The following is a 288,358-nucleotide window of genomic DNA, read 5'->3' as shown; positions in this document are numbered from 1 at the left end:
ACCCCATGTGTCCACCAGGGCTGGATTTACAGCTTCTTTCTTGACAGCCATTTATAGATCATATGTAATTTTCACATCTGAAAATTATTACTAAACTGCCAAGTCTAAACATTCCGGACAATAAGAACTTTTTTTGTTAAAGCTTCTCGCGTCTCCTGTAGGCAATTTTAGTGCATTTATGAGATATCAGGTTGTAGGGGAAAAACTGTGGCATCTTTAATTATGTATCAATATTATCTAATTCTTAGAGAATGCAAACATAAACGGAAGAGTCTTAAAATGCAGCAAATTTATCCCATTGGTTAATACTATTTGTTAAAGCAAAAAAATGGACAGGTTAGGATTGGGCAGTTTTTGCTCCTATTTTATCCGCTTTTCCCCCCCGTTTATTCTGTTTTTTTATTTTATTCAACTGTTTTACGGTTCTAGAGAAATTAGTCTTTATATTTAGTGCTGAGTTTTATAGTCTTTACCAAGTGGGCGGTGCTGACAGGTTAATTATGCAAAGCAGCTGAAGACACGCCCCCGAGGATCCTGTAAAAGTAAAATTAAATGCAAAAGCAAAATAAAAATATTTCCAGAACCGTGTAACTACTTTACAAGAAATAAAAAATGAAAAACTCAAAAGAAGGTTCTTCCAAACATTGCCTGTCATGGCAGAATCTGGATCTATGTAGACTACAGATTCTGGCACTCTGTCTGCTAACTTCTCTGATTTGTGTTGATCAGCACAGGTCAGACTCGGGCAATGACACACAGACATAGGCAGGCTAGCAAGAGTTAATCTCTGCTGGGCTGCTTGATGGTGTCCTTTGATCACATGCTGTGTGGGAGCAGTCACATTCACTCCCCTTCTATATATGCTGGCTGGACATTTCCATTAACTCCAGCTATAGCTTCTCTATACTGGTATGGTGAGGTGTTGTAATCCAGACTGCTGGCTGGACTATTCCATTAATGCCAGCTATAGCTTCTCTATACTGGTCTGGTGAGGTGTTGTGATCCAGACTGCTGGCTGCACATTTCCATTAATGCCAGCTATAGCTTCTCTATACTGGTCTGGTGAGGTGTTGTGGTCCTGACTGCTGGCTGGACATTTCCTTTAATGACAGCTATAGCTTCTCTATACTGGTCTGGTGAGGTGTTGTGGTCCTGACTGCTGGCTGGACATTTCCTTTAATGCCAGCTATAGCTTCTCTATACTGGTCTGGTGAGGTGTTGTGATCCAGACTGCTGGCAGGATATTTCCATTAATGCCAGCTATAGCTTCTCTATACTGGTCTGGTGAGGTGTGATCCAGACTGCTGGCAGGATATTTCCATTAATGCCAGCTATAGCTTCTCTATACTGGTCTAGTGAGGTGTTGTGATACAGACAGCTGGCAGGATATTTCCATTAATGCCAGCTATAGCTTCTCTATACTGGTCTGGGGAGGTGTTGTGATCCAGACTGCTGGCTGGACATTTCCATTAATGCCAGCTATAGCTTCTCTATACTGGTCTGGTGAGGTGTTGTGATCCACACTGCTGGCTGCACATTTCTATTAATGCCAGCTATAGCTTCTCTATACTGGTCTGGTGAGGTGTTGTGATCCACACTGCTGGCTGCACATTTCTATTAATGCCAGCTATAGCTTCTCTATACTGGTCTGGTGAGGTGTTGTGATCCACACTGCTGGCTGCACATTTCTATTAGTGCCAGCTATAGCTTCTCTATACTGGTCTGGTGAGGTGTTGTGATCCACACTGCCAACTGGACATTTCCATTAATGCCAGCTATAGCTTCTCTATACTGGTCTGGGGAGGTGTTGTGATCCAGACTGCTGGCTGGACATTTGCATTAATGCCAGCTATAGCTTCTCTATACTGGTCTGGTGAGGTGGTGTGATCCAGACAGCTGGCTGGACATTTCCTTTAATGCCAGCTATAGCTTCTCTATACTGGTCTGGTGAGGTGTTGCAATACTGACTGCTGGCTGGACATTTCCATTAATGCCAGCTATAGCTTCTCTATACTGGTCTGGTGAGGTGTTGCAATACTGACTGCTGGCTGGACATTTCCATTAATGCCAGCTATAGCTTCTCTATACTGGTCTGGTGAGGTGTTGCAATACTGACTGCTGGCTGGACATTTCCTTTAATGCCAGCTATAGCTTCTCTATACTGGTATGGTGAGGTGTTGCAATACTGACTGCTGGCTGGACATTTCCATTAATGCCAGCTATAGCTTCTCTATACTGGTCTGGTGAGGTGTTGTGATCCAGACTGCTGGCTGCACATTTCCTTTAATGCCAGCTATAGCTTCTCTATACTGGTGTGGTGAGGTGTTGTGATCCAGACTGCTGGCTGGACTATTATTATTATTATTATTATTTATTATTATAGCGCCATTTATTCCATGGCGCTTTACAAGTGAAAGAGGGTATACGTACAACAATCATTAACAGTACAAGACAGACTGGTATAGGAGGAGAGAGGACCCTGCCCGCGAGGGCTCACAGTCTACAGGGAATGGGTGATGGTACAATAGGTGAGGACAGAGCTGGTTGCGCAGTGGTCTACTGGGCTGAAGGCTATTGTAGGTTGTAGGCTTGTTGGAAGAGGTGGGTCTTGAGGTTCCTCTTGAAGCTTTCCACGGTCGTGGAGAGTCTGATGTGCTGAGGTAGAGCGTTCCAGAGTATGGGGGATGCACGGGAGAAATCTTGTACACGATTGTGGGAAGAGGAGATAAGAGAGGAGCAGAGAAGGAGATCTTGTGAGGATCTAAGGTTGCGTGCAGGTAGGTACCGGGAGACTAGGTCACAGATGTAGGGAGGAGACAGGTTGTGCATGGCTTTGTATGTCATGGTTAATGTTTTGAACTGGAGTCGTTGGGCGATGGGAAGCCAGTGAAGGGATTGGCAGAGTGGCGAGGCTGGGGAGTAGCGAGGGGAGAGGTGGATTAAGCGGGCTGCAGAGTTTAGGATAGATTGGAGGGGTGCAAGAGTGTTGGAAGGGAGGCCAGAGAGCAGGAGGTTGCAGTAGTCGAGGCGGGAGATGATGAGGGCATGCACTAATGTTTTTGCAGATTCTTGGTTAAGAAAAGCACGGATCCGGGAGATATTTTTGAGTTGTAATCGGCATGAGGTGAAGAGGGCTTGGATGTGTGGCTTGAAGGATAGAGCAGAGTCGAGGGTCACTCCAAGGCAACGAGCTTGTGAGACTGGGGAGAGTGAGCAACCATCAAGTGTGATGGAAAGGCTTGTTGGAGGAGATGAGTGAGGAGGAGGAAAGACAATAAACTCTGTTTTGTCCATGTTAAGTTTTAGGAATCGCGCCGAGAAGAAGGATGAAATAGCAGACAGACATTGTGGAATTTTGGTTAGTAGGGAGGTAATGTCAGGTCCAGAGAGGTAGATCTGTGTGTCATCGGCATAGAGATGATACTGGAAGCCGTGGGACTCTATGAGCTGTCCCAAGCCGAAGGTATAGATGGAGAACGACTATTATGCCAGCTATAGCTTCTCTATACTGGTCTGGGGAGGTGTTGTGATCCAGACTGCTGGCTGGACATTTCCATTAATGCCAGCTATAGCTTCTCTATACTGGTGTGGTGAGGTGTTGTGATCCAGACTGCTGGCTGGACATTTCCTTTAATGCCAGCTATAGCTTCTCTATACTGGTCTGGCAAGGTGTTGTGATCCAGACTGCTGGATCTGTAATTCATAGGCAGGTAAGCAAGAGTTAATCCCTGCTGGGCTGCTTGTTAGTAAATTTGGTCACATGCCGTGGGAGAGCCAGTCACATTAGATGCTGGCTGGATTTTTTGTTTAATGCCAGCTATAGCTTCCTTTTATACTGGTCTGGTGAGGTCTTATGATCCAGACTTACTGGTGGTTGTAGTATTTTGTTGCTGTGAATTGTTGTGGTGTTAACCCTTGCCCTTTTGTTGCTGCCTTCCTGCTCTTGCTTTTATCCCTAGTTTCTTACTGTTTGTTCCTGAGTGTTTGCAGTGTGTCTGAGTTTTAGTTTCTCCCTGTTTGTTTAATCTATGTTGCCATCACACTCCTGCACCTTCCGTTCCTAGGGGGAACAGAGTAGTTCTGGTCAGGAGACTCCGGCATCTCCACCATTAGGGGTAACCCTGAGGACAGGGACAGCCTAGGGTCCCTTAGCATGAGGGACAGAATAGGAGCCCCCGTCCCTTGCTATCCTGAGGTCACATCATGACAGGGGAGCACCAGGAATAAAATTAAAATAACAACCACTGGACACTTATGTCTTGATGTTATGTCTTCTTTTAATCTCTCACCTCCTTACACCGTCCGGTCACAGAATTCTGCTGCATTTAAGCTTTATAAATTCTTCCCATTGTGTTTATTATGTTTTATAATGATGCAGGGTTTTATGCTGTGTTTTATTTTTTTTAACTTCCCTGCTGGTGACCATATTAGATACATACACACCGCCATCTTCCATTATCAGCTCAGGCTGCACGGCAGGGTGTGTGCGCTGTATAATAGCTGAATGGGCGGCAATGGACATGAAAGTATCCACAGGATAATACAGGAAGGATTCAGTACAACTCTGCTGCGCATGACATGACTCTGCACTGTCCCAGTCTATACAGCAAAGCTGCAGAAAGCAGCACGTGCCAGCTTCTCTGTGTCCCCTAGTGGCCAACGTAGGAACTACACAATGTTTTACACAAATATCTGCGTATTAAATAAAAAATAATCCAAAAATGGAATGAAGAATATAAGTGTAACATAAAAAGCACGAGTGAAAACTGTATTATTTTGATGACACATTCTCATTCTCTGAGAGTTTAATGGCAATCGCAGGTGAGGCTCCGTCTGCAGCTTTCCCCGTCACATCTCTGGGGGAACGGCCATCACCCATCCATTCCCGGAGCAGGTATTCATCTACAGGCACTTTTCCGACTAATATCTTCTATTCTTTTCAGCAGCCATAAAGCAGATCTCCAGCCGTACTATGTACCCCCACATTGCAAGATGGAAATGTGAATAATACAGATATCCTCTCCTACCGGCAAAAATGGCAAAAAAGTACTCTTGTCTAATAAGAACAATGAATAAAGATGATTTTTTAAAAATATTATTATATTATTATTATTATTATTATTATTATTTGTTTTATTAAATATTCTAACTGGAATACTACTACTACTACTACTACTACTACTACTAATTAATAATAATACATTTATTAAATATTACAAGAGCCAGTATTTTATTACATTATATGTATTACATTAACATATTAATTGCATTAATATTAGATTATTATTATTTAGTATACATTTATTGCATTTTTATTAGTGATATATTAGTCATTAGTCATATTTTTTTATTGCATTTATCAGAATTCTATTAGTCAAATGTTGCTTTTTTTATTACATTACCATATAATTAATTATGATTTATTTTTGTTAATTCATTTTTTTATTTACTAAACATTTATTCATATTACTATTTTATTACATTAGCATTAGTGTCATAATGATGATTATTGTAAATATTAAGTATTTTTGATACATTATTATTAATGTATTTATTACATTATTATTATTATTATTATTGTTATTTTAGGATAATTCTTCTTCTTCTTCTTCTTCTTCTTCTTCTTCTTCTTCTTCTTCTTCTTCTTCTTCTTCATAATAATAATAATAATAATAATCCTAAAATAACAATAATTATAATGTAATAATACATGATAATCTGACACAATATACAAAATAATCTAATAAATACATTATATAATAATAATAACAATAATAATAATAATAATAATAATATTACTACTATATTGTCCTGTATTTATTAGTGTTATTTTATTATTATTTTATTATCATTTTTTATGTTGGTAGATTCTATTGCGTTACTGTTGTTATTTTATTGTTACAATAATAATAATAATAATAATAATAATAATAATATTATTAAAGTAACAAAATAACAGTAACACAATAGAATCTACCAACATAAAAAATGATAGTAAAATAATAAAATAACACTAATAAATAAATACAGAACAATATATTATTATTATTATTATTATTATTATTAAATATTAGATTATTTTGTATATTGTGTCAGATTATCATGTATTATTACATTATAATTATTGTTGTTTTAGGAATAGTATTGTTAATATTATTATTTATTCTTATTACTATTTTATTACATTAGCATTAATGTAATAATGATGATTATTGTAAATATTAAATATTTTTGTTACATTATTATATAATGTATTTATTACCTTATTATTATTGTTATTTTAGGATAATTCTTCTTCTTCTCAATAATAATAATAATAATAATAATAATATAATGTTATTATTATTATTCTATTATTATATAATATATTTATTAGATTATTTTGTATATTGTGTCAGATTATCATGTATTATTACATTATAATTATTGTTATTTTAGGATTATTATTGTTAATATTATTTATTCATATTACTATATTATTACATTAGCATTAGTGTAATAATGATGATTATTGTAAATATTAAGTATTTTTGTTACATTATTATTATATAATGTATTTATTACATTATTATTATTTTTATTATTGTTATTGTTAGGATAATTCTTCTTAATAATAATAATAATAATGTAATTATTATTATTCTATTATTATATAATATATTTATTAGATTATTTTTTATATTGTGCCAGATTATCATGTATTATTACATTAGAATTGTTTTATTATTATTATAATTATTATTATTTTATCAATAATTATTACATTAAAATTAAATTGTGATTACATTTCTATTTTTGTCATACTTTTATTACATAGTTATTGCTATTTTATGTTATAGTAATAATTATAATGATAATATCAGTAATCTATATTGTATTTATTGCATTATTTTTATTATCTATACACTACAGTTTGGGGTCACTTAGATATTTCCTTATTTTTTAAAGAAAACCACATTTTTTTTCAATGAAGCTAACATTAAATTAAACAGAAATCCCCTCTATACATTGTTATGTGGTAAATGACTATTCTAGCTGGAAACGTCTGGTGTTAATACAATATCTACATAGGTGTATAGAGGCCCATTTCCAACAACCACTACTCCAGTGTTCTAATGGTACATTGTGTTTGCTGTGTTAGAAGGGTAATGGATGTTTAGAAATCTCTTGAAAACCTTTGTGCAAGTATGTTAACACAGCTGAAAACAGTTTTGCTGATTAGAGAAGCTATAAAACGGACCTTCCTTTGAGCTAGTTGAGAATCTGGAGCATTACATTTGTTGTTTCCATTAAACTCTCAAAATGGCCAGAAAAAGAGAACTTTTATGTGAAACTCGACAGTCTGTTCTTGTTCTTAGCAATGAAGGATATTCCATGCGAGAAATTGCCAAGAAACTGAAGACTTCCTACAGCGGTGTGTACTACTGTCACGCTCCCGGTGTCCCAGGCACCGCTCCGTCACCACTGAGCCAGTCACACCTGCGTCACGCCACCGCCCTGTACCCACTGATCCAGCCTCGCCAGCGTTCCACCGCTCCTTCCTCACTGGTCCAGTCCATGCATCCACCGGTCACGCCTGCCATTCCCGCTCATGCTCCCCAGAGTCCTGTTCCTGGTCTCAGGAGTCTGATTCTGACTAATATTCTGTATAGGACCGGGCCGCGCCCACTCACCTGGTCTTATAGCCCCAGCACTGCTGCAGCAGGAAATGACCTGAGGCTGTGCTGAGTATATAAGACTGGCCTCTCCATGTGGGCGGGGCCTGATCATCGCTTGTGTTTCTATGCCTTGTCTAGTGAGCTAAGTGCTCAGGTCTTTGTTCCTGTTTCCTAATACTGCCTTAAAGTACTGTGACCCTAGTGACCTGGTCCTGTCTTTGCTTCCTGATACCTGCACCCGTTCCTGCCACGTTAGTGCTCCAGCTACCGTGTACCCTGCCCTCCAGGTGGGGTGCTCGGTCCAGTGGATCCACCTCCTGGGCCTACCAGTCCTCCCTGGCCCTCACAGTATGATCAGGCCATGGATTCCGCTGGAGCACAGGCCATGGATCCCGCTGGAGCGCAAACATCAGAGCTGGCTGAGCTGCGCCAGGAGCTGGCACAACAGCGTGAAACCCTGAACCGGATGCTGAAATTCCTGGCGTCCGTGGACCACCGGATATATACGCTGCAGACCGCCGCCTCGTCTGAGTCCACACAGCAACCAGTCTCCAGGTCTGAACCAGGTTCCTCCATAGCCTCGCAACTTCGCCTCGCTGCTCCGCCTCGCTACGCAGGGGATCCCAAGTCCTGCCGTGGCTTCCTGAACCAGTGCTCCTTGCACTTCCAGTTGCTCCCGCACTTGTTCACCTCAGACCAGGCTAAAGTGGCGTTCCTTATGTCACACCTGGAAGGCGAAGCCCTGGCCTGGATTAACCCCCTGTGGGAAAATGAGGACCCGATGATCACCGACATCCAGGAGTTCCTGCAAGCTTTCCGAAGTACCTTCGATGAGCCCGGACGAACTACCGCAGTGACCTCTTCGCTTCTCCGGCTACGCCAAGGGACCCTGACCGTCGGCCAATACGCCATCCAGTTCTGCACGCTCGCCTCTGAGCTGGGCTGGAACAATGAGGCCTTGACGGTGGCCTTTTGGGAAGGTCTCTCTGGCCGCATCAAAGACGAACTAGCCGGCCGTGACGTTCCCCGCACCTTGGACGCTTTGATTTCCCTGGCCACTCGGATTGACCTCCGTTTTCAGGAGCGTGCCCAGGAGGTAGTCCGGGAGAAGCGACCACCTCGCCACGTCTTGCCCCCACAGAAACCTACCGCACCCTCGTCCCTGCCTTTCCGCGAATCCTCACCAGAACCCATGCAAGTGGACCGTCTGACCCAAGCCAAGCAACGCCGTGCAGAACGGCTCGCCCGGGGCCTGTGCTTCTATTGCGGAGACGGTTCACATATGCTCCGTTCTTGCCCGGAGAAACCAGGTAGACCCCAGGTCCAAGGGATGGTGGGAACCGCCACCCTTGCCACTGAAATCCCTTTGGTTCCAGTTAAACAGACTGTCCAGGTGACGACAGAGGGGACCCGGTTTTCAGCTGAGGCCCACATCAATTCCGGGGCAGCAGGCAACTTTATTCACCAGGCCACGGTAGACAAATACCAGGTCCCTGTCACCCCGCTGAAGAAGCCTCTCTGGTTCGCCTCCGTAGACGGCAAACCGCTCTACGAACCTGTCCGGTATACCACCGAGCCCGTGAACCTCCAGGTTGGCACTTCGCATACAGAGACCATCGCCTTCTATGTGATCCCGAGGATGGCTCCTGAGCTCCTGCTGGGTCTGCCCTGGCTTCAAATCCATGACCCTGTTATTAGTTGGCGCTCTGGCGCGATTACCCGCTGGAGTCCCTTGTGCCACGAAACCTGCTTGCAGCCTGTTCCTCAGCCCCTGGCACTTGACTCAGTCAAGCTGCAGGATCCTGAAGAAGAGACTACGCTATCCAGTGACGTTCCACCGCCCCAGGTATCCGAGACCTTGATTCCACCATCTTCTGGAGATGTGACTTTGATTTCACCGCCTTCTAGAGTTGAGACTTTGAGTCCAGCGGCTACTAGGGATGAGACTATGACCGATAACCGGTCCGAGACGCCCGATCCGGTCGTCCAGGATTCCAGTCCTGCTTCTGACTGTCCTTCCCTTTCCGTTGCTTCCGTTGCCACTGCTCGAAAATCTTCGGTTAAGCGTGTTGCGGTCCGGAAGGGTGCATGGGGTCAGCCGTCCCTCCTTTCCTTTGCGCTGGGTTACGGTCCGGGGGATCGGTCCAGGGTGCCCCGGGGGTCCTTTGCTCGGAGAGGGGGGCTTCAAGGGGGGGTACTGTCACGCTCCCGGTGTCCCAGGCACCGCTTCGTCACCACTGAGCCAGTCACACCTGCGTCACGCCACCGCCCTGTACCCACTGATCCAGCCTCGCCAGCGTTCCACCGCTCCTTCCTCACTGGTCCAGTCCATGCATCCACCGGTCACGCCTGCCATTCCCGCTCATGCTCCCCAGAGTCCTGTTCCTGGTCTCAGCAGTCTGATTCTGACTAATGTTCTGTATAGGACCGGGCCGCGCCCACTCACCTGGTCTTATAGCCCCAGCACTGCTGCAACAGGAAATGACCTGAGGCTGTGCTGAGTATATAAGACTGGCCTCTCCATGTGGGCGGGGCCTGATCATCGCTTGTGTTTCTATGCCTTGTCTAGTGAGCTAAGTGCTCAGGTCTTTTGTTCCTGTTTCCTATTACTGCCTTAAAGTACGCTGTGACCTTAGTGACCTGGTCCTGTCTTTGCTTCCTGATACCTGCACCCGTTCCTGCCACGTTAGTGCTCCAGCTACCGTGTACCCTGCCCTCCAGGTGGGGTGCTCGGTCCAGTGGATCCACCTCCTGGGCCTACCAGTCTTCCCGGCCCTCACAACTACTCCCTTCAGAGGAGAGCACAAACAGGCTGTAACCAGAGTAGAAAGAGGAGTGGGAGGCCGCGCTGCACAACTGAGCAACAAGACAAGTACATTAGAGGCTCTAGTGTGAGAAATCCACGCCTCACAGGTCCTCAACTGGCAGCTTCATTAAATAGTACCCGCAAAAACGCCAGTGTCACTGTCTACAGTGAAGACTCCGGGATGCCGGCCTTTAGGGCAGAGTGGCAAAGAAAAAGCCATATCTGAGACTGGCTAATAAAAGGAAAAGATTAATATGGGCAAAAGAACACAGACATTGGACAGGGGAAGATTGGAAAAAAGTATTATGGACAGACGAATCGAAGTTTGAGGCGTTTGTATCACACAGAAGAACATTTGTGAGACGCAGAACTACTGAAAAGATGCTGGAAGACTGCCTGACGCCTTCTGTCAAGCATGGTGGAGGTAATGTGATGGTCTGGGGTTGCTTTGGTGCTGGTAAAGTGGGAGATTTGTACAAGGTAAAAGGGATTTTGGATAAGGAAGGCTATCACTCCATTTTTCAACGCCATGCCATACCCTGTGGAGAGCGCTTGATTGGAGCCAATTTCATCCTACAACAGGACAATGACCCAAAGCAACCTCCAAATTATGCATGAACTATTTAGGGAAGAAGCAGCAGCTGGTATCTATCTGTAATGAAGGGGCCCAGTCACCAGATCTCAACCCTATAGAGCTGTTGTGGGTGCAGCTTGACCGTATGGCGCCAAAAAGTGCCCATCAAGCCAATCTAACTTGTGGGGGGGAGCATGGGGGAAATATCTCCAGATTACCTCCGCAAATTAACCCCTAGAATGCCAAAGTTCTGTAAAGCTGGAATTGCTGCAAAGGAGCATTCTGTGCCGAAAGCAGTGTGAGAAGAAGATTATTATTACATGTAACAATCATTATTTCTGACCTCGTCACTGTCTGCACGATATTCTCTATTCATTATGCAACTCATCTGAGAAATAAAAGAATGATTTTTCATGGAAAAGACAAAATTGTCTGGTGACCCCAAACTTTTGAACTGTAGTGTATATATATTATATCATTCAATTATTATTATTATTATTATTATTATTATTATTATGTATTTATTAGATTATTTTTTATATTGTGGCAGATTATTATATATTATTACATTATAATTATTGTTATTTTAGGATAATAATAATTATTATTATTATACTGTTATCAGTCGCTCTGCGTGTTCGGACCCTGAAAAAATGAAATTACCAAAAGGAAACCATACAGAGAGCCATAAAATATAATTTTTATTAGTTTAAGAATAAAAACAAGGTATAGACAAGAGTGATTGAAAGAAACACCAACATGAACAGCAGGGGAGAGATGAGTAAAATAAATGTGCCGGTACAAAGCTATGCATACACAGCACTGCTTATACTGTCAGAAAGGTGAGACAATTGTATGCATAAGCAGGCAGGGTCATAAATAATAGAAGGTACAAGTGACAGTCAGAAATATACCATCACATTAAATCCACAGTGATCAGAGTGATATCTTCAAAATGATCCATAGCAATTACCTAATGGCATCTCCTCCTGCTGGTGCTGGCGTCCGTCCCTACACGTGTTTCAGCATAAAGCCTTCATCAGGGGGCGTGGCGTCAGACCAGCGGAGGTTACGTTATATGCGGCAAACAGCCAATCGGCTGTTAGATGACATCACCAACCGGGATTGATTGGCAGCGCATGCGTCCAGCCAGGGAACCCCCGCGAACACACGGAGCCGCGTCATCCAAGGAGGAAGGACGTGACGCGAGCAGGCTCCGACCATGTGACCAAGCACATGATCGGAGCCCGGTCACGCGACGCCGCCCCTCCAGGATACTGACGCGGCGACCAGTGACCGCCGGAGATCCTGTCAGACGCATGCGCATAATCCCAAGTGGAGAGATCCCGGCTGTGCGCATACACATATTAGAAAAATACATATTAGAAAAATACAATAAGAAAGTAAGAATGAGAAAATCCAAAAGACATCAGTGTAAATAGTCCATAATAAAAAAATATATATATATATATATGGACATAAAATCATGTGCAAATATAAGAGCATATACAGCTATATATAATATGTGAATAAAGTGCGATATGCAATAAAAGAATACAATTATTGAAAAAATAAATAAACAATTGAAATCTAGTGAATAGAAAGTGAAAAAATCCATAAATATATTAGTGTGTATAAAGTACATATACATACACATTTACACATATATGTATACACTAAATAAAAACAAGAAAAACATTCCATATATATGAAATATATAATTATATATATATTCCAAAAGTGATATTGAAGGTTTATGATTTATGAAAAAAATCATGCCACAAAAAGTGCAAATGTGCATATGAAAAATCAGTGTGAGAAGAAGATTATTATTACATGTAACAATCATTATTTCTGACCTCGTCACTGTCTGCACGATATTCTCTATTCATTATGCAACTCATCTGAGAAATAAAAGAATGATTTTTCATGGAAAAGACAAAATTGTCTGGTGACCCCAAACTTTTGAACTGTAGTGTATATATATTATATCATTCAATTATTATTATTATTATTATTATTATTATGTATTTATTAGATTATTTTTTATATTGTGGCAGATTATTATATATTATTACATTATAATTATTGTTATTTTAGGATAATAATAATTATTATTATTATACTGTTATCAGTCGCTCTGCGTGTTCGGACCCTGCTATATACATTGTGTATCTCGTGTTGGCACCATTGTCCCCGCGCGCTGGAGGGGAGGCGTTTGCACGTCCCGCCATTATTTGAGCCTCTGATTTTCATTTTTTCTGACTGAAGAATTTGCCCTTTATTCATTCGAAAGTCATAAATTCTGATTCAATCACTAAGTAAAACATATTTTGGCCCCAGGATTTCGGGGTAATTGCTCCCATTTGAAGCTCAGTTTCGGTGTTTGAAGAAACTACAGATGGCAAAAGTTTCCATCCAGAGACATCAACTCCCAGAGCGAAGGGAAAGCGGAAAAGCATCTCATCCCCTGTACCATCAGGATCCACACACCAGAACATTATGTATCTAATCCTATCCTGTGTGATACTGTCTGCTGAGCTGTGTATCTAATCCTCTCCTGTGTGATACTGTCTGCTGAGCGGTGTATCTAATCCTCTCCTGTGTGATACTGTTTTCTGAGCTGTGTATCTAATCCTCTCCTGTGTGATACTGTCTGCTGAGCTGTGTATCTAATCCTCTCCTGTTTATACTGTCTGCTGAGCTGTGTATCTAATCCTATCCTGTGTAATACTGTCTTCTGAGCTGTGTATCTAATCCTTTCCTGTGTGATACTGTCTGCTGAGCCGTGTATCTAATCCTATCTTGTGATACTGTCTGCTGAGCTGTGTATCTAATCCTATCCTGTGTGATACTGTCTGCTGAGCTGTGTATCTAATCCTCTCCTGTGTGATACTGTCTGCTGAGCTGTGTATCTAATCCTATCTTGTGATACTGTCTGCTGAGCTGTGTATCTAATCCTCTCCTGTGTGATACTGTCTGCTGAGCTGCGTATCTAATCCTATCCTGTCTTATTCTGACTGCTGAGCAGTGTATCTAATCCTATCCTGTGTGATACTGTCTGCTGAGCTGTATATCTAATCCTATCCTGTGTGATACTGTCTGCTGAGCTGTGTATCTAATCCTCTCCTGTGTGATATGTCTGCTGAGCTGTGTATCTAATCCTCTCCTGTGTGATATGTCTGCTGAGCTGGGTATCTAATCCTCTCCTGTGTGATACTGTCTGCTGAGCTGTGTATCTAATCCTATCCTGTGTGATATGTCTGCTGAGCTGTGTATCTAATCCTCTCCTGTGTGATACTGTCTGCTGAGCTGTATATCTAATCCTATCCTGTGTGATACTGTCTGCTGAGCTGTGTATCTAATCCTCTCCTGTGTGATATGTCTGCTGAGCTGTGTATATAATCATCTCCTGTGTGATACTGTCTGCTGAGCTGTGTATCTAATCCTATCCTGTGTGATGCTGTCTGCTGAGCTGTGTATCTAATCCTCTCCTGTGTGATACTGTCTGCTGAGCTGTGTATATAATCATCTCCTGTGTGATACTGTCTGTTGAGCTGTGTATCCAATCCTATACTGTGTGATACTGTCTGCTGAGCTGTGTATCTAATCCTCTCCTGTGTGATACTGTCTGCTGAGCTGTGTATCTAATCCTCTCCTGTGTGATACTGTCTGCTGATCTGTGTATCTAATCCTATCCTGTGTGATACTGTCTGCTGAGCTGTGTATCTAATCCTCTCCTGTGTGATACTATCTGCAGAGCTGTGTATCTAATCTTCTCCTGTGTGATACTGTCTGCTGACCTGTGTATCTAATCCTCTCCTGTGTGATACTGTCTGCAGAGCTGTGTATCTAATCCTCTCCTGTGTGATACTGTCTGCTGAGCTGTGTATCTAATCCTATCCTGTGTGATACTGTCTGCTGAGCTGTGTATCTAATCCCCTCCTGTGTGATACTGTCTGCTGAGCTGTGTATCTAATCCTATCCTGTGTGATACTATCTGCTGAGCTGTGTATCTAATCCTCTTCTGTGTGATACTGTCTGCTGACCTGTGTATCTAATCCTCTCCTGTGTGATACTGTCTCCTGAGCTGTGTATCTAATCTTATCCTGTGTGATACTGTCTGCTGATCTGTGTATCTAATCCTCTCCTGTGTGATACTGTCTGCAGAGCTGTGTATCTAATCCTCTCCTGTGTGATACTGTCTGCTGACCTGTGTATCTAATCCTCTCCTGTGTGATACTGTCTGCTGAGCTGTATATCTAATCCTATCCTGTGTGATACTGTCTGCTGAGCTGTGTATCTAATTCTCTCCTGTGTGATACTGTCTGCTGAGCTGAGTATCTAATCATATCCTGTGTGATGCTGTCTGCTGAGCTGTGTATCTAATCCTATCCTGTGTGATACTGTCTGCAGAGCTGTGTATCTAATCCTATCCTGTGTGATACTGTCTGCTGAGCTGTGTATCTAATCCTCTCCTGTGTGATACTGTCTGCTGAGCTGTGTATCTAATCCTCTCCTGTGTGATACTGTCTGCTGACCTGTGTAATTAAACCTATCCTGTGTGATACTGTCTGCTGAGCTGTGTATCTAATCCTATCCTGTGTGATACTGTCTGCTGAGCTGTGTATCTAATCCTGTCCTGTGTGATACTGTCTGCTGAGCTGTGTATCTAATCCTCTCCTGTGTGATACTGTCTGCTGATCTGTGTATCTAATCCTATCCTGTGTGATACTGTCTGCTGAGCTGTGTATCTAATCCTCTTCTGTCTGATACTGTCTGCAGAGCCGTGTATCTAATCCTCTCCTGTCAGATACTGTCTGCTGAGCTTTGTATCTAATCCTCTCTTGTGTGATACTGTCTGCTGACCTGTGTATCTAATCCTCTCCTGTGTGATACTGTCTGCTGAGCTGTGTATCTAATCCTATCCTGTGTGATACTGTCTGCTGAGCTGTGTATCTAATCCTCTCTTGTGTGATACTGTCTGCTGATCTGTGTATCTAATCCTCTCCTGTGTGATACTGTCTGCTGAGCTGTGTATCTAATCCTCTCCTGTGTGATAGGATTATATACACAGCTCAGCAGACACTATCACACAGGAGAGGATTAGATACACAGCTCAGCAGACAGTATCACACAGGATAGGATTAGATACACAGCTCAGCAGACACTATCACACAGGAGAGAATTAGATGCACAGCTCAGCAGACAGTATCACACAGGATAGGATTAGATACACAGCTCAGCAGACAGTATCACACAGGATAGGATTAGATACACAGCTCAGCAGACAGTATCACACAGGATAGGATTAGATACACAGCTCAGCAGACACTATATTGTGTGATACTGTCTGCTAAGCTGTGCATCTAATCCTCTCCTGTGTGTTACTGTCTGCTGAGCTGTGTATCTAATCCTCTCCTGTGTGATACTGTCTGCTGAGCTGTGCATCTAATCCTTTCCTGTGTGATACTGTCTGCTGAGCTGTGCATCTAATCCTCTCTTGTGTGATACTGTCTGCTGAGCTGTGTATCTAATCATCTCCTGTGTGATACTGTCTGCTGAGCTGTGTGTCTAATCCTCTCCTGTGTGGTACTGTCTGCTGAGCTGTGTATCTAATCCTCTCCTGTGTGATACTGTCTGCTGAGCTGTGTATCTAATCCTATCCTGTGTGATGCTGTTTGCTGAGCTGTGTATCTAATCCTCTCTTGTGTGATACTGTCTGCTGAGCTGTGTATCTAATCCTCTCCTGTGTGATACTGTCTGCTGAGCTGTGTATCTAATCCTCTCATGTGTGATACTGTCTGCTGACCTGTGTATCTAATCCTCTCCTGTGTGATACTGTCTGCTGAGCTGTGTATCTAATCCTCTCCTGTGTGATACTGTCTGCTGAGCTGTGTATCTAATCCTCTCATGTATGATACTGTCTGCTGACCTGTGTATCTAATCCTCTCCTGTGTGATACTGTCTGCTGAGCTGTGTATCTAATCCTCTCCTGTGTGATACTGTCTGCTGAGCTGTGTATCTAATCCTCTCCTGTGTGATACTGTCTGCTGACCTGTGAATCTAATCCTCTCCTGTGTGATACTGTCTGCTGAGCTGTGTATCTAATCCTCTCCTGTGTGATACTGTCTGCTGACCTGTGTATCTAATCCTCTCCTGTGTGATACTGTCTGCTGAGCTGTGTATCTAATCCTCTCCTGTGTGATACTGTCTGCTGAGCTGTGTATCTAATCCTCTCCTGTGTGATACTGTCTGCTGAGCTGTGTATCTAATCCTCTCCTGTGTGATACTGTCTGCTGAGCCGTGTATCTAATCCTATGTACGTATTAATAAAAAACTTTAGAAAACTTTTTGAAAACTTTTCCATTTTGCCCTTTGTGGTGATGTCTCTTGCTGCGGCGGTGGCGGTGTTGAAGGGGGGGCTGGTGTCAGCTGTTGGGGGTCTCCGCTGCTGAACTGTGTCTGCTCCTCAGCATTGACTCGTCAGCGGTGCAGATGTTTCCTGGGATAATGGCGGCACAAGATCCGCCAGTGACAGGCCCACGCTGCTCCGGAGAGGCGGGGTCACTGTGGCGCCCCTGACCTGGTCAGGCACCACTGAGTACTGCACCCATGCTGGGGACAGTACAATACAGGTAATCCAGAAGGCTGACCGAGGTGTGACTACACAGGCGCATAGTAATCAGCTCTCACACATGTACCTATGAGAGGACCCCTGGGGATCCCAGGAGGGGGAAAAGCCTTCACCTTCACTGGAATAGTGGAGGGGGCCAAAAGCCTCCATCTCCTCTCAAGGGGTGTGGTAAGAGAATCTGGTTGCTAGGTGGCGTAGGCAGGCACAAAAGGGAAAAGAGAAGGAGGAGTAAACAGTCTGCAGCAGAGTGTGGAGGAGTGAGGAGCATGGAAGTGGAGCTCAGACAGGAGCAGCAGTGAAGGTCCCAGATGTGAGCCGGTTCAGAGCAGAGTCCAGGGAGCTCCGAGCAGAGCTGACCCCTTCCCCTGGGCTGCTGTAGTCTGACAGCGTCCGCGCAGTGGCTACCGACGGGGGAGAACGGTCACCTAGGAGTGCTACCCGAAACCCATCTCCAGCTAGAGAGAGAGCACAGAGTGGGAAGTAAGGAGACTGCTGGGGAGTACCAGGCCCAAACGGGCGGCAGATCCCGGAGCGGGGATAGATCCACCTTTCCTTGCTAAACCTGCCGGTGTGGGGCCCTCAAAGCCCACACCACAACACCACAAAAGCCGCAGCCACGTAGCCACAGTTAGGGCCCATAGCTCACAGGAGGCAAGCAGCTGGAGTGATCTGGCCCAGGCAACAAGCACACGGCAAACGAAGGGGAGAGAGGCTGCAGCATCTTCCCTGGGTGACCCCCATAGGGACTCAAAGTCGGGGTCACCCCAAACCACCAAGGGCTAAGGAAGGCGAGTTGGTAGTCACCATCAGAAGTCAGCCTGAAGGATACCTGGTTCCCGCCTGGTTCATCCCAGCTACGCCCGGGTTACTCACCCTGCCACCTGAAGTGAGTAAAAACCCTGAAAGACATTCTGCCTGTGTGGAGTTATTCTGCGCCTTGTGGTACTATGCACCTACACAGGGCCCTGGGGCTTGCCTCACTCTCAGGAGGCTATTACAACTAACTGCACCCACCATCAGTCCCAGGCGCCCCTTAACCTGCAGTGGCGGTCCGCACTGACCGCAATTCTGAGAGTGGCGTCACGACAATCCTACAAGAAGGTTTCCTACCTGTGACAAGATCCAGCTACGTGGAGTCCCTGAAGGTAATGCACCGATACAGCACTTGTGGGGCTTCACATCTGGCGTCACGAACAGGATAAGGACTAGACCTGTTCAGACAGGTGACCATGTGCCTGGGCGGTCCGCTTGAAAAATTGGAAGCGCCGCCATATTGCCACCATGAAAAGCGCGCTGAAAAACAACAGCAGCTGGGAGAAGTTACCGCCCACGAAGAGGTGTGGCTACCCAGAGATCCCCTGCAGAGTTCTGACCTCGCTTGTGAAGAGAGCGGAAGCGTTCAGAGACGTCGGGACAGAAAGGAAGCCAGAAGCCTGCTGCTGGGAGAGGAGCTGCTGAAAGAGGCAGAGCGGAAACTGAACAGCTTGCTACTAGAGGCAACGACGAGTCCACTGCTGGGAAATCGTGCAGAAGACGGCGCAGAAGAAATGGCGTCTGACCGCAGAAACCCAGAACCGGGCTCCGCTGCCTGGTGGTATCGGGAGCTGGCCCAGTTCAGCGACCGACTGGAGACCCGGGTCGTGGAGCAGATCAGAGAAGAACGCATGGAACTTCTGGAGATGGCTGCCGCGGTTCAGGCCTATGAAGGGAGAGCCGCGCGCCGAGCGCCAGACCGAGTGGCAACGACTCAGACCCCGATGCTGCCACCGATGGGTGAGTCCAGTATTACCCCTGCCGGCCCGGATGCCCCGACCCCTGCTGCCACGCCCGCGGTCCCTGAAGAGGCGTCCGGCGCGGCGACGCTGAAGCAGGCCGCAGCCACGCCAGGTGCAGCCCGCCAAGCTCAGGCCGCCGCAGCGATGCCCTGCTCGGCCCACCAAGACCCGGTCCCTGCAGCGACGCCCAGTCCGGCCCGCAGAGAACCGGCTGCCACCGCGACCCTCATCCGCGCCGCAGGTGTGACGCTGACCCAGGCCGCCGCCATGCTAGGCCCGGCCCGCCGAGACCCTACCGCAGCAGCAACGCTCGTCCGCGCCGCAAGTGAGGTGCTGAACCAGGCCGCAGCCACGTCCGGTGCGGCCCGCCAAGCTCCGATCGCTGCAGCGACGCCCAGCCCAGCCTGCACAGAGCCCATCGCAGCTGCGACGCCGATCCAAGCTGCGCCAGAAACGCCCATCCAGGCCGCCGCCATGCCAGGCGCGGCCCGCCAAGACCAGGCCGCCGCCATGTCAGGCGCGGCCCGCCAAGATAAGATGGCATCACCATTTACCCCGGCCTGCAAGGCCAGAGCAGACACCGCTCCCCAGTCCAAAGAGGTCCCTGCTGGAAAGCCCACGCTGGGGGAGGACCCCGCATACTGGCAGCTGAAGGCTGACATGGAGGCCAAGTTTCCACAATGGTTGGTGGACCAGTACATACTCCCTCCGCATACCCCCAAGACGACTCCTGCAGCAATCATGCCAAAAAGATCCCTGCCTGGGCCTGCTGAAGAAAGTCCATCCCCAGCACTGCCACCAAAGGAGTGCTCCGAAGAACTAAGGGGGAGGGGAGGCCAGGAAGCTGAGGAGCTGACTCAGGAGCCATCAGCAGTGGATCCATGCCCAGAGCCGGAGATGTTGCCATATTCTCGCTGGGATGAAGAGGAAGATTTATCCAGCAACCTCACCTGGGAGCCTGCCAGCAGTGAAGCAGCCACCCAGCAGAATCCAGTCCGCAAGACACGGCGCCGTAGCAGAACCCAGTCTTTCCCTGCACCGCCATCCCCAGAGCAGAGAGAAATCACGGCCAGAGACTTAGAAGAAAAACGATTCCTGAGAAGAGCCAAAGCACAGGTCAGAGGACCCCTTTGTAGAGGAATTGTGGAAGACTTTAGCCTGAAGTCAGGATACGGGTTCATCGTTGCACCTGGTATCAAAGAAGGCATTTTTGTCAATAGGAGAGACGTCAGAGCTAATTTGCCCAGAGGACATCCTGGAAGGAACCTGAGAATGGGAGACACAGTGCAGTTTACCATGCATCAAGGCGAAAGAGGCTGGTATGCGCTAGATGTAGCACCATGTCCTAAGGAAGAAGAGAGGAAAGACAGCGATAAAGAAAGAAAAGACAAAGAACCTACTGACGAGACTACCACAGATGAAGAAAAAGGTCAAGGAAGCAACAGGTGCCGCAGCCCTACAGGCCCAAGCCCTGGTGAGGAGGAGTCTGCATAAGTTCATGTAAAGTAAAGCAAGTTACCAGTTTGAAAAGTTTGTTTTGCAACGTTTTACAAGTTTAAGAATGTGCCCACATAAACTGATGTGAGAAATGAACCTTAAGGCTATGAACTGGCTATAGCCACAAACTCTCGCAGTGTAAATAGTTACACCAGAGGGCACCACCACCACCAGAGTCAGCCTGTTTAGGGGCTTGGCTCGTCTGCAACCAGGGGGCCCGTCCGTATATAGGGCCTTGGCTTACCTGCAACCAGAGAGCATGCCTGTTTATGGGGCCTGGCTCTCCACCACAAAGAGGGTACCTGGCCAGCACCAACTGTGGAGGCCGCCTCTACATCCTGCCAGAAGAGGCTGAAGGCGCGGATCCACCAGGCCAGCTATACCCTGAAACCACCAGCCCATGAAAGCCGCCTCTACATCCTGCCAGAAGTGGCTGAAGGCGCGGCCAACGTGAGAGGGTTTTGGGTGGGTTAACGGACTTGTGGGTGGAGGGTGGTGATGTATGGTACCTGGTGCTTTTAAAAATGTTTTACCATGTTTTAATGTTTTATGCATTTTAAAATGTTGTCTTGCAGCCCGAGGACGTGCTGGTGATAACTAAGGGGGAATGTGGCGCCCCTGACCTGGTCAGGCACCACTGAGTACTGCACCCATGCTGGGGACAGTACAATACAGGTAATCCAGAAGGCTGACCGAGGTGTGACTACACAGGCGCATAGTGATCAGGTCTCACACATGTACCTATGAGAGGACCCCTGGGGATCCCAGGAGGGGGAAAAGCCTTCACCTTCACTGGAATAGTGGAGGGGGCCAAAAGCCTCCATCTCCTCTCAAGGGGTGTGGTAAGAGAATCTGGTTGCTAGGTGGCGTAGGCAGGCACAAAAGGGAAAAGAGAAGGAGGAGTAAACAGTCTGCAGCAGAGTGTGGAGGAGTGAGGAGCATGGAAGTGGAGCTCAGACAGGAGCAGCAGTGAAGGTCCCAGATGTGAGCAGGTTCAGAGCAGAGTCCAGGGAGCTCCGAGGAGAGCTGACCCCTTCCCCTGGGCTGCTGGAGTCTGACAGCGTCCGCGCAGTGGCTACCAACGGGGGAGAACAGTCACCTAGGAGTGCTACCCGAAACCCATCTCCAGCTAGAGAGAGAGCACAGAGTGGGAAGTAAGGAGACTGCTAGGGAGAACCAGGCCCAAACGGGCGGCAGATCCCGGAGCGGGGATAGATCCACCTTTCCTTGCTAAACCTGCCGGTGTGGGGCCCTCAAAGCCCACACCACAACACCACAAAAGCCGCAGCCACGTAGCCACAGTTAGGGCCCATAGCTCACAGGAGGCAAGCAGCTGGAGTGAGCTGGTCCAGGCCACAAGCAAACGGCAAACGAAGGGGAGTGAGGCTTCAGCAACTTCCCTGGGTGGCCCCCATAGGGACTAAAAGTCGGGGTCACCCCAAACCACCAAGGGCTAAGGAAGGCGAGTTGGTAGTCACCATCAGAAGTCAGCCTGAAGGATACCTGGTTCCCGCCTGGTTCATCCCAGCTACGCCCGGGTTACTCACCCTGCCACCTGAAGTGAGTAAAAACCCTGAAAGACATTCTGCCTGTGTGGAGTTATTCTGCGCCTTGTGGTTCTACACACCTACACAGGGCCCTGGGGCTTGCCTCACTCTCAGGAGGCTATTACAACTAACTGCACCCACCATCAGTCCCAGGCGCCCCTTAACCTGCAGTGGCGGTCCGCACTGACCGCAATTCTGAGAGTGGCGTCACGACAATCCTACAAGAAGGTTTCCTACCTGTGACAAGATCCAGCTACGTGGAGTCCCTGAAGGTAATGCACCGATACAGCACTTGTGGGGCTTCACATCACCAATCTCACGCCACGGGAGGCTGCGGCTGATTATAATCCTTAGGTCGCGCAGAACCAAACAGAAAACATAATAGTAATAGAATTTTTGTAATATTTGGAAAACGTGAAATATTGGAGACCCCGGCCCCCGGGAGCAAGTTCCAACAGGGAATAATAAGCATCTCCATGAGCTGGTGACGAAGCGCAAGCTCTGCAGCCGAGCGGTGCAAACCTGCTATGTGGTGGCAACAAGCAAATGTTATTTTAGCAAAACATCGTAGTGAAACCCGTGACTTTTTGTGCTAAAAAATTGCAAAAAAATTAAAGATAAAAATAAGGAACTTTCCTGATTTAGGAAAAAAATTCCTGAGCCATGTTCCCCATAATGAAGGGTTTGGTGCAAAAAAAGGCAATGAGACCACAAGAAAAAAAACACCAAAAATGCTGATGTGCACTATAGTTGTAGCACCCAGGGGGTCCAGGTCGGGTCTCGTACCTGTTTTACTCGTCACCGGGCTGGTGCGGAGGTCTGGGATGTCGCGGTGGCTTGCCCAGTTTTGTGCCCCAAGGTGTACACCAATAGAAGGGGGATGATGAAGTGGAGGTTGGGAATGTCGTGACGCCACCTGCGGTAACGCGGCCATGGAATAGCCACCGCTGCTGTCCCGTCCTCCGGGGGCTGATGTTAGTAGCAGCCAAGATGGTATCGCTCCCCACAGGTGGAGTGGGCCCCGGTGAGAATGATGAGGAAAGTAGCAATGGTAGGCGCAAGGGTGCGGGGCAGCGGTGCCGGCAAGAACAGACGGACACAGTCTTTGCGGGTTCCACGTGTCTTTACTCACAGTCTTTAAGAAGCCCGGTTGCTGCCGCAGAAGCACTGGTCACCGCTGTGATGGGCCTCGTCAAACCCAGATGCTTTCAGAGGTCAGTCCAGTGCGGTAGTCGGTGGGCCCCTTCCTCCTAGCGCCATGTGTGTTGGATCCCTGTGACTTAAAGCTACTTGGGGACCCTAGTCCGTCTTGAGTGAAAACGTTTGGCCTGTTTTCAGGTGCCGCGGTTCCGCAATGGGACCTGATTCGGATCAGAGCCCTGGATCCTATATGGCACTGTGCTTCAGGCTCTGTGTTGGCCAGGGAGACCTGAAATCTCCCCGTCCCGGCAGATTCTGGAAATCCAACTTGGATAATGATCTTCGCTAGGGTCCTGCACCCTGTGTGGTGCCGGTCCCGAGGAAGCAATGAAGCTCTCCCCTCGGCAACCGTGTGAACTCCTGTGTCCCACCAGAGCCACCGGTGAGACCATCCGCTCCTTTCCTCTGCTCTGGAGACCCTCATTGATGTGTTGGTTCCTCACTCCCCCTGGTGGCTGCTCCACCCCCGGGTCCCTGTCACTAATGGGTGGCTGCTCCCCATGTTTGGCGACTGCCTTATGACCCTACCCTAGCCCGGTTCCCAATGGGTAGGGCAACCTGGTTGTGTATTTGAGTTGTGTAAGTGGTGAAACCGGTACCGACCTCCTCTGGATCCGGGTTGATCACTTCACCTTAAATGAGGTGCAGTACCCCGTGGCGACCGAAGCCTCAGAGGCGCCACATAGTTATGATAGCTCAAGCCACTGAGCTCAAGGATTGACTGCAGCGGTGACATGCACTGTTTTCATGATGGCTCGAGTTGCTGGGCTCAGGGATTGACTGCAGCGGTGACATGCACTGTTTTCATGATAGGTCAAGCTGCTGAGCTCAGGGATTGACTGCAGCGGTGACATGCACTGTAGTCATGACTGCTCGAGCTGCTGAGCTCGAGGATTGACTGCAGCAGTGATGTGCACTGTAGTAATGACGGCACCAGCCGCTGAGCTCAAGGATTGACTGCAGCAGTGATGTGCACTGTAGTAATGACAGCACCAGCCGCTGAGCTCAAGGATTGACTGCAGCGGTGATGTGCACTGTTTTCATGACAGGATGAGCCGCTGAGCTCAGGGATTGACTGCAGTGGTGATGTGCACTGTTTTCATGACAGCACGAGCCGCTGAGCTCAGCAATTGACTGCAGCGGTGATGTGCACTGTTTTCATAATGGCACGAGCCATTGAGCTCAAGGATGACTGCAGCGCTCATGTGCACTGTAGTCATATGACAGCATGAGCCGCTAAGCTCAAGGATTGACTGCAGCGGTGATGTACACTGTTTTCATGACAGCATGAGCCGCTGAGCTCAGGGATTGACTGCAGCGGTGGTGTGCACTGTAGTCATGATAGCATGAACCTCTGAGTTCAGTGATTGACCGCAGCGTTGATGAAATCCTACAGCCGCTATCTTGGTGATATTTTTACTAACTCTTTCAAAAAGTTGAGTTCCAGTCGCAGCAGAGATTATTCCTCCATCTACAAAACAGGTTCCTCCGGGAAACCGACCAACAAGACCCTCAGCCAAGAGCCGGCAATAATTCACCGTCAGCCAGAGCAGAACTCCGACAGCTGCAAAGTCCTCGGTGAACAGCGCCTCTAAATCATTACCGGAGTTTATATCCACCCAGGGAGCGTCATTTACACTGGAACCCCCACCCCTGACATCAGTAATGATGATGTATGGATCTTCTTATTTCCGTGCAGAGTAATGGTGGAAGATCAAAACCTCGGAGATATGAGTGTGCGCCATTAGCCGGCCATTCCCCACAATCAGACAGTCACCTCCAATAATCAGACATGTGTCAGGCTGCGGCCGGCCGCTCGGCACTACAATGGTGTCATGGTGCTGGCCAGAGGAAAGACTCCTTCAATTGCCTGGATTCGTAAATTACTCCAAAATTGTTTCCAGCCCTCCATCAGACACTTGTTGCCTCGGGCTCACCTTATCTCCACTTTGTGGTCAGCCTAATACTGAACAGGTTGTCTAAGAATGCAGATGACTTGTCCCATACATCGGGGCGGATTAATATAGACCGACACCGAAAGCAAACCAAGAACCAACAGATGTCCTCAACAAAAAGAGCAAAAGTGTAACAAAAGCCCTGAATTAAAAAATCAAGCAAAAAGTATTTATTGGGGAAATTAATAGGGATAAAAAAAACCCCCAAAAGATCAAAATGTAAAAAATAAAAATGCATTGTTCCCCTCTCCCAAGCCCTCACCCGTCCCTCCGCAAAGCTTCCTGCCCTGTCAAGTTCTAGGTGTTTCTAGTTCTCCACTAAAATCCTCCTGTTCTCATCTATGTGCCTCTGGTCCTCTTATAGGTGCCTCCAGTTCTTTTGTAGATGCCAATGGTGCTGTTCTTGGTGCCTCTCGGGTGCCTCTGGTCATCTTCCAGGTTCCTACTGTCTTCTTCTAGATGCCTCTGATCGTCTTCTAGATGCCTAGAATCTTCTTTAAGGTTTCTATGGTCCTCTTCTAGGTGACTCCGATCCTCTTTTAGGTGACTCCGGTCATTTTTTTATGTTTATGGTCCTCTTTTGGTGCCTATGATCCTTTTCTAGGTGCCTTGGGTCATCTTCAAAGTTCCTATGGTCCTCTTATAGGTGCTTTCGGCTGTCTTTTAGGTGTTTCTGGTAATCTTCAAGGTTTCAACTGTTCTCTTCTAAGTGTCTTTGATCCTCTGCTAGGTGCTTCCGTTCTTCTATGTGCCACTGATCTTCTTTTAGATGCCTCCGATCATCTTCAAGGTTCCTACGGTCCTCTACTGGGTGCCTCTGTTCCTCTTTTAGGTGCCAACAGTCCTCTTCTATGTGCATCTGATCCTCTTATAGGTGCATCTGATCCTCTTCCAGTTCCTTTGGTCCTCTTCTAGGTACCTCCTGTCATCTTCTATGTTCCTATGGTCCTATTCTAGGTGCCTCTGGTCCTCTTCCAGGTTCTTATGGTCCTCTTCTAGGTGCCTCTGGTCCTCTTCCAGGTGCTTATGGTACTCTCCTTGGTGCCTCTGCTCCTCTTCCAGGTTCTTATGGTCCTCTTGTAGGTGCCTTTAGTCCTCTTCCAGATTCTTATGGTCCTCTTGTAGGTGCCTCTAGTCCTCTTCCAGATTCTTATGGTCCTCTTCTTAGTGCCTCTGTTCCTCTTCCAAGTTCTTATGGTCCTCTTCTAGGTGCCTCTGGTCCTCTTCCAGGTTCTTATGGCCCTCTTCTAGGTGCCTCTGGTCCTCTTCCAGGTTCTTATGGTCCTTTTCTAGGTGCCTCTGGTCCTCTTCCAGGTTCTTATGGTCCTCTTCTAGGTGCCTCTGGTCCACTTCCAGGTTCTTATGGTCCTCTTCTAGGTGCCTCTGGTCCTCTTCCAGGTTCTTATGGTCCTCTTCTAGGGTCCTCTGGTCCTCTTCCAGGTTCATATGGTCCTCTTTTAGGTGCCTCTGTTTCTCATTTGTCTTCACAGTCAACTCTGGCACTGACTACGTCTCACATCATGGTAATGCAAGGCCTAGTCAGTGCTGGAGGTGACCAATGCCTGAGGTAGAAGGGGACACAAGAAACTGGATTAATGCAAGGTCCAGTGTGATGCAAGCTCTGGACACACTGTTGCAGCAACTGTTTCTTGCAAGCTTGAAAGCAATATTATAAGTAGGAAGACGATCAACACTAACCAGTGCATGAGTGGTAACTGTAATGAACTGACCACACTTGAACAGGTCACAATTGTTGGTAACTGGCAGCAATATACTGGGACAGTCTGTGACCTTACTGTTAATGGTGTGGTTGATGCACCAGGTGCTTCCTCAATCCTGCCCGGTCCTTAGTGTTGGTTAGTTCTGCTCACTTGGTTATTTACCTCTGATTCTGTCTGTATTTTACCCTTGGCTGCAACACAAAAATCTGGAAGTCTTTAGGGTTCTGCAGTGAATTAGTTCTTGGGGAGCTCTTCTGATATAATTTGGGCCAGGAGGCCATCAATGTCCTCAGTCTCACGGGTTCTTCTCATGAACTTTAGTCTCTTTCACAAGGGTCCTTGTCCCTGTTACTACTTTTCCAGACTCTCATGCGACATAGCTACGACACAACAGTAAAGGGTGCCAACTGCTCCATCTTGGGCTATTCGGGTACAACCCAACGGTGTGACCTGGAACACACCCTCCACCATGAGTTTCATGGTATTGTGGATGGGCAACGGCTATAATGCCATCATTGTTGTTCTCCGAGATTGTAGTCCCTGGAACAGTCATCAACTGGAGGTGGGAAAGGTAAAGGAACTGTACAATAATTGAGAATATCGTGAGAGATCATTACAGTCAAGATACATCAAGATGAAGAATGAGACCAAGACATTGTCAGAGGAAGGACTGGGAGATCGAAGACCGATTCCAGGTGAAAAATCCAAGGCAAATGTGGAATGGAAGTTGAAATCGGAGACAAGGTCAAGAAGTGGACACTACTTGAGGTAGAGCCGGTGGAGGAAATCTAAGACCACTCTACTCCATTGGAAGTCAAGTATTATCAAAGACAAAAGTTGTGGAACCCTTTAGACTTTGCACTGGGCCCATGATCTTCTTGCCACACCATTGAATGACCACATGGGTCAATGTCAACGATAGTTGAATGATCAATGGTTTTCATGCAATAGAAACTCTGCAGAAGTGACACGTTTCACAATGCGATGCTTATTCAGTCCTACTCGATCACGATCATCGCTGGATCAAGATGACAATTTCCGTAAAAACCGCAGACAAAAACTAAGCGCCTAAGCGAATCATCAGACCTCAACGTGTCCAAATGATCACACAGCGAACGTCACGTTCTGCATTGTCAGACGCGACACCTCGCCCTTTGTGGGCGACATCAATCTGTCATTGGCTCCGACAATAGGGCTCCTCTTGACACAGGCGTCAAATGCAACGAGATAAATTGCATAAAATCTTCTCCTGAATTGGAAATGATTGCACTGAAAGATTTGTGTACATATTTTGCAGATGACTTCCACTGAATGTCCCGAAAAAAAAAGAAAAAAAGGCTGGATAAATAAACTCGTGATTAGCCGCTGGAAATGACTGGTAGCTACGAGCACTCAAACGTGACCGGGGAGCAGCTGAAAAGCAATTATCCGCCTGAAAGTGAGAAAAATAAAAAAAAGAAGGCAGCTGGGAAATCCGGAGGATAATGTAAGGAATGTGTCTTTTTAGGAATTTTAGGAACATGTGTAAAGTTATTTTCTTATGTAATAAAAGCAAGAGCTAAACATTTTCTTTTTTAATAGCTCAAAAAAGTTAAATAATCTCAAACGTAGTATTGCCTGAATACACTGCCTTTATTATTAATAAATAATAAGAAAAAAGTGTAAAATGCATACTGTATATTTAATAGGTACAAATGTATTATGTTGCAAATTAATTTATTAAATCTATTCAATGCACTTGGCAAATCATCAAGATCCGCTGCTGACAGCTCCTTGGGCAATTACCAACCAATGACATCTCAGATGTTCTCGATGGGAGACAAGTACGCAGATGCTGAAGCCATTGGAGACAAGTCTGGAGAAGCTGCAGCCATGAGAGACAAGTCTGGAGATGCTGCAGCCATGAGAGACAAGTCTGGAGAAGCTGCAGCCATGAGAGACAAGTCTGGAGAAGCTGCAGCCATGAGAGACAAGTCTGGAGAAGCTGCAGTTATGGGAGACAAGTCCAGAGATGCTGCAGCCATGAGAGACAAGTCCAGAGATGCTGAAGTCATGGAAGACAAGTTCGGAGTCGCTGCAGCCATGGGGGACAAGTCTGCAGATGCAGCCATGAGGTTCAAGTCCGGAGATGCTGCAAGCCATGAGGGACAAGTCCGGAGATGCTGCAAGCCATGAGGGACAAGTCCGGAGATGCTGCAAGCCATGAGGGACAAGTCCGGAGATGCGGCAAGCCATGAGGGACAAGTCCGGAGATGCAGCAAGCCATGAGGGACAAGTCCGGAGATGCTGCAAGCCATGAGGGACAAGTCCGGAGATGCTGCAAGCCATGAGGGAAAAGTCCGGAGATGCTGCAAGCCATGAGGGACAAGTCCGGAGATGCTGCAAGCCATGAGGGACAAGTCCGGAGATGCTGCAAGCCATGAGGGACAAGTCCAGAGATGCTGCAAGCCATGAGGGACAAGTCCGGAGATGCTGCAAGCCATGAGGGACAAGTCCGGAGATGCTGCAAGCCATGAGGGACAAGTCCGGAGATGCTGCAAGCCATGAGGGACAAGTCCGGAGATGCTGCAAGCCATGAGGGACAAGTCCGGAGATGCTGCAGCAATGTGAGACAAGTTTAGAGTTGTTGCATCCATAGGGAACAAGTCTGCAGATGCAGCCATGGGGGACAAGTCTGGAGATGCTGCAGCCATAGAAGACAAGTCCAGAGTTTCAACAGCCATGGGAGACAAGTCCGGAGATGCTGCAGCTATGGTAGACAAGTACAAAGATGCTGCAGCCATGGGGGTAAAGTCTGGAGACTCTGTAGCCACAAGTAAATAGTCACTTCATCCATGAGAAACTAATCCAGAGATGCTGCAGCCATGGGATACAAGTCTGAAGATGCTGAGACATGCTGCAGTCATAGGAGACAAGTCCAGAGTCTTTGCAGCCATGGGGGAGAAATCTGGAGATGCTGCAGCCATTGAAGACTAGACCAAAGATGCTGAATTCATGAGAAACATTACAGCGGTTACGTTTTGATTTTTAAATTACCATGTCAATATTTTTTACCCCCAATTCAGCGGGAAAATTCAAATTGACCCAGGAGGAGTTCTCACCTTTTCTTAGCCCTTTCCCGTGCCCGCTGATCCTCTTCTCTATCGTCTTTCTTCTGTTTTCCTTCTAGCTGTTATTTTGCTGGATTCACCTGAAGCAAATTGCAAAAAAAAAAAAAAAAATCTAAAATTCTCGTGAATCCGATTTTTTTTTTTGTAAAACTTCTGATTCACCAATAACTACTATATGTAATAATGAAAGACATTCAAACATAACAAAAATGTAAAAACAAAAAGTTAATAATTTACTTTGTTCTTTTGTCATCTTTTTTATACTTTGATTATGTATACAGTATATAGTACACTACTCTGCAGATATCTGTACAGGGAGCCACATGCTTTAAGTCCGCACAGATTACCCCCTGGATGTATCCTTGTACTTCACTTCCTAATTTATGGGGAATAGGTGGATACAATTTTGGAGATATATATATATAAATATCTCTGGACATTTTCAGATGAGTTATATTAAGATTGTGACAAATCTGTGGACCCCGGTGTGCGAGGAGAAAATGTCAATTAAATTATGTGCCTTCCCCAGGGAAGGAGTCGGGGGCCATAAGATGCAATGTCCCGGTGCTGTCCGGAGGGTAATGGAGGCGCGGTGTAAATCTTTCGACATATGGTTGCCATTACATCGAGAATTTAGAGCGTACATTTATCAGCCGTGATGTAAATAGTGTTTATGGGTCACTTTAGGTTCACAAACTTTTCTGAACTTATCTAATTTGTTGAGGCAACGAGTCGGAGAAATGTGAAGAGGACATCACGTCACAATGCTCGGTAGTGTCGCAACCGGAGAAATCGAACAGCAAAAGTTACAGTAAGTAAATAGGTCTTCGCTTGATAGGGTCTAATCTTGTGTCTGTATTTGTTTAGAGGGCCTAGTCTTGGGTCTATATTTGTCTAGATGTTCCATCCTTTGCTCTGTATTCGTTTATGGATTTGGTCTTGGGTCTCTGTTTATTTAGAGGGCCTAGTCTTGGGTCTATATTTGTCTAGATGTTCCATCCTTTGCTCTGTATTTGTTTATGGATTTGGTCTTGGGTCTCTGTTTATTTAGAGGGCCTAGTCTTGGGTCTATATTTGTCTAGATGTTCCATCCTTTGCTCTGTATTTGTTTATGGATTTGGTCTTGGGTCTCTGTTTATTTAGAGGGCCTAGTCTTGGGTCTATATTTGTCTAGATGTTCCATCCTTTGCTCTGTATTTGTTTATGGATTTGGTCTTGGGTCTCTGTTTATTTAGAGGGCCTAGTCTTGGGTCTATATTTGTCTAGATGTTTCATCCTTTGCTCTGTATTTGTTTATGGATTTGGTCTGGGGTCTGGTCTTGAGTCTGTAGGTGTTTTAAGGGACTGGTCTTTGGGGATCTCTACTTGTTTATTGGACTTGTCTTGGGTCTGTTTGTTTAGAGGGTCTTGTCTTGGGTCTGTATTAGGAGATCTAGTCCTGGGTCTGTATTTAGATCTGGACTTGGGTCTGGATTTGTATAGAGGTTCTGGTTTTGGGTTTATATTTGTTTAGATTTTCTTATCTTGAGTCTGTATTAGTTTATAGATCTGGTCTTGGGTCTCTATTTGTTTGCAGGGTCTGGCACTGGATCTGTATCTGTTTTAGAGGATCTGGTTTTGGGTCTGAATCTGTTTACCTTATTTGAGTTTGGGTTCGTATTTTCTCAGAGGGTCTGGTCTTCGCTCTGTATCTGTTTAGATGATTTGATATTGGGTCTAAATTCATTTACCTTAATTGATTTTGGGTTTGTATTTTCTTAGAGGGTCGGGTCTTGGGTGTGTATCTGTTTATAGGATCCTGTCTTCAGTCTGTTTTTGTTTAGAATAGCTGTTCTTGGGTCTGTATTTGTTTAGAGGATCTGGTGTTTGGTCTGTATTTATGCATCTGGTCTAGGAGCCATTACTTGTTTAGATTTTGTGGTCTTGTTTCTATATTTGGTTATGGATCTAGTCTTGTGTCTTCATTTGTTTAGAGGGTCTGTTCTCGGCCTGTATTTATTTTTGTATCTTGTGTCTGTTTTTGTTTAGAAGAGCTGCTCTTGGGTCAGTATTTGTTTAAAGGTTATGGTCTTGGGTCTGTATCTGTTTAGAGGAACTGGTCTTGGGTCTGATCTGATCGAGTCTGGATTGGTTTAGAGCATATGATCTTGGGTTTGGATTTGTGTAGAGGTTCTGGTCTTTGGTCTGTATGCATTTAGAGGCTGTGGTCTTGGGTCTGTATATGTTTACAGGGTCTGGTCTTGTGTATGTATCTGTTTAGAGGCTCTTGTCTTGGGGTTATATCTGTTTAGAGGTTCTGGTCTTGGGACTGTATTTATGCATCTGGTCTTTGGACCTTTTATTGTTTAGATGTTCTGGTCTTGCATCTATATTTGATTATAGATCTGTTCTTGGGTTCTTTTTTGCGTAGAGGGTCTGCTCTTATTTTTGTATCAAGTCTTGGATCTGTTTTTGTTTCTACTGTAGGTTCTAATCTTGGGTCTGTATTTGCTTTTGGTACTAGTACTGGTCTTGGGTCTGTTTTTATAGCTATATTTTATGATATCGCTATAGAGTCACTGCATGTAAAATGGACAATGGAAAAAGATATATTAACTGCATTTTCCAGTGTTTGATTGTTGCATGTTATGGGGGAAGTTCCCACGTGTAATTCTACACAGACATCAATTAGCAAATGTTTATATATTGAGCAGTGTAGTTTTTTTTTGCAATAGGAGCCGATGGATGATCAACTCCACATCGTACATATACAGACATACCCATTCAAAGTTCATGCACAGGGAAATCCTCCTGACATATAGCTCCGATGGCCACCACTTTTGGTCTAGATGGCTGACGAGTCCTAGAAGCCAAACATTACAACCAATTTCGATCAGAAGGCGACTCCACTGCCTTGGAAAACATAAAAGGCTTTTTTCTCCCTGAGACTAATTTGGAGGGTCTTCTTAGACGCCATGATACTACAGTATATAAGGAAGGGTCTCACATATGGCCGCTCCGAGGGGTCTGATAATGACAGCTGAATGATGGCGAGAAATCTCCACCGTCACCAACTGAATCACAGGATGAAACGCTCAGAGGCCGGTGTTGACATTGGGGTTGTCAGCCGCTGACAGGAGGTTTGTGAACCTTTGTTTTTACAAGATGTTATAGACGCCGGTGACGGGTGACAGCTCCATGTGTAACAGATGAGACGCTCCTGTGATTTTTGTATCAGGAGCAAAATCTGGTTGAGATTAGATTTAATAAAGCTAAAAAATGAATGTGTTCCCTCCCGTAGTTTCTGACAGTGCTCCTCACCCTCACATTGTCAGGGATCAGTGTCCCCAGAAGTCAATGTCACTGTACTACATTGTAACAACTTGTTTTTTTAAGTCCTTCGACAAATATTTTCCCATGTCAGCAAACAAGTGTCAGGCTCCACCCCTTTGTCTATTTACCGTTCCAAGCTTAAAGGGGTTTTCCACTTGAACAAATGTTCCTTTCTATCCTGCTGTGATCTAACGGATAGGAGTAACCTTAGCTGCAGACACACCCTTCTGCAATAATTATCCACTCTTCTCTATGCCGGCTATAGTTCATTCTATACTGTCCACTTTGAAGGAGCCTTTCTCTGGAGAAGCTGAGGTGTTTGTTTCTGTTGCAGCTGAGAAGTCTTCTGCTGGAGATGCCATGTAATGGTTTTTGTTGTGTCTATCTTACCTTCCTCGAGTTGTTTTATTGTAGTCGTGAGACTAGCATCTCGCTGGCCTTCACACTAGTCAGGGTGAGTTTAGGGTCAGCAAGGGCCTAGGCAAATTACGGTGTACGGGGGAAGGACAGTGTTGGTATACGCAACAGATAAGGACTTCTTTGTATGTGTGAAGGAGGACTTTATGCTGATCTAACAGTACATGACGATGTTGTGTAAAGTTTCCTTACTTTCTGTATTGTAAAAAGTCTTTTGTTCTTCCTGGTTTTGCTTTCTTTTCCTGATGCAATGCTGTGTGACTGTTCATATCATTACCTCATGTTCCCTAAGGAGTAAAGAGCTTGTTATCCCACGCAATCTGCTCTGTGAACTTTGTTGTGCAACTGGGAAGCTAGAAGCTGTGCAACGTCAAGAAACGTTAGGGAGTGCAGCGATCAGCTTTAGGTGCTCCTTTCTCCCTAGCGCCAGGGCTGTATCTTGTATTGTTTCCCTGGTTTTCCTTTTGTGTTGCGTCGCTGGCCGAGTCCTCTTGTTCTCGACATGACACAGGCACATAGGCAAAACACTTGGGGGGAGGAAAAAAGACGTACTTTGCATGCGCTGTACATGAGTCACACCATGGATCAAAAAAATAGAGCAATGTGCATGCCCCAAATCCAAAAATATAGCGGAGACTAACAGATGTCACTCAAGTCCATGTGGGTTACAGGGAATAATGTGGAGAATCGATGCACTTGCTAGAAATTGGAATGCCCTTGCTGCATTTGCGTTCTCACTTGTATAACTTGTACAAAACATAAAAGTTTATTTTCACAGTTATCCTAAATTAATTAGAGTCCAGCTGATGGCTAAGGTGTAAACTCGGGGATTGGCACCTGTCTGAGTCTGTAAGGGAGCTCGGCAGCCGCACCTTCCTCCGTGCAGGTTTATGATCATCGCATTGTCTACATATAGGTGTTATGCATTATTGTATCCTGTCTGTGATGATAATGACGTGAATAAAGGACCGGCGCTCCAAATTTTCTAAAGTTTATAAGGATTTATTCCATATAAGCAAAATACAGGCGTAAATTACGCATTTCGGCTAGTAGTGAGCCTTTTTTCCCAACACAAAAGGCCCCATGTACGTCTCCACAGCCAGTCCCATGTAAGTCACCACAGCCTACCCCTGTATGTGCCCACAGCCAGTCCCATGTATGTCACCACAGCCAGTCCCATGTATGTCACCACAGCCAGCCCCTCATATGTCCTCCCCAGCCTACCCCATGTATGTCCCCACAGCCAGCCCCTTGTATGTACTCAACAGCCTACCCCTGTATTTGCCCACAGCCAGCCCCTCATATGTCCTCCCCAGCCTACCCCATGTATGTCCCCACAGCCAGCCCCTTATATGTCCCCACAGCCAGCCCCTGTATGTCCCCACAGCCAGCATGTTGTATGTCCCACAGCCAGCCCCATGTATGTCCCCACAGCCAGCCCCTTGTATGTATTCAACAGCCTACCCCTGTATGTGCCCACAGCCAGCCCCTCATTTGTCCTCCCCAGCCTACCCCATGTAAGTCACCACAGCCAGTCCCATGTATGTCACCACAGCCTACCCCTGTATGTCCCCACAGCCAGCACGTTGTATGTCCCACAGCCAGTCCCATGTATGTCACCACAGTCTACCCCTGTATGTACCACAGCCAGCCCCTTGTATGTACTCAACAGCCTGCCCCATGTATGTGCCCACAGCCAGCCTCTCATATGTCCTCCCCAGCCTACCCCATGTATGTCCCCCACAGTCTGCCCCATGTATGTCCCCACAGCCAGCCCCATGTATGTCCCCACAGCCAGCCCCATTTATGTCCCCACAGCCAGTCCCATGTATGTCCCCACAGCCTACCCCTGTATGTGCCCACAGCCAGTCCCATGTATGTCACCACAGCCTACCCCTGTATGTGCCCACAGCCAGCCCCTTGTATGTACTCAACAGCCTACCCCTGTATGTGCCCACAGCCAGCCCCTCATATGTCCTCCCCAGCCTACCCCATGTATGTCCCCACAGCCAGCCCCTTATATGTCCCCACAGCCAGCCCCTGTATGTCCCCACAGCCAGCATGTTGTATGTCCCACAGCCAGCCCCATGTATGTCCCCACAGCCAGCCCCTTGTATGTACTCAACAGCCTACCCCTGTATGTGCCCACAGCCAGCCCCTCATATGTCCTCCCCAGCCTACCCCATGTAAGTCACCACAGCCAGTCCCATGTATGTCACCACAGCCTACCCCTGTATGTCCCCACAGCCAGCACGTTGTATGTCCCACAGCCAGTCCCATGTATGTCACCACAGTCTACCCCTGTATGTACCACAGCCAGCCCCTTGTATGTACTCAACAGCCTGCCCCATGTATGTGCCCACAGCCAGCCCCTCATATGTCCTCCCCAGCCTACCCCATGTATGTCCCCCACAGTCTGCCCCATGTATGTCCCCACAGCCAGCCCCATGTATGTCCCCACAGCCAGCCCCTTGTATGTCCCCACAGCCTGCCCCATGTATGTCACCACAGTCAGCCTCATGTATGTCACCACAGCCAGCCCCATGTATGTCCCCACAGCCAGCCCCTTGTAAGTCCCCACAGCCTGCCCCATGTATGTCACCACAGTCAGCCCCTTGTATGTCCCCACACCCTGCCCCATGTATGTCACCACAGTCAGCCCCATGTATGTCCCCACAGCCAGCACGTCGTATGTCCCCACAGCCAGCCCCATGTATATCCCCACAGCCAGCCCCTTGTATGTATTCAACAGCCTACCCCTGTATGTGCCCAAAGCCAGCCCCTCATATGTCCCCCCCAGCCTGCCCCATGTATGTCCCCACAGCCAGCCCCTTGTATGTCCCCACAGCCAGCCCCTCGTATATCACCACAGCCAGCCCCATATATGTCCTCACAGCCTGCCCCATGTATGTCTCCCATAGCCAGCCCCTCTTTTGTCCTCCAAAGCCAGTCCCTCTAATGTCCCCACAGCCAGTACCATGTATGTCCCCCCAGCCAGCCCCATGTATGTCACCACAGGAAACCCCTCGTATGTTCCCCACAGCCTGCCACGTGTATGTCACCATGTCCCATGTGTATACCCTCAGCCTGCCCCATGTATGTCCCCCACAGCCTGCCCCATGTATGTCACCACAGCCTGCCCCATGTATGTTCCCACAGCGTGCCCCTTGTATGTCCCCCAGAGCCTGTCCCATGTATGTCACCACAGCCAGCCCCATGTATGTCCCCGCAGCCTGCCTCATGTATGTCCCCCACAGCCTGCCCCATGTATGTCACCACAGCGTGCCCCATGTATGTTCCCACAGCGTGCCCCTTGTATGTCCCCCAGAGCCTGTCCCATGTATGTCACCACAGCCAGCCCCATGTATGTCCCCGCAGCCTGCTCCATGTATGTCCCCATAGCCTGCCTCTCTTTTGTCCCCCAAAGCCAGTCCCTCTGATGTCCCCACAGCCAGTCCCATCTATGTCCCCCAGCCGGCATCTCATAAATCCACCATAGCCAGGCCATCATATGTCCTCCACAGACAGCCAGCACCCATTCATTGCCAAACTATTAAAAAAATAGTAAACTCACATCATCCCAGCTCTTTAGCCATAGATAGACGCGTATACAATTGAGTGCATGGAGAGAGTAATTTCTGCAGGGTACAGAGAAAGAGAGGTTTGCGATGCCAATGACTGAGACCACTCACCTGTGTGTCTGCGCCATCAGTATGCTGTAGGCCTGTGACCGCAGGAGAAGGCCGGGCGGCTGCAGGCATCCAGCAATGTAATCTCCCCCCAGTTTGCCCCCCCTCGGGGAGGCAGGAGGTAGCACCCTAGGTGGGTGCCTGCCCTGCCTACCCCTTGTCCCAGCCCTATATATGGGACTGACCTGGAACTGCAATTAATCCATGTACTAAGCTTGGTGATATATTCCTGTACTGACAGTGGTTCTGGTGATGTATTCCTGTACTAAGGGTGGTTCTGGTGATGTATTCCTGTACTAATGGTGATTCTGGTGATGTATTCCTGTACTAATGGTGATTCTGGTGATGTATTCCTGTATTAATGGTGATTCTGGTGATGCATTCCTGTACTGACAGTGGTTCTGGTGATGTATTCTTGTACTAATGGTGATTCTGGTGATGTATTGCTGTACTGACAGTGGTTCTGGTGATGTATTCCTGTACTGATAGTGATTCTGATGATATATTTCTGAACTGATGGCAGTTCTGGTGATGTATTCCTATACTGCCGGTGGTTCTGGTGACGTATTCCTGTACTGACAGTGGTTCTGGTGATGTATTCCTGAACTAAGGGTGATTCTGGTGATGTATTCCTGTACTAATGGTGATTCTGGTCATGTATTCCTGTACTGACAGTGGTTCTGGTGATGTATTCTTGTGCTAATGGTGATTCTGGTGATGTATTGCTGTACTAACAGTGGTTCTGGTGATGTATTCTTGTGCTAATAGTGATTCTGGTGATGTATTGCTGTACTGACAGTGGTTCTGGGGATGTATTCCTGTACTGATGGTGATTCTGCTGATATATTCCTGTACAGATGGCGGTTCTGGTGATGTATTCCTATACTGCCGATGGTTCTGGTGACGTATTCCTGTACTGACAGTGGTTCTGGTGATGTATTCCTGTAGTAATGGTGATTCTGGTGATGTAGTCCTGTACTGATGGCTATTCTGGTGATGTATTCATATACTGACTTTGGTTCTGATCATGCAGTAATCCATAGCGTGCTTCATGTTAAAATGGAAAAATCCTCGAAGCTTAGAGGATTTAGTTGTGTTTCTGTACCAAACCTCAGTGTAAGTTATTTATTATTTTTTTTTTGCACAAACTCTCCAAAAAATTTTCTATTACTCAAAACTTGGTTCTGCTGATACATTATTGCAAATACCCCATTGCCCTTGGACCAAAAAACGTTGTGCACCCCTGCTCTCAATACATAAATGAAAGAACTGCACAGAAAAAAAATCTGTGAATCTGGGTCTGTGCTGTTGTACAGTGAATAAATGAGTGTTAATGGCTCACAGTGTCCCCGGTACATGGAATTATCCTGACGTACGTGTTATAGTAAAGAATGTTCTTTATCCGGCGGCAGCGCGTTCCCCTCGGCACCATTGTGATCACATTCAGCAAATGTATCAAATTCACACCTCGGTCTCTTAAATGTTTCTCAGTGAAGTAAGAATATAAAAAACATGAACCAAATCTCCGCAGTCCTGTATTTTGCAAACTTTATATTCCCCGCTGCCCCGGCTCATTACGTGTAACAACATATCGCAAATACTTATCACAATCACTTTGATTAAACTTGAGTTTTATTTTCCATTGGAGTTTTTTGCGATACATTTGAGCTTTGGCTAAATAACCAAAACCTGTAAATTCTGCCTAATCTTAGATGAGAGAAACGAGAAAAGGAACCGAAAACTGATACAATAAATTCTAAACAATTAGTCCAGACGACGCTGCCACGTCACAAGACACACATACTCATACCACTGTATGTATCTTTCTGTCAGTGTCCAATAATCCAGAACATTTGATAATTTGGTCCATCAGATACTGTTAGGTAAATGTTATTGATCTGATGACTGAGACTTCTGGAAGCTCCCGACACAACCTGCTCAATTTTCATAAAAAGAGAGTAATGGTCTCCAGTGAAAAATAAGATAGAGAGAATGGATACATGATAGATACATGACAGATAGATAGCTTTTTATGATTTCCAATCAAAGCAGGCAGCAGCAGGCATCCAGCAATGTAACTCTGTTGTCCACCAAAGTACGCTCCCCTTGGAGAAGTAGGAGGCAGCACCTTAGGCGGGTCCCTACCCTGCCTATCCCTCGTCTCAGCTCTTTATACAGGGGTAGACCTAAAACTGCAATTAATCCCTGTACTAAGCTTGGTGATATATTCCTGTACTGACAGTGGTTCTGGTGAGGTATTCCTGTACTGACAGTGGTTCTGGCGATGTACTCCTGCACTGACGGTTGTTCTTGTGATGTATTCCTGTACTAATGGTGGTTCTAGTGATATATTCTTGTACTGACAGTAGTTCTGGTGATATTTTCCTGTACTGATCGTGATTCTGATGATATATATATTAGACTAGCTGTACTACCCGGCTTCGCCCGGGTTAATAACTGCTGTTAACAAAATAGAATGTATTAACAAAAATGTATTCTGCACACAAACCACAAAACAAATAGATATAAATAGATAGAAAGAAATGTAATTATTAAATTGTTGCCTATATTAACCAATCAGAGCTCAGATTAATTAACTGTAGCAAAATAGAAGCTAAGCTGTGATTGGTTGCTACTGGCAGCCTGATAAATCTCCATGCAACAGAAAGCCCTCCCCCTGACAGTATATATAAGCTCACACATACACATATAGACAGGTCATGTGACTGACAGCTGCCGTATTTCCTATGTGGTGCATTTGTTGTTCTTGCAGTTTGGCTGCTTATTAATCACATTTTTATTTGTGAAGGATAATCCCAGACTTGTGTGTGTTTAGGGCGATTATGTGGTGAGGTTGGTGTATGTGTGGTGAGATGTGTGCTGAGGGTGGTATATGTGTTCAAGCACGTGGTAGTGTGTGGTGCATTGTGTGTGTGTGTTCATATCTCCGAGTGTGGTGCGTATCCCATGTCGGGGCCCAACCTTAGCAGCTGTACGGTATATACTCTTTGGCGCCATCGCTCTCATTCTTTAAGTCCCCCTTGTTCACATCTGGAGCTGTCAATTTGCCCCCAACACTTTTCGTTTCACTTTTTCCCCATTATGTAGATAGGGGCAAAATTGATTGGTAAATTGGAACGCGCGGGGTTAAAATTTCGCCTCACAACATAGCACCCAGCGCTGCCCGGGATAGTAACTGTCTCTCTTTCTCTCTCCCATTCTCTGTCTCCCCCTCTGTATATATCTCTCTGTCTCTCTCTATCTCTTTGTCTGTCTGTCTCTTTCCCTGTCTGTCTCTTTCCCTGTCTGTCTCTTTCTCCGTCTGTCTCAATCTCTTTCCCAGTCTGTCTATCTATCTCTTTCCCAGTCTGTCTATCTATCTCTGTCACTTTCCCTGTCTATCTATCTCTGTCACTTTCCCTGTCTTTCCCTGTCAGTCTGTATCTTTGTCTGTGTCTATCTCTTTGTGTCTGTCTCTTACCTTGTCTATGTCTGTTTCTTACCCTGTCTGTGTCTGCCTCTTTCCCTGTCTGTGTCAGTCTCTTTCCCTGGCTGCATTGTGACACGCCAACATTCCATATAAAGGCGTGGCTGCGCATTCTTCTGAAGTTCTGGCTGCACTGTGGCTCCGAGCGCCATTCGCTTTAATGGAGGCAGGTTTTTTGGTGAATAACTGTAAAGAGCTGGGTTAAAATTTCCCCTCAAAACATAGCCTATGACGCTCTCGGGGTCCAGAAGTGTGAGTGTGCAAAGTTTTGTGGCTGTAGCTGCGATGGTGCGGATGCCAATCCCGGACATACACACACACATACACACACACACACATACACACACACACACACACACACACACACATTCAGCTTTATATGTTATATAGTATATGCAGTCTTGCAGTGCTGGGGTCCTGGGTTCAAATCCCACCAAGAGCAACATCTGTAAGGAGTTTGTACATAGGGAGTGTGGGAGAGTTTATTCACACTTTTTTTCCTGTGTGTGTTTTTTTAACTCTATACTTGCCGGGTTAGTAATGCGTGTGTCTGATAGACCGCTCCCCATTACTAACCCCTGGGCTGTCAATTCACAACTGACATCAACCCCACAAGTATTACCCCAATAGCCATGGCACCAAAGCAATCAGGAAGATCAGGTGAAGCACCAGAATTGAAGCATTAAATGGAGGCAACAATGTCGGGGCGGCTGTGGGCTGCTATTTTTAGGTTGGGAATGGGCAAATCACCATGGACCTTCCCAGCCAAATAATACCAGCCCCCAGCTGTCTTCTCTATCCACATTTGTTTGCAGGGCAAATTTCCTACCCTTGTCTACATTTTGCTTCCTTTTGCAGCCCCTTTGCCCTTACTACAACCATTTTAAAGCACCAAAGTTTGGGTCCCTATTGACTTATATGGGGTCAATTTCGGGTCCTGAACTGAAGTTAACTAAAGTCCGGCCAAACCCGGCAATCCATATGTCCGCTCATCTCGAATTAGAATACAATGTATAATAGAAAGTTGTAGAACATCTGGACACATGAATGACCCCGAAAAAAAATGGGCAGAGCTGCAAAAGTAAAGGCGTCCAGCTCCTGGTTCACTTCAGGCAGTGACTACATACAGACGAGCAGGAGCCAGGCCGGACCCTATAAAGCGAGCCGCGTCCGGCAGAGATTGCACAAGCCTCACACATTCTTACGTATGTGTCAAAACTTTGACATTTCGGCTCAAATAGCAATAATTCTGTGGAATAAATTAATGACATTACTGCAGAAATAACCACGATCCCGGGCGAGGAGCCGCAGCGCCAGGGACAGGTATGGCAGCTCAGACCGTGTTTATGATGGATTTTCCCTGATGGTTTTGACTCAAGCTTGACAGGTATATAAAACAGATCTGATGGAGGCTGCAGCCATTTATATTATGTGCGACAAGTGGACTGGATGAGTCTACGGTTCCCATAAAGAGGGGAGACGCAAAGCAGGTTCCCTGATTAACCATAAAAGTATTTAGTAGTCCCCAAGCTACACCCGACTTAAAGGAACAGGATGATTGTATGAGAAACATTAACCAGAAGAGCAGAGACCAGAATCTGGGGGAATACTAACATTAATCTGCAGAGAAATTAAGAAAGAAGAATCTAACTACAATAATACTGCCCCCTATATATAAGAATATAACTACTATAATACTGCTCCTATGTATAAGAATATAACTACTATAATACTGCCCCTATGTACAAGAATATAACTACTATAATACAGCCCCTATGTACAAGACTATAACTAATATAATACTGCCCCTATATACAAGAATATAACTACTATAATACTGCCCCCTATGTGCAAGAATATATCTACTATAATACTGCTCCTATGTACAAGAATATAACTACTATAATACTGCCCCCTATGTACAAGAATATAACTGCTATAATACTGCCCCCTATGTACAAGAATATAACTACTATAATACTGCTCCTATGTATAAGAATATAACTACTATAATACTGCCCCTATGTACAAGACTATAACTACTATAATACTGCTCCTATGTACAAGAATATAACTACTATAATACAGCCCCCTATGTACAAGACTATAACTAATATAATACTGCCCCTATGTACAAGAATATAACTACTATAATACTGTCCCCTATGTACAAGACTATAACTACTATAATACTGCCTCCTATGTACAAAAATATAACTACTATAATACTGCCCCTATGTACAAGAATATAACTACTATAATACTGCCCACTATATATAAGAATATAACTACTATAACACTGCTCCAATGTACAAGAATATAACTACTATAATACTGCCCACTATATATAAGAATATAACTACTATAAAACTGCCCCTATGTACAAGAATATAACTACTATAATACTGCCCCCTATATATAAGAATATAACTACTATAATACTGCTCCTATGTAAAGGAATATAACTACTATAATACTGCCCCTATGTACAAGAATATAACTACTATAATACTGCCCCTTATGTACAAGACTATAACTAATATAATACTGCCCCTATGTACAAGAATATAACTACTATAATACTGCCCACTATATATAAGAATATAACTACTATAAAACTGCCCCTATGTACAAGAATATAACTACTATAATACTGCCCCTATGTACAAGAATATAACTACTATAATACTGCCCCCTATGTACAAGACTATAACTAATATAATACTGCCCCTATGTACAAGAATATAACTACTATAATACTGCCCACTATATATAAGAATATAACTACTATAATACTGCCTCTATGTACAAGAATCTAACTACTATAATACTGTCCCCTATGTACAAGAATATAACTACTATAATACTGCCCCCTATGTACAAGAATATAACAACTATAATACTGCCCCTATGTACAAGAATATAACTACTATAATACTACCCCTATATACAAGAATATAACTACTATAATACTGCCCCAATGTATAAGAATATAATTACTATAATACTGCCCCAATGTACAAGAATATAACTACTATAATACTGCCCCTATGTACAAGAATATAACTACTATAATACTACCCCTATATACAAGAATATAACTACTATAATACTGCCCCAATGTATAAGAATATAATTACTATAATACTGCCCCAATGTACAAGAATATAACTACTATAATACTGCCTCTATGTACAAGAATATAACTACTATAATACTGCCCCTATGTACAAGATTATAACTACTATAATACAGCCCCCTATGTATAAGACTATAACTAATATAATACTGCCCCTATGTACAAGAATATAACTACTATAATACTGCCCCCTATGTACAAGAATATAACAACTATAATACTGCCCCTATGTACAAGAATATAACTACTATAATACTACCCCTATATACAAGAATATAACTACTATAATACTGCCCCAATGTATAAGAATATAATTACTATAATACTGCCCCAATGTACAAGAATATAACTACTATAATACTGCCTCTATGTACAAGAATATAACTACTATAAAACTGCCCCTATGTACAAGAATATAACTACTATAATACTGCCCCTATGTACAAGAATATAACTACTATAATACTGCCCCCTATGTACAAGACTATAACTAATATAATACTGCCCCTATGTACAAGAATATAACTACTATAATACTGCCCACTATATATAAGAATATAACTACTATAATACTGCCTCTATGTACAAGAATCTAACTACTATAATACTGTCCCCTATGTACAAGAATATAACTACTATAATACTGCCCCCTATGTACAAGAATATAACAACTATAATACTGCCCCTATGTACAAGAATATAACTACTATAATACTACCCCTATATACAAGAATATAACTACTATAATACTGCCCCAATGTATAAGAATATAATTACTATAATACTGCCCCAATGTACAAGAATATAACTACTATAATACTACCCCTATATACAAGAATATAACTACTATAATACTGCCCCAATGTATAAGAATATAATTACTATAATACTGCCCCAATGTACAAGAATATAACTACTATAATACTGCCTCTATGTACAAGAATATAACTACTATAATACTGCCCCTATGTACAAGATTATAACTACTATAATACAGCCCCCTATGTATAAGACTATAACTAATATAATACTGCCCCTATGTACAAGAATATAACTACTATAATACTGCTCCTATGTATAAGAATATAACTACTATAATACTGCCCCTATGTACAAGAATATAACTACTATAATACTGCCCCTATGTACAAGAATATAACTACTATAATACTGCCCCTATGTACAAGACTATAACTAATATAATACTGCCCCTATGTACAAGAATATAACTACTATAATACTGCCCCCTATGTACAAGAATATAACTACTATAATACTGCCCCTATGTACAAGACTATAACTAATATAATACTGCCCCTATGTACAAGAATATAACTACTATAATACTGCCCCCTATGTACAAGAATATAACTACTATAATACTGCCCTTGAGTTCAGTAATATTGCTCACTTCATATAGTGCATATATAACAAAGCTGACATAATTATTTCCTCGGCTCTTATACTGTGTCTTCTACGTTGTGGAATATCTTCAGTCAATGTCCCGTTTCCCGTTCCTGTCAGATGCAGATGATGGTTTCCAGGATCCTGCAGTTTTATTAGTAGATAAAACGTTGGTTGCTGATGTTTTCTCGGTTAGATATTTTGTGGCTGAGATCTGTGGGTTGCAGCTTCTTCAGACCAGAAGGTCTTCTTTGGTGTAGACCTGGTATACGTTCTCCCCGGCAGGACCATACTCTAGTCCTAATGAAGAATCTTGGTCATTGTTGGGTCGTCAATCTGGCTAAGAAACTTTTTCTTCCGACAGAAACACAAATCCAGCCAACATCTTGGAGGACAGCTCCAGTCACCTGAAGATCACTGATTTTGGATTTGCCTTGATCATTTTTGGGTATAAAAACATCGTAAGATGGGCTGAGACTCCGAGATACATGACCTTTGAGGTGTGAAATTGTCTAGGAGGTGACACTATGTACGAGGCTGAACATCTCCATGACTTCTGCTGGTCTGCACGATGGTCTTCATGTCTCCATAGAGTCTTCTATGGAGGATCTACAACCCGGCAATGGACCGACTACCGATAAATAGCTATTCTGTGCCAGGATATTCTCTGGAAACACTGAAAAGTTACTAGAGATGAGCTGATCTGATGCGTTTCGACTTCGGCAAATCAGGTGGATTTTACTGGTAAATTTCAATAGTAGCAAATGTATTTTCAGATAACTTCTAATACTCACCTAATCGGTCAACTCAGCTGCTCGCGGCCCCCGGTACGGTCCTCAGCGGCTCTTGTAACTCCAGCCATCTTCACACTAGGCCGATATGATGTCCCAACCTTAGGACTCACATGCTCAGAGATGTCACGGGCATGGTCATGTCTGGAAGCCCCAGCTTACCGTATGGAAGCCTGAGGTATGGTGGCCATATGATGGTGGTGAAGCACTGAGGACCATGCGGAGATGGCCAGAGAGGTGAGTGGTTAATACTAGGTTTTTTTTGCTCTTTTAACCTTTATCCGTCCTTTAATATAGCAAATTACATTCTGGAGAATATAGATTTTTGATAAATTCGGGTAGAATTTGATTTTACTGAAAAAGAAAATTATCCTATCATTTGAAGTTATTGATCAATGACGTGCCCAATAATAAAACATCTGAGTGGTCCAACACAAGTAAAAGGGGACGTCTGTGGCTTTCAGACTTTAGGCCGTCATTGCCTTTAAAGGATTCTCTACAAAATATTAAAAATGAACATTTTATTTATGGTAAAGTTACAATTGAGTGTGTGAAATGAGGAGGCTTTGAAGAAAAACGGTTATTTGGTTACTGTCCAAATATTTCTGGACCTAACGGTATGTGTGGTCACATGATGACCTCTGAAACTGGCAAGCAAAACCGAATCCTGACAGTGAGTAAATTATATGGTGTTAAGATTGGGCAAATTATAAATACAGTTGTAGGAACTCTTCATTTGTCAGATGGTGCACTGCTTCATTAACACAGCCATGTATCATGTTATCTGATAAGTTATGAATTGATACATGCGTACAGGATTAGAAAATACAACAGTACAGAAATATATCACCAAAAGCACCATCAGTACATGAAATTATCACCAGAATCGTCAGCAGTAGAAGAATACATCACTAGAGCCACCATAATTACAGGAGTACAGTACAAGAGTCCTCAACAGTACATTAATACATCACCAGAACCACCATCACTATGTGAATACATTACCAGAACCATCATTAGTACATGAATACAGCATCAAAATCACCCTAAGTACATGGATAAATCACCAAGCTTAGTGGAGCTATCAATTGCAATGCAAGGTCAGACTAATGATATGGCATTGATGGGAATTGTTGTTAATGCTCATCATCAGACTGCAGATAATAAAAGGAACATCAGTATTGATGAACTGTAGTCAGTATCACAAATGAACAGTTAGATACAGGTAGCATATAGGTGACATATTCTGAATGGAGTCATTCTCTTTCTTTTATTCTCTATCTTGTCCAGACACCATGATGCCTTTTCACATCCACAGCTCATATAGGCAGACTTACATCTTCTGCAGTCTTCTGCATCACATCCCAACATGGTGCCCCTAAAGATTATTGGCACCCTGATATTCTCCCATATTGTCCCCTCTAATAGCTCTATGTATCCATGTACCTCTATCTAGTAAGGGATAGCTTTTCTCCTTATGGAGACTGACACAGCATACTAGCGAAGAGACTTTAAGTTGCAATACTTCTCTGGGAAATATTCAAATTGTCTCTTCAGGGAGGAAGAAGACGAACTCTAGTGCCACCTTTTGGAGGTAACAATCCTAAAACTCAAACGTGGCCCTTTAATAAGTCTTGTTGTATGACCTAGGATTTATGATAGATCAGAATCTCAATTTGAAGATATGGTGTTTTGGGATGGTTGTCCCTGATCAGTACAAAGTATTAGATCTGATCTGGCTATGTGAGAGGCTAAGATGGGGTCTAAAGGGGAAGCTTTTCTCCTTATGGAGACTGACACACCAATCCAGCATGCCAGTGAGGAGACTTTAATAGCAAGATAAGGCACAGCCACAGTGTAGGAGATGTTGAGGTGCACTTGTAGGTTTCCACACCATATGTCCAGAGAATTAGGAACAAGGCACTCTCAAATGGTGATACAAACGAAGAATTTATTCCATAAGTCTTAAAGCAACATGTGACGTTTCGGCCAGGTGGCCTTCATCAAACAACTTCTTATTAGGACTGTCAGGGTAGTGGTAAAGGCAGTGGTATCCACCACTATGCTGCATACTAGATCCATAACCAAAGATAGACACAAGACTACAAAATCTACAGTAAACAAGTAATGGCTCCTAGACCAGATGCATAAATACAGACCAAAGACCAGATCCTCTAAACAGATTCAGGTCCAAGACCACTGATGCAGCATAGTGGTGGATACCACTGCCTTTACCACTACCCTGACAGTCTTAATAACAAGTTGTCCAGTGAGGAGACTTTAAGCTGCAATGCTATTCTGGGAAATATTCAAATTGTCACTTCAAGGAGGAAGAAGACGTCTTCTTCCTCCCTGAAGAGACAATTTGAATAACTATCTAGTAATGTATATTATTTAGATCTACCTACTAATTTATCTCTACAAAATCATTAATAAATATATTAAAAAGAAGATGGCCCAATACTGACCCATGTGATCCCCCAAATATGATATATCTTCATTATTTGTAGATTACATTTGGATGTCATGACTGACTTATTTTGTTGTCCGAGCTTCTACATCAATCTTAGGCAGCTTCTACATGGAAATTGCCTGGAATAGTGCAGCAAAACTAGTTATAGTTTAATGCAAATAAAAAATAATAGTGGTGGAGAAAAATTGTCTGCAAAACCACAAGCAAAGCCATAGTTATTAATTTTTGCAGGATTCTACCTCCCTTTAAATTTCTAGGCTTTGCCCATTAAAATAGACAGTCCTAAAATGCACCAAATTCAACACAGGGGCTCAATTTTGCACCCTAATAGCCTGAATAATCTTGGCCCAGTCATTTTGGGGTAAATGTGGCTTTTTTTCTTTATTTTTTCTTTACTGTTCTGGATTTTTGTGGAAGCGGAGTAACCATAAATCACTTTTTGACCCCCTGAGCAAACTGGAATCTGTGAGATGAGCTACAAGCATCAATTCTTTTATTTTTGTAACTTTATTGGGTAATGTGATATTTTTATTAGTTTGGACCATTACGGAAGCAAAAATACCATTTTTTTTCTCCTCTCGATATTCTATTCATTTTTTTTCCTTTAGTCGTAATAAATCTGTCTTCTCTGTCTGGAAGCTTGCAGACAGAGCTTCTGTCACTCAACTTACAAGTTCTCCAGTGATTTTGAACTTGTGCCAAAGTTACATTAAATTTGGAGAAATTTATTGCAAAGTGGAGTGAAGTTTTTTGTTGGAGTGGGCATTGCCACGCGCCAAAAAAATAACCTCAAAAATTCACCAAATCAGAATTCCATAGCTCCACTTATAGGTATTGCAAGAAAATATTGTAGAAGTGGACAACCCCTTTAAATCTAAAACTACACTGGATGTCTGGGTCTCTGACACAGAATTTCTGACCTAAAGCTATATAATAGATAAAAGTGGAGTTTCCCTTTAAAAATAGGAATATCCCTTTAATACGATCCGCCGTCAAGATCCTCTTTCAGATGTTCCACTTTGCGTTTGAACCCACCTGGTCTTTCACCTCCGAGACCTCGCGGAACAATTTGGAGGGTTCAATTACAATTTGGAAAAACTTCTGATATCAAAATCCAAGATCAACATAAACAATTTACTCCACATAAATCCTGATGAAATATTACGGTTTACACTGGATAAAGACTTTGGTTACACAGAAAAAAAACAAAGTTCTTTTCAAACTTTTTTTTCATTATTTCTTAAATTGAAAATATAAATTAGGGTAAATGTCTTTGGAAACTCAGGCGGCTCTTTCCTATGAAGTTTATAGGAGCTGTTGCATGCTCAGTTGTTTCCATAACTCTCATGGATTACAATCAGGGCCAGAATCTAATGCCTCCTCGAGTAGGGCTTACGTTGGGGAAAAATAAGTTACATTGCTGAATGCCTGCAGCTGTCTGGCACCTTTCTGGGACCGCAGGGGCGTGGCACAGCCATTAACACCACTCACCCCTCTCTCTGCCTGCATCCTGGCCGTAACTCCCTCCCTGGACTCAATCCCATTCACATCTATAAGAGGAAAATTCAATTGATGTGAGCGCCACCAGCACACGAGCAGAGGAGCAGTAATCAGATCATCAGTACATTAATACATCACCAGAACCACCATCAGTACAGGAATATGGCACCAAAACACCATCAGAATATAAATACATTACCAGACTCACCATCAGAACATGAATAAATCAGTAGAACCACCATCAATACAAGAATATAGCACCAGAACCACCATCAATACATGAATACATCCCCAGTACATTAATACATCACTAGAATTACCATCAGTACATGAATAGATCACCAGAGCCACCATCAGTACAGGAATATATTGCCAGAATTACAATCAGTACTTGAATACATCCCAAAAACCACCATCAGCACACAGGAATATGGCACCAGAACCACCACAGTACATGAATTCTTCCCCACAACCACCATCAGTACATGGATACATCACTAGAGCCAAATCAGTCAATGAATATAACACCAGAATTACCATCAGTATAAGAACATATCACCAAAGCTACTATCAGTACATGAATAAATCACCAGAACCACCATGAGTACATGATTACATCACCAGAGCCACCATCAGTAGTACATGAATATGTCAACAGAACCACCATCAGTACAGAAATATGTCACCAGAACCACCTTCAGTACATGAATGCGCCACTAGAGCCATCATCAGTACATTAATACATCACCAGAATTACCATCAATACATGAATACATCACCAGAGCTACCATGAGTCCATGAATATATCACCAGACTTACCATCAGTACAGGAATACATCAGCAGAACCACCATCAGTGCAGTAATATGGCACCAAGCCACCATCAGTACATGAATACATCACCAGAACCACCATCAGTAAATGCATACGTCACCAGATTCACTAACATTACAGGAATATGTCACCAGAACCACCATCAGTATATGAATGTGTCACCAGTGAAAATGGTCATCAGAGTTTGTTAACTGACCCATCAAGAAACAGCGCCATACTTGTCTATGGCTTGTATCTGCAAATGCAGTTCAGCTCTTTTGAAGTGCTAAGTTGCAATACCAAACCCAACCTGTGGACGGGTTGTGGCACTGTTTTTGAAAGGAACCATCAATGAATATTCAAATTGTGGAAAAACCCTTTAATTTTCTCCTTAATCATTTATGCTAAAACCTGTGTTATCACAATTTTGATACTCTGTCGGGAGATGTTTATCCTCCAGATGGCCACCTAGTGTTTGTGCTACGAACTGCATTCTGTTAACAGTTTTGCAAGAATGCTGCAATCATATATTGGCTTCCACCATGGTTCATATACACAGATGCTAAGTGCAGCAATTTCGCTCCTCTGATCTCCTATGGCTAATTGCCGTCGCCCTCCCCCCCACAAAAAAATTTTGGGATTGCAGGAAGTATCGAGCGCTCCTCATCTGTAATTAGGGCAGATTAGTACAATGGGTTGGGGTCTTATAGGTGACCCCTGACCCCAGCACGAGCGCCTTGTGCCGAGTCTTCAACATCTGAAGAAGATTAGGAGGTCCCGTAAGCACAAGCAGGGCCCGGCTCCGGAAGTCTTCATCGCACTTTAATTGAAGTTCTAAATTTTAGCGACACCCTGTTTATTCTTTGTCTTCCTGAATGGCCAATATTACGTTTTTTGGTGGAATTGTTGCAGCTCGTCATCCCCCATCACACAATGGTCTGATCATGTGCCGACTCTGGAAAACCTGCGCAAGGCACAATCCGGATCTGGAACCAGAACTTGTATCTGCAGGTCGCGGCTTCTTTCAGAAAATAAAACTGTATGTGACGTGTGACCAGTGGCCAGTATCTGACATAATTCTGATCACGGCCTTTTATCCTCATATGGCCGCAGTCAAAATGTAGGGTACCAATGGGTTTTCCTGACAGCCAGGGCCCCCCCCAGGCCCCCTGCCCTGCCCGTATAGTACACTTATTACCTGGGGTTAGGCAGATGCATTAATCCCTAACATACTACAAAACAAGTCACAAAAAGTTAAATACATTTTTGTAAAAAGTAATAAAAATGCAAAATAAAGAGGAAAAAAGAAAACATGATTTTTATTGCCAGATTCCAATTTATTTCCAGAGAAGACAGAGACGGTTTATAACCGCTTACACCTTCCTGATAGCTGTATACACAATGCTGAAGAAGCGTGTATACAGAATAGGAAGCACTAATGGGGAGGTATAAGGGTGGAGCAAGAGTGACTCGGTCCAGGGAGATCACATGAGCTTTAATATGCAGTGCAGTGTCTGCGATTCCCCTGTAACTGGGCTAATATACCAGCCACAGTAACAGGCAAAATCAGAGAAAGAAAAAAAGTAATTCCTTTATTTTTCACATCAATATCGGCAAAAAAATAAGGAAAAAGTAATCATAATAATAATAACAACAATAACAATATTACAAAATATTATAAATAAAATAATTCTAATGTAATATTAATAATATTATAGGTAATAATAATGTAATAAATAGCAATAAAAACAAAAAATAAATAAAATAATAAAATAATAATAATATAATAAATAATAATATAAATAATCTTAAAATAAATATTAATGTAATAAGAATAATAATAAATAATGTAATGAAAAATACAAAATATTAATATAATAATGGTAATATTAATGGTAATAATAATAATAAAGTATTACAAACATTAATAATATAATAAATAATAGTAAAAATAATAATGATATAAATAGTAATAATAATTATAACAACACTACTATTACAATGCAAAATATTAATATTGTAAATATTTTAAATATTATTAATAGTATTTTAATAATAATAATAATAATAATAATAATAATAATAATAATAATAATATTAATACATTAGGTAAAACATGAATATTATAATAAATAATAGTATAAATAATAATGTAATAATAATAATAACAACAATATTGTATTGCAAAATATTATTATTAAAAAAACTATATAATAATGTTCTAAATAATAATAATAATAATAATAATAATATTTACGCCTCTTGTTTGAAAATACAAATGAGAAAACGTTTTACAGATCTTTAACCACATTACTACAGCCTTACGGAGATAAACGGCGGCAGAATCAGGTCCTTATTCTGATGCGGCCGTCTATAAACGGCGGTCAGAAAAAGGTAAATAGCGCCCCCTAGCGTCAGAAAATCTCCGGGGTTTCAGCTACCGAGGGTATGATTCGGGACGGTTTTTCCGTCCCCCGGTCACGTGATCGCCGTTACACATGGTGTAACAACGATCACACATAAGAAAATATAATCGTTGCTGAAAAATGCTTTTTCTCCCATCTGACATGATCAATCATGTTAGATGGGAGAAAAATGTTCTCCCCAGATCCTCTCCAGTCCCCCGGTGCTGGCACGGTCCCCCACGGCCCTCCCCCCCGACCCCCACCATGTTTTTAGCCTCCAAAATGGCGACCGCCAGCTCTGTGCGGCCGCCGAGAAGTGTCACAATCTGGTGATCTCTTTTACATCTGAGAGAGATCACCGGATTGTGACATAAGTAAAAGCTCACCCGGTCCTTCCCCGGTGCTGGCACGGTCCCACACGGCCCCCCCACCATGTTTTCAGCCTCCAAAATGGCGACCGCCAGCTCTGTGCGGCCGCCGAGAAGTGTCACAATCTGGTGATCTCTTTCACATCTGAGAGAGATCACCGGATTGTGACATAAGTAAAAGCTCACCCGGTCCCCTCCGGTCCTTCCCCGATGCTGGCACGGTCCCCCACGGCCCCCCCCCCCCCCCGATCCCCACCATGTTTTTAGCCTCCAAAATGGCGACCGCCAGCTCTGTGCGGCCGCCGAGAAGTGTCACAATCTGGTGATCTCTTTTACATCTGAGAGAGATCACCAGATTGTGACATAAGTAAAAGCTCACCCGGTCCCCTCCTTCCCCGGTGCCCAAGTACCATCAATGCCCCCTCCCCCGTTCTCCTCCAGCTTGTCTAATAGCGGGTGCATGCGACCGCTGCAATCAGCTTCTTCTGTCCCATCTAACGTGCTCAAACATGTCAGATGGGTCAGAAGTGTGCTCCCCCGGTTCCCTCCGGTTTCCCCTGGTACCTCAATAAAATTACAAGTCCCCCGCGGCCCCCCTTCTTCTCTCCTGCTCCAAAATGGCGGGCGCATGCGCAGTGTGTCCACAAGAATCTGCCTCCTCCACATAGCAACCAGTTTCATTGGTTGCTGGCATTTTATCACTGTGCTAGATCCTATCACAGTGATAAAATACCCAAAATATTTACAGAAATGGCAGCATTTGGGTCTGCCTCCCTCCTCTCTCCCTTGTAGTTGATCTGGGAGAGAAGAGAGAGAGAGACTACATCTGCTGCTGCTTCTTGTCAAAAAAAAAAAAGAATAGTTTATCATAAATTCAGCAAATATCCTCACCCCAAATATCCTCACCCCAAATATCTTCATCACCTCTTTCAGCATTCCCCTTAGTTAGAATTTTTCATTTTCTATTTTAGATCAGGGTTAGGGTTAGTGTTAGGGTTAAAACAAAAAACAAAAAAAAAAATTGTATTTTTTCTTTTTTAGTTAGACAGTGAAAAAAAAAATGGCTCGCAGAACATTCACTGCTGAGCAGGTATACACGCTGCTTGCCGCCAGCAGTTCAGGCTCAGATACAGAGTCTGCCTCTGAAATCGAGGGATTTTCAGATAGTGACGACTCCGCTTCCTCCACGGGATCCCGCAGCCCAATGGTAGCGGAGTCGGTCGCCACTGCTGGAGCTTCGGCGGCTGGCCCTGTCACTGCTGGAGCTTCGGCGGCTGGCCCCGTCACTGCTGGAGCTTCGGCGGCTGGCCCCGTCACTGCTGGAGCTTCGGCGGCTGGCCCCGTCACTGCTGGAGCTTCGGCGGCTGGCCCCGTCACTGCTGGAGCTTCGGCGGCTGGCCCCGTCACTGCTGGAGCTTCGGCGGCTGGCCCCGTCACTGCTGGAGCTTCGGTGGCTGGCCCCGTCACTGCTGGAGCTTCAGCGGCAGGCCCAAGTACTGTGGTCCCACATGAACTATGGTATCCCAACGAATCATTTTCCCCCCAAATTCCCCCTTTCATAGCAGCCCCTGGAACCAAAATAAACATAACCAATTTTGCCCCCTTCGATTTTTTCAAAATCTTTGTAAACCAAGATGTACTAGACCTTATTGTCCAACAAACCAATTTGTATGGCCATCAGTATCGCTCCCAAAACCCCAACTCCATCCATTCCCGCTCTTGGATCCCCACAACCGTCTCAGAAATAAAAAAATTTTTAGGCCTTACCCTCAACATGGGTTTAGTAAAAAAACCCACTCTCCGCTCGTACTGGGCTACTAAAAGTGTCCACAGCACCCCTGTGTTTGCAGCCGTAATGCCCCGGTCCCGATATGAGACCCTTTTACGATTCTTGCATTTTAGTAATAATGCCCAAGCCCCCCAAAGAAATGACCCAAACTATGACCGCCTTCAAAAATTGAGACCCCTAATTTCCCTCCTAAAAGCTTCCTTTCTAAATTCATACACCCCTGAAAAAAATGTTTCTGTAGACGAGTCCCTTATGAGTTACAAGGGCCGTCTGTCATTCCGCCAATTTATACCCTCCAAACGTGCCAGATATGGTATAAAATTATATAAAATGTGCGAAAGCACAACCGGGTACACATGCACCTTTCTAATATACGAAGGTAGGGACCGCCAAATTAATCCCCCAAACTGCCCCCAGACAATTGGCATCCCAGGCAAAATTGTCTGGGAGCTAATGACCCCATTTTTACAGCAAGGATACCATGTGTACACAGATAATTATTACACCAGTATCCCCCTTTATAAATCCCTCCATGCTGCAAACACAGGGGCCTGTGGCACAATCCGTAAAAACAGAGTTGGTCTACCGTCACAGTTGGTGTCCAGACGTCTGGAGAAGGGTGCGTCCTGCTCACTGGCAAGTGACCATCTTCTTGCCATGAAATGGAGAGATCGCAAGGACGTATTCATGCTCACCACCCTGCACGCGGGCACCACTGTGACGGTCAGAGGCAGGGGCACCACCAGGGACAAAGAGAAGCCAGTCTGTGTTGCAGACTATAACAAGTATATGGGAGGCGTAGATCTGTCGGACCAGGTGCTTCAGCCTTATCTGGTCAAGCGGAAGACAAGGGCCTGGTATAAGAAGGTAGCAATCTACCTGATCCAAATAGCTACTTATAATAGTTTTGTGCTCTATAAAAAATCGCAAGGACCACTTGCCTTCCTCCAATATCAGGAGACAATTATTGAGCATCTCATTTTTGACTCGGAGGCACAGGAGGAAGCCTTCCAGTCGGAGGATGTGCGAAGACTGTCGGAGCGCCATTTTATTCACCCCATCCCTTCCACTCCCACCAACAACCGTCCTCAAAAAAGATGTCGGGTTTGTAGCAAACACGGCAGGAGGAGAGATTCCCGCTACTACTGCCCCATGTGCCCGTCCCAACCAGGCCTTTGTCTCTCCCCCTGTTTTGAGACCTTCCACACAACTAACCATTATTGAATTGCCATCACTTCCCCAAAATTGTATAATTTTTTTTTTTTTCACATAATTGATATTTTTGGTTCATTGGACCCCAGCAGAGATTCTATTATTACATGTCAAATAAAAATTACTATTTTCATCAGAAAAACACATCTTACCCCATTTCACAAATAATTCCAGGACACAATCATCCCATTCCAAACTATTATTCAGACAAATCCTCGTCCACATGCCCACGTCGGCATACTCCAGAATGTGGACCCCACTAACGTTCTTGAAAAGTCTGATCATTTGACAACTTTCCAGGACTCGGTCACTCACAAACATTTTTATTTTACCATTTATCTTAGGTTGACGGTATTAACGACTGTCATGCTACACAAAACTTGTCTTTGCATTTATATTACTTCTTTATCTTGGTGATATGGGCACGATCATTTTATTGGAGGATCTCTAATAATGAGGCTGTCCCATATTCATACGCTATGGGCTATACTGTATGGTTCTTGCCGAACCTCCTGGACAGGCCATAACTTTTAGCATTCTGTAGGATATTGGTTATTTTGTGCACATAGCGGTTCCTACCTTGGCGGGCAGAAACCTGTTATGATGTACCATGTCGCTTGGCACATTCATCCCTCCTATAGGGATTGATGGGGCTAGGAAGACGTTGTATGACCAGTCTCTTTGGAAAATAAACCTGTCCTTCTTGCCTCGCTGGTGTTCATTCATCTTTGGAACAGACTCAGGTTTGCCACATAGTGGCTGCTTATTCCTCCATATTTTGCCCTTCACTCTTTTCTTCCACACTTTTCTTCCTGCTACAATAGCAATTACGCAATAACTGTTTTCTTAGCAAGACCAAGTTTTATAATCAACAAATATGTTTTTAGGGGCATGCCGCCCTTTGTGAGGAATAACTCCTGGAAAGATTTTCTTGTTTGATAGCTCAATGTCTCTGTAATCCTTGAATGATCCTGGAATTGCCATCAGTTTTACCCTGAAGACCAAATGGTGCACCATCTATTATACAAGTAAAATATATCTATTATAGGCACATGCATGTGTTGCATCAACTGCATACAAAATGGTGGTGGCAAACTAGTCACTACCATCACTAGATAAATACATTACAGGGTATCATTTTCAAAAAATACATTTATGTGGGTTTTATGTTGTTCTTGTACCACATAGGCTCTGAAAATATGACAATCTACTATTCCAAATAGAGATAAATTTGCTTTCAAAAATTGAAATATTGCTCCTTTCCTTCCAAGGTCTGCTGTTTGTCTAAACAAAACTTTTTGACTACATGTGAGGTATCGCCGCGCTCATAAGAAAGTGGGTAGCAAACTATGGGGTCCAAGTGTTGGTGTTACTTCTTGAAAAAGTGAGAAAATTGATTCTAAAGCAACATTTTTGTTAAAAAAATAAAAATTTTCAATATGACAACCTAATGTTATCAAATTCTGTGAAGTACCTGTTAGTCCAAAATGCTCATTATACCCCTAGATAGAAGCCTTAAGGGGTCTAGTTTCCAAAATGGAGTCACTTGAGGGGGGTTTCTGCTGTTTAGGTACCTTAGCGGACCTGTAAATGCAACATGGTGCCCGCAATCTGTTTCAGCCAAATTTGCTTTCAAAAATTCAAATATTGCTCCTTTCGTTCCAAGCCTTCCCATTTGCCCGTACAAAGCTTTCTGATCACATGTGGGGTATCGGCGCGCTCATAAGAAAGTGGGTAACAAAGTGTGAGGTCCAATTTTTGGTGTTACCTCTTGAAAAAGTAAGAAAATTAGTGCTAAAGCAACATTTTTAGGTAAAATGTTATTTTTTGTTTTTTTTCATTCCATATTACTTTAGTTCCTGTGAGGCACCTGAAGGGTTAATAAACTTCTTTGATGTGACTTTGAGTACCTTGAGGGGTGCAGATTTTAGAATGGTGTCACTTTTGGGTATTTTCTGTCACCTCGGCCTCTCAAAGTCACTTCAAATGTGATGTGGTCCCTAAAAAAATGGTTTTGTAAATTTTGTTGAAAAAATGGGAAATTGCTGATGAACTTTGAACCCTTCTAACTTCCTAACCCCAAAAAATTTTGTTTCAAAAATTCCGCTGATGTAAAGTAGACAAGTGGGAAATGTTATTTATTAACTATTTTGTGTGACATAACTCTCTGGGTTAAGGGCATAAAAATTAAAATTTTGAAAATTGCAAAATTTTAAATTTTTTTGTCAAATTTCAGATTTTTTCACAAATAAAATAAAAAAATATCATCCTAAATTTACCTCTAACATGAAGCCCAATATGTCACGAAAAAACAATCTCAGAATCACCAGGATCCATTGAAGCTTTCCAGAGTTATAACCTTATAAAGTGACACTGGTCAAAATTGCAAAAAATGGCCTGGGCATTAAGTACAAATCTGGCTTCGTCCTTAAGGGGTTAAAACACAGAACCCCCCCCCCCCAAATGTGTCTGTTCAGGATGGGGGTACATGACGAGATCCTGAACTAGTTGAAATACATCTCATTCCACAAAAATATTAGTGGACATTTTTTATAAAAAAGTTATGACTTCACAAAACAAAAAATAAGCAAAACAAATAAACAAAAATTGCCTCGTACTCTAGGGTTCACTATGGTGGCCAGGACCCCACTTATCAGAATTTTGGGGTATGTCTGAAAGTCACATGACAACCCCTTAAAGTAAAGTCTATGTGCCATTACTATGGAGCAGGAGCTGCTATGCGGTATATACTGCGGCGGTGCATATATCGCACCTCGGAGGAGCACGACTCCCATTATTTGTACTTTACAAGGTGTTAACATGACAGTCTTACGATGACCTCTTAAACCTTTATAGGTAGTAGTAACCCGGACCACAGAGCGAGCGCTGCTCTGACTGACAGCTGACACCAATTTACCCCGTACCCCTCTCGCACCGGACACCACCAGGGGACGGCGGGGGGACGTGGAGGAATGCACAGCCTGACAATAAAGAGATGGCTGTTATTTTCACCATTGACAAAATTGCTCTAAATTATGGCTAGGACGTGACCCGTGGGATGAGGGACGCCCATCCACCTCTCTTTATGGAGCTTGACCCTAAGACCCCAATTTATAGAGATGCCTGTAAAAATGGTTAAGGGTGCAGAGAAGTGATACTATTACTGCTACTATGGGGGCCGCACCCAGCAGGAAGCACCGGGGCCTCGCAGACAGACCCATGTACCTAGGTAATAATAAATCCCCTCTAACATGAATATGGCCTCCACTACAGCGCCATAAACTATCCATAATAGCAGTAGCACTCAAGTAACGGGAAGAAGAAAAAACTAGTATTTGGATGGGGAACATTGGAATATGAATGAAGAAAACATGATTTTTTTTTTTTAAAATATGTTACTTAGCAAATAAAAATGGACAAATTTACTTGTGCCCAAATACCACGCCAAGGTGTAACTCTCTGGGTCCTACTCTAATTTCATTGCCTCTTTTGTCCAAACGGAACTATTATATGGAATAAAACCTGCAAAAGAAAAGTTAGAACACCTGAGGTCACTGCGAGGAGTGCGCAGACTAACTAGAAATATTGCCGGCACGTCCTAATCTCATAGTCTGAACTGGTGCATACTGAACATGACATACAATATCCAAAATAGCAGCTGCACTCAAGTACACCTTGGCGTGGTGTCTGGGCACAAGTAAATCTGGCCACCTTAACTTGCTAAGTAACTCATATTTTTCCAAAAATATTTTCATGTTTTCTTGGCAGTAATGCAGATTCATATTCCAATGTTCACCATCTACATTCTTGTTTTTTCTCCTTCCCTTTACTTCAGTGCAACTGCTATTTTGGATATTGTATGTCATGTTCAGTATGCACCAGTTCAGACTACAAGATTAGGAAGAGCCGGCAATTTTTCTAGTTTCTGCAGCTCCATAAGGGATGACACCAGCTGAACGGCAAATCTGTACAGCAATGTGATGATGTGGGACAAAAAGGAGTCGGGCAGGGGGGACACAGATTCTGTCTTCCCCGCATAGAGTCATAAACACTTAGGCCGTTTCCTTATTCTATAAGCTGCATATTTTTGAGACGGTGCAGAAATAATAGCGGATAGTGACTGATCTAATATGCAGGAAACAGTCTCAGGATTTCGGGGATAGAAGCATGGCAAGCAAAATTTAGACCCAGCCCCCCTCTTTGTTTGTTGGTCAGATGTATGGGCCCTTGTAGCTCTACAGATCCTATGTAGACATATGTGTCGCACTCCCCCCTTCATTGTATACTAATGTTCCCCGTCATGGTATATATGTCCCCCATCCTGGTCTCCTTCTTGGTATACGAGTCCACCATCCAGTTACATTTGTCCCCCTTCTTGGTACTGTATATATGTCCCCCATCCTGGCCCCCTTCTTGATATATGTCCCCATTTTTGGTATATACAGTGCTGGCCAAAAGTATTGGCACCCCCTGCAATTCTGTCAGAGAATACTCAGTTTGTTCTTGAAAATGATTGCAATCACAAATTCTTTGGTATTATCTGCATTTATTTTGCTTGCAATGAAAAAACACAAAAGAGAATGAACCAAAAATCAAATCATTGATCATTTCACACAAAACTCCAAAAATGGGCCAGACAAAAGTATTGGCACCCTTAGCCTAATACTTGGTTGCACAACCTTTAGCCAAAATAACTGCGCACAACCGCTTCCGGTAACCATCAGTGAGGTTCTTACAATGCTCTGCTGGAATTTTAGACCATTCTTCTTTGGCAAACTGCTCCAGGTCCCTGAGATTTGAAGGGGGCCTTCTCCAAACTGCCATTTTGAGATCTCTCCACAGGTCTTCTATGGGGTTCAGGTCTGGACTCATTGCTGGCCACTTTAGTAGTCTCCAGTGCTTTCTCTCAAACCATTTTGTAGTGCTTTGTGAAGTGTGTTTTGGGTCATTGTCCTGCTAGAAGACCCATGACCTCTAAGGGAGACCCAGCTTTCTCACACTGGGCCCTACATTATGCTGAAAAATGTGTTGGTAGTCTTCAGACTTCATAATGCCATGCACACGGTCAAGCAGTCCAGTGCCAGAGGCAGCAAAGCAACCCCAAAACATCAGGGAACCTCCGCCATGTTTGACTGTAGGGACTGTGTTCTTTTCTTTGAATGCCTCTTTTTTTCCCTGTAAACTCTATGTTGATGGCTTTTCCCAAAAAGCTCTACTTTTGTCTCATCTGACCAGAGAACATTCTTCCAAAATGTTTTAGGCTTTCTCAGGTAAGTTTTGGCAAACTCCAGCCTGGCTTTTTTATGTCTCGGGGTAAGAAGTGGGGTCTTCCTGGGTATCCTACCATACAGTCCCTTTTCATTCAGACACTGACGGATAGTACGGGGTGACACTGTTGTACCCTCGGACTGCAGGGCAGCTTGAACTTGTTTGGATGTTAGTCGAGGTTCTTTATCCACCATCCGCACAATCTTGCGTTGAAATCTCTCGTCAATTTTCCTTTTCCTTCCACATCTAGGGAGGTTAGCCACAGTGCCATGGGCTTTACACTTCTTGATGACACTGCGCACCGTAGACACAGGAACTTTCAGGTCTTTGGAGATGGACTTGTAGCCTTGAGATTGCTCATGCTTCCTCACAATTTGGATTCTCAAGTCCTCAGACAGTTCTTTGGTCTTCTTTCTTTTCTCCATGCTCAATGTGGTGCACACAAGGCACAGGACAGAGGCTGAGGCAACTTTACTCTATGTCACCGGCTGCAAGTGTGATTTATTATTGCCAGCACCTGTTAGGTGCCACAGGTAAGTTACAGGCGCTGTTATTACACAAATTACAGAAGCAGCACAGGATTATTCACACAGTGCCAATACTTTTGTCCACCCCCTTTTTTATGTTTGGTGTGGAATTATATCCAATTTGGCTTTATGACAATTTTTTTAAATTTTTTTTTACATTGAAGACAAATTAAATGAAGATAATAATACCAAAGAATTTATGATTGCAATCATTTTCAGGAAGAAACTGAGTATTATTTGACAGAACTACAGGGGTGCCAATACTTTTGGCCAGCACTGTATGTCCCCCTCTCTGGACCCCTTCCAGGTACATATGACCCCCTTCTTGGTCTATATGTCCCCCATCCTGGTATATATATCCACCATCCTGGTCCCCTTCTTGGGATATAGGTCCCCTATCCTGGTATATACTGTATATCCCCCATTCTGGTCTCCTTCCTGGTATATACACTCATGAGCAAAAGGGTAACAATGTTTAGCACTTTTGACTTTCAGGATCCATATCTCACCGTCCTCTACAGCACTGAGCGTGAGACAACCATTTTATAGACAATCATCCTGGCTATCTCATACAGAAATGTGACTTGCAGCTATTTAGCATATGATTAGTTATGCAGATTCCTGCATTGTTACTGTTTTGCTCTTTTTCTTCCTGTATACTACAAATCACAACCTGTTCTCACATTCCCTAATATCAGTGTGTTATTAGGTTGATTCTCAAGTGAAAATCACTGGTTTGAATCGAGGAGCCGCCATGAAGAAGAGAAGCAGCGTCATCCAGGTCATTGATATCGATCTCTCAGCCAAGAAAATTGTCAAACTGCATCATTTGCGGCCATGAAAGGTGGAAGAATAAGAAATTAAGTCCGTCCATCCATTCAGCAGCCAAGAAGTGACGTCCAGGCAAAATATCGGAGTCACCAAGTCGTTCCATCACAAGGTCTATCAGTTCTGGGGACCCCCGGCAGTGGAGGCGGCTCGTCTGCTCCATAATAGTGACATCACAGACGTCCATGAAGCACCGAGCGACGCGCGTTACACTAGTCTGGAATGGTGGCCCGAAAAAAGGGGAAGAAGCCTCCCTCAACTGAAATATCATCACAAGAAGCGTTGGCTCGAGATGACAAAGAAGGACAAAAAGTGGACAGTTATAGTGTATGCAGGTCTGTGTGAGGGCCATCATACTGTTTAGAGGGTTAGTGGGGGCCATTATAGTGTATGGAGGGCTGTGTTGGGATCACACTCCATACTTTGCTGGGGTAGTTGAGGGGGGTACAGTAGGGTCATCATACTGTGTCGTGGAGGGTACTGCGGACAAATTCACTGTGGGGGATCATACTGTGTTTTTGAGGGGCACTTTTGTTGCTATCACACTTTATAGGTGCAATGAAAAAGGGAATCTAGGGGCTTCAATAGGAGGAAAGTTACTTTGTAAGGCTGTAAAGTTGTCAGATATATGTCTCATATGACCCAGATGAATATCAATTAATTAATTTATTTATTTAAAGGCAAGTAGAACGTCAGGGCCCTGGGATTTATATATACGCCCCTGCCCAAAGCATGCGTCAAGATTGGTGAAGAAATGGTGTTTGTAATCACACTCAGTTCTGCTGTGCTACATTGTAACATGTTCTTCTGACCTTCTGGGGGGGTGTTCTTTTACCCCCTGCATAACACTTCTTGCGTATGATTGGTCAACGTCATACAGGAGAAGAAGTACACACCCCCAGGAAAAATCTCTGGTTACGCCCCTTGTAATTATTTTCAATTTTAACCTAAAGTTTCCAAGGTAACATCTCTGCAACGCAGAGGAGAAATTAAGAAATAAAAATGGTTTTATTCAGCTTTGCTTTGTGACTAATCCACTATGCTAAAGCTGGAGAAAGATGCTGAATAATCTCTACCAGTGGTTCTGGTGATGTACTCCTGTACTGACAGTTGTTCTGGTGATTTATTCCTGTACTAATGGTGGTTCTGGTGATATATTCCTGTACTGATAGTGGTTCTGGTGATGTGTTCCTGTACTGATCATGATTCTGATGATATATATACATATAGTGCGGCACGGTGGCTCAGTGGTTAGCACTGCAGTCTTGCAGCGCTGCGGTCCTGGGTTCAAATCCCACCAAGGACACCACCTGCAAGGAGTTTGTATGTTCTCCCTGTGTTTGCGTGGGTTTCCTCCGGGTTCTCCGGTTTCCCCCCACACTCCAAAGACATACAGATAGGGACTTTAGATTGTGAGTCCCAATGGGGACAGTGTTGCCAAAGTATGTAAAAGCGCAGTGGAATTAATAGCGCTATATAAATGAATAAAATTATTATTATTATTACTGCTATGTGTAGCGTGGAATCTGTATGGTTAAAAAAAATGGATAATATATGTTTCCCGTCAGCAATTGTGGAGCGTTTTTCTGTTTTTCGGCTGGGGGTTACCGGTAGGCCAGGAAACCTGGGTCATATACATTAAAATACCTATAAAAGCCGGCCACGCATAGGTGGGATGCCGGGCAATAAAACTAAGTGAGAGCGCGGGGAGTGAGCACATTTGACAGCAATTTTCTAACATGGTAAAAGTGGATTTACTGGAAAACTCATTCATCATCCACCTGTAGATAATTATTATAGATTTCAGGGTAAACGGCTCTAAAAAATGATTGTCGGTCTGTTGTGTATAATGGGCGGTCATTAAACGTGGCAATTTATAGGTAAATTACACATAGAGGTGCGGTGATGTCATACTCTGCCGTAGCCTGCAGGTGGCGCTGGTCCTAATTAGGTTCAGAAGTGAGAAAAGTTTAGGCTTCTATGAAACGTGGAAAACATTTAGACACTCCATCTCTGCGCCTACGTGAGCACAGGGGCAATAAGCATGGGGGTATTAAAGGGGTTCTCTAAGATTGGTAAAACACGGCTGCGTTCTTGCTAAAACAGCGCCTCCCTTGCCTACTGGTTGTGACTGGTATTGCAGCTTAGCTCCTTGAAAGTGATTAGAGCTCAGCTGCAATACCAAATACATCCAGTGGACAGGAGGGGCACTGTTTTTCAAAAGAAAACAGGCTTCCAAATCTTGGGTAACTTTTTAATGAGAAAATGCTGCAGATACCTTGACCTGGTGGTGGAAAGAGCCCGAAGACCTGTCTGTGGCAGAGAGGGTCTAAATGGCTGGACAGGGCTAGGGTATAATATTTTACTCTATATTTATTTTTTATTATCTTTATACTCCTTTTGGCCCTTTTAGAATCCAGAAAAAAAGAAGCCTCTGTTTGGTCACCGGTTTGTTGGTTTACCGGGAAGCAAAGAGCCCAAAATAGAGATTTGCCTGAATCCAAAGATTTTGGGAAATTCTAAACACACTTGATTAACTCATCTCATGTCATATATTTACTTGAAACTGCAATATCGAAATCAGCCATAGACAACTGTGGTGCTATTTCTGGATAATTTTTAGACATATTATAAACTCTGGCATTTTGGGTTATAGAAATATATGGAAAATAGTCGGAAAACCTGGGACCGTGAGACATTATTTACTTGAAACTGCAATATTGAAATCCGCCATGGACAATAGTGGAATTATTTTTGGATAATTTTTAGACATATTATAAACTCTGGCCTCTTGGGTTATACGAATATATGGAAAATAGAAAGGGTGGGACCATGAGACACCATTTATTTGAATCTGCAATATCGAAATCAGCCATGAACAATAGGGGCACTATTTCTGGATAATTTTTAGACATATTAGATACTATGAGTTTCTGAGTTAAAATACAATTAAGACAAACCCTTTATAGAATGAAGATGGTCCTCAAGTAGTCATCATGTCTCAGAGTTCAGAATCCTCAGGGAAAGAGACCGGTCATACAACTATATGGAAAATAGATGTGGTGCTATTTCTGGATAATTTTTAGACATATTATAAACTCTGGCATCTTGGGTTATACAAATATAAGGAAAATACATGAAAAGCCTGGGACCATGAGACATTTACTTGAAACTGCAATATCGAAATCAGCCATGGACAATAGTGATAATTTTTAGACATATTATAAATGCAGGGTTTCTGGGTTAAAATACAATTAAGACAAAGCTTTTATAGATTGAAGATGATCCTCAAGTAGTCCTCGTGTCTCAGAGTTCAGAATCCTCAGGGAAAGAGACCGGTCATACAAATATATGAAAAATAGATGTGGTGCTATTTCTGGATAATTTTTAGACATATTATAAATTCTGGCATCTTGGGTTATACAAATATATGGAAAATAGACGGAAAGCCTGGGACCACGAGACACCATTTACTTAACTGCAATATCAAAATCAGCCATGGACAATATCGGACTATTTCTGGATAATTTTTAGACATATTATAAATGCTGGGTCTCTGGGTTAAAATACAATTAAAACAAACCCTTCATAGATTGAAGATGGTCCCAATGTAGTCATCATGTATCAGAGTTTAGAAACCCTCAGGGAAAGAGACCGGAAATACAAATATATGGAGAATAGATGGAAAACCTGGGACCGTGAGACATTATTTACTTGAAACTGCAATATCGAAATCAACCATGGACAATAGTGGAATTATTTTTTGAAAATTTTTAGGCATATTATAAACTCTGGCATCTTGGGTTACACAAATATATGGAAAATAGTCGGAAAGGCTGGGACCATGAGACACCATTTATTTAAATCTGCAATATCGAAATCAGCCATGAACTATAGTGGACTATTTCTGGATAATTTTTAGACATATTAGATACTATGAGTTTCTGGGATAAAATACAATTAAGATAACCCCTTTATAGATTGAAGATGGCCCTCAACTAGGCATCATGTCTCAAAGTTCAGAAACCCTCAGGGAAAGAGACTGGTAATACAAATATATGGAAAATAAATGTGGTGCTATTTCTGGATAATTTTTAGACTTATTATAAACTCTGACATCTTGGCTTATACAAATATATGGAAAATAGACGGAATGCCTGGGACCATGAGACACCATTTATTTGAATCTGCAATTCGATATCAGCCATTAGCAATAGTGGCACTATTTCTGGATAATTTTTAGACATATTCTAAATGCTGGGTTTCTGGGTTAAAATACAATTAAAACAAACCCTTCATAGATTGAAGATGACCCCGATGTAGTCATCATGTATCAGAGTTCAGAAATCCTCAGGGAAAGGGACCGGTCATACAAATATATGGAGAATAGACGGAAAGCCTGGGACTTTCTCTCTCCGGAGGACTCGTCCTGTCCAGCATTGCACTGACCATTAATGTGTCGCTGCAGGGAAATGAAACCCTTCTAGCCAGATTTCCTCATCAAGTGCAGCAAATCATTGGTGATCCTAGGACTTTATAGTCAAGTTATTGTTAAAGGGTTTTTCTACTTTTTGGGACTTTTTTCTTTTACTAACATATATTTTGGACAAAAAAAATTATTTTTAACTATTGGATTTTATAAGCTTTTTTTGTTGATTTGCATTCTGTAGCCTCTATATTGAATTATATAGTGTTGGCTGTAGAATGAGTTAACTGAGAGTCTGTCAGTGAGCTCATTCTGACCAGATAGATTGTAATTATTTGATGTCTTTTTTTTTTTAGGTACTCTCAGTTGATTTATGATCATATCAAAATTGAACGTGCAGGAAGCAAAGAACCTGTAAGAGCAAAACGGTGCAAAATTTTTAATGAAACCCAATTACAAAAAAAATGGGTTTTAGACCGAAAACAAATGCATTTAAGAAAAAAAAATAAAAAAATGTCCCCAAAAGGTGGAAACCCCTTTAAGAAAGTCTTCTAAGAAGGAGGAATGATCTAAAGGAAGATTGTTTTTTGAAAAAAACTTAATTATAGCATATATAGCCATACATTAGGTGCATATACCTTTAAAGGGGTATGGAGCATTTTTCCACTGTAAATTCAAGTTTACTTGGTGGGGATCCAAACCCCGAGACCCCCATCAATCACCAGCGCAGTGCCATGGCCACTTCCATTAATAGAGCTGTAAAGTGCATATGTGACGCCCCTGGACTATCGGGTCATCACAGGGTATTGTGCAATCTGCCCTCCCGTGCAGTATCCACCTCCTTCTTGGTTATGGGTCCCCAACTATATGGTATTGCCTACATCAGCCAGTAAAATCCTAGATACACCCTGCACCACACCCACCAGACACACCAGTGGGCAGCCTGAGTGGAATAGAGTCGTTCACCTGGGAGGGTTGGAGAGGGGAGATCAGGAGTGTCAAGAGACAGTAGTCTGAAAGTGAAAGGGAGAGGAGGTCGGGAGCAGGGCTCCTGGGAAACATTCTGGGCGGCAGACGGTGGTCTGTGCCTAGAAGGAGCTGGACCCCCGGTCACAGGGGATCGTGGCAAGGGGCACGGATCTGTCGAGGAGGACAGCCGGCGGCCGTGCACCATCACTGGGCTGGGACCAAGGCATGACGGGGTACGTGGGCCCTAGGTCGGGGAGGAGCTTCAGGCAACCCGATAATTTACCCACGGAGAATGGAGCCTTCAAGATTCGATCCCCACCCACTCCAAAATCAGGGCACTAGCGCAACAAGGGGGATAGGACTTTCCACTAAAACGGTCCAGAAAATCCCAAGCGTGAACCCTGAGAGCAAGCTCCCACACTTAGCCATAGTGGGGAACAGGACCTGGCAAGTTTCACACTACTGGGACCACCAAAGAAGTAAACGTAGTGCCAGGAGGCAGGTCACGAATCACCAGGCAGCACCACTGGGGACGGGGCCCAAACTAAGCTCCCCTCAGCGGCAGCGGTGTCCAGAGACTTGTTTGACCAGTTGTCGGTGTCAGCTTTATGGACTGAGTGAGTACGAAAGTGACCCCTTACATCCAACGGCACTCACCGAACACCATCACCGAGTCCCGGGGCATTCCCCCTACCCGTGGAAGGTCTCAACACCAAGCTGCCCCATTCCATCATCCCCGGATACTCCCAACTGCAGCGGTGGTACTCCACATTACCACATACTACGGGTGGCGTCACGAACTCTATAAAATCCCTTGTAAATACCCCCTTCATTTGAGCGGCCGCACGACCCCCGGGTCCGGAGACCCTCGACCCACTGAGAACCCGGATCCGAGCAGCTCAGCTGCTGTTACGGAGGCGGCACACATACTTGACCACCTCTCCATTAAAATTCCTCCGGCCATGTTTTTCGGCTTTGGGTACAGTAGAGCAGTGGCGCTCCCTCTGGCAATCTGTGAGGGTCCTAGCAGTAAGACCCCACCGATCTAGTACGAATAGGTAATAAATGCTTCCACCTGGAAACCACCTTGATATTCAGATCTGAAAACGTCAACAACCATTCTGTATTTTTAGGGTGTAGTTTCCCTTTAAATCAGATGGCAACATTGTATCTGTGTCTATCATAATATTTAATAACAGTCCATTAGTGACTCCCACACAAAGCAAAAGTAGAACTTGGCGTCTCGGATTTGTGAGTGGAAATGAGATGACAGATACCTTGAGTCCCTTTAAGGAGGGTAATCCAAGATCTATTATGTCAGGATATTAACTACTCCAGAATCTTGGGCCAAACCAAAAAGCGAGATATTGGCCCGGTTCATTATTCATGTGAGTCGGGGGGGACAGTCTTGGAATGTTTGCTTCTCCCCCTCGCTGGGGAAATCATGGCGCGGCCCCAGCAAATGCTTATTAATCTTGTAACCAAAGTCAAATTAGTTTTTAAGGATCAGAAGGTTGAGCAGAGGAGGCAGAAATGAAAGAATAACAGCGAGTCCTGACGGGGAAGATCACCCGGCAGATAGCTCATTCCTTCCGAAGTCGACTCCGCGAAACCACATAATGCTTCATACAGCAAGGAAGGTAAAAACGGATCACCGCGTCTGCACCGTACACTTCCCGGATGCATCTTAGTAGGGTGATCACAATGCCGAAATCAGGAGCGGTCACTAGGAATTCATCTGTTTTCAAAATATAAGGCTTAAAGGGAGTGTATATTTTGTCACTATGTGACTATAGAATGATGAAGGACAGGTGTTCCTATGCTGTGCCTCACGCTAGGGGACACTATTCTATTCCTAACCTCAGGGTTACTCCTGATGCTGGAGATGCCTGAGTCCCATTCCTCGACCCTGGTTATCCCTAATCTCAGGGTTACTCTTGATGGTGGAGATGCCGGAGACCTATTTCTGGACCCTGGTTATCCTTAACCTCAGTATTACTCCTGATGGTGGAGATGCCTAAGTCCCATTCCTAGACCCTGGTTATCCCTAACATCACGGTTACTCTTGATGGTGGAGATGCCTGAGTCCAATTGCTGGACCCTGTTTATTCCTAGCCTCTGGATTACTCCTGTTGAGTCCCATTCTTGGCTATGCTCTTGACTAGCCCTAATCTGATTCCCCCCTCCCACCTTTTGTACATCTTAAATAAAATAAAAAGTAATTGTTTCCATCTCATTTCTGCCCCTTTCTTCCCTGGTGGAAGGGGGGGGGATCAGCTTAGTTCTAGCCAGGAGCATTGTCAGGTACGGAACTCAGGCATCTCCACCATCAGGAGTAACCCTGAGGTTAGGGATAGCCTAGGGTTCCCTAGCGTGAGGGACAGCATAGGAACACCCTGTTTCTTGCCATCCTACAGTCACATTGTGACAATTTTACACAAGAAAAAAAACAGATTTTGTCAAAATCAGACTTTTTTGTAATTTGTTTCCTGTGAATAGGGTGTGGGGGTCTTCAGTCCAGTGATTTGTCTTTCTCTGGGATCTGTGGCAGTGACTGGGCCCCTCTCCATCACAATATCGCAGAGATCGTCTTGAAGTTGTGTGAGGCCCAGTAGGGCATCTTCGACACCGATTAGGCCCCACATAATTATGACATCATGATGCATGTCGTGATGTTACTTGAGGCCCAGTAGACCTCTTGAGATGTCATAATGTGCATGGTGGCATCATGGCATGAGTCGCAATGTTTTGATGACGCACGACTTAGTGGCTTAGGAAGCACTGAAGATGCCAAGAGCCAGTGAGAGACACCACATCTGTCACGAAGGTCTCGCCTGCTTGTGAGACATGTGACAGGTTTGGGATCTAAGTCTCACATTGCCTAGTGAGACTCTGAGTTCATTCTGTGCAGAAAACTGATTCAAACTGATAGTGTCGCTGTCAGAGGTAACATCAGAGAAGTGATGCGCCATACATTACACAACATCCTCCTATTCCAACCCACTAAAGCATTTGATGGTGTCGCTGCCAGAGGTAATATCAGGAGAGGAATGCACCATACATTCCATAACATCCTCCTATTCCAACTAACCAATGCATTTGGTGGTGTCACTGTCAGAGGTAACATTAGACAAGTGATGCACCATACATTCCATAACATCCCCCTTTTCCAACCCATTAATGCATTTGATGGTGTCGCTGTCAGAGGTAACATCAGATAAGTGATGCACCCTACATTCTTTAACATCCTATTCCAACTAATGCATTTGTTTGATGCAATTGTGACTTATATTTTATACTATTACTGCCCAGATGGTTGGGGCCAGTGTTGGTGCTTCTGCTAGCGGCTCCCACATTCTTATATTGTTTTATTTTCTATTACGCTACCCTGTCAATTGTTATTGACACTTTTTCTTTTACCATACATTTTGTACAGCACTGTAATTGAGTTTTGATTATCTTTTCAAACCCAACTATTAACCCTTACCAACATTAGGTAGGAAAATGCAGATACAGAAAGGACAATGTGACAGTGTAGGTGGGTTGTGTACATTTGTCACATTACTCAGGTGTGCAAAAACAGACACGCACAGATAAATGGCTTTTTTTCTAACAAAATTCAACCCCTTTTCCATAAAATGATGCAAGAAGAAATGTAATGTAGGTTCATGTCCAAAAGCCAGCCTCTAAAACAGTGCTCTGTATTGGAGTAACCTGTACCAATGTACAATTTGACTGGTAAAATTGATGTGAAAACTAAAATGTTTGTGACACGCACACTATGTGAGGTAGACAGTCACAGCTAAATCAAGTCAGGATTTTGGGGATTTTTTTTTATATTTACAAGAACAATATCCCCCCATCCAGAAAAAGTAAGCAAGAAATGCAAAAACCCGCTAAAGTTGCATCTCTGAATGGCACTGATTTCTGATTTTTTTGTGTATTAAGCTGTCTTGCTTCTGCCTTCTAGTGCATTAAGTATGAAGAAAAAATGTAATTCAAATTTAACAGGACAGAAGCCAACTACGCCATATGACAGATCAATCACACGGAGTCTGCTGACGCCTCTGTAATCTCTCTCCCCCCTGGATATATGATGTCATAGGACATGTGATTAACGCACAGGTGCACATCTGCAGAGACTAAACCAGAAAAACACTCACCCAAAAATGTCAGCGTCTTCATACGTTGTCATGTGGCCTTGAGGATCAATCCAGCTGACAATAATGCCTCCTACTGGTCACAAGTGGAGTTATTGTCTGCAGAAGCATCCATCTCTTCTTGGAGGATGACCCTCAGGTCATTGAGGGTCTGGGATACAGAGTTAGGGCCTCTAAACGGTGACTCAGCTGATCCCGTAGATTTCTATGGGATTCAGGTCTGGAGAAAGTGCAGCCGCTCCATTTGTGATTAACAGCGGGATTTAACTAGTTAACAGGAGCAGGTGGATCTCCAATCCACCCGCTCCTGCTAGGTAAAAAGCTGACATGTGAAGGGACAGGCACGGCCTTGAACATATAGGAACGTCCAAGGTCGTAAAGGGGTTACTATAAACAAGATAATTATGATTATCAATTCATATTAATATAAATTATATCACTTATTTATCATAATTAAGTATGCTGACACTCACCTAATTATAGTATGAGCCCCCATATAGCTCCTATATACAGCACGAGCCCCCACATAGCCTCCTATATACAGTATGAGACCACACATAGCCTCCTATATACAGCATGAGCTCCTACATGGCCTCCTATATACAGCATGAGCGCCTACATGGCCTCCTATATACAGCATGAGCCCCCACATAACCTCCTATATACAGCATGAGCCCCCACATAGCCTCCTATATACAGCATGAGCCCCCACATAGCCTCCTATATACAGCATGAGCCCCCACATAGCCTCCTATATACAGCATGAGCCCCCACATAGCCTCCTATATACAGCATGAGCCCCCACATAGCCTCCTATATACAGCACGAGCCCCCACATAGCCTCCTATATACAGTATGAGACCACACATAGCCTCCTATATACAGTATGAGACCACACATAGCCTCCTATATACAGCATGAGCTCCTACATAGCCTCCTATATACAGCATGAGCTCCTACATAGCCTTTTATATACAGCATGAGCTCCTACATAGCCTTCTATATACAGCATGAGCTCCTACATAGGCTCCTATATACAGCATGAGCTCCTACATAGCCTCCTATATACAGCATAAGCCCCCACATAGCCTCCTATATACAGCAGTAGCCCCCACATAGCCTCCTATATACAGTATGAGCCCTCACATAGCCTCCTATATACAGCATGAGCTCCTACATGGCCTCCTATATACAGCATGAGCTCCTACATGGCCTCCTATATACAGCATGAGCTCCTACATGGCCTCCTATATACAGCATGAGCTCCTACATGGCCTCCTATATACAGCATGAGCTCCTACATGGCCTCCTACATACAGCATGAGCTCCAACATAGCCTCCTATATACGGCATGAGCTCCTACATGGCCTCCTATATACAGCATGAGCTCCTACATAGCCTCCTATATACAGCATAAGCTCCTACATAGCCTCCTATATACGGCATGAGCTCCTACATGGCCTCCTATATACGGCATGAGCTCCTACATGGCCTCCTATATACAGCATGAGCTCCTACATGGCCTCCTATATACAGCATGAGCTCCTACATAGCCTCCTATATACAGCATGAGCTCCTACATAGCCTCCTATATACGGCATAAGCTCCTACATGGCCTCCTATATACAGCATGAGCTCCTACATGGCCTCCTATATACAGCATGAGCTCCTACATAGCCTCCTATATACAGCATGAGCTCCTACATAGCCTCCTATATACAGCATAAGCTCCTACATAGCCTCCTATATACAGCATGAGCTCCTACATAGCCTCCTATATACAGCATGAGCCCCCACATAGCCTCCTATATACAGCATGAGCCCCCACACAGCCTCCTATATACAGCATGAGCTCCTACATAGCCTCCTATATACAGCATAAGCTCCTACATAGCCTCCTATATACAGCATAAACCCCCACATAGCCTCCTATATACAGCATGAGCTCCTACATAGCCTCCTATATACAGCATGAGCTCCTACATAGCCTCCTATATACGGCATGAGCTCCTACATAGCCTCCTATATACAGCATGAGCGCCTACATAGCCTCCTATATACAGCATGAGCTCCTACATAGCCTCCTATATACAGCATGAGCCCCCACGTAGCCTCCTATATACAGCATGAGCCCCCACGTAGCCTCCTATATACAGTATGAGCCCCCACATAGCCTCCTATATACAGCATGAGCTCTCACATAGCTCCTATATACAGTATGAGCCCCCACATAACCTCCTATATACAGCATGAGCTCTCACATATCTCCTATATACAGTATGAGCCCCCACATAGCCTCCTATATACAGCATGAGCTCTCACACAACATCCTATATACATTATGAGCCCTCACATAGCTCCTATATACAATATGAGCCCTACATAGCCCTCTATATACAGTTTGATCCCCCATATACCTGCTATATACAGTTTGAGCCCCTACATAGCTCCTATATACAGTATGAATGCCCAATTAGCCACCTGTATACAGCATGAGCCCCCACATAACTCCTATATACAGCATGAGCCCCCACATAACTCCTATATACATTCTGAACAGCCAATTAGCCACCTGTATACAGTATGAGCCCCGACATAACTCCTATATACATTCTGAACACCCAATTAGCCACCTGTATACAGTATGAGCCGCCCACATAGCGCCCTACTGTATATACAGGATGAACCACCACATAGGCTCCTATTTACACTATGAGCCCCCACACAGCTTTGTATATACAGTATAAACCTCCATATAGCCTCTTATATACATCATGAGTCCCCACATAGCCTCCTATATACAGGATGAGCCACCATGTAGGCCTTCTATATACCGTGAGAGCCCCACATAGCCTCCTATATAAAGTATAAGCCTCCATATAGCCTCCTAGATACAGTATGAGCCCCCACATAACCTCCTTTATAAAGCAGTATGAGCTGCGGGCACTCTGGCCATAGACCTCTCGGCGCTCCGGACCCCGGGCAGTAGCCCAGATTGCCCTCATTATAATCCGCCTATGTTGTGGCCAGAGAATCAGAAGTTGGAGCATTGCAAAGAGATCCAAAGGAGAAGGCAGAATCCGTGTGCCGTGCTCTGCCCCCTATGGTCTATGGCAAAGGTTGGTGAATCTGTTCGGCCCATACTGTTCCTCTAAGCTATTGTCTGCCAGACACATGCCACCGGCAGGGAAACAATGTAACAAACAAAAGAAATATAACAAACATTCCATAATACATTTTGTGTTTACATTTTCAAGAATGTGGCAACAATCAATGAATAAAACCATTGTAACTCCCATCCAGACGATAATCTCTGATCCTGGAGTGATATTTACCATGTCTGCTATAATCAGTGTGCACTACAGATCCCATCATGTGTCGCGGGCGGGGAGGACGCCGCCGCCGCACTCGCTAACGCTCGGGTCCGGCGCTGGTGTGGCTGCTGCCGCTTGGTGGCTCGAGTGGTGGGCCGGATCCGGGGACTCGAGCGGCGCTCCTCGCCCGTGCGTGAAAGGGGTGGTTGGTTTGGGGGATTTAGTCCGTGACGCCACCCACGGGTCGTGGTGAAGATAGGCACCACCGCTGCTGGTGACGGGGATCCCGGGAGCGATGGTAGGGAGCAGCTGAGATGTTGTTTTCCCCCTCCGTGGGTAGGGGTCGGTGGTCCCGGGGCCCGGTGATGTTGTGGGGAGGCAGGGTCGGTGAGGTGCAGGGTTGCAGGTGCCAGATGTCACGGGTGTACTCACTCAGCAAGAGATGCACAAAGTCCTCGGTAAACCAAACGGCTGGATGGACGTGTCCCGCAGCCGGCTGCAGTGTCTCTCCCCGGACAGGTGATGGCGGTTGTCTTTCCCTGCACCTTGATGTACTTGTTTGACTACTATGGATCCCCAACGGTAGTCCGCTCCCCGGTGTATGGGTACCGGAGGAGCCCATTTGCCCACAGACGCTGGCCCTTGGGTCTCTAGCCTTAGGCGGTAGCTGTATACCCTCACGGTGTGGGCGGTTGCCTTCTATCGGGTCTTTGGCTGTTAGGAAACCCCTGGGGTTCCGGTCACACTCGGATCTGACTATTGTCGGCGGCTCCAAGCCTGGTTGGCATCCGATGGCCCTGCCTGTGTGTGCTGGCTTCACTTCGCTCCCCGGTCGGTACCGGCGGGCCAACGCCCGACCCCGGTCCTACGGTTCTGCGTTGCTTCACCACTCCTGCAGACGGCCACCACCGTCTGCCAACCTTGTTGTCAGTGCCTGGGCCACAAACCAGACACTCAAGTGCTTGCTCCTCTCACTTCAAACTCCACACTCTATCTCCTCCACTCCTAAACTGGAACTAACACTTTTCCCGCCTCCAGGCCTGTGAACTCCTCGGTGGGCGGGGCCAACCGCTTGGCTCCGCCCCACCTGGTGTGGATATCAGACACTGGAGGGAGGTAACAAGGGTTTTGTGTTTGGCTAATATTACTGTCTAGTGGGGGTGGGGGTGTGTGTGTTACCTGTGACGACCTGGCTAGTCCAGGGCGCCACACATGCACTGATACATTGTAACAAACCACAGGACGCAACAGTAACAGCTCCGCAGCTGTGAGAAGTAAGAGGCTGAACAATAATGTTCACTAACAGGAGTAAAGATCTCACAAATGATGAGAAATGGAGAACCCCCGACCCCTCGAGCGCAGTAATGGGGACTCCTGATCATATACAGCTCTGTTTACACTGGACACATTTGCAGAATTTTCCCTGCGCAGTGTATTTTCTCTGAATCCATCATATTCAGCTGATAATTAGCTCCGAGGACGTCCGGACCCAGAAAATGAGCAGAATGTTCTCTGTGCAGCGATTTGGCTGGGAGCGTTCACATGGCGGGGGTCTATAAACCCGTCACTCTGCGGAGACCCTCACACCTATTTATACCTCTAAATTACAGGAAGACGCTTATTAGTAACGAGCAACAGAACGCAGGATCATTAATTAGGGGTATAATTGTTTAACCCCTTCAGGCAGGTACGAGCGAGGTCTAGTTTTTTGCATTAAGGCGTACCTCCCAACTTTTGCATTAGAGAAAAAGGGACAAAACACGCAGCGCACGTAGCGAGCTGCGGCAATTTTACCCCTTCCCCTACCTCAACTTACACCCATTTACCATTTCTTTTTTTCCATGCATTTTTTTAGGCTCCACAAAAGCACCAAAACCGCACAATTCAGCAGCGTATATAGACCCTCGGGGGCGGGGGGGAGGGTTGGTGTTCATTAAAGGGACCACTTTGGCTGGACAGCAGAATTACTGTGCAAAAAGAAAGTAGCATTTACTCTACATGTAGGGGCAGAATGATTGTGTGACGCCCTGGAGAATCCAGGTAGTCACAATTAGGCCCCCGCATTACACCGTTCCCTCACTTAGGAACAGCAGCCAACCATTAAACCCTAGTCACCCCCTTAGGGACAGATAGACACACCAGTGGGTGTGGCCAGGCGGTTGGTGCACACCCACCCAGGGGTTTAGACGGCCCAGGGCGGGAAAGTAGACAAAAAAAGTGTTGAAGTTGAAGTTGAGAGGAGCTGGGGCTAGGTGTAGTCCCAGCAGGAGGAGAAAGAGTTCAATTTGAAGGTGCCAGGGTTGGAGCCCTGGTGCCACTGGCTAGGAGGCAGACGGTGGTCTCCGTCAGCAGGAGGCGAGAAGATGGCTCGGTGGAACCGAGGCGTGCCGGGCCAGGGTTGTAGCCCGCCGGCACCGACATGGGGAACCGACCCAGAAACCGTAGCAGAAAGGGGGGTACTCGGACCCTGAAGCCAGAAACCAGAATCGACTAGAGCTGGTTAATTAACCGATTGAGACCAGGACTAGAGGTTCTGTCCCATCCAAAGTCCCTCATAGAAGACAACAGCCCACCGAGTGGGGATAAGCGGTCACCACCAGGGCCCATAGATCCCACGGGCCAGCGTCTGCGGGCACGGCTCCTTAGGCCACATCCAGCCGGGAGCGGACTCCTATGTTACACACGGGGAAGTCATACTCTAAGAAAACAGTACAGGAGAAGGATAGAGACCACCAGCCGCGTGTGGGACCCTGAGTACATCCAGCCGTGGCACCGGCCTCCACCACCTTGGTTTACCAGAGACTCGTGTGTTATTTACCAACAGTGAGTACACCAACACCCCCTGCGGCCATCATTCCCCCTGCATCTGAGCCACCGGGTCCCGGGGCCACCATCCCTGCCCACAGAGGGGTTAACAGCTTGCTGCATAACATCTCCCCCGGGTGACCCGCAACAGCAGCGATGGTGTCCCACTTCACCACACACCGTGGTTGGTGTCACGAACTTATCACGTACATATACGTCCCCAATCAACAACCCCTTTTAGTTGAAGTGTCCACGAGACACCCGGGTCCAGAGACCCTCGAGCCACCCACAGAAGGTCCGGATCGGAGTAGCGCCGGCTGCTGGCACGGGGGCGGCACAATTGCGGTTCCAGGGATCGAGACTGCGACCAGGCTCAGGGGTACAGGGGGTCCGCTGACCACAGCGCCTGTTTTACTTGGATGAATGTCCGAGGGCACAGCACATCCAGCTGAAATGCAGTGTAGCACAGAGACTCATCTGGTCCCTGCACTGCAATGCGTTGGCCGCCAATTAAGGATATGAATATTTACTGCTCACCACGCCCATAATCCCACCCACCTCTTTGCATTGGAGTTAGTGCTTAGAAGTGGGCGGGATTATGGGCGTGTGGAGCAGTGAATATTCATGTTCTTTATTAGCAGCACACATGACCACCAAACAGCCGGCATCCTGTAGCGGCTCGGCGGTCATGTGTGCCGCTATTAAAGAATTCAGGTGCGAGGAGCAGCGAATATGCCTGCAGCCGATGGCAATGTAAGTGGGGGTGTAGCATCCAGGGATATGGGGTACTCGGTTCCGGGCAGTGTCTCTATTGGGAATGTCACGATGGTGGCCGTTACCCGGTTCCGTGCCGTGGGCCCTTTTTGTAATGGGGATATTTACAGGGGAGAATAAGATAATGTTCAGTCGTGCCGCCACTTGCGGTGTTGCGGCTAAGTGTAGGGAGCTGCCGCTTCAGAATGTCTCCACTGGGGATGGTGGTATTGGCAGCTAGAATGGTAGACCCTCCACAAGTAGGGTATTACCTAAGCAGGTGTATGGTGCGGTGGGCGTCGTAAGAAGGAGTCCAGACAGATATTCAGTGCTACTGGTTTACTCACTTGGGATGTTAACTGGTTGCCCGAGGCCGGCTGGTTTCGCCTCCAGGTCCCTGTTGTCCCAGTGCCAGTCTGGTTCTCTGATACCTTCCACCCCTGCACCTGTCTCTGGTAAGTGGGTCCCCGTGGTATGGAACACTGGGGGTCCCCATTCTGTGGTTTGTCCACTTCTGTCCGCCTGACGGTAGCATTAACCCTGTGGGGATGGAGTTTCTGGTCCTGTCTCCGGTTCTCCTGTTGCTACTGAGTCTTCGGATTCTTTAGGGTCAGCGAGGTCCTTGATGGTCCCTTTGCTGTGCAGGTGTTAACAGGTCGGCTTGAAGCTCTTTCCTGTCCTAGGGTCCTGTACCCCGTCAGTGCGTAGTTCCGGGAGTTCTCCACCGGCAACCACCTCTCCTGGGTACCAGGTTACCGTTAACCTGAGTCAGGGAGTCACTTTACTTCCACCTTCACACCTCTGCTGTCAATGTTAGACTCACTACTCTCCACAGTCTACCCCTCCCACCTGGTCAACTAGTGGACTGGACTGGCTCCACCTCTAGGCGGCCATACATTGGTCCCACCCTAACTGGGTACCATTGTATGGGGGATTTGTTAGGGAAAAACTGGGATTACCTGGGTTTTTGGTGTTACTGGCACTCGGGTTCTGGGTCCCTAAGGGGCTAGGCTCTGCATCCTTTGTGGGGATGCAGAACCTTGTAGCACCCTGATGGCTTCAGGGGCGCTACAGGTGCGCATGTGTAGAGGAGAGTCGGGTAATGGCCACTTTACTACACTGAACATGTGTATGTGGTAGGCCCCAGCCAGGGGGTGCGACACTTACTTGAGTCTTCTGGGGCACGTCCGCCACCCCACAGCCGGTCACCGTCAAAGACGTAGCAGGATAACACATGAGACAGAGAGATTCTTTGCAACTCAACAACAAACACTTTACTTGACTTTCAATCTTCTGGACAGACATGGCCACTTTCCTTATAGATTCCTGTTCTGTCGCCGCCTTACTTTTCGGGTACTTTTCTTGCCCTAGCCTTCACCCTGGGTATTAGCCTTCCAGTAACTGAGTCTAGTTTCTCCCAATGTTGCTGTCATGCAGTGTTCTGCACTCACTAGGTGTTATGGTGGCATTGGACTCACACTACAGAGTCTGACAGGCAACCTGATGCCTCTTTATTGTCCAGCCAGAGCTGGGCGTCGGCTGTTTTATTTTCACTGCTCATCAGTCCAACAGGAGATAATCCCTGCTGGCTTGTGACCTGCTGTTAAGAGCTCAGGTTGCTAATGACCACTCACAGCTGCGTCCACCCTTTATAAGGTGCTGGATCCAATTCCTCATCGCCGATTAATTGGAAGGGCTCAAAAACGCTGACAAAAAGAATTGACATGCTGCATCTTCAAAAACGTAGCTAAGATGCAGCCAAAAAAAGATACACTGTGTAAACAGCAAAATAAAAATGTCATAGACTTTGCTGGGAGAAGGAAATTCATGCATTTAGGTACATCTTTGTGACCTCAAAAAATGCACCAAAAACGCAGTAACAGATGCCCTGTGCGAACATAGCCTTAAGGTCACAATGGTGGTCCAGACCTCACTATCATAGGACGTACCTCTGGGATGAGGGACAGCGCAGGGTCCACAGTCTGAGGACTAGTATAGGTGCCCCTGCTTAAGTTACCCATCACTCCTGTGATAGTTGATCAGTGACAGCCCTGAAACCTGAAAGACCTGGAGAAGATCAGAATATCAGAATGGATGAGTGACCTGAAAGATCTGGACAAGATCTGTATGGAGGAGTGAGCTGAAAGATCTGGAGAAGATCTGTATGGAGGAGCGACCTAAAAGATCTGGAGAAGATCTGTATGGAGCAGTGACCTGAAAGATCTGGAGAAGATCTGTATGGAGGAGTGACCTGAAAGATCTGGACAAGATCTGTATGGAGGAGTGACCTAAAAGATCTGGAGAAGATCTGTATGGAGGAGTGACCTGAAAGATGTGGAGAAGATCTGTATGGAGGAGAGACCTGAAAGATCTGGAGAAGATCTGTATGGAGGAGTGACCTGAAAGATCTGGACAAGATCTGTATGGAGGAGTGACCTGAAAGATCTGGAGAAGATCTGTATGGAGGAGTGACCTGAAAGATGTGGAGAAGATCTGTATGGAGGAGTGACCTGAAAGATCTGGAGAAGATCTGTATGGAGGAGTGACCTGAAAGATGTGGAGAAGATCTGTATGGAGGAGTGACCTGAAAGATCAGGAGAAGATCTGTATGGAGGAGTGACCTGAAAGATCAGGAGAAGATCTGTATGGTGGAGTGACCTGAAAGATCTGGAGAAGATCTATATGGAGGAGTAACCTGAAAGATCAGGAGAAGATCTGTATGGAGGAGTGACCTGAAAGATCAGGAGAAGATCTGTATGGAGGAGTGACCTGAAAGATCTGGAGAAGATCTGTATGGAGGAGTGACCTGAAAGATCTGGAGAAGATCTGTATGGAGGAGCTGCCGAAATCCCTGCTGCAGTGTGTGCAAACCTGGTCAAGAATTACCGGAAACGTCTGACCTCTGTAACGGCAAACAAAGGTTTCTACCAAATATTCAGTTCTGTTTTTCTATTGTATCAAATACTTATTTCATGCAATAAAATGTAAATTAATTATTTATAAATCAAACAATGGGATTTTCTGGATTTGTTTTATTCTGTCACATGTGACGTTACCTACGAAAAAAATTACATTGTTTGTAGGTGGGAAAACTGCAAAATCGGCAAAGGATCCAATACTTATTTTCCGCATTGTATACCAGGATCTCAATAAGGGAATTAATTTAATTAATGTGGTGAGTGCAGAGCAGAGATGCTTCCCGAGCGGTATTATACTAGTTATATGTATAGTGGTATTACTTATAGTGTATAGTCTTAGTATTAGCTCATAGTTTGCAGAACCTGGAAGGCGTGACAGCTTTATACAAGACTGTGGATTGCAGCCAGGGTGTTTCTTATTTTCCGAGTTATGTTTAGAGCAGCAGATGTCTTCCTTTTTGACAATTATCACTCATCCAATTATAATATGTGGTGGCATTTTTGTTAAGAATTTGGTGGTAACATGCAGTCCCTATGTGCTGGTGATATCAGATTTCATCAAGGTGTGACTTTAATCTATAGATCTTGGAGTAATGATAATTTCCACAATTGGAAGTGTTTATATAAAATGTTCCTGTGCTGAGATAAACGTATATACAGTGTGTCCACCCATATCCTCCTGTCCTCCACCATTAACGTGAGGCATAGAAGTGGTGTCTAGGTATAGTAAAATAGCCATGCACTACGCAATGAATCCTATAGCGCCACCTGGTGGAAAACAACGGAGTTAGCATTTTTATCTCAAAAACGGAACGAGATAGAGAAAAAAAAGTGAATTACAAAGTTGTAGGGCATCATCAATTCAATACGAATTGACATCTTGCATATAGAAATGCTGTGATTAGAACGTGTAAAGCTCACAAGGCTGCGGACGTGAAGCGATACCTCATGGAGACCTTCCTACAAGTCATTGGGTATAGTGGCTGTGTGCCCTCCACGCTCACCTGACCTGACCCCATTGGGCTTCTTTCTGTGAGGTCACATCAAACAGCAGGTGCATGCGACCCCTCCACCAACATTACAGGACCTACGACGACGTATCACAGATGCTTGTGCAAACGTGTCACCTACCATATTGCACAACGTGCAGCAAGATACAGTATGCTGTGCAGAGGCCAGATGTGCATTGCAGCTGACGGGGGCTACTAATGAGTGCCATATGCGTGACCAGCATTCAATGGTTTGGGGGGGGGGGTCATGGGTTTCATATCATAGCATTTCTGTATGCAAGGTGTGGATACGTGTTGAATTGATGATGCCCTACAACTTTGTAATTCACTTTTTTTCTCTATCTCGTTCCGTGTTCAAGATAAAAATGCTAACTCCGTTGTTTTCCACCAGGTGGCGCTATAGGTGGTTTCATTGCGTAGCGCATGGCTACTTTACTATACCTAGACGCCACTTCTATGCCTATAGCTGCCGCCGTTCTCAAGTTAATGGCGGTGGACAGGATATGGGTGGACACACTATATATAGGTGCGGTGTATACAGGATATGGGTGGACACACTGTATATAGGTGCGGTGTATACAGGATATGGGTTGACACACTGTATATAGGTGCGGTGTATACAGGATATGGGTGGACACACTATATATAGGTGCGGTGTATACAGGATATGGGTGGACACACTGTATATAGGTGCGGTGTATACAGGATATGGGTGGACACACTGTATATAGGTGCGGTGTATACAGGATATGGGTGGACACACTGTATATAGGTGCGGTGTATACAGGATATGGGTGGACACACTATATATAGGTGCGGTGTATACAGGATATGGGTGGACACACTGTATATAGGTGCGGTGTATACAGGATATGGGTGGACACACTGTATATAGGTGCGGTGTATACAGGATATGGGTGGACACACTATATATAGGTGCGGTGTATACAGGATATGGGTGGACACATTGTATATAGGTGCGGTGTATACAGGATACGGGTGGATACATTGTATGTGTCCCTGCTGTGTACTGTGTAATAGCTGTGTCTGACCATACAGGGATATGGAATGATCATACCACAGCCCTTGTATCGGGGAGTACGCAAAAAAGAATGTAGACATTACAGCACCGGATCACAGCTGATTCTTTATGTGAGGTAAAATATTTATGTGTTTGTGTTTAAAAAAATGTTTTACCTGACAGAAAGAATCAGCTGTGATCCGATGCTGTAACGTCTGTATACTCTTTTGCGTCCTCCTCTGCCCAGGAGATGTGGTATGATCAGACCATGTTCCTGTACGGTCAGACACAGCCGATACACAGTACACAGCAGAGACACATATATAAGATTATCTCAGCACAGGTACATTTTATATATAAACATCCAATTGTGGAAATTAATATTATTTCAAGATCTATTGATTAAAATTAATTTTATTCTCAGGGAACACCCCTTTAATTGTAATTGGACAGATCTCCCGGGTTTCCGTACACCGCCTTTTCCTATGTTCATAAAGAGCGAGCTTTCCTAATAATAGATGGGCTGTCAATAAGTGAGAAGTATTCCTGGAAGGATTAGTTCTGGACACTACTTGCAGATAGATTAGTGAAGAGCCGCTCTCCTCCGGCGTCACCTCCGCTGGGTGAGAACAGCAGCTCCTGATAACATTATGGAGGGTGCGGGACCTCCAGGACACAAGATTCAATTTCCATGGGAGTATTTGGCTTTGGGAATTCTCTTGGATATTGGGTCAGAAGGGTGAACTGCTCATCAGAGCCCGGTATCAGGGGCCATTATGAGCATCAATGATGATCGGGATCAATGGGGGGGCACAGCCTGAGAGTGATGGGGGCACAGCCTGAGAGTGATGGGGGCCGCAGTCCAGGAGTGATGGGGGCCGCAGTCCAAGAGTGATGGGGAGCCGCAGCCTGAGAGTGATGGGGGCCGCAGCCGGGGAGTGATGGGGAGCCGCAGCCTGAGAGTGATGGGGGCCGCTGTCCAGGAGTGATGGGGGCCGCAGTCCGAGAGTGATGGGGGCCGCTGTCCAGGAGTGATGGGGGCCGCAGTCCAAGAGTGATGGGGGCCGCAGTCCGAGAGTGATGGGGGCTGCTGTCCAGGAGTGATGGGGGCCGCAGCCTGAGAGTGATGGGGGCCGCTGTCCAGGAGTGATGGGGGCCGCAGTCCGAGAGTGATGGGGGCCGCTGTCCAGGAGTGATGGGGGCCGCAGTCCAAGAGTGATGGGGGCCGCAGTCCGAGAGTGATGGGGGCTGCTGTCCAGGAGTGATGGGGGCCGCAGTCCGAGAGTGATGGGGGCCGCAGTCCAAGAGTGATGTGGGGCCGCAGTCCAAGAGTGATGGGGGCCGCAGTCCAAGAGTGATGGGGGCCGCAGTCCAAGAGCGATGGGGGCTGCAGTCTGAGAGTGATGGGGGCCACAGCCAGGGAGTGATGGGGAGCCGCAGCCTGAGAGTGATTGGGGTCGCAGTCCAGGAGTGATGGGGGCCGCAGTCCAGGAGTGATGGGGGCCGCAGTCCAGGAGTGATGGGGGCCGCAGTCCGAGAGTGATGGGGGCCGCAGTCTGAGAGTGATGGGGGCCGCAGTCTGAGAGTGATGGGGGCTGCTGTCCAGGAGTGATGGGGGCCGCAGCCTGGGAGTGATGGGGGCCACTGTCCAGGAGTGATGGACGCCGCAGTCTGAGAGTGATGGGGGCCGCAGTCTGGGAGTGATGGGGGCCGCAGTCTGGGAGTGATGAAGGCCGCAGTCTGAGAGTGATGGACGCCGCAGTCCGGGAGTAATGGGAGCAGCAGTGTGAGAGTGATGGGGGCTGCCGTCCGGGAGTAATGGGAGCAGCAGTGTGAGAGTGATGGGGGCCGCAGTCTGAGAGTGATGGGGGTCGCAGTCTGAGAGTAATGGGGGCCGCAGCCTGAGAGTGATGGGGGCTGCTGTCCAGGAGTGATGGACGCCGCAGTCTGAGAGTGATGGGGGTCGCAGTCTGAGAGTAATGGGGGCCGCAGCCTGAGAGTGATGGGGGCTGCTGTCCAGGAGTGATGGACGCCGCAGTCTGAGAGTGATGGGGGCCGCAGTCTGGGAGTGATGAAGGCCGCAGTCTGAGAGTGATGGACGCCGCAGTCCGGGAGTAATGGGGGCCGCAGTCCGGGAGTAATGGGAGCAGCAGTGTGAGAGTGATGGGGGCCGCAGTCCGAGAGTGATGGGGGCCGCAGTCTAAGAGTGATGGGGGCCGCAGCCTGAGAGTGATGGAGGCCGCAGCCTGAGAGTGATGGGGGCTGCTGTCCAGGAGTGATGGACGCCGCAGTCTGAGAGTGATGGGGGCCGCAGTCTGGGAGTGATGAAGGCCGCAGTCTGATAGTGATGGACGCCGCAGTCCGGAAGTAATGGGGGCAGCAGTGTGAGAGTGATGGGGGCCGCAGCCTGAGAGTGATGGGGGCCGCAGCCTGAGAGTGATGGGGGCCGCAGCCTGAGAGTGATGTGGACCGCAGCCTGAGAGTGATGGGGGCCGCAGCCTGAGAGAGCCGGGGAGTGATGGGGGCCGCAGCCTGGGAGTGATGGGGGCCGCAGTCCGGGAGTAATGGGAGCAGCAGCCTGAGAGTGATGGGAGCCGCAGCCTGAGAGTGATGGGGGCCGCAGCCTGAGAGTGATGGGGGCCGCTGTCCAGGAGTGATGGACGCCGCAGTCTGAAAGTGATGGGGGCCGCAGTCCGAGAGTAATGGGGGTGCAGCCTGGGAGTGACGGGGGCCACACATCCCTGTATCCGCATTACTGGAAGCTTGTAGTGAAAATATTGAGTCACTCTGGAAAAGTGTTTTTACTCTACAGCATAGAAATGACTGATTACTGACGGGAAACCATCAGCAAGCAGAGTGATGACGACATCTCACTGCCAGACAAAGCAATCACTGGGTGCAGATCTGCTGTCCTGTCTGTTACACAGTGTATCTAAGTCTGTGAGGTGGGATAAAATGGTGTATCTAAAATATGTGCTACTGTCTGCTGAGCTGTGCATCTAATCTTACATTTTGTGATACTATTTCCTGAGCTGTTTATGTGATATCTTGTATGGTACTGATTGTGTATACCGTCTGCTGAGCTGTGCATCTAATCCTATCATAGCAAAAATAGAGAGGGGAGCCCGCACTGCCTGAGAGTGACATGCAAACAATTGATCAATGATTTGAGCCACCCCTGCCACGTCACGGGAAATCTCAATAGGGGCGTCCTACTTTATATTTTATATGTCCATTGTGTCATGCTGCCTCCTAAATTCATTAAAAGCAGAACCATACTGAAGCAACACATGTACCTGTAGTAACATTTCAGAACCGCTCCCATGTAGCAAGGAGAGGCAGCTGCGAATGAAGCCAGCCCAGGTCTAGCGTGGGCCGCAGATGCCACACGCCAGGAATAAAGGCAGAGCAGGCCCAAATAAATGGTGCTTAATTAACAAAGCCTGTGGACAAAGGGGAGGTGGCTGAGTGTGAACAGCCACTAATATTAGTTTTGATAGAAACAGAAGGAATGTGCAATCCAAACCAGGCGTGCAAGGTGGGGGTCAGCCACCGAACCAATAAATAACTGTTTTCCCCCTATTTTCGGTTCAGGGCCGGTCTCTCCCCTATTTTCAGTGCAGGGCCGGTCTCTCCCCTATTTTCAGTGCAGGGCCGGTCTCTCCCCTATTTTCAGTGCAGGGCCGGTCTCTCCCCTATTTTCGGTGCAGGGCCGGTCTCTCCCCTATTTTCGGTGCAGGGCCGGTCTCTCCCCTATTTTCGGTGCAGGGCCGGTCTCTCCCCTATTTTCGGTGCAGGGCCGGTCTCTCCCCTATTTTCGGTGCAGGGCCGGTCTCTCCCCTATTTTCGGTGCAGGGCCGGTCTCTCCCCTATTTTCGGTGCAGGGCCGGTATCTCCCCTATTTTCGGTGCAGGGCCGGTCACTATTTTCGGTGCAGGTTCGGTCCCTCCCCTATTTTCAGTGCAGGGTCCGTGTCTCCTCTATTGTTGGTGTAGAACCGGTCTCTCCCCTATTTTCGGTGCAGGGCCGGTCTCTCCCTTATTTTCAGTGCAGGGCCGGTCTCTCCCCTATTTTCGGTGCAGGGTCGGTCCCTCCCCTATTTTCGGTGCAGGGTCAGTGTCTCCTCTATTTTTGGTGTAGAACCGGTCTCTCCCCTATTTTTGGTGCAGTATCTGTTTCTTGACGATTTTCGGTGTAGGGCCGGTCTCTTCTTTATTTTAAGTGCAGGATCGTTGTCTCTTGTCTCTTGTCGTTTTTTGGGGAGGGCCGGTCTCTCTCCTATTTTCGGTCCAGGGCCCTTCTTGCCCCTATTTTTGGTGCAGGGCCGGTCTCTCCCCTATTTTCAGTGCAGGGCCGGTCTCTCCCTGATTTTCAGTGCAGGGCCGGTCTTTCCCCTATTTTCAGTGCAGGGCCGGTCTTTCCCCTATTTTCAGTGCAGGGCCGGTCTTTCCCCTATTTTCAGTGCAGGGCCGGTCTTTCCCCTATTTTCAGTGCAGGGCCGGTCTTTCCCCTATTTTCAGTGCAGGGCCGGTCTTTCCTCTATTTTCAGTGCAGGGCCGGTCTTTCCCCTATTTTCAGTGCAGGGCCGGTCTTTCCCCTATTTTCAGTGCAGGGCCGGTCTTTCCCCTATTTTCAGTGCAGGGCCGGTCTTTCCCCTATTTTCAGTGCAGGGCCGGTCTTTCCCCTATTTTCAGTGCAGGGCCGGTCTCTCCCTGATTTTCAGTGCAGGGCCGGTTTTCCCCTGTTTTCAGTGCAGGGCCGGTCTTTCCCCTATTTTCAGTGCAGGGCCGGTCTTTCCCCTGTTTTCAGTGCAGGGCCGGTCTTTCCCCTGTTTTCAGTGCAGGGCCGGTTTTCCTCTATTTTCAGTGCAGGGCCGGTCTTTCCCCTATTTTCAGTGCAGGGCCGGTTTTCCCCTGTTTTCAGTGCAGGGCCGGTCTTTCCCCTATTTTCAGTGCAGGGCCAGTCTTTCCCCTATTTTCAGTGCAGGGCCGCTCTTGCAGCCCTTGATAATACGTCGGACATCTCCCCCGTCTCAGTGACTAGGCTTATCTGTGACTGGTGTCCGATCTGTTGCCTTCTTTGGAGAGTTTGTGCCACCTGTTCTCTGACCCGGGCACTGAGGTGAGGAACCTGTGGTGGCACCTGTCATGTATCCGAGCTGTGTGACCGTCACTTTCGCCTTCTTCACAGGACGCCTCTCTGCAGTCAGACGCTGACCCCCATGACGATATGGACACTGACCCCCATGACAATATGGACGCTGACCCCGGAGGAGAGCTCTTAGGTGACTGGTCACTTGTGACTATAAATATTCTACTCATCTGAGTCTATAGGTTCTGATTAATTAGGACCTAAGATCAGTGACATTAACGTAGATGCTTTGTCATACTGTACACTACAGCTCTGTTCATCCCCCATGCTTTACACTGCAGGCTGTGTGGATTTGATCCAGCTGGTTCCTGTATGTACAAACTCAGCAACAGAAAGACAGTAAATGAAAAGTTAAATTAATCAATGACTGATCGGACAAGAAACTTCAAGCAGCGGCACGTTCCTCCGTTTAACCACTTACATGCCACTGTCAATACTAACTGCACCGTCTGAGGGGTTAACCAAGAGTTTTATGGGAGCAAACCTGGTGGTCTAGAGTTATAACAGGGGGCTTAATACTAACATTCACAGTGTACATGAAGGGCCTGTGCAGCGCCTCTACTGCACAGAAGCATCTTCTGGACCCTGATATCCGGCATCTTACTCTAATTAACAAGGCGTCTTCAGTACATGCCGGATATAATCTACATCGACCCAATATGAAAATAGATGATGCACAACCCCTTAAAATGTTTACATGCTTACTTTCCTAGTTGTCCCTGGTGGTCTAGGGTGCGAATATGGTTAATACTATTATCCCTGCTGGTGTAGGGCCCTGATAAGGTCAATGCTAAAATCCCTGGTGATCTAGGCTGCTGATGAGTTTAATACTAAAATCCCTGGTAGTTAAAGGCCCTGATAAGGTCAGTGCTAAAATCTCTGGTGGTCTAGGGTGCTTATGAGGCTAATAATTAACTCCCTGGTGGTCTAGGTTGCTGATTAAATTTATACTAATGTCTTTGGTGTTCTAGGCTGCTGATGAGGATACTATTAAAATCCCTGACTATACAGGGTACTATTAAGATTACACTGTGTGCAGAATTATTAGGCAAGTTGTATTTTAGAGGATTTTTTCTTATTATCAAGCAACAACTATGTTCTCAATCAACCCAAAAGACGCATACATATCAGCGCTTAATATTTTTGGCAGTTGGTGTGTGGTTTTTTAGATTTGGCTATCTTAGGAGGATTTGTCTGCGCAGGTGACTATTACTGTGCAGAATTATTAGGCAACTTAATAAAAACCAAATCTATTCCCATCTCACTTGTTTATTGTCACCAGGTAAACCAATATAACTGCACAAAATTGCGCAACCAGCTCTGTCCTCACCTATTGTACCATCACCCATTCCCTGTAGACTGTGAGCCCTCGCGGGCAGTGTCCTCTCTCCTCCTGTACCAGTCTGTCTTGTACTGTTAATGATTGTTGTACGTATACCCTCTCTCACTTGAAAAGCGCCATGGAATAAATGGCGCTATAATAATAAATAATAATAATAATAATAATAATAATAATAATAATTTAGAAATAAACATTTCTGACATGCAAAAACAAAACCCAAAAAAATCAGTGCCCAATATAGCCCCCTTTCTTTCTGATGACACTCAGCAGCCGACCATCCATAGATTCTGTCATTGCTTGATCTGTTTATGATCCACATTGCGTGCAGCAGCCACCACAGCCTCCAGCCACCACAGCCTCCAGACACTGTTCCCAGAGGTGACTGTTTTCCCTCCCTGTAGCTCTTACATTTTATGAGGGACCACAGGTTCTCTATGGGGTTCAGATCAGGTGAACAAGGGGGCCATGTCATTATTTTTTCATCTTTTAGACCTTTACTGGCCAGCCATGCTGTGGAGTAGTTGGATGCATGTGATGGAGCATTGTCCTGCATGAAATTCATGATTTTCTTGAACGATATCGACTTCTTCCCATAGCACTGCTTGAAGAAGTTGTCTTCCAGAAACTGGCAGTAGGTCTGGGAGTTGATCTTCCCTCCATCCTCAACCCGAAAAGGTCCCACAAGTTGATCTTTGATGATACCAGCCCACACCAGTGCCCACCTCCACCTTGCTGGCGTCTGAGCCGGAGTGGAGCTCTCTTTACTGATCCAGCCTCTGGCCCATCCATCTGGCCCATCAAGAGTCACTCTCATTTCATCAGTCCATAAAACCTGTGAAAAATCAGTCTTCAGATATTTCTTGGCCCAGTCTTGAGGTTTTATTTTCTGTTTCTTGGTCAGAGGTGGTGGTTTTCAGCCTTCCTTACCTTGGCCTGTCCCTGAGTATGGCACAGCTTGTGCTTTTTGATACTCCAGTAACGTTGCAGCTCTGAAATATGGCCAAATTGGTGGCAAATGGCATCTTGGCAGCTTCACGCTTGATTTTCCTCAATTCATGGGCAGTTTTGCGCCTTTTTTGCCCAGCACGCTTCTTGCGACCCTGTTGGCTATTTGCCATGAAACGCTTGATTGTTCGGTGATCACGCTTCAAAAGTTTGGCAATTTCAAGACTGCTGCATCCCTCTGCAAGACATCTCACAATATGGACTTTTCAGAGCCAGTCACATCTCTCTTCTGACCCATTTTGCCAAAGGAAAGGAAGTTGCCCCTAATAATTAAGCACCCCTTATATAAGGTGCTGATGTCATTACACCGCACCCTCCTCATTACAGAGACGCACATCACCGGATTTACTTCATTGGTAGTTGGCTCTCAGCCTATACAGCTTGGAGTAGGACGACACGTATAACAAGTATCATAGGATCAGAATACTCATTTGCCTAATAATTCTGCACACAGTGTCGTATTAAAATCCCTGGTGGTCTAGGGTGCTATTGAGGTGTATTGATTTTCTAAAGAAGGTGTGACCACTTGTCTTTTATAATAACCCCAATACTTTTTTGTTACATTTACGATGCTTCCTCCAGTCTGGATTCGGGTGATTAAATTGTGTCCTCTTCCTGCACTGTCCAGCAGAGCTAGTGCTGGGGTCTGGGCTGGCGTTATCGCTGCCCGGCCAGGCTCCATGGTTAGTCTTTACATTCCTGTGACCTGGAATGGAGACAGTCTCGCTGTTGCTTTGCTACAATGTATCAGTCATGGGTGTTTCGCTCTCAGAGCAGATCCTTGTGAGGTTTCTCAGTAAATTCTTAATGTTCTGTGTCCTGCGGCGAAGACGTCTTCTCAGCGGGGACTGCAGGGCAAGCACGTGTATATATATATATATATATATATATATATATATATACAGCTCCGCAAAGTAAATTGTCAGATTCCTCTGGGTAGAGGCCATGATATGGGAGACATAAAAGGGGCCTTTAAATAGAATTTGGCGCTAAACTGATATTAAATGAATCAGTGAGAATGCGGTGGAAGCGCGTGTTTATGGGGAAATAAATCGGCCTCCCAGACCCCTGCGCAGAATCCCCCCGCTGCAGCGCGGCACACCTTTCCTGTTTAGTTTCCTCTCATATACAGTAGGTAGATGGCGGTTTGGACATTGCTGACGGGGCACACGGGGGGCCGAGGAGGTCTTCATGTTCATCCCAGACCAGACCCTTTAAATAACTCCAGATTCCAGACGAGACCCTCTAAATAACTGCAGACCCCAGACCAGACCCTCTAAATAACTGCAGACCCCAGACCAGACCCTCTAAATAACTGTAGACCCCAGACCAGACCCTCTAAATAACTGCAGACCCCAGACCAGACCCTCTAAATAACTGCAGACCCCAGACCAGACCCTGTAAATAACTGCAGACCCCAGACCAGACCCTGTAAATAACTGCAGACCCCAGACCAGACCCTCTAAATAACTGCAAACCCCAGACCAGACCCTCTAAATAACTGCAAACCCCAGACCAGACCCTCTAAATAACTGCAGACCCCAGACCAGACCCTCTAAATAACTGCAGACCCCAGACCAGACCCTCTAAATAACTGCAGACCCCAGACCAGACCCTCTAAATAACTGCAGACCCCAGACCAAACCCTCTAAATAACTGCAGACCCCAGACCAGACCCTCTAAATAACTGTAGACCCCAGACCAGACCCTCTAAATAACTGCAGACCCCAGACCAGACCCTCTAAATAACTGCAGACCCCAGACCAGACCCTCTAAATAACTGCAGACCCCAGACCAGACCCTCTAAAATTTAGAGGGTCTGGTCTGGGGTCTGCAGTTATTTAGAGGGTCTGGTCTGGGGTCTGCAGTTATTTAGAGTCTAAATAACTGCAGACCCCAGACCAGACCCTCTAAATAACTGCAGACCCCAGACCAGACCCTGTAAATAACTGCAGACCCCAGACCAGACCCTGTAAATAACTGCAGACCCCAGACCAGACCCTCTAAATAACTGCAAACCCCAGACCAGACCCTCTAAATAACTGCAAACCCCAGACCAGACCCTCTAAATAACTGCAGACCCCAGACCAGACCCTCTAAATAACTGCAGACCCCAGACCAGACCCTCTAAATAACTGCAGACCCCAGACCAGACCCTCTAAATAACTGCAGACCCCAGACCAGACCCTCTAAATAACTGCAGACCCCAGACCAGACCCTCTAAATAACTGTAGACCCCAGACCAGACCCTCTAAATAACTGCAGACCCCAGACCAGACCCTCTAAATAACTGCAGACCCCAGACCAGACCCTCTAAATAACTGCAGACCCCAGACCAGACCCTCTAAAATTTAGAGGGTCTGGTCTGGGGTCTGCAGTTATTTAGAGGGTCTGGTCTGGGGTCTGCAGTTATTTAGAGTCTAAATAACTGCAGACCCCAGACCAGACCCTCTAAATAACTGCAGACCCCAGACCAGACCCTGTAAATAACTGCAGACCCCAGACCAGACCCTGTAAATAACTGCAGACCCCAGACCAGACCCTCTAAATAACTGCAAACCCCAGACCAGACCCTCTAAATAACTGCAAACCCCAGACCAGACCCTCTAAATAACTGCAGACCCCAGACCAGACCCTCTAAATAACTGCAGACCCCAGACCAGACCCTCTAAATAACTGCAGACCCCAGACCAGACCCTCTAAATAACTGCAGACCCCAGACCAGACCCTCTAAATAACTGTAGACCCCAGACTAGACTCTCTAAATAACTGCAGACCCCAGACCCTGTAAATAACTGCAGACCCCAGACCAGACCCTCTTTTTCCCTGTTTGTCTCACCTAACCTCCTGTTGTATTAGTGCAGCGGTGGATCAAGTATACCTTGCCTCCCACTCCCTAGCCAGGGCTATATATAGATTTTTTCAGGGCTTTAGGTTCCTGCTCGGCGACAGGTGTGGAACGTGTATAGGGTCAGGCTAGGGGTGCAGGGTAAAGCAGCAGGTAAGACAGCAGGTGTCTCTATCTACCCTCTCACTAGTGCCAGGACCCACCATTGTTATTGTTTCTCCAGTGTCCCCCTTGTTTGGGGTGTTGTTGAGGTGTGTTTTTGTTGTGCTCTAGACTTCTGTTGGTCTGAATGCACCCGCCATGTGTAAAAGTGTGACGCCCCTGGACTAGTCAGGTAGTCACAGGGTACTGCACGCTCTTTATCTCTTAGTGCAGGACTCAACCCCCCATGGTCCTGGGTTCCCAATCTATAGTGCTGCCTCCATCAGCATCCAAATCCCAACCACACCTCGCACCACACCCTGTCAGGCACACCAGTGGGCTGCTGAGCTGGAATAGGGCCGCCCAACCAAGGGGTCAGGCAGGGAGGTGGGAGGGAGGAAGTGGAGAGCAGAGTTTAGAGTTAGTCTGAAGTAGCCCTCGAGTAGTGAGGAGCTGGGGGAGTGTGTGGCTCCCTGGGTGTTAGAGGTTGGGTCGCAGACGGTGGTCAGGGCCTGGAGGAGTCGGAGACCCGGTCGTAGGGCATTGGGATTGGGTGCCTGGACCTAGTCTTGGAGGTTTGTCAACAGCTCGAGTTCAATAACCGGTCCGGGACCAAAAGCACGGCGGGGTACTGGACTCTAGGTCGGAGAATAGCTTCAGGCAACCCGATAATTAACCTGTGGAGGATAGTGACTTTATGGACTGTCCCCAAGAAGCTCAGAGATCAGGGGCACTAGCGCAACGAGGGGGATAGCCCTCCAACCCAAGCAGCCCACAGAAATCCCACGCGTGAACCCTTGAGAGCACAGCTCCTTTATCCCAAAAAGGAGGGAGCGGGGCCCAGACAGCTTTATGCCTACGGGCCACACGGACACTTTACAATTTGTGCACGGAGGCAGGCTCTGGACCACCCGGCAGTACTATAGGGGACGGATACCCGAACGGGTTCCCCCAAGAGGGCAGCGGGACCCAGAGACTTGGTTCACTTTGTTGTCAGCGTCTTTTTTGCGGCTGCATCATCACCAAAGTTGCCTGAGTGAGTACATGGTCCTCCCCTGCTTCCAGCTGGCCCTACGCATCCCCGCTCCACCATCTCACAGAGTCCCGGGGTCTCCCCTACCCGTGGAGGGAACGTCATCTGGCTGCCCCACTCTAGCTCCCCGGGTACTCCCATCGGCAGCGGCGGTATTCCATTATCGCGATCCACGGGTGGCATCACAAACTCTTAAACCCTTTAAATAGTCCCCTTTACGGATTTCAGAGGCCGCAAGCCCCCGGGTCCGGAGACCCTCGAGCCACAAAAGCAGACCCTGGATCCGAGCGGTTCGACCGCTGCAGGGGCGGCACAAAAACGTGACACCTGGGAAGGGGAGCAAACAGAGCAACAGCTTAGCCGCAGTGGGCACAGCCGGGATCCAAGGAGGTATGGCTGTGGGTTTGTGAGAGCCACAGGCAAAGTGGGACAGAAGAGGCCACGTGTAGACCACACCTGGAAGTGTTAGTGAGGGAATACCGGACTTCTCAGGGCACGGGCACTGCTGAATTGAGCTTAAGGACAGAAGTAATAGAATATTCAAGTGCCGTGTGTTGGAAACCAGTGATGTGCCACCACTTTTCACTGATATGTCTGTAAAAACCAAGCTTTGTACCTGCTACCACCTGTAGACATGGCGGTGAGAAGGAACCCATCTCACTGGTGCCAAGGTCACGGTGACAGGACACCTCGGTTCGTGCCATCCTTACAAACAGCGGATTATTAGCCAGAGAATGTGCCTAATTTTGGACCCCCAGCTAGAAGACATAAATCCAAGTACGAGGACCCAGAGTAATGGCGGTCTGCCCCTCACATCAACACTGTTATAAACACGCCATTACCCATGAGTTTTCCGAAACACAAGAATCTTCTTGAACATTTCATATTTTGGCCGGAGCCTCCAAATATTACTAATGGTATATGAATGCCGCCAAGACCTGTATAAAAACCACACTGTCTTCCACTTCAAGGAGCCTTCTCCATTTCATGCGTGTCGCCCAGATATAACCGGTCCTCGCATCCTGCCTTCTCTTTGTAGCCATATTACATGTACCATACATACTGCGCTCAGTATTCCCCATCTCAGCCCACACCTCATTTCTTGCATCTTCTTTCCAGCCCCTGTCTTAAATTCTCTGATTCCGTTCCTAGAATGTTCACACCTCATTACAAGTCCACTTAAGGAACTTTCTGCTTTTTACCTGCTTTTAGGATTTCTATTTGACTTATTTAATGTAAGAGACTTTGGAAAATTCCAAGAACAACAAAGCTCCACCGGAGTCGACGTTCCTTAATGCTTTCAGAACGGTTTCCTGTGATTACTTGGATCTATAGAATGGATTAAAGCGAGGTCGATCCAGAATTAATATTATTGTAAGGTATTAAAGGCAGCGTCTATAATCCGAGGGCCAGAACAAAGCGAGGCAGGAGGCTCCGAGACGTGCTGACAAGACACCTCCAGCCAGGAGCCTGCAGTGAAGAACACGTCATATGTGGGCTCTGGACTTGTGCATCACTGAGGAGGAACCTTGATTGGGGGAAGGGGTGACTTAGTTTGGCCCTAAATCCCTTCTGCCCCTAAGTATATTGTAGACTATGCTACTGTGTCGAGGAGCAAGTGCAAACCCAAGGAGCAGCAGCACATGGTCAACCCCAGGCTTTAGTGAGATGGTGCTCCTCAAATCACCATCTCCCGAGACCATCATCCACAGGCTGGTCTTCACAGGCGCACCATTATGGCAGTCACCGGGATCTTCTGCCGATCCATGTCTGCCATGGCAGTCTATTGGCACCCCGTGATCACATCATGCCCCCAACCCGGAGATTAAAAAAGTCCAGTGTGAAAGTGTAGCACCCACGGGGCAAGGGGTTAAACTTTTTACTCGTCGCCTGGCCTGGTGATGTCGGGTCTGGGGATGTCAAGGGTCACCCTACGCGGCTTCGTGGCCCCGAGGTGTACAATAGAGAAGGGGGGAATGATCATGGTGATGAGGTTTGTCTCGTGATGCCACCTGCGGTATGCGGCCAGGAATTAGCCGCCGATGCTGTCGCTGTCCTCTGAGGCAGATGGTAGTAGCAGCTAAGGTGTTTCTGCTCCCTACAGGTGGAGCGTGCCCTGGGGAGGATGACGAAGGGAGTAGAAAAGGCGGGCGCCAAAGCGCGGGGCATTGGCGCCGGCAAGGACAGGCGGACACAGTCTCTACGGCTTCAAGGTCTCTTTACTCACAGTCCTTGTTTACCTTGAAGATGACGGTCACCGCCGTGATGGGTCCCAGTCAATCCTAGATCCGTTGGAGGTCAGAGCCGGCACAGTGGACGGTGGGCCCTTCCTCCTTGTGCTTCTAGTGATGGATCCCCGTGGCATGAAGCTTCTTGGGGACCCCGGTTCTTGAAAAGTGTTTTCTCCCGTCCCGTATGCAGGTGCCGCTGGTCCGTGGTAGGGCCTGACTTAGAACCTATAGCACTGTGCTGGAGGGACATGCAATCCCCCTGGCCTGCAGATTTTGATGATACAACTTGATGTTTGTGCCACCCTGGGATTCTGCACCCTGCTCTGCGCTGGTCCCGATGGAGCAATGAAGCTCTCCCCTCAACAACCGTATTGACTACTCCGTCCCTCCAGAGCCACTGGTAAAACCCGACTGCTCTCGTCCTCTCCTGCTGGAGAACGTCTAACTGTTGTGTTGGCTACTAGTGTGACGCCCTGGGCAAGCCAGGGGTCACAGGTCACAACACCACCACACCCCACACTCCAGGTAGGCACATCACAGCTAAACTACAAATCCTTGTTGCCTTCCTCCAGAGGCTGATGATTCACACCAGGGGGTGGGCCAGGCGGTTGGCTCCACCCACCAAGGAGATCACAGCTCTGGAGGCAGGAAGTACCAGGCAGTCCAGTGAGGGACATGAACGAGTGAATAGAGTTAAGCCCAGGCAGGGCAAGAGTGAAGTCTAGCTGAGGGCTAGAGAGGAGTAAACAACTAAGTGAAAGAAGTGAAAGTGGAAAAGGAGGAAAGCAAGTGAGGTGACAAGAAGGAAGGAAAGCCTGAAGGGTCCAGCTTTGTGTAGGGCCAGAACAGCAAGGTCAGCGACGGCGGTGACCGTCTGGAGTGGGACCGTTTGGAAGTTCCTGGAAGGACCCCGTAGGCTGTGTGCCCGGTGGTCTGGAGCAGTGTTCCGAAAGACAGTCAGCACCAGGGCAGGGGCCTCTCGGACCCCGGCAAGGCTAGGAGTCGCCAAATTTGCCGAATCCGTCAGCGAAGGGGACGTAGATCCCCCAGCAACCAAGTCCCGATTGAAGGCAACAGCTCAACCTGAAGCAGAGAGACACCGCCACCGCCAAGGCACTAGTTTCTCAGGGCCAGCGCCTGCGGGCAAAGTGTAGAGCTCCTCCGGCCCAGATTGTAGTCGGGGAGCGGGTAACCGGAGGGAATCCACCGCTACCACAAGTCAACCATAGGTGCAAGGAAGAGGGACATCACCGTCACCTACCGGGAGAGCAGGTGCAGCCGTCTGTGGGACCGTCCTACCAGCCGTTTGGTTTACCGTACAAACTGTGTCCGTGTCTCAGGCTGAGTGAGTACCACAGTGCCGCAAGGCACAGCGCTGTCCCCGCGTCCCTGCGCCCACCAGGCCCCGCACCTCACAAACCAGCACCGGGCCCCGGGATCACCAACCCCTGCCCACGGAGGGGCAACACAACACCTGGCTGCTCCGCATCACCATCCCCGGGATCCCCGCATTGAGCAGCGGTGGTGAAATCACCACAGCCGTGGGTGGCGTCACGAACTATAACAATCCCCGCACCCAACAAACCCCTTTCACTCACGGGCGAGGAGTGCCGCTCGAGAAACCCCCGGGATCCGGCCTACGGCTCGAGCCACCACTGAGCAGCGGCCGCCGGACCCGAGCAGAAGGGGGCGAGCGCGGTGTGCTGACACCCTCCTCCCCGCCCGCGACAACTTGGCGTCACGAACAGGATCTTACCGCTCTGCCGTCTGGTAGAGGTGCGCCTTGTTACCGCCGGAGGTATCCGGCAGAAAAATTGCAGAAGCCGCCATCTTTGGCGCGAAAAGTTCCCGCTCGAGCGTCTTCTCGAGCAGTAGAGGCGCGAAGGCCAAGACCCCGCCCCGAGAGAGGAGGGGCCGAAAAGAGCTAAGGGGGACGCGATGGCGGCTGGCCGCATGTAGTCGCGGCTATAAAAGCAGGGACGCCAGGACCCTGCAAACATACCGTTCCTGGAAGAAAGAGAGAAAGTCACCATGTGGATGCCGTCCCGAAACACCGTGGCCCCCGCGCCGGGAACCGCAGCGTGGGTGGAAATCCGGACCGTGCAGCTCCACCTAAGGCTGCAGGTCAAGATGCAGCTCCTCTTGGAGGAGTGGGAGACCGACATGGCGGACGTTATAGCCACCGTGCGGAGACGCGAGGAGGAAGCGGAGGAAGGGAGGGTGAGTGACCCACGCCCCTATGTCCCGGAGGGACCGGTCGCTGCGGCTGAGGGACCCGGTCCAAGCCCTCTCCCCCCGTTGCCTCCCTCGTCACCCGTCTCGGAGGCCGTGACCCCGCCACTAGGCCCGCTACCACCGCAACCGGTAGCGATACCCAGCCCGTCCGCCCCAGCGGACCGACCTGTAGCCGGAGCCCGTAGCAAACCGGAGGTGTTGCCATGGAAGGCCCCGAAGAGTGTGCCAGAGACAGTCCCCGAGCCGGAGCCGATGACCCGCTCCGAGCCGAAGGCCCAGCTGCGGAAAGCCCCTGTGCCCATCCCCCACACCTCGGCTGAGGTGGCGCCGGGTTGTTGCTGCAGGGCAGCGCCCAAGGCCATGACACCGCGGGATACGCCACCCACCTTCCTGACAGTGGGTAACGTTCTGGATGTCCCGCGGGGCCTGACCCGTGCGCCGGCGCTGGCAGCAGCGCCATATTGGGAAAGGGAGCCGACAAAGCTGGGCCTGGAGATCGCGGAGAGGGAGAGAAGGAAAGCCGAGCTGGTGGCCCGAGCCATTCGGGAAAAAGAAAATCTGCGGCAAGCGACCTTCCGTGTCCGGGGCCCGTTGTACGAGGGGCAGGTGAGGCGGTTTGATGTCCGCCGGGGCTACGGGTTTATATATGAACCGGGCCTGGAGGCCGAAGTGTTTGTAGCCCGGCGGGACGTGAATGCCCACCTGCCCGAGGAGCATCCTGGCCGAAACCTCCTACCGGGAGACATGGTGCGGTACACCCGACACTGCGGAGAGAGGGGGTGGTTTGCCCTGGATGTAAAGCTCAGGAGCAGCAAAGAGAGCAAGGTGAGCCCTGCACCCCCTCCCTCAGATGAAGCAGCAGAGGGACCGGAGTAGGGCAGCGGAGCACCGTTGTCCAGTCCCCGTTGGGACCACCACTGTTTGTTTGTTAAAAGTTTGAAAAATGAAAATGATGATTACCGAGTTTTCACCAGATTGTCTGTTGTGATTGAACCGGCCGGAGCCGCCACCGTTGTCCCCGTGGGGACCGTTTAAAAATGCATGGGAACTATCCATGGACAAGCCCGTGAACTTGCAGGGCAACCACAGACGTTAGTGGCTTGTAAATATGTTGGTTACCGTTACCTTTTTCCGCAGGCCGCCTCCGGAGAGGCAGGTTGGAGGGAGGGCCCTCAGCAGAGCAGGCTGGGGCCCAGCCACCAAAGGAACCGGTGGCTACCCTCTGGAGGGAAGGACAGATCCCGCTCAGGTACCGTGTGCTGGACTGTGGGTCAAGGGGTGCTGCCTGGGTTTTAGGGGCAGCATCAGGGCCAGGTTGCTTGGGTGGCAGAGAGCGGAAACCGTAACCGTAAACCGTTGCAACGTTTAAGAAATGTGCCTCCCGTCTTGGGAAGATTTATTAAAAATGTCATATGTTATGTTTAACCCTGTTATCCCCTTTTTACAGAAAAATAAAACCGGTGTAGGACGGCAGCCCGCGGACGGTCTGCATTTTGCTAAGGGGGAATGTGACGCCCTGGGCAAGCCAGGGGTCACAGGTCACAACACCACCACACCCCACACTCCAGGTAGGCACATCACAGCTAAACTACAAATCCTTGTTGCCTTCCTCCAGAGGCTGATGATTCACACCAGGGGGTGGGCCAGGCGGTTGGCTCCGCCCACCAAGGAGATCACAGCTCTGGAGGCAGGAAGTACCAGGCAGTCCAGTGAGGGACATGAACGAGTGAACAGAGTTAAGCCCAGGCAGGGCAAGAGTGAAGTCTAGCTGAGGGCTAGAGAGGAGTAAACAACTAAGTGAAAGAAGTGAAAGTGGAAAAGGAGGAAAGCAAGTGAGGTGACAAGAAGGAAGGAAAGCCTGAAGGGTCCAGCTTTGTGTAGGGCCAGAACAGCAAGGTCAGCGACGGCGGTGACCGTCTGGAGTGGGACCGTTTGGAAGTTCCTGGAAGGACCCCGTTGGCTGTGTGCCCGGTGGTCTGGAGCAGTGTTCCGAAAGACAGTCAGCACCAGGGCAGGGGCCTCTCAGACCCCGGCAAGGCTAGGAGTCGCCAAATTTGCCGAATCCGTCAGCGAAGGGGACGTAGATCCCCCAGCAACCAAGTCCTGATTGAAGGCAACAGCTCAACCTGAAGCAGAGAGACACCGCCACCGCCAAGGCACTAGTTTCTCAGGGCCAGCGCCTGCGGACAAAGTGTAGAGCTCCTCCGGCCCAGATTGTAGTCGGGGAGCGGGTAACCGGAGGGAATCCACCGCTACCACAAGTCAACCATAGGTGCAAGGAAGAGGGACATCACCGTCACCTACCGGGAGAGCAGGTGCAGCCGTCTGTGGGACCGTCCTACCAGCCGTTTGGTTTACCGTACAAACTGTGTCCGTGTCTCAGGCTGAGTGAGTACCACAGTGCCGCAAGGCACAGCGCTGTCCCCGCGTCCCTGCGCCCACCAGGCCCCGCACCTCACAAACCAGCACCGGGCCCCGGGATCACCAACCCCTGCCCACGGAGGGGCAACACAACACCTGGCTGCTCCGCATCACCATCCCCGGGATCCCCGCATTGAGCAGCGGTGGTGAAATCACCACAGCCATGGGTGGCGTCACGAACTATAACAATCCCCGCACCCAACAAACCCCTTTCACTCACGGGCGAGGAGTGCCGCTCGAGAAACCCCCGGGATCCGGCCTACGGCTCGAGCCACCACTGAGCAGCGGCCGCCGGACCCGAGCAGAAGGGGGCGAGCGCGGTGTGCTGACACCCTCCTCCCCGCCCGCGACACTAGCTCCCCCTGGTGGCTGTTCCTCCCCCGGTTCCCTGTCGCTAGAGGGTGGCAGCCCCCCATGTTTGGTGACTGCCTTAAGATCCAACCCTAGCCAGTCCCCAGTGGGGAGGCCAACCTGGTTGTTTGTATGAGTTGGTGTGTTGTGGAACCGGTACCGACCTCCTCTGGATCCAGGATGAGTACCGCACCCTAAGTGAGATGCAGGACGCTTTGGTGACTGAAGCCTCAGGGGTGCCACAAAAGATTAACAGCAGCATCTATGTGGTTGATAGAAGCAGGTGGAGCTCAGACCCTCCTGCTGTTGTCGACCTACATTCCCATAATCAGTATTTGTTTTTTACATGTTGCAGCTGTTGGCTAAATTAGGTTTATTGCATTTTTTTGTCGCTGTGTTTTGCGTTGTCTCTTTTTGGTGTCACGTTATAATAAAGCTGCTTTGGGGTTTTTTTGGGCTTTCTGGCATTTGGTTTTGACCAAACTTTGATATGGTCATGTGCAGATTATGTGCAGATTATGTGCATTTGTTTAAGCTGCAATTTTTCCGCCTCTTATGGAATCCTATGGGGAAAATTCGTAAACAAATTTCGAGCGAATATGACGTGGATTTCCAGAAATCACCGCAGGTCAGTTTACACAGCGTAAAAAAAAAGCACAATGGGCAGGAGAGTTCTATAATCCCATCCTCTTTGATGGAAGTGTAAGGCTTTGTTCACACAGGGCATTTTTGCTGCGTTTTTGCATATTTTTTCATTGGTTTTAGTCAAATTTATTTCAGGAAGGGTTTTTTAGTATAATACACTAAAATTATACTGTTATTTGGGGCAACCAACAATATACCATCTCATCTATACCATAGCTTTATACACCGTGCAAATAATCTTCTAAAAATGCCAAGATAAAGCCATCATACAGCGGCCACGTAACTCCTTAGTGAGGATATGTGCACGTTGCGACTTTTTGCTGAGGTTTTAGAACAGAAACATTTTTACATCTTTGTGGAAGGATTTGAAAAAAGTTTCTGATCTAAAAACTCCTTGAAAACTTTGTGTTCATATAGCCTAACTGTCACGGTGTGACTATGGGTATAGCAGGAAACCAGGGTCCAAGACTGGTCCTGAGGCTGGGGGGACCCTGGCTATCCCTGATCTCAGAGATATCCCTGAAGGTGTCATTAGGTGTTACGGTGACATCAGGCTTTGTTCACACTGCAGAGCCTCACAGGCAACCTGATGTCTCTTAGTTGTTCAGCCAGAGCTGGGCGTCGGCTGTTTCATGTGTTCTGATCCTCAGTCCCGCAGGAGTTAATTCCTGCTAACCTGTGGAACTCTGCTAAGAGCTCAGATTGCTAATTACCAATCACTGCAGTCTTCTTCCTATATAAGATTCTGGACCTTGCAATTCAATGCCAATTATAGCTTCAGCGATTCCGGTCTTAGTAGTGATCCAGTTCATAGTTCATCTGTAGCTGTGAATTTGAGTGGTGTGGACGTTCTCCTGTTATGCATTATGTTATGCATCCTTCCCTTTTCTTTATTCCCCAGTACACATATTGTCTTTCCTTCGTGTGTGAGTGCTGTTTTCATTCTCCTTGTCCGTGTCATTTCTGTGGGGTTTTGGTACTGTGTTTCCGGCCGCTCCCTAGTGTGGGGGAGAGGGGAAGTAATATTAGGGCTCGGACAGGAGTCAGGGTCACGCTGGGGGCTCAGACCTGGCTACCATCAAGCCTACTTCCGAGATAAGGGACAGTGCAGGGTCTCAAGTCTGAGGGGCAGCCTTAGGGCCCTGTCCTGTAATTTCATAACCATGGCAGAGAAACCATAATGCAGAGTGTTAGAATTTGTAGTGTGAACGGCATCTGATGCCACCATGACCTCCATGTAGCCCTACGTTTCAGCTGATTATTAGGAACTTGCAGTCAGACTGTGCACTAAATTGTCCTTTTTGTTGCATGTATCAGTTTATTCCTATACATTTTTTTGGAGATAAGAAGCTTTTTTTGCAAGTTTTAGTTTTATTGTATCAATATGAAGAGAAGGTTGGACGCATATTCTTAACCATCTGAGAATCGAGACTGGACACAGAGAGGAACCCGGTGAGAATAACCTAATGTCCGGGTGTTTTCAGTAATGCCGGCGCTTGTTTCGTGTGGACGGCCCTGAGTTTCTTTCCTCTCTCCTTGATTCTATAATCATCTATCACCTTGGATGAGGCCGGGGTTTGTTTTCAATTTATTTAGACGGCAGGAAGAGCCGGAATTAAAACCACGTTTCCTATCCTTCCCGAGCGATTGTGTTTTATGGACTTCAAGCTGTGGCGAAGGGAAAGTGAGTGACATGGAAATTGCTTTGTGGAATCCGTGTTATTATCCGCAGGATCGTCTCCATTTCTGGGAAATTCTCGGAATGATAAGTCTTAAGCGATGGATGATGGATCCTCAGAGGTCTCCTGACTCTGGGTGAGTCCTAACTGTAGGACTTTCTTCTCCCGCAAACTTCTGTTTTGGTCAAAGGTCTTCTGCTGGCCCCAGGATATGAGAAAATATAGCGAAGAGATATATATCAAGCTTCCTCCAGGTTCACACATTCCAGCGCCGCAGGGGGTACCAGACAGTGGAGGAGTCAAGAGCGGGGTGTCAGAAAGGGTCGCCCCGTCCAGGCAGGAGGTCCGCAACATATAAGCTGGTAACAGTGTCAAATCATAAAAAAAAAGAAACACGGGCAAAATTTAGCAACAGTCTCTATTTCAGGCACCATAACACTGCCAAACTAGAGGTAAAGGGCTAGATTAAAGTAGAAATTCTGCAATTTACAAACAAGTTAATACAGAGAGACGTGTGTTATGATTCAGGGACTGAGGAGGATCAAAAAATGCGGAGTCCCAAAAGGTAACAGAGTGGCTGGAACCTTAACGGACTGCAGACCTAATCCTGACACACAACTAACAGTAGCCGTGGGGCGAGCCTACGATGACCTGGACTCCTTGACAAAGCCGGAGAACTAAATAATCTGCCTCGGAGCAGTCCCCAAAGATAGATAGATAGCCCCCCACATGTAAAGGCTACGGTGATATAGAAAAACACAATACAAAGCTAGAAAAGACAGATTTCAGCAAAGGTGAGGCCCAAACTATCTTTATAGGAAAGAGCAACTGTCTGCAGCTGTAAAAACCCTAATATAAACCACCACTTCTGATATGGAAAAATCCTGAGGTCACACAACCTCTCCCCCACTGTATCAGCACTCTGATGTTACTGGAATCCAAAAACACTAATACAGATGAGGGACTGAATTAATACCAAGCATGACAAACACAATACCTTTCAGAATCATGGAGCTAAGTATACAGACACTCCCAACAGGGAAGGATCCCATTCCACCAAGAACTCCACACAGACAAAATAGGAATCAAGCATTGGTATCAAAGCAGAAAAAACAACAACAAAGTGGAAAACAAACAGCAGAGGTACAAAGACCACTTATCTGAGAGGAGTTCTGGAAGTGAGCAGAGCTGGTTACAGAATGTCCTTAACACACGGGAGCAATTGACCACCGGCAAGTAACACTAGAAAACTACTCAGTTAAATAGCCCAATCTGACTCTGATTGCCAGTCCTCTACAGGTGTGTGGCTTTCATTCCACACATCAACTGCACCGCCAGCATTGACCACAAGAGGGAGACCCAAACTGGAAAACGTATTCACAACAGACGTCCATTCAAGACTCTCATGCAGTAACAGATGTTTCTTACCCTGGAGGACCTGAATAATGTAACACTTCATTTATCCTGTGGAGGCGCTGCAGGGAAATTAAAAACTTATTTCCAGATTGCAACAGAGGGATCACAAGGAGGTTTTTATAAACATCGCCAACAGTCATGGCGGCGTCCGGATCTGTGGAGATTACAGATTCTGGAAATCTTCCTGCTGTCTTCTCTGTTGTCTGTGATCAGTGCAGGCAGACTTGGGTGTCGACCCACAGACTCTGCTGGGCTACTTGTTAGTCTCCTTTGATCACATGCTGTGGAGGGGCTAGTCACATTCGCTCTCCTATATATGCTGGCTGGACAATTCCATTAATGCCAGCTATACCTTCTCTATACTAGTCTGGTGAGGTGTTGTGATCCAGACTGTCGGCTAGACAATTCCATTAATGCCAGCTATAGCTTCTTTATTTTGTTCTGGTGAGGTGTTGTGATCCAGACTGCTGGCTGAACATTTCTATTAATGCCAGCTATAGCTTCTCTATACTGGTCTGGTGAGGTGTTGTGATCCAGACTGCTGGCTGAACATTTCTATTAATGCCAGCTATAGCTTCTCTATACTGGTCTGGTGAGGTTTTGTGATCCAGACTGCTGGCTGGACTATTCCATTAATGCCAGCTATAGCTTCTCTATACTGGTCTGGTGAGGTGTTGTGATCCAGACTGCTGGCTGGACTATTCCATTAATGCCAGCTATAGCTTCTCTATACTGGTCTGGTGAGGTGTTGTAATCGAGACTGCTGGCTGGACATTTGCATTAATGCCAGCTATAGCTTCTCTATACTGGTCTGGTGAGGTGTTGTGATCCAGACTGCTGGCTGGACATTTCCATTAATGCCAGCTATAGCTTCTCTATACTGGTCTGGTGAGGTGTTGGGATCCACACTGCCAACTGGACAATTCCATTAATGCCAGCTATAGCTTCTCTATACTGGTCTGGGGAGGTGTTGTAATCGAGACTGCTGGCTGGGCATTTCCATTTATGCCAGCTATAGCTTCTCTATACTGGTCTGGTGAGGTGTTGGGATCCAGACTGCTGGCTGCACATTTCCATTAATGCCAGCTATAGCTTCTCTATACTGGTCTGGTGAGGTGTTTTAATCGAGACTGTCAGCTGGACATTTCCATTAATGCCAGCTATAGCTTCTTTACACTGGTTTCGTGAGGTTTTGTAATCCAGACTAACTGGTGTTTTTTGTACTTTATTGCTGTGAGCGGTTGTGGTGTTAACCCTTGTTGTCCTTTTGATGCTGCCTTACTGCTCTTCCTTTTCTCCTTAGTTTTTTACTGTTTGTTTCTGTGACTTTGCATTGTATCTGAGTTTTGTTTTTCCTCTGTCTGTCTTTATCTATGTTACCATCACACTCCTGCCCCTTTCCTTCATGGTGAGGAACAGTTTAGCTGTTGTCAGGAGAATAGTAAGGTATGGGAATCCGGCATCTCCACCTTTAGGAGTAAACGAAGGTCAAGGATAATCTAGGGTCCCCTAGCATGAGGGACAGTATAGGAGCCCCCTGTCCCTCACTATCCAACAGTCACGTTGTGACAAGAGGTTAGAGCAGATCACAGCAGCTTAAAAACTTGTAATTACATTATTAAAGGGGAAACCTTGTAATAAAAAGCAATTTCCAAGCTACAGAACAAACATTTTTTACAAAAGGAAAAACATCCAAAATTGATCCTTCAAGATGCACGAAACGTGAGGCGCGCACAGATACCTTACAAATTCTCATTTTACAAACATATCATGTTATCGTTATATCAGATTCATAACAAGGGCTGGATGCAAGGTGAGGATCGGCCTATAAAGACTCAGGAGCTGACAATGCCACCCGGGTCTTTGAAGATTGGATTCTCGTAAAATATATAAAGCCTCAAATATTCATTTATTTCTATGATGGAGTCAGAAGACCACATCTGAGCGAAGGGATCCAAGAGTTTTATTAAATTCCACATGTGTCAAGCATTTAATAACATGGGAGTAACAGGACACATGTTGAAAAGCTTTTTTGGAAGAGTGTGAAATTATGTGCAGCGTGCTGAGAAGTATAGTTACATAATAGCCACAGATCCACAGGGTAGAAATCACTGTACAAATATATACCTATTATAATACTATATGTATAAATGTATACCTGCTATAATATATAATACTGCCCCCTATGTTCAAGAATATAACTACTATAATACTGCCCCCTATGTACAAGAATATAACTACTGTAATACTGCCCCCTATGTACAAGAATATAACTACTATAATACTGCCCCTATGTACAAGAATATAACTACTATAATACTGCTCCTATGTACAAGAATATAACTACTATAATACTGCTCCCTATGTACAAGAATATAACTACTATAATACTGCCCCCTATATACAAGAATATAACTACTATAATACTGCCCCTATGTGCAATAATATAACTACTATAATACTGCTCCTATGTACAAGAATATAACTACTATAATACTGCCCCCTATGTACAAGAATATAACTACTATAATACTGCTCCTATGTGCAAAAATATAACTATTATAATACTGCTCCCTATGTACAAGAATATAACTACTATAATACTGCCCCCATGTACAATAATATAACTGCTATAATACTGCCCCTATGTGCAAGAATATAACTACTATAATACTGTCCCTATGTACAAGAATATAACTACTATAATACTGCCCCTATGTGCAAGAATATAACTACTATAATACTGCCCCTATGTACAAGAATATAACTACTAAAATACTGCTCCTATGTGCAAAAATATAACTATTATAATACTGCTCCCTATGTGCAAGATTATAACTAGTATAATATCCTGTATGATGTATACACAGTTGTCACAGTATATCATATATAATATATATATATACAACAGTTTCAGTATGTCCTATATGATGTATATACAGTAGTCTCAGTATACCCTGTATGATGTATATACAGTAGTCTCAGTATACCCTGTATGTTGTATACACAGAAGTCCCTGTATAACCTGCATGATGTATAGACAGCAGTCTCAGTAAACCCTATACGATGTATATACAGCAGTATCAACATATCCTGTATTATGTATATACAGCAGTCTCAGTATATCCTGTATTATGTATATATAGCAGTCTCAATATATCCCGCATGATGTATACACAGCAGTTCAGTATATCCTATGCGCAATTTGTACAGCAGTTTCGATATATCCTGTATGGTGTATATACAGCAATCTCAATATATCCCATATGATGTATACACAGCAGTTTCAGTATATCCTATACAAAATATGTACCGCAGTTTCAATATATCCTGTATGATGTACAGTATATACAGCAATCTCAATATATCCCGTATGATGTATATATAGCAGTCTCAGTATATCCTGTATGGTGTATATACAGCAGTCTCAAAGTCTTCTATGTGATATATACAGCAGCTTCAATGTTTCCTATGTAACGTATGATGGCTTGTCTTTTTCAGGACACATTGTACTTTTGAATAACACCATTCATTTTATATATGTGTGAGGGCTTATTTTTTGCGCGATGAGATGACATTTATACTGATATGATATTTTCATCGCTTCCTGTGGTTTTGCGGCAACAAAAAAGTGTGATTTTGGCGTTTTGCTTTTTTTTTCTGGTTACGCTGTTTATGATCCACTCACGGCTGGTCCTGGCTGTGTCCCATTATCTGCCGGGTATGGGGCGAGCGCACCACAATTATGTGTTTTACCAAATATTGCCGGATCATTTTTAAGTTTAGAACTTTGTATGGCCACAAATGGAGTTCTAATATCCACAAATGGCTCATGGCAGAAAAAAAAAGGTAAAAAGGTCCCCCCTCCCCCGTAGTAAATCCTGGAAGCCTGTGATACTATATAAAGGGCTCCTGTGTTATGTCTCCGGAGCTGTATATTGTTTGTCGTATACATCGTGTACATCACGGATTATACAGATCTTATATTGAAACCAAATGGAAAAAAGCCTGCATCGTATTAAAGAAATGTGGAGAAGAAGCAGAAAACACGAGGAACAGAAACATCATAAAACCGCAGCCTCGGAGTTATTACTGTGACACGCAACAAGATTTTTCTTATCTTTCATCTTCTCTGTAAAGAGAAGAAATTTAAAGGGAAAGATCACAGAAAACCGAAGCACCTTATTGCAAATATGCAAAAAAAAAGAATAGGAAACCCCTTTTCGGATCCTCCCTACGCTTTTGTGCACATATTAGCTGATGGGCAAACTGTTACTTTCAGATTTTTTCTACATGATAAAAGTTTTGATTTTGGGAGCAGAGAAGTGTCTGATACCTTCCCCCCAAGCTTCAGTTGTCAGACTTTACTAGTAGGCTTTACCCAAGGTGTGAAATATTAGGGAAGTGCTTTGGAATATGATGGCGCAAGTGTCACATTAGGTCCGGGGTAGTATCAAGCGAACATCGAAAGGGAAGGTAAGGGGGAGATGGTGACCCCTGACCAAACCTGGTCACTGAGGTACCTCACCACCCTAGAAAGGTTCGCACCTATGCGCCGAGCCGGATACCTGACCCTAGATATCCCCAGTGCTGGGCCCAAAATAGGGAACAATGGGATGAGCTCTTCGTCAACCCCACTAAACACTATGGAAGGCACAAGGAGGACACACAGAGGGAAAAGCATAAACTACTTATCCACAGATGACTCAGGTAGAAGATAAAAAAGGCTTCAGTGCCGATACCACAGAGGAGTACAAGCCACCTGCTTGCAACCAAGGCTTGAATGAACTGAAAATATCACCAGCACCAGTCCAAGGAAGGAAGGAGTATTTAAGCACCAAGAGAATACTGATGATCAGCTGCTGGGTCCAAAAGGTGTAAAGATGAATCCAGCAGGAAAGCTACCTATACCAATGAATACTGACAACAGGAACAATAGAAAGTCAGGGAACATTTTGCCCAGCCAAACGTTGTGACCTTCTATTGCCAGAAACCACATGACTGTCTGAGACCTTTGACATCTATATACTGAAGTACAGTATATAAAATCCGTGATAGCTATGGATGAAAATGGCTTTGCACATTCTCAGCACTGGATATGTAATATAAAGGCTTATGGGGTGAGGGAGACTTTTATGCTTCCTATAACTTCTACTCTCCGCCAATATGGCTGATAACAGAGAGCAACTAGTTCTATTCTCCTGGCCTACACCAATCTAATATTGCTGATTACATGAGATAATATGCTTTAAATTCACCTGCCCAACATTCAGTTTTCTCCTTAACTTGAGATGGCTGATAACAGAGAGCAATAGATATTCACAAACTCAGCTTCTCCCTGAAATGGATGATAACAGAGAAGAATGTATTGCATTTATCTCTTCTACCATGAGCTACCTCCTGGCCTGACATGGCTGATAACAGGGAGAAATATACTTTTTTTTCTTCCTATACCTAAACTCAGCCTTTGATGTGGCTGATAGCAGAGAGCAATAGAATATTTGTCTTTCCTACTGCCAACCCCTCACAAACAATATAATGCATCCATGTGCTGTAGCTTCTTCAATAGCAGAAAACAGGGAGCAATAAACACCCATCCGGCAGTCAGTTGCATGGCTGATACCAGAGAGCAGCAGAGTGTATTAATTTGCCATTCTCTTCCTGGCTTGATAATATAGTACACCACATTGCAGTGAATTGCACCGCCAGTGAGGATGGCCTGCAGGTGCGCTGTCTCTTTAAGGCAGCACACAGAGGATAGCGGGAGGTGGAGGTCTGCACTCTGTGATCCTCTTCTTGCAGGATACACATAAATGGCACATATGTAAACACAATGTATCCAGGACTGGCTCCAATTTCCTGTCCGTGGCTTTGTCTTTGTGGCCCAGCAATAAACAATCTCTAAAAAAGAACATTTTAAAAGCTCTGACAACCGTTCAGAGCAAATAAACAATCTGAGATGCGCACGCCATTATCTGCAGGATTCCGCTGGAAACAAAAAATCAAATATAAAGTAAACCCAGGAACTCCAGGATATAAGCTATTGGGAGCATTGAAAAATAAGCACAGAACAAGTGTACTGTCCCTTTAAATTGGTGAGTGGGGTAAGGGAACTGACATCAGGACATGGGACTGAGAACATCTGCTCCTCCTCTATCAGGACATGGGACTGATGATATCTGCTCCTCCTCTATCAGGACATGGGACTGATGACATCTGCTCCTCCTCTATCAGGACATGGGACTGATGACATCTGCTCCTCCTCTATCAGGACATGGGACTGATGACATCTGCTCCTCCTCTATCAGGACATGGGACTGATGATATCTGCTCCTCCTCTATCAGGACATGGGACTGATGACATCTGCTCCTCCTCTATCAGGACATGGGACTGATGACATCTGCTCCTCTTCTATCAGGGCATGGGACTGATGACATCTGCTCCTCTTCTATCAGGACATGGGATTGATGACATCTACTTCTCCTCTATCAGGGCATGGGACTGATGACATCTGCTCCTCTTCTATCAGGACATGGGATTGATGACATCTGCTCCTCTTCTATCAGGACATGGGATTGATGACATCTGCTCCTCTTCTATCAGGACATGGGATTGATGACATCTACTTCTCCTCTATCAGGGCATGGGACTGATGACATCTGCTCCTCTTCTATCAGGACATGGGATTGATGACATCTACTCCTCCTCTATCAGGGCATGGGACTGCTGACATCTGCTCCTCTTCTATCAGGACATGGGACTGATGACATCTGCTCCTCTTCTATCAGGGCATGGGACTGATGACATCTGCTCCTCCTCTATCAGGACATGGGACTGATGACATCTGCTCCTCTTCTATCAGGGCATGGGACTGATGACATCTGCTCCTCTTCTATCAGGACATGGGACTGATGACATCTGCTCCTCTTCTATCAGGGCATGGGACTGATGACATCTGCTTCTCCTCTATCACAGCATGGGACTGATGAAATATGCTCCTCTTCTATCAGGACATGGGACTGATGAAATCTACTCCTCCTCTATCAGGCCATGGGACTGAGAACATCTGCTCCTCTTCTATCAGGGCATGGGACTGATGACATCTGCTCCTCTTCTATCAGGACATGGGACTGATGACATCTACTCCTCCTCTATCAGGGCATGGGACTGAGGACATCTGCTCCTCTTCTATCAGGGCATGGGACTGATGATATCTGCTCCTCTTCTATCAGGACATAAGACTGATGACATCTGCTCCTCTTCTATCAGGGCATGGGACTGATGACATCTGCTCCTCCTCTATCAGGACATGGGACTGGTGACATCTGCTCCTCCTCTATCAGGGCATGGGACTGGTGACATCTGCTCCTCTTCTATCAGGGCATGGGACTGGTGACATCTGCTCCTCTTCTATCAGGGCATGGGACTGATGACATCTGCTCCTCCTCTATCAGGGCATGGGACTGATGACATCTGCAACTCCTCTATCAGCGCATAGGACCGATGACATCTGCTCCTCTTCTATCAGGGCATAGGACTGATGACATCTGCTCCTCTTCTATCACGGCATAGGACTGATGACATCTGCTCCTCTTCTATCAGAGCATGGGACTGATGACATCTGCTCCTCTTCTATCAGGACATGGGACTGATGACATCTGCTCCTCTATCAGGACATGGGACTGATGACATCTGCTCCTCTTCTATCAGGGCATGGGACTGATGACATCTGCTCCTCTTCTATCAGAGCATGGGACTGATGACATCTGCTCCTCTTCTATCAGAGCATGGGACTGATGACTTCTGCTCCTCTTCTATCAGAGCATGGGACTGATGACATCTGCTCCTCCTCTATCAGGACATGGGACTGATGACATCTGCTCCTCCTCTATCAGAGCATGGGACTGATGACATCTGCTCCTCTTCTATCAGAGCATGGGACTGATGACATCTGCTCCTCCTCTATCAGAGCATGGGACTGATGACATCTGCTCCTCCTCTATCAGGGCATGGGACTGATGACATCTGCTCCTCTTCTATCAGAGCATGGGACTGATGACATCTGCTCCTCTATCAGGGACTGGTGAACCAAACTATGCTGCAACTGGTACTAACGCTTAATACCAGAGATTGGTGAACCAAACTACTGAACAACTGGGACTGACAACACTCGGGAGCGGTGAAACAAGCTACTGTAGATTAGGGACTGGATCTAAATAGCAGGGACTGGAGAATTAAACTACAGTATTACTGGGACTCTCTCTCAATACACGTTTTAGCCAAGCAACTAAATAACTGTGACTAGAATTAGATACCAGGGACTGGTGAACCAAACTACAGTACAACTGGGACTAAATCTCAATACCAGGGACTGGTGAACCAAGCTGAATTAACCTACAGTACAACAAGGACCACAACTCGATACCAGCGACTGGTAAACCAAGCTACTGAACAATTGGGAGACAAAATATCCTAAATAAAATTCAGAAAATCACATTTAATAAATTATATAAATTTATTTGCATTTTGCAGAGAGAAATAAGTATTTGATCCCCTACCAACCATTAAGAGTTCTGGCTTCTACAGACACTTAGCCGCTCCTAATCCCCTCGTTACCGGCATTACAGACGCTGTCTTACATTGTCACCTGTATAAAAGGCTCCTGTCCACAGACTCAATCAGTCAGACTCTAACCTCTACAACATGGGCGACCAAAGAGCTTTCTAAGGATGTCAGGGACAAGACCATAGACCTGCACAAGGCTGGAATGGGCTACAAAACCATAAGTAAGACGCTGGGTGAGAAGGAGAAACTGCTGGTGGAATAGTAAGGAAATGGAAGAAATACAAAATGAGTGTCAATCGACATCGATCTGGGGTTCCATGAAAAATATCACCTCGTGGGTTCTCCAGGATCATGAGGAAGGCGACAAATCAGCCTAAAACTACATGGGGAACTTGTTACTGATCTCAAGGCAGCTGGGACCACTGTCACCAAGAAAACCATTGGTAACACATTTCGCCGTAATGGCTTAAAATCCTGCAGTGACCGCAAAATTCCACTGCTCAAGAAGGCCCATGTTCAGCCGGCCCGTCTGAAGAAGGCCCATGTGCAGCCGGCCCGTATAAAGAAGGCACATGTGCAGCCGGCCCGTCTGAAGAAGGCCCATGTGCAGCCGGCCCATCTGAAGAAGGCCCATGTGCAGCCGGCCCGTCTGAAGAAGGCTAATGTGCAGCCGACCCGTCTGAAGAAGGCCCATGTGCAGCCGGCCTGTCTGAAGAAGGCCCATGTGCAGCCGGCCTGTCTGAAGAAGGCCCATGTGCAGCCGGCATGCCTAAAGAAGGCCCATGTGCAGCCGGCCCGCCTGAAGAAGGCCCATGTGCAGCCAGCCCGTCTGAAGAAGGCTCATGTGCAGCTGGCCCGTCTGTAGAAGGCCCATGTGCAGCCGGGCCATCTGAAGAAGGCCCATGTGCAGCCGGCTTGCCTGAAGAAGGCCCATGTGCAGCCAGCCCCTCTGAAGAAGGCTCATGTGCAGCTGGCCCGTCTGTAGAAGGCCCATGTGCAGCCGCGCCATCTGAAGAAGGCCCATGTGCAGCCGGCCCGCCTGAAGAAGGCCCATGTGCAGCCGGCCCCTCTGAAGAAGACCCATGTGTAGCCGGCCCGTCTGAAGAAGACACATGTCCAGCCGGCCTGTCTAAAGAAGGCCTATGTGTCCTCACTTACTGTACCCTCTCCCATTCCCTGTAGAATGTGAACCCTCGCAGGCAGGGTCCTCTCTCCTCCTATACCAGTCTGTTTTGTACTGTTAATGATTGTTGTACTAGTTTTTCTGTATACCTTTTAAAGCGCCATGGAATTAATGGTGCTATAATAATAAATAATAATAATGTGCAGCCGGCCCGTCTGAAGAAGGCACATGTGCAGCTGGCCTTTCTGAAGAAGGCCCATGTGTAGCCAACCCGTCTGAAGAAAGCCCATGTGCAGCCATCCCATCTGAAGAATGCCCATGTGCAGCCGGCCTGTCTGAAGAAGACCCATGTGCAGCCGGCCCGTCTGAAAAAGGCCCATGTGTAGCCGACCCGTCTGAAGAAGTGCCATGTTCAGCTGGCCAGTCTGAAGAAGGCCCATGTGCAGCCAGCCCGTCTGAAGAAGGCCCATGTGTAGCCAACCCGTCTGAAGAAGGCCCATGTGTAGCTGACCCGTCTGAAGAAGGCCCATGTGCAGCCATCCCATCTGAAGAATGCCCATGTGCAGCCGGCCTGTCTGAAGAAGGCCCATGTGCAGCCGGCCCGTCTGAAGAATGCCCATGTGCAGCCGGCCTGTCTGAAGAAGACCCATGTGCAGCCGGCCCGTCTGAAAAAGGCCCATGTGTAGCCTACCCGTCTGAAGAAGTGCCATGTTCAGCTGGCCAGTCTGAAGAAGGCCCATGTGCAGCCAGCCCGTCTGAAGAAGGCCCATGTGTAGCCGACATGTCTGAAGAAGTGCCATGTGCAGATGGCCAGTCTGAAGAGGCCCATGTGTAGCCAACCCGTCTGAAGAAGTGCCATGTGCAGCCAGCCCGTCTGAAGGTTGCAAATTAACACCTGGATGATTCTGAGAGTGATTGGGAGAAGGTGCTGTGGTCAGATTAGACAAAAATTGAGCTCTTTGGCCTTAACTCCACTTGCCATATTCGGAGGAAGAGAAATGCTGCCTATGACCCAAACAACACCGTCCCCACTGTCAAGCATGGAGGTGGAAACATTATGTTTTGGCGGTGTTTCTCAGCTAAGGGCACAGGACTATTTCACCGTATCAATGAAACAATGGATGGAGCCATGTACTGTAAAAACCTGAGTGACAACCTCCTTCGCTCTACCAGGACATTAAAAATGTATCGTAGCTGGGTCTTGACCCAAAAAATACAACCAAGGCAACAAAAGAGTGGCTTAAAAAGAAGCACATTAAGGTCATGGAGTGGCCTAGCTAGTCTCAAGACCTTAATCTCATAGAAAACTTATGGAGAAGCTGAAGCTCCGAGTTGCCAAGCGACAGCCTCAAAATCTTAATGATGTAGAGATGATCTGCGAAAAGGAGCAAAATTATTGCTGACGTGTGCAAACCTCATCATCAACTACGGAAAACTTCTGACTGCTGTGCTGCCAACAAGGGGACGGCCACCAAGTATTAAGTCTTGTTTGCCAGAGGGATCAAATACTTATTTCTCTCTGCAAAATGCAAATACATTTATACAATTTAATTTTTCTGGATTTTGTTTTGGATATTCTATCTCTCACTGTTAAAATGAACCTGCCCTTAATATTATAGACTCTTCATGTCTTTGTCAGTGAGCAAACTTACAAAATCAGCAAGGGATCAAATACTTATTTCCTTCAGTGTAGATACCAGGGACTGGTGAACCGAACTACAGTACAACTGACACTAAGAATACCAGGGACTGATGAGCTTAACTACTGGACTGATGAACCAAGCTACTCAACAACTGGGACTAGAACTAGATACCAAGGACTGGTGAACAAAACTACATTATAACTGGGACTGACACTCAATACCAAGGACCAGGGGACGAAATAACTAGACATCAGGGACTGTCAGTAAATAACGAGGCATGGCAGACATAAAGAAATGTGACTAGATACCAAAACATTATCATACATGGTCCTCAGTAGACATTGGGGATCCAACTCAACAGATATCGAGAACTGGCACAAGACACCAGGGACTGAAAAGCCAAAGGTCTCGAGATTAAAGACTCTTACTAAATATCTGGGACTGGTGAAACAAACTACTGGACATCAGGAACTGACGTTAAACACCCGGGACTGGCAGGCATAAACCACTGGACATCAAGAAATGTGACTAGATACCAAAACATTATCATACATGGTCCGCAGTAGACATTGGGGATCCAACTCAACAGATATCGAGAACTGACACAAGACACCAGGGACTGAAAAGCCAAAGTGCTCGAGATTAAAGACTCTTACTAAATATCTGGGACTGGTGAAATAAACTACTGGACATCAGGAACTGACGTTAGGCACCTGGGACTGGCAGACATAAACCACTCGACATCAAGAAATGTGAATAGATACCAAAAAATTATCATACATGGTCCTCAGTAGACATTGGGGATCCAACTCAACGAATATCGAGAACTGGCACAAGACACTAGGGACTGAAAAGCCAAAGGTCTCGAGATTAAAGACTCTTACTAAATATCTGGGACTGGTGAAACAAACTACTGGACATCAGGAACTGACGTTAGACACCTGGGACTGGCAGACATAAACCACTCGACATCAAGAAATGTGACTAGATACCAAAACATTATCATACATGGTCCGCAGTAGACATTGGGGATCCAACTCAACAGATATCGAGAACTGACACAAGACACCAGGGACTGAAAAGCCAAAGTGCTCGAGATTAAAGACTCTTACTAAAATCTGGGACTGGTGAAATAAACTACTGGACATCAGGAACTGACGTTAGACACCTGGGACTGGCAGACATAAACCACTCGACATCAAGAAATGTGAATAGATACCAAAAAATTATCATACATGGTCCTCAGTAGACATTGGGGATCCAACTCAACGAATATCGAGAACTGGCACAAGACACTAGGGACTGAAAAGCCAAAGGTCTCGAGATTAAAGACTCTTACTAAATATCTGGGACTTTTGAAACAAACTACTGGACATCAGGAACTGACGTTAGACACCCGGGACTGGCAGGCATAAACCACTCGACATCAAGAAATGTGACTAGATACCAATACATTATCATACATGGTCCTCAGTAGACATTGGGGATCCAACTCAATGGATATCGAGAACTGGCACAAGACACCAGGGACTGAAAAGCCAAAGTGCTCGAGATTAAAGACTCTTACTAAATATCTGGGACTGGTAAAACAAACTACTGGACATCAAGAACTGACGTTAGACACCCGGGACTGGTGAACCAAACTACTAGACATCAGGAACTGACGTTGGACACCCGGGACTGGTGACCAAACTGCCGAACATCATGAGCTGTCAGTAATGTAATTAGATACTTTTATACTCGTTCTTCTGAGACTTCTAGTCCTTTTTTACATCAGGATAACAATGCCGATATTAATTATCGCTCTCTCTGTAGAAATCACTATATTTTACCGCAGCACAGACCGTTCTTGTGCTCCGATCATTCCGGGGCAAGGAAGTTGATTACATTTCCGTTGCATCGCCATGCGGCGTCACATTAAACAAACATGATATCGTCTCGTGTGGACCTGAAATGACAAATCTTGGAATTCCTTCACAACATATTTTTTTTTTCCTTGAATTTTTGCCAATTATACCCCAAATCCACAGTAATACTTTATTTTCAATGTAAACACGATTGCGGACGGGGAATATTTAGACATAAACTAGCAATGCTGGGCGTATATACCGCATTCAGCAAGTGTCTGGAATGAGTGCCGTCTATGAGAGATGTGTGTATACAATCCGTGCCCAAAAAAAACATGGCCGAGGGCGACAGAAGGTAAACAGTCCGGTATATAGTTTTACAAGTATTGGTTTTTTAGTAGTAATCAAGGCCATGTATTCGTGCCGAGATCCTTAAATGGCTGAAAGTTTACGTCCATCACATTAACTGTCGTCAGAAATAAATCAAGGAAAAGCAGTGTTTGGAGAAAGACGTTTCAGTATAAAGAGTATCCGCCATAACTGACGGGAGCGAGAAGCCGCCATTGGCTCAATATGGAAAGATGTGATTAGACGATTCGTAGGAAGCCATGCGCCATCTCCCAATTTTTGATTACGCCTGAGATTCTGTTACTAAAACCAACATGTATTTTAGAAAAGGAAACGAAACATGACACGACTGATGGAAAAAAAAACACAGAAAAAGTTGGAAACATTGTAAAAAAGTTGAGAAGATATACATTTTCTGTTTTCCTGAGCAGAAAAGTGTACGGTATATTAAAGAGGTTTCGTAATTTGCTCCAAAAAATTGAGTTAATTTTTTCTTATTTAGCGGCTTTCAGTCATTGAGACTTGATGGATGAACACTCTGTTGAGACCCGAGGGTTAGTGGGTGCTCTCGTCCGGTGGCCTGGCTGTCTTCAGAGACCCCACGGACCAGGGCTCATCCCATTGAACGCTTGCACTCCTTCCCCGTGGGCAGACCACTATGCAGACAACACAGGGTGAAGGAACCATAAGACTTTATTGGGTCACCAACAGGCAAAAACATATTTCAGCAAGAACACAAGATGGTACAAGTGATAGAACCTCATCCTTCCGCTGGCTCGCCAAGGATTACAGTCTTCGAGACTTCAGGGCTTCCAGGGCCAACTCTCCCACTTTTGTCAGACACCCACTGAGATTAGATAGAGGCAAGTTTAGGAAACAGATTGAGCACAGCAAGGTATCTAGCCAGGCAATAGAGTTGTCAAAAACTAGGTTCTCCAAGCAAATTCGTGGGCTCATTGTTGAGCAGTGAAGCAGTTCTGTGAACCGCGAGCTGGAACCATAGCTCCTTAGCTGCGGTCATGTAGAATATCTGAAATGAAACAGTTCTGTGAACCGCCAGCTGGAACCATAGCTCCTAAGCTGAGGTCATGTAGAATATCTGAAATGAAGCAGTTCTGTGTTTCCTCAGCTTGAATCAAAATTCCTTGGCTCAGATCAAGTAGAATCCTCTCTGGTGACAGAAACAAGGCCCTTTTATACCAATCAGTTCTCTTACAAGATTGGTGGAGATGGCTACTCTTTCATTGGTCACTAGTCCAATCCAACTGCATAAATTTGCTCTGAATTATGTAGTTAAAAGGGCTGAAAGAATACACATTTACAGACAATAGGGCTCCGATCAGTCTGACAAGAGACAATGGTTAACTTCTTTTGATTTAACAAAAAAACCCCATAAAGGCCACGTCACACTAAGCAACATCGCTAGCAACATCGCTGCTAAGGAACAACTTTTGTGACGTAGCAGCGATGTTGCTAGCGATGTTGCTGTGTGTAACATCCAGCAACAACCTGGCCCCTGCTGTGAGGTCGCTGGTTGTTGCTGAATATCCTGGGCCATTTTTTATTTGTTGCTGTCCCGCTGTGAAGCACACATCGCTGTGTGTGACAGCGAGACAGCAACAACTAAATGTGCAGGCAGCAGGAGCCGGCTTCTGCGGACGCTGGTAACCACGGTAAACATCGGGTAACCAAGAAGCCCTTACCTTGGTTACCCGATATTTACCTTCGTTACCAGCGTCCGCCGCTCTCACACTGCCAGTGCCGGCTCCTGCTCTCTGCACACGTAGCCACAGTACACATCGGGTAATTAACCCAATGTGTACTGTGGCTAGGAGTGCAGGGAACAGGGAGCCGGCACTGGCAGTGTGAGAGCGGCGAACGCTGGTAACGAAGGTAAATATCGGGTAACCAAGGTAAGGGCTTCTTGGTTACCCAATGTTTATTGTAGTTACCAGCGTCCGCAGAAGCCGGCTCCTGCTGCCTGCACACGTAGCAGAGTACACATCGGGTAATTAACCCGATGTGTACTGTGGCTAGGTGTGCAGGGAGCTAGCGCTAAGCGGTGTGCGCTGGTAACCAAGGTAAATATCGGGTTGGTTACCCGATATTTATCTTAGTTACCAAGCGCAGCATCGCTTCCAGGCGGCGCTGGGGGCTGGTCACTGGTTGCTGGTGAGATCTGCCTGTGTGACAGCTCACCAGTAACCCGTGTAGCGACGCTCCAGCGATCCATGCCAGGTCAGGTTGCTGGTGGGATCGCTTGGGCGTCGCTTAGTGTGACATCTCACCAGCGACCTCCTAGCAACTTACCAGCGATCCCTGTCAGGTTGTATCGTTGTTGGGATCGCTGGTAAGTTGTTTAGTGTGACTGGACCTTAAGTCTGGCCTAATTAAAAACTGTTCACCACCCACACAAGTGGCCAAACGCTGAGTCATCACACACTGTAGGAAGATTGAGCTTGTGTAATCTCAGATAGGTCCACCAGGGTTTTCTCCACAGTTATTTTGATTTTTGTATCAAACTAATAGTTTTCTGATCTTCTTCTTCACCTTGTTTTTTCTATTCTTCCAACCATGAAGTCCTTCTCTAGTGATTGCTCTTTTCGAATGACTTGACCAAAGTAGGCAAGTCGTACCTTGATGATCCTTGCTTTGAATGACATGTCTGGCTTGATTTGTTCCAAAATTGATTTGTTTATTCTTGCCATCCATGGTTTTGATAACATCCTTGTCCCCGAGCGCCACCTAATTTTGCTGTTTTTTTCCATTTTATGCTGAGTAGCTCCATTGCAAAGATATTTTAATTTGTAGCTTTTTTGCAGTGCAGTATGAGAAATCTCTTTGTGTAGTGCAACTGGGCACTTCTTCAGAGTCTTTCCCACACCCTTCAAGATGAGCCGTGATTGGCAGCATCTGTCAGGAGATGAAAGTGCACGCCCCAAGCGAAGACACAGAAGAAATGCCCTGGTGCTCCACCAGCAGAGATTTCACATACTGCACTCCAAAAACAACAATATCTCAGCAATGGTGTGAAAAGAGCATTAGAATCAGAAGGATTATTTCACTTAATTTTTTTTAAGCAAAGGCCTCTTTAAAGAGAAATAGTCCTATAAAGCAAATTAAAATTATTATAACACTCCTATGTACAAGTATATACGTACCAGACAACTGACTATATGAAAATATAGAATATATATAGAAATATACAACTACTATAATACTGCCCCTATGTACAAGAATATAACTACTATAATACTGCCCATATTTACAAGAATATAACTACTATAATACTGCCCATATTTACAAAAATATAACTACTATAATACTGCCCTCTATGTACAAGAATATAACTACTATAATACTGCCCCCTATGTACAAAAATATAGGTACTATAATACTGCCCCCTATGTACAAGAATATAACTACTATAATACTGCTCCTATGTACAAGAATATAACTACTAGAATACTGCTCCTATGTACAAGAATATAACTACAATAATACTGCCCCCTATATACAAGAATATAACTACTATAATACTGGCCTCTATGTACAAGAATATAACTACTATAATACTGCTCCTATATACAAGAAGATAACTACTATAATACTGCCCCTATGTACAAGAATATAACTACTATAATACTGTCCCTATATACAAGAATATAACTACTATAATACTGCTCCTATATAGAAGAATATAACTACTATAATACTGCCCCTATGTACAAGAATATAACTACTATCATACTGCCCTCTATGTACAAGAATATAACTACTATAATACTGCCCCTATGTACAGGAATATAACTACTATAATACTGCCCCTATGTACAGGAATATAACTACTATAATACTGCCCTCTATGTACAAAAATATAACTACTATAATACTGCCCCCTATGTACAAGAATATAACTACTATAATACAGCCCATATGTATAAGAATATAAATACTATAATATTGCTCCTATGTCCAAGAATATAACTACTATAATACTGTTCCCTATGTACAAGAATATAACTACTATAATACCGCCCCCTATATACAAGAATATAACTACTATAATACTGCCCCTATGTACAAGAATATAACTACTATAATACTGCTCCTATGTACAAGAATATAACTACTATAATACTGCCCCTATGTACAAGAATATAACTACTATAATATTGCTCCTATGTCCAAGAATATAACTACTATAATACTGCTCCTATGTACAAGAATATAACTGCTATAATACTGCCCTTATGTATAAGAATATAACTACTATAATACTGCCCCTATGTACAAGAATATAACTACTCTAATACTGCCCCTATGTACAAGAATATAACTACTATAATACTGCTCCTATGTACAAGAATATAACTACTATAATACTGCCCCTATGTACAAGAATATAACTACTATAATATTGCTCCTATGTCCAAGAATATAACTACTATAATACTGCTCCTATGTACAAGAATATAACTGCTATAATACTGCCCTTATGTATAAGAATATAACTACTATAATACTGCCCCTATGTACAAGAATATAACTACTCTAATACTGCTCCTATGTACAAGAATATAACTACTATAATACTGCTCCAATGTACAAGAATATAACTACTATAATACTGCCCCTATGTACAAGAATATAACTACTATAATACTGTCCCTATGTACAAGAATATAACTACTATAATACTGCCTCTATGTACAAGAATATAACTACTATAATACTGCCTCTATATACAAGAATATAACTGCTATAATACTGCCCCTATATACAAGAATATAACTGCTATAATACTGCTCCTATGTACAAGAATATAACTACTATAATACTGCCCCTATGTACAAGAATATAACTACTATAATACTGCCTCTATGTACAAGAATATAACTACTATAATACTGCCTCTATATACAAGAATATAACTGCTATAATACTGCCCCTATATACAAGAATATAACTACTATAATATTGCTCCTATGTCCAAGAATATAACTACTATAATACTGCTCCTATGTACAAGAATATAACTGCTATATTACTGCTCCCTATGTACAAGAATATAACTACTATAATACTGCCCTTATGTATAAGAATATAACTACTATAATACTGCCCCTATGTACAAGAATATAGCTACTATAATACTGCTCCTATGTACAAGAATATAACTACTATAATACTGCTCCAATGTACAAGAATATAACTACTATAATACTGCCCCTATGTACAAGAATATAACTACTATAATACTGCCCCTATGTACAAGAATATAACTACTATAATACTGCTCCTATGTACAAGAATATAACTACTATAATACTGCCCCTATGTACAAGAATATAACTACTATAATACTGCCCCTATGTACAAGAATATAACTATTATAATACTGCCTCTATATACAAGAATATAACTGCTATAATACTGCCTCTATGTACAAGAATATAACTACTATAATACTGCCCCCTATGTACAAGAATATAACTACTATAATACTGGCCCCTATGTACAAGAATATAACTGCTATAATACTGCCCCTATGTACAAGAATATAACTACTATAATACTGCCCCTATGTACAAGAATATAACTATTATAATACTGCCCCCTATGTACAAGAATATAACTACTATAATACTGCCCCTATGTACAAGAATATAACTACTATCATACTGCCCCTATGTACAGGAATATAACTACTATAATACTGCTCCTATGTACAAGAATATAACTACTATAATACTGCCCCTATGTACAAGAATATAACTACTATAATACTGCTCCCTATGTACAAGAATATAACTACTATAATACTGCCCCCTATGTACAGGAATATAACTACTATAATACTGCCCCTATGTACAAGAATATAACTACTATAATACTGCTCCTATGTACAAGAATATAACTACTATAATACTGCCCCTATGTACAAGAATATAACTACTATAATACTGCCCCCTATATACAAGAATATAACTACTATAATACTGCCCCTATGTACAGGAATATAACTACTATAATACTGCCCTCTATGTACAAAAATATAACTACTATAATACTGCCCCTTATGTACAGGAATATAACTACTATAATACTGTTCCCTATGTACAAGAATATAACTACTATAATACTGCCCCCTATATACAAGAATATAACTACTATAATACTGCCCCTATGTACAAGAATATAACTACTATAATACTGCCCCTATATACAAGAATATAACTACTATAATATTGCTCCTATGTCCAAGAATATAACTACTATAATACTGCTCCTATGTACAAGAATATAACTGCTATAATACTGCCCTTATGTATAAGAATATAACTACTATAATACTGCCCCTATGTACAAGAATATAACTACTCTAATACTGCTCCTATGTACAAGAATATAACTACTATAATACTGCTCCAATGTACAAGAATATAACTACTATAATACTGCCCCTATGTACAAGAATATAACTACTATAATACTGTCCCTATGTACAAGAATATAACTACTATAATACTGCTCCTATGTACAAGAATATAACTACTATAATACTGCCCCTATGTACAAGAATATAACTACTATAATACTGCCTCTATATACAAGAATATAACTGCTATAATACTGCCCCTATATACAAGAATATAACTACTATAATATTGCTCCTATGTCCAAGAATATAACTACTATAATACTGCTCCTATGTACAAGAATATAACTGCTATATTACTGCTCCCTATGTACAAGAATATAACTACTATAATACTGCCCTTATGTATAAGAATATAACTACTATAATACTGCCCCTATGTACAAGAATATAGCTACTATAATACTGCTCCTATGTACAAGAATATAACTACTATAATACTGCCCCCTATGTACAAGAATATAACTATTATAATACTGCCTCTATATACAAGAATATAACTGCTATAATACTGCCTCTATGTACAAGAATATAACTACTATAATACTGCCCCCTATGTACAAGAATATAACTACTATAATACTGGCCCCTATGTACAAGAATATAACTGCTATAATACTGCCCCTATGTACAAGAATATAACTACTATAATACTGCCCCTATGTACAAGAATAAAACTACTATAATACTGCCCCTATGTACAAGAATATAACTACTATAATACTGCCCCTATGTACAAGAATATAACTATTATAATACTGCCCCCTATGTACAAGAATATAACTACTATAATACTGCTCCCTATGTACAAGAATATAACTACTATAATACTGCCCCTATGTACAAGAATATAACTACTATAATACTGCCCCTATGTACAGGAATATAACTACTATAATACTGCTCCTATGTACAAGAATATAACTACTATAATACTGCCCCTATGTACAAGAATATAACTACTATAATACTGCTCCCTATGTACAAGAATATAACTACTATAATACTGCCCCCTATGTACAGGAATATAACTACTATAATACTGCCCCTATGTACAAGAATATAACTACTATAATACTGCTCCTATGTACAAGAATATAACTACTATAATACTGCCCCTATGTACAAGAATATAACTACTATAATACTGCCCCCTATATACAAGAATATAACTACTATAATACTGCCCCTATGTACAGGAATATAACTACTATAATACTGCCCTCTATGTACAAAAATATAACTACTATAATACTGCCCCCTATGTACAGGAATATAACTACTATAATACTGTTCCCTATGTACAAGAATATAACTACTATAATACTGCCCCCTATATACAAGAATATAACTACTATAATACTGCCCCTATGTACAAGAATATAACTACTATAATACTGCCCCTATATACAAGAATATAACTACTATAATATTGCTCCTATGTCCAAGAATATAACTACTATAATACTGCTCCTATGTACAAGAATATAACTGCTATAATACTGCCCTTATGTATAAGAATATAACTACTATAATACTGCCCCTATGTACAAGAATATAACTACTCTAATACTGCTCCTATGTACAAGAATATAACTACTATAATACTGCTCCAATGTACAAGAATATAACTACTATAATACTGCCCCTATGTACAAGAATATAACTACTATAATACTGTCCCTATGTACAAGAATATAACTACTATAATACTGCTCCTATGTACAAGAATATAACTACTATAATACTGCCCCTATGTACAAGAATATAACTACTATAATACTGCCTCTATGTACAAGAATATAACTACTATAATACTGCCTCTATATACAAGAATATAACTGCTATAATACTGCCCCTATATACAAGAATATAACTACTATAATATTGCTCCTATGTCCAAGAATATAACTACTATAATACTGCTCCTATGTACAAGAATATAACTGCTATATTACTGCTCCCTATGTACAAGAATATAACTACTATAATACTGCCCTTATGTATAAGAATATAACTACTATAATACTGCCCCTATGTACAAGAATATAGCTACTATAATACTGCTCCTATGTACAAGAATATAACTACTATAATACTGCTCCAATGTACAAGAATATAACTACTATAATACTGCCCCTATGTACAAGAATATAACTACTATAATACTGCCCCTATGTACAAGAATATAACTACTATAATACTGCTCCTATGTACAAGAATATAACTACTATAATACTGCCCCTATGTACAAGAATATAACTACTATAATACTGCCCCTATGTACAAGAATATAACTATTATAATACTGCCTCTATATACAAGAATATAACTGCTATAATACTGCCTCTATGTACAAGAATATAACTACTATAATACTGCCCCCTATGTACAAGAATATAACTACTATAATACTGGCCCCTATGTACAAGAATATAACTACTATAATACTGCCCCCTATGTACAAGAATATAACTACTATAATACTGCCCCTATGTACAAGAATATAACTACTATAATACTGCCCCTATGTACAAGAATATAACTACTATAATACTGCCCCCTATGTACAAGAATATAACTACTATAATACTGCCCCTATGTACAAGAATATAACTACTATAATACTGCTCCTATGTACAAGAATATAACTGCTATAATACTGCTCCTATGTACAAGAATATAACTACTATAATACTGCTCCTATGTACAAGAATATAACTACTATAATACTGCCCCTATGTACAAGAATATAACTACTATAATACTGCCCCTATGTACAAGAATATAACTGCTATAATACTGCTCCAATGTACAAGAATATAACTACTATAATACTGCTCCTATGTACAAGAATATAACTACTATAATACTGCCCCCTATGTACAAGAATATAACTGCTATAATACTGCTCCAATGTACAAGAATATAACTACTATAATACTGCTCCTATGTACAAGAGTATAACTACTATAATACTGCTCCTATGTACAAGAATATAACTACTATAATACTGCCCCTATGTACAAGAATATAACTACTATAATACTGCCCCTATGTACAAGAATATAACTGCTATAATACTGCTCCAATGTACAAGAATATAACTACTATAATACTGCTCCTATGTACAAGAATATAACTACTATAATACTGCCCCCTATGTACAAGAATATAACTGCTATAATACTGCTCCAATGTACAAGAATATAACTACTATAATACTGCTCCTATGTACAAGAGTATAACTACTATAATACTGCTCCTATGTACAAGAATATAACTACTATAATACTGCCCCTATATACAAGAATATAACTACTATAATACTGCCCCTATGTACAAGAATATAACTACTATAATACTGCTCCTATGTACAAGAATATAACTGCTATAATACTGCTCCTATGTACAAGAATATAACTGTTGTAAGTTAATAATGCTGCCATCCCTTTATCTGATATCTCCTGTAGGGATTGAGTTTGCTCATTTTCTGCCTCTGATGTGATCTGACATCTCTTATAAACACTGGCTGTACATTATACTCCACATACAAATGTCACATCCTTCCTACGATCTCCGCACACATCTCACACCCTCCACCCCCGTCATCCGCTATGTGTCTGAACTACGTCCAAGCCCAAGGTCATGTGCGCGCACGACAACTGCAGGATTTAGAGGATAATGACTGATTAGAAATAACATCTTGGTGACATAAATAATTGTGTAATACAATTTGGATACAAGAACGTCCCGTGATTTGGATCGGAGGATCCTTCAGATGGAAAAACAAAGAAACTTCTCAATCTTCATGTTTTTGATGCTGCAGAACAAAAGCGCGGACACATGGCGCGAAGCACGCCGCGGTTTACAAATACCGTGACAGCTACAATTAGATTATTGGCTCCACTTGAAGAAAAAAAAGAAACAAATTATTTATTTACCCCCCTTTTTTCCTCTTCCAAAATTATTTTCCTAATCACAGCGTTCGCCTTTTCCCACTGTAATTATTATAATCAAAAAATGATTTCAAAAGTAAAATAAATACATAAAATTAAAAGATTTCAATATGTGATATGTCATATAGTTAAATTCAGCTCTTTGTGAGGACGGGGTGCCAGTATTTTTGTTGAAAATGTCCATCTGCCATGTCAATAGGAAAAGATTGTGGGCCTTGTTTTCTTTTCCCACTCATAGAGAAAGCCTGTGAGTCCTGCTTCTCCACCCACTCATAGAGAAAGCCTGTGAGTCCTGCTTCTCCACCCACTCATAGAGAAAGCCTGTGAGTCCTGCTTCCTCCTCCCACTCATAGAGAAAGCCTGTGAGTCCTGCTTCTCCTCCCATTCATAGAGAAAGCCTGTGAGTCCTGCTTCTTCCTACCACTCATAGAGAAAGCCTGTGAGTCCTGCTTCTCCACCCACTCATAGAGAAAGCCTGTGAGTCCTGCTTCTCCCTCCCCCTCATAGAGAAGCCTGTGAGTCCTGCTTCTCCACCCACTCATAGAGAAAGCCTGTGAGTCCTGCTTCTCCACCCACTCATAGAGAAAGCCTGTGAGTCCTGCTTCTCCACCCACTCATAGAGAAGCCTGTGAGTCCTGCTTCTCCACCCACTCATAGAGAAAGCCTGTGAGTCCTGCTTCTCCACCCACTCATAGAGAAGCCTGTGAGTCCTGCTTCTCCACCCACTCATAGAGAAAGCCTGTGAGTCCTGCTTCTCCACCCACTCATAGAGAAAGCCTGTGAGTCCTGCTTCCTCCTCCCACTCATACAGAAAGCCTGTGAGTCCTGCTTCTCCTCCCATTCATAGAGAAAGCCTGTGAGTCCTGCTTCTCCTCCCACTCATAGAGAAAGCCTGTGAGTCCTGCTTCTCCACCCACTCATAGAGAAAGCCTGTGAGTCCTGCTTCTCCACCCACTCATAGAGAAAGCCTGTGAGTCCTGCTTCTCCACCCACTCATAGAGAAGCCTGTGAGTCCTGCTTCTCCACCCACTCATAGAGAAAGCCTGTGAGTCCTGCTTCTCCACCCACTCATAGAGAAAGCCTGTGAGTCCTGCTTCTCCACCCACTCATAGAGAAGCCTGTGAGTCCTGCTTCTCCACCCACTCATAGAGAAAGCCTGTGAGTCCTGCTTCTCCACCCACTCATAGAGAAAGCCTGTGAGTCCTGCTTCTCCACCCACTCATAGAGAAAGCCTGTGAGTCCTGCTTCTCCACCCACTCATAGAGAAGCCTGTGAGTCCTGCTTCTCCACCCACTCATAGAGAAAGCCTGTGAGTCCTGCTTCCTCCACCCACTCATAGAGAAAGCCTGTGAGTCCTGCTCCCTCCTCCCCCTCATAGAGAAAGCCTGTGAGTCCTGCTTCCCCTGCCCACTTATCGGGAAAGCCTGTGAGTCCTGCTTCTCCACCCACTCATAGAGAAAGCCTGTGAGTCCTGCTTCTCCACCCACTCATAGAGAAAGCCTGTGAGTCCTGCTCCTCCTCCCATTCATAGAGAAAGCCTGTGAGTCCTGCTTCCTCCACCCACTCATAGAGAAAGCCTGTGAGTCCTGCTTCTCCACCCACTCATAGAGAAAGCCTGTGAGTCCTGCTTCCGCCACCCATTCATAGAGAAAGCCTGTGAGTCCTGCTTCCTCCACCCTCTCATAGAGAAAGACTGTGAGTCCTGCTTCCTCCACCCTCTCATAGAGAAAGCCTGTGAGTCCTGCTCCTCCTCCCATTCATAGAGAAAGCCTGTGAGTCCTGCTTCTCCCTCCCCCTCATAGAGAAGCATGTGAGTCCTGCTTCTCCACCCACTCATAGAGAAAGCCTGTGAGTCCTGCTTCTCCACCCACTCATAGAGAAAGCCTGTGAGTCCTGCTTCTCCACCCACTCATAGAGAAAGCCTATGAGTCCTGCTTCTCCCTCCCCCTCATTGAGAAAGCCTGTGAGTCCTGCTTCCTCCTCCCCCTCATAGAGAAAGCCTGTGAGTCCTGCTCCCTCCTCCCCCTCATAGAGAAAGCCTGTGAGTCCTGCTTCCCCTGCCCACTTATCGAGAAAGCCTGTGAGTCCTGCTTCTCCACCCACTCATAGAGAAAGCCTGTGAGTCCTGCTTCTCCACCCACTCATAGAGAAAGCCTGTGAGTCCTGCTCCTCCTCCCATTCATAGAGAAAGCCTGTGAGTCCTGCTTCCTCCACCCACTCATAGAGAAAGCCTGTGAGGCCTGCTTCTCCTCCCATTCATAGAGAAAGCCTGTGAGTCCTGCTTCCTCCACCCACTCATAGAGAAAGCCTGTGAGTCCTGCTTCTCCACCCACTCATAGAGAAAGCCTGTGAGTCCTGCTTCCTCCACCCACTCATAGAGAAAGCCTGTGAGTCCTGCTTCTCCACCCACTCATAGAGAAAGCCTGTGAGGCCTGCTTCTCCTCCCATTCATAGAGAAAGCCTGTGAGTCCTGCTTCCTCCACCCACTCATAGAGAAAGCCTGTGAGTCCTGCTTCTCCACCCACTCATAGAGAAAGCCTGTGAGTCCTGCTTCTCCACCCACTCATAGAGAAAGCCTGTGAGTCGTCCTGCTTCTCCTCCCATTCATAGAGAAAACCTGTGAGTCCTGCTTCCAACACCCACTCATAGAGAAAGCCTGTGAGTCCTGCTTCTCCACCCACTCATAGAGAAAGCCTGTGAGTCCTGCTTCCGCCACCCATTCATAGAGAAATCCTGTGAGTCCTGCTTCCTCCACCCTCTCATAGAGAAAGCCTGTGAGTCCTGCTCCTCCTCCCATTCATAGAGAAAGCCTGTGAGTCCTGCTTCCTCCACCCACTCATAGAGAAAGCCTGTGAGTCCTGCTCCTCCTACCATTCATAGAGAAAGCCTGTGAGTCCTGCTTCCTCCACCCACTCATAGAGAAAGCCTGTGGGTCCTGCTTCTCCACCCACTCATAGAGAAAGCCTGTGAGTCCTGCTCCTCCTCCCATTCATAGAGAAAGCCTGTGAGTCCTGCTTCTCCACTCACTTATAGAGAAAGCCTGTGAGTCCTGGTTCTCCACCCTCTCATAGAGAAAGCCTGTGAGTCCTGCTCCCTCCACCCACTCATAGAGAAAGCCTGTGAGTCCTGCTTCCTCCACCCACTCATAGAGAAAGCCTGTGAGTCCTGCTTCTCCACCCACTCATAGAGAAAGCCTGTGAGTCCTGCTCCTATTCCCATTCATATAGAAAGCCTGTGAGTCCTGCTCCTCCTCCCATTCATAGAGAAAGCCTGTGAGTGCTGCTTCCTCCACCCACTCATAGAGAAAGCCTGTGAGTCCTTGCTTCCTCCACCCACTCATCGAGAAAGCCTGTGAGTCCTGCTTCCTCCTCCCATTCATAGAGAAAGCCTGTGAGTCCTGCTCCTCCTCCCATTCATAGAGAAAGCCTGTGACTCCTGCTCCTCCTCCCATTCATAGAGAAAGCCTGTGAGTCCTGCTTCCTCCTACCACTCATAGAGAAAGCCTGTGAGTCCTGCTTCTCCTCCCACTCATAGAGAAAGCCTGTGAGTCCTGCTTCCTTACCGACTGAGAAAAATTCCATGCATCTTGCTTCTGCCTGTCACCTATGAAGTGTTTTGAGGACAGTTTTTACTTCCCAGTAAGCCTATCGTGTACTTATCCTAAAAAAAATACACAGTGACTGCAGCAGCAGAATAGTGAGTGCAGCTCTGGAGTATAATACAGGAGGTAACTCAGGATCAGTAATGTAATGTATGTACACAGTGACTGCACCAGCAGAATAGTGAGTGCAGCTCTGGAGTATAATGCAGGATCAGTAATGTATGTACACAATGTCTCCACTCTTTATGTATCTGTACACTTGAGTGACAATTTCAGGACAATGCTACATAGACTTGTAGGAACAGAATCTAAACCCGGGCATGGAACCACAAGCAGATGATGACAAATCAGGCAGAGAGACATTTGTGCTCGGTGCTGGGGTTAGTGATGTTGTGCTCGGTGCTGGGGTTAGTAATGTTGTGCTCGGTGCTGGGGTTAGTAATGTTGTGCTCGGTGCTGGGGTTAGTGATGTTGTGCTCGGTGCTGGGGTTAGTAGTGTTGTGCTCGGTGCCGGGGTTAGTGATGTTGTGCTCGGTGCTGGGGTTAGTGATGTTGTGCTCGGTGCCGGGGTTAGTAATGTTGTGCTCGGTGCTGGGGTAGTAATGTTGTGCTCGGTGCTGGGGTTAGTGATGTTGTGCTCGGTGCTGGTGTTAGTAATGTTGTGCTCGGTGCTGGGGTTAGTAATGTTGTGCTCGGTGCTGGGGTTAGTGATGTTGTGCTCGGTGCCGGGGTTAGTGATGTTGTGCTCGGTGCTGGGGTTAGTGATGTTGTGCTCGGTGCTGGTGTTAGTAATGTTGTGCTCGGTGCTGGGGTAGTAATGTTGTGCTCGGTGCTGGGGTTAGTGATGTTGTGCTCGGTGCTGGTGTTAGTAATGTTGTGCTCGGTGCTGGGGTAGTAATGTTGTGCTCGGTGCTGGGGTTAGTGATGTTGTGCTCGGTGCTGGGGTTAGTAATGTTGTGCTCGGTGCTGGGGTTAGTGATGTTGTGCTCGGTGCTGGGGTTAGTGATGTTGTGCTCGGTGCTGGGGTTAGTAATGTTGTGCTCGGTGCTGGGGTTAGTGATGTTGTGCTCGGTGCTGGGGTTAGTGATGTTGTGCTCGGTGCTGGGGTTAGTGATGTTGTGCTCGGTGCTGGGGTTAGTAATGTTGTGCTCGGTGCTGGGGTTAGTGATGTTGTGCTCGGTGCTGGGGTTAGTGATGTTGTGCTCGGTGCTGGGGTTAGTAATGTTGTGCTCGGTGCTGGGGTTAGTAATGTTGTGCTCGGTGCTGGGGTTAGTAATGTTGTGCTCGGTGCTGGGGTTAGTGATGTTGTGCTCGGTGCTGGGGTTAGTGATGTTGTGCTCGGTGCTGGGGTTAGTAATGTTGTGCTCGGTGCTGGGGTTAGTAATGTTGTGCTCGGTGCTGGGGTTAGTAATGTTGTGCTCGGTGCTGGGGTTAGTAATGTTGTGCTCGGTGCTGGGGTTAGTAATGTTGTGCTCGGTGCTGGGGTTAGTAATGTTGTGCTCGGTGCTGGGGTTAGTAATGTTGTGCTTGGTGCTGGAGTTAGTAATGTTGTGCTCGGTGCTGGGGTTAGTGATGTTGTGCTCGGTGCTGGGGTTAGTAATGTTGTGCTCGGTGCTGGGGTTAGTGATGTTGTGCTCGGTGCTGGAGTTAGTGATGTTGTGCTCGGTGCTGGGGTTAGTAATGTTGTGCTCGGTGCTGGGGTTAGTGATGTTGTGCTCGGTGCTGGGGTTAGTGATGTTGTGCTCGGTGCTGGGGTTAGTAATGTTGTGCTCGGTGCTGGGGTTGTAATGCTGTGCTCGGTGCTGGGGTTAGTGATGTTGTGCTCGGTGCTGGGGTTAGTGATGTTGTGCTCGGTGCTGGGGTTAGTAATGTTGTGCTCGGTGCTGGGGTTGTAATGTTGTGCTCGGTGCTGGGGTTAGTGATGTTGTGCTCGGTGCTGGGGTTAGTGATGTTGTGCTCGGTGCTGGGGTTAGTAATGTTGTGCTCGGTGCTGGTGTTAGTAATGTTGTGCTCGGTGCTGGGGTTAGTGATGTTGTGCTCGGTGCTGGGGTTAGTAATGTTGTGCTCGGTGCTGGTGTTAGTAATGTTGTGCTCGGTGCTGGGGTTAGTGATGTTGTGCTCGGTGCTGGGGTTAGTAATGTTGTGCTCGGTGCTGGGGTTGTAATGTTGTGCTCGGTGCTGGGGTTAGTGATGTTGTGCTCGGTGCTGGGGTTAGTGATGTTGTGCTCGGTGCTGGTGTTAGTAATGTTGTGCTCGGTGCTGGGGTTAGTAATGTTGTGCTCGGTGCTGGTGTTAGTAATGTTGTGCTCGGTGCTGGGGTTAGTGATGTTGTGCTCGGTGCTGGGGTTAGTAATGTTGTGCTCGGTGCTGGGGTTAGTAATGTTGTGCTCGGTGCTGGGGTTAGTAATGTTGTGCTCGGTGCTGGGGTTAGTGATGTTGTGCTGGGTGCCGGGGTTAGTGATGTTGTGCTCGGTGCTGGGGTTAGTAATGTTGTGCTCGGTGCTGGGGTTAGTGATATTGTGCTCGGTGCTGGGGTTAGTAATGTTGTGCTCAGGGCTGGGGTTAGTAATGTTGTGCTGGGTGCTGGAGTTAGTGATGTTGTGCTCGGTGCTGGGGTTAGTGATGTTGTGCTCGGTGCTGGGGTTAGTGATGTGCTCGGTGCTGGGGTTAGTAATGTTGTGCTCGGTGCTGGGGTTAGTAATGTTGTGCTGGGTGCTGGAGTTAGTAATGTTGTGCTCGGTGCTGGGGTTAGTGATGTTGTGCTCGGTGCTGGGGTTAGTGATGTTATGCTCGGTGCTGGGGTTGTAATGTTGTGCTCGGTGCTGGGGTTAGTAATGTTGTGCTCGGTGCTGGGGTTAGTAATGTTGTGCTCGGTGCTGGGGTTAGTAATGTTGTGCTCGGTGCTGGGGTTAGTAATGTTGTGCTCGGTGCTGGGGTTAGTAATGTTGTGCTGGGTGCTGGGGTTAGTGATGTTGTGCTCGGTGCTGGGGTTAGTAATGTTGTGCTGGGTGCTGGGGTTAGTGATGTTGTGCTCGGTGCTGGGGTTAGTAATGTTGTGCTCGGTGCTGGGGTTAGTAATGTTGTGCTCGGTGCTGGGGTTAGTAATGTTGTGCTCGGTGCTGGGGTTAGTAATGTTGTGCTCGGTGCTGGGGTTAGTGATGTTGTGCTCGGTGCTGGGGTTAGTAATGTTGTGCTCGGTGCTGGGGTTAGTAATGTTGTGCTCGGTGCTGGGGTTAGTAATGTTGTGCTCGGTGCTGGGGTTAGTGATGTTGTGCTCGGTGCTGGGGTAGTAATGTTGTGCTCGGTGCTGGGGTTAGTAATGTTGTGCTCAGTGCTGGGGTTAGTGATGTTGTGCTCGGTGCTGGGGTTAGTGATGTTGTGCTCGGTGCTGGGGTTAGTAATGTTGTGCTCGGTGCTGGGGTTAGTGATGTTGTGCTCGGTGCTGGGGTTAGTGATGTTGTGCTCGGTGCTGGGGTTAGTAATGTTGTGCTGGGTGCTGGGGTTAGTGATGTTGTGCTGGGTGCTGGGGTCAGTGATGTTGTGCTCGGTGCTGGGGTTAGTGATGTTGTGCTGGGTGCTGGGGTTAGTAATGTTGTGCTGGGTGCTGGGGTTAGTAATGTTGTGCTGGGTGCTGGGGTCAGTGATGTTGTGCTCGGTGCTGGGGTTAGTAATGTTGTGCTGGGTGCTGGGGTTAGTAATGTTGTGCTGGGTGCTGGGGTCAGTGATGTTGTGCTCGGTGCTGGGGTTAGTGATGTTGTGCTCGGTGCTGGGGTTAGTGATGTTGTGCTCGGTGCTGGGGTAGTAATGTTGTGCTCGGTGCTGGGGTTAGTAATGTTGTGCTCGGTGCTGGGGATAGTAATGTTGTGCTCGGTGCTGGGGTTAGTGATGTTGTGCTCGGTGCTGGGGTAGTAATGTTGTGCTCGGTGCTGGGGTTAGTAATGTTGTGCTCGGTGCTGGGGTTAGTGATGTTGTGCTCGGTGCTGGGGTAGTAATGTTGTGCTCGGTGCTGGGGTTAGTAATGTTGTGCTCGGTGCTGTGGTTAGTAATGTTGTGCTCGGTGCTGGGGTTAGTGATGTTGTGCTCGGTGCTGGGGTAGTAATGTTGTGCTCGGTGCTGGGGTTAGTAATGTTGTGCTCGGTGCTGGGGTTAGTGATGTTGTGCTCGGTGCTGGGGGTAGTAATGTTGTGCTCGGTGCTGGGGTTAGTAATGTTGTGCTCGGTGCTGGGGTTAGTAATGTTGTGCTCGGTGCTGGGGTTAGTGATGTTGTGCTCGGTGCTGGGGTTAGTGATGTTGTGCTCGGTGCTGGGGTTAGTAATGTTGTGCTCGGTGCTGGGGTTAGTGATGTTGTGCTCGGTGCTGGGGTTAGTGATGTTGTGCTCGGTGCTGGGGTTAGTAATGTTGTGCTCGGTGCTGGGGTTAGTAATGTTGTGCTGGGTGCTGGGGTTAGTGATGTTGTGCTCGGTGCTGGGGTTAGTAATGTTGTGCTGGGTGCTGGGGTCAGTGATGTTGTGCTCGGTGCTGGGGTTAGTGATGTTGTGCTCGGTGCTGGGTTAGTGATGTTGTGCTCGGTGCTGGGGTTAGTAATGTTGTGCTCGGTGCTGGGGTTAGTAATGTTGTGCTCGGTGCTGGGGTTAGTGATGTTGTGCTCTGTGCTGGGGTTAGTGATGTTGTGCTCGGTGCTGGGGTTAGTAATGTTGTGCTCGGTGCTGGGATTAGTGATGTTGTGCTCGGTGCTGGGGTTAGTGATGTTGTGCTCGGTGCTGGGGTTAGTAATGTTGTGCTCGGTGCTGGGGTCAGTGATGTTGTGCTCGGTGCTGGGGTTAGTGATGTTGTGCTCGGTGCTGGGGTTAGTGATGTTGTGCTCGGTGCTGGGGTTAGTGATGTTGTGCTCGGTGCTAGGGTTAGTGATGTTGTGCTCGGTGCTGGGGTTAGTGATGTTGTGCTCGGTGCTGGGGTTAGTGATGTTGTGCTCGGTGCTGGGGTTAGTGATGTTGTGCTCGGTGCTGGAGTTAGTGATGTTGTGCTCGGTGCTGGGGTTAGTGATGTTGTGCTCGGTGCTGGAGTTAGTGATGTTGTGCTCGGTGCTGGGGTTAGTAATGTTGTGCTCGGTGCTGGGGTTAGTAATGTTGTGCTCGGTGCTGGGGTTAGTAATGTTGTGCTCGGTGCTGGGGATAGTGATGTTGTGCTCGGTGCTTGGGTTAGTAATGTTGTGCTCGGTGCTGGGGTTAGTGATGTTGTGCTCTGTGCTGGGGTTAGTGATGTTGTGCTCGGTGCTGGGGTTAGTAATGTTGTGCTCGGTGCTGGGGTTAGTGATGTTGTGCTCGGTGCTGGGGTTGTAATGTTGTGCTCGGTGCTGGGGTTAGTAATGTTGTGCTCGGTGCTGGGGTTAGTGATGTTGTGCTCGGTGCTGGGGTTAGTGATGTTGTGCTCGCTGCTGGGGTTAGTGATGTTGTGCTCGGTGCTGGGGTTGGTAATGTTGTGCTTGGTGCTGGGGTTAGTGATGTTGTGCTCGGTGCTGGGGTTAGTAATGTTGTGCTGGGTGCTGGGGTTAGTAATGTTGTGCTCGGTGCTGGGGTTAGTGATGTTGTGCTCGGTGCTGGGGTTAGTGATGTTGTGCTCGGTGCTGGGGTTAGTAATGTTGTGCTCGGTGCTGGGGTTAGTGATGTTGTGCTCGGTGCTGGGGTTAGTAATGTTGTGCTGGTTGCTGGGGTTAGTAATGTTGTGCTCGGTGCTGGGGTTAGTGATGTTGTGCTCGGTGCTGGGGTTAGTGATGTTGTGCTCGGTGCTGGGGTTAGTAATGTTGTGCTCGGTGCTGGGGTTAGTGATGTTGTGCTCGGTGCTGGGGTTAGTGATGTTGTGCTCGGTGCTGGGGTTAGTAATGTTGTGCTCGGTGCTGGGGTTAGTGATGTTGTGCTCGGTGCTGGGGTTAGTAATGTTGTGCTGGGTGCTGGGGTTAGTAATGTTGTGCTCGGTGCTGGGGTTAGTGATGTTGTGCTCGGTGCTGGGGTTAGTAATGTTGTGCTCGGTGCTGGGGTTAGTGATGTTGTGCTCGGTGCTGGGGTTAGTGATGTTGTGCTCGGTGCTGGGGTTAGTAGTGTTGTGCTCGGTGCCGGGGTTAGTGATGTTGTGCTCGGTGCTGGGGTTAGTGATGTTGTGCTCGGTGCTGGTGTTAGTAATGTTGTGCTCGGTGCTGGGGTAGTAATGTTGTGCTCGGTGCTGGGGTTAGTGATGTTGTGCTCGGTGCTGGGGTTAGTAATGTTGTGCTCGGTGCTGGGGTTAGTGATGTTGTGCTCGGTGCTGGGGTTAGTGATGTTGTGCTCGGTGCTGGGGTTAGTAATGTTGTGCTCGGTGCTGGGGTTAGTGATGTTGTGCTCGGTGCTGGGGTTAGTGATGTTGTGCTCGGTGCTGGGGTTAGTGATGTTGTGCTCGGTGCTGGGGTTAGTAATGTTGTGCTCGGTGCTGGGGTTAGTGATGTTGTGCTCGGTGCTGGGGTTAGTGATGTTGTGCTCGGTGCTGGGGTTAGTAATGTTGTGCTCGGTGCTGGGGTTAGTAATGTTGTGCTCGGTGCTGGGGTTAGTAATGTTGTGCTCGGTGCTGGGGTTAGTGATGTTGTGCTCGGTGCTGGGGTTAGTGATGTTGTGCTCGGTGCTGGGGTTAGTAATGTTGTGCTCGGTGCTGGGGTTAGTAATGTTGTGCTCGGTGCTGGGGTTAGTAATGTTGTGCTCGGTGCTGGGGTTAGTAATGTTGTGCTCGGTGCTGGGGTTAGTAATGTTGTGCTCGGTGCTGGGGTTAGTAATGTTGTGCTCGGTGCTGGGGTTAGTAATGTTGTGCTTGGTGCTGGAGTTAGTAATGTTGTGCTCGGTGCTGGGGTTAGTGATGTTGTGCTCGGTGCTGGGGTTAGTAATGTTGTGCTCGGTGCTGGGGTTAGTGATGTTTGTGCTCGGTGCTGGAGTTAGTGATGTTGTGCTCGGTGCTGGGGTTAGTAATGTTGTGCTCGGTGCTGGGGTTAGTGATGTTGTGCTCGGTGCTGGGGTTAGTGATGTTGTGCTCGGTGCTGGGGTTAGTAATGTTGTGCTCGGTGCTGGGGTTGTAATGTTGTGCTCGGTGCTGGGGTTAGTGATGTTGTGCTCGGTGCTGGGGTTAGTGATGTTGTGCTCGGTGCTGGGGTTAGTAATGTTGTGCTCGGTGCTGGGGTTGTAATGTTGTGCTCGGTGCTGGGGTTAGTGATGTTGTGCTCGGTGCTGGGGTTAGTGATGTTGTGCTCGGTGCTGGGGTTAGTAATGTTGTGCTCGGTGCTGGTGTTAGTAATGTTGTGCTCGGTGCTGGGGTTAGTGATGTTGTGCTCGGTGCTGGGGTTAGTAATGTTGTGCTTGGTGCTGGTGTTAGTAATGTTGTGCTCGGTGCTGGGGTTAGTGATGTTGTGCTCGGTGCTGGGGTTAGTAATGTTGTGCTCGGTGCTGGGGTTGTAATGTTGTGCTCGGTGCTGGGGTTAGTGATGTTGTGCTCGGTGCTGGGTTAGTGATGTTGTGCTCGGTGCTGGTGTTAGTAATGTTGTGCTCGGTGCTGGGGTTAGTAATGTTGTGCTCGGTGCTGGTGTTAGTAATGTTGTGCTCGGTGCTGGGTTAGTGATGTTGTGCTCGGTGCTGGGTTAGTAATGTTGTGCTCGGTGCTGGGGTTAGTAATGTTGTGCTCGGTGCTGGGGTTAGTAATGTTGTGCTCGGTGCTGGGGTTAGTGATGTTGTGCTGGGTGCCGGGGTTAGTGATGTTGTGCTCGGTGCTGGGGTTAGTAATGTTGTGCTCGGTGCTGGGGTTAGTGATATTGTGCTCGGTGCTGGGGTTAGTAATGTTGTGCTCAGGGCTGGGGTTAGTAATGTTGTGCTGGGTGCTGGAGTTAGTGATGTTGTGCTCGGTGCTGGGGTTAGTGATGTTGTGCTCGGTGCTGGGGTTAGTGATGTGCTCGGTGCTGGGGTTAGTAATGTTGTGCTCGGTGCTGGGGTTAGTAATGTTGTGCTGGGTGCTGGAGTTAGTAATGTTGTGCTCGGTGCTGGGGTTAGTGATGTTGTGCTCGGTGCTGGGGTTAGTGATGTTATGCTCGGTGCTGGGGTTGTAATGTTGTGCTCGGTGCTGGGGTTAGTAATGTTGTGCTCGGTGCTGGGGTTAGTAATGTTGTGCTCGGTGCTGGGGTTAGTAATGTTGTGCTCGGTGCTGGGGTTAGTGATGTTGTGCTTGGTGCTGGGGTTAGTAATGTTGTGCTCGGTGCTGGGGTTAGTGATGTGCTCGGTGCTGGGGTTAGTAATGTTGTGCTCGGTGCTGGGGTTAGTAATGTTGTGCTCGGTGCTGGGGTTAGTAATGTTGTGCTGGGTGCTGGGGTTAGTGATGTTGTGCTCGGTGCTGGGGTTAGTAATGTTGTGCTGGGTGCTGGGGTTAGTGATGTTGTGCTCGGTGCTGGGGTTAGTAATGTTGTGCTCGGTGCTGGGGTTAGTAATGTTGTGCTCGGTGCTGGGGTTAGTAATGTTGTGCTCGGTGCTGGGGTTAGTAATGTTGTGCTCGGTGCTGGGGTTAGTGATGTTGTGCTCGGTGCTGGGGTTAGTAATGTTGTGCTCGGTGCTGGGGTTAGTAATGTTGTGCTCGGTGCTGGGGTTAGTAATGTTGTGCTCGGTGCTGGGGTTAGTGATGTTGTGCTCGGTGCTGGGGTAGTAATGTTGTGCTCGGTGCTGGGGTTAGTAATGTTGTGCTCAGTGCTGGGGTTAGTGATGTTGTGCTCGGTGCTGGGGTTAGTGATGTTGTGCTCGGTGCTGGGGTTAGTAATGTTGTGCTCTGTGCTGGGGTTAGTGATGTTGTGCTCGGTGCTGGGGTTAGTAATGTTGTGCTCGGGTTGTGCTCGGTGCTGGGGTTGTAATGTTGTGCTCGGTGCTGGGGTTAGTAATGTTGTGCTCGGTGCTGGGGTTAGTGATGTTGTGCTCGGTGCTGGGGTTAGTGATGTTGTGCTCGCTGCTGGGGTTAGTGATGTTGTGCTCGGTGCTGGGGTTGGTAATGTTGTGCTTGGTGCTGGGTTAGTGATGTTGTGCTCGGTGCTGGGGTTAGTAATGTTGTGCTGGGTGCTGGGGTTAGTAATGTTGTGCTCGGTGCTGGGGTTAGTGATGTTGTGCTCGGTGCTGGGGTTAGTGATGTTGTGCTCGGTGCTGGGGTAGTAATGTTGTGCTCGGTGCTGGGTTAGTGATGTTGTGCTCGGTGCTGGGGTTAGTAATGTTGTGCTCGGTTGCTGGGGTTAGTAATGTTGTGCTCGGTGCTGGGGTTAGTGATGTTGTGCTCGGTGCTGGGGTTAGTGATGTTGTGCTCGGTGCTGGGGTTAGTAATGTTGTGCTCGGTGCTGGGGTTAGTGATGTTGTGCTCGGTGCTGGGGTTAGTGATGTTGTGCTCGGTGCTGGGGTTAGTATGTTGTGCTCGGTGCTGGGGTTAGTGATGTTGTGCTCGGTGCTGGGGTTAGTAATGTTGTGCTCGGTGCTGGGGTTAGTAATGTTGTGCTCGGTGCTGGGGTTAGTGATGTTGTGCTCGGTGCTGGGGTTAGTAATGTTGTGCTCGGTGCTGGGGTTAGTGATGTTGTGCTCGGTGCTGGGGTTAGTGATGTTGTGCTCGGTGCTGGGGTTAGTAGTGTTGTGCTCGGTGCTGGGGTTAGTGATGTTGTGCTCGGTGCTGGGGTTAGTGATGTTGTGCTCGGTGCTGGGTTAGTAATGTTGTGCTCGGTGCTGGGGTTAGTAATGTTGTGCTCGGTGCTGGGGTTAGTGATGTTGTGCTCGGTGCTGGGGTTAGTAATGTTGTGCTCGGTGCTGGGGTTAGTGATGTTGTGCTCGGTGCTGGGGTTAGTGATGTTGTGCTCGGTGCTGGGGTTAGTAATGTTGTGCTCGGTGCTGGGGTTAGTGATGTTGTGCTCGGTGCTGGGGTTAGTGATGTTGTGCTCGGTGCTGGGGTTAGTGATGTTGTGCTCGGTGCTGGGGTTAGTAATGTTGTGCTCGGTGCTGGGGTTAGTGATGTTGTGCTCGGTGCTGGGGTTAGTGATGTTGTGCTCGTGCTGGGGTTAGTAATGTTGTGCTCGGTGCTGGGGTTAGTAATGTTGTGCTCGGTGCTGGGGTTAGTAATGTTGTGCTCGGTGCTGGGGTTAGTGATGTTGTGCTCGGTGCTGGGGTTAGTGATGTTGTGCTCGGTGCTGGGGTTAGTAATGTTGTGCTCGGTGCTGGGGTTAGTAATGTTGTGCTCGGTGCTGGGGTTAGTAATGTTGTGCTCGGTGCTGGGGTTAGTAATGTTGTGCTCGGTGCTGGGGTTAGTAATGTTGTGCTCGGTGCTGGGTTAGTAATGTTGTGCTCGGTGCTGGGGTTAGTAATGTTGTGCTTGGTGCTGGAGTTAGTAATGTTGTGCTCGGTGCTGGGGTTAGTGATGTTGTGCTCGGTGCTGGGGTTAGTAATGTTGTGCTCGGTGCTGGGGTTAGTGATGTTGTGCTCGGTGCTGGAGTTAGTGATGTTGTGCTCGGTGCTGGGGTTAGTAATGTTGTGCTCGGTGCTGGGGTTAGTGATGTTGTGCTCGGTGCTGGGGTTAGTGATGTTGTGCTCGGTGCTGGGGTTAGTAATGTTGTGCTCGGTGCTGGGGTTGTAATGTTGTGCTCGGTGCTGGGGTTAGTGATGTTGTGCTCGGTGCTGGGGTTAGTGATGTTGTGCTCGGTGCTGGGTTAGTAATGTTGTGCTCGGTGCTGGGGTTAGTAATGTTGTGCTCGGTGCTGGGGTTAGTAGATGTTGTGCTCGGTGCTGGGGTTAGTGATGTTGTGCTCGGTGCTGGGGTTAGTAATGTTGTGCTCGGTGCTGGTGTTAGTAATGTTGTGCTCGGTGCTGGGGTTAGTGATGTTGTGCTCGGTGCTGGGGTTAGTAATGTTGTGCTCGGTGCTGGTGTTAGTAATGTTGTGCTCGGTGCTGGGGTTAGTGATGTTGTGCTCGGTGCTGGGGTTAGTAATGTTGTGCTCGGTGCTGGGGTTGTAATGTTGTGCTCGGTGCTGGGGTTAGTGATGTTGTGCTCGGTGCTGGGGTTAGTGATGTTGTGCTCGGTGCTGGTGTTAGTAATGTTGTGCTCGGTGCTGGGGTTAGTAATGTTGTGCTCGGTGCTGGTGTTAGTAATGTTGTGCTCGGTGCTGGGGTTAGTGATGTTGTGCTCGGTGCTGGGGTTAGTAATGTTGTGCTCGGTGCTGGGGTTAGTAATGTTGTGCTCGGTGCTGGGGTTAGTAATGTTGTGCTCGGTGCTGGGGTTAGTGATGTTGTGCTGGTGCGGGGTTAGTGATGTTGTGCTCGGTGCTGGGGTTAGTAATGTTGTGCTCGGTGCTGGGGTTAGTGATATTGTGCTCGGTGCTGGGGTTAGTAATGTTGTGCTCAGGGCTGGGGTTAGTAATGTTGTGCTGGGTGCTGGAGTTAGTGATGTTGTGCTCGGTGCTGGGGTTAGTGATGTTGTGCTCGGTGCTGGGTTAGTGATGTGCTCGGTGCTGGGGTTAGTAATGTTGTGCTCGGTGCTGGGGTTAGTAATGTTGTGCTGGGTGCTGGAGTTAGTAATGTTGTGCTCGGTGCTGGGGTTAGTGATGTTGTGCTCGGTGCTGGGGTTAGTGATGTTATGCTCGGTGCTGGGGTTGTAATGTTGTGCTCGGTGCTGGGGTTAGTAATGTTGTGCTCGGTGCTGGGGTTAGTAATGTTGTGCTCGGTGCTGGGGTAGTAATGTTGTGCTCGGTGCTGGGGTTAGTAATGTTGTGCTCGGTGCTGGGGTTAGTAATGTTGTGCTGGGTGCTGGGGTTAGTGATGTTGTGCTCGGTGCTGGGGTTAGTAATGTTGTGCTGGGTGCTGGGGTTAGTGATGTTGTGCTCGGTGCTGGGGTTAGTAATGTTGTGCTCGGTGCTGGGGTTAGTAATGTTGTGCTCGGTGCTGGGGTTAGTAATGTTGTGCTCGGTGCTGGGGTTAGTAATGTTGTGCTCGGTGCTGGGGTTAGTGATGTTGTGCTCGGTGCTGGGGTTAGTAATGTTGTGCTCGGTGCTGGGGTTAGTAATGTTGTGCTCCGGTGCTGGGGTTAGTAATGTTGTGCTCGGTGCTGGGGTTAGTGATGTTGTGCTCGGTGCTGGGGTAGTAATGTTGTGCTCGGTGCTGGGGTTAGTAATGTTGTGCTCAGTGCTGGGGTTAGTGATGTTGTGCTCGGTGCTGGGGTTAGTGATGTTGTGCTCGGTGCTGGGGTTAGTAATGTTGTGCTCGGTGCTGGGGTTAGTGATGTTGTGCTCGGTGCTGGGGTTAGTGATGTTGTGCTCGGTGCTGGGGTTAGTAATGTTGTGCTGGGTGCTGGGGTTAGTGATGTTGTGCTCGGTGCTGGGGTTAGTAATGTTGTGCTGGGTGCTGGGGTCAGTGATGTTGTGCTCGGTGCTGGGGTTAGTGATGTTGTGCTCGGTGCTGGGGTTAGTGATGTTGTGCTCGGTGCTGGGGTAGTAATGTTGTGCTCGGTGCTGGGTTAGTAATGTTGTGCTCGGTGCTGGGGATAGTAATGTTGTGCTCGGTGCTGGGGTTAGTGATGTTGTGCTCGGTGCTGGGGTAGTAATGTTGTGCTCGGTGCTGGGGTTAGTAATGTTGTGCTCGGTGCTGGGTTAGTGATGTTGTGCTCGGTGCTGGGGTAGTAATGTTGTGCTCGGTGCTGGGGTTAGTAATGTTGTGCTCGGTGCTGTGGTTAGTAATGTTGTGCTCGGTGCTGGGGTTAGTGATGTTGTGCTCGGTGCTGGGGTAGTAATGTTGTGCTCGGTGCTGGGGTTAGTAATGTTGTGCTCGGTGCTGGGGTTAGTGATGTTGTGCTCGGTGCTGGGGGTAGTAATGTTGTGCTCGGTGCTGGGGTTAGTAATGTTGTGCTCGGTGCTGGGGTTAGTAATGTTTGCTCGGTGCTGGGGTTAGTGATGTTGTGCTCGGTGCTGGGGTTAGTGATGTTGTGCTCGGTGCTGGGGTTAGTAATGTTGTGCTCGGTGCTGGGGTTAGTGATGTTGTGCTCGGTGCTGGGGTTAGTGATGTTGTGCTCGGTGCTGGGGTTAGTAATGTTGTGCTCGGTGCTGGGGTTAGTAATGTTGTGCTGGGTGCTGGGGTTAGTGATGTTGTGCTCGGTGCTGGGGTTAGTAATGTTGTGCTCGGGTGCTGGGGTCAGTGATGTTGTGCTCGGTGCTGGGGTTAGTGATGTTGTGCTCGGTGCTGGGGTTAGTGATGTTGTGCTCGGTGCTGGGGTTAGTAATGTTGTGCTCGGTGCTGGGGTTAGTAATGTTGTGCTCGGTGCTGGGGTTAGTGATGTTGTGCTCGGTGCTGGGGTTAGTGATGTTGTGCTCGGTGCTGGGGTTAGTAATGTTGTGCTCGGTGCTGGGGTTAGTGATGTTGTGCTCGGTGCTGGGTTAGTGATGTTGTGCTCGGTGCTGGGGTTAGTAATGTTGTGCTCGGTGCTGGGGTCAGTGATGTTGTGCTCGGTGCTGGGGTTAGTGATGTTGTGCTCGGTGCTGGGGTTAGTAATGTTGTGCTCGGTGCTGGGGTTAGTGATGTTGTGCTCGGTGCTGGGGTTAGTGATGTTGTGCTCGGTGCTGGGGTTAGTGATGTTGTGCTCGGTGCTGGGTTAGTGATGTTGTGCTCGGTGCTGGGGTTAGTGATGTTGTGCTCGGTGCTGGGGTTAGTGATGTTGTGCTCGGTGCTGGGGTTAGTGATGTTGTGCTCGGTGCTGGAGTTAGTGATGTTGTGCTCGGTGCTGGGGTTAGTGATGTTGTGCTCGGTGCTGGAGTTAGTGATGTTGTGCTCGGTGCTGGGGTTAGTGATGTTGTGCTCGGTGCTGGGGTTAGTGATGTTGTGCTCGGTGCTGGGGTTAGTAATGTTGTGCTCGGTGCTGGGGATAGTGATGTTGTGCTCGGTGCTTGGGGTTAGTAATGTTGTGCTCGGTGCTGGGGTTAGTGATGTTGTGCTCTGTGCTGGGGTTAGTGATGTTGTGCTCGGTGCTGGGGTTAGTAATGTTGTGCTCGGTGCTGGGGTTAGTGATGTTGTGCTCGGTGCTGGGTTAGTGATGTTGTGCTCGGTGCTGGGGTTAGTAATGTTGTGCTCGGTGCTGGGGTTAGTGATGTTGTGCTCGGTGCTGGGGTTAGTGATGTTGTGCTCGGTGCTGGGGTTAGTGATGTTGTGCTCGTGCTGGGGTTAGTGATGTTGTGCTCGGTGCTGGGGTTAGTAATGTTGTGCTCGGTGCTGGGGTTAGTGATGTTGTGCTCGGTGCTGGGGTTAGTAATGTTGTGCTCGGTGCTGGGGTTAGTGATGTTGTGCTCGGTGCTGGGGTTAGTGATGTTGTGCTCGGTGCTGGGGTTAGTGATGTTGTGCTCGGTGCTAGGGTTAGTGATGTTGTGCTCGGTGCTGGGGTTAGTGATGTTGTGCTCGGTGCTGGGGTTAGTGATGTTGTGCTCGGTGCTGGGGTTAGTGATGTTGTGCTCGGTGCTGGAGTTAGTGATGTTGTGCTCGGTGCTGGGGTTAGTGATGTTGTGCTCGGTGCTGGGGTTAGTGATGTTGTGCTCGGTGCTGGGGTTAGTGATGTTGTGCTCTGTGCTGGGGTTAGTGATGTTGTGCTCGGTGCTGGGGTTAGTAATGTTGTGCTCGGTGCTGGGGTTAGTGATGTTGTGCTCGGTGCTGGGGTTAGTAATGTTGTGCTCGGTGCTGGGGTTAGTGATGTTGTGCTCGGTGCTGGGGTTAGTGATGTTGTGCTCGGTGCTGGGGTTAGTGATGTTGTGCTCGGTGCTGGGGTTAGTGATGTTGTGCTCGGTGCTGGGGTTAGTGATGTTGTGCTGGGTGCTGGGGTTAGTGATGTTGTGCTCGGTGCTGGGGTTAGTGATGTTGTGCTCGGTGCTGGGGTTAGTGATGTTGTGCTCGGTGCTGGGGTTAGTGATGTTGTGCTCGGTGCTGGAGTTAGTGATGTTGTGCTCGGTGCTGGGGTTAGTGATGTTGTGCTCGGTGCTGGAGTTAGTGATGTTGTGCTCGGTGCTGGGGTTAGTAATGTTGTGCTCGGTGCTGGGGTTAGTAATGTTGTGCTCGGTGCTGGGGTTAGTAATGTTGTGCTCGGTGCTGGGGATAGTGATGTTGTGCTCGGTGCTTGGGTTAGTAATGTTGTGCTCGGTGCTGGGGTTAGTGATGTTGTGCTCTGTGCTGGGGTTAGTGATGTTGTGCTCGGTGCTGGGGTTAGTAATGTTGTGCTCGGTGCTGGGGTTAGTGATGTTGTGCTCGGTGCTGGGGTTGTAATGTTGTGCTCGGTGCTGGGGTTAGTAATGTTGTGCTCGGTGCTGGGGTTAGTGATGTTGTGCTCGGTGCTGGGGTTAGTGATGTTGTGCTCGCTGCTGGGGTTAGTGATGTTGTGCTCGGTGCTGGGGTTGGTAATGTTGTGCTTGGTGCTGGGGTTAGTGATGTTGTGCTCGGTGCTGGGGTTAGTAATGTTGTGCTCGGTGCTGGGGTTAGTGATGTTGTGCTCGGTGCTGGGGTTAGTGATGTTGTGCTCGGTGCTGGGGTTAGTAATGTTGTGCTCGGTGCTGGGGTTAGTGATGTTGTGCTCGGTGCTGGGGTTAGTAATGTTGTGCTGGTTGCTGGGGTTAGTAATGTTGTGCTCGGTGCTGGGGTTAGTGATGTTGTGCTCGGTGCTGGGGTTAGTGATGTTGTGCTCGGTGCTGGGGTTAGTAATGTTGTGCTCGGTGCTGGGGTTAGTGATGTTGTGCTCGGTGCTGGGGTTAGTGATGTTGTGCTCGGTGCTGGGGTTAGTAATGTTGTGCTCGGTGCTGGGGTTAGTGATGTTGTGCTCGGTGCTGGGGTTAGTAATGTTGTGCTGGGTGCTGGGGTTAGTAATGTTGTGCTCGGTGCTGGGGTTAGTGATGTTGTGCTCGGTGCTGGGGTTAGTAATGTTGTGCTCGGTGCTGGGGTTAGTGATGTTGTGCTCGGTGCTGGGGTTAGTAATGTTGTGCTCGGTGCTGGGGTTGTAATGTTGTGCTCGGTGCTGGGGTTGTAATGTTGTGCTCGGTGCTGGGGTTGTAATGTTGTGCTCGGTGCTGGGGTTAGTGATGTTGTGCTGGGTGCTGGGGTTAGTGATGTTGTGCTGGGTGCTGGGGTTAGTGATGTTGTGCTCGGTGCTGGGGTTGTAATGTTGTGCTCGGTGCTGGGGTTAGTGATGTTGTGCTCGGTGCTGGGGTTGTAATGTTGTGCTCGGTGCTGGGGTTAGTGATGTTGTGCTCGGTGCTGGGGTTAGTAATGTTGTGCTGGGTGCTGGGGTTAGTAATGTTGTGCTCGGTGCTGGGGTTAGTGATGTTGTGCTCGGTGCTGGGGTTAGTGATGTTGTGCTCGGTGCTGGGGTTAGTGATGTTGTGCTCGGTGCTGGGGTTAGTGATGTTGTGCTCGGTGCTGGGGTTAGTAATGTTGTGCTCGGTGCTGGGGTTAGTAATGTTGTGCTCGGTGCTGGGGTTAGTAATGTTGTGCTCGGTGCTGGGGTTAGTAATGTTGTGCTCGGTGCTGGGGTTAGTAATGTTGTGCTGGGTGCTGGAGTTAGTGATGTTGTGCTCGGTGCTGGGGTTAGTGATGTTGTGCTCGGTGCTGGGGTTAGTAATGTTGTGCTCGGTGCTGGGGTTAGTGATGTTGTGCTCGGTGCTGGGGTTAGTGATGTTGTGCTCGGTGCTGGGGTTGTAATGTTGTGCTCGGTGCTGGGGTTAGTAATGTTGTGCTCGGTGCTGGGGTTAGTAATGTTGTGCTCAGTGCTGGGGTTAGTAATGTTGTGCTCGGTGCTGGGGTTAGTAATGTTGTGCTCGGTGCTGGGGTTAGTAATGTTGTGCTGGGTGCTGGAGTTAGTGATGTTGTGCTCGGTGCTGGGGTTGTAATGTTGTGCTCGGTGCTGGGGTTAGTAATGTTGTGCTCGGTGCTGGGGTTAGTAATGTTGTGCTCGGTGCTGGAGTTAGTGATGTTGTGCTCGGTGCTGGGGTTGTAATGTTGTGCTCGGTGCTGGGGTTAGTAATGTTGTGCTCGGTGCTGGGGTTAGTAATGTTGTGCTGGGTGCTGGAGTTAGTGATGTTGTGCTCGGTGCTGGGGTTGTAATGTTGTGCTCGGTGCTGGGGTTAGTAATGTTGTGCTCGGTGCTGGGGTTAGTAATGTTGTGCTCGGTGCTGGAGTTAGTGATGTTGTGCTCGGTGCTGGGGTTAGTAATGTTGTGCTGGGTGCTGGAGTTAGTGATGTTGTGCTCGGTGCTGGGGTTAGTGATGTTGTGCTCGGTGCTGGGGTTAGTAATGTTGTGCTCGGTGCTGGGGTTAGTAATGTTGTGCTCGGTGCTGGGGTAGTAATGTTGAGCTCGGTGCTGGGGTTAGTGATGTTGTGCTCGGTGCTGGGGTTAGTAATGTTGTGCTCGGTGCTGGGGTTAGTAATGTTGTGCTCGGTGCTGGGGTTAGTGATGTTGTGCTCGGTGCTGGGGTTAGTGATGTTGTGCTCGGTGCTGGGGTTAGTAATGTTGTGCTCGGTGCTGGGGTTAGTAATGTTGTGCTCGGTGCTGGTGTTAGTAATGTTGTGCTGGGTGCTGGAGTTAGTGATGTTGTGCTCGGTGCTGGGGTTAGTGATGTTGTGCTCGGTGCTGGGGTTAGTAATGTTGTGCTCGGTGCTGGGGTTAGTAATGTTGTGCTCGGTGCTGGGGTTAGTAATGTTGTGCTCGGTGCTGGTGTTAGTAATGTTGTGCTCGGTGCTGGGGTTAGTAATGTTGTGCTCGGTGCTGGGGTTAGTGATGTTGTGCTCGGTGCTGGGGTTAGTAATGTTGTGCTGGGTGCTGGAGTTAGTGATGTTGTGCTCGGTGCTGGGGTTAGTGATGTTGTGCTTGGTGCTGGGGTTAGTAATGTTGTGCTGGGTGCTGGGGTAGTAATGTTGTGCTCGGTGCTGGGGTTAGTGATGTTGTGCTCGGTGCTGGGGTTAGTAATGTTGTGCTCGGTGCTGGGGTTAGTAATGTTGTGCTCGGTGCTGGGGTTAGTGATGTTGTGCTCGGTGCTGGGGTTAGTGATGTTGTGCTCGGTGCTGGGGTTAGTGATGTTGTGCTCGATGCTGGGGTTAGTAATGTTGTGCTCGGTGCTGGGGTAGTAATGTTGTGCTCGGTGCTGGGGTTAGTGATGTTGTGCTCGGTGCTGGGGTTAGTGATGTTGTGCTCGGTGCTGGGGTTAGTGATGTTGTGCTCGGTGCTGGGGTTAGTAATGTTGTGCTCGGTGCTGGGGTTAGTGATGTTGTGCTCGGTGCTGGGGTTAGTAATGTTGTGCTCGGTGCTGGGGTTAGTGATGTTGTGCTCGGTGCTGGGGTTAGTAATGTTGTGCTCGGTACTGGGGTTAGTAATGTTGTGCTGGGTGCTGGAGTTAGTGATGTTGTGCTCGGTGCTGGGGTTAGTGATGTTGTGCTCGGTGCTGGGGTTAGTAATGTTGTGCTCGGTGCTGGGGTTAGTAATGTTGTGCTGGGTGCTGGAGTTAGTAATGTTGTGCTCGGTGCTGGGGTTAGTAATGTTGTGCTCGGTGCTGGGGTTAGTGATGTTGTGCTCGGTGCTGGGGTAGTAATGTTGTGCTGGGTGCTGGGGTTAGTAATGTTGTGCTCGGTGCTGGGGTTAGTAATGTTGTGCTGGGTGCTGGGGTTAGTAATGTTGTGCTCGGTGCTGGTGTTAGTAATGTTGTGCTCGGTGCTGGGGTTAGTAATGTTGTGCTCGGTGCTGGGGTTAGTGATGTTGTGCTCGGTGCTGGGGTTAGTAATGTTGTGCTCGGTGCTGGGGTTAGTAATGTTGTGCTCGGTGCTGGGGTTAGTGATGTTGTGCTCGGTGCTGGGGTTAGTAATGTTGTGCTCGGTGCTGGGGTTAGTAATGTTGTGCTCGGTGCTGGGGTTAGTGATGTTGTGCTCGGTGCTGGGGTTAGTGATGTTGTGCTGGGTGCTGGGGTTAGTAATGTTGTGCTCGGTGCTGGGGTTAGTAATGTTGTGCTGGGTGCTGGGGTTAGTAATGTTGTGCTGGGTGCTGGGGTTAGTAATGTTGTGCTCGGTGCTGGGGTTAGTAATGTTGTGCTCGGTGCTGGGGTAGTAATGTTGTGCTCGGTGCTGGGGTTAGTAATGTTGTGCTCGGTGCTGGGGTTAGTAATGTTGTGCTCGGTGCTGGGGTTAGTAATGTTGTGCTCGGTGCTGGGGTCAGTGATGTTGTGCTCGGTGCTGGGGTTAGTAATGTTGTGCTCGGTGTTGGGGTTAGTAATGTTGTGCTCGGTGCTGGGGTTAGTGATGTTGTGCTGGGTGCTGGGGTTAGTGATGTTGTGCTCGGTGCTGGGGTTAGTAATGTTGTGCTCGGTGCTGGGGTTAGTGATGTTGTGCTCGGTGCTGGGGTTAGTAATGTTGTGCTCGGTGCTGGGGTAGTAATGTTGTGCTCGGTGCTGGGGTTAGTGATGTTGTGCTCGGTGCTGGGGTTAGTAATGTTGTGCTCGGTGCTGGGGTTAGTGATGTTGTGCTCGGTGCTGGGGTTAGTGATGTTGTGCTCGGTGCTGGGGTTAGTGATGTTGTGCTCGGTGCTGGGGTTAGTAATGTTGTGCTCGGTGCTGGGGTTAGTGATGTTGTGCTCGGTGCTGGGGTTAGTAATGTTGTGCTCGGTGCTGGGGTAGTAATGTTGTGCTCGGTGCTGGGGTTAGTGATGTTGTGCTCGGTGCTGGGGTTAGTAATGTTGTGCTCGGTGCTGGGGTTAGTAATGTTGTGCTCGGTGCTGGGGTTAGTGATGTTGTGCTCGGTGCTGGGGTTAGTGATGTTGTGCTGGGTGCTGGGGTTAGTAATGTTGTGCTCGGTGCTGGGGTTAGTAATGTTGTGCTGGGTGCTGGGGTTAGTAATGTTGTGCTGGGTGCTGGGGTTAGTAATGTTGTGCTCGGTGCTGGGGTTAGTAATGTTGTGCTCGGTGCTGGGGTAGTAATGTTGTGCTCGGTGCTGGGGTTAGTAATGTTGTGCTCGGTGCTGGGGTTAGTAATGTTGTGCTCGGTGCTGGGGTTAGTAATGTTGTGCTCGGTGCTGGGGTCAGTGATGTTGTGCTCGGTGCTGGGGTTAGTAATGTTGTGCTCGGTGTTGGGGTTAGTAATGTTGTGCTCGGTGCTGGGGTTAGTGATGTTGTGCTCGGTGCTGGGGTTAGTAATGTTGTGCTCGGTGCTGGGGTTAGTGATGTTGTGCTCGGTGCTGGGGTTAGTAATGTTGTGCTCGGTGCTGGGATAGTAATGTTGTGCTCGGTGCTGGGGTTAGTGATGTTGTGCTCGGTGCTGGGGTTAGTAATGTTGTGCTCGGTGCTGGGGTTAGTGATGTTGTGCTCGGTGCTGGGGTTAGTAATGTTGTGCTCGGTGCTGGGGTTAGTAATGTTGTGCTCGGTGCTGGGGTTAGTAATGTTGTGCTCGGTGCTGGGGTTAGTGATGTTGTGCTGGGTGCCGGGGTTAGTGATGTTGTGCTCGGTGCTGGGGTTAGTAATGTTGTGCTCGGTGCTGGGGTTAGTAATGTTGTGCTGGGTGCTGGAGTTAGTGATGTTGTGCTCGGTGCTGGGGTAGTGATGTTGTGCTCGGTGCTGGGGTTAGTGATGTTGTGGTTGGTGCTGGGGTAGTAATGTTGTGCTCGGTGCTGGGGTTAGTAATGTTGTGCTCGGTGCTGGGGTTAGTGATGTGCTCGGTGCTGGGGTTAGTAATGTTGTGCTCGGTGCTGGGGTTAGTGATGTGCTCGGTGCTGGGGTTAGTAATGTTGTGCTCGGTGCTGGGGTTAGTAATGTTGTGCTCGGTGCTGGTGTTAGTAATGTTGTGCTCGGTGCTGGGGTTAGTAATGTTGTGCTCGGTGCTGGGGTTAGTAATGTTGTGCTCGGTGCTGGGGTTAGTGATGTTGTGCTCGGTGCTGGGGTAGTAATGTTGTGCTCGGTGCTGGGGTTAGTAATGTTGTGCTCGGTGCTGGGGTTAGTGATGTTGTGCTCGGTGCTGGGGTTAGTGATGTTGTGCTCGGTGCTGGGGTTAGTAATGTTGTGCTCGGTGCTGGGGTTAGTGATGTTGTGCTCGGTGCTGGGGTTAGTGATGTTGTGCTCGGTGCTGGGGTTAGTAATGTTGTGCTGGGTGCTGAGGTCAGTGATGTTGTGCTCGGTGCTGGGGTTAGTGATGTTGTGCTCGGTGCTGGGGTTAGTGATGTTGTGCTCGGTGCTGGGGTAGTAATGTTGTGCTCGGTGCTGGGGTTAGTAATGTTGTGCTCGGTGCTGGGGATAGTAATGTTGTGCTCGGTGCTGGGGTTAGTGATGTTGTGCTCGGTGCTGGGGTAGTAATGTTGTGCTCGGTGCTGGGGTTAGTAATGTTGTGCTCGGTGCTGGGGTTAGTGATGTTGTGCTCGGTGCTGGGGTAGTAATGTTGTGCTCGGTGCTGGGGTTAGTAATGTTGTGCTCGGTGCTGGGGTTAGTGATGTTGTGCTCGGTGCTGGGGTTAGTAATGTTGTGCTCGGTGCTGGGGTTAGTAATGTTGTGCTCGGTGCTGGGGTTAGTGATGTTGTGCTCGGTGCTGGGGTTAGTAATGTTGTGCTCGGTGCTGGGGTTAGTAATGTTGTGCTTGGTGCTGGAGTTAGTAATGTTGTGCTCGGTGCTGGGGTTAGTGATGTTGTGCTCGGTGCTGGGGTAGTAATGTTGTGCTCGGTGCTGGGGTTAGTAATGTTGTGCTCGGTGCTGGGGTTAGTGATGTTGTGCTCGGTGCTGGGGTAGTAATGTTGTGCTCGGTGCTGGGGTTAGTAATGTTGTGCTCGGTGCTGGGGTTAGTAATGTTGTGCTCGGTGCTGGGGTTAGTGATGTTGTGCTCGATGCTGGGGTTAGTGATGTTGTGCTCGGTGCTGGGGTTAGTAATGTTGTGCTCGGTGCTGGGGTTAGTGATGTTGTGCTCGGTGCTGGGGTTAGTGATGTTGTGCTCGGTGCTGGGGTTAGTAATGTTGTGCTGGGTGCTGGGGTTAGTGATGTTGTGCTCGGTGCTGGGGTTAGTAATGTTGTGCTGGGTGCTGGGGTCAGTGATGTTGTGCTCGGTGCTGGGGTTAGTGATGTTGTGCTCGGTGCTGGGGTTAGTGATGTTGTGCTCGGTGCTGGGGTTAGTAATGTTGTGCTCGGTGCTGGGGTTAGTAATGTTGTGCTCGGTGCTGGGGTTAGTGATGTTGTGCTCTGTGCTGGGGTTAGTGATGTTGTGCTCGGTGCTGGGGTTAGTGATGTTGTGCTCGGTGCTGGGGTTAGTAATGTTGTGCTCGGTGCTGGGGTTAGTAATGTTGTGCTCGGTGCTGGGGTTAGTGATGTTGTGCTCGGTGCTGGGGTTAGTGATGTTGTGCTTGGTGCTGGGGTTAGTGATGTTGTGCTCGGTGCTGGGGTTAGTGATGTTGTGCTCGGTGCTGGGGTTAGTAATGTTGTGCTCGGTGCTGGGGTTAGTAATGTTGTGCTCGGTGCTGGGATTAGTGATGTTGTGCTCGGTGCTGGGGTTAGTGATGTTGTGCTCGGTGCTGGGGTTAGTAATGTTGTGCTCGGTGCTGGGGTCAGTGATGTTGTGCTCGGTGCTGGGGTTAGTGATGTTGTGCTCGGTGCTGGGGTTAGTAATGTTGTGCTCGGTGCTGGGGTTAGTAATGTTGTGCTGGGTGCTGGAGTTAGTGATGTTGTGCTCGGTGCTGGGGTTAGTAATGTTGTGCTCGGTGCTGGGGTTAGTAATGTTGTGCTCGGTGCTGGGGTTAGTGATGTTGTGCTCTGTGCTGGGGTTAGTGATGTTGTGCTCGGTGCTGGGGTTAGTAATGTTGTGCTCGGTGCTGGGGTTAGTGATGTTGTGCTCGGTGCTGGGGTTGTAATGTTGTGCTCGGTGCTGGGGTTAGTAATGTTGTGCTCGGTGCTGGGGTTAGTGATGTTGTGCTCGGTGCTGGGGTTAGTGATGTTGTGCTCGGTGCTGGGGTTAGTGATGTTGTGCTCGGTGCTGGGGTTAGTAATGTTGTGCTTGGTGCTGGGGTTAGTGATGTTGTGCTCGGTGCTGGGGTTAGTAATGTTGTGCTGGGTGCTGGGGTTAGTAATGTTGTGCTCGGTGCTGGGGTTAGTGATGTTGTGCTCGGTGCTGGGGTTAGTGATGTTGTGCTCGGTGCTGGGGTTAGTAATGTTGTGCTTGGTGCTGGGGTTAGTGATGTTGTGCTCGGTGCTGGGGTTAGTAATGTTGTGCTGGGTGCTGGGGTTAGTAATGTTGTGCTCGGTGCTGGGGTTAGTGATGTTGTGCTCGGTGCTGGGGTTAGTGATGTTGTGCTCGGTGCTGGGGTTAGTAATGTTGTGCTCGGTGCTGGGGTTAGTGATGTTGTGCTCGGTGCTGGGGTTAGTGATGTTGTGCTCGGTGCTGGGGTTAGTAATGTTGTGCTTGGTGCTGGGGTTAGTGATGTTGTGCTCGGTGCTGGGGTTAGTGATGTTGTGCTCGGTGCTGGGGTTGTAATGTTGTGCTCGGTGCTGGGGTTGTAATGTTGTGCTCGGTGCTGGGGTAGTAATGTTGTGCTCGGTGCTGGGGTTAGTAATGTTGTGCTCGGTGCTGGGGTTAGTGATGTTGTGCTCGGTGCTGGGGTTAGTAATGTTGTGCTCGGTGCTGGGGTTGTAATGTTGTGCTCGGTGCTGGGGTTGTAATGTTGTGCTCGGTGCTGGGGTTAGTGATGTTGTGCTGGGTGCTGGGGTTAGTGATGTTGTGCTCGGTGCTGGGGTTAGTGATGTTGTGCTCGGTGCTGGGGTTAGTGATGTTGTGCTCGGTGCTGGGGTTGTAATGTTGTGCTCGGTGCTGGGGTTAGTAATGTTGTGCTGGGTGCTGGGGTTAGTAATGTTGTGCTCGGTGCTGGGGTTAGTGATGTTGTGCTCGGTGCTGGGGTTAGTGATGTTGTGCTCGGTGCTGGGGTTAGTGATGTTGTGCTCGGTGCTGGGGTTAGTGATGTTGTGCTCGGTGCTGGGGTTAGTGATGTTGTGCTCGGTGCTGGGGTTAGTGATGTTGTGCTCGGTGCTGGGGTTAGTAATGTTGTGCTCGGTGCTGGGGTTAGTGATGTTGTGCTCGGTGCTGGGGTTAGTAATGTTGTGCTGGGTGCTGGGGTTAGTAATGTTGTGCTCGGTGCTGGGGTTAGTAATGTTGTGCTGGGTGCTGGGGTTAGTAATGTTGTGCTCGGTGCTGGGGTTAGTAATGTTGTGCTCGGTGCTGGGGTTAGTAATGTTGTGCTTGGTGCTGGGGTTAGTAATGTTGTGCTTGGTGCTGGGGTTAGTAATGTTGTGCTCGGTGCTGGGGTAGTAATGTTGTGCTCGGTGCTGGGGTTAGTGATGTTGTGCTCGGTGCTGGGGTTAGTGATGTTGTGCTCGGTGCTGGGGTTAGTGATGTTGTGCTCGGTGCTGGGGTTAGTAATGTTGTGCTCGGTGCTGGGGTTAGTGATGTTGTGCTCGGTGCTGGGGTCAGTGATGTTGTGCTCGGTGCTGGAGTTAGTGATGTTGTGCTCGGTGCTGGGGTTAGTGATGTTGTGCTCGGTGCTGGGGTTAGTAATGTTGTGCTCGGTGCTGGGGTTAGTGATGTTGTGCTCGGTGCTGGGGTTAGTGATGTTGTGCTCGGTGCTGGGGTTGTAATGTTGTGCTCGGTGCTGGGGTTAGTGATGTTGTGCTCGGTGCTGGGGTTAGTAATGTTGTGCTCGGTGCTGGGGTTAGTGATGTTGTGCTCGGTGCTGGGGTTAGTAATGTTGTGCTGGGTGCTGGGGTTAGTAATGTTGTGCTCGGTGCTGGGGTTAGTGATGTTGTGCTCGGTGCTGGGGTTAGTGATGTTGTGCTCGGTGCTGGGGTTAGTGATGTTGTGCTCGGTGCTGGGGTTAGTGATGTTGTGCTCGGTGCTGGGGTTAGTAATGTTGTGCTCGGTGCTGGGGTTAGTAATGTTGTGCTCGGTGCTGGGGTTAGTAATGTTGTGCTGGGTGCTGGAGTTAGTGATGTTGTGCTCGGTGCTGGGGTTAGTGATGTTGTGCTCGGTGCTGGGGTTAGTAATGTTGTGCTCGGTGCTGGGGTTAGTGATGTTGTGCTCGGTGCTGGGGTTAGTGATGTTGTGCTCGGTGCTGGGGTTGTAATGTTGTGCTCGGTGCTGGGGTTAGTGATGTTGTGCTCGGTGCTGGGGTTAGTAATGTTGTGCTCGGTGCTGGGGTTAGTAATGTTGTGCTCGGTGCTGGGGTTAGTAATGTTGTGCTCGGTGCTGGAGTTAGTGATGTTGTGCTCGGTGCTGGGGTTGTAATGTTGTGCTCGGTGCTGGGGTTAGTAATGTTGTGCTGGGTGCTGGAGTTAGTGATGTTGTGCTCGGTGCTGGGGTAGTAATGTTGTGCTCGGTGCTGGGGTTAGTGATGTTGTGCTCGGTGCTGGGGTTAGTAATGTTGTGCTCGGTGCTGGGGTTAGTAATGTTGTGCTCGGTGCTGGGGTTAGTGATGTTGTGCTCGGTGCTGGGGTTAGTGATGTTGTGCTCGGTGCTGGGGTTAGTAAAGTTGTGCTCGGTGCTGGGGTTAGTAATGTTGTGCTGGGTGCTGGAGTTAGTGATGTTGTGCTCGGTGCTGGGGTTGTAATGTTGTGCTCGGTGCTGGGGTTAGTAATGTTGTGCTCGGTGCTGGGGTTAGTGATGTTGTGCTCGGTGCTGGGGTTAGTAATGTTGTGCTCGGTGCTGGGGTTAGTGATGTTGTGCTCGGTGCTGGGGTTAGTGATGTTGTGCTCGGTGCTGGGGTTAGTAATGTTGTGCTCGGTGCTGGGGTTAGTGATGTTGTGCTCGGTGCTGGGGTTAGTAATGTTGTGCTCGGTGCTGGGGTTAGTAATGTTGTGCTCGGTGCTGGGGTTAGTAATGTTGTGCTCGGTGCTGGGGTTGTAATGTTGTGTTCGGTGCTGGGGTTAGTAATGTTGTGCTCGGTGCTGGGGTTAGTGATGTTGTGCTCGGTGCTGGGGTTAGTAATGTTGTGCTCGGTGCTGGGGTTAGTAATGTTGTGCTCGGTGCTGGGGTTAGTGATGTTGTGCTCGGTGCTGGGGTTAGTAATGTTGTGCTCGGTGCTGGGGTTAGTAATGTTGTGCTCGGTGCTGGGGTTAGTGATGTTGTGCTCGGTGCTGGGGTTAGTGATGTTGTGCTGGGTGCTGGGGTTAGTAATGTTGTGCTCGGTGCTGGGGTTAGTAATGTTGTGCTGGGTGCTGGGGTTAGTAATGTGCTCGGTGCTGGTGTTAGTGATGTTGTGCTCGGTGCTGGGGTTAGTAATGTTGTGCTCGGTGCTGGGGTTAGTAATGTTGTGCTCGGTGCTGGTGTTAGTAATGTTGTGCTCGGTGCTGGGGTTAGTAATGTTGTGCTCGGTGCTGGGGTTAGTAATGTTGTGCTCGGTGCTGGGGTTAGTGATGTTGTGCTCGGTGCTGGGGTTAGTGATGTTGTGCTCGGTGCTGGGGTTAGTAATGTTGTGCTTGGTGCTGGGGTTAGTAATGTTGTGCTCGGTGCTGGGGTTAGTGATGTTGTGCTCGGTGCTGGGGTTAGTGATGTTGTGCTCGGTGCTGGGGTTAGTGATGTTGTGCTCGGTGCTAGGGTTAGTGATGTTGTGCTCGGTGCTGGGGTTAGTAATGTTGTGCTCGGTGCTGGGGTTAGTGATGTTGTGCTCGGTGCTGGGGTTAGTAATGTTGTGCTCGGTGCTGGGGTTAGTAATGTTGTGCTCGGTGCTGGGGTTAGTAATGTTGTGCTCGGTGCTGGGGTTAGTGATGTTGTGCTCGGTGCTGGGGTTAGTGATGTTGTGCTGGGTGCTGGAGTTAGTGATGTTGTGCTCGGTGCTGGGGTTAGTGATGTTGTGCTCGGTGCTGGGGTTAGTAATGTTGTGCTCGGTGCTGGGGTTAGTGATGTTGTGCTCGGTGCTGGGGTTAGTGATGTTGTGCTCGGTGCTGGGGTTGTAATGTTGTGCTCGGTGCTGGGGTTAGTGATGTTGTGCTCGGTGCTGGGGTTAGTAATGTTGTGCTCGGTGCTGGGGTTAGTGATGTTGTGCTCGGTGCTGGGGTTAGTAATGTTGTGCTGGGTGCTGGGGTTAGTAATGTTGTGCTCGGTGCTGGGGTTAGTGATGTTGTGCTCGGTGCTGGGGTTAGTGATGTTGTGCTCGGTGCTGGGGTTAGTGATGTTGTGCTCGGTGCTGGGGTTAGTGATGTTGTGCTCGGTGCTGGGGTTAGTAATGTTGTGCTCGGTGCTGGGGTTAGTAATGTTGTGCTCGGTGCTGGGGTTAGTAATGTTGTGCTCGGTGCTGGAGTTAGTGATGTTGTGCTCGGTGCTGGGGTTAGTGATGTTGTGCTCGGTGCTGGGGTTAGTAATGTTGTGCTCGGTGCTGGGGTTAGTGATGTTGTGCTCGGTGCTGGGGTTAGTGATGTTGTGCTCGGTGCTGGGGTTGTAATGTTGTGCTCGGTGCTGGGGTTAGTGATGTTGTGCTCGGTGCTGGGGTTAGTAATGTTGTGCTCGGTGCTGGGGTTAGTAATGTTGTGCTCGGTGCTGGGGTTAGTAATGTTGTGCTCGGTGCTGGAGTTAGTGATGTTGTGCTCGGTGCTGGGGTTGTAATGTTGTGCTCGGTGCTGGGGTTAGTAATGTTGTGCTGGGTGCTGGAGTTAGTGATGTTGTGCTCGGTGCTGGGGTAGTAATGTTGTGCTCGGTGCTGGGGTTAGTGATGTTGTGCTCGGTGCTGGGGTTAGTAATGTTGTGCTCGGTGCTGGGGTTAGTAATGTTGTGCTCGGTGCTGGGGTTAGTGATGTTGTGCTCGGTGCTGGGGTTAGTGATGTTGTGCTCGGTGCTGGGGTTAGTAAAGTTGTGCTCGGTGCTGGGGTTAGTAATGTTGTGCTGGGTGCTGGAGTTAGTGATGTTGTGCTCGGTGCTGGGGTTGTAATGTTGTGCTCGGTGCTGGGGTAGTAATGTTGTGCTCGGTGCTGGGGTTAGTAATGTTGTGCTCGGTGCTGGGGTTAGTGATGTTGTGCTCGGTGCTGGGGTTAGTAATGTTGTGCTCGGTGCTGGGGTTAGTAATGTTGTGCTCGGTGCTGGGGTTAGTAATGTTGTGCTCGGTGCTGGGGTTGTAATGTTGTGTTCGGTGCTGGGGTTAGTGATGTTGTGCTGGGTGCTGGGGTTGTAATGTTGTGTTCGGTGCTGGGGTTAGTGATGTTGTGCTGGGTGCTGGGGTTAGTAATGTTGTGCTCGGTGCTGGGGTCAGTGATGTTGTGCTCGGTGCTGGGGTTAGTGATGTTGTGCTCGGTGCTGGGGTTAGTAATGTTGTGCTCGGTGCTGGGGTTAGTAATGTTGTGCTGGGTGCTGGGGTTAGTAATGTTGTGCTCGGTGCTGGTGTTAGTGATGTTGTGCTCGGTGCTGGGGTTAGTAATGTTGTGCTCGGTGCTGGGGTTAGTAATGTTGTGCTCGGTGCTGGTGTTAGTAATGTTGTGCTCGGTGCTGGGGTTAGTAATGTTGTGCTCGGTGCTGGGGTTAGTAATGTTGTGCTCGGTGCTGGGGTTAGTGATGTTGTGCTCGGTGCTGGGGTTAGTGATGTTGTGCTGGGTGCTGGGGTTAGTAATGTTGTGCTCGGTGCTGGGGTTAGTGATGTTGTGCTCGGTGCTGGGGTTAGTGATGTTGTGCTCGGTGCTGGGGTTAGTGATGTTGTGCTCGGTGCTGGGGTTAGTGATGTTGTGCTCGGTGCTGGGGTTAGTGATGTTGTGCTCGGTGCTGGGGTTAGTAATGTTGTGCTCGGTGCTGGGGTTAGTGATGTTGTGCTCGGTGCTGGGGTTAGTAATGTTGTGCTCGGTGCTGGGGTTAGTAATGTTGTGCTCGGTGCTGGGGTTAGTAATGTTGTGCTCGGTGCTGGGGTTAGTAATGTTGTGCTCGGTGCTGGGGTTAGTAATGTTGTGCTGGGTGCTGGGGTTAGTAATGTTGTGCTGGGTGCTGGGGTTAGTGATGTTGTGCTCGGTGCTGGGGTTAGTAATGTTGTGCTCGGTGCTGGGGTTAGTAATGTTGTGCTCGGTGCTGGTGTTAGTAATGTTGTGCTCGGTGCTGGGGTTAGTAATGTTGTGCTCGGTGCTGGGGTTAGTAATGTTGTGCTCGGTGCTGGGGTTAGTGATGTTGTGCTCGGTGCTGGGGTTAGTAATGTTGTGCTCGGTGTTGGGGTTAGTAATGTTGTGCTCGGTGCTGGGGTTAGTGATGTTGTGCTCGGTGCTGGGGTTAGTAATGTTGTGCTCGGTGCTGGGGTTAGTGATGTTGTGCTCGGTGCTGGGGTTAGTGATGTTGTGCTCGGTGCTGGGGTTAGTAATGTTGTGCTCGGTGCTGGGGTTAGTAATGTTGTGCTCGGTGCTGGGGTTAGTGATGTTGTGCTCTGTGCTGGGGTTAGTGATGTTGTGCTCGGTGCTGGGGTTAGTAATGTTGTGCTCGGTGCTGGGAGTTAGTGATGTTGTGCTCGGTGCTGGGGTTAGTGATGTTGTGCTCGGTGCTGGGGTTAGTAATGTTGTGCTCGGTGCTGGGGTTAGTGATGTTGTGCTCGGTGCTGGGGTTAGTGATGTTGTGCTCGGTGCTGGGGTTAGTAATGTTGTGCTCGGTGCTGGAGTTAGTGATGTTGTGCTCGGTGCTGGGGTTAGTAATGTTGTGCTCGGTGCTGGGGTTAGTAATGTTGTGCTCGGTGCTGGGGTTAGTGATGTTGTGCTCTGTGCTGGGGTTAGTGATGTTGTGCTCGGTGCTGGGGTTAGTAATGTTGTGCTCGGTGCTGGGGTTAGTGATGTTGTGCTCGGTGCTGGGGTTGTAATGTTGTGCTCGGTGCTGGGGTTAGTAATGTTGTGCTCGGTGCTGGGGTTAGTGATGTTGTGCTCGGTGCTGGGGTTAGTGATGTTGTGCTCGGTGCTGGGGTTAGTGATGTTGTGCTCGGTGCTGGGGTTAGTAATGTTGTGCTCGGTGCTGGGGTTAGTAATGTTGTGCTGGGTGCTGGGGTTAGTAATGTTGTGCTCGGTGCTGGGGTTAGTGATGTTGTGCTCGGTGCTGGGGTTAGTGATGTTGTGCTCGGTGCTGGGGTTAGTAATGTTGTGCTGGGTGCTGGGGTTAGTAATGTTGTGCTCGGTGCTGGGGTTAGTGATGTTGTGCTCGGTGCTGGGGTTAGTGATGTTGTGCTCGGTGCTGGGGTTAGTGATGTTGTGCTCGGTGCTGGGGTTAGTGATGTTGTGCTCGGTGCTGGGGTTAGTGATGTTGTGCTCGGTGCTGGGGTTAGTAATGTTGTGCTTGGTGCTGGGGTTAGTGATGTTGTGCTCGGTGCTGGGGTTAGTGATGTTGTGCTGGGTGCTGGGGTTAGTGATGTTGTGCTCGGTGCTGGGGTTAGTGATGTTGTGCTCGGTGCTGGGGTTGTAATGTTGTGCTCGGTGTTGGGGTTGTAATGTTGTGCTCGGTGCTGGGGTTGTAATGTTGTGCTCGGTGCTGGGGTTAGTGATGTTGTGCTGGGTGCTGGGGTTAGTGATGTTGTGCTGGGTGCTGGGGTTAGTGATGTTGTGCTCGGTGCTGGGGTTAGTGATGTTGTGCTCGGTGCTGGGGTTAGTGATGTTGTGCTCGGTGCTGGGGTTGTAATGTTGTGCTCGGTGCTGGGGTTAGTAATGTTGTGCTCGGTGCTGGGGTTATTAATGTTGTGCTGGGTGCTGGGGTTAGTAATGTTGTGCTCGGTGCTGGGGTTAGTGATGTTGTGCTCGGTGCTGGGGTTAGTGATGTTGTGCTCGGTGCTGGGGTTAGTGATGTTGTGCTCGGTGCTGGGGTTAGTGATGTTGTGCTCGGTGCTGGGGTTAGTGATGTTGTGCTCGGTGCTGGGGTTAGTAATGTTGTGCTCGGTGCTGGGGTTAGTAATGTTGTGCTGGGTGCTGTGCTCGGTGCTGGGGTTAGTGATGTTGTGCTCGGTGCTGGGGTTAGTGATGTTGTGCTCGGTGCTGGGGTTGTAATGTTGTGCTCGGTGCTGGGGTTAGTGATGTTGTGCTCGGTGCTGGGGTTAGTAATGTTGTGCTCGGTGCTGGGGTTAGTAATGTTGTGCTCGGTGCTGGGGTTAGTAATGTTGTGCTGGGTGCTGGAGTTAGTGATGTTGTGCTCGGTGCTGGGGTTGTAATGTTGTGCTCGGTGCTGGGGTTAGTAATGTTGTGCTGGGTGCTGGAGTTAGTGATGTTGTGCTCGGTGCTGGGGTAGTAATGTTGTGCTCGGTGCTGGGGTTAGTGATGTTGTGCTCGGTGCTGGGGTTAGTAATGTTGTGCTCGGTGCTGGGGTTAGTAATGTTGTGCTCGGTGCTGGGGTTAGTGATGTTGTGCTCGGTGCTGGGGTTAGTGATGTTGTGCTCGGTGCTGGGGTTAGTAATGTTGTGCTCGGTGCTGGGGTTAGTAATGTTGTGCTGGGTGCTGGAGTTAGTGATGTTGTGCTCGGTGCTGGGGTTAGTAATGTTGTGCTCGGTGCTGGGGTTGTAATGTTGTGCTCGGTGCTGGGGTAGTAATGTTGTGCTCGGTGCTGGGGTTAGTAATGTTGTGCTCGGTGCTGGGGTTAGTGATGTTGTGCTCGGTGCTGGGGTTAGTAATGTTGTGCTCGGTGCTGGGGTTAGTAATGTTGTGCTCGGTGCTGGGGTTAGTAATGTTGTGCTCGGTGCTGGGGTTGTAATGTTGTGCTCGGTGCTGGGGTTAGTAATGTTGTGCTCGGTGCTGGGGTTAGTGATGTTGTGCTCGGTGCTGGGGTTAGTAATGTTGTGCTCGGTGCTGGTGTTAGTAATGTTGTGCTCGGTGCTGGGGTTAGTGATGTTGTGCTCGGTGCTGGGGTTAGTGATGTTGTGCTCGGTGCTGGGGTTAGTGATGTTGTGCTCGGTGCTGGGGTTAGTGATGTTGTGCTCGGTGCTGGGGTTAGTAATGTTGTGCTCGGTGCTGGGGTTAGTGATGTTGTGCTCGGTGCTGGGGTTAGTAATGTTGTGCTCGGTGCTGGGGTTAGTAATGTTGTGCTCGGTGCTGGGGTTAGTGATGTTGTGCTCGGTGCTGGGGTTAGTGATGTTGTGCTGGGTGCTGGGGTTAGTAATGTTGTGCTCGGTGCTGGGGTTAGTAATGTTGTGCTGGGTGCTGGGGTTAGTAATGTTGTGCTCGGTGCTGGTGTTAGTGATGTTGTGCTCGGTGCTGGGGTTAGTAATGTTGTGCTCGGTGCTGGGGTTAGTAATGTTGTGCTCGGTGCTGGTGTTAGTAATGTTGTGCTCGGTGCTGGGGTTAGTAATGTTGTGCTCGGTGCTGGGGTTAGTAATGTTGTGCTCGGTGCTGGGGTTAGTGATGTTGTGCTCGGTGCTGGGGTTAGTAATGTTGTGCTCGGTGTTGGGGTTAGTAATGTTGTGCTCGGTGCTGGGGTTAGTGATGTTGTGCTCGGTGCTGGGGTTAGTAATGTTGTGCTCGGTGCTGGGGTTAGTGATGTTGTGCTCAGTGCTGGGGTTAGTAATGTTGTGCTCGGTGCTGGGGTTAGTAATGTTGTGCTCGGTGCTGGGGTTAGTAATGTTGTGCTCGGTGCTGGGGTTAGTGATGTTGTGCTCGGTGCTGGGGTTAGTAATGTTGTGCTCGGTGCTGGGGTAGTAATGTTGTGCTCGGTGCTGGGGTTAGTGATGTTGTGCTCGGTGCTGGGGTTAGTAATGTTGTGCTCGGTGCTGGGGTTAGTGATGTTGTGCTCGGTGCTGGGGTTAGTAATGTTGTGCTCGGTGCTGGGGTAGTAATGTTGTGCTAGGTGCTGGGGTTAGTAATGTTGTGCTAGGTGCTGGGGTTAGTGATGTTGTGCTCGGTGCTGGGGTTAGTAATGTTGTGCTCGGTGCTGGGGTTAGTAATGTTGTGCTCGGTGCTGGGGTTAGTGATGTTGTGCTCGGTGCTGGGGTTAGTAATGTTGTGCTCGGTGCTGGGGTAGTAATGTTGTGCTCGGTGCTGGGGTTAGTGATGTTGTGCTCGGTGCTGGGGTTAGTAATGTTGTGCTCGGTGCTGGGGTTAGTGATGTTGTGCTCGGTGCTGGGGTTAGTAATGTTGTGCTCGGTGCTGGGGTAGTAATGTTGTGCTCGGTGCTGGGGTTAGTGATGTTGTGCTAGGTGCTGGGGTTAGTGATGTTGTGCTCGGTGCCGGGGTTAGTAATGTTGTGCTCGGTGCTGGGGTTAGTAATGTTGTGCTGGGTGCTGGGGTTAGTAATGTTGTGCTGGGTGCTGGGGTTAGTAATGTTGTGCTCGGTGCTGGGGTTAGTGATGTTGTGCTCGGTGCTGGGGTTAGTAATGTTGTGCTCGGTGCTGGGGTTAGTGATGTTGTGCTCGGTGCTGGGGTTAGTAATGTTGTGCTCGGTGCTGGGGTAGTAATGTTGTGCTCGGTGCTGGGGTTAGTGATGTTGTGCTCGGTGCTGGGGTTAGTGATGTTGTGCTCGGTGCTGGGGTTAGTAATGTTGTGCTCGGTGCCGGGGTTAGTAATGTTGTGCTCGGTGCTGGGGTTAGTAATGTTGTGCTTGGTGCTGGAGTTAGTAATGTTGTGCTCGGTGCTGGGGTAGTAATGTTGTGCTCGGTGCTGGGGTTAGTGATGTTGTGCTGGGTGCTGGGGTTAGTAATGTTGTGCTCGGTGCTGGGGTTAGTGATGTTGTGCTCGGTGTTGGGGTTAGTGATGTTGTGCTCGGTGCTGGGGTTAGTGATGTTGTGCTCGGTGCTGGTGTTAGTGATGTTGTGCTTGGTGCTGGGGTTAGTGATGTTGTGCTCGGTGCTGGGGTTAGTAATGTTGTGCTCGGTGCTGGGGTAGTAATGTTGTGCTCGGTGCTGGGGTTAGTAATGTTGTGCTCGGTGCTGGGGTTAGTAATGTTGTGCTGGGTGCTGGGGTTAGTGATGTTGTGCTCGGTGCTGGGGTTAGTAATGTTGTGCTCGGTGCTGGGGTTAGTAATGTTGTGCTGGGTGCTGGGGTTAGTGATGTTGTGCTCGGTGCTGGGGTTAGTAATGTTGTGCTCGGCGCTGGGGTTAGTGATGTTGTGCTCGGTGCTGGGGTTAGTGATGTTGTGCTCGGTGCTGGGGTTAGTAATGTTGTGCTCGGTGCTGGGGTTAGTGATGTTGTGCTCGGTGCTGGGGTTAGTAATGTTGTGCTCGGCGCTGGGGTTAGTGATGTTGTGCTCGGTGCTGGGGTTAGTAATGTTGTGCTCGGTGCTGGGGTTAGTAATGTTGTGCTTGGTGCTGGGGTTAGTGATGTTGTGCTCGGTGCTGGGGTTAGTAATGTTGTGCTCGGTGCTGGGGTAGTAATGTTGTGCTCGGTGCTGGGGTTAGTAATGTTGTGCTCGGTGCTGGGGTTAGTAATGTTGTGCTTGGTGCTGGGGTTAGTAATGTTGTGCTCGGTGCTGGGGTAGTAATGTTGTGCTCGGTGCTGGGGTTAGTGATGTTGTGCTCGGTGCTGGGGTAGTAATGTTGTGCTCGGTGCTGGGGTTAGTAATGTTGTGCTCGGTGCTGGGGTTAGTAATGTTGTGCTCGGTGCTGGTGTTAGTAATGTTGTGCTCGGTGCTGGGGTTAGTAATGTTGTGCTCGGTGCTGGGGTTAGTAATGTTGTGCTCGGTGCTGGGGTTAGTAATGTTGTGCTCGGTGCTGGGGTTAGTAATGTTGTGCTCGGTGCTGGGGTTAGTAATGTTGTACTCGGTGCTGGGGTTAGTAATGTTGTGCTCGGTGCTGGGGTTAGTAATGTTGTGCTCGGTGCTGGGGTTAGTAATGTTGTGCTCGGTGCTGGGGTTAGTGATGTTGTGCTCGGTGCTGGGGTTAGTAATGTTGTGCTGGGTGCTGGGGTTAGTAATGTTGTGCTCGGTGCTGGGGTTAGTAATGTTGTGCTCGGTGCTGGGGTTAGTGATGTTGTGCTCGGTGCTGGGGTTGTAATGTTGTGCTCGGTGCTGGGGTTAGTAATGTTGTGCTCGGTGCTTTGGTTAGTGATGTTGTGCTCGGTGCTGGGGTTGTAATGTTGTGCTCGGTGCTGGGGTTAGTAATGTTGTGCTCGGTGCTGGGGTTAGTGATGTTGTGCTTGGTGCTGGGGTTAGTGATGTTGTGCTCGGTGCTGGGGTTAGTGATGTTGTGCTCGGTGCTGGGGTTAGTAATGTTGTGCTCGGTGCTGGGGTTAGTAATGTTGTGCTCGGTGCTGGGGTTAGTGATGTTGTGCTCGGTGCTGGGGTTAGTAATGTTGTGCTCGGTGCTGGGGTTAGTGATGTTGTGCTCGGTGCTGGGGTTAGTGATGTTGTGCTCGGTGCCGGGGTTAGTAATGTTGTGCTCGGTGCTGGGGTTAGTAATGTTGTGCTCGGTGCTGGGGTTAGTAATGTTGTGCTCGGTGCTGGGATTAGTAATGTTGTGCTCGGTGCTGGGGTTAGTGATGTTGTGCTCGGTGCTGGGGTTAGTAATGTTGTGCTCGGTGCTGGGGTTAGTAATGTTGTGCTCGGTGCTGGTGTTAGTGATGTTGTGCTCGGTGCTGGGGTTAGTAATGTTGTGCTCGGTGCTGGGGTTAGTAATGTTGTGCTCGGTGCTGGGGTTAGTAATGTTGTGCTCGGTGCCGGGGTTAGTAATGTTGTGCTCGGTGCTGGGGTTAGTAATGTTGTGCTCGGTGCTGGGGTTAGTAATGTTGTGCTCGGTACTGGGGTTAGTGATGTTGTGCTCGGTGCTGGGGTTAGTGATGTTGTGCTCGGTGCTGGGGTTAGTAATGTTGTGCTCGGTGCTGGGGTTAGTGATGTTGTGCTTGGTGCTGGGGTTAGTGATGTTGTGCTCGGTGCTGGGGTTAGTAATGTTGTGCTCGGTGCTGGGGTTAGTAATGTTGTGCTCGGTGCTGGGGTTAGTAATGTTGTGCTCGGTGCTGGGGTTAGTAATGTTGTGCTCGGTGCTGGGGTAGTAATGTTGTGCTCGGTGCTGGGGTAGTAATGTTGTGCTCGGTGCTGGGGGTTAGTGCTGTTGTGCTCGGTGCTGGGGTTAGTGATGTTGTGCTCGGTGCTGGGGTTAGTAATGTTGTGCTCGGTGCTGGGGTTAGTAATGTTGTGCTCGGTGCTGGGGTTAGTAATGTTGTGCTCGGTGCTGGGGTTAGTGATGTTGTGCTCGGTGCTGGGGTAGTAATGTTGTGCTCGGTGCTGGGGTTAGTAATGTTGTGCTCGGTGCTGGGGTTAGTGATGTTGTGCTCGGTGCTGGGGTTAGTAATGTTGTGCCCGGTGCTGGGGTTAGTGATGTTGTGCTCGGTGCTGGGGTAGTAATGTTGTGCTCGGTGCTGGGGTTAGTAATGTTGTGCTCGGTGCTGGGGTTAGTAATGTTGTGCTCGGTGCTGGGGTTAGTAATGTTGTGCTCGGTGCTGGGGTTAGTGATGTTGTGCTCGGTGCTGGGGTTAGTGATGTTGTGCTCGGTGCTGGGGTTAGTAATGTTGTGCTCGGTGCTGGGGTTAGTGATGTTGTGCTCGGTGCTGGGGTTAGTGATGTTGTGCTCGGTGCTGGGGTTAGTAATGTTGTGCTCGGTGCTGGGGTTAGTGATGTTGTGCTCGGTGCTGGGGTTAGTAATGTTGTGCTCGGTGCTGGGATTAGTAATGTTGTGCTCGGTGCTGGGGTTAGTGATGTTGTGCTCGGTGCTGGGGTTAGTGATGTTGTGCTCGGTGCTGGGGTAGTAATGTTGTGCTCGGTGCTGGGGTTAGTAATGTTGTGCTCGGTGCTGGGGTTAGTGATGTTGTGCTCGGTGCTGGGGTAGTAATGTTGTGCTCGGTGCTGGGGTTAGTAATGTTGTGCCCGGTGCTGGGGTTAGTGATGTTGTGCTCGGTGCTGGGGTAGTAATGTTGTGCTCGGTGCTGGGGTTAGTAATGTTGTGCTCGGTGCTGGGGTTAGTAATGTTGTGCTCGGTGCTGGGGTTAGTAATGTTGTGCTCGGTGCTGGGGTTAGTGATGTTGTGCTCGGTGCTGGGGTTAGTGATGTTGTGCTCGGTGCTGGGGTTAGTAATGTTGTGCTCGGTGCTGGGGTTAGTGATGTTGTGCTCGGTGCTGGGGTTAGTGATGTTGTGCTCGGTGCTGGGGTTAGTAATGTTGTGCTCGGTGCTGGGGTTAGTGATGTTGTGCTCGGTGCTGGGGTTAGTAATGTTGTGCTCGGTGCTGGGATTAGTAATGTTGTGCTCGGTGCTGGGGTTAGTGATGTTGTGCTCGGTGCTGGGGTTAGTAATGTTGTGCTCGGTGCTGGGATTAGTGATGTTGTGCTCGGTGCTGGGGTTAGTAATGTTGTGCTCGGTGCTGGGGTTAGTAATGTTGTGCTCGGTGCTGGGGTTAGTGATGTTGTGCTCGGTGCTGGGGTTAGTGATGTTGTGCTCGGTGCTGGGGTTAGTAATGTTGTGCTCGGTGCTGGGGTTAGTAATGTTGTGCTCGGTGCTGGGGTTAGTAATGTTGTGCTCGGTGCTGGGGTTAGTAATGTTGTGCTCGGTGCCGGGGTTAGTAATGTTGTGCTCGGTGCTGGGGTTAGTAATGTTGTGCTCGGTGCTGGGGTTAGTGATGTTGTGCTCGGTGCTGGGGTTAGTAATGTTGTGCTCGGTGCTGGGGTTAGTAATGTTGTGCTCGGTGCTGGGGTTAGTAATGTTGTGCTCGGTGCTGGGGTTAGTGATGTTGTGCTCGGTGCTGGGGTAGTAATGTTGTGCTCGGTACTGGGGTTAGTGATGTTGTGCTCGGTGCTGGGGTTAGTAATGTTGTGCTCGGTGCTGGGGTAGTAATGTTGTGCTCGGTGCTGGGGTTAGTGCTGTTGTGCTCGGTGCTGGGGTTAGTGCTGTTGTGCTCGGTGCTGGGGTTAGTAATGTTGTGCTCGGTGCTGGGGTTAGTAATGTTGTGCTCGGTGCTGGGGTTAGTAATGTTGTGCTGGGTGCTGGGGTTAGTGATGTTGTGCTCGGTGCTGGGGTTAGTGCTGTTGTGCTCGGTGCTGGGGTTAGTGATGTTGTGCTCGGTGCTGGGGTTAGTAATGTTGTGCTCGGTGCTGGGGTTAGTAATGTTGTGCTCGGTGCTGGGGTTAGTAATGTTGTGCTCGGTGCCGGGGTTAGTAATGTTGTGCTCGGTGCCGGGGTTAGTAATGTTGTGCTCGGTGCTGGGGTTAGTGATGTTGTGCTCGGTGCTGGGGTTAGTAATGTTGTGCTCGGTGCTGGGGTTAGTGATGTTGTGCTCGGTGCTGGGGTAGTAATGTTGTGCTCGGTGCTGGGGTTAGTAATGTTGTGCTCGGTGCCGGGGTTAGTAATGTTGTGCTCGGTGCTGGGGTTAGTAATGTTGTGCTCGGTGCTGGGGTTAGTGCTGTTGTGCTCGGTGCTGGGGTTAGTAATGTTGTGCTCGGTGCTGGGGTTAGTAATGTTGTGCTCGGTGCTGGGGTTAGTAATGTTGTGCTCGGTGCTGGGGTTAGTGATGTTGTGCTCGGTGCTGGGGTTAGTGATGTTGTGCTCGGTGCTGGGGTTAGTGATGTTGTGCTCGGTGCTGGGGTTAGTGATGTTGTGCTCGGTGCTGGGGTTAGTGCTGTTGTGCTCGGTGCTGGGGTTAGTGATGTTGTGCTCGGTGCTGGGGTTAGTAATGTTGTGCTCGGTGCTGGGGTTAGTAATGTTGTGCTCGGTGCTGGGGTTAGTAATGTTGTGCTCGGTGCCAGGGTTAGTAATGTTGTGCTCGGTGCTGGGGTTAGTAATGTTGTGCTCGGTGCTGGGGTTAGTGATGTTGTGCTCGGTGCTGGGGTTAGTAATGTTGTGCTCGGTGCTGGGGTTAGTAATGTTGTGCTCGGTGCTGGGGTTAGTAATGTTGTGCTCGGTGCTGGGGTTAGTAATGTTGTGCTCGGTGCTGGGGTTAGTGATGTTGTGCTCGGTGCTGGGGTTAGTAATGTTGTGCTCGGTGCTGGGGTTAGTGATGTTGTGCTCGGTGCTGGGGTTAGTGATGTTGTGCTCGGTGCTGGGGTTAGTGATGTTGTGCTCGGTGCTGGGGTTAGTGATGTTGTGCTCGGTGCTGGGGTTAGTAATGTTGTGCTCGGTGCTGGGGTTAGTAATGTTGTGCTCGGTGCTGGGGTTAGTAATGTTGTGCTCGGTACTGGGGTTAGTAATGTTGTGCTCGGTGCTGGGGTTAGTGATGTTGTGCTCGGTGCTGGGGTTAGTGCTGTTGTGCTCGGTGCTGGGGTTAGTGATGTTGTGCTCGGTGCTGGGGTTAGTGATGTTGTGCTCGGTGCTGGGGTTAGTGATGTTGTGCTCGGTGCTGGGGTTAGTAATGTTGTGCTCGGTGCTGGGGTTAGTGATGTTGTGCTCGGTGCTGGGGTTAGTGCTGTTGTGCTCGGTGCTGGGGTTAGTGATGTTGTGCTCGGTGCTGGGGTTAGTAATGTTGTGCTCGGTGCTGGGGTTAGTAATGTTGTGCTCGGTGCTGGGGTTAGTAATGTTGTGCTCGGTACTGGGGTTAGTAATGTTGTGCTCGGTGCTGGGGTTAGTAATGTTGTGCTCGGTGCTGGGGTTAGTAATGTTGTGCTCGGTACTGGGGTTAGTAATGTTGTGCTCGGTGCTGGGGTTAGTGATGTTGTGCTCGGTGCTGGGGTTAGTGCTGTTGTGCTCGGTGCTGGGGTTAGTGATGTTGTGCTCGGTGCTGGGGTTAGTAATGTTTCATAGTTTCATAGTTTTTAAGGTTGAAGGGAGACTCTAAGTCCATCTAGTTCAACCCGTAGCCTAACATGTTGATCCAGAGGAAGGCAAAAAACCCCAATGTGTCAAATAAGCTCCAATGGGGAAAAAAATTCCTTCCTGACTCCACATACGGCAATCAGACTAGTTCCCTGGATCAACACCCTGTCATAAAATCCAATATACATAACTGGTAATATTATATTTTTCAATTAATGCGATCAGGCTCTGCTTAAATTTTACTTGTGAATCCCTCAATACAACATCATACGGCAGAGAGCTCCATAGTCTCACTGCTCGTACAGTAAAGAATCCTCGTCTGTGATTATGATTAAACCTTCTTTCCTCAAGACGTAGCGGATGCCCCCCTGTTCCAGTCACAGGCCTAGGTGTAAAGAGATCTTTGGAAAGGTCTCTGTACTGTCCCCTCATATGTTTATACATTGTGATTAGATCCCCCCCTAAGCCTTTGTTTTTCCAAACTAAATAACCCCAAGTTTAATAACCTGTCTTGGTGTTGCAGCCCCCCCCATTCCTCTAATAATCTTGGTCGCTCTTCTATCTACCTGTAAGATTATGCTATTTATAACCTTCTATACTTTTGCTAACAAGAAATGCATCCATTCCTCTCTTAAATTCATTCAGTGAGTTGGCCATCACCACTTCCTCAGGAAGAGAGTTCCAGAGCCTCACTGCTCTTACCGTGAAGAACCCTCTTCTATGCTGATGTAGGAATTTTCTTTCCTCCAATCGAAAAGAATGCCCCCTTGTTCTTGTCATAGTCCTTGGTACAAACAGATCATGGGAGAGATCTCTATATGGCCCTCTGATATATTTGTACATATTTATTAGGTCTCCCCTAAGTCTTCTCTTTTCTAGAGTAAATAGACCTAATTTTGATAACCTTTCCGTGTATTGTAATGCACCCTTTCCATTTATTATTTTAGTAGCCCGCCTCTGAACCCTTTCAAGTTCAGTAATGTCTTTCTTCAGCACCGGCGCCCAAAATTGCACACAATACTCCAAGTGTGGTCTGACTAGTGATTTGTACAGAGGGAGAATGATGTTTTCATCTCGTGCCCCCAGACCTCTTCTAATGCATCCCATCACCCTATTTGCTTTGGTGGCTGCTGCCTGACACTGGGCACTCCAATTTAGATTCTTATTCATTAAGATGCCTAAGTCTTTTTCCATGTCTGATTTCCCCAGCAGTTTCCCATTTAGTAAGTAATCGTAGCATCTGTTTCTCCTTCCCATGTGCATAACCTTACACTTATCTGTGTTAAACCTCATTTGCCATTTTTCAGCCCAATTCTCCAATTTACTCAAATCCATCTGTAGTTGCAAACTGTCCTCCTTTGTGTTAACTACCTTACATAGTTTTGTATCATCTGCAAATACTGATATTTTACTCTGTAAACCATCCACCAGATCATTAATAAATATATTAACTAGTAGGGGGCCCAATACAGACCCCTGTGGCACCCCACTAGTAACCCTGGCCCAATCTGAGTATGCACCATTAATAACCACTCTTTGTTTTCTACCACTAAGCCAGCTACCTACCCATCTACACACATTTTCCCCGAGCCCAAGCTTTCTCATTTTACTTAGCAGTCTTTTATGTGGGACAGTGTCAAATGCTTTACCGAAGTCGAGATAAATGACATCCAATGATTCTCCTCGGTCCATGTGAGAGCTTACATCCTCATAGAAGCTGATCAGGTTAGTGTGACAGGAGCGACCCTTCATAAATCCATGTTGATATGGAGTTAAACAGTTATTAACATTGAGACATTCCATAATAGTATCCCTTAAAAACCCTTCAAACATTTTACCCACAACAGATGTTAAGCTTACCGGCCTATAGTTTCCAGGTTCCCTTTTGCACCCTTTTTTGAATATTGGTACCACATTTGCTAGCCGCCAATCCAGTGGAACAGACCCAGTTTCTATAGAGTCTTTAAATAAAAGGAATAGAGGCCTGTCTATCACATTACTTAACTCCCTTAATACCCGAGGGTGAATGCCATCAGGGCCTGGTGATTTGTCAATTTTAATGTTACTAAGTCGGTTCTGCACTTCTTCCTGGGTTAGGCAGGTCATACTTAATGGGGCATTTACATGATCACTCTGCATTTCCCCTGGCATATGCTTTTCCTGTGTGAACACAGTTGAGAAAAAAGTATTTAAAACATTTGCTTTTCCCACATCGCTTTCTATGATTTTACCCTCATTATTCTTTAAAGGGCCAACACCATCAATTTTAATCTTTTTTCTGTTTATATAATTAAAGAATAGTTTGGGATTTGTTTTGCTTTCCTCAGCAATGAGTCTCTCAGTTTCTACTTTTGCTAAATATATTTGTTTTTTACACATTTTATTTTTTTCTCTATATATTTTTAATGCTTCCTCGCTGCCTTCTTGTTTTAGCTTTTTAAATGCCTTTTTCTTATTATTCATTGCCCCTTTTACATCCTTATTTAGCCACATTGGTTTTCTCCTGTTCCTAGCCCTTTTATTTCTGTATGGTATGGCTCGCTCGCAGTGGGTGTTTAATACCGATTTAAAAATTTCCCACTTATTTTCTGTGCTCCCATTTTTGAGGACAATGTCCCAATCAATTTGGCGAAGGTCTTCTCTAAGCTGATCAAACTTTGCTTTCCTGAAATTCAGCGTTTTTGTAACCCCCCTCCAAGGCACCTTACTAAAGGACAAGTGGAATTGTATTATATTGTGGTCACTATTCCCTAGGTGCCCATCCACTCGTACGTCTGTTATTCTATCTGGCCTGTTGCTTAAAATTGCATGTTGTGCTCGGTGCTGGGGTTAGTAATGTTGTGCTCGGTGCTGGTGTTAGTAATGTTGTGCTCGGTGCTGGGGTTAGTAATGTTGTGCTCGGTGCTGGGGTTAGTGATGTTGTGCTCGGTGCTGGGGTTAGTAATGTTGTGCTCGGTGCTGGGGTTAGTAATGTTGTGCTTGGTGCTGGGGTTAGTAATGTTGTGCTCGGTGCTGGGGTTAGTGATGTTGTGCTCGGTGCTGGGGTTAGTGATGTTGTGCTCGGTGCTGGGGTTAGTGATGTTGTGCTCGGTGCTGGGGTTAGTAATGTTGTGCTCGGTGCTGGGGTTAGTGATGTTGTGCTCGGTGCTGGGGTTAGTGATGTTGTGCTCGGTGCTCGGGTTAGTGATGTTGTGCTCGGTGCTGGGGTTAGTAATGTTGTGCTCGGTGCTGGGGTTAGTGATGTTGTGCTCGGTGCTGGGGTTAGTAATGTTGTGCTCAGTGCTGGGGTTAGTGATGTTGTGCTCAGTGCTGGGGTTAGTGATGTTGTGCTCGGTGCTGGGGTTAGTGATGTTGTACTCGGTGCTGGGGTTAGTGATGTTGTGCTCGGTGCTGGGGTTAGTGATGTTGTGCTCGGTGCTGGGGTTAGTGATGTTGTGCTCGGTGCTGGGGTTAGTAATGTTGTGCTCGGTGCTGGGGTTAGTAATGTTGTGCTCGGTGCTGGGGTTAGTGATGTTGTGCTCGGTGCTGGGGTTAGTGATGTTGTGCTCGGTGCTGGGGTTAGTGATGTTGTGCTCGGTGCTGGGGTTAGTAATGTTGTGCTCGGTGCTGTGGTTAGTAATGTTGTGCTCGGTGCTGGTGTTAGTAATGTTGTGCTCGGTGCTGGGGTTAGTAATGTTGTGCTCGGTGCTGGGGTAGTAATGTTGTGCTTGGTGCTGGGGTTAGTAATGTTGTGCTCGGTGCTGGGGTTAGTGATGTTGTGCTCGGTGCTGGGGTTAGTGATGTTGTGCTCGGTGCTGGGGTTAGTGATGTTGTGCTCGGTGCTGGGATTAGTAATGTTGTGCTCGGTGCTGGGGTTAGTGATGTTGTGCTCGGTGCTGGGGTTAGTGATGTTGTGCTCGGTGCTGGGGTTAGTGATGTTGTGCTCGGTGCTGGGGTTAGTAATGTTGTGCTTGGTGCTGGGGTTAGTAATGTTGTGCTCGGTGCTGGGGTTAGTGATGTTGTGCTCGGTGCTGGGGTTAGTGATGTTGTGCTCGGTGCTGGGGTTAGTGATGTTGTGCTCGGTGCTGGGATTAGTAATGTTGTGCTCGGTGCTGGGGTAGTGATGTTGTGCTCGGTGCTGGGGTTAGTGATGTTGTGCTCGGTGCTGGGGTTAGTAATGTTGTGCTCGGTGCTGGGGTTAGTAATGTTGTGCTCGGTGCTGGGGTTAGTAATGTTGTGCTCGGTGCTGGGGTAGTAATGTTGTGCTCGGTGCTGGGGTTAGTGATGTTGTGCTCGGTGCTGGGGTTAGTGATGTTGTGCTCGGTGCTGGGGTTAGTAATGTTGTGCTCGGTGCTGGGGTTAGTGATGTTGTGCTCGGTGCTGGGGTTAGTAATGTTGTGCTCGGTGCTGGGGTTAGTAATGTTGTGCTCGGTGCTGGGGTTAGTAATGTTGTGCTCGGTGCTGGGGTTAGTAATGTTGTGCTCGGTGCTGGGGTTAGTAATGTTGTGCTCGGTGCTGGGGTTAGTAATGTTGTGCTCGGTGCTGGGATTAGTAATGTTGTGCTCGGTGCTGGGGTAGTAATGTTGTGCTCGGTGCTGGGGTTAGTAATGTTGTGCTCGGTGCTGGGGTTAGTGATGTTGTGCTCGGTGCTGGGGTTAGTAATGTTGTGCTCGGTGCTGGGGTTAGTGATGTTGTGCTCGGTGCTGGGGTTGTAATGTTGTGCTCGGTGCTGGGGTTAGTGATGTTGTGCTCGGTGCTGGGGTTAGTGATGTTGTGCTCGGTGCTGGGGTTAGTGATGTTGTGCTCGGTGCTGGGGTTAGTAATGTTGTGCTCGGTGCTGGGGTTAGTAATGTTGTGCTCGGTGCTGGGGTTAGTAATGTTGTGCTCGGTGCTGGGGTTAGTGATGTTGTGCTCGGTGCTGGGGTTAGTGATATTGTGTTTGGTGCTGGGGTTAGTAATGTTGTGCTCGGTGCTGGGGTTAGTAATGTTGTGCTCGGTGCTGGGGTTAGTGCTGTTGTGCTTGGTGCTGGGGTTAGTGATGTTGTGCTCGGTGCTGGGGTTAGTAATGTTGTGCTCGGTGCTGGGGTTAGTGATGTTGTGCTCGGTGCTGGGGTTAGTAATGTTGTGCTCGGTGCTGGGTTAGTAATGTTGTGCTCGGTGCTGGGGTTAGTAATGTTGTGCTCGGTGCTGGGTTAGTAATGTTGTGCTCGGTGCTGGGGTTAGTAATGTTGTGCTCGGTGCTGGGGTTAGTGATGTTGTGCTCGGTGCTGGGGTTAGTAATGTTGTGCTCGGTGCTGGGGTTAGTAATGTTGTGCTCGGTGCTGGGGTTAGTGATGTTGTGCTCGGTGCTGGGGTTGTAATGTTGTGCTCGGTGCTGGGGTTAGTGATGTTGTGCTCGGTGCTGGGGTTAGTGATGTTGTGCTCGGTGCTGGGGTTAGTGATGTTGTGCTCGGTGCTGGGGTAGTAATGTTGTGCTCGGTGCTGGGGTTAGTAATGTTATGCTCGGTGCTGGGGTTAGTGATGTTGTGCTCGGTGCTGGGGTTAGTGATGTTGTGCTCGGTGCTGGGGTTAGTAATGTTGTGCTCGGTGCTGGGGTTAGTGATGTTGTGCTCGGTGCTGGGGTTAGTGATGTTGTGCTCGGTGCTGGGGTTAGTAATGTTGTGCTCGGTGCTGGGGTTAGTAATGTTGTGCTCGGTGCTGGGGTTGTAATGTTGTGCTCGGTGCTGGGGTTAGTGATGTTGTGCTCGGTGCTGGGGTTAGTAATGTTGTGCTCGGTGCTGGGGTTAGTAATGTTGTGCTCGGTGCTGGGGTTAGTGATGTTGTGCTCGGTGCTGGGGTTAGTGATGTTGTGCTCGGTGCTGGGGTTAGTAATGTTGTGCTCGGTGCTGGGGTTAGTAATGTTGTGCTCGGTGCTGGGGTTAGTGATGTTGTGCTCGGTGCTGGGGTTAGTAATGTTGTGCTCGGTGCTGGGGTTAGTAATGTTGTGCTCGGTGCTGGTGTTAGTAATGTTGTGCTCGGTGCTGGGGTTAGTGATGTTGTGCTGGGTGCTGGGGTTAGTGATGTTGTGCTGGGTGCTGGGGTTAGTAATGTTGTGCTCGGTGCTGGGGTTAGTGATGTTGTGCTCGGTGCTGGGGTTAGTAATGTTGTGCTCGGTGCTGGGGTAGTAATGTTGTGCTCGGTGCTGGGGTTAGTAATGTTGTGCTCGGTGCTGGGGTTAGTGATGTTGTGGTCGGTGCTGGGGTTAGTAATGTTGTACTCGGTGCTGGGGTTAGTAATGTTGTGCTCGGTGCTGGGGTTAGTAATGTTGTGCTCGGTGCTGGGGTTAGTAATGTTGTGCTCGGTGCTGGGGTTAGTAATGCTGTGCTCGGTGCTGGGGTTAGTAATGTTGTGCTCGGTGCTGGGGTTAGTAATGTTGTGCTCTGTGCTGGGGTTAGTAATGTTGTGCTGGGTGCTGGGGTTAGTGATGTTGTGCTCGGTGCTGGGGTTAGTAATGTTGAGCTGGGTGCTGGGGTTAGTGATGTTGTGCTCGGTGCTGGGGTTAGTAATGTTGTGCTGGGTGCTGGGGTTAGTGATCTTGTGCTCGGTGCTGGGGTTAGTAATGTTGTGCTCGGTGCTGGGGTTAGTAATGTTGTGCTCGGTGCTGGGGTTAGTAATGTTGTGCTCGGTGCTGGGGTTAGTAATGTTGTGCTCGGTGCTGGGGTTAGTGATGTTGTGCTCGGTGCTGGGGTTAGTGATGTTGTGCTCGGTGCTGGGGTTAGTGATGTTGTGCTCGGTGCTGGGGTTAGTGATGTTGTGCTCGGTGCTGGGGTTAGTGATGTTGTGCTCGGTGCTGGGGTTAGTGATGTTGTGCTCGGTGCTGGGGTTAGTGATGTTGTGCTCGGTGCTGGGGTTAGTGATGTTGTGCTCGGTGCTGGGGTTAGTAATGTTGTGCTCGGTGCTGGGGTTAGTGATGTTGTGCTCGGTGCTGGGGTTAGTGATGTTGTGCTCGGTGCTGGGGTTGTAATGTTGTGCTCGGTGCTGGGGTTAGTGATGTTGTGCTCGGTGCTGGGGTTAGTGATGTTGTGCTCGGTGCTGGGGTTAGTATTGTTGTGCTCGGTGTTGGGGTTAGTAATGTTGTGCTCGGTGCTGGGGTTAGTAATGCTGTGCTCGGTGCTGGGGTTAGTAATGTTGTGCTCGGTGCTGGGGTTAGTAATGTTGTGCTCGGTGCTGGGGTTATTGATGTTGTGCTCGGTGCTGGGGTTAGTGATGTTGTGCTCGGTGCTTGGGTTAGTGATGTTGTGCTCGGTGCTGGGGTTAGTAATGTTGTGCTGGGTGCTGGGGTTAGTGATGTTGTGCTCGGTGCTGGGGTTAGTGATGTTGTGCTCGGTGCTGGGGTTAGTAATGTTGTGCTCGGTGCTGGGGTTAGTAATGTTGTGCTCGGTGCTGGGGTTAGTGATGTTGTGCTCGGTGCTGGGGTTAGTAATGTTGTGCTGGGTGCTGGAGTTAGTGATGTTGTGCTCGGTGCTGGGGTTAGTAATGTTGTGCTCGGTGCTGGGGTTAGTAATGTTGTGCTCGGTGCTGGGGTTAGTGATGTTGTGCTCGGTGCTGGGGTTAGTGATGTTGTGCTCGGTGCTGGGGTTAGTGATATTGTGCTCGGTGCTGGGGTTAGTAATGTTGTGCTCGGTGCTGGGGTTAGTGATGTTGTGCTCGGTGCTGGGGTTAGTGATGTTGTGCTCGGTGCTGGGGTTAGTGATGTTGTGCTCGGTGCTGGGGTTAGTAATGTTGTGCTCGGTGCTGGGGTTAGTGATGTTGTGCTCGGTGCTGGGGTTAGTGATGTTTTGCTTGGTGCTGGGGTTAGTAATGTTGTGCTCGGTGCTGGGGTTAGTGATGTTGTGCTCGGTGCTGGGGTTAGTGATGTTGTGCTCGGTGCTGGGGTTAGTAATGTTGTGCTCGGTGCTGGGGTTAGTAATGTTGTGCTCGGTGCTGGGGTTAGTAATGTTGTGCTTGGTGCTGGGGTTAGTGATGTTGTGCTCGGTGCTGGGGTTAGTAATGTTGTGCTCGGTGCTGGGGTTAGTGATGTTGTGCTCGGTGCTGGGGTTAGTGATGTTGTGCTCGGTGCTGGGGTTAGTGATGTTGTGCTCGGTGCTGGGGTTAGTGATGTTGTGCTCGGTGCTGGGGTTAGTAATGTTGTGCTCGGTGCTGGGGTTAGTAATGTTGTGCTCGGTGCTGGGGTTAGTAATGTTGTGCTCGGTGCTGGGGTAGTACTGTTGTGCTCGGTGCTGGGGTTAGTGATGTTGTGCTCGGTGCTGGGGTAGTACTGTTGTGCTCGGTGCTGGGGTTAGTAATGTTGTGCTCGGTGCTGGGGTTAGTAATGTTGTGCTCGGTGCTGGGGTTAGTAATGTTGTGCTCGGTGCTGGGGTTAGTAATGTTGTGCTCGGTGCTGGGGTTAGTGATGTTGTGCTCGGTGCTGGGGTTAGTAATGTTGTGCTCGGTGCTGGGGTTAGTGATGTTGTGCTCGGTGCTGGGGTTAGTAATGTTGTGCTCGGTGCTGGGGTTAGTAATGTTGTGCTCGGTGCTGGGGTAGTACTGTTGTGCTCGGTGCTGGGGTTAGTGATGTTGTGCTCGGTGCTGGGGTTAGTGATGTTGTGCTCGGTGCTGGGGTTAGTAATGTTGTGCTCGGTGCTGGGGTTAGTAATGTTGTGCTCGGTGCTGGGGTTAGTAATGTTGTGCTCGGTGCTGGGGTAGTACTGTTGTGCTCGGTGCTGGGGTTAGTGATGTTGTGCTCGGTGCTGGGGTTAGTGATGTTGTGCTCGGTGCTGGGGTTAGTGATGTTGTGCTCGGTGCTGGGGTTAGTAATGTTGTGCTCGGTGCTGGGGTTAGTAATGTTGTGCTCGGTGCTGGGGTTAGTAATGTTGTGCTCGGTGCTGGGGTTAGTAATGTTGTGCTCGGTGCTGGGGTTAGTAATGTTGTGCTCGGTGCTGGGGTAGTACTGTTGTGCTCGGTGCTGGGGTTAGTGATGTTGTGCTCGGTGCTGGGGTTAGTGATGTTGTGCTCGGTGCTGGGGTTAGTAATGTTGTGCTCGGTGCTGGGGTTAGTAATGTTGTGCTCGGTGCTGGGGTTAGTAATGTTGTGCTCGGTGCTGGGGTTAGTAATGTTGTGCTCGGTGCTGGGGTTAGTAATGTTGTGCTCGGTGCTGGGGTTAGTAATGTTGTGCTCGGTGCTGGGGTAGTACTGTTGTGCTCGGTGCTGGGGTTAGTGATGTTGTGCTCGGTGCTGGGGTTAGTGATGTTGTGCTCGGTGCTGGGGTTAGTGATGTTGTGCTCGGTGCTGGGGTTAGTAATGTTGTGCTCGGTGCTGGGGTTAGTAATGTTGTGCTCGGTGCTGGGGTTAGTGATGTTGTGCTCGGTGCTGGGGTTAGTGATGTTGTGCTCGGTGCTGGGGTAGTAATGTTGTGCTCGGTGCTGGGGTAGTAATGTTGTGCTCGGTGCTGGGGTTAGTAATGTTGTGTTCGGTGCTGGGGTTAGTGATGTTGTGCTCGGTGCTGGGGTTAGTGATGTTGTGCTCGGTGCTGGGGTTAGTAATGTTGTGCTCGGTGCTGGGGTTAGTGATGTTGTGCTCGGTGCTGGGGTTAGTAATGTTGTGCTCGGTGCTGGGGTTAGTAATGTTATGCTCGGTGCTGGGGTTAGTGATGTTATGCTCGGTGCTGGGGTTAGTGATGTTGTGCTCGGTGCTGGGGTTAGTGATGTTGTGCTCGGTGCTGGGGTTAGTAATGTTGTGCTCGGTGCTGGGGTTAGTAATGTTGTGCTCGGTGCTGGGGTTAGTGATGTTGTGCTCGGTGCTGGGGTTAGTAATGTTGTGCTCGGTGCTGGGGTTAGTAATGTTGTGCTCGGTGCTGGGGTTAGTGATGTTGTGCTCGGTGCTGGGGTTAGTAATGTTGTGCTCGGTGCTGGGGTTAGTGATGTTGTGCTCGGTGCTGGGGTAGTAATGCTGTGCTCGGTGCTGGGGTAGTAATGTTGTGCTCGGTGCTGGGGTTAGTAATGTTGTGCTCGGTGCTGGGGTTAGTGATGTTGTGCTCGGTGCTGGGGTTAGTAATGTTGTGCTCGGTGCTGGGGTTAGTGATGTTGTGCTCGGTGCTGGGGTTAGTAATGTTGTGCTCGGTGCTGGGGTTAGTAATGTTGTGCTGGGTGCTGGGGTTAGTAATGTTGTGCTCGGTGCTGGGGTTAGTGATGTTGTGCTCGGTGCTGGGGTTAGTGATGTTGTGCTCGGTGCTGGGGTTAGTGATGTTGTGCTCGGTGCTGGGGTTAGTAATGTTGTGCTCGGTGCTGGGGTTAGTGATGTTGTGCTCGGTGCTGGGGTAGTAATGTTGTGCTCGGTGCTGGGGTAGTAATGTTGTGCTCGGTGCTGGGGTTAGTGATGTTGTGCTCGGTGCTGGGGTTAGTGATGTTGTGCTCGGTGCTGGGGTTAGTAATGTTGTGCTCGGTGCTGGGGTTAGTAATGTTGTGCTCGGTGCTGGGGTTAGTGATGTTGTGCTCGGTGCTGGGGTTAGTAATGTTGTGCTCGGTGCTGGGGTTAGTGATGTTGTGCTCGGTGCTGGGGTAGTAATGTTGTGCTCGGTGCTGGGGTAGTAATGTTGTGCTCGGTGCTGGGGTTAGTGATGTTGTGCTCGGTGCTGGGGTTAGTGATGTTGTGCTCGGTGCTGGGGTTAGTAATGTTGTGCTCGGTGCTGGGGTTAGTAATGTTGTGCTCGGTGCTGGGGTTAGTAATGTTGTGCTCGGTGCTGGGGTAGTAATGTTGTGCTTGGTGCTGGGGTTAGTGATGTTGTGCTCGGTGCTGGGGTTAGTAATGTTGTGCTCGGTGCTGGGGTTAGTAATGTTGTGCTGGGTGCTGGGGTTAGTAATGTTGTGCTCGGTGCTGGGGTTAGTAATGTTGTGCTCGGTGCTGGGGTTAGTGATGTTGTGCTCGGTGCTGGGGTTAGTAATGTTGTGCTCGGTGCTGGGGTTAGTAATGTTGTGCTCGGTGCTGGGGTTTGTAATGTTGTGCTCGGTGCTGGGGTAGTAATGTTGTGCTCGGTGCTGGGGTTAGTAATGTTGTGCTCGGTGCTGGGGTTAGTGATGTTGTACTCGGTGCTGGGGTTAGTGATGTTGTGCTCGGTGCTGGGGTTAGTGATGTTGTGCTCGGTGCTGGGGTTAGTGATGTTGTGCTCGGTGCTGGGGTTAGTGATGTTGTGCTCGGTGCTGGGGTTAGTAATGTTGTGCTCGGTGCTGGGGTTAGTGATGTTGTGCTCGGTGCTGGGGTTAGTGATGTTGTGCTCGGTGCTGGGGTTAGTGATGTTGTGCTCAGTGCTGGGGTTAGTAATGTTGTGCTTGGTGCTGGGGTTAGTAATGTTGTGCTCGGTGCTGGGGTTAGTGATGTTGTGCTCGGTGCTGGGGTTAGTAATGTTGTGCTCGGTGCTGGGGTTAGTGATGTTGTGCTCGGTGTTGGGGTTAGTAATGTTGTGCTCGGTGCTGGGGTTAGTAATGTTGTGCTCGGTGCTGGGGTTAGTGATGTTGTGCTCGGTGCTGGGGTTAGTGATGTTGTGCTCGGTGCTGGGGTTAGTGATGTTGTGCTCGGTGCTGGGGTTAGTGATGTTGTGCTCAGTGCTGGGGTTAGTAATGTTGTGCTCGGTGCTGGGGTTAGTATTGTTGTGCTCGGTGCTGGGGTTAGTGATGTTGTGCTCGGTGCTGGGGTTAGTAATGTTGTGCTCGGTGCTGGGGTTAGTGATGTTGTGCTCGGTGCTGGGGTTAGTGATGTTGTGCTTGGTGCTGGGGTTAGTGATGTTGTGCTCGGTGCTGGGGTTAGTGATGTTGTGCTGGGTGCTGGGGTTAGTAATGTTGTGCTCGGTGCTGGGGTTAGTAATGTTGTGCTCGGTGCTGGGGTTAGTGATGTTGTGCTCGGTGCTGGGGTTAGTGATGTTGTGCTCGGTGCTGGGGTTAGTAATGTTGTGCTCGGTGCTGGGGTTAGTGATGTTGTGCTCGGTGCTGGGGTTAGTAATGTTGTGCTCAGTGCTGGGGTTAAAGATGTTGTGCTCGGTGCTGGGGTTAGTAATGTTGTGCTCGGTGCTGGGGTTAGTGATGTTGTGCTCGGTGCTGGGGTTAGTAATGTTGTGCTCGATGCTGGGGTTAGTAATGTTGTGCTCGGTGCTGGGGTTAGTGATGTTGTGCTCGGTGCTGGGGTTAGTGATGTTGTGCTCGGTGCTGGGGTTAGTGATGTTGTGCTCGGTGCTGGGATTAGTAATGTTGTGCTCGGTGCTGGGGTTAGTGATGTTGTGCTCGATGCTGGGGTTAGTAATGTTGTGCTCAGTGCTGGGGTTAGTAATGTTGTGCTCGATGCTGGGGTTAGTAATGTTGTGCTCAGTGCTGGGGTTAGTGATGTTGTGCTCGGTGTTGGGGTTAGTAATGTTGTGCTCGGTGCCGGGGTTAGTGATGTTGTGCTCGGTGCTGGGGTTAGTAATGTTGTGCTCGGTGCTGGGGTTAGTAATGTTGTGCTCGGTGCTGGGGTTAGTGATGTTGTGCTCGGTGCTGGGGTTAGTAATGTTGTGCTCGGTGCTGGGGTTAGTATTGTTGTGCTCAGTGCTGGGGTTAGTAATGTTGTGCTCGGTGCTGGGGTTAGTAATGTTGTGCTCGGTGCTGGGGTTAGTGATGTTGTGCTCAGTGCTGGGGTTAGTAATGTTGTGCTCGGTGCTGGGGTTAGTAATGTTGTGCTCGGTGCTGGGGTTAGTGATGTTGTGCTCGGTGCTGGGGTTAGTAATGTTGTGCTCGGTGCTGGGGTTAGTAATGTTGTGCTCGGTGCTGGGGTTAGTGATGTTGTGCTCGGTGCTGGGGTTAGTGATGTTGTGCTCGGTGCTGGGGTTAGTGATGTTGTGCTCGGTGCTGGGGTTAGTGATGTTGTGCTCGGTGCTGGGGTTAGTGATGTTGTGCTCGGTGCTGGGGTTAGTGATGTTGTGCTCGGTGCTGGGGTTAGTAATGTTGTGCTGGGTGCTGGGGTTAGTGATGTTGTGCTCGGTGCTGGGGTTAGTGATGTTGTGCTCGGTGCTGGGGTTAGTGATGTTGTGCTCGGTGCTGGGGTTAGTAATGTTGTGCTCGGTGCTGGGGTTAGTAATGTTGTGCTCGGTGCAGGGGTTAGTGATGTTGTGCTCGGTGCTGGGGTTAGTAATGTTGTGCTCGGTGCTGGGGTTAGTAATGTTGTGCTCGGTGCTGGGGTTAGTAATTTTGTGCTCGGTGCTGGGGTTAGTAATGTTGTGCTCGGTGCTGGGGTTAGTAATGTTGTGCTGGGTGCTGGGGTTAGTGATGTTGTGCTCGGTGCTGGGGTTAGTAATGTTGTGCTCGGTGCTGGGGTTAGTAATGTTGTGCTCGGTGCTGGGGTTAGTGATGTTATGCTCGGTGCTGGGGTTAGTGATGTTGTGCTCGGTGCTGGGGTTAATAATGTTGTGCTCGGTGCTGGGGTTAGTGATGTTGTGCTCAGTGCTGGGGTTAGTGATGTTGTGCTCGGTGCTGGGGTTAGTAATGTTGTGCTCGGTGCTGGGGTTAGTGATGTTGTGCTCGGTGCTGGGGTTAGTGATGTTGTGCTCGGTGCTGGGGTTAGTGATGTTGTGCTCGGTGCTGGGGTTAGTAATGTTGTGCTCGGTGCTGGGGTTAGTAATGTTGTGCTCGGTGCTGGGGTTAGTGATGTTGTGCTCGGTGCTGGGGTTAGTAATGTTGTGCTCGGTGCTGGGGTTAGTAATGTTGTGCTCGGTGCTGGGGTTAGTGATGTTGTGCTCGGTGCTGGGGTTAGTGATGTTGTGCTCAGTGCTGGGGTTAGTAATGTTGTGCTCGGTGCTGGGGTTAGTAATGTTGTGCTCGGTGCTGGGGTTAGTGATGTTGTGCTCGGTGCTGGGGTTAGTAATGTTGTGCTCGGTGCTGGGGTTAGTGATGTTGTGCTCGGTGCTGGGGTTAGTAATGTTGTGCTCAGTGCTGGGGTTAGTGATGTTGTGCTCAGTGCTGGGGTTAGTAATGTTGTGCTCGGTGCTGGGGTTAGTAATGTTGTGCTCGGTGCTGGGGTTAGTGATGTTGTGCTCGGTGCTGGGGTTAGTGATGTTGTGCTCGGTGCTGGGGTTAGTGATGTTGTGCTCGGTGCTGGGGTTACTAATGTTGTGCTCAGTGCTGGGGTTAGTAATGTTGTGCTCGGTGCTGGGGTTAGTAATGTTGTGCTCGGTGCTGGGGTTAGTGATGTTGTGCTCGGTGCTGGGGTTAGTGATGTTGTGCTCGGTGCTGGGGTTAGTGATGTTGTGCTCGGTGCTGGGGTTAGTGATGTTGTGCTCGGCGCTGGGGTTAGTAATGTTGTGCTCGGTGCTGGGGTTAGTAATGTTGTGCTCGGTGCTGGGGTTAGTGATGTTGTGCTCGGTGCTGGGGTTAGTGATGTTGTGCTCGGTGCTGGGGTTAGTGATGTTGTGCTCGGTGCTGGGGTTAGTGATGTTGTGCTCGGTGCTGGGGTTAGTGATGTTGTGCTCGGTGCTGGGGTTAGTGATGTTGTGCTCAGTGCTGGGGTTAGTGATGTTGTGCTCGGTGCTGGGGTTAGTGATGTTGTGCTCGGTGCTGGGGTTAGTAATGTTGTGCTCGGTGCTGGGGTTAGTGATGTTGTGCTCGGTGCTGGGGTTAGTGATGTTGTGCTCGGTGCTGGGGTTAGTAATGTTGTGCTCGGTGCTGGGGTTAGTAATGTTGTGCTCGGTGCTGGGGTTAATAATGTTGTGCTCGGTGCTGGGGTTAGTATTGTTGTGCTCGGTGCTGGGGTTAGTAATGTTGTGCTCAGTGCAGGGGTTAGTGATGTTGTGCTCGGTGCTGGGGTTAGTAATGTTGTGCTCAGTGCTGGGGTTAGTGATGTTGTGCTCGGTGCTGGGGTTAGTGATGTTGTGCTCGGTGCTGGGGTTAGTAATGTTGTGCTCGGTGCTGGGGTTAGTGATGTTGTGCTCGGTGCTGGGGTTAGTGATGTTGTGCTCGGTGCTGGGGTTAGTGATGTTGTGCTCGGTGCTGGGGTTAGTAATGTTGTGCTCGATGCTGGGGTTAGTAATGTTGTGCTCGGTGCTGGGGTTAGTGATGTTGTGCTCGGTGCTGGGGTTAGTGATGTTGTGCTCGGTGCTGGGGTTAGTGATGTTGTGCTCGGTGCTGGGATTAGTAATGTTGTGCTCGGTGCTGGGGTTAGTAATGTTGTGCTCGGTGCTGGGGTTAGTGATGTTGTGCTCGATGCTGGGGTTAGTAATGTTGTGCTCGGTGCTGGGGTTAGTGATGTTGTGCTCGGTGCTGGGGTTAGTGATGTTGTGCTCGGTGCTGGGGTTAGTGATGTTGTGCTCGGTGCTGGGGTTAGTAATGTTGTGCTGGGTGCTGGGGTTAGTAATGTTGTGCTCGGTGCTGGGGTTAGTAATGTTGTGCTCGATGCTGGGGTTAGTAATGTTGTGCTCAGTGCTGGGGTTAGTGATATTGTGCTCGGTGCTGGGGTTAGTGATGTTGTGCTCGGTGCTGGGGTTAGTGATGTTGTGCTCGATGCTGGGGTTAGTAATGTTGTGCTCAGTGCTGGGGTTAGTATTGTTGTGCTCAGTGCTGGGGTTAGTGATGTTGTGCTCGGTGCTGGGGTTAGTAATGTTGTGCTCGGTGCTGGGGTTAGTAATGTTGTGCTCGGTGCTGGGGTTAGTGATGTTGTGCTCGGTGCTGGGGTTAGTAATGTTGTGCTCGGTGCTGGGGTTAGTTATGTTGTGCTCGGTGCTGGGGTTAGTGATGTTGTGCTGGGTGCTGGGGTTAGTAATGTTGTGCTCGGTGCTGGGGTTAGTGATGTTGTGCTCGGTGCTGGGGTTAGTAATGTTGTGCTCGGTGCTGGGGTTAGTGATGTTGTGCTTGGTGCTGGGGTTAGTGATGTTGTGCTCGGTGCTGGGGTTAGTGATGTTGTGCTCGGTGCTAGGGTTAGTAATGTTGTGCTCGGTGCTGGGGTTAGTAATGTTGTGCTCGGTGCTGGGGTTAGTAATGTTGTGCTCGGTGCTGGTGTTAGTGATGTTGTGCTCGGTGCTGGGGTTAGTAATGTTGTGCTCGGTGCTGGGGTTAGTAATGTTGTGCTCGGTGCTGGGGTTAGTAATGTTGTGCTCGGTGCTGGGGTTAGTGATGTTGTGCTCGGTGCTAGGGTTAGTGATGTTGTCATCGGTGCTGGGGTTAGTAATGTTGTGCTCGGTGCTGGGGTTAGTAATGTTGTGCTCGGTGCTGGGGTTAATAATGTTGTGCTCGGTGCAGGGGTTAGTGATGTTGTGCTCGGTGCTGGGGTTAGTAATGTTGTGCTCGGTGCTGGGGTTAGTAATGTTGTGCTCGGTGCTGGGGTTAGTGATGTTGTGCTCGGTGCTGGGGTTAGTAATGTTGTGCTCGGTGCTGGGGTTAGTGATGTTGTGCTCGGTGCTGGGGTTAGTAATGTTGTGCTCGGTGCTGGGGTTAGTGATGTTGTGCTCGGTGCTGGGGTTAGTGATGTTGTGCTCGGTGTTGGGTTTAGTGATGTTATGCTCGGTGCTGGGGTTAGTGATGTTGTGCTCGGTGTTGGGGTTAGTGATGTTGTGCTCGGTGCTGGGGTTAGTGATGTTGTGCTCGGTGCTGGGGTTAGTAATGTTGTGCTCGGTGCTGGGGTTAGTGATGTTGTGCTCGGTGCTGGGGTTAGTAATGTTGTGCTCGGTGCTGGGGTTAGTAATGTTGTGCTCGGTGCTGGGGTTAGTGATGTTGTGCTCGGTGCTGGGGTTAGTAATGTTGTGCTGGGTGCTGGAGTTAGTGATGTTGTGCTCGGTGCTGGGGTTAGTAATGTTGTGCTCGGTGCTGGGGTTAGTGATGTTGTGCTCGGTGCTGGGGTTAGTAATGTTGTGCTAGGTGCTGGGGTTAGTAATGTTGTGCTCAGTGCTGGGGTTAGTGATGTTGTGCTCGGTGCTGGGGTTAGTAATGTTGTGCTCGGTGCTGGGGTTAGTAATGTTGTGTTCGGTGCTGGGGTTAGTAATGTGGTGCTCGGTGCTGGGGTTAGTAATGTTGTGCTCGGTGCTGGGGTTAGTAATGTTGTGCTCGGTGCTGGGGTTAGTGATGTTGTGCTCGGTGCTGGGGTTAGTGATGTTGTGCTCGGTGTTGGGGTTAGTGATGTTGTGCTCGGTGCTGGGGTTAGTGATGTTGTGCTCAGTGCTGGGGTTAGTAATGTTGTGCTCGGTGCTGGGGTTAGTAATGTTGTGCTCGGTGCTGGGGTTAGTGATGTTGTGCTCGGTGCTGGGGTTAGTGATGTTGTGCTCGGTGCTGGGGTTAGTAATGTTATGCTCGGTGCTGGGGTTAGTACTGTTGTGCTCGGTGCTGGGGTTAGTAATGTTGTGCTCGGTGCTGGGGTTAGTGATGTTGTGCTCGGTGCTGGGGTTAGTGATGTTATGCTCGGTGCTGGGGTTAGTGATGTTGTGCTCGGTGCTGGGGTTAGTAATGTTGTGCTCGGTGCTGGGGTTAGTGATGTTGTGCTCAGTGCTGGGGTTAGTGATGTTGTGCTCGGTGCTGGGGTTAGTAATGTTGTGCTCGGTGCTGGGGTTAGTGATGTTGTGCTCGGTGCTGGGGTTAGTGATGTTGTGCTCGGTGCTGGGGTTAGTGATGTTGTGCTCGGTGCTGGGGTTAGTAATGTTGTGCTCGGTGCTGGGGTTAGTAATGTTGTGCTCGGTGCTGGGGTTAGTGATGTTGTGCTCGGTGCTGGGGTTAGTAATGTTGTGCTCGGTGCTGGGGTTAGTAATGTTGTGCTCGGTGCTGGGGTTAGTGATGTTGTGCTCGGTGCTGGGGTTAGTGATGTTGTGCTCAGTGCTGGGGTTAGTAATGTTGTGCTCGGTGCTGGGGTTAGTAATGTTGTGCTCGGTGCTGGGGTTAGTGATGTTGTGCTCGGTGCTGGGGTTAGTAATGTTGTGCTCGGTGCTGGGGTTAGTAATGTTGTGCTCGGTGCTGGGGTTAGTGATGTTGTGCTCGGTGCTGGGGTTAGTGATGTTGTGCTCGGTGCTGGGGTTAGTGATGTTGTGCTCGGTGCTGGGGTTAGTGATGTTGTGCTCGGTGCTGGGGTTAGTAATGTTGTGCTCGGTGTTGGGGTTAGTGATGTTGTGCTCGGTGCTGGGGTTAGTAATGTTGTGCTCGGTGCTGGGGTTAGTGATGTTGTGCTCGGTGCTGGAGTTAGTGATGTTGTGCTCGGTGCTGGGGTTAGTAATGTTGTGCTCGGTGCTGGGGTTAGTGATGTTGTGCTCGGTGCTGGGGTTAGTATTGTTGTGCTCGGTGCTGGGGTTAGTGATGTTGTGCTCGGTGCTGGGGTTAGTGATGTTGTGCTCGGTGCTGGGGTTAGTGATGTTGTGCTTGGTGCTGGGGTTAGTAATGTTGTGCTCGGTGCTGGGGTTAGTGATGTTGTGCTCGGTGCTGGGGTTAGTGATGTTGTGCTCGGTGCTGGGGTTAGTGATGTTGTGCTCGGTGCTGGAGTTAGTGATGTTGTGCTCGGTGCTGGGGTTAGTGATGTTGTGCTCGGTGCTGGGGTTAGTAATGTTGTGCTCGGTGCTGGGGTTAGTAATGTTGTGCTCGGTGCTGGGGTTAGTAATGTTGTGCTCGGTGCTGGGGTTAGTGATGTTGTGCTCGGTGCTGGGGTTAGTGATGTTGTGCTCGGTGCTGGGGTTAGTGATGTTGTGCTCGGTGCTGGGGTTAGTAATGTTGTGCTCGGTGCTGGGGTTAGTGATGTTGTGCTCGGTGCTGGGGTTAGTGATGTTGTGCTCGGTGCTGGGGTTAGTGATGTTGTGCTCGGTGCTGGGGTTAGTAATGTTGTGCTCGGTGCTGGGGTTAGTAATGTTGTGCTCGGTGCTGGGGTTAGTGATGTTGTGCTCGGTGCTGGGGTTAGTAATGTTGTGCTCGGTGCTGGGGTTAGTAATGTTGTGCTCGGTGCTGGGGTTAGTGATGTTGTGCTCGGTGCTGGGGTTAGTGATGTTGTGCTCAGTGCTGGGGTTAGTAATGTTGTGCTCGGTGCTGGGGTTAGTAATGTTGTGCTCGGTGCTGGGGTTAGTGATGTTGTGCTCGGTGCTGGGGTTAGTAATGTTGTGCTCGGTGCTGGGGTTAGTAATGTTGTGCTCGGTGCTGGGGTTAGTGATGTTGTGCTCGGTGCTGGGGTTAGTGATGTTGTGCTCGGTGCTGGGGTTAGTGATGTTGTGCTCGGTGCTGGGGTTAGTGATGTTGTGCTCGGTGCTGGGGTTAGTAATGTTGTGCTCGGTGTTGGGGTTAGTGATGTTGTGCTCGGTGCTGGGGTTAGTAATGTTGTGCTCGGTGCTGGGGTTAGTGATGTTGTGCTCGGTGCTGGAGTTAGTGATGTTGTGCTCGGTGCTGGGGTTAGTAATGTTGTGCTCGGTGCTGGGGTTAGTGATGTTGTGCTCGGTGCTGGGGTTAGTATTGTTGTGCTCGGTGCTGGGGTTAGTGATGTTGTGCTCGGTGCTGGGGTTAGTGATGTTGTGCTCGGTGCTGGGGTTAGTGATGTTGTGCTTGGTGCTGGGGTTAGTAATGTTGTGCTCGGTGCTGGGGTTAGTGATGTTGTGCTCGGTGCTGGGGTTAGTGATGTTGTGCTCGGTGCTGGGGTTAGTGATGTTGTGCTCGGTGCTGGAGTTAGTGATGTTGTGCTCGGTGCTGGGGTTAGTGATGTTGTGCTCGGTGCTGGGGTTAGTAATGTTGTGCTCGGTGCTGGGGTTAGTAATGTTGTGCTCGGTGCTGGGGTTAGTAATGTTGTGCTCGGTGCTGGGGTTAGTGATGTTGTGCTCGGTGCTGGGGTTAGTGATGTTGTGCTCGGTGCTGGGGTTAGTGATGTTGTGCTCGGTGCTGGGGTTAGTGATGTTGTGCTCGGTGCTGGGGTTAGTGATGTTGTGCTCGGTGCTGGGGTTAGTGATGTTGTGCTCGGTGTTGGGGTTAGTGATGTTGTGCTCGGTGCTGGGGTTAGTGATATTGTGCTCGGTGCTGGGGTTAGTAATGTTGTGCTCGGTGCTGGGGTTAGTTATGTTGTGCTCGGTGCTGGGATTAGTAATGTTGTGCTCGGTGCTGGGGTTAGTGATGTTGTGCTCGGTGCTGGGGTTAGTGATGTTGTGCTCGGTGTTGGGTTTAGTGATGTTGTGCTCGGTGCTGGGGTTAGTGATGTTGTGCTCGGTGTTGGGGTTAGTGATGTTGTGCTCGGTGCTGGGGTTAGTGATGTTGTGCTCGGTGCTGGGGTTGGTAATGTTGTGCTCGGTGCTGGGGTTAGTGATGTTGTGCTCGGTGCTGGGGTTAGTAATGTTGTGCTCGGTGCTGGGGTTAGTAATGTTGTGCTCGGTGCTGGGGTTAGTGATGTTGTGCTCGGTGCTGGGGTTAGTGATGTTGTGCTCGGTGTTGGGGTTAGTGATGTTGTGCTCGGTGCTGGGGTTAGTAATGTTGTGCTCGGTGCTGGGGTTAGTGATGTTGTGCTCGGTGCTGGGGTTAGTGATGTTGTGCTCGGTGCTGGGGTTAGTGATGTTGTGCTCGGTGCTGGGGTTAGTAATGTTGTGCTCGGTGCTGGGGTTAGTGATGTTGTGCTCAGTGCTGGGGTTAGTAATGTTGTGCTCGGTGCTGGGGTTAGTGATGTTGTGCTCGGTGCTGGGGTTAGTGATGTTATGCTCGGTGCTGGGGTTAGTGATGTTGTGCTCGGTGCTGGGGTTAGTAATGTTGTGCTCGGTGCTGGGGTTAGTAATGTTGTGCTCGGTGCTGGGGTTAGTGATGTTGTGCTCGGTGCTGGGGTTAGTAATGTTATGCTCGGTGCTGGGGTTAGTGATGTTGTGCTCAGTGCTGGGGTTAGTGATGTTGTGCTCGGTGCTGGGGTTAGTGATGTTGTGCTCGGTGCTGGGGTTAGTAATGTTGTGCTCGGTGCTGGGGTTAGTAATGTTGTGCTCGGTGCTGGGGTTAGTAATGTTGTGCTCGGTGCTGGGGTTAGTAATGTTGTGCTCGGTGCTGGGGTTAGTAATGTTGTGCTCGGTGCTGGGGTTAGTGATGTTGTGCTCAGTGCTGGGGTTAGTGATGTTGTGCTCGGTGCTGGGGTTAGTGATGTTGTGCTCGGTGCTGGGGTTAGTGATGTTGTGCTCGGTGCTGGGGTTAATGATGTTGTGCTCGGTGTTGGGGTTAGTGATGTTGTGCTCGGTGCTGGGGTTTGTGATGTTGTGCTCAGTGCTGGGGTTAGTAATGTTGTGCTCGGTGCTGGGGTTAGTAATGTTGTGCTCGGTGCTGGGGTTAGTGATGTTGTGCTCGGTGCTGGGGTTAGTAATGTTGTGCTCGGTGCTGGGGTTAGTAATGTTGTGCTCGGTGCTGGGGTTAGTGATGTTGTGCTCGGTGCTGGGGTTAGTGATATTGTGCTCAGTGCTGGGGTTAGTAATGTTGTGCTCGGTGCTCGGTGCTGGGGTTAGTAATGTTGTGCTCGGTGCTGGGGTTAGTGATGTTGTGCTCGGTGCTGGGGTTAGTAATGTTGTGCTCGGTGCTGGGGTTAGTGATGTTATGCTCGGTGCTGGGGTTAGTAATGTTGTGCTCGGTGCTGGGGTTAGTGATGTTATGCTCGGTGCTGGGGTTAGTAATGTTGTGCTCGGTGCTGGGGTTAGTAATGTTGTGCTCGGTGCTGGGGTTAGTGATGTTGTGCTCGGTGCTGGGGTTAGTGATGTTGTGCTCGGTGCTGGGGTTAGTGATGTTGTGCTCGGTGCTGGGGTTAGTAATGTTGTGCTCGGTGCTGGGGTTAGTGATGTTGTGCTCGGTGCTGGGGTTAGTGATGTTGTGCTCGGTGCTGGGGTTAGTGATGTTGTGCTCGGTGCTGGGGTTAGTGATGTTGTGCTCGGTGCTGGGGTTAGTGATGTTGTGCTCGGTGCTGGGGTTAGTAATGTTGTGCTCGGTGCTGGGGTTAGTGATGTTGTGCTCGGTGCTGGGGTTAGTAATGTTGTGCTCGGTGCTGGGGTTAGTAATGTTGTGCTCGGTGCTGGGGTTAGTAATGTTGTGCTCGGTGCTGGGGTTAGTAATGTTGTGCTCGGTGCTGGGGTTAGTAATGTTGTGCTCGGTGCTGGGGTTAGTGATGTTGTGCTCGGTGCTGGGGTTAGTGATGTTGTGCTCGGTGCTGGGGTTAGTGATGTTGTGCTCGGTGCTGGGGTTAGTAATGTTGTGCTCGGTGCTGGGGTTAGTGATGTTGTGCTCGGTGCTGGGGTTGTAATGTTGTGCTCGGTGCTGGGGTTAGTAATGTTGTGCTCGGTGCTGGGGTTAGTGATGTTGTGCTCGGTGCTGGGGTTAGTGATGTTGTGCTCGGTGCTGGGGTTAGTAATGTTGTGCTCGGTGCTGGGGTTAGTGATGTTGTGCTCGGTGCTGGGGTTAGTGATGTTGTGCTCGGTGCTGGGGTTAGTAATGTTGTGCTCGGTGCTGGGGTTAGTGATGTTGTGCTCGGTGCTGGGGTTAGTAATGTTGTGCTCGGTGCTGGGGTTAGTGATGTTGTGCTCGGTGCTGGGGTTAGTAATGTTGTGCTCGGTGTTGGGGTTAGTGATGTTGTGCTCGGTGCTGGGGTTAGTAATGTTGTGCTCGGTGCTGGGGTTAGTGATGTTGTGCTCTGTGCTGGGGTTAGTGATGTTGTGCTCGGTGCTGGGGTTAGTGATGTTGTGCTCGGTGCTGGGGTTAGTGATGTTGTGCTCGGTGCTGGGGTTAGTGATGTTGTGCTCGGTGTTGGGGTTAGTGATGTTGTGCTCGGTGCTGGGGTTAGTGATATTGTGCTCGGTGCTGGGGTTAGTAATGTTGTGCTCGGTGCTGGGGTTAGTGATGTTGTGCTCGGTGCCGGGGTTAGTAATGTTGTGCTTGGTGCTGGGGTTAGTGATGTTCTGCTCGGTGCTGGGGTTAGTGATGTTGTGCTCGGTGCCGGGGTTAGTAATGTTGTGCTCGGTGCCGGGGTTAGTGATGTTGTGCTCGGTGCTGGGGTTAGTGATGTTGTGCTCGGTGCTGGGGTTAGTAATGTTGTGCTCGGTGCTGGTGTTAGTAATGTTGTGCTCGGTGCTGGGGTTGTAATGTTGTGCTCGGTGTTGGGGTTAGTGATGTTGTGCTCGGTGCTGGGGTTAGTAATGTTGTGCTCAGTGCTGGGGTTAGTGATGTTGTGCTCGGTGCTGGGGTTAGTAATGTTGTGCTCGGTGCTGGGGTTAGTGATGTTGTGCTCGGTGCTGGGGTTAGTGATGTTGTGCTCGGTGCTGGGGTTAGTGATGTTGTGCTCGGTGTTGGGGTTAGTGATGTTGTGCTCGGTGCTGGGGTTAGTGATGTTGTACTCGGTGCTGGGGTTAGTGATGTTGTGCTCGGTGCTGGGGTTAGTAATGTTGTGCTCGGTGCTGGGGTTAGTGATGTTGTGCTCGGTGCTGGGGTTAGTAATGTTGTGCTCGGTGCTGGGGTTAGTGATGTTGTGCTCGGTGCTGGGGTTAGTGTTGTTGTGCTCGGTGCTGGGGTTAGTGATGTTGTGCTCGGTGCTGGGGTTAGTGATGTTGTGCTCGGTGCTGGGGTTAGTGATGTTGTGCTCGGTGCTGGGGTTAGTGATGTTGTGCTCGGTGCTGGGGTTAGTGATGTTGTGCTCGGTGCTGGGGTTAGTGATGTTGTGCTCGGTGCCGGGGTTAGTAATGTTGTGTTCGGTGCTGGGGTTAGTGATGTTGTGCTCGGTGCTGGGGTTAGTAATGTTGTGCTCGGTGCTGGGGTTAGTGATGTTGTGCTCGGTGCTGGAGTTAGTAATGTTGTGCTCGGTGCTGGGGTTAGTGATGTTGTGCTCGGTGCTGGGGTTAGTGATGTTGTGCTCGGTGCCGGGGTTAGTAATGTTGTGCTCGGTGCTGGGGTTAGTGATGTTGTGCTCGGTGCTGGGGTTAGTAATGTTGTGCTCGGTGTTGGGGTTAGTAATGTTGTGCTCGGTGCTGGGGTTAGTAATGTTGTGCTCGGTGCTGGGGTTAGTAATGTTGTGCTCGGTGCTGGGGTTAGTAATGTTGTGCTCGGTGCTGGGGTTAGTAATGTTGTGCTCGGTGCTGGGGTTAGTAATGTTGTGCTTGGTGCTGGGGTTGTAATGTTGTGCTCGGTGCTGGGGTTAGTAATGTTGTGCTCGGTGCTGGGGTTAGTAATGTTGTGCTCGGTGCTGGGGTTAGTGATGTTGTGCTCGGTGCTGGGGTTAGTGATGTTGTGCTCGGTGCTGGGGTTAGTGATGTTGTGCTCGGTGCTGGGGTTAGTAATGTTGTGCTCGGTGCTGGGGTTAGTGATGTTGTGCTCGGTGCTGGGGTTAGTAATGTTGTGCTCGGTGCTGGGGTTAGTAATGTTGTGCTCGGTGCTGGGGTTAGTGATGTTTTGCTCGGTGCTGGGGTTAGTAATGTTGTGCTCGGTGCTGGGGTTAGTGATGTTGTGCTCGGTGCTGGGGTTAGTGATGTTGTGCTCGGTGCTGGGGTTAGTAATGTTGTGCTCGGTGCTGGGGTTAGTGATGTTGTGCTCGGTGCTGGGGTTAGTGATGTTGTGCTCGGTGCTGGGGTTAGTGATGTTGTGCTCGGTGCTGGGGTTAGTGATGTTGTGCTCGGGGCTGGGGTTAGTGATATTGTGTTCGGTGCTGGGGTTAGTGATGTTGTGCTCGGTGCTGGGGTTAGTGATGTTGTGCTCGGTGCTGGGGTTAGTGATGTTGTGCTCGGTGCTGGGGTTAGTAATGTTGTGCTCGGTGCTGGGGTTAGTGATGTTGTGCTCGGTGCTGGGGTTAGTGATGTTGTGCTCGGTGCTGGGGTTAGTAATGTTGTGCTCGGTGCTGGGGTTAGTAATGTTGTGCTCGGTGCTGGGGTTAGTAATGTTTTGCTCGGTGCTGGGGTTAGTAATGTTGTGCTCGGTGCTGGGGTTAGTGATGTTGTGCTCGGTGCTGGGGTTAGTAATGTTGTGCTCGGTGCTGGGGTTAGTGATGTTGTGCTCGGTGCTGGGGTTAGTGATGTTGTGCTCGGTGCTGGGGTTAGTGATGTTGTGCTCGGTGCTGGGGTAGTAATGTTGTGCTCGGTGCTGGGGTTAGTGATGTTGTGCTCGGTGCTGGGGTTAGTAATGTTGTGCTCGGTGCTGGGGTTAGTAATGTTGTGCTCGGTGCTGGGGTTAGTGATGTTGTGCTCGGTGCTGGGGTTAGTGATGTTGTGCTCGGTGCTGGGGTTAGTGATGTTGTGCTCGGGGCTGGGGTTAGTGATATTGTGTTCGGTGCTGGGGTTAGTGATGTTGTGCTCGGTGCTGGGGTTAGTAATGTTGTGCTCGGTGCTGGGGTTAGTGATGTTGTGCTCGGTGCTGGGGTTAGTGATGTTTTGCTCGGTGCTGGGGTTAGTGATGTTGTGCTCGGTGCTGGGGTTAGTGATGTTGTGCTCGGTGCTGGGGTTAGTGATGTTGTGCTCGGTGCTGGGGTTAGTGATGTTGTGCTGGGTGCTGGGGTTAGTGATGTTGTGCTCGGTGCTGGGGTTAGTGATGTTGTGCTCGGTGCTGGGGTTAGTGATGTTGTGCTCGGTGCTGGGGTTAGTGATGTTGTGCTCGGTGCTGGGGTTAGTGATGTTGTGCTCGGTGCTGGGGTTAGTAATGTTGTGCTCGGTGTTGGGGTTAGTAATGTTGTGCTCGGTGCTGGGGTTAGTAATGTTGTGCTCGGTGCTGGGGTTAGTAATGTTGTGCTCGGTGCTGGGGTTAGTAATGTTGTGCTCGGTGCTGGGGTTAGTAATGTTGTGCTTGGTGCTGGGGTTGTAATGTTGTGCTCGGTGCTGGGGTTAGTAATGTTGTGCTCGGTGCTGGGGTTAGTAATGTTGTGCTCGGTGCTGGGGTTAGTAATGTTGTGCTCGGTGCTGGGGTTAGTAATGTTGTGCTCGGTGCTGGGGTTAGTGATGTTGTGCTCGGTGCTGGGGTTAGTGATGTTGTGCTCGGTGCTGGGGTTAGTGATGTTGTGCTCGGTGCTGGGGTTAGTGATGTTTTGCTCGGTGCTGGGGTTAGTGATGTTGTGCTCGGTGCTGGGGTTAGTGATGTTGTGCTCGGTGCTGGGGTTAGTGATGTTGTGCTCGGTGCTGGGGTTAGTGATGTTGTGCTGGGTGCTGGGGTTAGTGATGTTGTGCTCGGTGCTGGGGTTAGTGATGTTGTGCTCGGTGCTGGGGTTAGTGATGTTGTGCTCGGTGCTGGGGTTAGTGATGTTGTGCTCGGTGCTGGGGTTAGTGATGTTGTGCTCGGTGCTGGGGTTAGTAATGTTGTGCTCGGTGTTGGGGTTAGTAATGTTGTGCTCGGTGCTGGGGTTAGTAATGTTGTGCTCGGTGCTGGGGTTAGTAATGTTGTGCTCGGTGCTGGGGTTAGTAATGTTGTGCTCGGTGCTGGGGTTAGTAATGTTGTGCTTGGTGCTGGGGTTGTAATGTTGTGCTCGGTGCTGGGGTTAGTAATGTTGTGCTCGGTGCTGGGGTTAGTAATGTTGTGCTCGGTGCTGGGGTTAGTAATGTTGTGCTCGGTGCTGGGGTTAGTAATGTTGTGCTCGGTGCTGGGGTTAGTGATGTTGTGCTCGGTGCTGGGGTTAGTGATGTTGTGCTCGGTGCTGGGGTTAGTGATGTTGTGCTCGGTGCTGGGGTTAGTGATGTTTTGCTCGGTGCTGGGGTTAGTGATGTTGTGCTCGGTGCTGGGGTTAGTGATGTTGTGCTCGGTGCTGGGGTTAGTGATGTTGTGCTCGGTGCTGGGGTTAGTGATGTTGTGCTGGGTGCTGGGGTTAGTGATGTTGTGCTCGGTGCTGGGGTTAGTGATGTTGTGCTCGGTGCTGGGGTTAGTGATGTTGTGCTCGGTGCTGGGGTTAGTGATGTTGTGCTCGGTGCTGGGGTTAGTGATGTTGTGCTCGGTGCTGGGGTTAGTAATGTTGTGCTCGGTGTTGGGGTTAGTAATGTTGTGCTCGGTGCTGGGGTTAGTAATGTTGTGCTCGGTGCTGGGGTTAGTAATGTTGTGCTCGGTGCTGGGGTTAGTAATGTTGTGCTCGGTGCTGGGGTTAGTAATGTTGTGCTTGGTGCTGGGGTTGTAATATTGTGCTCGGTGCTGGGGTTAGTGATGTTGTGCTCGGTGCTGGGGTTAGTAATGTTGTGCTCGGTGCTGGGGTTAGTAATGTTGTGCTCGGTCTGGGGTAGTAATGTTGTGCTGGGTGCTGGGGTTAGTGATGTTGTGCTCGGTGTTGGGGTTAGTAATGTTGTGCTCGGTGCTGGGGTAGTAATGTTGTGCTCGGTGCTGGGGTTAGTAATGTTGTGCTCGGTGCTGGGGTTGTAATGTTGTGCTCGGTGCTGGGGTTGTAATGTTGTGCTCGGTGCTGGGGTTAGTAATGTTGTGCTCGGTGCTGGGGTTAGTGATGTTGTGCTCGGTGCTGGGGTTAGTGATGTTGTGCTCGGTGCTGGGGTTAGTGATGTTGTGCTCGGTGCTGGGGTTAGTGATGTTGTGCTCGGTGCTGGGGTTAGTAATGTTGTGCTCGGTGCTGGGGTTAGTGATGTTGTGCTCGGTGCTGGGGTTAGTGATGTTGTGCTCGGTGCTGGGGTAGTAATGTTTTGCTCAGTGCTGGGGTTGTAATGTTGTGCTCGGTGCTGGGGTTAGTGATGTTGTGCTCGGTGCTGGGGTAGTAATGTTGTGCTCGGTGCTGGGGTTAGTAATGTTGTGCTCGGTGCTGGGGTTGTAATGTTGTGCTCGGTGCTGGGGTTAGTAATGTTGTGCTCGGTGCTGGGGTTGTAATGTTGTGCTCGGCGTTTGTTGTGATACACTCGCTTCTTGCCATATTTCGCTGCGGCACTTCCATGACTGCAGAATGTAAATCTATCAGGGAAGCAGAAGAGTTGTGAGAATATTCCCGCTCTGCCAGGAACCAGATTCCGCTTTGCTAAAGAATTTTTTTTTCCCCAAATCTAAACAGCAGTCGCCTGTTAATCTGCCGAAATCATCGACTAATTACAAAGTCTATTTGCCGCTCGCTCCCCGGATCGCGCTGTAATTACCGCCAGGCTGTGAGGGGTTACTGGCAGGAAACTTGGAATCTGCATTGTTTTACAACAATCCTCAATTTTTTGAAAAACAAAAAAAATATAAATTTTTTTGAATTCCTGCAAAAAAAAAAAAGGATCATCCGTCAGTGACCGCGAAACATCCCGTCCAAATAAATATCCCGGCGAATGGAGCTAATATCAAAGGCCTTGTGTGTTCCTTGGCTCCGCCGCGCTCCGATGGTGAAACATTATGTGTGAACTTTTGGTATTTTTGTAAAGCCTCACGTTGGGCTTGAATGTTCCTTGTGTACACTGAAATTCATTTCCATTTTTTCCCATAGTAAGATGTTTCTGGGTGGAATCGACAGTTAATAACTTTCCATTTTCGGCAGAATTTTTGCAGGAGGAGGGGGGCGCTGTCCACTAGAGAGAACGTGAACGTCAGACAAAAGAAGAGAAAAGTCTCCGCTAAATCAATGTTTAAATGTTCTAAACTTTTGTCTTTATTTATCTTTATATATTAAATACTATGGTCACATCCAGAGCTGCAGCCAAAATTCTGCTGGTTGCCCTGGACAGGAATTTTTCCTTACTTAATTGTTATATAGGAGTTTCCACAGCTGATCTCTAAAGCTCTGTTCACACCTTGCTTTTTTGCTGCAGGATATATATATACTGTATGTAACTACTCACTTGGCAGTAAAGAAGCTGCCAAGAAAAAGGAGTTTTTGCTGCGTTTTAGGTGCAGATTATATGTGACACACCCACCAGAGCCGTGGGCACTCAGAACCGGGCCGGTTCTGTTGGGGCGGTCATGGCGGCAGGGCCCGACTCTGTGACCCTGGCGGTGTCATTTGAATGAGTGGGGGATGTTTACAGGGGAAATAAGTCATGACGCCACTCATGGTATGCGGCATGATGTAGGCCGTTGCTGCCATTCATTTCCCCTGGGGTCGGTGGTGATGCAGCAGAGGTGATTCAGCTCTCCACGGGCAGATGATCGTGTAGGACACTCGGTGTAATGCTCTCACTGATGTAGGGTTAGTGGCGCCGGCAATGCCTCCAGGACACAGCATGGTGCAGTCACAAGGTGTTTACTCACGGTTGACAATTCCAGGTTATCACGGCCGGCCGGTCAAATACCACCCTTGGAGTGCTGAGTTCTACGGTATCGGGGTCCAGCCAACCCCGGGTAACTTAGAGGCACTTGTCCAGTGTCCCTTTATGTTCTAGCCTTCCCAGGTCGTCTTCCTGCACTGGGCTCTCCCGCCTGCCCCGCGCCTCACACAGAGTACCCTGAGCTGGTGCCCATGGACCCTTTGTTGGGCGGCTTCTTGCTCTGTCCCTTGGTCCTATATGGTCACCTTCCAGGGAATTGTGTGTGGTAATGGCTGTGGCACATAAAGATACCTCAGCCTCCGGTTTGCTAGCTGAGCCTCATTGTTCTCCAATAGTCTAGGGGCCGGTTTCCCTTTGCGGCCTAGTCCCTCCAGACCAGTACATCAGCTGTGGATGTGAGCCCACGGGTGGATCTCTCACTTCCCTTGACTGTGGGACCCCTTTGTCACGTCCCTATCAGAGTCCGCTCCTGCGACTTCTGCTCCGATCGCCAGACGACGCCATGTTCCCACCATGGATAGTGCTGGTGATGGGAGAGGAGTCAGTGCCCGTGGTTCTGCGGAGCACAGTGTCATATCCCCACCGGAGTCCGCTCCTGCGACTTCTGCTCCGGTCGCCAGACGACGCCATGTTCCCACCATGGATAGTGCTGGTGATGGGAGAGGAGTCGGTGCCCGTGGCTCTGCGGAGCACAGGCTCCGCTCATCCACTAGGCTGGGTTTCCCTAGAACCTGCAGTACCACTGGCTGACTGTAGGTGGCGTGTGTCTCCCGGCTGAAGTGACCAACATTCACCTGCAGCCTATGGGAAGACACCACACCCTTCTTATTCCCCCTCCTGTCACATGACCACTGCCAGTGAAAGTTCTGTTCTCTTGGCTCATGTGCTGTTTGTATTGTGATTCCTGTGCGCTGACCTTGCTGTTGTTTGATTACCCTCCTGCCTGTCGTTTTTGTACCTTGCTGCTGGTTCCGGATTTGACCCCTGCTTTGTCTCCTTACTACGCCCTTGCCTGCCGATTCTGTTCCTGTTTTGCATCTCCTGGATTTTGACCCTGCCCGACGACCACGGACTACAGCCTACCACAGGTAGTGATCTCTGAGGCTCTGTGCAATTCCAAATCCCTGTACAGGGGTTAAAGGGTTGCAGAGTTCTTGGGGTCCTGCTTTGTGAGCGGCTTTTCACTAGATTCCCCTTACAGCCAGTCTGAGTCTGTGGCTCCTATCAGGCTTTACACCCTTCTTCCTTTCTTTCTTCCTCCTTGTCCTGGGATGAGCTCCTCCGGCTCCAGTCTTCAGGACTTATCCTGCACAATTTCCTGTCCTCAAGTGTCCACACACCAACTAACTCCACTCTCCACCCATTCCCTCTACCTGTGTGTGTGTGTGTGTGTGTGTGTGTGTGTGTGTGGGACGATGCCTCCTCCTTACCAGAGAATGGGGTCCAACACCTCTGGCTGAGGTGCAGGATCTCTGTGGCGACTGGACCCTCAGGAGCGCCACACTCCCCAACAGCAAAACCCAGCACATCCCCAGGCTGAAACAGAAAAAACACAACTGGTGTTAAGACAAGCAGTAATATTTTTAGAAATGCATTTCAACAGGTAACAATTAAACTTTTCATCATTTCTTAAATGTTACAAACAAAATTGCTCAGGTGCTCTGTACTCGTAACTAGTGATGAGCGGGCACTACCATGCTCGGGTGCCCAGTACTGGTAACTAGTGATGAGCGGGCACTACCATGCTCGGGTGCTCAGTACTGGTAACTAGTGATGAGCGGGCACTACCATGCTCGGGTGTTCTGTACTGGTAACTAGTGATGAGCGGGCACTACCATGCTCAGGTGTTCTGTACTGGTAACTAGTGATGAGCGGGCACTACCATGCTCGGGTGTTCTGTACTGGTAACTAGTGATGAGCGGGCACTACCATGCTCAGGTGCTCAGTACTGGTAACTAGTGATGAGCGGGCACTACCATGCTCGGGTGTTCTGTACTGGTAACTAGTGATGAGCGGGCACTACCATGCTCGGGTGCCCAGTACTGGTAACTAGTGATGAGCGGGCACTACCATGCTCGGGTGTTCTGTACTGGTAACTAGTGATGAGCGGGCACTACCATGCTCAGGTGTTCTGTACTGGTAACTAGTGATGAGCGGACACTACCATGCTCAGGTGTTCTGTACTCGTAACTAGTGATGAGCGGGCACTACCATGCTCGGGTGCTCAGTACTGGTAACTAGTGATGAGCAGGCACTACCATGCTCAGTTGCTCAGTACTGGTAACTAGTGATGAGCGGCACTACCATGCTCGGGTGCTCAGTACTCGTAACTAGTGATGAGCGGGCACTACCATGCTTGGGTGCCTAGTACTGGTAACTAGTGATGAGCGGGCACTACCATGCTCGGGTGCTCAGCACTGGTAACTAGTGATGAGTGGGCACTACCATGCTAAGGTGCTCAGTACTCGTAACTAGTGATGAGCGGGCACTACCATGCTCGGGTGCTCAGTACTGGTAACTAGTGATGAGCGGGCACTACCATGCTCGGGTGCTCAGTACTGGTAACTAGTGATGAGTGGGCACTACCATGCTCAGGTGCTCTGTACTCGTAACTAGTGATGAGCGGGCACTACCATGCTCAGGTGCTCAGTACTGGTAACTAGTGATGAGCGGGCACTACCATGCTCGGGTGCTCAGTACTCGTAATTAGTGATGAGCGGGCACTACCATGCTCGGGTGCTCAGTACTGGTAACTAGTGATGAGCGGGCACTACCATGCTCGGGTGCTCAGTACTGGTAACTAGTGATGAGTGGGCACTACCATGCTAAGGTGCTCAGTACTCGTAACTAGTGATGAGTGGGCACTACCATGCTCGGGTGCTCAGTACTGGTAACTAGTGATGAGCGGGCACTACCATGCTTGGGTGCTCAGTACTGGTAACTAGTGATGAGCGGGCACTACCATGCTCGGGTGCTCAGTACTGGTAACTAGTGATGAGCGGGCACTACCATGCTTGGGTGCTCAGTACTCGTAACTAGTGATGAGCGGGCACTACCATGCTTGGGTGCTCAGTACTCGTAACCAGTGATGAGCGGGCACTACCATGCTCAGGTGCTCAGTACTCGTGACTAGTGATGAGCGGGCACTACCATGCTTGGGTGCTCAGTACTGGTAACTAGTGATGAGCGGGCACTACCATGCTCGGGTGCTCAGTACTCGTAACTAGTGATGAGCGGGCACTACCATGCTTGGGTGCTCAGTACTCGTAACCAGTGATGAGCGGGCACTACCATGCTTGGGTGCTCAGTACTCGTAACTAGTGATGAGCGGGCACTACCATGCTTGGGTGCTCAGTACTCGTAACCAGTGATGAGCGGGCACTACCATGCTCGGGTGCTCAGTACTGGTAACTAGTGATGAGTGGGCACTACCATGCTCAGGTGCTCAGTACTGGTAACTAGTGATGAGCGGGCACTACCATGCTCGGGTGCTCAGTACTGGTAACTAGTAATGAGCGGGCACTACCATGCTCGGGTGCTCAGTACTGGTAACTAGTGATGAGCGGGCACTACCATGCTCGGGTGCTCAGTACTGGTAACTAGTGATGAGTGGGCACTACCATGCTCGGGTGCTCAGTACTGGTAACTAGTGATGAGCGGGCACTACCATGCTCGGGTGCTCAGTACTCGTAACCAGTGATGAGCGGGCACTACCATGCTCGGGTGCTCAGTACTGGTAACTAGTGATGAGTGGGCACTACCATGCTCGGGTGCTCAGTACTGGTAACTAGTGATGAGCGGGCACTACCATGCTCGGGTGCTCAGTACTGGTAACTAGTGATGAGTGGGCACTACCATGCTCGGGTGCTCAGTACTGGTAACTAGTGATGAGCGGGCACTACCATGCTCAGGTGCTCAGTACTCGTGACTAGTGATGAGTGGGCACTACCATGCTTGAGGGCTCAGTACTCGTAACTAGTGATGAGCGGGCACTACTGTAACGCCCTGGACCAGCCAGGTAGTCACAGATAGGGCCCCGCACAACACGAGTCCCCTCACTAGGTAACACCAGCCAACCATTTAAACCCTAGTCACCTCCCTCAGGGCTGGATGGACACACCCACCAAGGAGTTCAGAGAGCCTGAGGCAGAAAAAGTAGTCAGACGAGTTAGGGGTTGGTTTTAAGAGTTGAGTGGAGGAGGTCAGGCCTGTGTGACAGGCCTGTGACAGACTGACAGGTGCCAGGGTAGGAGTCCTGGTACCTCTGGCTAGGAGGCATACGGAGGCCTCTGTCTGCAGGAGACGGGAAAACAGCTCGGTGGAACCGTGGTGGATCGGGACAGGGTAGTGGCTCGCCAGTACCGACCCGGGGAACCGACTCGGAAACCGAAGCACAAGAGGGGGTGCTCAGACCCTAAAACGAGGTCTAGAAACTACTGGACTGAGTTAATTAACTGATTGCAGTCTGGACTTTAGGTCCTTTCCCACCCAAAGTCCCTCATAGAAGACAACAGCCCAACGAGGGGGATAGAAAGACACCGCCAAGTCTCAGAGATCCCACGGGCCAGCGTCTGCGGCAAACGGGCTCTTCCGACATCTACAAGCCGGGGAGGGGACTCCTGACGCTGCAAGTGCAGGTAGTCCAACAACTCAAACAGGTGCAGGAGAAAGGCAGAGACCACCAACAGGGTGGGGGAACCCGACTGCAACCGGCTGCGGGCACCGACCACCATCATCTTGGTTTACCAGAGACTCGAGTGTTTCATTCTAATAGTGAGTACACCAGTGCCCTCCGGCCGCCCATCTCCCTGCACCGCCAAAACACCCCCAACGGGTCCCGGGGCCACCATCCCTGCTCAGGGAGGGGTTAACAACTTGCTGCATACCATCTCCCCCGGGTCCCCATAACTGCAGCCGTGGTGTCCACCTTCACCACATCCCGTGGGTGGCGTCACAAACTTAACACACGGCTCCGGCCGTACACAGATATGTCCCCAAACCGCCAACCCCTTTTTGGTCAGAGTGACTGCAGGATTTCCGGGTCCGGACACCCTCGAGCCACCCACTGAAGGTCCGGACTCGAGCGGCTCGGTTGCAGCCGAGCACGGGGTGACACACTACCATGCTCGGGTGCTGTAATATATAAGAATAGATCCCTCTGTGTATAATAACTCTATATAATATAATGGAATAGATCCCTCTGTGTGTAATAACTATATATTATATAGGAATAGATCCCTCTGTGTGTAATGGCTCATTATAATATATAGGAATAGATCCCCTCTGTGTGTAATGACTCTATATAATATATAGAAATAGATCCCTCTGTGTGTAATGACTCTATATAATATATAGGAATAGATCCCTCTGTGTGTAATGACTCTATATAATATATAGGAATAGATCCCTCTGTGTGTAATGACTCTATATAATATATAGGAATAGATCCCTCTGTGTGTAATGACTCTATATAATATATAGGAATAGATCCCTCTGTGTGTAATGACTCTATATAATATATAGGAATAGATCCCTCTGTGTGTAATGACTCTATATAAGATATAGGAATAGATCCCTCTGTGTGTAATGACTCTATATAATATATAGGAATAGATCCCTCTGTGTGTAATGACTCTATATAATATCTGCGTTTCCCTTTTTGTATTGAATTACTGAAATAAATGAACTTTTTGATGACATTCTAATTTATTGAGATGCACCTGTATGTTTGCACAAGTTTATTGGCCCTATATGGGGTCATACGTGCTCCAGGATGGCACTCATGGTGGCACCATAGTTCCTGGCGCCGTCACTGCTCATGTCGTAGCTCGTCTCTCACCGGATTCTCCTTTACATCCTTATATAATGACTTCCCTGAGCACGTGTGTGTGCGTGTGTGTGTGCGTGTGTGCGTGTGTGTGTGTGTGTGCGCGCGCGCGCTGCTGATTATCATCTCGGTGAGACGGATAAACAACGGCTGATTGCAAAAGTAAACACTTCAGATCAAGCATTTGATAAAAGCGAAGGAGCATGATGGATGGAAAACCATTAACTTGGCAGAGACTTCAGATGGAGAAAATCTTCTCGAGAGGTTAAGAGAAGATGATTAGTGTTATACCCCAGGCCTCAAAGTGACTACCACACTCAGCTTCGAATTATGGGTACCTCCTTAGTAGATAAGCGCTGCTGTCAGAAGGGGTCTAGCCACAAGTCTCATAAAAGGAGGTCCGGACACAACGTGACCACATGTGACAACCTTAACAAAGAGTCTTCCTAGAAGAAGATACCCACCGGTAATTTTACCAATAGCGATACTCTCTTTTGGCAGCCATCCCATCCCATGTCAGTTCCTTGACCCTCTTTCCTCAACCCCAGAGTGTGTTTGGAGACCAGGGTTCTGACTAATGATGGAGCCTTCTGAAACTTACTCAAGAAACAAGAGTTTTCCAGAAGTCTAAGGTGACTTTCAGAAGGAACTGGCTATGAATGGACACAACCCACAATTGACCATGAAAAACTTTATGGTCTGTCTGGTTCCTTAGCCCACATATCCTCTTTTTCTCCTAGTCTTGGACAAAAAACTATGCCAAGACACCAATGCCAGCCAAGAAAAGGTGCAAGAGCAGGAGGTGCAGCAGAGCCGGGAGGGAGGTTGTACCTTCTACGTAGCCCTTTTTCCCCCTGTCCACCATAGAATTGCTGATGGTGGCCCTTAGTATTCATTGGGCCAGTGTCAGTAGGCTAAAATTGTCTAATAACTTTGGATTATTGTCAGCTAAGCCCACCATTTTTGGAAAGACCAGTCGACCATGCAATGAATAAGGGGGTTCCTGATTCTCTGTCACGCTAGGTATGGAGAAGTACCAAACAAACTGCGAAAGAGAAGGGAAGGGAAACCCTATGTCTAGGGAAGGGGAAGATGGTGACCCCTGATCAAACCTACTGCTTGTCCCTGGGATCCCTCACCACCAGATAGGTTCTGCACCTATCTGCCGAGCCGGATACCTGACCCTAGGTATCCCTAGTGCTGGCCCATAAATAGGGAAGAGGTGGGATGAGCTCTGCGTTAACCCCACTAAACGCTATGGAAGACACAAGGAGGACACACGGAGACAAGCATGAACTACTTATTTACAGATGACTCAGGCAGAAGTTCAGCAAGCTTCAGCAACAATACCACAGAGGAGTACAAGCCACCTACTTGCAACCAAGGCTTGAATGAACTGAAAATATCACCAGCACCAGTCCAAGGAAGGAAAGGATATTAAAGCACCAAGAGAATACTGATGATCAGCAGCTGGGTGGAAGGCGAGCTCCTGCTGGGTCCAAAAGGGGGAGAGATGAATCCAGCAGGAAAGCTACCTATACCAATGAATACTGACAGCAGGAACAATGGAACGTCAGGGAGCATTCTGCGCAACCAAACACTGTGACCTTCTATGGCCAGAAACCACATGACTACCTGTCACTCGTCACAGTATGACCACCTTTAAGAAGGTAAAGATCTGGATTTTCCAAAGTACACTAATTTCATTGGTTTATTGTTTTTTTTATATTTTTGGAATTTAGTTTTGATCTCAGAGACTTTTGAGAAGTAAGTAGATGGAAATTAGAGCAAATAAACTGACTCTTGACTTTAAGGAATTTGCTTTTCCACTTTGGAACTTTTTCATGACATTTGATGAGAAGATCCCTTTTGTTGTCGATGAAGGGAAACGAGTAAGAGTACAGCTAGAAATTGATTTGTATAAAGGGGCAAGTGGATGGTGTGGCATTTTTTTTTAAAAACTCCTGTTTTTTCACCACTTAAATAATAAAAACTGGACATCTTTGGAATCACTATAATCATACTGAAGAGGAGAATCTTATTGCAAGATCATTTTTGCCACAAAATGTGCACTTTAAAAACAATCCCCCCCAAAAGATGTCAGAATTGTGTTTTTTCACAATTTCTCCCCATTCGGATTTTTTCCCCCCATTTTCCAGTACACTATGTGATAAAATGAAAGAGTTCATTCTATAGTACAACTGCAAAAAACAAGCCCTCTTACTTCTATGTGGACAGAAAAATCAAAAAGTTATGGCTATGGGAAAAAGTGGGGTAAAAAAGTGAAAACGCAAACATGGAAATTGGCCCTGTCATTAACGGTTTAAGTGTCAGACCAAAAGCTAGTCATGGAAAATAATATAAATTAACTATAATGGGGCTGTTTGGTTTCCATTAATTTGTCCAGCATTGGACAGACACCCTAATGAAAACCAAACAGACTCCATTATAGTTAAAGGGTTGCGTCTGATGGTGTTTGCCTTTGGTGACATATTGATGTACTGCTGGTGGTTCTGGTGATATATTAATGTACTGTTGGTGGTTCTGGTGATATATTAATGTACTGTTGGTGGTTCTGGTGACATATTAATGTGCTGATGGTGGCTCTGGTAGTGTAGTCATGTACTGATGGTAGATTTTGTGATATATCCTTGTACGTCTGGTGATGTAGTCATATACTGCTGATAGTTTTGTTGACGTCTTCCTATACTGCAGTTGGTTCTAGTGATGCATTCATGTACTGTTAGTGGCTCTGGTGAAAAATTATTGCACTGCTGTTAGATCTGTTGATGAATTCATGTACTGATTGTGATTCAGTTGCTATATTCCTGTAATGATGGTGTTTCTGGTGATGTATTCATGTTCTGTGGGTGATTCTAGGGACATAATCATGTACATATGAAGCTTATGGTAATGTATTTATGTACTGATAGTGATTCTGTTGCTGTATTCCTGTACTAATGATGGTTATGGTGATGTATTCATGTACTGATAGTAATTCTGTTGATGTATTTCTGTACTGATGGTGATTTTGGTGATGTATTCTTGTACTGATGGTGGTTCTGGTGATGTAATCATGTATTGATAGCAGTTCCGTGATGCAGTTATGTACTTATGGTGGTTTTGATGGTGTATATCTGTACCGATGAAGGTGTTGGTGATGTATTCATGTACTACCAATGCCTCTGGTGATATATTCATAACCAAAACAATCATCCATTCATTAAAATGATACCAAAGTCATTAATAGTACATTAATACAGCATCAGAACCATCACCAGAAACACCATTAGTACCTGAATGCATGACCAGGATGACCATCAGTATATGACTACAGCACCAAAACCACCATCAGTACTTGAATACATCAACAGACCCACAATCAGTACAGAAATAGAGTACCAGAATCACCATACAGGAACCACAGCTCTCTTCTTGGTTCTTCTCCAGCGCTTCCGGGACTGGCTGTGTCTTGATGCTTATTTGGACAAACATTAAAGAAGAGATCGGCAATGTAATGGAGCCAGTGGAGAACCGGTGGGGAGCAGTAAAAGAGACAGGTAAATGGCTTGATGAGTATAGATTTGTTTTTTAATTCCTGGCTCATTTCTATCACAAAGTGCCATCCAACTGGCCAATCATTTTGATGGATTTTAGCAAGTTGAATTTTAAAAGTTTGAATACAAATTTTTGAAAATTCTAAATGCATTTAATTGGTTTAGATTAGATTCGCTCATCCCTTATTGCCCTAGAAGACAACTTCAGACACTTTTTAAAAGTTCTGGGTTAAGGGTTGTAGGTAATTATTTTTTCTTGGACAGGATCCACGGGGAAATGATCGTTTTGGGGGTAAACATTCAGAATGTAAATTTCAATTCAGTTTTATGTTTGGGAAAAATGACAGGATTTAGTCTAGAGGCGAGAAGGAATCCACACGCCTCTCAGTTTAATGTAATGGGTTTTGTTTTTTTTTTGCTTGTATAATATATTCAGAATGTGTCGGCTTCACATTTGCTCCTTAATTAAATCCTGACATATTTTACCCTTTCAAAGGCTGAGTCAGTATTTTATTTGCTTCCCTGAAGAACGTGGTCTACAAAATGAATAATTTGCCATAATGCAATCATTGAGGAGGTTGTATCGGGACATGCGGAGAAATGAGCACGGTGTGAATCTGCACGGCACACACCAGTGAGTGTATGCCAGGCCCTTTATTACCAGGCAACTTGTGTTATAGAAGCCATAAAATCCCAGTCCAGGACCCCTGCCAGCAAACTCACTGGTCTCATATCCAGTAAAGACCCAATTTGGTGGGATTTCCATTTAGATCATTAATATAACACACCTCTTCATTCTTTAGATCAATGTCTAATCTTACAGTTTGGCGACACCTTACATGGTCGCTCTCGGTTATACAAACGTTGCATAAATCAATAATACAAAAGGATACATAAAACTTTGTAATGTATTTTAGAGGATAAATCTGCTTCTTTTTCTCCACTTATGAGCCACTTCTCCTGATCATTAATTCTGAAAATCTACTAATCCATCCACTGCTTGATCATTAAGTGGGCATGTCAAAAAGACTCCCACAAGATAGTCAAAGGTAAATCTCTATTCATGAGGATCAAAAAGACACGAACAGCAATTTAATTAATATTAAAATATATAATTTACTAGCTGTAGTACCCGGCATTGCCCGGGATAGTAACTGTGTCTTTCTCCCTCCCAGGTTCTGTCTGTCTCTCTGTCTCTTTCCCTGTCTGTCTCTATCTGTCTCTGTGTGTCTGTGTCTATGTCTCTTGTTTGTCTCTGTATCAGTGTCTCTGTCTCTCTCTATCTCTGTGTCTGTGTCTGTCTCTCTATTTCTGTTTCTGTCTCTCTATCTCTGTGTCTTTCAGTCTATTTCCCCATCTGTCTCTTTCTAGGTCTGTCTCTTTCCCCGTCTTTTTTCCCGTCTGCCTCTTTTACCGTCTGTCTTTGTCTGTGTCTCTGTCTCTTCTGCTGTCTGTCTCTTTCCCTGTCTGCCTGCCTCTGTCTGTCTCTTTCTTTGTCTATCTCTATCTCCCTGTCTCTTTCCCCGTCTGTCTCTTTCCCCATCTGTCTCCTTCCAGGTCTGTCTCTTTCCCCGTCTGTCTCTTTCCCTGTCTCTTTTCCTGTCTGTCTTTGTATATCTTTCTGTCTGTCTCTCTTGCTGTCTGTCTCTTTCCCTGTCTGCCTGTCTCTGTATATTTCCTTGTCTGTCTCTATCTCTGTCTCTTTTCCTGTCTGACTCTTTCCAGGTCTGTCTCTTTCCCCATCTGTCTCTTTCCCGTCTCTTTCCCTGTCTGTCTTTGTCTGTCTCTTTCCCTGTCTGACTGTCTCTGTCTATATGTAATCAAGAAATATTCTCCAAGTGGATTCAATATTTCACTTTATTAAATTAATTGTTTTTTTGTAATTTTTTGGATACACAAAGTGCAAAAAGTGCAGCATAAAAACAAGATATACGTTTGGGTAAACAGAAAACACATACCCAAACGTATATCTTGTTTTTATGCTGCACTTTTTGCACTTTGTGTATCCAAAAAATTACAAAAAAACAATTAATTTAATAAAGTGATATATTGAATCCACTTGGAGAATATTTCTTGATTACATATAACTATGAGTCGTTTGTAGGATTATTGGAAGGTTTGGGGACCATAGTATAAAAAAGTAAAAAAGTAATGTTATAAAAACGGTATGGATCTGCTAATTCTAATTCTGAGGTTTTTGACTGTCTCTGTCTGTCTCTTTCCCTGTCTGTCTCTTTCCAGGTCTGTATCTTTCCCCATCTGTCTCTTTCCCCATCTCTTTCCCCATCTGTCTTTGTCTGTCTCTCTGTCTGTCTCTTTTGCTGTCTTTTGACTAAAATTTAATTGTTAGTCTACCGTGAACAGTTGAAACTTTCTGTGGTTGCGCGCGCGCGTGGATCACGATGATCCATCATATAGCGCGGTTGTTAATCTACCATGAACAGTTGAAATTTTCCGCGGTTGCGTGCATGCGTGGATCGCGATGAGTGAACCGAAACACTTGTGGGGCTCGGGGGGACATAGTGTCAAAATTTCACAACAATTGGTCAGGAACTTTCTGAGATAAGCGGATCTTTACAAACGCACGTAAGATTTTTATTTATACAGATTTCATTAGATTAAAATAATTACATACCTGCTGCAGGGTCAAATCCATATGCCTTCTTCCCAACGCACATTTCGTTGCTTGTCTGACTTCCTCAGGGGACTTTGATGTGCAAGTGAAATGCGCGTCGGGAAGAAGGCATACGGATTTAATTGACCCTGTAGCAGGTAATACCACATTGGTTATACATTTCCATTGCTTTGTTATAGCTTGAGATTTTATGTAATTTATTTGCATCAGTATATTGTTACTGCTTTCATCAATTTTGCCAACATATAAATTTCCATCCAGCTATTAATTACTTCAAGTGGTCCTATATTTTTCCATCCTTTTCTGTGTTACCTGGTGTTTAAGAAATCCTGTCTATTTATACACATTGACCCTAGTTCTTATTAAGGAAATTATTTTAATCTATTGAAATAAATTATATGTTTTAATATTAATTAAATTGCGGTTTGTGTCATTTTGACCCTCAGGAATAGATATTTACCTTTGACTATCCTGTGGGAGTCTTTTTGGAATCCCTACCTTTTTCTGTGACATTTAATTTAGGGATTTTTTTGACGTGTTGATCATTAAGTGATCTGATTACAGCTATGAAGAGGAGAAGAAGAGGGAGAAGCAAACAAATCAGTACTGCTGCTTTTTAGTAAGTGTCTTATCCCACCCCCAGAGCTGGATTCACATCTACACTGTTTTAACATTCTGTATAATGTGCTCCTCTCTAATGTTTTATCTCACCACAAGCTTTATTCACAGCTACACTGATCAGTACTGCTGAATAATGCAATCCATGCTACTGCTTCCAAGTAAGTGTTTTATCTCACCCAGAGCTGGATTCACAGCTACACTGTTTTAAACTTCTGTATAATGTCCTCCATTCTGCTGCTTTCTTATGTTTTATCTCACCACAAGCTTTATTCACAGCTACACTGATCAGTACTGCTGAATAATGCAATCCATGCTGCTGCTTCTAAGTAAGTGTTTTATCTCACCCAGAGCTGGATTCACAGCTACACTGTTTAGATCTTCTGTATAATGTCTTCCGTGCTACTACTTTCTATTATTTTCTCTCACTCGCAGCTCGATTCACACCTACACTAATTAGTACTGTTGAATAATGACACCCATGCTGCTGCTTTCCAATAATTTTCTGACATGATGATGGACTGAGTGGCGTTTTCTGACCTTTGAGAAGAGCCAATAGGCAGTGTCAGGTGGAGGATCTTTGGAGGGAAATTTAGCGTCTTATGTCTTTTTTTTTTTGTTAATTTATTTTTGTGACACATTCGGAAAATAGAGAATCCCAGCAATCCAGACCATAAGGACACGATGTGAGTGGGAATTAGCCGTCTCCATCAGTCTCCTAGACAATGGATGGAGCAGCAGTGCACCAATACATCCAAATAATGTAAGGCTGTGTTCACGTGTCCTGTAATGATCCACTTCTAACAGATCCGACGGATCCACTTATAACAGATCCGACGGATGCAAAATAATGGATCTGTTAACAGATTGTACAAATGGATCACTTTTTTTAACCAATCCGTTATATTATAGTCAATAGAACTGATAACAGATCCATTAGAATTTTATGTACGGTAGCTAGCTATAGAGAGAGCTCCAAATTCAATATTTAAAAAAAAACCAACAATGTGGGATCCCCTTTTTTTGTGGACCACAGCTGTCAACTTTATCTTGGCTGATAATTCAAAATAATGGTTACCCCACGCTGTTGCTTTAAATTATTTAAATAATTTAAAAACAAATAAGTGGGGTCCCCCCCAAATTGGATCACCAGCCAAGGTAAAGCGGACAGCTGGGGTCTGGTATTCTCAGGCTGAGGAGCCCATGGTTATTGGGCCTTCCCCAGCCTAAAAATAACAGACCACAGCCACTCCAGAAGTGGTGCATTTGTTAGTTGCATGAATCCTGGTGCTTCGCATTGGCTCATGTCATTGTCCTGGTGCAGTAGCAAACGGGATAACATATGAGGTTGATGCTAGCTGTGACTTACCAGCTGGCATCAAGCCCTGGTATTATTAATGGGTGCACATCTAGCAGACAACCCCATTACTAATCCAGTAGTTGAAAAAAGAAAACAAAATTTTGTTTGGACAAGCACCGCCCTACTACATCGCTTACTAAATCACCAATTTATTAAAACATTTTTTTAAAAAAAAATGTCAGACGTAATCCATAGTGATGTCCCACAACGTTCCCCAAAAACAAACCTAGAAGACATCAAAAGACTTGTACAAGTCCACAATTCTCTTCCTGAGATCTTGGCTGATTTCTTTTGACTTTCCCATGATGCTACACAAAGAAGCAGTGTGTTCCAGGTGTGCATTAAAATACATCCACAGGTGCATCTGTAATTAACTCAGATGCTACCAATAAACCTATCAGAAGCTTCCAAAGACATGACATCATCACATGGGCTGTGACACATTGTGTAAAGTCATAGAACATAATAAAAATGCCTGAAAACATTCTCTCTCTCTCTCATTATTCTGGCATTTGGCAAATATACTGTAAATAATTTTGATTCCTAATTGACCTAAAACAGGAAACATTTAGACTGATTTCATGTCAGATAGTTAGAAAAACCTGCAGATGTGTCTGTATAGAGAGAGGATGGAAAAACCTGCAGATGTGTCTTTATAGAGAAAGGAGGGAAAAACCTGCAGATGTGTCTGTATAGAGAGTGGAGGGAAAAACTTGCAGATGTGTCTGTATAGAGAGCGGAGGGAAAAACCTGCAGATGTGTCTTTATAGAGAAAGGAGGGGAAAACCTGCAGATATGTCTGTATAGAGAGTGGAGGGAAAAACCTGCAGATGTGTCTGTGTAGAGAGTGGGGGGGGAAACCTGTAGATGTGTCTTTATAGAGAAATGAGGGAAAAACCTGCAGATGTGTTTGTATAGAGAGTGGAAGGAAAAACTTTCAGATGTGTCTGTATAGAGAGAGGATGGAAAAACCTGCAGATGTGTCTGTATAGTGAGCGGAGGAAAAAACCTGCAGATGTGTCTGTATAGAGAGCGGAGGAAAAAAACTGCTGATGTGTCTGTATAGAGAGCGGAGGGAAAAACCTGCAGATGTCTGTATAGAGAGTGGAGGGAAAAACCTGCAGATGTGTCTTTATAGAGAGCGGAGGGAAAAACCTGCAGATGTGTCTGTATAGAGAGCGGAGGGAAAACCTGCAGATGTGTCTTTATAGAGAGCGGAGGGAAAAACCTGCAGATGTGTCTTTATAGAGAGCGGAGGGAAAAACCTGCAGATGTGTCTGTATAGAGAGCAGAGGGAAAAACCTGCAGATGTGTCTTTATAGAGAGCGGAGGGAAAACCTGCAGATATGTCTTTATAGAGAGTGGAGGGAAAAACCTGCAGATGTGTCTTTATAGAGAGCGGAGGGAAAAACCTGAAGATGTGTCTGTATAAAGAGTGGAGGGAAACTTCTGGTTTCAACTGTATGTAACTTGTATAGCTCGGGGGATGATTGGACCCCCGGCGTTTCGTGCTGTGTCATACCTTATTAAAGTCGGATTATAAGTGTCGTGCTTGGATGGAACGTATCATTATCTGTGGTCAGGACCTCAAACAGAACCGAGTAATGTAGAGATTTGCAGGGCTTGTGTGGAGGCCGATGCTGAATGTTTGCACAGTGTTAGTTACGTACGATCACTCCTGTGAGTCCCTATTCCGGGTAGAGCCGTCGTAGAGAGGACATCTTGGCACGGTCTCTTCTCCTCTTCTTCGCTCACAAGGAGCAGCACAGACAACTTCTTCTCACACGGATTAGTCAGGGATGTGTCATCGCGTTCTCGGTATGTGTTTCATTACACCGCACTTATTATTTTTATATTGTATCATGTGGGTCTCATTTATTGTAGCTTTGAAAGACAGAAGTTGATCTGAGAAGTGGAGGCCGGTAGCCAACACTTGCCACAGTTTCCATTTCTTAAGCCATTTTCATTAAGTCTGTCTGGCTTATTACATTACCTTCTCGTGTCATCACCAAAGTAAATATAGTTTCTCCCTCTAAGGAATTTCGTCTCCATACAATATAATATATTTATACCCTGCGAAGAACACGTCCAACCGACCTCACAAGGTAATGGTGTCCAATACTTACCGGCGTGCTCATACAGGGTCTTGGAGATGCCTTAGCCAACAATGATTTGGGAGTTACTCAACCTCTTAAGGGTGCCGGTACAACTTGAGAAGATCCAGCTGGTGTATAGAGTCCTACCGGCAATGCTTCTTGGGATGAGCTCTTATCCATAAGGAAAACTGTAATAAAGACCAACAACATCTACAAAGTAGAGTCCAAAGTTTGGATGATGAGACGGCCATGTTTAAAATTCGATTATCAATCCAGAAACAAAGAAAGACTTCTAGGAAGAGTTGGCAAACCTATCGGCAGTGCTAAACCTCTCAGAAGACAGGACCTCCAAGATGTTTCTTGTGCTTGACGCTGTCATACTAGGTACGGGGAAGAACCAAGCGAATGGCAAAAGGGAAGGAAAACCCTGGGTCTACGAAAGGGAGCGATAGTGAATGATCCTTGACCAAGCCTACCGCTGGGCCCTGAGATTCCTCACCACCGTAGATAGGTTTCGCACCTATGCTCCGAGCAGGATACCTGGCCCTGGCTGACCCTGATCTGGTCCCTAGTTAGGGATCGGATAAGATGAGCTCTTCATCAACTCCACTAGGTACTAAAAGACACACAGGGATAACAAACAAGTGAAAACAACAAACAACTTCTCTCAAAGTAGATACAGGGAAAGGGACTGGAAAATGCAGCAAAGAACTCCAGATGATCTGTAGGAAGTTAGAGATCAGCAGCACTGAGTAATAGAAAGTGAAGGTATATAAAGCCACCAGGCAAGTGCTGATTAAAAGCAGCTAAGGATCTCTGCAGGTTCCTAAAGGGAAAGAGATAAAAACCAAAAAGAAATAATAGAAGATAAGGGAACAGTTTGCGCAGCCCTATGCTGTGACCATCTAGGACTGTTTGTCACCGGTGACAGACGCTAGGATGGTCGGTCATCAGGTGGACGTTCTGCACAAATTGTGCATTTGGAGGGTAAATGGGGTGTCGAAGGGAAATGAAGGCACCATAGCCTGTACTCTAGTGAAAGGGGGGATTTTAGACAACGCTTTGCACATCTTCTTTTGTAAAACTTGACTTTACAGAGAGTCTGATACTTACTTTCTATCGAAGGAACAAAATGATCATCCAATAGCTTGTTTAAAAACTGAGGAGGCAGACAGTGGCCACCAAATCTTTAGTAGATGAGGACTTTTCCACATTTCTTTGACTTCTTTGAATTTTTTAGCCCAGTTGGATCTCAGGTGAAGACATTGACTGATCCTCTGGGTCAAGTAACAACTGCAGAGTGCTGAAGAGCCGAGATCCTTCCAGAAGGACATGCTTTGTTTCTAGATGGTGCTTCCATTGTACTCTTCATTGGGTTTTGGTTTGGTATATTTTGTGAGGATTTTAGACATCAGAACTTTGTATACATTCTTTGTTCAATATTTTTAGATGGGCAATGGAAAAATAAAAAAGGGGTCAGAAATTACATAGAAGTAAAAAAAGCTGAAAGTGTCAACTCTAAAGGAAGTTATTCAGTTGGAGGTTACAGGGGTGAGGGGTCCGCCTGTCAGTGCTCAGACCATACACCACACACTGCAGAGGTTGCAGGGGTGGGGTTGGGGGGCCACCTGACAGGGCTCAGACCATATGCCGCACACTGCATCACATTGCTCTGTGTAGCTGTTGTCCCAAAAGGAAGCCTCTTCTAGAGATGATTCACAAAAAAGCTGCAAACAGTTTGCTGAAGACAAGCAGACTAAGGACATGGATTACTGGAACTGTCCTGTGCTCAGATGAGATGACGATAAACTTATTTGGTTCAGATGGTGTCAGCATGTGCGACAGCTCCAGGTGAGGAGCACAGACAAGTGTGTCCTGCCTACAGTCAGGCATGGTGGTGGAGCGTCATGGTTTGGGGATGCATGAGTGCTGCCGGCTGTGGAGCTACAGATCATTGAAGGAATCATGAATGCCGACATGTCCTGTGACATACTGAAGCTAAGCAGGATCCTCTCCATTCATAATCCAACATGATAATGACCCCAAAACCTCTAAGACCCCCACTGTCTTGCTAAAGAAACTGAGGGTAGAGGTGCTGGAGTGGCCGAGCGTCTCCAGACCTAAATCCTATGGAGCATCTGTTGGGCCTCCTCAAACAGAAGGTGGAGGAATGCAATGCCTATAACATCCACCAGCTCCGGGATGTCTTCATGGAGGATGGAAAAGGATCTAGCGGATCCTGTTAAGCTCCAGTGACCTCCATGCCCAAGCAAGGTAAGACAGGCTGGAAAATAATGGTGGCCACACAAAATATTCACACTTTAGACACAATTTCACTTAGGGATGCTGAGTTATTTACCCTTTTATACAAGCTGCACACTCTACCTTGTATCACAGGGTCAGATCTTTAGTGTTGTCCCATGAAAAGAAATATTGAAATATTTACAAAAATGTGAGGGGTGTACTGACTTTTGTGATATACTGTATCTCATCAGAGCAATTCTCTTCTTTCCTCTCTTGTACTCAAAATTCTCAAAAATCTTTATTTAGTGACGATTTTTCAATTCTTCTGAGATTCCAGGAGGTTTATTCTTTTTGAGACGGAAGTTGTAATCATGACATTAGGATGGAAAACCAAATTTTAGTCAAATCAGAAGTCATTCTTGAAAGTCAAGGAACAAGACTTCTTCTCATCTCCCCCATCCCAGAAGTGGCTTTATGGGGTACGTAGATGGCGCAGTCGCCCCCCACTTGTTTAGTTTTGACCGGGCTCCGTACAGATGTCATGGTACAAGTTCTCTTCTTGGTGGCACGTCTTCTTGAAGATCCTTCCACACTTACGAGACCTTGAGGGCAACGTGAGGCAATCTTCACACCCCTTTCCTTGATATCCAGTCTCCTCCAAAAAATGTATTTGCACTAAACTGATGTCATTATTCCCAGCGAGTACTAATTGCCTTAAGACCAACGTGAATGTGTTTTCTAGTGCAGGAAATGATGAGACTTTGCTGGCAAAACGGGGAGGAAAAACATCATAAGTATTCTCTGGACTTTACGGGACAAACATGAAGTCATGTATTTTTCGGCCCACCTTGGTGAATAAATTTGCAAGGGTCCTTTGACATAACGTGCCGTGTTCGAATGCTGAATATAGTAATTAAATTTAATTTACTTCTGAGGAAACATTGGGTTGGCAGTCATAATGTACGATGTATTTTCCAAAGCAGTGGAAGACTGAACATCTCACGATACAGAGCTTCTCTTCTCCTCGGTACATTATTACCTGCTCCGATGAAATCTTCACCATCATGGTCATCTGAGATCCATATGTAACGTTTTTTGGCACTGTCCATATCAAACAACTGAAAATTGGGGGTTAGAAAGTTCGGGGCTTCGTACTGAACACCAAGTGTCTGGGTCTAGGGCCTTGGGCCTAGACATAGACTTTTACCTGCTTAGATTTGTCATCTGAATAAAGCTTGTTGAAAGGCTAGCCAATCAGCCAATCACCAAGCTTTATCGGTCTGGGCACTTCCGGCCCTATCATAGTCATGCGAAGTATTGGCCTGGCTGTAATTGGCCGGTGCACCACTTGAGAAAAATAATAATGAAAAAAATGACTTGGGCTCCCATCCTAATTTTGACAACAAGCGCAGGTAAAACAGGCAACTACCATTAATCTAGACAAAAAACCTTACTCCCAAGGCTGCAATGTGAACAGGTGCATACCTAAACATGACAAAATTACAAAAAAAGGGACGGTTGCGCTGTGAAATGCTGAAGCATGAGAACCATGATTCTATGAATATAGACATTCTAAAGGAAATCTAAGAAAAAATAAGATATTTGGCATACAAAAATGGCCATTTTTATATCTGCCCAGTCACCACGTCACGGTTATGCACCTATTCACATTGCAGTTTTGTGAGTGCCGTCAGGTTTTTTAGTCTAGATTAATGGTGGTCATACCTTCTGGCTGTGCACAACTCCCCCACTAGCCACAGGTGATTTTATTCATTATAGCAGGTCCCTACTTTCCCATACACAGGAGGTTTTTATATCCAGAGGCTTCAGTATAGAGTAGGTACCCAGTTATGAGGTATGCCTTGATGTGGCTACTGGGCAGATATAAAAATGGCCATTTTGGTATTCTAAATGTCTAATTTTTTCTTAGATTTCCTTTAGCAGTAATGCATGTCTATATTCTTATATTCATAGTTTTCATACTTTAGTATTTCAGAGTGAAATCTGTCTCTCTCTTCTTGCTTTATAGGCAACTACCGGCTGCGTGCTTTATCTTGGCTGGTTATCAAAAATATAGGGGATCTCATGACATTTTTTTTTAATAATTAAAATAAATCATTTTAAAAATGGTGTGGGGTCCCTCTCATTTTTGATAACCAGCCAAGTTAAAGCACACAGCTGAGGGCTGGTATTATCAGGCTAGGAAGGACCATTGTTATTGGGCTCTCCCCAGCCTAAAAATAGCAGCCCGCAGCTGCCCCAGAAGTTGCGCATCCATTAGATGCTCCAGTTCTGGCACTTTACCAAGCTCATCCCAATTGTCCTGGTGCAGTGGGGTTAATGATAGATGTGATTTGTCAAAAATCAGAATTGCCATCACGTCCTGAAGAGGTGTCTATGAGACACTACAGCGAGGACGAGAAGGAGCGCAGAGCTCAGTGATTGGCTGCAGCTCAGTCAAAGTGATGCCACTGCTGCAGCTGCATCATAAAGAGTGGTCAGGCAGGGGTTCCCGACTGATGACTTATGGGTATGTCATGGCGATCGCACAGGACAAAGGAGCTGGGCCTGCACCGCCCCTGGTTGTTTAACCCTCTAATTGCCACAATCAATATCGATCACAGTATTTAAGATGCTGGGAGAGAGAGTGCTCCCTCTCTCACATGATCGGCACCCTTGCAATGTGATCACAGTGGCCCGATCATTGCCATGGCAACCTGAGATCAAATAGTGACCTCCGGGTTTCCCAGCACTGGTGGCCTATTTGACCATGCCAAGGCCATAGTCTAACAGACGTTTTGTCAGTGTCACAGGTTGAACTAGATAGACTTAGAGTCTCCCTTCAACCTTAAAAACTATGAAACTATGAAACTATGAAACATTGACAGGTGTAATGTATTGTAATGCATCATACCAGCAATCAGACTAATAATAGTTAAAGTTCCATAGAGTGACTAAGTTAAAAAGTAACAAAAATTGTAAAAATATTTATTTAAAAATAAAAAAATATAAAACAAAAAATGAAAAGAAAAAATATACCAATAAATACATACATTTATGTAAAAACAAAAATAAGTACACATATTTTGTATTACCGCATCCGGAACAATCAGATTTATGCAACTGTTATTTTACTTTAGCGAACAGCAATACAAACATAAATAAAAAATGTATAAAAAATTATGCTTTTTCAACATACCACAGAAAAAAATCCAATGATACAATATCAAAATATCGCATGTAAATAAAAATGGTATCATTGGAAGCTGTGTAGTTTGTAAAATGGGGTCACTTGTGGAGGGTCTGCTTTTCTGGCACCTCAGGGGCTCTGCCAATGTGACATGGCACCTGAAAAACATTCCAGCAGAATCTGCACTCCAATATGGTGCTCCTTCCCTTCTGATGTTTACACTGCACCTTAAAAGTAGTTTTTGACCACATATGCACTATCTGCAAATTCAAGAGAAATTGTACAACAAATTGTATGGTCCATTTTCTCCTGTTACCCTTGTAAAAATGAAAAATTTCGGGCAAAAGCAACGTTTGTTGGAAAAATGACTTTTTTCATTTTCACAGCTTAACGTTATAAAATTCTGTGAAGCACCTGTGGGTTTAAAGTGCTCACCACAACTCCAAATAGATGACTTCAGAGGTGTAGTTTAAATCCAAAATAGGGTTACTTGTGGGGGTTTCCACTATTAAGGAACACCAGGAACTCTACAAACACAACATAGCATCCAAGTTTGTCTTTCAAAAGCCAAATAGTGCTCCTCTTCTGTGCCCTGCTGGGTGCCCAAGAGTTTTACACCACATATTCGGTATCGATATACTCAGGAAAAATTGCACAACAAATTATATGATGCAATTTATTCTGTCATCATTGGAAAATAAAAAATTTGAGGCTAAAGCAATATGTTTGTCAAAAATAGTAAAATTTTAATTTTTTTCCTCCACATTGCTTTAATTCCTATGAAACACGTAACAGGTAATTTAACTTTTTAGTTGTGGTTTTGAGCACTTTGAGGGGTGCAGTTTTTAAAATGATATGAATTTGGGGCATTTTTTTTTGCTTCATATGCCTTTCATGTCACTTCAAACGTCATTGAGCCCCCTGAAAAAAAATATTTTATACATTTTTGTTGGAAAAAGTAGAAATTGCTGCTAAAATTTTAACCCTTCTAACTTCCTAACAAAAAAGCTTATGTTTCAAAAAAATGGTGCTGATGTAAAGTAACATGTGGGAAATGTTATTAACTATTTTGTGTGGTTAAACTATCCGGTTTAAGGGCATAAAAATTAAAAGTTTGAAAATTGAAAAATGCTAAAGACCATTGGACTAATGGACGTAGAGCGGAGTCCACAACTCTAAGGGATTTGGACTTTTTACAGCACGTTGCACCGGTTACTTCAATCTTATTGTTCTGTTTTTGTCACAATGGGAGAGTGAGGGACTGGGGCTCCTATGCTGGGACCCTAGGTAATCACTAACCTCAGGTTTCCCCCTAATAGTGGAGAAGCCTGAGTCCTGTGCCTGGCTATGCTTCTGACCAAAACTAATGTGATTCCATCCTCCCACCAGCGAAGGAAGGGGCAAAAGTGAGATGGTAACACATAAAGAAAGCCAACCAAAAGTCTGACACATTGTAAACACACAGGAACCAACAATGAGAGACTCAGGAGAAAAGCAAGAGCAGGAAGGTAGAAACCATAAGACAAGAGTTAACTCCACAACTGCATATAGCAACAGCAACAAGCACTACAACCACTCATTAGTCTAGATCACAACACCTCTCTAGACCAGCTTAGATAAACTATAGCTGGCAAAAATGGAAGAATCTAGCCAGTATATGTAGGAGGTGAGCAGATATGATTGTCTCCCCCACAACATGTGCTCAAAGAAGACTAACAAGCAAACCAGTAGGGATTAAATAAATCTTGCTAGCCTGCCTATGAACTTCTAATGTGTTGGTCTACGGCCAAGTCTGCTTGCATCAGAGAAGTTACCGTATCAGGTGGAGTGTCAGAATCTGTAGTCTGAACAGATCCTGACACTGCCATGACAGTTAACAGTTGGCAATGTTTGTAAAAAACCTCCGTGTGACAGTTTTATTATAGATTGTTTGCTCGTCAGTTTAAGATACACAATTTGAAGGGGGAAGGGGTTTATAAATGTGTGTATTCTGTTTGGCCTCCATAACCTCTAATGTAATCAGACCTGCTGTAGGATTCATTGCCCTGCATCTGGTGGGGGGTTTGGGTCTAATGTTCTCCTCTGCAGGGGACCTCCCTGATGCACAATCCTGTAGACTGTCCGGAGACTTTCCTACTTCATCCATAGAGTTACATGAAACAAATGTTTGAAGGGGTGGGATGTGATCACCTCTCCTCATCCAGGGGATTGATCCCACAAGAGGTAGAAAAGGGAGGAGACAAGTTTGGAGTGAGTTGGTGCTGGGACGTGGAGGGGTGAGGAGCTGTTGCTGTGGCCAGGTCCTGGTGCCCATGAATGGACTATAGAGATTGGAGCTGGATACATGTGATACGGCTGTGATATCTGTCTTCTGGATTCGATACAATCTTGCGACATCCATTATTTATATTGTTCATATATGGGATCCTATTGGCCAAGGAATGTTATTCATCTGTCTGGATGCAATCTTCAAAGCCATCAAGTATAAAAAAAAGGATAAAGTAGACTAAACATGTGCTTTTGTTAACTTTGGAGCCTATACAGATGGATGTATTGAATCCGTCAAACCTTTTTTCTTGCACCTCACATCTCGGAAAAGTTAAGAGGACACAAATCTCTACTTGATCTATAGAGGCGGCGAATGTTCACTCAGTGAGGAAAACTCAAAGAATTAATGCCTTAAGACCCCGTCACACGCAACGACGTATTAACGATATATCACCGGGGTCACAGATTCCGTGACGCACATCCGGCATGGTTAGCGACGTCATTGCGTGTGACACCAATGATCGACCGTTAACGATGGAAAACACTCAAACACTCACCAAATCGTCCATCGTTGACACGTCGTTCATTTTTAAAAAATCATTTATTGTTGAGGACGCAGGTTGTTCGTCGTTCCCGTGGCAGCACACATCACTACGTGTGACACCCTGGGAACGACGAACGACAGCTTACCTGCATCCTCCGGCAATGAGGAAGGAAGGAGGTGGGCGGGATGTTACGGCCGCTCATCTCCGCCCCTCCGCTTCTATTGGGCGGCCGCTTAGTGACGCCGCTGTGACGCAGCATGAACCGCCCCCTTAGAAACGAGGCAGTTCGGCGGCCACAGCGACGTCGCTAAGAAGGTAAGTACGTGTGACGGCTACGAACGATATTGTGCGCCACGGGCAGCGATTTGCCCGTGATGCACAAACGACGGGGGCGGGTATGCTCGCTAGCGATATCGCTGCGTGTGACGGGGCCTTAAGTCCATCGAGGCTGCGGCACGATGGTCAAATGCAGGGGAGAAACTGGCAACGTTGCAAAAAAAAAAAAAAATATATGGCTGCACTTATTAACCTTTAATGAATTACTATTGTTAATGATAAACCAAATTATAGCACTCAATGCCAGTCTGCTGCATAAAAGCCAACATAATATTATAATGTAGTAATAAGGCCAAAAACTATATAAAAAATGGTTATTTTACCTATGTGAAGTCATGTCAGACAAGCAGAGGACAACCTCATTGTTTCAATGATTTGATGCCTCAAGGAATTACACATTCTTCTGGCTTCACGTTTTCATCTGCTCCATAGTGGACTTTTTGTCTTCATTCACTCATTAGAACCTCCTCAGTGACTGAAACAACCGTGTCTTGCTGCAAGTATCCCCCAAGGAGCATCCGGCATGCTACCCAGAAGAGACATTTTTCCTTTCCTGTTCCTTGCTGCCATTTTGCTTGTTATTGTATCTGCAGTCTCAGCAGGGAATCATATAAGAAGTGTATATATATCCTAGGACATGTGGTACATTGCTTGAAATGTAGAGTAAACTGAGTGCAGGCAAAACGTCTGCAATTAGTCATATTGGCACTGTGAGCGCCATCTGCAATAGAGCGGAGGTGCTCATGCTCAACCTTCTAGCCGATCAGTGTTCATTGGACTGCTGGAAATAGCATCTTCGTCTTTCTCCAGAAGCCACCTAGACCATGAATGGAGTGTAGGTTAAGCATGTGCAATAGGCTCTACAATGCCTGGAATCCAAAGAAACGTTCTCGAGATCCCTGGGGGTCCTGACCCAAGAGGTACGGTTAAGCCGGTTTCACACATTAGATGGTTGCTGGATGACCAACGCGTTGGCTGACAGTCATCCCAGCTGTCTCTTCAATTAACAGTGTTTTCTACGATTTCTTGTGTTCTCTGTGAATAAGCCGGTAACAGACATCTCTGCCGAAAAACGAGGCTTGAGCTAAGAAGAAACCAATTCGGCATGAGCTATAAAAGTTGTGCCACAAAACTCCTACGAGAAGTGGGTGACAATAGCGTTCCTCACCCAGTATGTACATGTTTCCATCTGTCAATTGCAAAGCTTCCCGTTCAAGCAATTCTTCTAACACAGTTTCAGGTTCAGTGACTCATTTGCATTGAAACGGGAAAAACTTGCCACCTTGGCTATCACCGCCACAATTTGAGCTTCAAATATTTAGAGGATACAAGGAATGTGGATCTCATCTACGCTGCTGATCAGCAATGCATTCCAAAAGCCAGGATAGGAAATAAAAGTGGTTTTGTCAACGCATTTCAGTCTACACTGACTCCTTCTTTGGGACAACCACACAACCTACTGGTGGTCATCCTGAAGGAGGAGTAATTGTAGACTCAAACACGTTCCAGTCTACACTGACTCCTTCAGCACAACCACACAACCTACTTCTGGTCATCCTGAAGAAGGAGTCAGTTTAGACTGGAAGCGTTTGAGTCTACACTGACTCCTTCTTCAGGATGACCACCAGTAGGTTGTGTGGTTGTCCTGAAGAAGGAGTCAGTGTAGACTGAAACGCATTGACAAACAATACAACTTTTATTTCCTATCCTGGCTTTTGGAATCCGTTGATGAACAGCAGTGCACAGAAGATCCCATCTTCTTGTATCCTGTGAAGACTCCCATGGATTTGCAGGAGCTGTTTCTATGTCGCATACAACCACACCAGGTGGGCAGATTTCCTTTGCACCTTCACTTTCTATCTTGGATAAGACCGTATTGCGCTCTGTTCTATTTTTTTACTTTCCAAATATTTGACATCTTTTGTCGTTTGCATAATATAACCCATCCTTTTGATTTGCTGCTGCGGTCGGATTTGATGAAACCAGACATTTTTTTGTTGGCTTTTAGCATACAGTTACGGTGTGTCATGCCGATTGGCTGTAACCAAATGAACTGCGTCTGACATTGAAAAATTATTAAATAGCAGATGGTCGTCCAGATGACTTTGCCGTGAAAGCGGCTGATGGGAATCATTATGACTTAGAGCGACCATTTGTTCTAGATTCCAGCCTGATCCGATGGAAAAATGATACACGACGTCTGTTGCTCATCACGATGCCGGCTTCATTTCACCTGGTAGCTGCGGGTCGAAATGGGAAAATCTCAAGTTTTATAGGAAAGTTTCACTTACGAGAAAGTGTTGACTCATAGGTTCAGTTCTAAAAAAAAAGCATCGAAAATTGGGTTCTACTGTGACCAAAATGTATAAGTAGACCAAATTGGGGGAAAAGTTGAAAATGAGATCAACATTGTCGGCACCATGTATCTCCTGCTTAAAGGGCTTATCCAAACAATAGACAAATTCAGAATTCAGAATCTCCCGTTACGTAATGTTGAGGTGCAGTATGGAGAAATGGTTGCCCCAGTTTAAATCTAGGTGGAACCACTAATGCCTTAATTAGTTTGCTAAATATGAAAGTTGGTGAAAGTTTTGTGCGCAAAGTTGGTGCCTGGCTGGTGGCCCTGGGAAGTATTTCTGGGAGAGTTCATCGATGATCCTGAGATAACCAAGGCTACCCATGAGAGTTGTTGCTCTGCCCCGTGCCCTGATGATCTTCCAGTGCGTTGTGTGTATTGGTACAGACAAGACATGTTTGGTTGGCTTATTATTTCGTTTGGTTTCTTACTGTTATCTGGGGTCTGTAATGGATGTCATATCACACGTGGAAGCTAAGCGTTCCAAAACAGCCGGCAACTGGTGGTTGAGGATGGGTGTTGCCCGGACTGCAACACACAGTAAGAATGACTCAGTAGGGACTTTAACAGGTTTTTTTTAGGCGGTAAAAGGGAGATGGAGGGGGTGAATGGGTAAGCAACAGGGAATGAAGAAGTACAAAGCAAAGGAAATTAAAGAACACATGGCACATTTCATAGTTACACTTGACTGATAAAGTACATGCAATCATTGAGAGTTATTACAAATAAATTCACTTAGCAATAACCCAATTCCAGGTCTTCTGTCAGAGGAGCATCAGATTCACCCTACTAGGGTAACTGAAACTTTTATAGACCCAGTTATGTCAGTGGTTCACTAAACGTGGCAATGTTCACTAAACAGTTATGTGGCAATGCATTACCCCTATAGTTGACTTTAGTATTTAGCTATTCTCTCTCAGTACCATTCAGGCAAGAAGTAATGGCCCGGCTCTCTTGGATGCTGCTCCGGAACAAATGTCCATTTCTGAACCTCTGGCTCTCGATGTCCAGTCTTCGGTGCTTGACTGTGTAGACTGATCCATTTCCAATGATGGTGTTTGGTGTTCTTTCAAGTTCCTCTGGCACCGATATTCAGCCTTTGCGTTCCTCTGTCAATGATATTTAGTCTTTGAGTTCTTCTGACAATGATATTTGATCTTCGGGTTCCTGTGGAGATGATATGCCGCCTTGGGGTTCCTGTGGCGATGGAATGCAGTCTTCGAGTTCATTTGACAATAACACTTGGTCTTGGGGTTCCTCTGGCAACAATATTTAGTCTTCGGGTTCTTCTATAAATGATATTTGATCTTTGGGTTCTGACAATGGATTTTTGGTCTTCAGATTCCTCTGGCAATAGTATGCGGTCTTTGGGTTCCTCTGGCAATGATATTCAGTCTTCAGGTTCCTCTATAAATGATATTTGATCTTTGGGTTCTTCTGACAATGATTTTCAGTCTTCAGGTTCCTCTGGTGATGGTATGTGGTCTTCGGGTTCCTTTGGCGAAGGTATGCAGTCTTTGAGTTCCTTCGGCAATGATATTCAGTCTTCGAGTTCCTCTATCAATGATATTAGATATTTGAGTTCTTCTGACAATGATATTTTGTCTTCAGGTTCCTCTGGCAATGATATTTGGTCTTGGGGTTCCTCTGACAACAATATTCAATCTTCAAGGTCCTCTGGGCTCCTTACCCTTTCAGGTGATTCCCCTGCAGATGACACTGTCCTGCCCTTCTGTGCACATGTCGTCTCCCCTGATGATCTTGGTGTCAACTCTCCCTTTGCACTGCCAATCCAGCCTTTTATATTTGGTAACTGCGCTACAGTGGTCACCTGAAGCAGCGTCTCCTTTAAACTCTTCCCACAAAGAAATACATTCCTTACAGATTGGTTCTTGGTGACCTTGATCCTCTAGCAGGTGGCAATTTTAATGCACAAATTTAATGGAAAAACCTTTGCTACGCTGCAGGAAGTCAACTTGGTACATTGGCCGTTCCATGCATGTATTGCTAACCGTCTGTAGGATGATACCACCACTGAGTGAGGCTGTATCATATTGCAGATGTTGAGAAAGTGGAGTTGCTTCCAAGAGGTAGAAATAGGGAACCATCTGATCCCATCTGATCTTCGGCACCTCCAGTGCAGACTCGCTTCTCACCGTCATGACTGTCCTAAGACTTAAGGCAACGTTGGAGGTTCCGAAGACCATGAAAACTGCAGACTGGGTGCGGAGCTGTGCGGAGAGTATTCCTTTTTATTATTTTGGGGGTCTGGAGAGACCCAAGAGCATAACGAGCAATATAAATTAGCATCAAATAAATTTGATGTGAATCGAATTTTGTGGACAAATTCAACTGAGTATGCAAATTAAAATTTTTAAAGATTTGCTCATCTAATCCTTCAAAATGAAGAAAGTAGATAATTAATATGCAATTTTGTAAGTAAAGGCCTCAAAATGGAAGAATTCTAATAAACAAATTGTTGGAGATGTCCACGTTCCACATGGCTTATTTCTGGGGCTCCCATTGTAGTATACAGTCCTGACCAGAGAGGGCATACTTCTTATAGTCACGGAATAGGGATTACATTATATCTGTAAATGTCTTGGAGAAGGTCCAGATGCATCGTCGCAAGATATCCGAAGAAAATTGGTACCGTGTAAAAATACTAAAAGAATTCTGCACAGTGTCCAGGAGATGAGCAGATGAATAGATATTTGATCAATCCAGTTGGCAAGAAAGAAAAAAAATTCCGTGGTATACGCCCGGCTCATTGAATGGATTATTTGCACCCTTATTTCTGGGGGGCATAACTCAGGTACTCGGTTTAAATTAAAAAAAAAAAATCCATTGAAAGGTCCAGTTTAAGCAGTTCACCAATGGTGAGCTCATCAGGGTTGCCTCCTCATTGCCTCCTCAACACAAGAGGGCAGCAAGCAGGAGTTACAACATTTCTTTTGAGTTAATTTATCTTTTTTGTGGTATTTCATATCTCACTTACTTTTTTATTAGTTTCTCAGTGCAGAAAAGTTCTGTTACTACCTGGAAACTATTATCAAACTGATCTTTCTCTTAAGCGGGCTTTACACGCAACGACATCGCTAACGAGATGTCGTTGGGGTCACGGAATTCGTGACGCACATCTGGCCTCGTTAGCGATGTCATTGCGTGTGAAACGCAGGAACAACCGTTAATGATCAAATTTACTTACCTAATCGTTGATCGTTGACACGTCGTTCCTTTCCTGAATATTGTTGCTGGTGCAGGACGCAGGTTGTTCTTCGTTCCTGCGGCAGCACACATCGCTACATGTGACACCGCAGGAACAAGGAACATAACCGTACCTGCAGCCGCCCGCAATGAGGAGGAAGGAGGTGGGCGGCTTGTTCCGGTCGCTCATCTCTGCCCCTTCGCTTTTATTGAGCGGCCGCTTAGTGACGCCGCTGTGACGCAAAACGAACCGCCCCCTTACAAACGAGGCAGTTTGCCGGCCACAGCGACGTCGCTAGGCAGGTAAGTGTGACAGGTGTAAGCAATGTTGTGCGCCACGGGCAGCGATTTGCCCGTGATGCACAACCAACGGGGTCGGGTGCTTTCACCAGCGACATTGCTAGCGATGTCGCTGTGTGTAAAGCCTTCTTTATTATTATCTGTCTTTACAATTTTATAGCTTCGTGGACAACATTAGTGTCCTCCACCCTGTAGCTCTACCACTACTACAAGACTTTTGCAGGCAGTAGGGTTGGACTGGGACTGAAATGCAGCCCTGACATTTGAAAGCACACAGGCTCATGTTTACTTCCCAACCTTTTCTCCAGAAGCAGGGGTATGACAGGCTTCACAGCCCCCTACACAGTACGATGGCCCCAGAGCCTCTCATATACGGGATGATCCCCATAGCACCCAATCCTCAGGATGGCCAACATGGCCCCCTACACAGTATAATGCCCCAGAGCCTCTCATATACAGGATGATCCCCATAGCACCCAATCCTTAGGATGGCCAACATGGCCCCCTGCACAGTATAATGCCCCAGAGCCTCTCATATACAGGATGATCCCCATAGCACCCAATACTCAGGATGGTCAACACAGCCCCCTACACAGTATGATGGCCCCAGAGCCTCCCATATACAGGATGATCCCCATAGCCTCCCATACTGAAGATGGACCCCATAGCCTGGCATACACAGTATGATGTCCCCAGAGACTCCCATATACAGGATAATCCCCATAACCCCCATACTCAGGATGGCCCCCACAGCTTGACATACACAGTATGATGGCCTGAGAGCCTCTCATATACAGGATGAGCCCCATAGCCTCTGTGACGCCCTGGACCCCAGGGGTCACAGGTAACAACACCTACCACATTACACACACACCCCCATCCCCTGTGAGGACACACCCGTCACCCGAAAGGGAGACCTGATGCCTCCCTCAGGGCCAGTAGGGCACACCAGGTCGGCGGAGTCAGGCGGAAAGGAACGCCCACCGAGGAGACTACTGTCCTGAGGCAGGAAATACAAACAGAAGAGTTGTAGAGTAGACAGTGAGTGGTAGAGGAGCTGTAGAGCTGTCAGGGACCCGGGTAGGAGCCTGGGACCCTTGAACTGTCAGGCAGACAGACGGTGGTGGCCGCCTGCAGGAGTACCGGTACAGCAACCGGCGGAACCATAGGGACCGGGCCTTGGTTGGAGCCCACTGGTCCTGAACTGGGGAGTCAACCGTGTACTGGAGCACCAGAAACCGGGTGCTCAGACCCCGTCCTAGCTTAGAAGCCACTGAGTATAGGCAAATTGACTGATTGCTGGCAGGACCTCATGGGTTCATCCACACCCAAAGTCCCGAAAGAAGGCAAAAGCCCACCGAGACCAGGTGAGCGCCACTGCCAAGGGCCAAACACCCGACGGGCCAGCGCCTGCGGGCAACCGAGGGCTCCCCCGGCACCTCAACGCCGCGGAGCGGGCTACCACTGCCCAGGCAGGGTAGCCAAAACACAACAACCAGAGGTGCACGGGAAAGGGGCCACCATCAACCCCACAGGGGACATCAGCAGCCGGCCGCGGGAACCGACCACATCCGAACTTTGGTTTACCGGTGACTCTGAGTGTGAATTAATCATGAGTACACCAGTGCCATCCGGGCACGACACTACACCACGGCACCCTGCACCCCGACAACAACATCAGCGCTTGCAGTCCCCCGAGCCCGGGCCCCGGGACACACCACCCCTACCCACGGAGGGGCTACCATCTCGGCTGTGGCCGCAACACCGATCCCAGACGAGCCCGCCATCACCTCAGCCGCAGCGGTGGTGCATCCCGTCACCACGACCCGTGGGTAGCGTCACGACCCATAGGATGACAACGCGGCCTCCCCCGGCTGCACGCCTCGTCCCACACCACCACCCCACCGCCTCTCCCTTAACAGAGCAACGTGGCCCCCGGTCCGGAGGCGCTCGTGCCACCAACAACCCGAGCCCGGACCTTGAGCGGCTCAGCCCGAGCAGCGGAGAAGCAGGCCGGGCCCTTCTAAGGGCGGTACACCTCCCATACTCAGGATGGACCCTACAGCCAGGTATACACAGTATAATGGCCCCAGAGCCTCCCATATACAGGATAAGCCCCATAGCTCCCATACTCAGGATGGATCCCACAGCCTGACACAAGCAGTATGATGGGCCCAGAGACTCCAATATACAGGATGAGCTCCATAGCACCCTCATACACAGGATGGCCCAACAGCCCTGCATACACAGTATGATGGCCCCACAGTTCACATAAACAGTATGATGGCCTAACATTCTTAGACATTTAATATGTTGGTGCCATTGCCCCTGTACACAATATAATTCCCCATAGCACCCCTATACACAGTATAAAGGCCTTTCAGCCACCCCATACACAGTATGATGGCCCCACAGTTGCCATGAACAATATGATGGCCTCACATCCTCACACATATAGTATAATGTTGCCATCGCCCCTGTACACAATATCACTCCCTATAGCCTCCCATACACAGTATGATGGCCCTTCAGCCACCCCATACACAGTATGATGGCCCCACAGTTGCCATGAACAGTGTGATGGCCTCACATCCTCACACGTACAGTATGATGGTGCCATCGCCTCATGGACACAATATCATTCCCCATGGTCTCCAGAGTATATAAAACATTTATACCAACTAATCTTGGTCTACTGACCTTCATTACAGTAAAAAATGACTTGCTTGGTGTTTGTTTAGCCTCCACTACCTAATTGAATACATGTATATTAAGAGGAGAAGTCTTTATGTACTTCGTGCAGCAGTTACTCACCGAGCCATTGAGGTCAATGTGGAGGACTTGGAATTTTAATGATTAATATCCTGTAGGAAATCTACATGTGTTGCCAAACCAATATTGACTTGGAGTAGGTTGTGATTGTTTTATTAGTGTTAACTTATTCTTTTACAGCCTAAACATTTCGAAACTAGTGGCGAATATACCGCCGGTGCAGCTGCATCGGTGCCCGGAGTGGGGCCCATGTAGGGCGGTTAATAATGAGAGCAATCTGGTCTGTTATTTGGATCCCAAAGTTCCGGATGCCCATGACCAGATTGCCTTCATCACAAGTGGCCCGTTGGGCAGGCAGCTCCGCTGGAGCTCCACTGCACAGAGAACGCAGCGGAACGCAGGAATCCGTCTGTAGATTCCTTCCTGGCATTTTCTCTGTGACTCAGGCACATGGTTTGATGAAAAAGTACCCGACAAGAGAAGAAAGAAGCAATGCTTCACGGGACTGTATAGAGAGGTGGGAGATGTGTTTTTCTGAAATACACTGGGGAGAGGAAAATCAGGAGGGAGATGATTGTGATCAGAGTAAGGGGTGGAAGAGGGGCTTCAGAGAATGTTATATATGGATTTAAAATGAATTGGATGGTAGGGGAGTGTGCTAAATCCCTCATAGCATTCCCCCCACCCCACAATTCATTATATGGCCCTCATAGCATTCCCCCCACCCCACAATTCATTATATGACCCTCATAGCATACTCTAAAACCCCACAATTCATAATATATGGCCTTCATAATGTGCTCCTCACCTCGCTAATTATTATATGGCCCTCAAAGCGTCCTCCTCACCCCACAATTCATTATATGGCCTTCATAATATCCTCTACATCCCCATTTTATTATAAGGACCTGTTAGCATCCTCCCCATCCAACAATTCATTATATGGTCCTCATAGCATCTTCAGTACTCCCCAATTCACTATAAGGCTCTGTTAGCATCATCCCCACCCCACAATTCATTATATGGCCCTCATAGCATCCTCTCCACCCCACAATTCATTATATGGCCCTCAGCATCCTGCTCACCCCACAATTCATTATAAAGACCTGTTAGTTTCCTCTCCACCCCACAATTCATTATAATGCTCTGATAGCATCCTTCCCTACCCCAAAACTCATTTCAAGGTCCTCATAGCATCCTCTCCACCCCACAGTTCATTATATGGCCCTCAGCATCCTGCTCACCCCACAATTCATTATAAAGACCTGTTAGTTTCCTCTCCACCCCACAATTCATTATAAGGCTCTGATAGCATCCTTCCCTACCCCAAAACTCATTTCAAGGTCCTCATAGCGTCCTCCCCACCCCAAAATTCATTAAAAGTCCTTGATATTATCCTCGCCCACCCCACATTTCATTTAAGGTATTGATATTATCCTCCCCTACCCCACAATTCATTATAAGGCCCTGATTTCATCCTTCCCACTCCACAATTCATTATAATGCCCTAATATCATCCTCCTCTACTCCACAATTCATTACTTGGCCCTGATAGTATCGTCCCCTACCACCAAAATTCATTACATGGCCCTCATAGCATCTTCCCCACGCCACAATTCATAATACAGCCCTGATTACATCTTCTTTTGTCCCCCAATTCATTATGAAGCTATCAGGGACATACAGTATGACGAATTGTGAGGAGAGGACACAGGACAAGAACTAAGGCAGTGTGCACAAGTTCAGGATTTGCAACAGAAAATTCTGCTCCAAATCCTGATGTGTTGGAATGAAGAACACTGCATCCAACATGTGGTCTTTATATGTGTTTTTGTTACATATTTTGTCTGCTCATTAGTATGGGTAAAATATGCTGCAGATCTGAATTTTTGCAAATCTGCAAGGACAAAATAAGCCACTGCATGAGATTTGAGAAATCTCACTCACTTTGCTTGTACTATAAAAGCAATGTATTTTCTGCAATAAAAATGCAACGTCTGCACATAGACTTAAAATTAATTGAGGGAAGAGTCATAGAGAGAATGATTATATTTATAGGGCGGAAGATATTATAGTTAATGTTGGACACAGTGCTGGCTTATCTATTTATATTTTGGTGTGTTGCTAATAGTATACTGTATTAATGGTGGGGTACATATATGTATTCAGGGGTGCAGTGTGGGGGATTTTTTATTCAGGAGGCAAATGTATGTATACAGTATATGTGACCTTGTTATTTTCAGGGCTATGGTGATCAGTGGGACAAGATGAGTCGTGGCTGGAAGATGTCGGCATCAAGGTCAGACCAGATGGAGAAGAAAGGACTCAAGTTTCATAGAGCCATTCATATATCTATGGAAATCATAGATCCGAGAATGAGATCTGTGAGACTCAGAGAATTTGTTGCTCTGATCCGATGATGAGGAATAGGACAAACTCAATGGGTCTGTGTGCTGTCCAAGAAAAAAATCAGGCAGCACACCGACACTGCACACAGATATAGGAATGTAGTCTTATTGCGTATAGTGTGATGCCCTGGACCCCAGGGGTCACAGGTCACTGCACAACATCATACATACCCCCTTCCCTGGACAGGTTACACCAGTCAAACATTAAATCCTTGTTGCAACCCTCCAGGGTTGATGTTCACACCAGGTGGGGCGGAGCCAGGCGGTTGGCCCCACCCACCGAGGAGTTCACAGGCTAGAGGCGGGAAAAACACAACAGTCAGTAACAGTCAGTGAGAGAGTCCAGTTGTGGGCAGCAGAGTGTGATGAGTGAAACTGTGGGTGTCTGGGTCGGAGCCCGGGCACTTCCAGCAAGGTCGGCAGATGGTGGTGGCCGTCTGCAGGAGTTGGTGACAGTCAGCGGAACCATAGGACCAGGGTCGGGCGGTGGCCCGCCGGTACCGAACCGGGGAGCCGATTGGAGCCAAGCACCAGGCAGTGTACTCAGACCCCAACTAGGCTTGAAGCCAACCTTTAGTCAAATTCTCTGATTGCGGTCTGGACCTCAGGGGTTCATTCCCACCCAAGTCCCGATTGAAGGCAACAGCCCAACCGTTACGGATAAGTGCCACCGCCAAGGGCCAGAGATCCAAAGGGCCAGCGTCTGCGGGAAGGGCTCCTCCGGCACATATACGTCGGGGAGCGGACTCCCGATGCCCAGGCATTGGAGTCAAGACACAAAACACAGGTGCAGGGAAACGACAGCCACCATCAACCCATCCAGGGAGAACACCACAGCCGGCTGCGGGCCCCGTCCATCCAACCGTTTGGTTTACCAGAGACTCTGTCCATCTGTGTCTGAGTGAGTACACCAGTGCCATCCGGCACCGCGCTGCGCTGCACCGCAACCCTCCACCCTGCCAAAACCTATCCTGAGGAGTCCCAACCTCCTACCGGGCCCCGGGACCAACAGCCCCTACCCATGGAGGGGTCAACACCTAGCTGCTGCCCGCCATCGCTCCCGGGAACCCCGCCACCAGCAGCGGTGGTGCCCACCATCACCACAACCTGTGGGTGGCGTCACGAACTCTATCTATCCCGAAACCAAATCCAAATTCCCTTTTCACTCGTGGGCGAGGAGCGCTGCTTGAGCCCCGGGTCCGGCCCCACTCGAGCCACCGAGGAGAAGGTACCGGATCCGAGCGCGATCTCCCCGAGCAGCCCCCGCGACGGGGAAGCTGGCACCCGCCCCCGACAATAGCACAGTCAGTTAGTATTTCATAAACCCACTTTGTGCAACTTAATTAATCCTTAATTAAAAAGCATCCTCTTTTATTATGTATAACACTGTCCCTTTATAGCATCTTCTTTAGTTCTGTATGGCGCCAACCCTTATTATATAGTGTCCTCTCTTGTTATGTATAGCACCATCCCTTATTATATAGTGTCCTCTCTTGTTATGTATAGCACCATCCCTTATTCTATAGTGTCCTCTCTTGTTATGTATAGCACTGTCCCTTATTATATAGTGTCCTCTCTAGTTATGTATGACACCGACCCTTATTATATAGTGTCCTCTTTTGTAATGTATAGCACCATATCTTACATAGCGTATTCTCACTAGTTTTGTTATTCACAGCACCCTCTCATTATTATATAATCCTCTCTTGTTAGAAATAAAATGACTACTGATGGAGCGGTATCTGACCAGAAGAGTAGACCAATCCTTCAGCTGCCTCATTAGAATATAAGTTTTCCCCTGTTCCATCAGCAGTCATGTAATTTTATAGAGAGGACACTATGAAATAAAAAGAGGGCACAATAAATAACAAGGGAATCTGATTTGTAAGGGTTGGCACTGTACATAACAAGAGAGGGCACTATGTAATATACAGCTCTGGCAAAAATTAAGAGACCACTTACAAATTTTCCGTTTTTCTGATTTTTCTCTTTATAGGTATATTTTTGAGTAAAATATTTTTGAGCAAAATGTAAATTGTTCTTTTATTCTATAAACTACTGACAACGTCTCCGAATTTCCAAGCAATACATTTTGTATTTATTTTCTGAAAATGAGAAATGGTGAAAATAACAGAACAATGCACAAATAAAGCAAAGAAATCAAGTTCATAATCCTTTAGAAACAACAATACTAATAATGTTTTACTCCAGGAAGATTCAGAAATCAATATTCTGTGGAATAACCATGATTGTTAATCCCAGCTTTCATGCGTCTTGGCTGCTTTCCACCAGTCTATCACACTGCTTTTGGGTGACCTTATGCCACTCCTGGAGCAAAAATGTAAGCAGTTCTTCTTTGTTTGATGGCTTGTGACTATCCATCTTCTTCTTGATTACATTCCAGAGGTTTCCAATGTGGTTCAGGTCTGGAGATTGGGCTGGCCATGACAGGGTTTTGATGTGGTGGTTCTTCATCCACACATTGATTGACCTAGCTGTGTGGCATGGCGTATTGTCCTGCTGGAAAAACCAGTCCTCAGAGTTGGGGAACATTGCCTGAGCAGAAAGAAGCAACTGTTTTCCAGGATAATCTTGTATGCGGCTTGATTCCTACGTCCTTCACAAAGTTTAATCTGCCCAATTCCTGTCTTGCTGAAGCATCCCCAGATCATCACCGATCCTCCAGTGGGTGCAAGACACTGTGGCTTCTACACCTCTCCAGGTCTCCATCTAACCATTAGACGACCCAGGTGTAGGGCAAAGCAGAAAATTAGACTCATCAGAAAAGATTACCTTACTCCAGTCCTCTGTGGTCCAATCCTTATAGTGTTTGGAAAACTTCAGCCTGGCTCTCCTTTGCTTCTCATTGATAAAAGGCTTTTTTCTAGCTTTACATGACTTGAGCCCTGCTTCTAGGAGACTGTTACGACCTGCACTTCCCCCCATTATTGAGGTAGTAATGTGCTTGGCTACCATGTGAATTTTAGGTGTAAAACTACACTTCCCCTTGGCTCTGCTTTGGACAGGTGTCTGATCTGCTATCCTGCAATTGGAGTTTATTAAAAAAAAAACAAGGAGAAAATTGTAGAAAAAATACCCTGACTATAAATAAATAAATTGCAAGTGCTTAATAAACAGGGTACTTAGTATATACATTTTTGCAAAAAGGTAAGAAGCTGTCTCACCTCGTCACGGTGTACCCATCTGAGACAGTCCCTAACCTACTAAAGTTAAAAACATATTCTGTACCTGACTAGTGTCATGTCAAAACTTCAATATGGATGGTAAAGTGGTTAGCTGGGTCCCAGATTAAATACACAGCAAAAAGTGAGAAGCAGGTAATTGTTCAGCCTCAGTATCAGGAGGGCTGCACCCCCAACTTGCATTAAAGCAAGATAACAGACAAAAAAACCAAAAAACTGAGCTGTGACAAATGTTCAATAAACATGCAACATTACAAGCATGTGAATTGCAGCCTCAAGACTAGAAAAAAACCAAGGAGAAAATTGTAGAAAAAATACCCTGACTATAAATAAATAAATTGCAAGTGCTTAATAAACAGGGTACTTAGTATATACATTTTTGCAAAAAGGTAAGAAGCTGTCTCACCTCGTCACGGTGTACCCATCTGAGACAGTCCCTAACCTACTAAAGTTAAAAACATATTCTGTACCTGACTAGTGTCATGTCAAAACTTCAATATGGATGGTAAAGTGGTTAGCTGGGTCCCAGATTAAATACACAGCAAAAAGTGAGAAGCAGGTAATTGTTCAGCCTCAGTATCAGGAGGGCTGCACCCCCAACTTGCATTAAAGCAAGATAACAGACAAAAAAAACAAAAAACTGAGCTGTGACAAATGTTCAATAAACATGCAACATTACAAGCATGTGAATTGCAGCCTCAAGACTAGAAAAAAACCAAGGAGAAAATTGTAGAAGTGGAGTTTATTACTGGTGCTGTAGACACCTAGAACTCTTCTGCAGCAAGGTACCAGTTAACGCAGTCATCTGTGCTATTATAGTGTTGTTTACATGTACAACTCGACTGTGCCAAGTTCTTTATAACTTATCTCATCTTTCCTAGTGCTGCTGCATTTTCTTTTTATTGTTTAATTGCAAATCCGCACATTTAGCTCTGCTGCATCCAGTGCATCCTGTTTTGCTTATTCATCTACTGTTTAGCATAGCTAGTGCTATTGGTCATCGATGTTCCATATGGTAAATTTTGTTCCACTGTATCGTCACCTATGGTCCGTGCTGCTCACCCAGGCCTTTGGCTTTGAGAATCCACCTCAGTAGGTGATGCCATAACAATAATTCCGGGACAGATAAACATTTGGGCCCCTTAGGATCTAGAACCACGACCTTTCCATTTATAACCTGGGTTCCTAAAGCAAAGCCTCCCTCTAAAACAATCAGCAGAAAACAAATTTAAGACCTACTGAAGGCCCCCTTCACTGCCATGTTGGTAGTTCTGTGAAACAGCAGACCATGATTTTGACTATTTACTGCAATACTGAAGTATTGCCATAAACAAGTGATCAGATCAGACGATCGCAGGTTCATGGGGACTAGAAAAGAGTAGAGAGAAAATAAAAAAAAGGTTTTACAAAGTTTTAGCAACAAAAAAAAAGAAATTCTAAAAATTCTAAACCTCCCACCTTTCTCCAATGAAAAGTAAAGAAATGTAAAAAATATAAATATAAACATGTGTGTGTGTATGTATGTATGTGTTTATGTATGTGTGCATGTATGTATGTGTATGTGTGTGTGTGTATGTATGTGTTTGTGTGTGTGCATATGTGTATGTATGTGTGTGTATGTGTGTGTATGTATGTAGGTATGTATGTGTGTGTGTGTGTGTGTATGTCCGCTAAAAGAATCTGCACCGTCACAATTACAATTACAACATTTTGCACAGCCACCTCATGTGACTCAAGGAACGTCATAGACTATATTTTAGGGGAAATTTTTTTCATCCCCTCGTTTTACAGTTATTCATCAAAAAACCTTCCTCCATTAAAGTCAATGGAGCTGGGAGCTACAGGCTACTAATAGGATCTGTGATTGTTTGCTATAGAAACAAGGGACATTCATAGTATAAGAAGCTTATGTGTGAGGTAATAAGATGTTGGTGGAGAGATGGATAAAGAGAGACAGAAAGAGACAGAGAGAGAGAGAGAGAAAGAGACAGAGAGACAGAAAGCAAGCCAGACAGAGAGAGACAGAGAGGGAGAATGGGAGACAGACAGAGAGACACTTAGTCACTATCCCGGGCAATGCCGGGTACTAAAGCTAGTACTTTATATGGTAAAGTGAAAGATGTCATTCAAAATTACAACTTGTGCAGCCCAAAAAATCAAGCCCTCATATGGCTATGAAAACCTAAAAAAAATAAGAGTCATGGCTCTCTGGAAAAGGAAGTGAAAATGGAAATGCAAAAAAACCCTCATAAAATTAACCATGTCCTTTAAGGATCTAAAGGGTTTCTACCTCCAATAGGTTATACTACAAAGACCATTTTTTTTGTCTAAAAAAACCTAAATTTTTCACACTTTCCCCATGAACCATTACACGCAAAACTTTATAATTTAGTTAGATCTCCATAACGAGAACCATTTCCCCCCAGAGGTAACATTTATGGTAGAACTCAAGACAGTTTTTCAGTTATTGATATCTACACCGGTGAAGCTTGACCATGAGGCCATCATTTTTGACCCTTCGATCAATGTATACTGGCTCCATCAATCAAAGACTACATGCCCCAGTATAAAATAATCATTAGAGGTGACACCTCCAGTATCCACCATCCTCAGTCAGGAGGACATTCGCTTTCGGCAGGAATTTTTTTACAAACTTGGAACTAATCTACTTCTTAGTTCAACAAATTTAGTAAACGTCATTCAACAAGATAATAAAATCCCTTAAAATGAGCCGGATCGAATTGCAGTTCTCCAAACACTCCGCACCCCACGCAGAACACCAGAAGTTCACCTCCACCTTTTACAAGGTTTCATTTACGTGGGCCGAAGAAACCAAAAGGGCAGCGGAGGAATGTAAAACGGGCGAGTCGGAAATTAATAACACCTCCGAGGCCAGTTCCTCATAAGACCATTGGGAATAGCCGGAGCAGACCTCATAATATCTCCCAGCCTTCTACGAAACTTTTCGAAAGAACAGTTTAGTCTGTGAACCTCCTGCGTCAAGAAACTCTGTTGATTTAGGAGGGAGGAGATTGGTAAGGGGACTATTTTTCTACTTCTCTGACAGGCAGGTATTTCAGAAGATATTGGAAACTGCAGATCTTTACTGGAAATCAGACTCATACTGGGATGAAATCATGGATCATGAATAATGGTTCCCGTAAAGTAAAAGGGAGATAATATCAGTGTCATGGTGGGGTCATGTTCTCCGATTGCCAATGTTACATGTAGAACACCCGATACCTTGTTCTGGAGGAGCCCCCGTCACATACTCTCATGACACCCAATTATATAACTCCTCCGATCTTCAAAACATCAGTGATTGTCAGCAGTCTATAAAATCAGGTTCTCCTCTCCTTGTACCAGTTGCCCACTCCCTTAACAATTGTATTCATAGTCATCCACAAAGGTCTTCTCATACTGAACCGCCATAATCTTATCAATCACTCCTGCCCTGTGTCCTCCATGACAGTAAATATCTTCCGTAATCAGAACCTTCTGCTTCCATCTTCAGGGTTTCTCTCGTGCTGCACCATTTCTCTAGAATGCGCTACTCCAAATATTGAAAAGTGATTCCAAAAATCCATATTACCTGGTTGTTGTTTTCCTTTAGCAACTGTATAGGTCCATTGATGGAAAAATAATTAAAAAAAGTTGTTGATTTTCTTTAGAATTTAACTCAAACTTATAAGTGTAACCCACAAAGCTCTCTCTGTGCTGAACCCCATAATCATATCAATCACTCCTGCCCTGTGCCCTCTGTGAGAATGAAATATCTTCTATAATGTGAACCTTCTGCTTTCTTTTTCAGGGCTTCTCTAGTGCTGTACCATTTCTCTGGAATGTGCTATCCCAAATAATGAAAAGTGATTAAAAAAATCCATAAACTTGGTTGTTGATTTATTGTAGAATTGAACTCAACTTTATAAGTGGTACCCACAAAGCTCTTCGCGAGCTGAACCCCCATAATCATATCAATCACTCCTGCCCTGTGTCATCCATGACAGTAAATATCTTCCATAATCTAAATCTTCTGATTTCCTCTTCAGGGTTTCTTCCGTGCTGCACTATTTCTCTGGAATGCACTACCCCAAATATTGAAAAGGGTTTCCAAAAATCCATAAACCTGGTTGTTATTTTTCTTGAGCAACTGTATAGGTCCATTGATGGAAAAATAATAAAAAAAATTGTTGATTTTCTGTAGAATTTAACTGAAATCTACAAGTGTAACCGACAAAACTCTCCCCATGCTGAACCCCCATAATCAAATCAATTACATATACTCTGTGTCCTACATTACAGTAAATATCTTCCATAATCTGAATCTTCTGCGTCCCTCTTCATGATGATTAAGGGCGTTAAGCCAGAAACGCGTTAACCACGACTATATGCCTTGTCTGAACTGCACTGAATAAATCACCTGTTCACTCAGCTGGATCGCTTTCTTCATTTTCATTGCTGTGCGGCCAGGGCAGGGCAGGGCCGGATCCGAGTCTGAGGTGCGGTGAGGTCAGACGTGAGTGAGCTGGATTCCTGTACAAGTCCCTCTTCAGGGCTTCTCTCGTACTGCACCATTTCTCTGGAATGCGCTACCCCAAATAATCAAAAGTAAATACCAAAATTCACAAAGCTGGTTGCTGATTTCCTATAGAATTGAACTCAAACTTATAAGTGTCACCTACAAAGCTCTCCGCGACCTGGACCCCCATAATCTTATCAATCACTCCTGCCCTGTGTCCTCCATGACAGTAAATATCTTCCGTAATCAGAACCTTCTGCTTCCATCTTCAGGGTTTCTCTCGTGCTGCACCATTTCTCTGGAATGCGCTACTCCAAATATTGAAAAGTAATTCCAAAAATCCATATTACCTGGTTGTTTTCCTTTAGCAACTGTATAGGTCCATTGATGGAAAAATAATTAAAAAAAGTTGTTTATTTTCTTTAGAATTTAACTCAAACTTATAAGTGTAACCCACAAAGCTCTCTCTGTGCTGAACCCCATAAAATCATATCAATCACTCCTGCCCTGTGTCCTCTGTGAGAATAAAATATCTTCTATAATCTGAACCTTCTGCTTTCTTCTTCAGGGCTTCTCTAGTGCTGCACCATTTCTCTGGACTGTGCTATCCCAAATAATGAAAAGTGATTAAAAAAATCCATAAACCTGGTTGTTGATTTATTGTAGAATTTAACTCAACTTTATAAGTGGTACCCACAAAGCTCTCCCCGTGCTGAACCCCCATAATCATATCAATCACTCCTGCCCTGTGTCCTCTGTGAGAGTAAATATCTTCTATAATCTGAACCTTCTGCTTTCTTCTTCAGGGCTTCTCTAGTGCTGCACCATTTCTCTGGAATGCACTACCCCAAATATTGAAAACGGATTCCAAAAATCCATAAACCTGGTTGATATTTTTCTTCAGCAACTGTATAGGTCCATTGATGGAAAAATAATAAAAAAAGTTGTTGATTTTCTGTAGAATTTAACTGAAATCTACAAGTGTAACCCACAAAACTCTCCCCGTGCTGAACCCCCATAATCAAATCAATTACATCTACTCTGTGTCCTACATTACAGTAAATATCTTCCATAATCTGAATCTTAGGCGTCATTCTTCAGGGCGTCTCTCATGATGCACCATTTCTCTGGAATGCACTAGCTCAAATAATCAAAAGTAAATACCAAAATTCACAAAGCTGGTTGCTGATTTCCTATAGAATTGAACTCAAACTTATAAGTGTCACCTACAAAGCTCTCCGCGAGCTGGACCCCCATAATGTTATCAATCTCCCCTGCCTTGTGTCCTCCATGACAGTAAATATCTTCCATAATCAGAACAGTCTGCTTCCCTCTTCAGTGGTTCTCTCGTGCTGCACTATTTCTCTAGAATCTGCTACCCCAAATAATCAAAGTAATTCCCAAAATCCATAAACCTTGTTGTTGATTGAAAAAGAAAAAAAAGTTACAAATCTTAGCAAAACAAAACACAATTTCTTATTCAAAATGTTCATAATCTAGACTATCTGCTTCCATTTTAAGGGCTTCTCTCATGCTGCACCATTTCTCTGGAATTTGCTACCCCAAATAATGAAAAGTGACTCAAGAAATCCATAAACCTGGTTGTTGATTTCCTGTAGAACTTTAACTCAAACTTTTAAGTGTCACCCACAAAGCTCTCCCTGTGCTGAACCCCCTTAATCATTTCAATCACTCCTGCACTGTGCCCTACGTTATAGTTAATATCTTCCATAATCCAAAAGGTCAGCTTCCATTTTCAGGGCTTATCTCATGCTGCACCATTTCTTGGAATATACTACTCCAAATAATCAAAGTGATTCCAAAAATCCATAAATTAAGTTTTTCATTTCCCATAGAATTTAACTCAAACTTCTAAGTGTCACCCACAAAGCTCTCCCTGTGCTGAACCCCATAATCATATCAGTCACGCCTGCCCTGGGTTCTCCATGACAGCAAATATAATCCATAATCTGAACCTTCTGCTTCCCTTTTCAGGGTTTCTCTCATGAGGCACCATTTCTCTGGAATGCACTACCCCAAATACTCAAAGTGATTCCCAAAATTCATAAACCTGATTGTTGATTTCTCGTAGAATTTAACTCAAACGTTTAATGTTAATTTCTTGCATAATCCAAAAGTTCAGCTTCCATCTTCAGGGCTTCTTTCATGCTGCACCATTTCTCTGGAATGTGCTACCCCAAAGCGATTCCAAAAATCCTTGACGCTCTTTGTTGTTTTCCTTTAGCAATCGTATAGGTCCATTGATGGAAAAGTAAAAAAGTTAGAAATCTAAGAAAATAGCAAAACAAACACAATTTTGTTTACAAAAATTTTAACATTTTAATTACTAAAATAAAAACAACTAATATAAGTTTGGTATCACTATAATTATACCAATAAATAAAAGCAAAAAAAACAATGGCAAAACTGTGTCCTTTTTTTCAACATTTCACCCAACTTAGAATTTTTTTCTATTTGTTCATGGGAAAATCAATCCTGCCAATCAAAGCCATGTGTTACTTTTAAATATTTTAATGAAAAAAAATAAAGAAAATGTATTGCTTTTGGAAGAAGGAGAAAGAAAAATAAGAAGTACGAAAACAAAAAATCACGTGGTCCATAATGGGTTAGCAAGTTTGTCAATAATCGTGACTAATAATCTCTTAGAATCTTCGTTGAAAAGTTCCAATGTGTCTCCATGGTAACAGACAACAAACAAACAGTGTAGTCAGATCTGACTACTTTTCTCTCTCTTTTCTATGTTAGAAAGAAATCGAAAAGGGACAGAAGAAAGCGGGTTTTATGGCTTCTTCACTTCTATCAACACTAACAGAACATTTGCAGGGTCAAACCTGCTGACAGCTGAGACATTTGACATCTCCATTTACGATTTGCTGCAGAATTCGTCCAATGGGAAGAAAAACATCTGAAGCTAATTATATACATGAAGTCCAGAAATAAAATATTTTGTGGTTCATCACCACTGGCCAATCAGGATTATTGTTTTTCTCATTTGTGGTGGTGAGAATAAGTTTTATAAGGGAAAGACTGGGTTCAGCATTAGGACAGGTCTGGATTGAAATAAACCTCTTAGGCTAAGTTCACATTTCCGTTGATTTGTATCAGTCACATGCGTCGCTTGACGCATGTGACTGATGCGCTGTTCAACGCTGTACAACGGATGACAAAGAACAGAATTCTTTGTCGGATTCCGTTGTGTGCGGGGGGCGGAGTTCGGGGGCAGAGCCGAGCGGGGGGCGGGGCCAGGCGCTGAGGATGTCAGTGGAAGTGCTGCGATCTGCATGGCTGGGGACAGGTGAGTGTATCTGTGAGTGAGTGAGTGTGTGTATGTGCATGTATGTATGTATGTATGTATGTATGTATGTGTGTGCACATGCAAAGTGCGGGAGGGGCGGAGCCGAGCGGGGGGCGGGGCCAGACGAGGGTGTCAGTGGCAGTGCTTGTCTGCATGGCTGGGGACAGGTGTGTGTGTGTGTGTGTGTGTGTACATACATGTGCGGAGTGCGGGAGGGGGCGGGACCGAGCGGGGAAGTGTCGGCCTCCCTGCACACGTAACCAGCCTAAATATCGGGTAACAGCAAAGCACCCGATGTTTACCTTGGTTACCCGATATTTACCTTGGTTACGGGCCTACACCGCTTAGCGCTGGCTCCTTGCACCGTAACCAGGGTAAATATCGGGTAACCAACCAAAGCGGGTGACGTGTGCAGGGAGCCAGAGAGCATGCGCAGCGAAATCCGACGGATCTCGCTGCTCAAAAAACGTTACATGCTGCGTTCCCCCCGCCCGGCGGTCAGTCATTCCACGACTGATCAGTCGGGCGGAGGGTGCAACGCAGCATCATCAGTCACAATCCGCTGCTCATACAAGTCTATGGAAGCAACGGAATCCGCTAAACGGATTCCGCTGTTTACAAGAGCAGCGGATTGTGACTGATAGATTTTAGCGGAAATGTGAACTTAGCCTTATTATGCATTTTATTCAGATATTTTTGCACAATATATTCAAAAATACAATGGATATAAAAAGTCTACACACCCCCATCAATAAGTCAGGTTTTTGTTTTATAAAACAAATAAATAAATCCTATTAATGAGAATAATTTTAGATCTTTTTCAATCTTTAATGTTGTTCATTCTAGAAAGATTTTCCTAAGTTGCATTTTATAGCAGAATCCATTATCCATAAACAGCTGACAACACAGCAAAGGGATTTCATTGTTGAAAGTTATTAGTCAGGAGAAAGTACAGAAAAATTCCATAAGGATAAAGTGAAGAAAATGCAGCGTCCAACGAGGTAAAAATTCATACAAATTTTATTCCAAAAAAGTAAATTAATACCCTAGGAAAATGACGCGGTAAAAAATGTGCAGAGAGATCTCAAAGTAAGGCAAATATTTCGGATGATGGCGTCCTTAATCATCGCAGCAGAACCTATTGTCCATAAACAGCTGACAACACAGCAAAGGAATTTCATTGTTGAAAGGTATCAGTCAGGAGAAAGTACAGAAAACTCCATCGCATTAGATCTACCATAGACATCATCAAGATGTGACATAATTTGGAGCAAAAGTAATATTAGCTAAGACAGGATGTCCCTTATAAACTGCTGAAAAGACAAGAAGAAAATTGGTCTGGTAGGCTGTAAAGAAGCAGACAGCAACATTAAAGGAGCTGTAGGAATTTCTGGAAAGTCCTGGTTGTGTACTGCATGTGACAACAATCTCCCATATTCTTCAAATGTTCTCCTTTTGGCATAGGGGGGTAAGAAGGAAGCTTTTAGTTACAAAGAAAACATCCAATGATGAGTCCAAGGTTGAACTTTTTGGTCATAATTCCAAAAGTTATGTTTACAGAAAAGCCAATACTGTGTATCACCAAAAGAACACCATACACACGGTGAATCATGGTGGAGGCAACATTTTGCTTTGGGGCTGTTTTTCAGACCCTGAAACTGAAGCTTTAGTCAAAGTGGAGAGAATTAAGAACAGTTCCAAATATCAGTTAATTTTGCAACAAAACCTTCAGGCCTCTGCTACAAAGCTGAAGATGAAGAGGAATTTTACCCTTCAGCATGATATTGACCCTAAGAGACCTCCAAATCAGCGAAAGAACGGCTTCACCAAAAGATGAGTTTTGAACTGGCTCAACCAGAGCCCAAGTCTAAACCCAAGTAACAATCTGCCTAAAGAGACCTAAAGAGGGCGTTGTACCCAGGCGTTGCACCCACAATCTGACAGTGGAGCTACTAGAAGAAAAAGGTGGCAAAGATCACCAATTCTAGATGTACCATCAAAAATTCAAAGGGGACTTAAAAAAAGTATTAGTTAAAGGGTGTGCAGATTTATGCAACCACATTGTTTAAGTTCTTTATTTCTTCCTCACTTGAAAAGATTTCAATTAGTTTCTATGTCATTAGTACAGATTATGGAAGATATTAAAGGTTGAAAAAGTGTGTAAACTTTTTCTATTCACTGTAGTAGCTGCAAACAATTTGAAAAATGTGAAGGATTTAAAAGAGAGGAACATTTAAGAAGGTTCAAAATTAGTCACAATCTTACCATGTGTTTCTGTATACAGGGAGTTCCCCCTAGTGGAGGCTGCAGACAGGATCTTATCATGTATCTCTGTATACAGGGAGCTCCCCCTAGTGGTGGCTGCAGACAGGATCTTATCATGTATCTGTATACAGGGAGCTCCCCCTAGTGGTGGCTGCAGACAGGATCTTATCATGTATCTCTGTATACAGGGAGCTCCCCCTAGTGGTGGCTGCAGACAGGATCTTATCATGTATCTCTGTATACAGGGAGCTCCCCCTAGTGGTGGCTGCAGACAGGATCTTATCATGTATCTGTATACAGGGAGCTTCCCTAGTGGTGGCTGCAGACAGGATCTTATCATGTATCTCTGTATACAGGGAGCTCCCCCTAGTGGTGGCTGCAGACAGGATCTTATCATGTATCTCTGTATACAGGGAGCTCCCCCGAGTGGTGGCTGCAGACAGGATCTTATCATGTATCTCTGTATACAGGGAGCTCCCCGTAGTGGTGGCTGCAGACAGAATCTTATCATGTATCTCTGTATACAGGGAGCCCCCCCCTAGTGGTGACTGCAGACAGAATCTTATCATGTATTTCTGTATACAGGGAGCTCCCCCTAGTGGTGGCTGCAGACAGGATCTTATCATGTATCTCTGTATACAGGGAGCTCCCCCTAGTGGTGACTGCAGACAGGATCTTATCATGTATCTGTATACAGGGAGCTCCCCGAGTGGTGGCTGCAGACAGGATCTTATCATGTATCTCTGTATACAGGGAGCTCCCCCGAGTGGTGGCTGCAGACAGGATCTTATCATGTATCTCTGTATACAGGGAACTCCCCCTAGTGGTGGCTGCAGACAGAATCTTATCATGTATCTCTGTATAAAGGGAGCTCCCCCTAGTGGTGGCTGCAGACAGAATCTTATCATGTATCTCTGTATACAGGGAGATCCCCCTAGGGGTGGCTGCAGACAGGATCTTATCATGTATCTCTGTATACAGGGAACTCCCCCTAGTGGTGGCTGCAGACAGAATCTTATCATGTATCTCTGTATACAGGGAGCTCCCCCTAGTGGTGACTGCAGACAGAATCTTATCATGTATCTCTGTATACAGGGAACTCCCCCTAGTGGTGGCTGCAGACAGAATCTTATCATGTATCTGTATACAGGGAGCTCCCCCTAGTGGTGACTGCAGACAGGATGTTATCATGTATCTCTGTATACAGGGAGCTCCCCCTAGTGGTGACTGCAGAAAGAATCTTATAATGTATCTCTGTATACAGGGAGATCCACCTAGTGGTGACTGCAGACAGGATCTTAACATGTATCTCTGTATACAGGGAGCTCCCCCTAGTGGTGGCTGCAGACAGAATCTTATCATGTATCTCTGTATACAGGGAGCTCCCCCTAGTGGTGACTGCAGACAGAATCTTATCATGTATCTCTGTATACAGGGAACTCCCCCTAGTGGTGGCTGCAGACAGAATCTTATCATGTATCTGTATACAGGGAGCTCCCCCTAGTGGTGACTGCAGACAGGATGTTATCATGTATCTCTGTATACAGGGAGCTCCCCCTAGTGGTGACTGCAGAAAGAATCTTATAATGTATCTCTGTATACAGGGAGATCCACCTAGTGGTGACTGCAGACAGGATCTTAACATGTATCTCTGTATACAGGGAGCTCCCCCTAGTGGTGACTGCAGACAGAATCTTATCATGTATCTCTGTATACAGGGAGCTCCCCCTACTGGTACCTGCAGACAGGATCTTATCATGTATCTCTGTATACAGGGAGCTCCCCCTAGTGGTGACTGCAGAAAGAATCTTATAATGTATCTCTGTATACAGGGAGCTCCCCCTAGTGGTGGCTGCAGACAGAATCTTATCATGTATCTCTGTATACAGGGAGCCCCCCCTAGTGGTGGCTGCAGACAGGATCTTATCATGTATCTCTGTATACAGGGAGCTCCCCCTAGTGGTGACTGCAGACAGGATCTTATCATGCATCTCTGTATACAGGGAGCTCCCCCTAGTGGTGACTGCAGACAGGATCTTATCATGTATCTCTGTATACAGGGAGCTCCCCCTAGTGGTGGCTGCAGACAGAATCTTATCATGTATCTCTGTATACAGGGAGCCCCCCCTAGTGGTGGCTGCAGACAGAATCTTATCATGTATCTCTGTATACAGGGAGCTCCCCCTAGTGGTAGCTGCAGACAGGATCTTATCATGTATCTCTGTATACAGGGAGCTCCCCCTAGTGGTGGCTGCAGACAGGAGCTTATCATGTATCTCTGTATACAGGGAACTCCCCCTAGTGGTGGCTGCAGACAGAACCTTATCATGTATCTCTGTATACAGGGAGCTCCCCCTAGTGGTGGCTGCAGACAGAATCTTATCATGTATCTCTGTATACAGGGAGATCCCCCTAGTGGTGGCTGCAGACAGGATCTTATCATGTATCTCTGTATACAGGGAACTCCCCCTAGTGGTGGCTGCAGACAGAATCTTATCATGTATCTCTGTATACAGGGAGCTCCCCCTAGTGGTGACTGCAGACAGAATCTTATCATGTATCTCTGTATACAGGGAACTCCCCCTAGTGGTGGCTGCAGACAGAATCTTATCATGTATCTGTATACAGGGAGCTCCCCCTAGTGGTGACTGCAGACAGGATGTTATCATGTATCTCTGTATACAGGGAGCTCCCCCTAGTGGTGACTGCAGAAAGAATCTTATAATGTATCTCTGTATACAGGGAGATCCACCTAGTGGTGACTGCAGACAGGATCTTAACATGTATCTCTGTATACAGGGAGCTCCCCCTAGTGGTGACTGCAGACAGAATCTTATCATGTATCTCTGTATACAGGGAGCTCCCCCTAGTGGTACCTGCAGACAGGATCTTATCATGTATCTCTGTATACAGGGAGCTCCCCCTAGTGGTGACTGCAGAAAGAATCTTATAATGTATCTCTGTATACAGGGAGATCCACCTAGTGGTGACTGCAGACAGGATCTTAACATGTATCTCTGTATACATGGAGCTCCCCCTAGTGGTGGCTGCAGAGAGAATATTATCATGTATCTCTCTATACAGGGAGCTCCCCCTAGTGGTGGCTGCAGAGAGGATCTTATCATGTATCTCTGTATACAGGGAGCTCCCCGAGTGGTGGCTGCAGACAGAATCTTATCATGTATCTTTGTATACAGGGAGCTCCCCCTAGTGGTGGCTGCAGACAGGATCTTATCATGTATCTCTGTATACAGGTAGCTCCCTCTAGTGGTGCCTGCAGACAGGATCTTATTATGTATCTCTGTATACAAGGAGCTCCCCCTAGTGGTGACTGCAGACAGGATCTTATCATGTATCTCCGTATACAGGGATCTCCCCCTAGTGGTGGCTGCAGACAGAATCTTATCATGTATCTCTGTATACAGGGAGCTCCCCCTAGTGGTGACTGCAGACAGGATCTTATCAAGTATCTCTGTATACAGGGAGCTCCCCCTAGTGGTGACTGCAGACAGGATCTTATCAAGTATCTCTGTATACAGGGAGCTCCCCCTAGTGGTGGCTGCAGACAGGATCTTATCATGTATCTCTGTATACAGGGAGCTCCCCCTAATGGTGGCTGCAGATTGGATCTTATGTATCTCTGTATACAGGGAGCTCCCCCTAGTGGTGACTGCAGACAGGATCTTATCATGTATCTCTGTATACAGGGAGCTCCCCCTAGTGGTGACTGCAGACAGGATCTCATCATGTATCTCTGTATACAGGGAGCTCCCCCTAGTGGTGGCTGCAGACAGGATCTTATCATGTATCTCTGTATACAGGGAGCTCCCCCTAGTGGTGGCTGCAGACAGGATCTTATCATGTATCTCTGTATACAGGGAGCTCCCCCTAGTGGTGGCTGCAGACAGGATCTTATCATGCATCTCTGTATACAGGGAGCTCCCTCTAGTGGTGGCTGTAGACAGAATCTTATCATGTATCTCTGTATACAGGTAGCTCCCCCTAGTGGTGGCTCCAGACAGAATCTTATCATGTATCTCTGTATACAGGGAGCTTCCCCTAGTGGTGACTGCAGACAGGATCTTATCATGTATCTCTGTATACAGGGAGCTCCCCCTAGTGGTGGCTGCAGACAGGATATTATCATGTATCTCTGTATACAGGGAGCTCCCCCTAGTGGTGACTGCAGACAGGAGCTTATCATGTATCTCTGTATACAGGGAGCTCCCCCTAGTGGTGGCTGCCGACAGGATCTTATCATGTGTCTCTGTATACAGGGAGCTCCCCCTAGTGGTGGCTGCAGACAGAACCTTATGTACATCTTCATACCATACTCTCTACTCCATTTAGTGGTGGCTGCAGTATGTTAATATGCTATCATGTAACTTTATATCAATGGAGGGAATTTGGTGATCTCTGTCTAGGTAATTCTATTTTTTCTTTTCATATCTCCCTGAATCTGGTTCTAATTAAACAGGAACAAGCGTTGCCTTGAAATGGCCAAAATCAATGCAAAAAAAAATATTAATCCTTTACTTCTGTCAAAAAATATTTGGACAGGGTCGGTTTTCAAATAAAAAAAGACCAAACTTTCCCAGCGCAGAAACTTTCCCTCTTGTGACTACAGCCGGGTCAGATTGTCAGGGTGCAGTAGTCATATAAGGTGTGAAATTCGCGGTCCCGGCCTCGTGTTACCCCCGCACACTCGCCCTGTCAGTTTATTCATTAGCAGATGTACATTCCTGGAGCAAATTGAGTTTGACATAACCTGGAGGAGTTTCGCTCTCGGACGATGCTGCTAAGAAAACTGTGATTTCATCCGATATCTTGTAATTGCAGCGCAGAACCCGTGTTTGAATGACCCTGCGCATACACTAACAGGGACGGGGTTAGCATCTGCTGCGTCTGCACAGTTTCCAGCGCCTCTAATTGTTTTTCTAGCGTAGACGGCGGCTTTGTGGACCGGCCAGGATTTCAGATCCTCTGATGGTTTTTCTAATGAATTGCAGAATAGGTCAGTGATCTTCAAATGGTTCGATCCGATGAGATGTCAGACGAGATCAAGATCAAGATCTCATCAGATTCTAGTGTTCTTAAAGGAGTTAGGTGAGACTAGAAAAACAGAGTTGCTTTTTTTTTTCCGAAACAGCGCCTCCCTTGTCCGCAGGTCGTGTCTGGTATTGCAGCTCCGCTCCGTTTGCATAAATACTGGACCATGGATGGATAAGGGTGCTCCTGTGTGAGAAGAAAGCAGCCATGTTTTTCACATCCCATCCTCCTTGAATCCTTTCTTACCTTGAAAGTACAGAACTTTTACACCAATGGTGGGGGGCGCATAAAGGTTTACTCTTAGCATTAATCTTGTGGATTAGTTTTGGTCTGACCATTAGAACTCCCACCCATTAAATAAGGCTCCAAAATGGCCTTTTAAATCTGACTTGTGAAAAAGAGGTTCAAAAAAGCCCCTTTTATAGAATGGGGCAGTTGTGTTACGCTAGGTATGGGGAAGTACCTTGTGTATGGCAACAGGGAAATAAAGGGAAACCCTGTGCCTAAGGAAGGGGGAGATGGTGACCCCTGACCAAGCCTACTGTCGGCCTCTGGCTGCCCTGTCTAACCTAGATACTGTAGGTTCCACACCTATGCGCCGAGCAGGATTCCTGGCCCCTGACTGCCCTTACCACCCTAGATAGGTTCCACACCTATGCGCTGAGCAGGATTCCTGGGCAGTGGCTGCCCTGACCATCCTAGATAGGTTCCACACCTATGCGCCGAGCAGGATTCCTGGCCCCTGGCTGCCCTGACCACCCTAGATAGGTTCAGGACCTTTGCGCCAAGCAGGATACCTGGCCCTGGCTGCCCTGACCACCCTAGATAGGTTCCACACCTATGCGCCGAGCAGGATTCCTGGCCCCTGACTGCCCTGACCACCCTAGATAGGTTCAGGACCTTTGCGCCAAGCAGGATTCCTGGCCCCTGGCTGCCCTGACCACCCTAGATAGGTTCCACACCTATGCGCCGAGCAGGATTCCTGGCCCCTGACTGCCCTGACCAATCTAGATAGGTTCAGGACCTGTGCGCCAAGCAGGATACCTGGCCCTGGCTGCCCTGACCACCCTAGATAGGTTCCACACCTATGCGCCGAGCAGGATTCCTGGCCCCTGACTGCCCTGACCACCCTAGATAGGTTCAGGACCTTTGCGCCAAGCAGGATTCCTGGCCCCTGGCTGCCCTGACCACCCTAGATAGGTTCCACACCTATGCGCCGAGCAGGATTTCAGGCCCCTGACTGCCCTGACCAATCTAGATAGGTTCAGGACCTGTGCGCCAAGCAGGATACCTGGCCCTGGCTGCCCTGACCACCCTAGATAGGTTCCACACCTATGCGCTGAGCAGGATTCCTGGCCCCTGACTGCCCTGACCACCCTAGATAGGTTCAGGACCTTTGCGCCTGGCCCTGGCTACCCTGACCACCCTAGATAGGTTCCACACCTATGCGCCGAGCAGGATTCCTGGCCCCTGGCTACCCTAATCACCCTAGATAGGTTCCACACCTATGCGCCGAGCCGGATACCTGACCCTGGTCAGCCCTGTGCTGGGCCCTAGGTAGGGAATGGAGGCAATGAGCGCTTAGTTAACCCCACTAAGTTTTAAAGAAGACACAGGAAGTATAGGAACAACTTATCTCCAAAATGACTTTTGGAGAGGTACAGCAATGAACCACCGTGTTACTTCAGAGGGATACAAGCCGACTGCTTGCATCCAAGACTTGTGTAGGAAAATAGCACCATCACCAGCAAACACCAGGGGGAAAGGTGAGTATTTAACAACACAAGGGGAGGTGAGGATAATTAACAGCTGAAAGATGATTGATATCCACAGGGTCCTAAAAGGTAAAGGGATTAACCCCAAGCAGAAAAGATACATAGGATACCATTTACACCACACTAGGAAGAACTCAATGTCAGGGAGCAGTTTCTGCATCTAAACACTGCGTCCTTCTACAGCCAGACACCACAGGACTGTCTGTCAACCCTGATACACCCGTGACAAGTTTCTGCCACTGCACCATTCCTTCTTTATGGGAATACTGGGAATTAAAGTGGTTGTCCACTACTTTTACATTGATGGCCTTACTTAGGATAAGTCGTCAATTTCTGATCAGCTGGGGACCCCCAACAATATTGAGAATTGGGATCTAAAGTGCACTGTGGGAATAAAGTAGACACCTGATTGTGCATGTGCACCACTGCTCCATTCATTGTCTATAGGTCATAAGAATAATTGAGCACTGAACTTAAAGAGGTCGTCCACTGCTCTTACATTGATGGCCTATCCTTAGGGGTACTTTGCACACTACGACATTGCAAGCCGATGCTTGCGATGCTGAGCGCGATAGTCCCCACCCCCATCGCAGCTGCGTTATCTTGTGATCGCTGCCGTAGTGAACATTATCGCTACGGCAGCTTCACATGCACTCACCTGCCCTGCGACGCCGCTCTGGCCGGCGACCCGCCTCCTTCCTAAGGGGGCGGGTCGTGCAGCGTCACAGCGATGTCACACGGCAGGCGGCCAATAGGAGCGGAGGGGCGGAGATGAGCGGGACGTAACATCCCACCCACCTACTTCCTTCCGCATAGCCGGTGGAGGCAGGTAAGGAGATGTTCCTCGCTCCTGCGGCTTCACACACAGCGATGTGTGCTGCCGCAGGAACGAGGACCAACATCGTACCCGTCGCTGCAGCGCAATTATGAAAATGTCGGACACTACCCCGATGATACGATTACGACGCTTTTGCGCTCATTAATCGTACCATAAACGATTTACACACTACAATATCGACTGCGACACCGGATGTGCGTCACTTTCGATTTGACCCCACCGACATCGCAGCTGCGATGTCGTAGTGTGCAAAGAACCCCTTAGGAGCAGTCATCAATGTCTGATTGGCTGGAGTTGATGCCCGGCACTTCCGCCGATCAGTTGCTCTTGGTGGCGGTGGCAGCATCAGGCAGTCGCAAATGCTAAGTTCTGGAGCTGCACTGTCTTCTGATAGTGGCCACGACCGGGTACTGCACACACTATTTAATTGAATGGGAGACGAATGTGCAGTGCCTGGCCGCGGCCACCATCTGTTGATGGGGCAGCTCCAGAACTGAGCAATTCTGGCTGCACACTGTCGCTGCCGGCACAGGAAATAGCTGAATGGCAGGGGAGATGGGTATCAGACCCCGGGCCAATCAGATCGTGATGACCTATCCTAAGTACTGCCCATCAATGTAAAAGTAGTGGATAACTTTTTTAAATTCAGTGCTCAGCCATCTATATGTCATATAGACAATGCATGGAGAAGTGGTGCGCATGCGCAATCAGGCATCTGCTTTATTCCCACAGTGCACTTTAGATCCTGATTCTTAAGATTGACGGGGCCCCCCTGGCAATCAGATATTGATTACCTATCCTAAGTACAGGCCATCAATGTAAAAGTAGTGGACGACCTCTTTAAATTCAGTGCTCAATCATTTATATGTCCTATAGAAATGAATGGAGCAGTGGTGCGCATGCACAATCAGGCATCTACGTTATTCCCACAGTGCACTATAGATCCCGATTCTTTACATTGCTGCGGGTTCTAGTGGTTGGACCCTTATGGTTTTGCTAGTTATCATCTTTCCTTTTGAAAGGCAATAATATTTAAAAAAGGAATAGCCCTTTAATATGAAGCCTCAGATATGTACAGTCCCTGTGTGACGCCCTGGGCAAGCCAGGGGTCACAGGTCATCACACCACCACACCCTACACCCCAGTTAGGAACACCAAGGCTACCAAAATCCTTGTTGCCTTCCTCCAGGGGCTGATGTTCACACCAGGGGGTGGGCCAGGCGGTTGGCTCCGCCCACCGAGGAGTTCACAGCTCTGGAGGCGGGAAGCACCAGGCAGTTGAAGTCTAGCTGAGGGCTAGAGTGGAGTCCAGTGAGGGACGTGAAGGAGTAAACAAGTAGTCAAGTGAAAGTAGAAGGAAGTGAAGTGGTAGGGGAGTAAAGGAGAAAACTGGAGTAAAGGAGTAAAAGTGACAGTAAGAAAGCCTGAAGCTGGTCCGGGTGTGTGCCCCGGACTGAGACAGCAAGGTCAGCAGACGGCAGTGACTGTCTGGAGGGGTGACTGCTCGGAGGTTCCTGGAAGGACCGCGGACGGGTGGTGACCCGGCGGTCTGGAGCAGTGTACAAAGAACAGTCAGCACCAGGGCAGGGGCCTCTCGGACCCCGGCAAGGCTAGGAGTCGCCATAATTTGCCAAATCCGTCAGTGAAGGGGACGGCTGTCTCCCAACAACCAAGTCCCGATTGAAGGCAACAGCCCAACCATTAAAGCAGAGACACCGCCACCGCCAGGGCACCAGGTTCTGAGGGCCAGCGCCTGCGGGCAAAGAGTAGAGCTCCTCCGGTCCAGCTTGAAGCCGGGGAGCGGGTTACCGGTGGGAACCCATCGCAACCATCAACAACATAGGTGCAGGACAGAGGGACATCACCGTCACCTACTGGGGAAAGCAAGTGCAGCCGTCCGTGGGAACCGTCTTTCCAGCCGTGTGTTTTACCGAGAACTGTGTCATCGTCTCAGGCTGAGTGAGTACCACAGTGCCGCAAGGCACAGCGCTGCCCCCGCGTCCCTGCGCCCACCAAGCCCTGCATCTCCCACCTCATCACTGGGCCCCGGGATCACCAACCCCTACCCACGGAGGGGCAACACAACAACTTGCTGCTTCACACCATCACTCCCGGGATCCCCACACCGAGCAGCGGTGGTGCTAACAAATCACCACAACCGTGGGTGGCGTCACGGACAATAGACTATATCCCAAAACCCAATCCCCTTTCACTCACGGGCGAGGAGCGCCGCTCGAGACCCCCGGGATCCGGCCCACCGCTCGAGCCACCACTGAGCAGCAGCGGCCGGACCCGAGCAGAGGGGTGAGCACAGTGCTGACACCCTCCTCCCCGCCCGCGACAACTTGGCGTCACAAACAGGATCTTACCGCTCTGCCGTCTGGTAGAGGTGCGCCTTGTTACCGCCGGAGGTGTCCGGCAGAAAAATTTCAGAAGCCGCCATCTTTGGCGCGAAAAGTCCCCGCTCGAGCGTCTTCTCGAGTAGCAGAGGCGCGAAGGCCAAAACCCCGCCCCGATAGAGGAGTGGCTGAAAAGAAGCTAAGGGGGACGGAAACAAGATGTCTGCGCCCGACGGAGCCGCTGGAGGAGCAGCGGTCGCAGCCGCAGTGGCACCCGCGGTTGCGCTAGCGGGAGGTGCCGCGGCCCCCGCACTCGCTCAGGTGATGCCGTTCTCCTTGCCCTATGCGCCCGGAGCTACCTGGCTACCGCAGTATGACGGCAAACCTGATGCTTTACAGGTCTTCCGGAAAAAGCTTAACCCGTTGCTAGAACTGTACCCCCTGACCGATAAGCAACGTGCGGCGGTAGTGCTGGGCCAGTTAACCGGCGCGGCTGAGCAGGAGGCGGAGACCTGGGCCGAGGGGGACCGGCTCTCTGTAGCCACCATCTTTGAGAAGCTACAGACTGTCTTTGAGACCCGGACTGAAGCTGAGCTGAGGATGCAGTTTTACCAGTGCCGGCAACGGGCTGTAGATAGCATTCGGGACTATGCTTTACGTCTGCAGACCGCCCTCCGCACGCTAAAGTGGGTGAACCCTATCAATGAGGCGGATAGCAACAAGATGTTAGTAGAGCAATTTGTGCAGGGGATGAGATCCCCTGAGGATCGCAAACAACTCCGGCTGTGGGCCCTAGAACACCCTGATGTGGACTTTGCTGTGTTAAAGGAACGGGCCATTAAAGCACTACAGCCCCCAGCTGCAGAAGTCCTGGAGCCAGCCCCGTGGCCCGTCGAGACGGCCCCCGTTGTGGCGGCCCCTGCCCTACCAACCTCTCCAATACCTGCAGCCCCAAGCAGCACAGTGGAAGAACTGGCAGCCCAGATCCGTCGCATGGACGGAGACCTCGCCAAGATCCTTGCTGCACTACAACCTTTGACCAGATCTCAGCCTCCAGCACAGATACAGCTTGCTGACAGCCCCGAGGATGTTCCCTGGATGCAGCGGAGAAGTGCTAATAACCCGCGGAGCAGACCTCCAATCTGCTACAAGTGCCGTAAGCCTGGTAATTACTTCCGACAGTGCCCGTTAAACGAGCAACCCCTGGGGCCCCGGGCCAATCCTCAGGAGTAGAACATCGTGGCCCCCCGGACTGGCGGGACGGATATATCGGGGCCCGCCCCATCATCCCCGTGGCTGTGGACGGCATACCAGTGATGGCTCTCCTGGACACTGGATCACAGGTAACCACCATACCATACACGTTGTACCAGCGGTATTGGGGAATAGACGAGCTGGCACCCCCAGATACTAGTATAACGCTAATTGCTGCTAATGGACTCCCATTGACCCAGGTGGGGTATAAACAAGTGGCTATGACAGTGGGGCAAGCTGAATTGCAACACCAGGGTATGATTGTGATCATGAATGAACCCAGTGATCATAACCCGAAGATAGTGCTGGGAACCAATGTGATGGAGCACTGCATGGCTGATGTGTTGACCCTATTGCAACAGCTAGCCGCCACAGCGGCGGGAAGCCGGCAGAGAGCTGTGCAGCGTGAGATCCGAGCCCTGATGTACCGCCAGCATGTAAGCTCAACAGGAGGGGAGATTGGTGGAGTGAGAGTGATGGATGTTGCTCCATTGACTGTGCCCCCTAGGAGTGAGATGATGATTTGGTGTAGGGCAGCAGTAGGGCCTCAGGGGCGTGACTACCCTGCCATGATGGAGCCCATGCCCTCCGAGCACTGGCCCACTGTAATGGCCGCCCAAGGGGTGGTGGATGTAAAGAAGAGGAGAGTGCCTGTGAGGGTGTTGAACTGTGGGGAGGAAGAAGTCAGGCTTCCCCGGTATGCCACCATTGCCAAGCTGCTCACCCTGTATCCCCACACCATCCACGAAGCCGGTCCCTCAGTCTCCCCACCTATCACCAGCACTTCCCCGCCTCAAGGGGAGTTAAATGAGTGGCACCAACAGCTACACATGGGCACTGACGATACTCCTACACATCACAAAGCAGGGGTGTACAGGGTGGTGCAGGAGTATGAACAGGTTTTCAGTAAACATCCACTAGACTTTGGGCAGATCAAAGGGGTCCAACACCACATCCCCACCGGTGAACACCCCCCTATCAAAGAGAGGTACAGGCCTATTCCCCCTGCACATTACCAGTGTGCCAAAAATATGTTGAGGAATATGAAGGAGGCAGGGGTTATTCGGGACAGCTGTAGTCCCTGGGCCGCTCCGTTGGTACTGGTCAAGAAGAAGGATGGTACCATGCGGATGTGTGTGGACTACCGAAAGATTAATCAGATAACCCATAAAGATGCCTACCCACTGCCTCGTATTGAAGAGTCTTTGGCCGCACTGAGATTGCTAATTACTTCTCTACCCTTGACCTCACCAGTGGGTACTGGCAAGTGGCCGTGGCCCCGGAAGACCGGGAGAAAATCGCCTTCACCACCCCGATGGGGCTCTGTGAATTCAATAGTATGCCGTTCGGGCTGTGCAACGCCCCAGGAACCTTCCAACGGCTGATGGAGTGCTGTCTGGGACACCTAAACTTCGAGACCATCCTATTGTACTTGGATGACGTGATTGTTTACTCCCAGACGTATGAAGCCCATCTGGTGCACCTGGCCGAGGTGTTCGCGTCCCTTGCCAAATACGGGATGAAATTGAAGCCTTCTAAGTGTCACCTGCTGAAACCCAGAGTGCAATACCTGGGGCACGTGGTAAGTGCAGAAGGTGTCGCCCCCGACCCTGAGAAGATCACTGCCATCCAGGGCTGGCCGAGACCAACCACAGTGAGGGAAGTAAGGCAGTTTCTGGGTCTGGTGGGGTACTACCGGCGCTTTATCAAAGGGTACACGAAGATGGCTGCTCCCATGCAAGATCTCCTCGTGGGACAGACCAAAGGTGGTAGACCCCTAGGGGCCCCACTGGTGTGGGAAGAAAAGCATGAAGAATCCTTCTGCCAGCTGAAAGCGGCCTTGACTGGGGAAGAGGTCCTAGCGTATCCTGACCATGGCTGCCCATTCATCCTCTATACCGACGCCAGCAATGTGGGACTGGGAGCAGTCCTGTCCAAGGTCCAGGATGGGAAGGAGAAAGTGATTGCTTATGCTAGCCGGAAGCTTAGGCCAACTGAAAGGAACCCCGAGAACTACAGCTCCTTCAAACTCGAGCTCCTGGCATTGGTATGGGCTATCACAGAGCGGTTCTGCCACTACTTGGCTGCAGCAAAATTCACCGCTTTCACGGACAACAATCCGTTGACCCACTTGGACACGGCCAAGCTGGGCGCATTGGAGCAGCGGTGGGTGGCCCGGCTAGCCAACTACGACTTCACCATCAAGTACCGAGCTGGTCGTGTCAACATTAATGCTGATGCACTCTCCCGAATGCCCTATTTGTCAGAAGAAGGGGGCGAGGATGATGACCTCGAAGAGATTGAGTTGCCTGCATTTCACCAGCCACCAACTGAGAAGGTACAAATACACCAACAACGGGTGGATCTGGACCCATGGCCCAGTCAAGAGTGGCAGGAAGCTCAAAACCAGGCGCCGGCTGTCCGCCTCGTCAAGACCCTGGTGGAACAAGGTGCTGTTGGAATGGACCCTGCCGCTCCAGCTGAAGCCCAGCGCTTGTGGAAGGAACGGAAACGGCTTTATCTACATCAAGGGAAGCTGTACCGTGAGCTGATCAACCCGAAGACCCATGAGAAAATCTGCCAGTTGTTTATTCCCCAAGCTGATGTGGCTACTGTTTTGCGTGCATACCATGATGGTGCCGGACACTTCGGGTGGAAGAAGCTGGAGATGCTGTTGAGAGAGCGGTTCTACTGGAATGGGATGCGGGAGTCGGTAGAGGCCTGGTGTCGAGAGTGTAGTCCTTGCACGCTGAGAAGGAAGGACGAGACCAGCCAGAGGGCGCCCCTACACCCAATCATCACACATCAACCGCTGGAACTGGTCGCCCTAGACCATGTCAAGCTCACCCCCAGCAGAAATGGGTACGCCTACGCGTTGACCATCGTAGACCACTATTCAAGATTCATGGTGGTTGTCCCCGTCAAGGACCTAACTGGTCGAACTGCTGCTCGAGCGTTCCAGGCTTATTTCTGCCGCCCACATGGATATCCAGAAAAAGTGCTTACTGACCAAGGCCCGGCTTTTGAAGTGGAGGTGTTCCACGAGTTCTGCCAGTTGTACGGCTGTAAGAAGATCCGGACCACCCCTTACCATGCCCAGACCAACGGCATGTGTGAGAGGATGAACCACTTGGTCCTGGGACTCCTCAAGATGTTACCGCTGGAAGAGCGGAACCTGTGGCCGGAGAAGCTACCCGACTTGGTCGATATGTACAACAATATCCCGTCCAGCTCGACAAAGTGCACCCCAGCATATCTGATGAGGGCTCGTCCCGGCCGCCTGCCGGTGGACCTGGAAATAGGGTTGGAGGCCCCAGAAGCACTCCCTTCGACAGCTGAATGGGAAACTCGGCGGAGAGCACAATACCGGCAGATTCAGGAGTATGTGGAGAAGAACCTAAGTCGAAGTCGAGAACAGCAGGAGCAGCGATTCAACCAGAAAGCGTCTGCGGGCCCTTTCCAGCCAGGAGATGTGGTGTTAAAGTGGAAGAGGAAGACCCACAAGCTGGATGATCAATGGGAACCAATCCCATACGTCATACAACCCACAGGATGGGAAGATGGGAAGGCCTACCAGATCAGTCGTGACCAAGGGGGCACTTTGGCCACGGTTTCCCGGGACCATCTGAAAAGGTGCCCACCAGCATTGAGGGCAATGGCTGACGTACCAGTTCCTCCACCAGCAGAGAAGGCAAAAGAGGTGATCCACACTGTGATGGGTGACTGCCCAGCAGACTGGCCTACACAGAACGGCGCGGTGATTCTTCCAGTGATACTGTTCCCACAACCTGTGGATGAAGAAGTGGTGGAATCGGTCGACCGTGAGCCAGATCTAGTGCCAGTGCCCAGGGATGAACCTGTACCCAGCTCCCCTATGCCTCCGCCTGCCCCACACGATAGAAGGGAGGAGGAACCGGTTGTTCCCTCTGCCCCACTGCATAGCCCCACTGACACCGGACCCCGAAGGTCCACCCGTCCCAACCTAGGTAGACCCCCACTTAGGTACAGGGAGACTGTTCTTTAAAGAGGGGGGTCAGGAAGTCTGTGTGAATTTATGTTTGAAGGTTTTGGAAAAAAAAAAAAATGATGGAAGCAATGATAACCGAAGAAGTAACCTGATTGACCGTGATTTGGAAAACCGGCCGTTGCCAGCACCGTTGTCCCCGTGGGGACCGTTTAAAAAGTTTGCATGAGGAACTGCTCATGGACAAGCCCGTGAACTTGCAGGGCAACTACAAACGTTAGTGGTTTGTCAATAAGTTGTTTACCGTTACCGTTTCCGCATTGCCGCCTCCGGAGAGGCAGGTTGGAGGGAGGGCCCTCAGCAGAGCAGGCTGGGGCCCAGCCACCAAAGGAACCGGTGGCTACCCTCTGGAGGGGAAGGACAGATCCCGCTCGGGTAACGTGTGCTGGACTTGGGGACAAGGGGTGCTGCCTGGGTTTTAGGGGCAGCTTCAGGGCCAGGTTGCTTGGGTGGGAGAGAGCGGAAACCGTAACCGTGAACCGTTTTGCAACGTTTAAGTAAAAGTGTCTCCCGTTATGGGAAGAAGTAATAAAAATGTATATAGCGTTTTACTTTTATATATTTACAGAAAATAAAACCGGTGTTGGACGGGCAGCCCGCGGACGGTCTGCATTTTGCTAAGGGGGAATGTGATGCCCTGGGCAAGCCAGGGGTCACAGGTCATCACACCACCACACCCTACACCCCAGTTAGGAACACCAAGGCTACCAAAATCCTTGTTGCCTTCCTCCAGGGGCTGATGTTCACACTAGGGGGTGGGCCAGGCGGTTGGCTCCGCCCACCGAGGAGTTCACAGCCCTGGAGGCGGGAGGAACCAGGCAGTTGAAGTCTAGCTGAGGGCTAGAGTGGAGTCCAGTGAGGGACGTGAAGGAGTAAACAAGTAGTCAAGTGAAAGTAGAAGGAAGTGAAGTGGTAGGGGAGCAAAGGAGAAAACTGGAGTAAAGGAGTAAAAGTGACAGAAAGAAAGCCTGAAGCTGGTCCGGGTGTGTGCCCCGGACTGAGACAGCAAGGTCAGCAGACGGCGGTGACTGTCTGGAGGGGTGACTGCTCGGAGGTTCCTGGAAGGACCGCGGACGGGTGGTGACCCGGCGGTCTGGAGCAGTGTACAAAGAACAGTCAGCACCAGGGCAGGGGCCTCTCGGACCCCGGCAAGGCTAGGAGTCGCCATAATTTTCCAAATCCGTCAGTGAAGGGGACGGCTGTCTCCCAACAACCAAGTCCCGATTGAAGGCAACAGCCCAACCATTAAAGCAGAGACACCGCCACCGCCAGGGCACCAGGTTCTGAGGGCCAGGGCCTGCGGGCAAAGAGTAGAGCTCCTCCGGTCCAGCTTGAAGCCGGGGAGCGGGTTACCGGTGGGAACCCATCGCAACCATCAACAACATAGGTGCAGGACAGAGGGACATCACCGTCACCTACTGGGGAAAGCAAGTGCAGCCGTCCGTGGGAACCGTCTTTCCAGCCGTGTGTTTTACCGAGAACTGTGTCATCGTCTCAGGCTGAGTGAGTACCACAGTGCCGCAAGGCACAGCGCTGTTACGAGGGGGACCCGGAGAAGCGTGCCAAGATGGGAAATGGACAGCTTCCGCCGGTCAAGGTCCACTGTGCAGTGTAAGGGACCGCTGCTATGGTCAGGAAAGAGTGAGCGGGTTGCTACTAGTGATCGTCTGGAACGTCACAGACGATCTATGTACACCGGTCCGCCCTAACCCGTGAGGGTTGTATGGCTCGGGGCTTCTCATACGGTGTACCTGTTGCACGGGGACGCACAGAGGTGCCTACGCACGTGTGCCAGCGGGAGTCACAGGATATGGCACGAGGGTAGCACAGAGGTGCCCACACACGTGTGCTTTCAATAACCAGGTGAGTCCGGTGGAGACTCGAGGAGCTCACCTGGGACAGGAACACGGCCTGTTGAAGGAGATACTGCCGGAGCAGCAAGGCAGGAACACGGCCTGCAAACCAGGTGCTGCCTGAGCAGCAAGGGCAAAGCCCACGAAAGACAATGACGTCTGTACAGTGGCATGGCAGCACGCTGCCAGACATCCAAACATAGAAGGACGGTCGCGCACCGCCATGATGGCAGGGGGAGCTTTTAAGGAGGTGTAGCTCCACCCAAGGGCGGGCGCGAGACGGGCGTGACTCAATCAGGGTTCGTGACGTCCTGGCCCAGCCAGTCAGGATTCAGCACATCACCAGCCTCATCATGGGGCCGTGTGATATCAGTGAGCGAATCAGAAGACGTCATGTGGAGCACATGCTCATCCTCCTGCCTCTGGGTCATAAAGGCGGGATCCCCGGTTTCACAATGTGCAGAGACATGGGAAGTCTTGCTGCTTCCCTGAGCATCTATTCTTTGCACACTGCGCAACTTCCCAGAGCCTCCATGATGCTGAGCAGGAGAGCTCGTGGCAGGCAAGGGATGGGAGACCACTCCATTCCCTGCAAGGGGAGAACCACTAGGTGTCACCCTTCTGCTTTGTCTCTGAGAAGGCAACTTCTGCAGACTGCACAGTCTCCCAGACCTTTGGTGCTGCTGAGCAGTAGGGCTCGTGGCCGACAAGGAATGGGGGACCACCTCATTCCTTGCCACGACGTGTAACACAGCGCTGCCCCCGCATCCCTGCGCCCACGAAGCCCTGCATCTCCCACCTCATCACTGGGCCCCGGGATCACCAACCCCTACCCATGGAGGGGCAACACAACAACTTGCTGCTTCACACCATCACTCCCGGGATCCCCACACCGAGCAGCGGTGCTGCTAACAGATCACCACAACCTTGGGTGGCGTCACGGGCAATAGACTATATCCCAAAACCCAATCCCCTTTCACTCATGGGCGAGGAGCACCGCTCGAGACCCCCGTGATCCGGCCCACCGCTCGAGCCACTACTGAGCAGCAGCGGCCGGACCCGAGCAGAGGGGTGAGCGCAGTGCTGACACCCTCCTCCCCGCCCGCGACAACTGCCTTATGTGCAATCCATATCAGCTGATGTTTCACAGAAGCCGGCTGCCGGGCGATCAGCTGATGTTTCACAGAAGCCGGCTGATCAGCTGATTGTTCACAGAAGCCGGGCGATCAGCTGATTGTTCACAGAAGCCGGCCGCCGGGCGATCAGCTGATCGTTCACAGAAGCCGGCCGCTGGGTGATCAGCTGATCATTTGGCAGCCGAGAGATACATTGATTTGAATGATTAAACATAAGATCTGGGCATGCGCAGTGAAAACATAAGGATTCCGCTGCTCAAAAAACGTTACATGCTGCGTTCCTGCTGCCCTACGTTCAGTCGTTCCACAACTGATCAGTCAAGCGGAGGATGCAACGCAAGGGCATCAGTCGCAATCCGCCGCTCAAACAAGTCTATGGGAAACAACGAAATCCACCAAACGGATTGCGTTGTTTATCAGAGCGACGGATTGTGACTGATCCTAAATAACGGAAATGTGAACATAGCCTAAGAGGAGAGGGAAAAGAATATCATTAGCTGTGATAGGAGACAACTTGCTTGTTCAGGACATTTCTAGGGTGCTGTAGCCTGAAAGTGTTATTATATGGGAGGTCTGCTGGAGCTTATGAGGGACGTCAAGGCTACAATGCATTTCAGCTGGATGCGAGCCCTCAGACGCACATTCAGCTGAAACAGGCGCTGGGGTCGGTGACGCCCCAGGCGTGATCATGTTGGCGATTCCTGTGACCGCAATTGTCATGTCCGTGTCACAGACTGGGCCAGTCAGAGGAGATGGTGCAGGGACAGGTGACATGCCTTCATCTGGAGTGAAGAACTGATGGCGGCAGCCCCCTGAACCGGGCCACAGTAATCAAGGGGTCTTCACAGAAACATTTTTGTATTTGATTTCATTAGTGGGGTCTTCTGGGCACAGAGACCTTTAGCCCCTCGGCCACCAGGAGCGGTTTCTGACCTGTCTGCCAGTAGAATGGAAAGATCATAGAAGCAATGGCCATAAAACAGATAAAAGCAATGTCTCCGGGCGGGCGTGCGGGTGGGTGTGGGTTACAATGTGTGAAAAAGCGTGCCAAAGGATTTTATTACATCTCACAAGAAATTCTATATTTCCCTCCCGGTAGAATTCTCTGGACATATTATTATTCCTTAATATTTCATTTTTATTCTCCTCACTAAGTGATACAAAGTTTTTCATTCATTCCAGCTGATGCCGCGTGCCAAGTGCCGGACCTCCCTCCTACACCGACCGAAAACTGCGAGAATTCCATCCGGATGAGGAGACAGACAGAAGAAAATAATATCAGGGCTCGGTGGCAGCGAGCGAAGGATCCATCCAAGGACAAATATCTCTGGGAGGAGGCGTCACTGCTAAGGCTTAGAAAAGAAGACTGTGGGAAGAAACTCCTGTATGTAATAGAAATGGTCGTGTCTCCTGCCACGGAAGGTGGAAATAACTGTGGTGTCGGATGGATAGATAGAAAGGTTCTATGAACGGAATCCTTGCCACATGGGCTAATAATGGCCCACATTTCTCCTTTGCCTCTCTTTATTTTTTTCATAGATACAAGTGCATCTCAATAAATTAGAATATCATCAAAAAGGTAATTTATAATTAATTGTAATAGTAATTCAATACAAAAAGGGAAATGCATATACTGTATTATATAGAGTCATTACACACAGAGGGATCTATTCCTATATATTATATAGTCATTACACACAGAGGGATCTATTCCTATATATTATATAGAGTCATTACACACAGAGGGATGTATTCCTGTATATTATATAGTCATTACACACAGAGGGATCTATTCCTATATATTATATAGTCATTACACACAGAGGGATCTATTCCTATATATTATATAGTCATTACACACAGAGTGATCTATTCCTATGTATTATATAGAGTCATTACACACAGAGGAATCTATTCCTATAGATTATATAGAGTCATGACACACAGAGGGATCTATTCCTATATATTATATAGTCATTAGACACAGAGGGATCTATTTCTATATATTATATAGAGTCATTACACACAGAGGGATCTATTCCTATATATTAGAGTCATTACACACAGAGTTATCTATTCTTATATATTATATAGAGTCATTACACACAGAGGGATTTATTCCTATATATTAGAGTCATTACACACAGAGGGATCTATTCCTATATATTATATAGAGTCATTACACACAGAGGGATCTATTCCTATATATTAGAGTCATTACACACAGAGGGATCTATTGCTATATATTATATAGAGTCATTACACACAGAGTGATCTATTCCTATATATTATGTAGAGTCATTACACACAGAGGGATCTATTCCTATATATTATATAGAGTCATTACACACAGAGGGATCTGTTCCTATATATTATATAGAGTCATTACACACAGAGGGATCTATTCCTATATATTATATAGAGTCATTACACACAGAGGGATCTATTCCTATGTATTATATAGTCATTACACACAGAGGGATCTATTCCTATATATTATATAGTCATTAGTGATGAGCGAGCATGCTTGTCACTACTCGGTACTCGCACGAGTATCGCTGTACTCGGGCTGCTCGGCGGGGACCGAGTAATCTCGCGATACTCGTGCTGTACTCGTGGTCTTCATTTCTGCATGTTGGCGCTCTTTTGAGAGCCAGCCCTCATGCAGGGATTGGCTGGCAGACCACTGCAATGCCACAGCCCTGTTAGTTGTGGAATTGCAGTGATTGGCCGGCCTGCACAGCGTCACCGAGCCTTTATATCGGCCGGCGCGCTGTGCTCTGCTCACAGCTATTCTGACAGTGAGTGCAGGGAGAGTGTCGCTGATTCAGGGAAAGCTTTGCGGCCCTTTATAGTTAGTTCCGGAGCAGAGCTGCAAACAGTGTGACCAAAAGTCCTTCTCAGGACTATTCTAGTTGTATACAGGCAGGCAGGGTATAGCCAGGTCGGCGTACAGTAGCAGAGTCCTTCTCAGGACTATTGTTGCTATATACAGGCAGGGTATAGCCAGGTCGGAATACAGGCTAGTGACCAAAAGAGTCCTTGTCAGGACTATTGTAGCAGTATACAGGCAGGCAGGCAGGCAGGGTAGTGGTGACCGTATACCAGCCTTCATCATATCTGGGGCTGGTGTACACAGTGTAAAACAGTCCAGATAGTGTCTGACTTGTCTGTACTGTAATTGTCGCTCCCCAAAAAAACCTGTTAGGTTATTATTGCGTCCGTGCTTGGTTTTTAAAACCGCACGTGTGTGCCTGTTGGTGGCAGCGTACAGGTGCACTGGTGTGCGTTTTTACCAAACTATTATATAACGCACAAGTGTAGTGTATAATACACGTCAGTCAGCAGTGGCTGATAGTGTCAGAGTTCTTAATTTTTGCTCCTAAAACCTGTGTTAGGTTCTTAGTGCGTCCGTGCTTGCATTTAAAAACCGCACGTGTGTGCCTGTCGGTGGCAGCGTACAGGTGCACTTGTGTGCAATTTCCAGAAACTTTGATATAACGCACAAGTAGTGAATACACATCAGCACAGCATTGCAAAATGCGCAAGGGCATTGGCAAGGAACAAGGAAGTGGACGTGATGGTGGTGCAGGCAGAGGCCGAGGTCGTGGGCAAGCTCTAATTTCGCCACAACAAAGGGCCACATCTAGTCGCTCGCACGTCCTGTCCCAAATTCTTGGGGACCGCAGCAGTACACCGCTCTTGAACCAAGACCAGTGTCAACAGGTTGTTAGTTGGATAGCGGATAATGCTTCCAGTCAGATTGGCACCACCACAAACACTCTGTCTTCCACACGGTCAAGTGTCAGTAGCCGTGATACTGCACCGCACATTTCTGAACCTGATCCTCCTTCCTACCACCAGGCTGAGTACACGTCCTCCTCGGACATTAATGATCCAACACTTGGACACTCGGAAGAGCTGTTCACGTTTCCATTCACACATTCTGGCCTCTCGCCAGCTCATATTGAAGTGGGTCATGAGGAGATCGTCTGTACAGATGGCCAAATATTTGAGCAGCCACGTTCTCACGAAGTTGGCAACGTGTCTCAACAAGTGGTGGACGATGATGAGACACAATTGTCAGCAAGTCAGGAGGAGGAGCAGGGTGCGGAAGAGGAAGACGACGTGGTGGATGATCCAGTAACTGACCCAACCTGGCAGGAGGATATGCAGAGCGAGGACAGCAGTGCACAGGGGGAGGGAGGCGTAGCATCACAACAGGCAGTAAGAAGCAGGGTGGTGGCCCCAGGCAGAAGTCAGGCAACCGTTCCCCGGAACAACACGACGACACAAGGTGCCTGTACAAATGTTAGGTCTTCACGAGTCTGGCAGTTTTTTAAGTTGGATCCAGATGATTCAAAAAAGGCCATTTGCAACACCTGCCGTGCCAGCATCAGCAGGGGTACCAAAACTAGCAGCCTGACCACCACCAGCATGATCAGGCACATGTCAGCCAAGCACCCGACTTTGTGGGAAGTACAACAGAGTCGAGGAGCAGTGCTTGCTGATGTCACTGCTACGTCTTCGCTGGTTGTGCATGCGAGCCAATCCTCTGTCCATGCTGCCTGCGAACAAGCCTCCTCCACTCCTGCACCTGCAGTTGCCTACGCAGAAAGAACACCATCATCAAGCACGTCCTTGTCCCAGCGCAGCGTTCAGTTATCCATTCAGCAAACCTTTGAACGCAGGCGCAAATACACTGCCAACACCCCACATGCCACAGTTCTAAATGCTAACATTTCGCGACTGCTTGCGCTGGAAATGTTGCCTTTTAGGCTGGTGGAGACAGAAGCATTCCGTGACCTGATGGCGGCAGCTGTCCCACGTTACTCGGTCCCCAGCCGCCACTATTTCTCCCGGTGTGCCGTCCCCGCGTTGCATAACCACGTGTCACAAAACATCACACGTGCCCTGAACAACGCTGTTTCACCCAAGGTCCACCTAACCACAGACACGTGGACAAGTGCTTGTGGGCAAGGCCGCTACATCTCGTTGACGGCACACTGGGTTAATATTGTGGAAGCTGGGACCCAGTCTGAGCGAGGGACGGAACACGTCCTTCCCACACCAAGGTTTGCAGGCCCTACCTCAGTCAGTGTTTCACCCACACTCTACAGCTCCGGAATGTCATGCTCTTCAGCCTCCTCCTCCTCCTGCGCATCCTCATCCACTGTGCCCTCCACACCAGTCACAAGCTGGAAGCACTGCAGCACTGCCTCGGCGAAGCGGCAACAGGCTGTGCTGAAGCTAATCTGCATAGGTGACAAACCCCACAATGCAGAAGAGCTGTGGACAGCTCTGAAACAGCAGGCAGATCACTGGCTCACACCTCTGAACCTAAAGCCAGGAAAGGTCGTTTGTGACAATGGCCGGAACCTGGTGGCGGCTTTGAGGCGAGGCCAGCTGACACATGTTCCATGCGTGGCCCATGTGCTCAACCTCGTGGTTCAGCGGTTTATAAAGTCATACCCAGAGCTGTCTGATCTGCTGGTAAAAGTTCGCCGCCTGTCTGCACATTTTCGAAAGTCACCTACTGCTTCAGCCGGCCTTGCCGGCTTTCAGCGCCGTTTGCATCTTCCGGCTCACAGACTGGTGTGTGATGTCCCCACGCGTTGGAATTCAACTCTGCACATGTTGGTCAGGATATGTGAGCAGAAGAGGGCAGTTGTTGAGTACCTGCATCACCTAAGCCGTCGGGAAATGGGTCAAACTCCACACATAACACCTGAGGAGTGGAGATGGATGTCAGACCTATGTACCATCCTCCAAAACTTTGAGGACTCCACCAAGATGGTGAGTGGTGATGACGCCATTATTAGCGTCACCATACCGCTACTCTGCCTTCTAAAACGGTCCCTGCTGAAAAACAAACATGATGCATTGCAGGCGGAGCGCGATGAGTTGCAGCAAGAAACAGTAGTGGGTGTGGGTGATAACACACAGCCCAGCCTCGTCTCATCACAACGTGCAGTGGAGGACTATGACGAGGAGGAGGATGAAGACATGGAGCAACTCTCCGGCCAAATTGAGGATATGACATGCACACCAGTCATATCCTCGATTCAGCGTGGCTGGCCAGAGGACAGGGTAGATGAGGAGGAGGAGGAGGAGGAGGAGGAGGAGGAGGACAGCATGTTCAGTCATCTTGTTGGTCAGGCTACTGAAGTCCTGGCTGTTAAGAGTCTGGCGCACATGGCTGACTTTATGGTAAGCTGCCTGTCTCGTGACCCTCGCGTTAAGAACATCTTGGCCGACAATCATTACTGGTTGGTAACACTGTTAGACCCACGCTACAAGGAGAACTTTTTGTCTCTTATTCCCGTGGAGGAGAGGTCAACCAAAATGCAGCAGTTTCGGAAGGCCATACTCACGGAAGTAGGCAAAGCATTCCCCTCACAAAACGCTAGCGGCATAGGTCAGGAATCAGTGGACAACCGAGGCGTACAGCCGAGAGAGGCACAAGTCCAATCCGCCAGAGGTAGGGGAACAGTCTTTAAGATGTGGGACAGTTTTCTCAGCCCCTCACGTACCACAGCCCCTGAGGTGCGGGGTAGTGCCACAAGAAATCCTAAGTTTGCCCAGATGCTGAAGGAGTACCTTGCAGATCGAACAACTGTACTCCGACATTCCTCTGTGCCTTACAATTATTGGGTATCCAAGCTGGACACGTGGCATGAATTGGCTCTCTACGCCTTGGAAGTCCTGGCCTGCCCTGCTGCTAGCGTTTTGTCAGAGCGTGTTTTTAGTGCCGCAGGTGGAATCATTACAGATAAACGCACCCGCCTGTCAACTGAAAATGCTGACAGGCTGACTCTGATAAAGATGAACAAGGGTTGGATTGGGCCAGACTTCACCACACCACCAGCAAATGAGAGCGGAATTTAAAGTTTGCCATGTACCTCCACTCACCCATGGGTACACTTCTCGACTTTGGATAATCGCTGGACTGCTCCTCCTTCTCCTCATGCGCCATCATGATGACCGTTACAATAGTTAGGTCTTTGTTTCAGGTATACCCCCAGTGGTAAATTTTTTCGCCCATTCTTTGCAGAATGGACATTACAACGACAGGAGACCCGCTCCTTTGCAATGGGAACAATGTTTTGAGGCCCTCATGCACGTCTCTACCCAGGGACAACGTGGAGCCTCCCAATTTTTGGCTGCCCTGCCTAAGGGCTATACTGAAATACACCCACTTCCTTAAAATGGACACTTAATGTTTTGAGGCCCTCATGCACGTCTCTACCCAGGGACAATGTGGAGCCTCCCAATTTTTGGCTGCCCTGCCTAAGGGCTATACTGAAATACACCCACTTCCTTAAAATGGACACTTAATGTTTTGAGGCCCTCATGCACGTCTCTACCCAGGGACAATGTGGAGCCTCCCAATTTTTGGCTGCCCTGCCTAAGGGCTATACTGAAATACACCCACTTCCTTAAAATGGACACTTAATGTTTTGAGGCCATCATGCACGTCTCTACCCAGGGACAATGTGGAGCCTCCCAATTTTTGGCTGCCCTGGCAAAGGGCTATACTGAAATACACCCACTTCCTTAAAATGGACACTTAATGTTTTGAGGCCCTCATGCACGTCTCTACCCAGGGACAATGTGGAGCCTCCCAATTTTTGGCTGCCCTGGCAAAGGGCTATACTGAAATAGACCCACTTCCTTACAATGGGCACTTCAGGTTTACAGGCCATAATGCACGGCTCTATCCAGGGACAATGTGGAGCCTCCCAATTTTTGGCTGCCCTGGCAAAGGGCTATACTGAAATAGACCCACTTCCTTAAAATGGACACTTAATGTTTTGAGGCCCTCATGCACGTCTCTACCCAGGGACAATGTGGAGCCTCCCAATTTTTGGCTGCCCTGCCTAAGGGCTATACTGAAATACACCCACTTCCTTAAAATGGACACTTAATGTTTTGAGGCCATCATGCACGTCTCTACCCAGGGACAACGTGGAGCCTCCCAATTTTTGGCTGCCCTGGCAAAGGGCTATACTGAAATAGACCCACTTCCTTCCAATGGGCACTTCAGGTTTACAGGCCATAATGCACGGCTCTATCCAGGGACAATGTGGAGCCTCCCAATTTTTGGCTGCCCTGGCAAAGGGCTATACTGAAATAGACCCACTTCCTTACAATGGGCACTTCAGGTTTACAGGCCATAATGCACGGCTCTATCCAGGGACAATGTGGAGCCTCCCAATTTTTGGCTGCCCTGGCAAAGGGCTATACTGAAATAGACCCACTTCCTTACAATGGGCACTTCAGGTTTAAAGGCCATCATGCACGTCTCTATCCAGGGACAATGTGGAGCCTCCCAATTTTTGGCTGCCCTGCCTAAGGGCTATACTATAATACACCCACTTCCTGACAATGGACACTTAATGTTTTGAGGCCCTCATGCACGTCTGTATGCAGGGGCATTGGTGAACCTCACAATTTTGGACTGCCCTGGCAAAGGAAAATACTACAAAGACTCACTTCCTCAAAATGGGCACATTAGACTCAAGAGGCCTTCATGTACGTCTCTTCTCAGGGACATCGGAGTGCCACACAATGTTTTCACGTAAAATCTTTCATGTATTAATCTCAAAAAGTAACATACACCAGCTCTATCTCACTATTGGGTATGTGCCCTTAACATTTCCGCCATGAAAAATCATTTTGGGGTCATTTTGGAAGGTTTTCTGGTGAGTCCGTAAAAATGGCGTAAAACGCGGACAAAATTGTTCACAGCTGTGACTTTTGAGTGATAAATGCTTCAAGGGGTCTTCCCCATGCTGTTGCCATGTCATTTGAGCACTCTTCTGAGACTTTTGTGCCATTTTTAGGGTTTCTCCATGCTGCCGGGAGGTCATTTCACAAAAATACTCGGGTCTCCCATAGGATAACATTGGGCTCGTTGCTCGGGCCGAGTACACGAGTATCTTGGGAGGCTCGGCCCGAGCTTCGAGCACCCGAGCTTTTTAGTACTCGCTCATCACTAATAGTCATTACACACAGAGTGATCTATTCCTATGTATTATATAGAGTCATTACACACAGAGGAATCTATTCCTATAGATTATATAGAGTCATGACACACAGAGGGATCTATTCCTATATATTATATAGTCATTAGACACAGAGGGATCTATTTCTATATATTATATAGAGTCATTACACACAGAGGGATCTATTCCTATATATTAGAGTCATTACACACAGAGGGATCTATTTCTATATATTATATAGAGTCATTACACACAGAGTGATCTATTCCTATATATTATGTAGAGTCATTACACACAGAGGGATCTATTCCTATATATTATATAGAGTCATTACACACAGAGTGATCTATTCCTATATATTATATAGAGTCATTACACACAGAGGGATCTGTTCCTATATATTATATAGAGTCATTACACACAGAGGGATCTATTCCTATATATTATATAGAGTCATTACACACAGAGGGATCTATTCCTATATATTATATAGTCATTACACACAGAGTGATCTATTCCTATGTATTATATAGAGTCATTACACACAGAGGAATCTATTCCTATATATTATATAGAGTCATGACACACAGAGGGATCTATTCCTATATATTATATAGAGTCATTACACACAGAGGGATCTATTCCTATATATTATATAGTCATTACACACAGAGGGATCTATTCCTATATATTATATAGAGTCATTACACACAGAGGGATCTATTCCTATATATTAGAGTCATTACACACAGAGTTATCTATTCTTATATATTGTATAGAGTCATTACACACAGAGGGATTTATTCCTATATATTAGAGTCATTACACACAGAGGGATCTATTCCTATATATTATATAGAGTCATTACACACAGAGGGATCTATTCATATATATTAGAGTCATTACACACAGAGGGATCTATTGCTATATATTATATAGAGTCATTACACACAGAGTGATCTATTCCTATATATTATGTAGAGTCATTACACACAGAGGGATCTATTCCTATATATTATATAGAGTCATTACACACAGAGAGATCTATTGCTATATATTATATAGAGTCATTACACACAGAGTGATCTATTCCTATATATTATATAGAGTCATTACACACAGAGGGATCTGTTCCTATATATTATATAGAGTCATTACACACAGAGGGATCTATTCCTATATATTATATAGTCATTACACACAGAGGGATCTATTCCTATATATTATATAGAGTCATTACACACAGAGGGATCTATTCCTATATATTATATAGAGTCATTACACACAGAGGGATCACGTGTCTATTTCTGTTAATGTTGATGATTATGGCTTACAGCCAATGAAAACGCAAAATTCATTATCTCAGAAAATTAGAATATTATATAAGACCAACTGAAAAAAATGATTTTATGCTCAGAAATGTTGGCGCCTCCTGAAAAGTCTGTGCAGTAAATGCCTCAATACTTGTTCGAGGCTCCTTTTGCATGAATTCCTGCATCAATGCGGCAATGTGGCATGGAGGCGATCAGCCTCTGGCGCTGTTGAGGTGTTATGGAAGCCCAGGTTGCTTTGATAGCCGCCTTCAGCTCATCTGTATTGTTGGCTCTGGTGTCTCTCATAGATTCTCTATGGGGTTTAGGTCAGGTGAGTTTGCTGGCCAATCAAGCACAGTGATATTGTGGTTATTACACCAGGTATTGGTACTTTTGGCAGTGTGGACAGGAGCCAAGTCCTGCTGGAAAATTAAATTTCCATCTCCAAAAAGCTTGTCATCAGAGGGAAGCATGAAGTGCTGTAAAATTTCCTGGTAGACGGCTGCACTGACTTTGGTCTTGATAAAACACAGTGGAGCTACACCAGCAGATGACGGCTCCCCAAACCATCACTGATTGTGGACACTTCACCCCAGACCTCAGCAGCTTGGATTGTGGCCTCCGCTCTTCCTCCAGACTCTGGGACCTTGTGATTTGGTAATTACTTTGTATGACACAACTCTGGGATTTATGGGCATCAAATTTCAAAGTTTGAAAATTTCATAAACAAACACAAAAATATCATCCTAAATTTACCACTAATATGATATACAATATGTCACCAAATGTCAGAGTCACCGGGATCCATTGAAGCTCCAAAATTATCACCTGTCAAAGTGACATGGGTCAGAATTGAATAATTGGCCCGGTTTTAAGGTGAAAACGGGCTCGGAGGAGAAAGGGTTAGATGGCTTTTGGTTACTACAGGGTTGTCATCCATTTTTGGTGAGGTCCCTTTGGCATTACGTAATGCTGTGTTAAAGATATTGAAAGAGGTTGGATGCAGTCCTAGGAGACCTCAGAGCGTTACACGCGTCTATGGAGGCTTTTTAGTACTTCAACTCACGGAAACTCACATTTTTAGGAAAATTTGGTGGAACCTGGCGAATATGAATTTCAAACATTTCTGCTGTTTATTTATCTGTCTCAAATCTTTTCCTGTCGCTGAAACAAATACACATTAAAGGGAACCTGTCAGGTGCAATATGCAGTGAGAGCCACGAGCAGTTCTCCATAGATAAAGAGATTTTTAAAAAGAGTATTTCTAAAGATCCTTTATGATATGCTAATGAGCTCAGGGACTAGTCACAAGGGCGGTACTTCCCCCGGCTAGTCCGCCCTCTTAGCATGGTGGCACGCTCACAGTCATGTGCTAACATGCTATTCAATGCAGCATCACCAGCGTGTACCTGTGTCCGCGGTGAACGCTGAAGCCTCCTGTCATGCGCAGTATGAAGCCGGGTCAATGCGTCCCGACTTCAGAGAGGTCTACTGTGCATGACCGGAAGTGCAGGGCATTAAGCTTCAGCATTCACCGTGGACACAGGTACACGCTGGTGATGCTGCATTGAATAGCATGTTAGCAAAGAGCAGGTAATAGGATACATGGGCAGGTCCGAGGGATGCGCTACCGGTCTGATAGGGAGGGCTAATTATACGCCCTCTAACATGACTCACGGCTTTTGAGAAGATTTTCAGGGGTTAAAAAGTTATCATATACACCGGAAAATATAGTATCTATTATCTATCTATCCCTCTATCTATCCCTCTATCTATCTATCTATCCTTCTATCTATCTATCCTTCTATCTATCTATCATCCATCCCTCTATCTATCTATCTATCTATCTATCTATCCATCCCTCTATCTATCTATCTATCTATCCTTCTATCTATCTATCTATCTATCCCTCTATCTACTGTGCTTTTCGAAAAAGGCAACAATGCCCCCTCTTCCAGGTGTGAGTTGGAGTGGCTGATGCCTTTCCTCCTTGAGGATGAGACTCAGGATGAGTTGGTACCATTTTAAGCCACATAATATTTTTTGATCGCTTTCTATTCCACTTTTTGCGAGGCAGAGTCAAGAAGAAACAACAATTCAGGAATTGTTTTGCTTTTTTTTATGCCGTTCACTATGTCATAACAGTGATGATATCTTTATTCTTCTGTTCTGTACAATTGTAGCGATACCACATTTATATATATATTTTTATGTTTTGCTGCTTTTACATCATAAAAACAATTTTATAGAAAAAAAAACAGTTTTTACATTGCTGTATTCTGAGAGCTATACACTTTTTATTTTTTCACTGACGGAGCTTGTTTTTTGCGGGACAAGATGAGTTTTTCAGCTATACTACTTTTATATAGTTATGACTTTTTGATCGCACTTTATTCCAGTTTTTTACATTAATGCTGTTCCAGCAGTCTTTTTGATCGTTATGCAGTTTTTTTCTGTCTGAGAACCCAGTGCCGCCCTTTAGCCATGTTTATTCAATTTCCTATATAGCCAGATCCCTGGCTTCCCATACACAGCAGGTTTCAGCCGCACATAGAGGTAACATTTGGTTAGGTACCCATGCACACAAGCAGGTTTCAGTTGCACATAGAGGTAACATTTGGTTAGGGACCCCATAAATAAGAGATTACCATGAAGTGGTTATGGGGCAGTAATGAATTGATCAATACATTAGCTAAATATCTCTTTTTTCAAATAATCCTCAGCAGTTATGCAATGTCACATTTCAATTTTTTCAATTATTCATATGGCTAATGGTATTTTTTATTCCTTATGTATTATAAAGCAGTCATGCTTGTTCATATTTCTCTGAATTTGGTGTGCAGCTTTCACTTCATATAGGCAATGAAGGGCTGACACAGTAGTTGCGGTTCCAGGTCTTTTACTCACAGTTCAGTTGTCACCCTTGGAGTGCCGGTTTCCGCTGTGATGGGCCCCAGACGGTACCTCAGAAGCCACCACCGGTGTTGTGGAGTGTGAGACCTCCCCTTCTTGCGCTTTCTGTGTGGATCCCCGTGACCTGAAGTGCTTGGGGACCCCTGATCAGTGTTACAGTTCCTGTCCCGTTCGCAGGAAGCGTGAATCAAACGTGGGCCTAACTGTGGTCCTGACTCCTGACTCTTTGTGCTGCTGTGCCCCTGGATCTTTAGTAGCCAGAGAGACATGAAATCACCTTGTCCTGCAGAATCTGGTGGCGCAACATGGAGTGTATGCCACCCTAGGGCTCTGCACCCTGAACTGCGCCGGTGCGAGGGAACTATTGAGCTCTACCTCCAGCTTCCCTGTTGCTCCTGTGACCCACAGCTCCACTGGTCATCTCCTGCTCTTTCCAGTCTGCCCATTCCTAACTGTGGAAGTTCTGAAGCACTCTCCACAGCAACCGTGTTGTTCTGAGTCTCAGACTATTCTGACGTAAAAACTGTGTGTTTTCTCACTTCCCCTGTGCTGCCCCCACCTTCCTGATGACTCACTGGTGGCTGGGAAAAACCCGTTGTTATGGTTACCACCTTTAGCCCAGTTCCAGCAAGAAAGCAACTGAGCTGTGTGTGTGTGTTGTGTAAGTGAAAACCAGTGGTTAACCTCTTCCTTACCCGGGATGAGTATTGCACCTTAAGTCAGATGCAATACCCTGTGGTGACTGAGCCTCAGGGGCGCCACACTTGCACTTGCTTGAGGTTATATGATCTTTTTTTATGACTGATACATTTGTCTAAATAGATTTGTTTTTATTGCACAAACCAAATTGCAAATTGTATCGAATTGGCCAGGACAATTTTTATTTAATAAAATTCACAATGAATTTGATTCACTCATCCATTCTAGACAGATGCAAAGAACTGATATTTGGCTACATCCATTTATTACTCAGTGCATGCCTCTGTGTCTGCACCATGTACAGATAGATCTATGGTATGGCTCTAGAACACAATGTTTCCCATCGTGTGCGCGTCTGTCCTTACCATCACAAGCTGTCACTTCCCCAGACAGAAGGATCAATGTCTGAAGCCCGGAGTGTCGTCGTCTGTCAGTGCCTCTCACTTAGCGCTGCATTTGTGGCCGTCTAAAAGGGTCATGAGTTCAGGCTGAGCGCAATTCTGCCATTCTGCGGTGGCGAGGAGCCCGGATAATAACATGGCCGCTTGATTCTGAGTGACTGGTTTGGGTTATTTCAGACAGATTGAACACGGAACGTTCTGGGAAAATAAATGAAACGTTTGTCATCGCTGCTACCAGGAATATTTAATAATAAAGGATAATAATGGTGCCCAAAATCAGGAGCCTCATCTACAATTATCAGGCAGTGAGGACTGTGGCCAGATCATCAACTATAGGGTTCGCTCACATCTATATATACAGTAAGGGCACTGCAGCCTCCATAGAGGCCAGAAGTACAAGGTGTCCAGTGATCAGAGACACGGCCGAGGTGAGGAGGCTGAACCCAACCACCACTGAGCAAGACACGGAAGTACAAGGTGTTCAGTGATCAGAGACATGGCCAAGGTGGGGAGATTGAACCTGACCACCACTGAGCAAGAAACAGAAGTACAAGGTGTACAGTGATCAGAGACACGGCAGAGGTGAGGAGGCTGAACCTGATCACCACTGAGCAAGACACAGAAGTACAAGGTGTACAGTGATCAGAGACACGGCAGAGGTGAGGAGGCTGAACCTGATCACCACTGAGCAAGAAACAGAAGTACAAGGTGTACAGTGATCAGAGACACGGCAGAGGTGAGGAGGCTGAACCTGATCACCACTGAGCAAGACACAGAAGTACAAGGTGTTCAGTGATCAGAGACACGGCCGAGGTGAGGAGATTGAACCTGACCACCACTGAGCAATACACATAAGTACAAGGTGTTCAGTGCTCAGAGACACAGCTGAGGTGAGGAGGCTGAACCCGACCACCACTGAGCAAGACACAGAAGCACAAGGTGTACAGTGATCAGAGACATGGCAGAGGTGAGGAGACTGAACCTGATCACCACTGAGCAAGACACAGAAGTACAAGGTGTACAGTGATCAGAGACACGGCAGAGGTGAGGAGGTTGAGCCCGACCACCACTGAGCAAGACACACAAGTACAAGGTGTTCAGTGATCAGAGATATGGCTGAGGTGAGGAGGCTGAGCCCGACCACCACTGAGCAAGACACAGAAGTGCAAGATGCTCAGTGCTCAGAGACATGGCCAAGGTGGGGAGATTGAACCTGACCACCACTGAGCAAGACACAGAAGTACAAGGTGTTCAGTGCTCAGAAACATGGCCAAGGTGGGGAGATTGAACCTGACCACCACTGAGCAAGACACAGAAGTACAAGGTGTTCAGTGCTCAGAGACACGAGTGCTATGAGGAGGCTGAAGCCGACCACCACCGAGCAAGACACAGAAGTGGAAATGTCAGGATTGGGCCAAGAAATATCTGAGGATGGATTGTTCACAGGTTTTCTGGACTGATGAGATGAGAGCGACTCCTGATGGAACAGATGGATGGACAGTGGCTGGATCAGTACTGGGCAAAGTCTTCCACTTCCCCTCAAACACCAGAGAAGTGGAGTTCAGATCCTGCCATGGTTTGATTAAAGGAAAAACATGAGCTAGTTGGACCTTTTTGGGCTGAAAGTGGATTTTGTTTTAAATGTATTTTGTACTTTGAGCAGTTTGGCTTTATTCTCACTGTATCAGATGAAAATGAACAAGAGAAGGAAATTTACATTTTGTCAGAATTTTCCACATCTAACCTGATGTGCTAATTCGGGGGCGGCTGCAGGCTTTTATTTTTAGACTGGGAAGGGCCAAATAACCATGGGGTTTCCCAGCCTGATAATACCAGCCCCAAGTTGTCTGCTTAACCTTGGCTGGTTATCAACATTGGGGGGACCCCCATGCTTGTTTTTTAAATTAATTTTTTACTTTCCAGCAGGGACCTGGGATCAGCTATGCATCCAATCATCTTCCCCACACATTTTTCCTGCCTCCTCTGCCCTCTAGCTCTGTCTTCTGGAAAAATGCTTGAGTTCCCCAAAAACTTCCATTATTCTCGCTACTACTAATGGAAAATTAAAAATCACCTTTTGACTTTTTGAATTTATTTCCTTAGCAGTAATGCATGTCCAAATTCTTATATTCAATGTTCGCATACCTTAGCATCTCAGAGTGCAGCTGTATATTTGTTAGACTATATTTCATGTTCGGTTTGCATCTGTTCACATTTGTCTGTTAGGAAGTGCTGATAGCTTTCTCATTTTAGCTTATAGGGTCATACCTTCTGACTGAGATACGCCTTGATGCTCGCTGCTGGGCTCACATAAAACTGGCCTGTTTTATCAGCTTTGTGTCTCAATTTTTAAATGTATTTCCTTAGCAGTAATACAGCTACAAATTCCTATATTCAATGTTTGCATGCCTTAGCGTCTCAGAGTTCAGCTGTATGTTTGTTAGAGTATATTTCAGGTTTGGTTTGCACCTTTACATCATTACAGGTTTACTCCACTTTAAGCAATCTCTATTTTATTAAAAAAGGGATTTCCATTGAAAAACTGATCCCAGGATGTCCTACTCCTGAGATCCACAGTGATCAGCTGTAAGATGTAGGGGAACCTCGCAGAAAGTGCCCAATTTCTCTACAGCACCTCTAGTGGAGAAATGAAGTATTGAAGTATTACACATTGTTTGCTTATGCACTTTA

General features: G+C 47.3%; 1 long non-coding RNA gene across 1 annotated transcript; it reads left to right on the top strand.

Annotated features, from left to right (window-relative positions):
- Positions 1 to 70,819: 70,819 nt before the first annotated feature.
- LOC142290733 (uncharacterized) lies at positions 70,820 to 272,609 on the top strand. Its single transcript, XR_012750376.1, has 4 exons — positions 70,820 to 70,936; positions 213,321 to 213,430; positions 216,627 to 216,681; positions 272,516 to 272,609. It is a non-coding gene; the product is annotated as an uncharacterized LOC142290733 (long non-coding RNA).
- The last annotated feature ends 15,749 nt before the right edge of the window (positions 272,610 to 288,358 follow it).

This window comes from Anomaloglossus baeobatrachus, chromosome 2, assembly GCF_048569485.1.
Source record: "Anomaloglossus baeobatrachus isolate aAnoBae1 chromosome 2, aAnoBae1.hap1, whole genome shotgun sequence".
Classification (NCBI taxonomy): Eukaryota; Metazoa; Chordata; class Amphibia; order Anura; family Aromobatidae; genus Anomaloglossus; species Anomaloglossus baeobatrachus.
Note: the sequence above shows the minus strand (reverse complement) of the source record. Positions and strands in the feature narration are given on the sequence as shown.